The sequence below is a fragment of the Myotis nattereri genome (genome assembly GCF_964212035.1).
Source record: "Myotis nattereri genome assembly, chromosome: 2".
Taxonomy (NCBI): Eukaryota; Metazoa; Chordata; class Mammalia; order Chiroptera; family Vespertilionidae; genus Myotis; species Myotis nattereri.
In genome coordinates, this window is record NC_138076.1 from 148,632,484 (window position 1) to 148,880,307 (window position 247,824).

The 247,824-nt window shown below is 38.6% G+C and overlaps 2 protein-coding genes, 1 long non-coding RNA gene and 1 pseudogene across 7 annotated transcripts; 2 read left to right on the forward strand and 2 right to left on the reverse strand.

Annotated features, from left to right (window-relative positions):
- Positions 1 to 222: 222 nt before the first annotated feature.
- On the reverse strand, positions 223 to 56,429 carry KCNMB4 (potassium calcium-activated channel subfamily M regulatory beta subunit 4). Its single transcript, XM_081083297.1, has 3 exons — positions 55,584 to 56,429; positions 30,493 to 30,620; positions 223 to 744 (listed from the first exon to the last, which is right to left on the reverse strand). Exons 1-3 carry the CDS (start codon positions 55,917 to 55,919, stop codon positions 576 to 578), a joined length of 633 nt encoding a protein of 210 aa, XP_080939423.1. The 5' UTR covers positions 55,920 to 56,429; the 3' UTR covers positions 223 to 575.
- A 16,290-nt stretch (positions 56,430 to 72,719) lies between these two features.
- Positions 72,720 to 190,573, reverse strand: CNOT2 (CCR4-NOT transcription complex subunit 2). Of its 4 annotated transcripts, none has more exons than XM_081083298.1 (16): positions 190,464 to 190,573; positions 146,821 to 146,893; positions 121,720 to 121,842; positions 106,870 to 106,936; positions 95,998 to 96,145; positions 95,089 to 95,271; positions 92,821 to 92,900; positions 90,146 to 90,271; positions 88,243 to 88,367; positions 87,186 to 87,306; positions 86,933 to 87,089; positions 84,441 to 84,502; positions 84,302 to 84,351; positions 82,223 to 82,323; positions 80,679 to 80,823; positions 72,720 to 73,865 (listed from the first exon to the last, which is right to left on the reverse strand). In XM_081083298.1, exons 1-16 carry the CDS (start codon positions 190,466 to 190,468, stop codon positions 73,779 to 73,781), a joined length of 1,653 nt encoding a protein of 550 aa, XP_080939424.1. In that variant the 5' UTR covers positions 190,469 to 190,573; the 3' UTR covers positions 72,720 to 73,778. The 4 variants fall into 4 exon arrangements, with proteins under 4 accessions (XP_080939424.1, XP_080939425.1, XP_080939426.1 ...); XM_081083299.1 differs by having other exon boundaries at positions 146,821 to 146,963; positions 190,464 to 190,511; XM_081083300.1 differs by lacking the exon at positions 95,089 to 95,271.
- Positions 157,128 to 158,299, forward strand: LOC308512175 (prolyl 4-hydroxylase subunit alpha-1-like; annotated as a pseudogene). Its single transcript has one exon. The product of its transcript is annotated as a prolyl 4-hydroxylase subunit alpha-1-like (transcript).
- On the forward strand, positions 190,229 to 191,572 carry LOC308513345. Its single transcript, XR_013995529.1, has 3 exons — positions 190,229 to 190,597; positions 190,708 to 190,807; positions 191,018 to 191,572. It is a non-coding gene; the product is annotated as an uncharacterized lncRNA (long non-coding RNA).
- Positions 191,573 to 247,824: the final 56,252 nt, after the last annotated feature.

Below are 247,824 nucleotides of genomic sequence, written 5' to 3' on the forward strand. Positions count from 1 at the left end.
AGATTCATGGAAGTGATTGGAGACTGAGCAGTATTTCTTCTTGAAGCAAGAAGAAAATGGTACTCTTTAATAATGGAAACAGAATTATATGGTGAAGTCAAGATCTGTGCAGGAATCCTCATCTCCAAGTCAAAGTTTAGTCTAGCAGAATCAAGTGAAACCCAGAAGAACTTTTTTTTTGAATCCTGGTGTTTTAAGGATAAAAAAGAAAATAGAAAAGAACACAGATCACTCTAGTTTAATATTTTTAAATACCATAAATCATCATGATTTGTATACTACACTGTACAATTATACACTGAGACTTTCAAAAAAATTAACATTTTATCAGATTTTCTGAATTTTACTCCAGACAGCTAGAGCTTGACCCTTTAGTCATGGCTACAACACATAGAATATCATCTATGAGGTTCTAAGTCTTCCAGTTGTGCCTGTTGCTGCTGCCATTGAGGGGGGAGCCTCTCAGAGACCTCTCATAGCCCCTTCCATCTCCTGCACCGGGAACAGGCTCTGCAGGTAGATGTGTGCCAATGGGTGCAGCTTCTGTGCTTTGCTTTCCACACGTCTACTCCCCTCTAAGAGAACTTGCGCTTCTTCATGGCTTCTGCCTTGACGGCCAGGCTCTTGGCACAGATGGTCAGGACCACAATAAGGACGCCCACCACAAATGTCACCAGGGGCCAGAGGAAGCAATGCAGGAGGACAATCTCATCATGTGTGCGATGCAGGAGCACGTCGTCTGGTCTGCAAGACAGTGGAAAACGGGAAAGAAAGTGTGGTCAGCTGCCTTGGCATGGCATTGAAAACTCTTTACAACCTGGAGCCCAGCTTTCTGGCTCAAAGGGAATAAGCACTATTGAAAGCGAAGACTTGGGGGTTCCAAGATGGCTGTGGAACAGGTAGAAGCTACACTCACCTCCTCCCAGTGCTACATCGGGTTTACAGTTAAATTATAGTGCAATCAACCTGAATAACCAACTGACAGATAGCTGAATAGAAGTATCATAGCCAAGGATTTACAGAAGAAGACACATAGAGACTGGTAAGAAGGGGGGAGATGCAGAGAGGTCTGGCCCCTGCACCCACAAGGGGGCTGAGAAGCCAGAAGGATATCTCGGCTGCAAAAAGTCCCTCCTGAGAAATGTGGGGTCGCAACCCCAGGATGGGATTCCCAACCCAGAACACCAGGAGTCTTCATAGCTCCTGGCAGTGGAAATTAGCTGAGACTCTATCTACCTGAAAGAGGAAGCAGTCTGCTAGAAACCCAGGTGTTCTCTAAAGGGCCAATGCACAGGATTTTGCTCTTGGACATTCACATGGGGCTCCGGTAGAAAGAAGGTGACTCAGGTCATATGGGAGTCATAAAAAGAAGATTGGGGTGTGTCCCCGAGGAGAGATCTGGAGGGCTATCCACGGAGGTCCCTGTGCTGAGTACCAATTCCACACTGCCCGTAGGTGCCATCTTCCCAGGGTCAAGTACTCCTATTCTTACACCAGTTTGGGGGGTGCACTAATCCAGGCGACACCACCCTGCCAAGCTCAAGTCCAATAGAAAGGTCTGTTGGCTGCACATAACAGGGACCTTTGATGTGGTCTTTTTCTGGAGTAGCACTAGGTGGACATTCAGATAGTTGCTGAGGTGTGTGGCTTTAAAACGGGCCAGTCTTGCCCCCCTCCAGCAGGCTTGGCCAGCACCACCCCCAAGGAGAGACTGTTTTGATCTGTCCTCCCAAGAATCAGTTGCCCAACCCTGCTGAGCTCAGTTCCGTGGGGGAAGGGAGTGCAGCTCAGAGATGGGACCTTTGGAGCGTGTCTTCCTTGGAGGCTTTTGTCCTGGATTCTGACAGGCACGAGGTTGTGTGGTTACAGAGCAGGGAAGAAGTGACATGCTTGCCCTCCCCCTGCAGGCTCAGCTGGCACCACCCCAAATGTGAGACTCTTTTGATCTGTCCTCCTGAGTCCTGGTGGCTCTGCCCAACTGAGCTTGCTCCTGTGAAGGGCTGGCTGGCCACACCCAACCTGAACCTGCCATGTGCTCCTCCTGGGGGAGCTAGGGTTGGAGACTCTGGCAGAAACTGAGTGGCATGGCTTTGGAGTAGGGGCCATTTTCCCCGCTGAGTGAGCTGCCTCCCAAAAGGAGACCTACTAGACCCATCTTCCTGACCCAGGTTGCCCCACCCTACCAAGTTTGTGCCTTGTTTTAGGGTCTATAGGTCATGTCCAGCCTAGGCCCACTTTATCGTTTTTCTTCAGAAGGCTCTGAAGGAGGCAACCTCAGGGGGTGGCAGAGGAGCTGACAGGTGGAGGTGGACGTCAGGGAGCCTTGGAACTTTTATAGATCTGCCCCTGGCTCAGAGCTGAAGGAAGCCGACCCTTGTACACAGCTTTGCCCCTTCCACATACACCCAGGCATAGTAGACAGTGAATAACATAGTAGCTCCAGACAGGTAGCCCAAGGCCAGTAACACATTATGTCTGACATCAAGCTACACCGGAACCTTACCCAAGTGGACCCAGAACCAACACAACCAATGGCTTCACCACCCTTACTTCAGATTAGTGGCACATCCAAAGGGGGATTCCGGCAGGCATCAGATCCTGCTGGGAATAACTTCTCCTTGGGGAGCAGCCCCTAAAGAGAGACTCATACACAGTGATCGAGGTCTATCCTTATAGTCAGCCAGCATGAGGGTTAACTCCACCCATGAATGATCCAACAGTATTCGAGACTCAACTACAACAGGAGGCCACACATAACCCATACAAGAGACATTCCTGGAGAACCTAATTCAGGTGATCAGGAATATTGCACCACTGAGCCCCACAAGACACCTACATCATAAAGTCATCATAACAAGTTTGGGAGTCATAGCACAGCTACCTAATACACAGATAAACACAAAAGGAAGACAAAATGGGGAGACAAAGAAATATACCCTAAATGAAAGAACAAACGAAATCCCCAGAAAGAAGAATGAAATGAAATAGAAGCAACCAATTGCAGAGTTTAAAACAATGGTTATAAGGATGCTCAAGGACTTAGCGAAAGAATGGAGGACCTCAGTGAGAACTTAAACAAATAGATAGTAAGCATTAAAAGGATATAGAAGCCATAAAAGAGAACTACTCAGAAATGAATAATACAATATTTGAAATGAAGAATACACTAGAAGGAATCAACAGCAGGCTAGATGAAGCAGAGGATTGAATCAGTGATTTGGAGGACAAGATAACAGAAAACACCCAAGCAGAGCAACAAAAGGAAAAATAATTTTTTTAAATTAAAGGAAGTCTCAGGGACCTCTGTGACAACATCAAGGATAACAACATCCGCATCATTTGGGTACTAGAAGGACAATAGTCAAGAATCTGTTTGAAGAAATAATGGCTGAAAACTTCCCTAACCTGGTGAAGGAAAAAGACACACAAAGGGGAAGGTTGTGGGGGGAAGGGAAAATTGGGTAAAGGGCATCAAATATATGGTAATAGAAAGAAACATGACTTTGGGTGATGGGCACACAATGTTGTATTATACAAATATTAAATTATAAGATTACACATCTGAAATTTATATAATGTTATTAACCAATGTTATCTCAATAAATAGTAAGAAAAATTAGTAAAAAAAAAAATATTATCTTTGACTTTGTCTCACCAAACAAGATTTCTTCCATCCCACAGAGCCTGTTCTATTGGCTGACAGGTGAACTCTTTTGTTAATGGGCTAGAAAATTTCTTTCTTTCTTCTTTTTTTTTAATCCTCACCCAAGGATATTTTTCCATTGATTTTTAGAAAGAAGGAAAGACAGAGAGAAATATCGATGTGAGAGAAACACATCGATTGGTTGCCTCCTGCACACGCCCCAACCAGGGCCTGGGCTGGGGAGGAGTCTACAACCCAGGTACATGCCCTTGTCTGGAATTGAACTTGGGAACCTTGATTCCATAGACAGATGCTCCACCCACTGAGCCAAACCAGCTAGGGCTAGAAAATTTCTTAAACTAATCCAGTTCGTGTAAAAATCTTACAGCACTATGATTTATTGTATCAATCACTTAATGGTAACTATACCAATCAAGAGACAAGATAATCTACTTCAAAGTACTTTTTCCAAGAGATCCTAGAGAGAATAGAAAGCCTTCTAGACTTATTATCACAAGTTCTTCTCGCTTATCTGAGCAGAGAATTTTCCTTTTCATGTAGGCTGCTAGGAAGTTAAAATTCTGGTCCATCTCTAGCAAGATTCTATGGCTTTTTTTGTGCCAACCAGACCCCTAATGCATTGTCTTATTTTCTTCATATTTCTGATTTATTTTATCTTGCTAAATTCTATCAACCTTTAGATCACTCATTAAACCCTTCTTAGGATACACATATATTAATTATGCACACTTATTGTATACCAAGGATACAATAAACCTTGGGAACTTTTTTAGTTGTCAAGCTTTACCCATGTTTTTGTGAGAAATTATATATGATGTCATTATAAGGATTTACACTTACATATTTTGATAAAATCTATTTTTAAAGTCTACAAATGCTTCATCATTATCACAATCATAAAATAATTCTGCAAGCATAATATCAGTCCATATGGCAGGCCTCAGTTATAGCAACATAGCCAAATGGCATAATTGTTCCACCTATTTATGCATTCATTGGTTGATTGTTGTATATGCCCTAACTGGGGGGTTGAACTCACAACCTTGTCATATCGGGATGATGTTCTAACTCAGTGGTTGGCAAACTGCGGCTCGCGAGCCACATGTGGCTCTTTGGCCCCTTCAGTGTGGCTCTTCCACAAAATACCACATGCGGGCGCACACGTACAGTGCGACTGAAACTTCATGGCCCATGTGCAGAAGTTGGTATTTTGTGGAAGAGCCACACTCAAGGGGCCAAAGAGCCACATGTGGCTCGCGAGCCACAGTTTGCTGACCACTGTTCTAACCAAACGAGCTACCTGACCAGGGCTTCTCCAAGCCTTTTTAATAGGTGTTTTTTCTGCTCTAAATCTTATTTATTATTTATAACATGACCTTACTTTTAAAAGTAACCTGAAATAGGTAACAATAAAAACAAAAGACTTAAGTGTAATACAATCCTTAAATTGACAGTAAAAAGCAAGTACAATTAGGATGGGGAAAAAATAGAAATCCCAGGCTTAGAAAAGCTCCTGCCTTATGCTTAAGTGGAACTTTCTTCTGAATGTCCCAGTGCCAAGGAAAAATGACATAGTTGCCATTCTATTTAAAAAGAGAGAGTAGCATGTGAATTCCTCAAGAACACACTTTTTCTTAGGGCTACACTTAATAAGTTAGACCGTGTGCATTTTTCCATAAAATAATCTCTATAACACATTCAAAAAGCCCTTAATAGCAGTTTTACAAACCTGGCTAGTGAAATCATTCGAAGAGTTTCTACAGTATTGATTCCAAGCTCTCAGGTCTCTGAATCAGACTGAGGTTTTAAACAGCTTCCCAGGTGATGCGAATAATTACTCACATCCAGGAATAACTGACTGAAGGCTTTTTAAATACCAAAAATGGTTTTTGAAAATAACTGAAGAGCAATTGTTCCAGGCTGAAATAACTGAGGCACATTCTATGTTGAAAGGAGTCTTCTGTCAGCTTAATTCCTGTCATAGAAGTGACATAATGATATTTTATAATGAAAACCAAAGATTCCTAACATGCATTCATTCCTGGATAACTCTGCTTGGAACTGGGTTTCAGACGGCCTTTGAAAGTTTTCTATAAAAGTCTCAAATGTATAAAGGAATTTCAATCAAAATGCCACAGGTGAGAGCCCACTATGTCATAGGAGATTTCCAGGTAGAAATTGCTAATCATTGATATCTAATCTAGAAAACCTTGATGTGGGTATTGTGAAATGTTTTTATTTTTAGCAAGACTTATGCTATGGGCTTTCTAAAAGGTGACTGAATTAGCTCTGATCGGCTCAGTTGGTTGGAGGGTCACCTCATACACCAAAAGGTTGTAGGTTCTATTCCTGGTCAAGGCACATACCTAAGGGTGCATACGGGAGGCAACCGATTGATGTTCTCTTTCACATCAGTGTTTCTCTCTCTTTCCCTCCCTCTCTCTCTAAACATCAATAAAAACATATCCTCGGACGAGGATTAAAATGCACCTCAGGAAAGTATCTGACTTAATGATTTTTAAAAATCTTTTTTCTACCAAAAGATGTTGAAGATTGGCTGATAACAACATTAATGTGGTTTTGGCGTAACTGAGCTATCCTTATTGACAGTAGTTAGCCAATGTGTTTAGTTGCTGTTTGAAGCAATCCTAAGACCTTGCCAAGAGAAGAGGAAGGTTTGCTTGTCTTTGCAGGTGATCACAGGGGGGCAGGTGAATGGCTAGTCTGGAAGCTGGGTCAGGTTCTGTTATAAATTACAGTATAAACACAGGGAGGAGAACAGAGATCCTTTGCGGTATTTTGTATGGTGATTTGCTCTATCATGAGCCCAGTTTTGCCCACTCCAGTCCAGCAATGACACTCTGATAAGGGCTTTTAAAAACTCGGGAAATACTTTATCAAGATCATGGCTTTGCTCTACAGTTGCCTCCTATCTCTAGGTGAAAGGCTGATTATGGATCTATAAACGTTATAAACATTCTTACATTTTCTTAGCTAGTTTCTCCAATTAGGTGAACTTAGAGTGTAGTATTGTTTAACTGCATAAAAGTTCTTCCTCAAACTTGCCTATTCTTCGTGGAGGAAATGAGGCCCCAAGCCTGCCATTTCTGGAGAGAAAAATTTGCATTCAGCTTTGACAGGATAGATAGCAAACCTGCAAACCAGGAGGACGCTTATGACTTTTTGCCTTAAAAGGAAAAAAAAAAAGACAAATCAATGAATCTATTTTATGCTAGTTAGCTTGACATAAATTTTTTTTAATTATAAATATTTTGCTGATCTTCCACTGCGGGGCGGGGGGGGGGGGGGGTGGAGAAATGGAAAGAGAACCTAGATATTCTTTAAGATCAGACCTAAGGAACTGCAAAAACTTACATTACCTCCCTTTCCTCTTCCACCCACCTCTGCAAGCTGCTTGGGAAGAGTCGCCTGTGTCAGTGACTGTGAACGCTAGGGAGCATGACTTTCCGTCCACTGAGCTCATCAAAGACATGAAGGATTTCGTAAAGTAGAGAGCAATTTTGACTCAGCAATTTCTGTGACCTTTTCTTAAGAAAGTATTATTGTTCTTCAGAGTAATTTGGTCCATGGTGTCTCTGAATCACCAGGTAAGTAATTTATTGCAAATAGGGCTATAAGCGTTCTCTGGCCAAAATGCTTCAATTTAATATTTAAGCAGAAATACACTGGAAAAATACATTCTTCTATTGGAGACACAGATTATTCTCATCATAGTTCTCACTTTGTGTATCTATTTTGTCGCTGCATTTTTTAAAAATATATTTTATTGATTTTTTACAGAGAGTAAGGGAGAGGGATAGTTAGAAACATCGATGAGAGAGAAACATCGATCAACTGCCTCCTGTACATCCCCCACTGGGGATGTGCCCGCAACCAAGGTACATGCCCTTGACCGGAATCTAACCTGGGGCCCTTCAGTCTGCAGGCCGACGCTCTATCCACTGAGCCAAACCGGTCAGGGCTGTCGTTCCATTTTTACAGTGAAAATTCAATACTATTAAAAGCAGTGTGGGAAGGATGGATTATTTGATAAACTATGTTGAGGTAACAGTGATCATTTGGAGAAAAAAGCATTGGCTGCGCATTTCATTACACACACAGAAAGAAAGAAAGAAAGAAAGAAAGAAAGAAAGAAAGAAAGAAAGAAAGAAAGAAAGAGAAAGAAAGAAAACCCAGATGGCTCAAAATCTTAATTTAAAAAAAAAAAATCAGAACCATGAATGCTCTAAAACACCTAAATTTTTAAAAATAACCTTAAAATGAGAAAAGCAAACTTTTTCTAATGTTTTTTCTTGTATAAATATGTCCCAAATATTCTATTGGGCTTACTTTTACTAAAATATTACTCATTTTTTATCAAAAATAAAAATTTAACAAAACCTTGTATTTTGATTTGCTAAATTTGGCAACCCTAATTTCTTTTTTTTTTTTCTATTGTCTATGAGTTTGTTTGTTTGTTTTTCTTAATCCTTTCATCTTTTTCACCCAGCCTGGCAACTTCCCTCCCCTCTGACAGTTGTCAATCTGTTCTCTATGAGTTTGTTTCTATTTTGTTTGTTAGTTTATTTTGTTCATTAGATTTCACATATGAGTTTAATCAGATGGTATTTGTCCATCAGTAGATGAGTGGATAATAAAAAGCTGTGGTACATTTACACAATGGAATACTACTTGATTGTAAAAAAGAAGGAAATCTTTCCCTGTGCGACAGTATGAATAGACCTGGAGAGCATTATGCTACATAGAATAAGAAACTCTAATTTCTAAGTAAGACATGAAATGCAGAAACTAATAAGAAAAGATGATCTAATTATAGACGTGTACACCTTTTCATATAACCAAAAAAACTACACAAGACACATAAGCAAAAATAAAAACAAATAGCTAATATTTATATGAAAAGATGATCAATTCCATTCATTTATGAAAGAAAATCAAATTTAAAAAAAGGATAAAATTTTTTTACTATCAAATTGGTAAAAATTAAGAATGATAATACACAGCTCTGGAGTGTGTGGGGGGAAATAAAACTTTTATGTAAGTTAGGTGTAATTTTTTTGAATGGTTATTTGTTAGTTTCTATTAAAATTTTAATTTTTAATTTTTTTTGGTTAATTCTTATCTGAGGATATTTTTTCCACTGATTTTTAGAGAGGAGAATGGAGGAAGGGTGGAGGAGGGGAAAGAGAAAGAGAGAAACATCGATGTGAGAGAGGCACATTGATTGGTTCCCTGCCACATAGAGCCCGACCAGGGGATCAACCTGCAACCCAGGTATGTGCCCTTGACCATCGAACTTGAAAGAGACCCTCCAGTGCTTGGGGTGACTCTCAAACCACCGAGAAACACTGGCCGGGCTTTATTAAAAGTTTTAGATGTGAACATTTGACTCAGCAACTATACTTCCATGAATTTACTCATCATCTATATTCACAGTTTTTAAAGTAAAGGTAATGGCAGATTTTTTTTCTCTGCAAGGTTTTAAAAAATTATAATAGGCCCTAGTGGCGCCGGTTTGCCTCAGTGGATAGAGTGGCAGCCTGGGGTCTGAAGGGGGCCTGGGTTTGATTCCAGTCAAGGGCATATGCCCAGTAAAGGGCGTGCAGGAGGCAGCTGATCAATTCTCTCTCATCATTGATGCTTCTATCTCTCTCTCCCTCTCCCTTCTGCTCTGAAATCAATAAAAATCTATTTTAAAAAATTATAATAGGAGTATAATTTAGGACATTATCTTTCCTTCATAATTTAAAACTCTATTCTCTATAGCAGTCATTTTTCTACTTGAAAACTTTACCTCTACATATTGTTTTAATTTTTTGTCATCCTGCCAATTACTGTGGATGGATTACTGTTTGAGCTGCCATGAATATATTTATTTCAAAACATTCTTCACATAGTAAGTCGCCGAAATCTATTGTCCCGTAGACTTTGTTATGGTCAAACTGTATAAATCCATGTTATGGTCAAACTGTTTACATGAATGTTCTCTTTATCATATGAGTTTTCCAAGAAACCTTCACCAAACTAAACAAAGGAAAGAGAAGAGCCGCCTACAGAAAAGAGGAGGCTGGACTGTGAGTTCTTCGGAGCTGATGAAAAATACTGCAGGCAATGAAAAGGGTATTAAAGCTGCGTTTACATGAAGAATCAAAACAAAAATGGACATGCTCCCTCCTTAGGACAAATAACTGCCAGTGTTAACAAAGAGAACCTAGAACTACCCTTCTCTCATTTTTCCCGTCTTCTCCATGGAGGAAAATACTACTCAGATCAGAACAGATGGTCCAACCCAGGACAACTGAAACCGAGAACAGGCAAGAAGACACTAAGAGTGGACACTTCTAAGAGATTCCATCTCTGCTGGCCCTGGGCATCACTGCCACTTTTCCTTTTCACCATCACCTTCCCTACCATTTCTCTGATCTCCTACCTCCCCCATATATAAAGCACCTATGGTTGCATTTAGGGCCTACCCAGATAACCCACCCGACACCTTCCATCTCAGGATCCTTAATCACAACTGCAAAGTCCCTTTTAGCTACAGCCGGTACCATCAGGTAACAAGGTAACTAAACATAAATCCATGGGGATTATTAGGATGTGCACTATCATTTAGATAACCACACTACCATACACTGTTCTATATTATAATCCATTCCTACTAGCACAAGTTTTCTACCCCTTCCCCCAACTAGTCACTCAGAATTTAATCATCAACAGTTGCTCTAAAAATCCCCACGAAACAACAACAAAAACCTCATCAGAGAATAAACTCTTTGTATTATCCCAACCTGAGTTATAAAAAGTATTTACTATTTTCATTTTCCCCCATTTGTCCACTTATGACAAAGGCATTTACATATAAAACACACCTGCCCCCCAAATACTGTAAAGCACTTCTCTTCCCACTGTCTCCCTACATGTGCCTTGCCTAGTGAGAATCCCAATACCCGCTGCTCCTGGGCACATCATTAAGGGAACTTCACACATTTTAACACCATCCTCCATGATAATCCTCCCTAAGGAATTGCCTCCTTGTTTGCTATAGGATTTCCTTTGTGTCTTAGCAATACATCTTTGCTAGTTCCTTTTCAACTTTATTTTTCATCAAGTGTGTCCAAAAATTCTTGATTATTTTTCTCTATTAACTATCCTTCAAATCTTTTTTTAAAAAAATTCTAAATTCAAAAATTGAGGTAGAATTTTCATACAGGGAAATTCAGAGTGAGTAGTTGGAGCAGATCTTTGTGTCATTTTCATACTTTCATTTTACTAAAAAAGTTTTATAATTTCTATCCAACCTGCAATTTTCCATACATTTATTCTTCTCATAAAAATCAATACTGCATTATTAACTCAGATTTTAGTTAGAAATGAGGACATTCAAGGGTGGCCCATTGTTCCCAAGAGAAGTTTCTCAGAACCCATGTTCCATCAATGGAGAGTAATGCTTATACCTGGAGAAATTGCCTCAGAAAATGGAAATGTTGACTTATGATGTTAATGCTTGAAATACCCTTCCATTTTTCAATTCCTTATTCAGAGAATTTAATTCTTTTTTTTTTTTTAATATATTTTATTGATTTTTTACAGAGAGGAAGGGAGAGAGATAGAGAGTTAGAAACATCGATGAGAGAGAAACATCGATCAGCTGCCTCCTGCATATCTCCTACTGGGGATATGCCCGCAACCAAGGTACATGCCCTTGACCGGAATCGAACCTGGGACCTTTCAGTCCGCAGGCCGACGCTCCATCCACTGAGCCAAACCGGTTTCGGCGAGGATTTAATTCTTAAACATCAAAAAGTGCTTGCTACCCTGGCCGGTGTGGCTCAGTTGGTTGGGTATCCTCCCGTGTACCAAAAGGTTTCCTGTTTGATTTCCAGTCAGGGCACATGTCTAGGTTTTGGGTTAAGTCCTGGGTGGGGGGCATGCAGGAGGATTGATAGTCCACACTCAGATCTATGTTTCTCTCTCCCCCTCTCCCTCTCCCTCGCCCTCTCCCTCCCCCACTCCCTCTCCCTCCCTCTCTTTCTAGAAATCTTTTTTTAAGGTGCTTGTTGTGATCCAGCATGTCTGAGGATTTAGTGATACAAACGGGATTCCCAGAAAAGCCAGGGGCTGGAAGGGACTAAAAACAACAGTACTGATTAAACCAGGACATCCCAGTATCCTCACTGATTAAGACAAAAACAACAGGACCCCTTATCTACTTTGTGAAGCAAAATACCAAAGTGGAAAGAGTTCTCCATATAGAAAAGGCTGCACACACTGAAAGGATAATCACTGAATGAAATTATCATGTGCCTTTTCCTCAAAATCTGCAAATACTGGGTTGAAATTAAATAAGATGACAGCCAAAGGGTTAAACCTGTGCAAGTGTCTTCTAGGCCCATTCAATGCCATGATTCTGAGGTCCTAGTGTTCAAACCTGCTCCACTGTTTCAGGTGAAGGGAGTCATAGGTTGCACCCAGCATAGGAACTGCACACAGAGAGACTCTTTTGAAACGTCACTGAACAGCCACATTTTGTATCATTTCCCTAAGCTGAGTCATGCTCCCAGCCCTCCCTCCAGGCAAAGGGGATACAGAAGCTAGCAGGAGACAGAATCACAGATCACACACTTGCAACGTGGGTGTGAGAAACCGTTTCCAGGGAGAAATGACAAACATATTGATGCACCCAAAATATGCATGTGAGCAAGGATTCCACTGGGCGCTTGTAAGGCTGGCAAGGGCTTCGGAATTTGGTTCTCAAGGATATGAGGCGGGTAAGGGATCCCCCAAATGTCAATGCATCTTCTTGCCGTCTGAACAAGATGGGGCATATTGTGTGCAGATGAAAACTAGCATTTACAAGGAGGTCGAGAAACATTTTCCCCACGATTTTTGACATAACATCCAGATGGCAGAGGTTCCTTAACTAGTAAAACAGAAGTGGGGGGAGAGCAACCAGAGTTCGCTCACCAACCCATGGCTCAAACGCAAATGCCCCTACTAAGAACAGTGGTCTCAGCAGGTCTGCCCAACGCCACAAAGCCTGCATTTTCACCAGTGGTTCCCACACCAAAAAGAGCATCACACTGTGTGAAGCTCGAAGGGGGAGCTCAGTACATGTTAGTGGAATAAGAAGGGAATGAAATCCAGAGCCATAGAGTTTCAGTTAAATAAATGTTGGGGGTGGGAGGAGGAGGATCTCCAACTTCCTATGAATTCTCTCAAGTCTACATATATAGGGTGTCCTCAAAAAATGTGTAACACATTTTGAATAATTAGAAAGGAGTGTTTATTAAAATACATTTCATTTTCAAAATTGAAATTTTGATATTAAAGTGTGTATACATTTTGGAAGGCACCCTCTATTTGTTTGAAATCATAAATATTATATATGTATTTGTATAAACAGTCATGTGTATTTGCTTGTGCTTTTACAGACTATGCCAACTATCTATCTATCTATCTATCTATATAGAAGGCTAATATGCAAAGTGTCCCCATGGGAGTTCAACCAGGAGACCAGGAATTCTATCGCTCACTATGACATGCTGCTGACCACCAGGAGGCAGTACGGAGTGAAGGAAGGCCCCGGCCAGCAGCTGGAAGGCCCTAAGCGGCCCTGATCACCAGCCAGGCCTAGGGAACCTACCCATGCACGAATTTCATGCACTGGGCCTCTAGTTTTCAGATAATTTCCAAGAGAAAGTGATCATGTTTACTATTCTTTTTTGTCATTACAAAATGTATTTTCTTTTCTTCCTGCTTAGTTATTTCACAACCTATCTCTAACCTAGCTAACCAACTCACATGCATGTAACTACTGTCTCTTGTGGTTCCTGTCTCTCAGCTCACCTGCCCCACCCGCTTAGGTGCCTTCCCCTCTGTGAGATGCCTTCCAACACTACTACTCCTAGAGAGGTTGCTATCACAGACCCAGCGGGCCAGGAAATGCTGCCAGCACCATTATGCCCAGACCAAATGAGCCCAAGCAGGTGAATAGACATTCTATTTTTTCTAAACCTCTGAAAAAGCCCCTGTAACTCATTCCACAGTAATTCATTCCACAATTACTCTCAGGAAATCACCATTCATGTCTGATTAGGTTAAGGTCAATTCCCCATAATTAGATCCTCAAGGAAGAAAAATCAGCCAGTTGACAGTTTAGTATTTTCTATACCTCTCATGCCAGCATGGCTCCATTCTTTTGGCAACTGTGAAGAAAGGATATGAAGAATGTATCCTGAGTGGAGGCAAGGAGAATCACATATCTTTTTGATTATGAGAGCGTGAAGGAAACAGGGATACTTCCTATTATTATACTGTCATTCTAGAAGTTTCTCACTTGTTAAAAATCATGTCATTAAAATGTATTATGCACCAAACAGTTATTTTGTTAATTAAATACTTAGCTAAGTATATATATTTTGCTGCTGCCCATAGGAAGAAAGAAATAGGCTAGCATTTTTGTCCAGGTTAGGAATGAGTTACTCATCCTAAACCATAAATTATGTTGTAAACACTACATGAATAACAGTTTTACATTCTAGTTTTCTTAGAGTCCGTCAAGGAATTGTTTCTCTTGGTAAAAATGCACTGAAGAGATATTGAAATACTTCTGCACAATAAAATTAGCCAAATTAATTATGAAGCTCTTTTCCTAACTGATAAATTGCTTGTGAATATATGTTTGGAGAACAAAAGAATTCAAGAAAAATATGCATAACAATCAAAGTGATGAATTATGGTACAATAATGGAATTTTTAAAACTTGAGCCATTAAAAAGGCCCTATCAGTCAATCCTGAAGTTTCTCTTGGATGTGACAGCAACTTAACTTTTACTGTGGTAGCATGTGACATTCAAAATTCAAGAAAATACAAGTAAATAGTCATCAGATTGTTGTACTAAATATAAAAGAATTTGAAAAATTATTAAATATTATAGGCATGAGTACTATTGAGGAAATTTGTTTTATTTTCCTCTGACATAGACTAGTATTAATGTCCCACATAGGGAAGTCACGATTCAAATCCCGGTCAGGGCATTTGCCCAGTTTGCGGGCTTGATCCCCAATTGTGCAGGAGGCAAATGACCAATGATTCTCTCTCATCATTGATGTTTCTATCTCTCTCTCCCTCTCCCTTCCTCTCTGAAATCAATAAAAATATATTTTTTAAAAAATGAAAAGAAAATCCACTAAATAAGAGAACATATTTTCAGATACATCTGATAAGGGGTTAATATCCAAAATTTACAAAGAACTTATAAAATTCAACACACAAAAACACAAACAATCCAATTAAAAAAATGGGCAAAGGACCTGAATAGACACTTCTCCAAAGAGGACATACAGATGGCCAATAGATATATGAAAAGATGCTCAATGTCATTAATCATCAGGGAAATGCAAATTAAAACCATAATGAGATATTGGCTCATATCTGTCAAAATGGCTATCATAAATAAATCAACAAACAAGTATTGGAGAAAGGGGAAACCTTGTGCACTGTTGGCAGAAATGCAGATTGGTGCAGCCACCATGGAGAGCAGTATGGAGTTACCACAAAAAAATTAAAAATGGAACTGCCTTATGACCCAGCAATTCTACTTCTGGGAACACTAATCGAAAGAATATATACTCCCCTATATTCATTGCAGCATTATTTACAATAGCCAAGATTTGGAAGCAGCCCAAGTGTCCATTCAGTAGATGAGTGGATAAAAAGAGCTACATTTATACAATGGAATACTATTCTGCCATAAAAAAGAATAAAATTTTACCTTTTGCAATAGCAAGGAGGGACCTGGAGAGTATTATGCTAAGTGAAATAAGTCAGTCAGAGAAAGACAAGTACCATATGATTTCACTCATATGTGGAATCTAATGGACAAACAAGCAAAACAGAGACAGACTCAGAGAGAGTAGGCTGAAAATTCTGGGCGGAGGTGGGAGAAGAGGGAAGCAGGGGGTGTGGAGGGATTGAGCAACGAAGAAAAAAAAATAGAAAAAGAACTCACGGACATAGACAATAGTGTGGTGACTGTTGGGGTATGGGGCGGAGGAGAAAGGTGGAAAGGGTATAGGGGGGATAAATAGTGATGGGGAAAAAAGTGAAAGCCATGTCAGGCCTCATTAAGTGAGTTTTTAGTCTCTTGAACACTGATGGCAAAAATGTTCTGCCCTCCCCTGCATAGGCCAGCTAAAGACAGTAAGAAGAGTAACACAAATAGTGAGAGCAAGTCTATTCCCAACAGTGACAGCAATGTGGACTCAGGACACCTATGGTCTGAGGGTCAATGACTTGAATTCAGATCCTTACCCTCCTCCTCCCTGCATGTGACTTTAGACTGTTTCCTGTTCTGCCGATCTTAGATAACATGGTCTATCTTCACATTGAGACCAGAGCACTAACCAAGATGGAATTTTTTAATTGTGGCTTTAATTTGCATTTCCCTGATGATTAATGACAATTTTTTTATTGTGGTTTTATATATCCTATATAATAAAGAGCTAATATGCTAATTAGACCGAACAGAATGACTGTCTGGACTACCTTCCAGACAACCATTCAGATGACCTCCCGGATGAAGCCGGGGCTGCGAGGGCCGGCTGGGGCTGCGAGGGGCTGCAAGGGCCGGCCTGGGCTGTGAGGGCCAGCCGAGGCAGCCGGGGCTGCGAGGGCCAAGCCCCTTGCAAGAATTTTGTGCATTGGGCCTCTAGTCTGTACTTATAATAGGGTAATATGCAAATTGGTCAGGATGCTGTCACATAACAACCAATGAGCAGGAGGGCGGGGCAGCGAGCGACCTGTGGCAGAGAGCTACAGGAGGGCGGGGCAGTGAGCTATGTGTGGCGGAGAGCTACCAGCGGTGGTGGGTGGGGCGGCCAACTGAGGCAAGTGGCAGCGAGCTACTTGTGCATGGATTCGTGCACTAGGCCACTGGTATATATAGAAAAGGCTAATACGCTAAGTGTCCAACCATCCAACCAGTCGCAATGATGCGCACTGACCCCCAGGGGGCAGATGTTCAATGCAGGAGCTGCCAAGCTGCAGTGACTTCGCAGCAGCAGTTCTTGAGTGACACACCCGGAACCAGAGAGGAGGAAGCCTGAGTCCTCATGGGGCCATGGAATTCCACCTTTGGCTGTGGGTTATGTTGTTGCTGAAGTACTGCTGGCCGCAAATCTGGTTTATTGCACCTTGCATTTGCGTTCCACACCCTGTAAGACAGCAACTTTGCAGAGTGCCCTCTGGCACTCCCAGACCCCTCAGAGGATGTCAGAGAGCCGGTTTCAATCCAATCCCCGCAGGCCAGGCCGAGGGAACCCACCTGCCAGAGGGATCCTGCTCACTCCACAGACGCCGGGGAGGGACCACAGGAGGTTGACTCCAGGGCGTGTCCAGCACATCTTGCCCAGTCCCATCCCGTTGGCCACCTTCTAATTAATTTCCTTTCAATGTGCATGAATCCGTGCACTGGGTCACTAGTGTGTGTGTGTATGTATATATATATATATATATATATGTGTGTGTGTGTGTGTGTGTGTGTGTATATATATATATATATATATATGATACTGAATTTTCCATTTCAGCCATTTAAAATATACAATTTAGTGGTGTTAATTATATTCACAAGGTTGTGCAACCACCACCATTATTATTTCCAACATGTTGTAATCACCCCAAACAGAAACTGTAACCATTAAGCAGGACCTTCCATTTCCCTCCTTCCCCAGTCCCGGTTAACCTCTAATTGACTTTCTGGCTCTATGAATGTGCCTGTTTTAGCTATTTCCCAAGATAGATTATTGACAACTAAAAATGTCTGGAAATGGAATGGACTTCTTCATGGGGGAGGTGATGTCCGCTGTCACCAGAGTTGTAAGAGAATGGAAAAACCCACTTTTCAGTGGGGAAGGGATTTACTTTGTGTTGGAGTGAATGACTGGAAGATATCTCCCAGATTTGAGAGTCTGTGAGAATAGCAACTCCACAATCCACTCTCCAGGTGTTAGAGGCTAGGCCTGGCCCCATTTTATCCAAGATGAAACTGAGGCGAGAGCTGTTGAGTAAGTAGCCCAAGGTCATACACTGAGTCACAAAGAGAGCTATGGATAGCACAGAAGTCTCCTGATGCTCGGCCCTGCCCTGCATTCCATCATCTGGCAGCGCTGCACTCTGCGACCTACTTGTCCTCCAATTCTTATAGCTTTCCTTCCAAATCCCCTCGGGGCTCTGTCTGATGGCAGCATACACTATCTTAAATGAGAAGTGGCTAATAACAACAAATTATTAACTTGATTGCCACGAAGTTAAAAGCTGTTAGAAAACTAATTTGCAAGCAGAAAAACCCTTTGAGTGACATTAGAAAACAGATCCTCAAATTTAGATCAACAACATTTGCAGAATGTATGGACATTAGACTTCAAATAATACCAGGATGGATTCCATACCTGTTCCATAGCATACTGGAGAAGCCACCACAATTGCTGCTTTTTTTAAAAGTACAGAGTTTGAGACCAAAGAGAGCCTTCAATTCTGATGCAATGTCTCTAAATATGGAACCAGACACAAATGTACATGGAAAAAATTCAATTTGAATAATATTCTGGATACACTGTTTTGTTTTTTTTTAAGACTCAAGATATACTTATTATTAGACTCAATGTCTAAGAAGAAAGCCAGTGCATATGTTCCTTTAAAAAATAACTACAGAACCAGTCTCTTCTTTAATGAGAGATTATAAGAAATATTTTTCAGAGTAAATAGAAAACAAAAGTAAAATGCTCTATTAAATATTAAAATTTTACCAAATATCAAATCTACTATATAGCAATTCATTTAAAAGTCAATAAAATTTTCCTGTAGAATTTATTCAAAATATCAGTTCCTATCTTTCTATGCACATTTTCTCCATTTGTATCTGTTAGTAAAGACAAAGATTCTTTTTTTTTTAGTAATTTGTTCTATAAAAACTAAAAGGAGCCCTAACCAGTTTGACTCAGTGAATGGAGCGTCAGCCTGCGGACTGAAGAGTCCCAGGTTTGATTCCGGTCAAGGGCATGTACCTTGGTTGCGGGCACATCCCCAATAGGGGTGTGCAGAAGGCAGCTGATCGATGTTTCTCTCTCATCAATGTTTCTAATTCTCTATCCCTCTCCCTTCCTCTCTGTAAAAAATCAATAAAGTATTTAAAGAAAAACTAAAAGGAAAACTTAGAAGCCAATGAAACAATTAAATTCAACATATAAATCTATTAAAAGAAATCTGTTTCTAGGGCTTCATAAGTAAAAAATGAATGCAAAGACATTGCAAAAGTCACTTACAATGGACCGATTATTTTTTCGTTGAAACGGTTATAAATGTATTCAGAGGCATGTAAGTGTTGTCTCACACAAGAAGAAATGCCAACGTAGGCAGGCAAGGCAGGGGCAGCTGCCCAAGGATGGTGCTGGGAAGCTGGTTCCTCTGTCTTTCTGCTCTGCTCTTCTAAACTTGTGCATGTCCATCCTCACGCTTATCACCACAAAGTTGCTTGACGGCTTTGCATCTCTGGCATCAAGCCACATCCATCCACTTTTCTACCAGGACAAAGGTAGTGGAAACAGGAGGTGGTGGGACTTACATCAGGAAAGCAAATGCCTTCCCAGAAACCATGCTCCTGCCCACCCCCCAGTTCAGGATGCCTCCAGGATGGTCACCCACAACGGAAAGCCAGACGACCCAACCCCATCTTCTTCTTTACCTGAAGCCCCATCAGGCAGCATGTGAATCTCTAGGTGTGTGGATCCCACTTCCTTAAAGTCTCATGTCCATACCCTCCTTTCTTTCCCCCCTTCCCCCCCTCTCTTACCCTCCCTCCCTCCCTCCCTCCCTCCTCTAATTCTGCCTTTGCCCAGGCTCTTTTCAGCCCTGGTCTAGACTGGTGCAATAATTTCCCAATTGCTCACCCTTCTTCCAACTTTGGCTTAGATCCAGTCTATCCACCAGGCTGGATTTTCTGAAACACAAATGTGACTGTCACTCCTCACTATGCATATAATAAAGTCTAAGACCCTTAGGATGCACAAAAGCACATTATTATCTGGTTCAACCTCTTCAGGCTCGTCTACCACCTTTCCCCTATCTGCACTTTCCAAGCATCTGAAGCTTCTTACTTCCAGTTGTCCATAGTATCTCTAATCTTAATGCCTTTGAACATACTATTGTTTTCCCTGAGATCCCCTTCCCTCTTTGTGTTTATCAGGAAAATTCCTACTCATCCTTTAAAATTTAACTCAAATTTTTCTCCCTGTAAAGGCTATTCTTTTTCCACTTCTTATCTCCATTCAAGTAGGTCCAGTGTGTGTGTGTATCATTATGGCACTTAGTACATTGCATCCAAATTATGTATTTACACATCTGTCTTCCAAACTAGGCAGTGAGCTCCTTAAAGACAGAGACAAAGTTTTATTATCTTTGATTGATACTGTCTGGTACGTATCAGGTGATTAATAAATGCTTGTTGAATAAATGAAAGAGAAATCGACTGAAATGGTTATAATTTTATGTATGAAATCCAGGACACTGAACAAGGTAACTTGGTGATAGAAGAGTGATGAGCCATTTTGTGGCAAGGAGACCTTTTAATTCCTAAAATATGTTTATTTCAAAAAGAGGATGTAAGTAATTACATAAGTGAATTTTTGAAATAATTGAAGTTTAAAATTTTAAATTGAAGAAAAACTAATTAAAATGTTAGAATATCATTAGTAAAAATCTTTCTAAAAATGCATTACACATTTCCTTGCCTTTTAAGGAGTGTGTTGAACTATATTTAACCTTTTGACGACTCTGTGTCATCATTCCAAAACTCGATTATTGTTGAGGTAGGAGGACTGTCTGTTCCTCTACTAAATGGCCACAGACTGTAAACCACTTAGTTCTTTGCTAATTTTTCTTTCTCTTCCACATTAGGATTTCATCTAGTATCTTAAGCTGCTGTAATTTCACAAGCCTTCAGGATCAGAGAATCACAAAACCTTAACACTGGAGTGTTTAAAAGAATCTTGGAGATCATTTAATCTATCATTCTATCAAATTTTATAGGTTAAAAAAAACACAAAGCCCTAATTGAGTAGTACTTTTCTAATTGATTGCTTTTAATCTTCTATTTTAATAGCTTTCAAATTGTGTTCTGTACTCTATTCAATTTTAGTTCAGACCATTATGTTCAACTTTCTCTAAACCAAAAAGTGTGAAAAACATACTATAGGCCTTGGCTGGTTTTGCTTGGTGGTTAGAGATTGAACCTTGTACCAAAGGGTCACAGGTTCAATTCCTGGTAAAGGGCATGAACCTGGGTTGCAGATTCCCCAGACCCTGTAGAGTCACGTTTGGGAGGCAACCAATCAATGTGTCTCTCTCACATCAATGTTTCTCTCTCTCCCTCTCTTCTCTCCCTTCCACTCTCTCTAAAAATCAATAGAAAAAATATCCTCCAGTGAGGATTAAAAATAAATAAATAACAAAAAATTAATTAATTAAAATAAAATTTAAAAAACATACTACAGGACAAAGATAATTTGAATGGACTTCAAAATTAGGACATATCTGCTCAGTATCAGGAGTGCAATGTATTTATTTATCAACAGAACCTCTTCTTTTTAGTTATCTCTGTGTGTTCTGTTGCTTTACTCATTAATAAAGTCCCTATTATTTATTAATTCAATACCTCACTCAGCCTCCAATCAGTGAATAACCAGGCTATTTATTCACTGATTCATTATTTCTGCCCTAGTAGTTAGAAATGTAGAGGGCAAGGGAAGAAACACACATACATTTACTAAGTACTCACTACTGCACAGATATGATCCTTACCCCCAAAATACCCTTAAAATGGATAATATTACCTTCATTTTATAGATGAAACTAAGCTCAAGAAGTTGCACCATTTCCCCAAGGTCATACAATTAATGGGTACAGCAGAAATGTAAACCCGTCTACCTGATGCACATGGTTGCCCTAAGGAGTTCATAATCTAGAAAGGAGGAGGGTAAAGGCAGCCATCACAGTGTGGGAGCACAGAAGAGGAAGTGATTAATTATCCCTGAAAAGGTGAGAGAAGGTTACACAATGACATTTGAGGCAAATCTTATTAATGGTAATAAAATAATAATAAACAGTTTTATAGGAACTACTGTGGGTTAGGCTCACCCCATCTCACTGATAGCCTCGTAATAACCTTATTGCTTTTTCCTTCTACAAAGAGAACTGTGATGCAAATAGGTTCAAGTAGCATACCCAAGACCACGCACACTAGAAGGTGGCTGGCTCCAAGGTTCCTGCTACAGCCACCGCGGTAGGCTAATTCCTAGGAGTGAAAAAAGGCAAAAGTGTCCCCAGGTGAGGGAAGAGGAGAGGAAGGGAGCAAAGGCATCAATGTGCATGAGAAACAGAGAGGAATCTGAGGCAACTGGAACAGCCGGAGGAAAAGTTCAACATTTCAATCAGATGTCACCACCCATCTCCTTAAAACCTATCATTGACTGGTGCCTGCACAGAAGTGAAATCTGAAGCCACCTACTCTCTCTCCAGGGCAGCACTCACCACGGTCCTTCACTCACAGCTCCCTGCCAGGCTGGCCTTTCAGTTCCTAACACCAGCAAGCACATGGTATTGCCTCGTTCTGAAATATTCCTTGCCTCACTTTGAACCTAGCTAACTCTTTTTTTTTCTCTCTCTCTTTATTGATCAAGGTATTACATATGCGTCTTTTTTTTTTTTAAATGTTTGAGACCAAGCATCCCTGTCTTACTACGGAAATGTATCACCCCCATTGCCCCCCCCCCCCCCCCGCCCCACTCATGCCCTCAACCCTCTGGTGTCTGTGTCCATTGGTTATGCTTATATGTATGCATACAAGTCCTTTGGTTGATCTCTCCCTGACCCTCCCCTACCTTCCCTCTGAGGTTTGATGGTCTGACTGATGCTTCTCTGTCTCTAGATCTGTTTTTGTTCATCAGTTTATGACTGTTGAGCATCCTCTGGTCTCCACCTAATTATAATTTACTCAGGCAGGCCTCTGAGATTCCCCACCTTGTTACAACATCACATAGTAGTACCCTCAGCTCTTCCCGCAGAGTATTTACCCTACTTTGTAATTATCTATGCCATGGTATGAAGATAGACTACAAGCTCCAATGAGCAGGGACCTGTGTCCGGTTTTCTTTTCCCTGCTGTTTTCTTCTGTTTGTTTCCCTATGACTAGCACATAATGAAATTCAGAAGTTGAAGCTGGGATCGGAAGGACGTGCTCTTTATCCCATGGACAATAAGAAGGAAGGAAAATTTAATCAGGACTGTGTCAAGATCAAATAGAGCAGTGGTTCTCAACCTTCTGGCCCTTTAAATACAGTTCCTCATGTTGTGACACAACCATAAATTATTTTCGTTGCTACTTCATAACTGTAATGTTACTACTGTTATGAATCATAATGTAAATATCTGATATGCAGGATGGTCTTAGGCGACCCCTGTGAAGGGGTCGTTCGACTGCCAAAGAGGTCACGACCCACAGGTTGAGAACCATTGAAATAGAGGTTTAAATAAAGCAAAACAAAACCTAGTACAGTGCGGTGACAGACGAGAGAAAGACCCAGCGTGAAAGACCAGCTGAAGATCATGCCAACAACCTGGATGAGAAACAGTGAGGGGTCGAACCCAGGGGATAACTCAAGACTTCACAGGGGGTGTGGCTGGGTTTGTTCATTGGGTGAGTGTATGTGTGTGTGTAAGCCTGCTCTGTGCACTCTGTGAACTATCCACTCAGAAGAATAAAATAAAGCATTACACAGTATATCTGGATAGAAAAAGACTATATTCTCCACCAGAGGAAAAGCTAAAAAAAAAAACACAACAACACGAAAACAAAGACTGATCATTCCTCCTGGCCCTTAGATCCAAAAGCAATTGCGGAGTGAGTACCCATTTCCCAGGGCCATCCTCCCTTCAAGGGGAAGCCATTTAAGGCAAAGATGAAGAGGAGAACAGCATGAGAAGACAGACTACAGAGACGTTTTCTAGCACTGGAATGAAAATTTCAAAACACACTCAGTATGGGGGCATAATTCAGGTTTTGCTGAGAAAGAAGCCTGGGAAAGATAAGAGATTAACAAGTGGTGTAGGGAGGGTAAGTGTGACCTCACCTATGTAAAAATGTGCAAACTAGAAGTATACACATTGGAAGGAATTGTGAGCCCAAGACTAAAGGAGGCAAAGAGCTGGAGGTTTATACGAGACGGCCTTGAATGGGAGCAGCCCGTGCCAGGCTCCACGGAGCCCTCAGTGTCCGTTCTGAGCGTGGAGCAGGGTGACCACGTGGGGACTGGCCTCCCACACAGGCATGGCTGTTGGTGGCTGCTCTGGCCACTGCAGATCCCACTCCCGAGGATAGCTCTCCTAACTGAGGCTTACACAGTACAAAGCTAAGACTCCAAATAATCTGTCTTCAATTTTTAAAATAACACCCTTTACTTAAAAATGGAAATTTCCTGATAACTACTCTCCCTATTTCCTGCATGTGAGTGAAATCTAAAGGTTACTTTAAATGTAAAGTTCACCTTATCGAGAGCAGCTGGGAGTCTCTACAGTAAGCCTATCTTTATCTCATACTTAGCAGTAGTAAAAAGTGTACTAAGAGCTGCCATGTTCCCACCTCCAACCAGCACTCCTGTTTCCTCTCGCATATGGCATGGTAAAAGAGCCAAACTCCAATCTTCTGTTTTCCCCGAGTCACTTAAACTCATGTCTCGGGTGCTGCTGGGTTGTGACAGACACCCCCTCGTCTATCTACACCCCGACAGTTTGGGGAGGAGACAGTGAGATGAGGGAGAGGGAATGAGCATCCATTCTGAGGGAGGTATGACGGGCTTAACTTTCTATTCCTGAAGTTAACAGAATTGGTATAGAATGAGTGTTAGCTCTTTTCAGATGGTCCCCATTATTCCACAGGAACAGCCCTGCTTGGAGACTGAGGATATTCAGACTTCGTGCCCTCATAAGAGGCAACCCTGTTTGGGGGAGGCAGCATTTAGAGAACTCTGTGCCTGAGTGGAGTGTGGGGAGTTTATTAGGAGACCGAGACCGGTTAGTCAGGACAGCCCACGAGAAGGGGTGTTCTGTTTGCTTCCAAGAGCAAGCGCAAGCTCACCCACATTCTGAACGTGGCCCCTGGTTGGGCCTAGAAGCATAAGGATCACCCAATCCAGATAGTCCTGGGCTCCATATCCAGCTCTCCTCCTGCCTGCTGGTGCCTACGCTCGTTCCCTGGCTCTGGCCTCACAGAAAAGAGTATCCCTACTTTTTAACCGATTTATCTCATCCTATCTCCTTTTCTTCCACTTTTGTCTTAATAACTACCTGTAGTCAATGTGTCCTTCTCAGCAGTTTTAGTATTTAGCAGGCTCACTGCTCTGCATCCATTCCTCCTTCCCTCTCAATTACTCACCTCCTCCCCACACTCCTTCCAGTCATGGAAAGCTTCTTGAATGAGTCCCCTGCACTTACTAATGCCTTCACATCCTCATCTGCGGAGGCTATAGATGATTTCTAAGCCAGTATCCTAGGACTGTTTTCACAATGATTGCTAGGAGACTTCTACTTGCCCAAACCGATGACTTCTCAGGAGTCCTTCTGGATTACCCCCTTCTCCTTAAAACCTGAAAAGTTTGCCAAGATACTACGGTATTCTTTTTTTTACTTCCCTCTCACCATCTGACTGCTTTCTCCATCTGCTCCTACCTATACCTTAAATGTACATGATCCCCAGATTCTGTCATATTTCTCTTCTCTATGTACTCCCAGTGCGCACTCCTTCTCTGTGCTTCAACCAGGATGCTGGTGCACCACCAATTCCCAGATCTGTATAACACTGGTCCTGACCTCTTGCTCCTGGATGAAAGGTCTGTATTTCCAACTCCTTCAAGCATCTTCTGGGTATCTTATGAGTCCCTCAACTTTGGCATAGTCAGAGCTGGACCAGCTTTTTCTCAAACTCAGTCAAATTTGATACTTTCTTTTTCCTCATCACATTGTCATTCAGTTCTACTGACTGTAACTAAATGTCTTGCCTGACATATGCCCTGTTAGAGCCTTCCACTTCCATTGCTCGCACATAAGCTCCACTGCAGATGGTTGAGAGGAGGAGCTTTGGGATCAGACTAGCTGGATTCCACTTAATAGCTGTGTGCACTGGGCAAGTTATTTAACTCCTTTAGGACTCCGTTTCCTCATCTACTAAATAGGGCTAGTGCTTAGAACGACTATAAGAAATGTGGTGATCTAAACAAAATGTTATTCGCAATCATTGGCACATCATAGCCACTCAAAAATATTATTTTTTTGATGAGTACTCTCCTCACTTCCCCATCACTGAGTCAGAGTTACCTGCCTTTCACTATTTTTCCCTTCAACACACATTCAGCACTCACACCAGTTACTTTCTAAGTCAGAGATCTGGTCATGCCAGTCTTTGGTTTAAAGAAAACACAACTTTTTACAAATTTTCATTGCCTGTATGGCAAAAACCATCTCCTTAGAATGGTGTGTATGATTCTTTAGAAATCTAACCCCAAGCTACTTTTTCCAGCTTAAAAATTCACCACTCATTATATACTCAATGTACCATATATTGTCAAGCCTTGGTTTATTAGATATATTTATAAATATATTAACATATCTCAAATATTATGTGTATATATATGTCTAATGTAAACATATAGATATATTTCATATAATATATAAGATATATTAATGATTAATATATAGCTTGTATATCAGAATATACATGTATTAGAATCTCATAATAGATATATATGAGATATATAGTAATAACTATTATATAATACTAGAGGCCCGGTGCACAAAAATTTGTGCACTCGGGGGTAGGGGGTCCCTCAGCCCGGCCTGTGACCTCTCACAGTCTGGGACACCTCAGGGGTGACCACTTGCTGGCTTAGGCCTGCTCCCCGGGGGATTGGGCCTAAGATGGCAATCAGACATCCCTCTGGCAGCCCGGCAGCCCTCGGGGGATGTCCACTTGCCAGCGGGGAGCAGACCTAAGCTGCAGTCAGACATCCTTAGCGCTGCTGAGGAGGCAGGAGAGGCTCCCACCACCACTGCTGTACTGGCAGCCATCAGCCTGGCTTGTGGCTGAGCAGAGCTCCCCCTGTGAGAGCGCACTGACCACCAGAGGGCAGCTGCTGCATTGAGCATCTGCCCCCTGGTGGTCGGTGTGTGTCATAGTGACCAGTCATTTGCTGTTAGGGTCAGTTTGCATATTACCCTTTTACTATATAGGATAGAGGCCTGGTGCACGGGTTGGGGCCGGCTGGTTTGCCCTGAAGGGTGTCCCAGATCAGGGTGGGGGTCCTGCTTGGGTGCCTGGCCAGCCTGGGTGAGGGGCTGATTGCTGTTTGCAGGCTGGCCAAAGCCCCTTCAGGGTGGGGGTCCCCGATGGGGTGCCTGGCCAGCCTGGGTAAGGGGCTGATGACTGTTTGCAGGCTGACCAAAGCCCCTTCAGGGTAGGGGTCCCCACTGGGGTGCCTGGCCAGTCTGGGTGGGGGGCTGAGGGCCATTTTCAGACTGGCAGGCGACTGAAGCTCCCAGCCTTTTTTTTTTTTAATATTTTATTGATTTTTTACAGAGAGGAAGGGAGAGGGATAGAGAGTTAGAAACATCGATGAAAGAGAAGCATCGATCAGCTGCCTCCTGCACACTCTCTACTGGGGATGTGCCCGCAACCAAGGTACATGACCTTAACCGGAATCGAACCTGGGACCTTTCAGTCCACAGGCTGACGCTCTATCCACTGAGCCAAACCAGTGCTGGCCCAGCCTCTTTTTTTTATTCTGGGATTTATTTACCTTCTATAGCTGTCACTGGAGCTGAAAGCCAGCTCCAGCTCTGAGGCCGTGGCTGGCTGAAAGCAGGTATCTGGGTCTGTTTAGCTTCTATAATTGAAACTCTGTTGCCATCACTGGCGCTCTAAGCTCTGAGGCCCTGGCTGGCTGAAAGTGGGTACCTGGGGATTGTTTAGCTTCTATAATTGCAACATTGTTGCATCCGGAGCTCAGAGCTGGGCTGCGGCAGGCGGGGAACCTTGGCTTCCTCCATCACTGGAGCAAGCAAGCCTCATGTTCACTTCAGCTGCGTGGCTGCCGGCCGCCATCTTGGTTGGCAGTTAATTTGCATATCACCCTGATTAGCCAATGGGAAGCATAGCGGAGGTATGGTTAATTACCATGTTTGTCTAATATTAGGTAGGATAATACATTTCTCATATATCAGAATTTCTGGAGTTAATTTTTTAAAAATAGTAATGCCTACAATCACCCGCCAGAGGTTCTAACTTAATTGATCTGCAGTGCATTTTATTTTTAAAGGTCCTCTGGTATAGTTATAGAAAGCGAGGGTCACTGCTGTACACAGAACATGGAAGATACACCTTATAATAGCTGGTACTTTTGGTTGTTCCACAAATTCCATCCCCTGTCTTCTTCCTTCCCAAATCTATTCAGGTGTAAACCCTTCCTCCATGCACCTTAGGACACATTGCCTATCCCCTGTTCAGAGGTAGATTCTGGTTGTTCTTTTTTGTGATTAGTTTAGGTGTATAGGCAAAGGAACTCTTATAAACCAAAACACCTGACGGGATGCTGGCTTTGGGAAGCTGTGAAAATAAAAATATGTCAGGAGAGATAGGCTCTTTCTGATGTTGATCACTGCTGTGTCTGGCTGTAACATCTGGAACCACAGCAGCCATACTATGGTCATCAGGGAGCCACCTGAGGCAGAACTGAGATCTAGAAGAATGGGGTTCTTGATGGCACTGTAAGTCATTGCATCAAACAACCTTAATGTCAGCCCACTCATGCATTTCTTGATGTACGAAGTAATAAATTTCCCAATTGTTTTTGGCACTCTGAGCCACAGTTTTATATTTATCTGCAGCAGATGGCATCCTGACTGATATACAACTAAATGAAACCTGGTGATCAAGCAAAGCAGCCCAGAGAAGGTGATATCTGAGGAGTCTTCAGCAAGGCGTCAAGAAGCAGAAGAAGCAAATAAAGGGGCATGGATATAAAAGTATCAGATATTCCTGGAACTGCACATTGTTCAGAAAGTCTATTACAAAGAGTGTGAGTATGGAGGTAAGGCTGGAGAGGTGGTAGCCTAGGGTGAGAGGTCTGTGTGCCATTGTAGATTAAATATAGCCACACCACCTTTGCAGCTTTTAGTCTATTTCAACACCCCATGAACCTGGGCTATATCATGACTCCCTTTGACCAAGAGAACATATCAGAAGTAATGTTATGTGAGTTCTAAAACAAAGGCCTGGCTCTCTTGAAATGCTGTCCTGAGGCTGCCATGCCATAACCAAGGGAATCTAGCCTATTAGAGAATGAGAGGCCAGGTGGAGAACAGGTGCTTCATCTGAGCCAGCACCAGGTGAGAGAAGAGGACCTTATGGACCACACAGCTATTCTAGCCATCATCTGACTGCACATGAGCCCAGGAGAGACTAACAGATGAACCTCCCAGTCAACCCATAAAATCAGAAGAGATAATGAATCATTGTAGTAAGCTGTTAGATTTAGGGTAGTTTATTACACAGAAATAGGTACCTGATACATAGGCCATGCCAAGATAATTGGACTTGACTCAAAAACTATGAGGAGTAACCTGATTAGTCTCAGGTTTTAGAAAGATCACCTTGGCAGCTGCATGCAAAATGGTAAGCAGTGGGAGCAGGGTGGAGATGGGGGAGGTGGGAGAGGGGAGGTGGAGAAGGGTATAGGGGGATAAATAGTGATGGAAGGAAACTTGACTTGGGGTGGTAAAAATACAATACAGTGTACAGATGATATATTGTGGAATTGTGCACCTGAACCTTGTATAATTTTGTTAACCAGTGTCACCCCAATAAATTCAATAAAAATAAAAAAAGAAGAAGACTATTACATTAATGGAGCTGAGAAATAATATGAATAACTAAGTCAGTGGCACAGGGAAGGCACAGAACAGATGTCACAGAGGTACAATCAGCACGATGGTGAACATAAGTCATAAAGTATACAAAAGAAAAGTGAATTGAGAATCACTCAAAGGTTTCTGGACTAGGTAAATGAGTGGATGGTAGTGCCATTCTCCAAGACAGGGACCATCAGAGGAAAAGAAAGTTTGACATAACCGTAAAACACACAAGTGGAGATGTCCAGCAAGTGTTGTAAATACTCAATAATGTCTGGTGAATAGATTACCATGATGGATCTGTGTGGGTACTGAAGTGTTCTAATCCAAGGAAACATTATTATATGGTATAGCTTGAGATCTAAGTCAAACAAAGTTTTCATGGTAAGAACTCATTTTATTGGTACTTTATCAGAATAGAAAGTAAAAGGGAAAATGATATTTGAAGCAGTCCAAGAGGCTAATAAACCTACACCTTTGCTAGGATACAATGATCCTACCTAAGGCACGTTCTCAGTGTACCCAGATGGTGCACTCTAAGATACAAGCGCTCTCTCTCCTCTGTTTTTTTTGTTTTTGTTTTTTTTTTTGCTTGCAGATTCTTTGCATGCCTCCCATCCTGTAGAGTAAGAAGGGTCTTCCCTACCTACATGCTGGAAAGAATTGAGACAATCTCCATGTTGTATATTTTTCAAGTTAGCACAGTTTATGATTAATTAATGTAATACGTCATAGTGTAAAACTACAAAAGGCTATAAACAAGTTTAATAGGTACATGTAAATATTGGCTTACCTTTGAAATTGATTAAAATAGCAAGTAAATGGCTGGGAACCAATCTCATCTTTCCAGTACTGTTGCCAATTCATGACACTTTCCAAGTTCTTCTGATTTTCTCTCTTACAGGGAGGGATATAGGAGCACTAACAAAACAAAACAACAAAAAATAAACCTATTATCCTATGAAATATTGAAATATAGTCCATTTTTTATAGAGATGGCATGCAGATACTAAATCTATTTGTAACCTACCTTATTTTTAATACAACCAAATTTAAATTGCTAACCTAGAGTAAGTCCTTGCTTAATGTCAATGATAGGTTCTTGGAACTGTGACCAAACCAAATAACAAAACCAATTTCACCACAGATTAACTGATATAAACAAGAGTGAAGTTCCTTTTTTTTATCTCCCATTTCGTTCTATGGACATTAATATTTTCCTTTTCCTTCTTTAACTAACAAACCAAGCCTCTACTCTGCTCAGATACTGCTCTCAATGGTGGAAACTCCTGTTTTCTTTCTTTCTTTCTTTCTTTCTTTCTTTCTTTCTTTCTTTCTTTCTTTCTTTAAAATATACTTTATTGATTTTTTACAGAGAGGAAGAGAGAGGGATAGAGAGCTAGAAACATCGATAAAAAAGAACATCGATCAGCTGCCTCCTGCACACCCCGCACTGGGGATGTGCCTGCAACTAAGGTACATGTCCTTGACCGGAATCGAACCTGGGACCCTTCAGTCTGCAGGCCGACGCTCCATCCACTGAGCCAAACCAGTCAGGGCATGTTTTCTTATCTTACATTCTCTTGGACAACAGAATCAGCAGAAAAGTTACCCCCAAGTACACAATCTGCGCAATCTGCTAACCAATGCCTTTTCCCAGCCATGCCTCCCGCAGAGCACTCTCTGACCCTATGTTGCCCCAAGCAATGAAGATGCAGCAGAATGGGAAAATACTCCTAACTTTAGATGTTAAAATTAGCCCTGAGCATTCCCCTCCATCTTCTCCAATTCAGTCTGTTGTGATGATGATGAAGACAATGCCGGCTTACAGTTACTAAGTCTTTACAATATGCCAGACACTGTAATCCATGCTTAATAGGCTTTAACTCGCGTATTTCTTTCAACAACTCTATAATGATCCCCATTTTACAGATGAGGAAATTGAGATTTCTGTCAACTCGACAATTGGAAGTAGATCCTGGCAATTCTGTCACAGTCTACTCTCGGATGTTTTACCAAAGTATCTGATGTTAAGGAACAGAAAAAAAATCTACTTGCTTTATAGTATAACATGAGTCATATTATTTTACAGCATATAATGTATCAATACCTTCCCATTATTTTCTGGTAAAATACAAACATTTTAGCATGATATACAAAGCTCATCATGACCTGATCCCTGCCTGTCTTTGGCCTCACTTAAGCCTGGGATGCAGTCATGTGGAAGCACTTTTGTACCCAAATCTGCCATGTGCTGTCACAGCTACCTGACTAGCAATACTCTTCTTTCTCCTTTTAATGCCTTTTTCCTTAGTCCCTTCTTTCAAGATGCAGTTCTGGCATTACCTGTTAGGGGGATCCTTCTCTTTCTTACCCCACAGTTAAGCCCCCTCCTTCATGTGGCCATAGAGGTCGCACCCCACGCGATCACAGCTAGGATCACACAGCATCACCCGTGTCTGTTTTATGTCAGCCTCCCCATTCGCTGGCAAGTTGGGACAAGGGCTTTTTTTTCCCCCCTGTAATCTTCACATGTAGAACTATGCCTGATAACAGTGAAATTTCAAAAATGTTGGTAGCATTAATGAATCATAACATGCTTAAAACCCAGCAAATAGTATTATTTTAATGACTGAGTCACCGCATATTTATCTTCTGCCTATACAGTTCCACTTCTATTAATAACAGAAAGATAACGCGAAGAGTTTCTGTGAAATGATGAATTCTGAGTTCTTCAAAGCAGCAGTTGGGCTTAGAAGAAATGGAGACCATTGGATAGGGCTCCAGTCCTAATATTTGTTAGGTGTTTGGGCTTGAGTAAATAAGTCCTTTTTCTAGATTTCACTTTTTTCTAATCTGTCGTCTCCAAAACAATTTCTGCTCTACATTTCCATGATTCTCTTCTTGGATGTGCACCAAGAAAGTTCCGAGCAGAAGGCAGGACTACAAACACGATTGTAATATTTTTCCCAGAAGAGATCCTGCCCCTGGAAACCTGGCTGGGAAGCCTGAGTCACCATCCAGCCAGCAGAAAGGACGGTGTAGTAAGGCCTTTCCTGGGGGCCTGGGCTTTGCATTAAGGAAATGCTCATAAGGGGGATCTGATTTTTCTATTGCTTATTTCCAATAATGTGCCGGGCATTTCCTTTTCTTCTATTAAAACCTTTCTACATCATGGTAAATTAGCTTATAAAGGGAGAGTAGGTGTCAACTGACTGTGTTCTTTGTAGGGAGGAGAAATTTCTAGATTTGGAGGTAGAAGCTGTGAGGAGTGAAACCCTAAAAACACATCAGAGCCCTTTTTGCTGTGTATGCTCGGCACAAGGGGTATAGTATACTAAACATCTTAGAGAATAACAACTAACAGCCAAATGGAATTAAAGCCGATTTTTAAAATTTGCAAGTTAACTCAGTTTGAATTATTTACTATTTTTAGGGGGTGAGGGTGGAGGAGTTAAATGTCTCTCTCAAATGGCAATAACACTATGATGTGACCAGGAGAATCACACCTGCATGTTTCTGGAAAAAGTCAGACAAAAGCTTTCACTGAGTGAGTTTTAAGTATGTCCTGGTTTCACTTGGGATAAAAGAAATGTTTCTTGCCTTCAGGAAACATTGAGCTTGTGTGAATGGATTTAAAAAAATAATAAAAATTCGCCCTGACCGGTTTGGCTCAGTGGATAGAGCGTTGGCCTGCAGACTGAAGGGTCCTGGGTTCGATTCCGGTCAAGGGCATGTACCTTGGTTGCGGGCATATCCCCAGTAGAGGGTATGCAGGAGGCAGCTGATCAGTGTTTCTAACTCTCTATCCCTCTCCCTTCCTCTCTGTAAAAAATCAATAAAATATATTTTAAAAACTAATAATAAAAATTCATTCACACAAGCTCCAAGTTTCCTGAGATCAAAATCCAAGTATTCTTTTTCATGGACTGCATTCTTTCCAGAGTATCATAGATTAAATAATGATCTTATAATACCCTAGCAACTTTTAAAGCTCATAACACCTTGAAAGGAAACTATTTTAAAAGCTAAACTTTATGTTCTTAAAAATCATTATTGTTCATTCTCATATATCTTGATTCTCCAGTTAGTCTATCTTTAAAATTTCTGTGGAGCCAAACCCAGATTCTCCCTAGACTTCTTCTCAATTCTATTTAAGTGGATCAGTAGATTTTTAAAGTTTTAAAATGAGTTATAAGTGAAATTTCAAAGCAGTGTTCTAGAAAAAGAATTAGAAATTCAGTCACAGGGACTCCTTTCCTTTCTAGGTTGTTCAAGCCTGATGGTTTTCCTGACACAAGAATAGCTCCACCATGAATCTCTCTCCTTTGGGGGAGGGGCACATGGAATAATGTACGCCATTTCATCATCATCATCATCATAAACCATCATCATCATCATCATCATCATCATCATCATCATCATCATCAATTCATCACCATCATCATCATCATCGTGTCTAACATTCATTGACTGTATGTCAAGCATTTCATTAATCCAAATCTCATTTAATCCAAATGAGCAAATATTATGAGCACCCTCATTTACAGATGAGAAAACTGGGGCAGTGGCAAATGGAGAGGCTGGGAATCAGACTGCAGTGTTTGTTCTTAACCACTGCACAGCACTGCCTCCTGGGTCTTTTATCTTTAGGGCTTTCCAGTCTTCTCTTCAGAGCTCCCGATATGGAGGTCAGGGAGAAGAGCTGACTTTTGCATCCCTTTCTTGGAGAATCAGTGTAGTGATTCTTTGGGAATGAAATTGGTGTAGCCCTCCTGAGGACTAGTGGGCTAAAGCATTTCTTTGCAGGCCTGGTACATTCTCAGAGAAATGCATTGTAAGCCTTTGCTTATTCCCTCCAGTCTCAGTTTGGCTCCAGGGTCGGTTTTTGGTGCTATGGATGCAATTTCACTGAGGTGAATTTATAGACGCAGTGTCTTCGGTCATGTAGGACAAGGAGCATTCCCTTGGAGAAACTTCTTCATATAGTTCTGACCTTCTTTGTATTTCATTTGCAAAGGCAGCATTTCCTAACTTCCACAATCAATGTTGCCCAAATAACCTTCACTAGAGACTGAATCATTTGCGACCTAAACTTCCAGGAAATCACTTTCTTTAAAAAGTCAGGAGAAACCAAGGTCACCCCAATAAATTTAATTAGAAAAAAGTAAGTTTTTTTTAAAGCCAGGAGAAAAAGAGGCATGCAATAGATTTGTTTAATGCCTACCTTTTAGGGGAAAAAAAATTGACTTCTGCATTCATGAACAAAGTGACAGGATCGAGTGGGCTATTCTAAGTATATTAATTAATATAAAGGCTTCCAGTGAGTTCATGAAGGGAAGACACTGTCTTCACTTGATGTGGAACATTGGATTACAGACTTATTATTACTTATTTGCCATCATCTTATTTTAGGGTTTATCAAGATGCATAATCGCATGCTTTTCAGCCTACCACAATGGATTCATATTTTAATAGCACTCTTCTTGGGTGGGTTCTTTGTGTGATAAGTGTCTTGCGGACTGCATTTCAATCATGTGGGCAGAGTAGGCAGAACTCACTTTCTTCCTTTACTGAGTCATTTAAAAAAAAACCACTGCACAAAACACGTGATCCATTTAACTAAACAATGGGGACCGGGTTCTGTGTTGGGCATTATCTAAGATACAGCAATGGGGAGACTGGCTTTTTCCTCCAGTTTCTTTTCTGACTGCACTTGGGTAGGGAGCGTAGTATTGAAAGACATAATACAAGCATGGGTTCAGCTGATTAAATAATTTCCAAAATAAATTTGGTTAGAAAATGAATTCTTAAAACATTATCAACCGGAACATGGGTCTAATTATATTTTCATCCAAAATCCCCCGTTTTCTGAAATCCTGTAAGACATCTCTATGTCAGCTATGATTTGTAACTTTAGGGACTTTTTGACAATATAAACGTATGATCAGAAAAGCACCATGGAATAAAAAAGTGTAACTGATCCATTTAAAAACTCCACAAAGTTTCACATCCTCACGACTTCATTAATAAGTACACACACACACACACACACACACACTTTATGAATGTAGTGAACAAACAATACAAAATTATATGAGAGCTAAAAAAACCAAGTTCTAGGGCAGGTGGTTCCAGAATGTATCTGAAAGCTAAATGAAAATAATCCCGTGGAAGAATTTGAAGGTCAAATAAATAGAAAATGTGAAAAGCAAGCTAAGAACAGGAGAAGCTAAAAGGAGCTTTTCTGAGAGCCCTTCTGGGCTGGGCAGAAGCAGAGTGGTGCTTAGCCTAGAAGAGTGTTTGTCCACAGCCCAGGGGACTGCACGACAAAAAGACCACCTTCTGAGTCTCATTCAGTGGGGCTGGGGATCTGCATTTCAGTAGCTCTTCTCCTTAGAATGACAGATTTTCAGAAATGATCATTTAAGCAACAAACCGCTCTTGACTAGTGAGTACTGGACAGAAAACAGATTAGCTATTACTCACGCCTCATCCCTTCCCTCCCTCCCTGCCCAGGAGTGTGCAGTGTAGGAATAGTAACATATTCACAAAGGGCTTTGTAGTCACAAAAGAGGAAGTGAAGATGTGGCTTTGGAGTGTTGAGATTTGCTTTTCCTTTATTGATTAAGATATTACAAATGTGTCCTTATCCCCCCCCATTGTCCCCCACCCCCCCCACTCATGCCCTCATCCCCCGGTGTCTGTGTCCATTGCTTAGGCTTATAAGCATGCATACAAGTCCTTTGGTGGATCTCTCCCTCTTAGCCCACCCTCCCCTGCCTTCCCTCTGAGGTTTGAGCATCTGATCGATGCTTCTCTGTCTCTAGATCTATTTTTGTTCATCAGTTTATGTTGTTCACTATAATCCACAAATGAGTGAGGAGTGTTGAGATTTTTGAGAGAAGACTTCACAGATGACTTTGGATTTGTGTCTTCATGGAACTGGCTTTTTGGTGAATGACCAGGTTGGGAAGGTGACATTCCAACAAGAAATGCGATGTGCAAAGACTTTGTGTACAGATGTTCCAAAAAGACTGAGTCATCCAATGTGCTGGAGTATAGGGGGCATGGGAGACGGTGATGGAAAATGCCCTAATTATCTGAACTGCTACTCACAGAAGAGCTGTTCTTCTCCCCTTAAATGCTTCTCTGAAATGTGGCTCACTACCTCCTGTAGAGTAATCCACCCACCCACCAGTGCTCCTTTAGTTATAACGTATTATCATGTGTTAATACTACATCTGCATTTTTTTTTTTTTGGAAATTAGTAATATTCACTTAACTTCTGGACCTGAGCAGACTGCTAAAGTTGGTGAGCGATGCAAATAAAAATGACAATGAGGTATCACCTCACACCTGTCAGAATGGCTACTATCAACAAATGATAAATGCTGGTGAGGATATAGAGAAAGGGGAACCCTAGTACACTGCTGGTGGGAATGCAGACTGGTACAGCCATTATGAAAAACAGTATGGAGTTTCCTCAAAACATTAAACATGGAACTGTCATTTTACCCAGTGATCCCACTTCTAGGAATATATCCTAAGAATCCTATAACACCAATCAGAAAGAATATATGCACCCCTATGTTCATAGCAGCACAATTCACAATAGCTTAGATCTGGAAGCAGCCCAAGTGCCCATCAGTAGATGAGTGGGTAAAAAAGCTGTGGTACATTTACAGCATGGAATACTATGCAGCAGTCAAAAAGAAGGATCTCTTACCCTTTGAGACAGAATGGAGGCCCTGGAGAGTATTATGCTAAGCGAAATAAGCCAGTCAGAGGAAGACAAATATCACATGATCTCACTCATATGTGGAACCTAATGAACAAAATAAACTGTTGAACAAAATAAATCCAAAGGCATAGAAGCATGGAACAGACTGATGAATCTCAGAGGGAAAGTGGGGGAAGGTGGGTGGTTGGGAAGAGATCAACCAAAACTTGTATGAATATATGCATAACCCATGGACACAGACAATAGAGTGGTGAAGGCCTGGGGTGGGGGCCAGGGACGGGATCTAAGAGGTCAATGGGAGAAAAAAGGCGACATATGTAATACTTTCAACAATAAAGATTTTTTTTTTAAATCACTGAAGGTCAAAGTGTTCAACATTAGTCAGAAAATGGGCATTCAATATATCACACAGGCATGGGAGATAAAGTTGGTTGACACAGAGCTCAATGGATGGAATAGGTAGATGCCATCTCAAATCAAAGCAGTAAGTGCACCTACCACAGCACTGAGTGAGTGAACTCCTCTGATGATTGCGCCAGAAAAAAAAAAAAAAAAAAGCTCCAACCCAGCAGGGATTTCCTTCACACTGCATCCCCAGAACCTAGAGTAAAGCCTGCCAAATGCGGGTGCTTGCTAAACATCTGTTTAATTAATGATTCTACAGATATTTTAAAATAATGCAAGCTGTAGCACGTAGATATGTTCCTATCAGCCATGCAGATTAAGGAATGGAGAGTTGATATTATGATATCAGAAATGATGCTGTTGCTTCAACATTACAAATACAGTTTATGACGAAGTCCTTAACCTCTTTCCTCATCTGTGAAATTTTCCCTACTTGGTGCCTCAATGCAAATGCCAAGGTTTATTTGTTTCACAAGTACTTATCAATAGTACCTTCTTGGAACATTGTATATGTTATTTATAATCCTCAGTCTGTGAAGAAACTGAGGATCAAGAGGTTAAGTGATTGGCTTACAGGGTGTAGGCACCACAGCCTTTTCCATGCTCCCAGGCAGCTTCCAAATGCCTGCTCCGTGTGCAGCTCTGCCTTGGACACGTTAGAGAAACCTAGGATTGTCCCTCAAAGGGAACTGGAGAAAGGCTTTTCCATCCCCTCAGCACTGTGGTAACATAACTTGGTTGGGTGGGATGGGTAAACAAGTACAACACACGATGGTTTTCTCGAGTAGGTAGCTTCATCTTCAGTACACTGATCCTCTAAGCTGTATTATTTAATCTTTTCCCATGTGTTTCAGAGCATTTATTTTAAAGTGACATTTCTGGGTTTTCTCTCATCATAAAAGTAAGGCCATCTTTATTGGAGAAGAAAACTGGAAGCCTCTATAGAAAACAGTATGGAGGCTCCTCAAAAAATAGAGTTACCATATGACTCGGCAACCCCTCTTCTGGGTATCTTTGAAAACATTTATTCACAAAGATATGTGCACCCCCACGTTCACTGCAGCATTATTCACAGTGGCCAAGACATGGAAACAACTGGTGTCCCTCAGTAGAGAATCGGATAAAGAAGATGTGTTTCATATACACAGTGGAATACTACTCAGCCATAAAAAAGATGAAATGCAGTCATCTGTGACAACATGAATGGATCTTGAGAATATCATGCTAAGCAAAATAAGTCAGACCAAAAAAGTCAAGAACCATATGATTTCACTCATATGTGGGATATAAAACTGAAAGCAACAAATGAACAAACAAGGAAAGCAAACAAAACCTCATAGACACAGACAAACAGTATGGTGGTCACTAGAGGGAAGTGGGTAAGGGGTAGTAAAGGGTAAAGGGGTCAAATATATGCTAATGGAAGAAGATTTGACTTTGGGTGGTGGACAATACAATACAATATACAAGTGATATATCATAAATTGTACAATTGACACCTGTATCATATCATTGACCATTATCACTCCAATAAAGTTAATTTAAAAAATAACTGGTGTGTGTATGTATATACGTAATAAACACATAAGCACTTTTTTTCAAATATGGAATCATACTGTTTTGTAACCTACTTTTTTGTCATAATTCAAGAGAAACATCCTTTTTGTAAAAAATATACATGTCGCCCTAACTGGTTTGGCTCAGTGGATAGAGTGTCGGCCTGCGGACTCAAGGGTCCCAGGTTCGGTTCCGGTCAAGGGCATATACTTTGGTTGTGGGTACAACCCCAGTTAGGGGGTGTGCAGGAGGCAGCTGATCAGTGTTTCTCTCTCATCAATGTTTCTAACTCTCTATCCCTCTCCTTTTCTCTCTGTAAAGAATCAATAAAATATATATTTTTTAAAAATATACATGTCAGCAATATAATTTAACACAGTATTTATCATATAAGTGTATGTCTATGTCAATTCCTTCAAACAGTACCATTTTACTGACATTTAGGTTGTTTCAGATGTTTTGCAATTTTTTAAAAATATATATTTTTATTGATTTCAGAGAGGAAGATAGAGTGAGAGAGAGCTAGAAACATCAATGAATGAGAGAGAATCATTGATCGGCTGCCTCCTGCACGCCCCCCACTGGGGATTGAGCCCACAACCCAGGCACGTGCCCCTGACCGGAATCGAACGTGGGACCCTTCAGTCCGCAGGCCGATGCTTTATCCACTGAGCCAAACCGGCCAGGGCTGTTTTGCAATTTTTAATGGTACTGCAAGTAATACATTTATAGCTACATCTTTCAATAATTCCATCATTTTTTCCTATGATATACTGCCCAAAACAGTTTTACTTTGTCAAAGGGTATGCATATTGTACCAGGATGAATAATGTCTTCCCCCAAATGCATGTCTACTCAGAACCTCAGAATGTGACCTCATTTGAAAATAGGGTCTTCGTAGATATGATTAGTTAAGATGACATCATAGACTTGGGTGGACCCTAAAGCCAATGACTGCTGTCTTTATAAGAGATAGAAGAGGCAGATACAAGGACACAGTCGGAAGACGGCCACATGAAGGAGACAGAAATTGGAGTGATGCAGCTCCAAGGCCAGGAGTGCCAAGGCTTGCCCACAGCCACCATCAGCTAGAAAGAGGCAAGGATTTTTTTCTAGAGCCTTCAGGGGAAGAATGGCCACTCTGGCATGTTGATTTTAGACTTCTATCCTTCAGAACTGTAAAAGAACAAATCTCTGTTGCTTTAAGCCACCCAGTTTATGGTACTTGGTTACAGCAGCCCTAGGAAAAATAATATGTGTCTTTTTCAGGATTTTGGTATGTATTTCCAATTGCTTCCTGACAATATGCTCCCACCAGCAGTGCATGAGACTGTCCATGACCTCAGGTCCTTACCAATGTAATAACTGTCAACTGATAGGCAGGAAAAGTATCTCAATATTGTATTGATTAGTATTTCTTTGGGTATTAGTGAGATTATTCATATTTTTCATGTGCTTAGTTAGTTATAATTCTTTCACTGAACTGCCTGTTCATGCTTTTGCCTAGTCAGGGTTCTCCAGAGAAACAGAACCGACAGGATATAAATAGGTCTGTAGAAAGAGATTTATTATGAGGTACTGGCTCAGGCAATAAGGGAGGCTAAGAAGTCTCATGATCTGCTCTCTGCAAGATGGAAGCCCAGGAAAGCTGGGTGTGTAATTCTGTCTGAGCCTGGTGACCTGAGAACCAAGGAGCCAACGATGTAAATCCCAGTCCAACTCCAAAGGCCCAAGAACCAAGAGTGCCAATGTCATGCCCCGACTCAAATGGAGAACAAATCTGCCCTTCCTCTGTCTTCTGGCTCTATGCAGGTACTCGACAAGATTGGACAATGCCCACTCACATTGGCAAGGGGGGATCTTCTTTACTAAGTCTACCGATGCAAAGCTAATCTCTTCCAGAAACACCCAGAAATAATGTTTTACCAGTTGTCTGGGCACCCTTTAGCCCAGTCAAGTTGGCACATAGGATTAACCACCACACCTAGTGTTCTTCTGAAGAGATGGTTATTTATTGCTAAGATTTCTTCACATGTTAAGTTTTGAATCATTTCTCTACCCTGGTGCAAATATTATTCCAAATTTGTCATTTTCCTTTCAATTTTAATGTTTTTGAAAATATATGTGGTAGCATATATCCACATTTCATACCTTCTAGTCAAATAATACTCCTTCTATCGATATAGCCTTTATATATCCATTCATCAGTTGGTGGACATTTAACTTGTTTCTACTTTTTGGCTATTATGAATGATGCTGCTATGAATAGTTGTGTATAAGTTTTAATTTACACATGTGTTTTCATTTCTCTTGAGTATATACCTAAGAATGGAATTGTTGGGTCACAAAGTAACTCTACATTCAAATTTTTAAAGAACTGCCAATTGTTCTCCAAAGGGGTTGCATCTTTTACATGTTTACCAGCAATGTATGTGGGTTTCAGTTTCTCCACACTCTCACCAACACTTGTTACTGTCTTTTTTCTTCTTCTAGTCATTCTAGTAGGATATTACTGCAGTTTTAAACTGCATTTCCCTAATGACTAATAATTTTGAACATATTTTCATGTGCTTATTGGCCAATTATATGCCCTCTTTGGAAAAATATCAATTGCCATCTTTGTTTATTTCTGAATTGGGTCATTTGCATTTTTTGTTATTGTTGTTGAGTTGTAAAAGTTTGTTATATAATATCTGAAAATACTTTGTCGTTCTGTGGTTGTCTTTCCACTTTTTTTTTGAAATGTTTTTTTGAAAATTGATTTGAGAGAGAGAGGAAAGGAGAGGGAAAGAGAGGAACATCAATATACTCAAAACCGGAGCGTGTGCTCCGACTGGCGACATTTTGGTGCACAGGAAGACACTCAACCAGCTGAGCCACAGCAGCCAGGGCTTTCTCGCTTTCTCGATGGTGTCCTTTGAAGGACAAATGTTTTAAATTTTAAGTCCAATGATCTACTTTCCCTTTGGTTGCTTGTGTTTTTCATGCCATAGTTAAAAAACTGTGTCTAATTCTAAGGTATAAAGATTTACATATGTATTTACTCTAAGAGCTTTATAGTTTTAGCTCTTACATTTGGGTCTTTAATCCATATTGAGTTAATTTTTGTATATAATTTGAAGTAGAAGTCCAATGTCACTCTTCACATTTGGGTACACAGTTTTTCAAGCATCATAGGTTGAAAAACTGTGCTTGCCCAGCTCTGACACCCTTGTCAAAGATCAACAAGGTAATAGAATTCATGAGCTGCTCTCCTTTAATACCTTTAAAGAAATAAGGAAAAGTAGAAGAGAAAATGGAGCTAACAGTCCATTTACAAAAGGATTCCTTAATGCCTTGTCTGAAAATTATCACGTGGCTCCTTAGAACAGGCAGATTTTGGCCAAAACAACTCTGGAGGCCAGTCAGTATCTACCAGGAAGAGCGGAATATGATGAGATCTGTGAACAACAGGCTGTGTGTGGCTGTTCACCAGCCACCCCACCCGGGAGCCCTCTGGGCCGCACTCTGGCTGTAAGTCCCGGGCGCTATAAGGCATCTTCTGAAAGATCCATGGAAAGGACTCTAGTTTATTAAGTCTTGTCCGTAGGTTGTGCATGCCTATAAATATTGTACGTAGAGTGTCTCTGTTCATTGTTGTTTTGTGTCTTTGCTGTTTGGCTTAATTTGTTTAAAAAAGGGACATACTTCACTTTGCTGGGGGCCCCAGCTATGTGTAGCAGGCTGAACACGTGGCAGGGATTGCAGGAACTTCCCAGCGGCTGCCACCAATTCTTAATCTTGGGGACTCTTCTTGCTCTCCCTCTCAAGGCTTTAGCCACCAGAAACTCTTAGCTATTGGAAGTTCTTGTCTGTCTGTAATGTAACTTGATTATTGATTAATGTTCTTTGCTTATTGTCTTATCTTTAGGGGACTTAGTCTGCACTTCACCATTTTATGAATATAGGGAATTCCTGGTCTCCACTGTTTGGGCTTTGTGCCACTAAGAACCCATCTACTGTACTGGGTTAATGTAAAACGAGATTCTAAGGCTAATGTCCCAGTCCACCTTTGTGAGTCCTCATTCATTTACTGTAGGGTTGGGGTTTTTTTGTTTGTTTCGGTTTTTAAAATCTCTTCTCATAAACAAGTTTTCATATTATTAGTCTACTCAAAAAGAGAAAAATATGGGAAATAATTATTTAAACTCCCCAAGTATTTATCCTAAAGGGCTGGAGCTACAGAAGTACCCTCGAATAGCTGAAGAAACAGCAGCAGTGAGGTGGGGGGGAGGGGCACTCTCCTTGTTAAAAAAAAAAAAAAAAAAAATGGTACTTTTACACTAAAGCCATTAGAGGCCCAGGAGTTACTGCGGTCCTAAACCCCAGGGCCTGCTATCGCCTCACATACACACCCACCCTTTCTCCAGCCTCCTAAGAGTTGTCAAGGTCATGTTATCTCTGTTATGCTTCTTAAGAATATGAGTATATTTTCCATTGGCAATATAAGCCTATTTCTAAAAGTAAGGGAAAAAGAAGTTTTTCCTGTATTTGCCTAAGAAGCAAAGGCTACATATACTCTGAGTGGCCAGATTATTATGACCACCCCAACAGTACAATGAAGTGAATTAATTATGCAAATAATCATAATAATAAAACCTTGAGTATTTGCTTAGGGAGTTTTCAATATTCAGTTTTTTGGAAGTGTCAATGAAATATTGATGGGGTGGTCCTAATAATCTGGCTGGTCATAATAACCTGGCCACTCAGTGTGTGTGTGTGTGTGTGTGTGTGTGTGTGTGTAATTAAAACAATTGTTATATTAATCGGGAACTTTATTACTTTAAATAAATAAATTTCTTAATACTGTTTAATAATAATAATACGTAATCTTTTAGTTTAATGTATTTAACTACCTTCCCAGGGTTTGAATTTAAAGAAACTTTTCCTTGACCTAGAATTGGCCTTAGATCATTCCAATAGGCTCCAGAATGCCTCAAGTGTTTGTTTTCTCACTCATGAAGGAAAATTTCCTACTTAAGGTACATAGGAAGCTTTGTCAGATAATAACAACTGTATTATACTTTCACTTATAGCTCTAATTGTTATTCTGGAATATTTCGCAGAAAGGACAAGATTCCATGTCATTTACATTATTCTATGAAGTATCTGAATGTATAGAAATACTAGCAGAAAAAAATCAGAGAAACAATAATCCTATATAATAAAAGAGAAACATGCAAATTAACCATCCCTCTGCTACGATCAAGCCACGCCCACAAGCCAATCAGGAGCAAGTATGCAAATTAACCCAACTAAGATGTCAGTGGCCACGGAGCTGGAGCGAGCAGGAGGCTTGGGTTGCCCCGGCGATGGAGGAAGCCAAACTTCCTGCCTGCCCTCAGATCCACTCAAGGCTACAATTTCAATTATAGAAGATAAATAAATCCCAGATACCTGCTTCCAGCTTGCCATGGCCTCCACTCAAGGCAGGACCTGGAAGGCTACAAAGTATCAATTATAGAAGATAAATAAATCCCAGGGGGGGGGAAAAAGGAAAGGCTGGGAGCTTGGTTTGCCGGGGGGCATGGCCAGCTTGAAAACGGTCATTAGCCCCTCACCCAGTCTTGCCAGGCACCCCCGTAGGGACCCCCACCCTATAGGGAGTGTGGGCAGCCTGAAAACAGCCCTCAGCCCCTCACCCAGGTTGGACAAACCCCCATGGGGTGAGGGTCCCCACTGGGGGGCTTGACCAGCCTGCAAACAGCCATCAGCCCCTCACCCAGGCTGGCCAGGCACCCCAGCGGGACCCCCACCCTGATCCGGGATACCCTTCAGGGCAAACCAGCCGGCCCCAACCCGTGCACCAGGCCTCTATCCTATATAATAAAAGGGTAATATGCAAATTGACCCTAACAGCAGAACAACTGGGAATGACTGGTCACTATGACACACACTGACCACCAGGGGGCAGACACTCAATGCAGGAGCTGCCCCCTAGTGGTCAGTGCGCTCCCACAGGGGGAGTTCTGCTCAGCCACAAGCCAGGCTGATGGCTGCCAGCACAGCGGTGGTGGCGGGAGCCTCTCCCGTCTCTTCAGCAGCAGTAAGGATGTCTGACTGCAGCTTAGGCCTGCTCCCCGCTGGCAAGTGGACATCCCCCGAGGGCTCCTGGGCTGCCAGAAGGATGTCTGACTGCTATGATGCCAGCAGGTGGACATCCCCTGATGGGTCCCAGACTGCGAGAGGGCACAGGCCAGGCTGAGGGACGCACCCCGCCCCCCCCCCCGAGTGCACAAATTTTTGTGCACTGGGCCTCTAGTTTTATTATAGAGCTAAATAAATAGAAAATAATTATATAGTTTTTATAACTTTTGTTAAAAGTATTGCTAATTCTTAAACTATTTGTATATAAGGAAGCATTTTTAAAGCAATTTGGAAAATTATATATTTCCTCTCCCTACCTGTCCCTCCAAATTTAGCAATTCTTAATAAGCAGCAATACGTTTCTTTGCATGAATTCAATAAGACCTATTTTCCATAATAGCTATATTAGCCAAGATAAAATCTGACAATTGTTGAGTGCTCATTTATTTATAGCAGCCATGCCTTTGCTACCTTTTTCAGGACTTGGTCCATCCAGCATTCCACAGGAATCCCCCACAATCCACAGGGGCAGGCCATTGTTGAGTGTGCCCACTCAATATTAAAGAGCATGCTAGTAAAACAAAAAAGGGAGAATATGGGACTAAAGGACCCAGCTATGATGCTATCCAAAGCACTCTTTACCCTTAATTTTTTGAATTTGAATGATCGCTTTTTATCCCCCATAGGGCATCACTTTACTTCTTTAGCACCAGCTCAGACACCACAGGTCTTGTGGCGAGACATGGACACTAATAACTGGATGGGACCCAATGAATTATTAACATGGGGGAGAGGCTATGCGTGTGTTTCTACCCCACAAGGCCACTGTGGATTCCAGCTCATTGGATTAAACTCTATCATGGCATGGCATGGTGACTACCAGAACCCCTCCAGTCACTATAGTATAACTTTTACTAATAATCTTACTAACAATGGCCTGATTTATACCACTCAACCCTATCTTTGTTACGGGCCCCAATCTACTAGTAAACCATAGTTCATCTTTTCTAGTACAGGTTAGAGAAGGAGCTTATTTTGCATCCTGTATTACCACCCAGAATATTACTTCATTGAACATTAACACTATTATGGTACTTAGGAGACAAGCAGAAATCCTAATACCTGTAAATCTCACCAGGAAATGGCAAGGCTCATCAGCTATTGAAGTCTTAGAAAGAGCATTGAGCCAATTGTGGCCCAAAAGATTTTTGGGAATGCTCATTGCAGCCATCATCTCGGCTGTTGTTATCACCAGCATTGTTGCGATGGTCCTTTCTGAGTCTGTGCAGACTGCCACACTGTAGACAATATGGCCTATAAAGTAACTAGGGAATTCACTATACAACAGCACATAAATAAAAAAAAATATTAGCTAGACTACAGGCAATAGAGGCAGCCATTGAATATCTGGGGGGAAAACAGGATGCCATGGCATACAGGCAAGTGCTTACTTGCGATTAGGAGCATAAGCACATATGTGTCACCCCTTTAAAATGGAACAATAGTCACCAGCAGTGGATTGATGTTAAAAAGCATCTATGGGGAGTCTTTCATGATAACCTTACTGAAGAAGTAAACATGTTGCAAAGGCAAATTAGAGAGTCCTTACTTGCTATCAATGAACATGTAAAACGGACTACTGCTTGGAATACGGTCAAGAGGCATTTGGAGTGGATAGACCCCACCACATGGTTTCCTAGAATCAATTGGTATTTGATCGGACCCATTGCTGTTATTGTAATTCCCTCTGTTTTTCTTAGTCTACAAAATCAGAACTCCAGCAGTGAACATGCTTTGCAGACCCCGACATTCCAAAGCAGAAAGTTTGAAGCCTCCCTTTGTCTTCTGCAGCCAGCATAACAAAAAGGGGGAGATGTGGGGAAGCACAGGACTTGGTTGGAAAGTCTGTAGGGAGGATTCTCTGAAAGGTCAGGAGCCTTTTGGGGGACTTTGTCAAAGGCGGCAGCCCCTGCCTTGACTTTTCCAAAGAAGTCCAAGCCCCTAGGTGTTTTACTATAATCTCAAGGTTTAGTCTTTAGACACAACCTTGTAGAAGCATGTGCTATCTCAAGGATACTTACCCTGTTGATAATATCTAGAGGTTAATTTTATTTCAAGCTGTTGCTACAATAAAAGCCTAAGAAGGCAAGCGAATGGGGCTGTTTGGTTCCGATAGCCAAGCAGTCCCTTAGCCCTATCTTTCACACAAACATGTGTTAGAGTAATCATTCATCTGTCGCTCAGGGACTGCTGGTCAGTCCCAGCAGGAGATCAGTGAAAAGAGATAGTAACAAAGCAAATAATAATGGCCTTGACTAGGACGGTGACAGTGAAATTTTTAAAAAGTATTAATATCAGTGAATCATGGTCTCATTGATAGAAACAAAAGATTACAGAATAGAAGCAGGTTTTGGAGAGATAAAGATGAATTTGGTTGACATTTTTATCCTTGAAATAGAGAAAACATAAGGTAATTATGATTAAATCAAATATTTAGCTTTCACTAAGCACTATTATTGTCTGTTTTTCTGTTCTCAATAACTATTTTAAAATAATGTCCTGATATAAACAATTATATAAACATTAGAGGCCCAATGCATGAAATTTGTGTAAGAGTAGGCCTTCACAGCCCCGGCTGCCTCAGCCTCCGCAGTGCCAGTTTTTCCGAACAGCAGAACAACTGTCCAGGGAGGTCATCTGGACAGTTGTTCTGCTGTTCGGACATTCGGGCGATTTGCATATTATACTTTTATTATTATAGATATTCATTACAAAAACAAAGTTGGATTAAACTTCTAGGATTTAGGATTTAACTTTCTCAATATATGCTGCTATGATATAGTTACATTATAACTAGTCAAGTGTCCATTTGATCCACTGCATCAGTTAGACAGATGAACGGTTTAGAAGAATTAAATGAGTGGATAATCCTTCACATGTGCATCACTATGCAAAGACCTTCTAGTGGCCCAACCTACTATATTCTGCTGCTCAACAAAGCAATTACATAAATGAATTTATTTGAATTAGTTTATTTACAAATATGGTCACAAATTAAATAATTTAATAAACACATGGTTTAAATTAATAAGTGGTTATTATTTTTAGGTTTATTTCTTTATTAATTTTTTGAAATCTTTATTGTTGAAAGTATTACAGATGTCCTCTTTTTTCCACCATTGACCCCCTCCAACTCACCCCCATCCCCTACCCCAGGCCTTCAACACCCTATTGTCTGTGCCCATGGGTTATACATATATGCATACAAGGTCTGTGGTTGATTACCTCTTAAAAGAAAAGAAGAGGATATTACTACCACTCAAAAAGCACAAATTTTTACACACTGATTTGTGTGCTAGAGAATCCTAAGTCTCAGCATGAGAAATAATTAGAAACATGTAATATTAAAAACCATTCTGTTCAGTATTTTACTGACTGATTATAGTAAATGAAATATATAAATGTACTGTTTATTTAGAAACACAACTGAATATGAAATTCTGCTAAGGACTGAAACAAAATTTTAAACCCAAGGTAAATAAAACTTGACATCTTCTTTCTTAAATGAGTGCCAAAACCATTTTAATTATACAAAATGTATCGATGACTTTAAAAAGTTTTATAACACTGAGGCAAGCTTATGATAAAATAAATGCATTTTTTTCCCCAACATCACAAATCTCTTTTGCAAAAGTAAAAAGTGTCTGGTTAGTGTTTTAAACACATAATTTGAGGGGATGTTACAACTAATTGAGACCTTCATAAATGACATCCACAAATGGAGGTCAGAGAGGGATCATGGTAAGTAATCTCGGACAGGAAGATCTCAACAGCCTGCAAATTAGATTGTTTCTAAAGAGCCATATATAGATGGATTATTAATATGTTCTGACCAAGTCTTTAAATATCTAATCATATTACTTACTCTAAATCTTCCTTGGCCGCTCTATTCATTTCTTATTGCTGCTGTAACAAATTTAGCGACTTAAAACAATACAGATTTGTTATGTTACAATTCTGGAGGTCAGAATTCAGAGGTGGATCTCACTGAGCTAAAATCAACAGCAGCTGGACTGCATTCTTTTCTGGGGACTCCAGGGAAAATCCATATCCTTGCCTCTCCCCACCACCATCACCACCACCACTTCCTGAGAAAAGAAGGCTGCCTGCATTCCTGGCTCATGGCCCCCTTCTGTACTCAAAACTAGCAATGGCTGGGTGAGTCATTCTCAAATTGCATGTCTCTTTTCTTGAACATTTAAGGAACCTTTGTGATTATACTGGGCCCACCAGGATAATCTTAATTTAATGTCAACTGATTAGCAACCTTAACTCCATCTGCAACATTAATCCCCTTTGCCATCTTATCTAATAAAGAGGGAATGTGCAAATTGACCATCATGCCATAACGGTCAAGATGGCTGTGCCCACAGTGGAGGCGGGGATTCCGTAACACAAGATGGCTGCACCCGCAGCAGAGACTGAGTTCCTATAATGAGCCTTAATGAGCAATCAGCAGGGATCTGAGGCTGCGTGGTGCTGGGCCGAGACAGAGGACCTGAGGCTGTGCCCCCCACCTGTGGGGCTTGGCAGGGGACCTCAGGCCACATCCCCCACCTGGCAGGGCTTGACAGGGGACCTCAGGCCACATCCCCCACCTGGCAGGGCTTGACAGGGGACCTCAGGCCAGGCCCCCTGCCCTGGTGCCGGGCCAGGTGACCTGAGACTGCACCCTCCACCCAGTGGGGCTTGGTGGGGGTGGGGCTGGCCGGGTCTGGATCTAGCCCAATGGGGGTGGGGTCGGCCGGGTCTGGGTCTCACCCGATTTCAAGGAGCACGTGGTGGGCAGGGACTTGACTCTGGTTCCTGTGGCACGCCCTAGACTCTGACAGGAGGAAGATTTTCATATACATTTTAATAATTTTCTTTCATCTCTTGACACTTCTATTATAGAGAAAGGGCATACAGCAATATTAAAATATTTCCTCTAATTAATCCCCTTTTAATGTGCATGAATTTCATGCACTGGGTCACTAGTCTATATATATAAAAGCCTAAACCAGCGGTTCTCAACCTGTGGGTCACGACCCCTTTGGGGGTCAAACGACCCTTTCACAGGGGTCGCCTAAGTCCATCGGAAAACACATATATAATTACATATTGCTTTTTTGATTAATCACTATGCTTTAATTATGTTCAATTTGTAACAATGAAATTGGGGGTCACCACAACATGAGGAACTGTATTAAAGGGTCGCGGAATTAGGAAGGTTGAGAACCACTGGCCTAAGCGAACCTTTGACCATTTGATCAGTAGCTATGACACGCACTGACCACTAGGGGGTAGATGCTTAACCCACAGGCATGGAAACATGGAACAGACTAATGAATCTCAGAGGGACGGGGGGAGGGGGAGGGCAAGAAGAGATTAACCAAAGATTTTATATGCATACTAGAGGCCAAGTGCACAGAGTTGCACACCGGTGGGGTTTCTTGGCCTGGCCTGTGGGGATCGGGCTGAAACCAGCAGTCCAACATCCCCCAAGGGGTCCCAGATTGCCAGGCCAAGGGACCCCACCAGTGCACAAATCCATGCACTGGGATTCTAATGTAATATAAGATATTCATAGGTTCTGGGGATTAGGATGTAGACATCTTGGGCAGGGAGAGGGGGGGAATATTATTCTTTCTACCATGGTTTCCCCATGTCTGACCATCCTGGCTCTCAAGGTCTTCTTCACTACTGATCCCAATATACTCTCCTGCCTTACCCCCAAAACTCTGCTCTTTGTAGCCTCAGTTCCAGCCACACCAGTCTATCTGCTAATCCCCCAAAATACCCCATCCTGGAAGAGTTCCACAGCTGTACTCCTGGCATTTTCTCTTCCTGATGTTCTCCTTCATACCTTGCCACCTTTCCTCCCAAGATGAAAATTCCATTCATTCTCAAAATTGTGGCAGATGTTTTATTTTCCATAAAGCTTTACCCCTAACCTTTCTTCTCTAGATGTTTATATCATATCAGAGAGAGAAAAAAACTCAAAGCAAAAATGAAACATAGCTTCTAATCACCCACTTTCTCTTGTTCTACATATAGGAGGCCGGTTTTAAAAATTCATCATTTCTTTGCCACCCAATGTATATGTTGATGCAAAAGCAAACGTCTGGAATTGCCAAAGTTTATTTCATTTATATTTAACCAATTTAAAATTACACTACAGTTGATCCTTGAACAACATGGGGTTAGGGACACAAACATTCCACACAGTCGAAAATTCATATACAATATTTGACTCCCCCCAAACTTTACTAATAGTCTACAGTAGACCAGAAGTCTTAGCAGTAACATCAACAGTTGATTAACAGATACTGTTTATGTTACTGTATGTTATATGTATTATATACTGTATTCTTGCAAGAGAGTAAGCTAGAGAAAAGAAAATGTTATTAAGAAAAATCATAATGAAGAAAAATACATTTACTGTATTACTGAAAAAATCCATGTATAAGCAGACCCATGAATTTCAAACCCATGTAGTTCAAGGGTCAACTATAATTTTAAATGACTTTCTTGTCCTTCAGAATTTCCTTGAGTCCCTCCTTTTATACCAGCTCTCTCTATTCATTCAGTAGCACCGGTAATATCTTTTGACCTAAAAACACAATCATTAATCATGATGAATCCTTTTGGTTCTTATTTTACTTTTCTTGCAAAATAGAGGAGTACATTTTATAAGCCAGTGGCTTTGACGCTGTCTACACATTAAAATCACTTCCAGAACTGTTTAATAAACATTCATGCCCAGGCCCATCCAAGACCAAGTCTGAATCTCTGAGGGCTGGACCCAGTGAGAGTTTTTTTAAAGTTCCCCCAGTGATTCTAATGTGCAGTTATAGTTGAGAATCAAAATCCTTGGCACACACAAGTCACAAAGAAGTAATGCAGCGGTGGAATAGTAGCAAGCGGGAGCTGATCCCAAATTTGGATTTTAATAGAATTAACTCTCTCAGATCAGATATTGCCCTGTATATAATTAGTTGACTTTAATACTGTATTACATGACTGGATACAGTGATCACTTTAGATAATAAGAATATGATTCAAAACATAAACAAGTTGAACAAAACTTGAAGATATTTTTAATAAATTATTAGTCAAAAGTCAAATTTATTCATGCCATCTTCTTTAGTATTCTATGGCTTAAGAAGTTATATATTTGCAATATTTTTCTCTTTCCCTGCCTTTTACTGTAATTAAGACAACAAATTGAAAGGAAGGGGACAGTCCTTGTTCTCTTTTTTCTAAGAAGTGATTTCCTACATGATTTCTTGTGGTAGTGGATCATGAAGATGAGAGTGTGGGGTGAGTAGGATTCATGGCACTGTAGGGAACCCAGACATTGCAGACAAAGGGAGTGGGTGGGAACAAGGCCTTCAATAAAGTGGTAAGGTGAGGCAAAAACAGTGATGTAGGCAGCCAAAATGCAAGGGCAATGAGCAATGGGTCTTGCCTGACAACAAGGGCATTGTGGAAACATTCTGCGTACGACTCTGGCACAATATTTCAGTTACATTGAATTTTTCCATTACTAACTGCTTATGAGAATTTCCAAACTGAGCATTTAATTGCCCCAAAATAGAAAGATGAGAATAAAAGAACGTATGTTCTATAAATGCTACAAAGCAGTCATAATTTGGATAGATATACACTGATTTGGCTGAGGAAACTTCGACTAAATTAACTGGGATGTTGTTCATTATTTTCTGTAATAGAAATGGATGGTCCTCGAGTTCTGTCATTTCTTGAATAACTTTATACCATGTTATTTTGTTCAGATACTTCTTCAAAACAATGGTTGTTGCTAGGATCTGAACTAGCACTGGAAGAAAATAGATCTGTAACAAAAAAAGATAGGGGAAATTGTAGTATTACATAAAGCATTATGACTACTTCCAAATGATTTTAAAATCTATGCCCTAATGATCCCAATTTACTTTTTCTGCCAGATGCTTCAAAATTGCATGGAAATTGGGCAGCAGCCTTTTTGAAGTAAATTCTAACTTTTCAATGTCTTGATTAAATATTAGCCATTTGTTCATTTATGTGCATGTATTTTATTAGTGACTGAACCACTATCTTAAACCAATTAGCAATGTTTCATCAATTTTAACAACACCTCCTAAATGATACACTACGATATAATTTCTAAATCACTATTACCGCTTGGCAACTTTCTTTTATATTAATGGTTAAATCTTTTTTTAAAAGGTGAGGTTTCTAAAACCCTGATATTTCTTTTGAAATTCCTGAGCATTAAGCAGATTAACTTACATTTGTCTTTGAAACATTGCTTCTTCAAGACTTTGAACACTATGCTCTTATCTAAATTCTGTATGTCCATGTTTGTTTATATGTCCTCTTCATTTTTAAGGTTAATGAATATACATTTGTCAGCAGGGCCATCTTTTTTAAGAGGAATGATATTTTTTTAAAAAGGTACTCCTTTGTAAAAATGTCCCAAATTCAAGAATTTACTGTTTAGAAAATAAGACCAGGGGTTTTGCCCCAGAGAAATCATAAGCTTATGTTAAATACTTAAAAAACACTGATATATGCTTTTTCTTCTTTTGGATGGATAGAATTGTATCTTGTCACATTTAACAAAGTTTTCCTGTGTACACAAGATTTACTCCCTTTTGGACTAGTTTCCTCCTTGACCTTCAAGCATTGCCCTCGTAGAGGGAAAATGTCAGTAACTTTAAAAGAAGACACCCATCTTCACTTTGATAGTTAAGCAACAAGAATATTTAAAGAGACCAAGAGAAGAAGAAGAAGAAAGAAAATCCTTCTTGCAGAAGCAGGTGTACTACAAAGCTCAATTAGTTCACAGACTGAGGACACAGCTTTTTATAAGTTTTTCTCCACTGGGAACGGTTTGAGTTTTCCTCTCTCTGCTCTCCATCCCTCGAGTCCTAACTAGGTTTGCTCTTTTTTGCTTGTAAGAAGGAAAAAAGTGGCCAGGAAAGGAGTATTTGGTGTACTTACCGACGGTTTTCTATTTTCAGTAAATTTTACCATTCTCCAAATGGCTTCCAAATGTCCCTAGACACAGAATCACTAGGCTCCCTCTAGATCAGCGGTTCTCAACCTGTGGGTCGTGACCCCTTTGGGGGTCGCCTAAGACCATCAGAAAACACATATATAATTACATATTGTTTTTGTGATTAATCACTATGCTTTAATCATGTTCAATTTGTAACCATGAAAATACATCCTGCATATCAGATATTTACATTACGATTCATAACAGTAGCAAAATTAGTTATGAAGTAGCAACGAAGATATTTTTATGGTTGGGGGTCACCACAACATGAGGAACTGTATTAAAGGGTTGCGGCATTAGGAAGGTTGAGAACCACTGCTCTAGATCTTTTTGGGAATCTATTTCATGAAAACTTGGAGTCCTCTGTACCCAAAGGACCTATGCAGAATTTCACATTTGATTCTGTATCATTTATCAACCCTCAAAAGCTCACCTGTGGACCCCAAGTTAAAATGTTTGTCTAGAGTTAAAAGGCAAGGAGCCCTCTAACACCTTTCAAGGGGCTCAAATCCCTCCTCCGCCTTGCAAGGCGAGTTCTTTCAGTGGCCAGTGGGAGCTCGGACTTTGACCGGAGTAGGTGGATCCCTGCTACCCACTGACTGGCCCGGATCGGAGGAAAAGTTAAGTTTCCGCTCCTTACATTTCTCCAAAGCCCATCCTGTATGCGCCGGACCGGACCTGGGCCAAGGCCTCCAAATCTGAGACCAGGCAACACAAGTGCGTCAAGAAAGCCCCAGGGCACCGCGGGTCGCCGCACACAAACCCACCTAAAGCACCGGCCCGGGCTCCCCGACGTACTTGCCGCAGGTTTCAGCACAGCCTCGGAAGCCTGGTCTCCTCCCAGCCACCCGCGCGCACTCCGAGCCCAGCCCGCGCGGGGTCCGCCGGGGAGGCTCCCCAAACCCCAAGACCTCTGCGGGAGCGAGGCATCCTTCGCGGGGGTCCTTACCTTGGGGTTGGTCAGGAGCTGGTGCTCGTCGCTGTGCAGCAGCGCCCTGGAGTTGGACTCGGAGTTGTTCACGTAGACCTGGACGCAGGGGTACTGCGCGGTGCCCCTGCAGTCGGCGCCACAGGTGAAGGTGCACTCGAACACCTCGCCGATCTGCTGCACCGACAGCACCGTGCAGTTGGCCGCCGTGGCTTGCAGATCCTGCAGCGCGGGACTGAGCCAGCAGAAGCCGAAGATGAAGAGCGACACGACGCCGGAGATGATGAGAAACAAGCCGAGCCGGATGCTCTTGTCCTCGGCTTCCGTGTACTCGTAAGCCACCCGGAGCTTCGCCATCGCCCCCAACTCCCGGCGGCTGGCGCGCTCCCCCCCAACCCCCGCCCCCGGCGCCGAGCCCGACCGCCTCGGGCGGGAGGAGCCGCCGCCGCCGCCGCCGCCGCGCGACAGCAGGGGAGTGGGCGGCGAGAGGGAGCGCGCGAGAACAAAGGGGCCGAGGCCGGCGACGCCCCCGGAGGCGGCAGCGCCTCCACTTGCGGCCCCGCTGCCGCCGGTGCCCCGGAGGCTCGCGCTGCTGCCGCGGCTCAGAGCCTCCTGCACCCTCGGGCGCGGGGAGCGCACCGGCGGCTCCGGCCTCCAGCGCCCCCTGCCAGCCTCCGCCCGCGCGCTCTCCCGGCCTCCCCCGCCCCGCCTCCTCGCGCCCGGAGTCTCCCCGTCTTCATCGCTCGCCTGCCGCTGCTCCGCGACTCGCCGGGCGAGCGGCCCCGGGGGCAGGAGCGGTGGGGTCGGAGTGAGCAGAGGGGACACCCCCGAACCGGAGGCTTCTCCGCCCAGCCGCTCCCTCCGCGGACCCCGCCCTCCCGCCCCGCCCCGCTCGGGGCGTCTCCCGTGGGCACGGGGCGGCGAGCGCGGGGGATAGCGGCTGGTGACTGGGTCCTCGTTCAGTTCCCTTGGAGGGACGTCCGAGATGAGAGCTTAGGTAGGATCAATGTAGCCTAACTGGAGTGAAAGTTAAAAAAAAAAAAAAGAAAAGAAAGAAAGAAAAAAGGAGGAGAAGGAGGAGGCGTAGCGCCAGCAGAGCGGCGGGAATCTTGAACCGGTATGAGGACTGGTCAGCAGCAGGGAGAGTGAGCAGCGGGCGCTCCCGGGAAACCGGCGGCTGGAAGCGGGGCTGGGGCGCCCGGAAGGAATCCCGCCACAGTTCCCTCGCTCCTGGCGGGCACGCGGCGGGGCCGGGCCGTGACCCCGCCGCTGGCCTCCTCCCTCCCTTCTACCCCTTCGGCGAACGCGGTATAGGTCTGGCCGCAAGGCAGCGTATGGGAGTGAATGAGGCCGGGTCAGGCGGGGTTTGCCGTGCAGACAACGCGCCTGGGGGCGGGGGGGGGGGGGGCTGCGACTGGTAAGACCAAGGACCCTCGCTGTCTGGCTCCTGGATGACTTCGCCGCAACTTGTTTCTGCTGGTCGACCCCAACTCGACTTGCCCCGCGGCTGGGACTGGCTGAGTAGGGGGCGAAGGAAAGCGGTGGAGAAGCTTGCAGCCCTGGAAGGAGACACCACTTTCTCCGTTAGCACCGTCCCCTCGTCCGGGACTCCCGAGAACAGAATCCTTTCTGTTCAGTTTCCCTCCGAGGAGTCCTGCCACGCTGGGCCCGCCCGGGATTGTAGACGGGCTTCCCAGGGGCGCTGCGCAAGGCAGACCCGTTCTGGGACAGGTACTGTTCCCAGAGCTGCGCCCTGCTCACTCAATTCTGCCCGTTGCTCCGCCACCCCCACCTTCCCGAGCCTTCTTCCTTCAGCCACTATTCATGACTTCTCTTTTGAGTTAAGATTAATTTTTCAAACCACATTCTATCATAATATCAAACTCGAGAACGTCTTCGACTTTTTTAGGTCATCAATCAGAACGTTCACTTCTTTGCCAAATATGTAAACATACCCTGTTCTTGATTTACAAGTCCCAAATGAATATACTCTTGAATCAGTTATGTTCCTGATGAATATAAAAACACCCAATCATGGAATTCTTGACTTCTCTTCTTGGATTTCAATTGTTACTTGACTGGTACTGAGTACCTTTCAGCTGGGGCAAAGCTGGTTTAAATACAGGAAGAACCCAAGAGTTCTTCTGAATAAATTAAGACGCGGGTTTGGAAATTTTTCAAATCAGGACGACACTTTTTACTTTTATACCTTTCAAGTTTTGAGAGAGTAGATTTCTTTTTTATTTTTAAACCTAGGGATTATGTTACTCTTCTTCCTTCCTGTTGGCATAAAGACAATTTGTTAGTGATTAGTACAGTACCTGAAAGGAAAGGTGGGTTTAATCATTGAAATAGCTTAACCTGAGAGAGTTCTTCAGTCTGGATCTCTTTCCTACTGCAGGCTGTAATGATCTTCCTTTTCGGGAAGGCTAAAGCCAGTCTAGACATGAGGCTGGGGTGAGACCCAGTTACTCTAGCTGGGTATGCTGAGCAACTTAACCTTGAGGCAGAATTAACTCCTATTAGTGCTCAGAAAACACAGGGATGGGGTATCTAAAAATAATTTAATGAACATGATTCATTTTTTCAATGAATGAACCCTCTCCCTCAAATCTGAAGCAAGATGGTCTTCTCAGTCTAGAAAAGAAAAATCAGAAACTTCTGTCTTAATTTAACCTTAAATATTCAAGGGCTTTCAAATCCCCCCCCCCTTTTTATTTAGTTCTTCATTTAGTCACTTTCCTTCCTTTAATGATTCTTAAAGTATTTGAAAAAACTGTTGCCAGCTAGCCTTCTGTTCTTTAAACATTTACTTTTCTTCTTTTATTTCCTACTTTTAAAGTAGTTGGCTTCTCCTCTGAGCCCTTTCATTATCATGTCTTTCTTATGGAAAGGCAAACATATCAAAAGACTTCCCAAATAAAGTCAGTGTTTATTTTACCCTTAATACAACACTGTGTTGCTATTAGCTTCTTTTTCTTGAGGTGGGGCTGCCTTACCACATTTCCAAGGAAGATTGGATATGTCAGCCCCCTCAGTTTCTGAAAACCGATCACAATTGACTGAGTCAGAATAGTAGTAAGCACCTGCTCTTGTGGAGGGCAGAGGCAGCACACACACACACACACACACGTCCTTTCTTTGCATAATTTTCCACAAATTAAAATTAAGATTAAAAATGTTATACTCAGATGCAGACTGACTTATTTGATATACATCACAGTGTGCCTCAATGCTTTCAGGAAAATCATGGCCACACCTTGATGAAATCCTTTTTGAAAGAAAAAGACCTGTCTAAACAAACATTAAAGCCATTGTTATTTATAATTTGTTCTCACGTGCAGTATTCAAGAAGTCCTCTGAAGCCCTGGGTGGGTAGCTCCGTTGGTTGGAGTGTCATCCCAGTGCACCAGGGTTGCAGGTTCAGCTTAGAAGAGTCGACTGATGAATGCATAAATAAGTGGGACAACAAGTTGATGTCTCTCCCTCTCTCTCCCTTTCTCTCTCTCTCTAAAATCTCAGGCAAAAGTAAAAAATTTAATAAGCATAACCAATGGATGCAAGACACTGGGGGTGGGGGTGAGGGCATGTGCTGGAGAGTAGGGGAGGCAGCGAGGGGAGGTCAATGGGGAAAAAGGAGACATGTACTACTATTTGTAATACTTTAAACAATAAAATTAAAAAATTTAAAAACAACATAAAATGGCCCTAACCAGTTTGGCTCAGTGGATAGAGCGTTGGCCTGCGGACTCAAGGGTCCCAGGTTCGATTCTGGTGAAGGGCATGTACCTTGGTTGTGGGCATATCCAGCCGTGGGCAAACTATGGCCCACGGGCTGGATTCGGCCCGTTTGAAATGAATAAAACTAAAAAAAAAAAAAAAAAAAAAAAGACCGTACCATTTTATGTAATGATGTTTACTTTGAATTTATATTAGTTCACACAAACACTCCATCCATGCTTTTGTTCTGGCCCTCCGGTCCAGTTTAAGAACCCATTGTGGCCCTCCAGTCAAAAAGTTTGCCCACCCCTGGCATATACCCAGTAGGGGGTGTGCAGGAGGCAGCTGATCGATGTTTCTCTCTCATCGATGTTTCTAACTCTGTATCCCTCTCCCTTCCTCTCTGTAAAAAATCAATAAAATATATTTTTAAAAAAGAATAAAAAAAATAAAAACAATAAAATGTAGTCAAACGTGTCAAACTAATGAAGACAGTGCATGCAGAAATAAAGTGTGAGAAACTACAAAAAAAGTAAAAATTTTTTTAAAAACCTGTGACTGATGTTAAAGTTGCAATAGACAATTTCATATGTATATATACCCTTATTAAAGGATTCTAAAAAGAATTATCATAAGGAGGGCTTTGGTATCCTAGGAATAGAAGGGAATTTAGAACATGTTGGGAAAATGTTTATACACTGGCACATTATAAAGTTTTTCAATAACTGCTACTGTACACTTTAATAGCTAAAATACATAAGGGAGAAAATTAATGTTGTTTCACCACCTTTTCTCATTAGAATTGACATTCTGGATAGATTTTAGATGGTTACAACTAGACTACTTAGATAAGAATGAATAAATGAAGCCCTGGCTGGGTAGCTCAGTTGGTTAGATCAGGGGTCCTCAAACTTTTTAAACAGGGGGCCAGTTCACTGTCCCTCAGACCGTTGGAGGGCCGGACTATAGTTTAAAAAAAAACTATGAACAAATTCCTATGCACACTGCACATATCTTATTTTGAAGTAAAAGACCAAAACGGGAACAAATACAATATTTGTATTTGCATGTGGCCCGCGGGCCGTAGTTTGAGGACCCCTGGGTTAGAGTATCATCTCCATAGGCCAAGGTTCCGGTTTCCATCCCCAGTCAGGGCACACACAACAATCAACCAGTGAATACATAAGTAAATGGAGCAGCAAATTGATGGCTCTCTTTCGCTCCCATTCCCCTCCTCCTCTCAAATAAAACAAAACAAAAAACTGGTAAAATTAAAAAATAGACTAACGAAAGTATGAGTGATCCAACAAAGAAAACCTTATAGTCAAATTTTAATCCTTTGCATTCCACTTATATAATTGTAGATTTTGTTATTGTCACAGAAAATGACATTTGGCCTTAACTTAAAAATGTTTACATTGTACTAAATCATTTCCAGCTTACTGATATCAAGAAATTAACTTTCTTGCCCTGGCCAGTTGTGGCTAATTGGTTGGGCGTCATCTCCTGCACCAAAGAGTTTCTGGTTCAATTCCCGGCCAAGACCACAGGCCCAGGTTGCAGCCTAGCTTCCTGGTAGGGGGCGGGCAGGGAGCAGCCAATGGATGTTTGCTTCTCCTCCCCTCCTCTCTCTTTAAAAAATCAATAAAGATTTTTTAATGCTATGCTTCATTGTAAATGCTAAATATTTATTATTAGCCTCAGAATTTAAAATTTGAAATAAATTTTCTATGTGGCTACTATTTTTTCTAATTATTTTAAAATTACTCCTGTCCATAAACCTTACTTATTACATTGAGTATATAATTATTACTGAGAACACTCCCTATTTTTAGATATTTATAATCATAAGAGGAAGTGATCTTTTTTTAAAAAATATATTTTATTGATTTTTTACAGAGAGGAAGGGAGAGGAATAGAGAGTTAGGAACATTGATGAGAGAGAAACATTGATCAGCTGCCTCCTGCACACTCCCTACTGGGGATGTGCCCGCAACCAAGGTACATGCTCTTGACTGGAATCGAACCTGGGACCCTTCAGTCCACAGGCCGACGCTCTATCCACTGATCCAAACCGGTTAGGGCAAGAGGAAATGATCTTAAATATCACCTAGACTCAGTGGTCGGCAAACTGCGACTCGCGAGCCACATGCGGCTCTTTGGCCCCTTGAGCGTGGCTCTGCCACAAAATACCGACTTCTGCGCATGGACCATGAAGTTTCAGTCGCACTGTACGTGCGCGCCCGCCCGTGGTATTTGTGGAAGAGCCACGCTCAAGGGGCCAAAGAGCCGCATGTGGCTCGTGAACCGCTGTTGGCCGACCACTGACCTAGTTCAAAGTTAAGCAGGAAAGAAAGCTCTGAAAAGGCTTTGTATTTTGTTTGAAATAGTAAAGCATGATTAAAAATATTTTTAAAAGCTCAAATTTGTTTGCATAAAGCCTTGATGTTTGCGATTGAGAAAGGAAAGCGAAAAGCACAGATAACCACTTCTTATTAGTAAATTTATGGTCGTGGGAGTGCTGGCTAGTTTTCCTAAATTCTCACCACCTGTTGATTCCGTCTTTCCTGTTAATGGACGTGAACTTTTATGGAAGATACACACATACACAGATAGTAAAAGGGAAGTTAAAAAGCAATAAGCTAAGAGGTTTTGGTCTGAGCATTAACAATAAATAGTTTGATATAAGATAGTTTTAATATTCTCTGATTTGTATCCCAAGTTGACTTTTGTTCTTGCCATATTCTTAAAAAACTTAGATATTACTACGTAACAGTGCCTAGTCAAGTTAAAAGATACTTTAATAATTCTGCCCAGCTGGCTCAGTGGTTAAGCATCGATCTGTGAACCAGAGGTGCCACAGTTTGACTCCAGGTCGGGGCACATGCCTGGGTTGCAGGCTCAATCCCCAATGTGGGGCGTGCAGGAGGCAGCAGATCAATGATTCTCTCTCATCATGGATGTTTCTCTCTCTCTCCCTCTCTGAATATTTTTTTAAAAAGATATTTTAATTCTAAAATATGAAGAGCACCTCCTGGTACAATGGCTGAGAGGGTGGGTAGAATGATGCCTGTGCGGCTTGGTTGGGGTTAGGGTTAGGGCTTGTCTTTGGAGAAACTGACCTACATCTGTTGAGCACCTAATATAAACACACGCCTAGGGAAGGAGATACTAGGTAATTTTCCAAGGCTGCACACATACTGACAGTGCAGACTACGTGGCCATTCTTCTTCTATTATACTATACCATGTTGTGGGAAACTGATATAGGGTAAAGCCTCGGACTGACCTGCTGGCAAAGTCACAAACAATTCCCAGCTTAGAGGGCACAGTCCTCTTAGCATAATTAGGCTTGACCTTATAACCCTCCCTAGATCTTATCTGGGAAGCTAAGGGGCTGAGGAAGTGCAGGAAGTATAACCATGGTGTAAACAGGTGAAACGCACAAGAAAAGTGTAACTTTGGTAACCACTGCCTTGTTTACCTCTCACTATAAAAAGCTTGGTGAGGCCTGAGCACAGGGGAAGTCCTTCCTCTTGAGTTGGACTTGCCGCCTGGTCCCCCAATATTCCCAAATTATCTTTTTTTTTTAACATATTTTATTGATTTTTTTACAGAGAGGAAGGGAGAGGGATAGAGAGTTAGAAACATCGATGAGAGAGAAACATCGATCAGCTGCCTCCTGCACACCCCCTACTGGGGATGTGCCCGCAACCCAGGTACATGGCCTTGACCGGAATCGAACCTGGGACCTTTCAGTCCGCAGTCCGATGCTCTATCCACTGAGCCAACCGGTTTCAGCCCAAATTATCTTGTGTCTTTTCTTTTTCATTTGTTGTGTGGCTCCTCTTCCAGACCCGAACCCTGAACCATGCAGGACGTGGAGGGAAACACTTACGACACCATGTCTATCAAGTGTGTTTAGTAAAAAAGTAAGTGTAGGATTTAAAATGTGCTCTTATACTCAAGTATAGTTAGGCTTCATAAAAATTCCTCTTGTGAAACCCATGAAGGGGGACTGTAGGTAGAAGATGAAGGAGCTAATGATTTGATCTGGTCCTCCTGTTCAATTTTATGTACTCTGAATCACTTGTGTTGAAAATAGCTCTTTTAAAAAGGCATAGCAAATATAAGTAGTATGGTTTTACGCAGGAGAGGGAAATGAAGTGTAGTATTTAGGTTCCAGAGAGGCTTGTTAGAAATTCAAACTAGATTCAAAGTGGAAATAAATATAGGGGATAGCCAGATGTTAATAAAACAAGTCACTAAATAGGGTAGGAAAAATGTCTATCTTCCTAACACAGGAAGTCGCCTAGGACTTCTCTTCTTGCTTTTGGACACTTGTAGTGATGAAAAATTCATTCACAGTGAAAGCTACCCATTTGATTTTTGGATCTTTAAAAAATTTACGTAGTACTTTCTTGTAAATTAAAATCCACCTTGCCATAATATCCATGTAAAAGTTGTTATTCTGCCCTCTGGTGTTACGTAGAGTAAAAGATAATCTGCCTTGCCAATAACTCCAGATGTGGGAAGACAACTATCACTCTCCCTCCTAAGCCTTTTCTTCTTTTATGCTAAACATCCACTTATTCAGTATTCTCTTTTAATATTGTTTAGAAAACTAAAATACGAAGGAAAATGGACAATTCAAAGTTGAGAAGGATACCCAGTTTTAGCATTCTCTAAAACAAGTCTGTCCCGTTCAGTTCCATGCTATCTGGCATACAAACACATCTAGGATGATGGATTTTTTACTCTTTAACAGTAATTGCAAATGTAGAGCGAAGCTGGGAAAATGATTTAGGTTCATCATTAGACAGAATTTGGAGTCCAAATAGCAATGTGCAAGTCAACCAATTTAATATTCAAATCTTACATTCTTTAGAATGAAATGCAAAAATAATATAAAACTTCAGATTAAAATGGAGAAATCTGGAAATAACTTTTTTGAGCAAAGGAGTAACGTGACTTGCATTAAATAGAAAGACAGGTATATGCCTGGCTGATGTGGCTCAGTGGTTGAATGTCGACCTACGAACCAGGAAGTCACTGGTTCAATTCCTGGTCAGGGCACATTCCCTGGGTTGTTGGCTCCATCCTCAGTAGAAGCCATCAAGGAGGCAGCCTATCAATGATTCTCTCATTGATGTTTCTATCTCTCTCCCCCTCTCCCTTCCTCTCTGAAATCAATAAAAATCTATTTTAAAACACCAGGTCTAATTTTCATTCAGAAAAGGGACATAGTTTGTTTTATGTTAGAAGAATATTAACAATTTAGGTAGTAAATTACTTAAAACAGTCAAAATAAAAAATCAAACATGTCTCTTAAGAGGGGATATATTTAAGAGCTCAAATTTTAAGACAGATGATTTTTCATGCAACTGTTACATATGCTAATTAAAACATCTTAAAAATAAGTGTTCAGAATGTAACAGATTTAAAGGTAGCTTCCAAACATTCTGGCTGCCCCAAATCCTAGTTTTTATGTAGAAAATGAAACTATTTATGTCACTCCCACATGTAATCTTTTCTGAGCTGTATATATATTTTTATAAGTTTATATTGATTTTAGCGAGAGGAAGAAAGAGGGAGAAACATCGATCAGTTGCCTCCTGTATGTGCCCCAACCGGGGACTGAACCCATAACTTGGGCATGTGCTCTGACTGCAAATCGAACCAGAGACTGTTTAGTGTACAGGACGATGCTCAACCCATCGAGCCACACCAGCCATGGCTGAACTTTATATTTTTGAAGAATAATCAGTACTTTTTCATTATACATGATTATCAATAAGGCTGATCCTAAGAAGAATCAAGCAAATGCAGCCATTTGTTGACATCATACCACCCTTGAAATTTGATGCATTTCTTCCAAAATGTTTAAAGATCTCTCATGTGTTACTAAAATTATCTTCAGTATATATTAGAGTTTAGCCCGGGAGAAAAACATCATTTGTTAAAAGCTTTAAAAATTAAATTATGTGCTCTAGTCAGTTCGGCTCAGTGGATAGGGCCTTGGCCTGCGGACTGAAGGGGCCCGGGTTCGATTCTGATCAAGGGCACATGTCTGGGCTTCGGGCTCGATCCCCAGTAGGGGGTGTGCAGGAGGCAGCCAATCAATGATTCTTTCTCATCATTGATGTTTCTATCTCTTTCTCCCTCTCCCTTCCTCTCTGAAATCAATAAAAATATATATTTTTTTAAAATTAAATTATATGGTCAAAACATTACTTAGGTCCTGTTCTCACCTGGCAGCTGAGTGTTCTGGCAACAGCTGTGGCAGGAAAAACATATACTTTAGACTCCAGGTCCAACGCTGGCTCTCCACCAAACTAGCTTCAAAACCTTGAAATAATTATATAATCTCTCTGAGCTTCAGGATATTATTTTATGTAACAGGGATAACAACCTATTTCACAGAATTTTAATAAAGATTTACTAATGTCAACAACAAAAATGTTACTTAGGCTAAATACAAATTCATATTATCTGAACATTTACGTCTCAGGATATGCTTATGAAAATTAGAAACCAGCTCTGATTCACAGTGGAAAATTCTGTTTTCCTCAGCTACTATTCTTAATTATTATTGTTTAAAGGAACCACTTTTGGCATAAATAGGTTCAGTTTTATTTCCCCTTCTAACAAAAAAGGTCAAAAACATATTTGTGATGTGGTAGATGTGTAGCAGGCCTTGAAAATGAAAACTAATAAAATCTCATTAAGAATGAAAAGTTAGTTTTGCCCTTACAGTGGTTCTCAACCTTGGCTGCACATTAGAATCACCTGGGAATCTTTTTAAAATCCTGATTTCTGGGCCTCATTCTCCGAAAATTCTGTTTCTTTGTTACTAATGTTGTGGCCCCACCCCATAACAAAGATTGGACTATGCAAAAATTTGGGTTTTCAACAGGAAATTATGACAATGAAGACTATTACTGTGAATTTTATGAAGAAGTCACTTAAATGATTAAGGGAAAACTATGGCAAACATCTGAGAAGGGTTACCTTTTTAAACTGAACAATGAATTCTTATGATAATGAAATACATCATTAAAATCTTGTCAGGTGATAGTATTTATACAACAGGATGACTAGATTTAAAAAAACTTTCAGTTGATGTGCACAGAATTGATAGTACACATAGTTGCCGTTAGCAGTTTTTATGCACACAAACTTAAGTGAAAATCTAACATCTAGCATAATTATCCCCAGGGAATAGCTAAGGTTAAAAAAAAAAAAAGCATAGTGGTTTGGGTTGATTTCTGGGTTCTCTATTCTATTCCATTGATCTATATGTCTGTTCTTGTGCCAGTACCAAGCTGTTTTAAGTGCAGTGGCTTTGTAATACAGTTTGATATCTGGTACTGAGATCCCACCTACTTTCTTCTTCTTTCTCAGGATTGCTGCAGCTATTCGAGGTCTTTATTTATTCCAGATGAATTTTTGGAACATTCGTTCTAGATCTGTGAAATATGCTGTTTGTAATTTAATGGGAATTGCATTGAATCTGTAGATTGCTTTGGGTAGTATGGACATTTTGATGATGTTGATTCTACCGATCCATGAACACGGTATGTTCTTCCATCTGTTTATGTCTTCCTCTATCTCTTTTTTCAGTGTCCTGCAGTTTTTCGCATATAAGTCTTTTACCTCCTTAGTTAAGTTTATTCCTAGGTATCTTAATTTTTTTGATGCAATGGTAATTGGGATTGCTTTTTTAGTCTCCCTTTTTCTAAGTTCACTATTGATGTAAAGAAATGCCATAGATTTCTTGGTATTAATTTTGTATCCTGCTACATTGCCGAATTCATTTATTGTCTAATAATTTTTTGATGGAGTCTTCAGGGTTCTCTATGTACAATATCATGTCATCTGCAAATAAGGACAGTTTTACTTCTTCTTTTCCAATTTGGATGCCTTTTATTTCTTCTTCTTGTCTGATCGCAATGGCTAGTACTTCTAGTACTATATTGAACAGGAGTGGTGAGAGGGGGCATCCCTGTCTTGTTCCTGTTCTTAGGGGGAATGGTTTTAGTTTTTGCCTATTGATTATGATGTTGGCTGTAGCTATCTACAAAGTAGATGATACTAGAGCAGCGGTTGGCAAACTCATTAGTCAACAGAGCCAAATATCAACAGTACAACTGTGGTACATCGACACAATGGAATACTACGCTGCGGTAAAAAAGAAGGAACGCCTGACTTTTGCAATAGCATGGATGGAACTGGAGAGCATTATGCTAAGTGAAATAAGCAAGTCAGAGAAAGATAAATACCTCATGATTTCACTCATTTGTGGAATATAGAGATCAACATAGACTGATGAAGAGGGACAGATCCAAAGACAGAGAAACAGTGATCAGACTATTAATCCCCAGAGGGAAAGTAGAGGAGGGAGGAGGCAAAGGGAAGAGATCAACCAAATGACTTGTAAGCCAAACCAATGGACATGGACAACAGGGGGATGAGAGCATGAGTGTGGGGGTGGGGGGAGGATGGGGATTTAATGGGGGAGATGAGGACACATTTGTAATACCTTAACTAATAAAGAATTTTAAAAAAGCATCTTTTCTCTTTTGTGCTTGGGAATGGATTTAGGTTTTCTCATATTCTGCTCTAGTAAATACTGTTGGAATAATGTGATTTCTGTGCTATAACATTGGATACAGAAAAAAGTAAATGAATGCCCAATACACAGGGATGCATTATTCCAAGATTAACTTACTTAGATGTCTTACAGTTTTATTCTAGTTAGTACTTGTACAGTTTAAGTGTTAACTGGTAGTTCACTAACTTCAGAAACTAGTGTTATTTACTTATGTATTCCTGGCCTCTCTGGACATTTGAAAATCATATCTAAACATGAGGCCTAAAACTGGCATTTCTAATGTTCCCCAGGTGATTCTTATGCTCATTAAATTTGAGAATTACCAAACTAGAAGACAACTCTGACTCTAGTTATTTCCTGCATCTATCTGGATCCAAACTGAGCTTTTTATACATAAACTTTAATGGTCAGCTTCCTTTTTAAATAATAGGATTAATGCTTAATCTAATTTTTGTGGTCACTGTTGTAGCAGAATGCAGGAGCTTAGACAGCAATGCAATGTTTAAGTTCAGTCTATACAATTGCCTCAAAACTTATCAAAAACTGTCTCTTGCCTTGGCCGGTTTGGCTCAGTGAATAGAGTGCTGGCCTTTGGACTGAAAGGTCCTGGTTTCGATTCTGGTCAAGGGCACATACCCAGGTTTCAGGCTCAATCTCCAGTGTGAGGCATGCAGGATTCAGCCAATCAATGATTCTCTCTCATCATTGATGTTTCTCTCTCTCCCTCTCTGAAATCAATAAAAATATAAAAACAAAACAAAAAAAACCCTGTCTCTTCCCCCCTTTGAATGAAGAATAAATTAAACTGGTGAATATACACATATACATATACTTCAGTATCTGTTGTGCTTCACTAATGTTTCATGCTTTTATTCCTAAAGATTAAGGGGTGGGGGATGGCAAAGGTGAATCAAGTTACCTTTGCAACTTTTTTTGATTAAATTTCTTTCCAAAGGTATAGCAATAAATTTAAGTAAACCTTATCTATGACCCACAGAAGAGCACATTTTAACTAGGCCAATGCTTTAAGAATATACTTTTTAGACCTGATCCTAACATATTCCTCAGCTTCAGATCAAGAAAAGGGTATCAACTTCTTTCATAACTGAAAGGAGCCTGGGCTGGTGTGACTCAGAGGTTGAGCATCGTCCTATGAACCAGGTCACAGTTAGATTCCAGGTCAAGGCACATACCAGGGTTGCAGGCTCAATCCCCATTAGGGGGCATGCAGGAGGCAGCCAATCAGTGATTCTCTCATTATTAATGTTTCTCTCTCTTCTCGCTTCCTCTCTGAAATCAATAAAAATATATTTTTTTAAAAAAACTGAAAGGCAGCCTAGACGTTATCCATCTAACTTTTTATTCAAAATGGTAGCCCTCTTACCAGAGATTTCTGAGTCATCCACTTTCTGCATGAATATTTTTGCTGTTGGAACCCTCATTCCATAAAGCAATGAGTACTGTGGGAGAGCACCTTAACATAGAACCAAAATCTGTCTCACTCTTCCTCCACCTGCTGGTTTGAATCTTATCCTCCTAAATCCTCTCTATATTTGAGGACAGCTGTCCTATCTCCCTTAGTTATCTCCTCTCTCCGGTGTCCACCTTATCAGTTCTAAGATGCATATTCTTTCCATGTGTGGCATCTGTGAAATTGGTATGCCTTTTGTAACTGGTGGCTCGTCATAGTTTCAGCTACTTCTTCCTTGGTACAAAAAATAATGATGTACCTTACAATTGTTGGCACATAGGTTTGTTGAAATACAGTAATTATTCCACTTCAACACTTTTTCAATAAATGATAAAACATTCAAGATTATTCAATTTAACTCCTTACCTTACCTTATATACAGAACATTTTCCTTCCAGTCTCCCTGGTTATGTTCTATGATGTTGAATCCAATGCGTTATAAAGCAACTACTTTCAAAATTTTAATGACCTCAGTTACGTTTTAATATTGCACTGAAACCTTATTGGTTCTGCTCTTCATCCACACAAATGAATTCATCTTTCTGCGACAGCTCTTGAATTTGAAACTTGAAGACAGACATCATGTTTACAAAGTTTATTCTCTAATGCTAAACATTCCTACTTCCTGTTTGTTTTTGTATATTTTGAATGTAATTTAAAATGGGGATACTAAAACCTGCCTCATGATACCATGCTGAAGACAGGGTACAAGAAGCATTCAAAACACTTAGCATACCGATTTGCAACTAGAAGTCAAACCACATAGTGTTCTGCCTTCCCGTCATGGCAGCTCTTAAAATACAGCAGACTTCCTATCTTCTGAGCACTATACTTTTCCTAAGGCAGCTGAAGATTAGTATTTGGACAATAGACTCACAATTTACATTGGTCTACATATGAACCACTACTTAAAAATTTTTTTTTTAATTGATTTCAGAGAGGAAGGGAAAGAGATAGAAAGAAGCATCAATGATGAGAGAATCCTTGATAGGCTGCCTCCCACACACCCCCTACTGGGGATTGAGCTGAAACCCAGGCATGTGCTCGACTTGAATTGAACCCAGAACCCTTCGGTCCATAAGCCAACGCTCTATCCACTGAGCCAAACCGGCTAGGGCAGTGGTAGGCAAACTCATTAGTGAACAGAGCCAAATATCAATAGTACAACGATTGAAATTTCTTTTGAGAGCCAAATTTTTTAAGCTTAAACTATATAGGTAGGTACAGTTATTAACTTAATTAAGGTATTCCTAAGCTGGCCTTTGCTAAAAAACGTCCTCAATCTGATTGAGGTACATTCGCTGAGGTCGACCCCTTCCAACTCTCCCATCCACACTCGTCTTGTATACTTGTTTCGTCTATCTCCTTTCGTTCATCCTCTCTATATGCCCAAACCATCTCAACATACCTTTCTCAATCCTCGACACCACATTTAATCAAGATGTGTTTATCAAGCACCTATTGTGTTCCAAGTCCAGTGGCAAAAAGGAAAAGACCAGATAAATATTTGGCTTTATACATACTATTAGAATTCAAATAAACTTTCAGTTCTTATTAAAATTTGTTAAATTGAAGGAAAACTATGTGCTCAGTGAAAAATCCCTAAAAACTGAGTTTTTTCCATATAAAGTATCACCACTAGAACCCTAAAATATGTATTTTAAACTAAAAAACCGAAAGGGCTTTTCTTTGTAAATAGCTTGTGGTTCCATGAAGCCAATTATAGTAAAAGCAAAAAAATTATTTAACATAATGTACACATTTATATCTCTAGTTATATAGGGAAAAATTAATAAAATCTAAACCTGAGAGAAAATGTGAAATAACTAGTTTAGGTCAACTTCTGCACATGTAAAAACACAAATTATAAAACCAAGGAATATAGAAGTGTGTTGTATTAAAGACTTCATATAGAATTTTAAAACTTGGATCTTAAGTGAAGAGCATGGTAATTTCTGATATAAACAAGTTATAAAAAGTTGGTTCACAGCCGAAACCGGTTTGGCTCAGTGGATGGAGCGTCGACCTGCGGACTGAAGGGTCCCGGGTTCGATTCTGGTCAAGGGCATGTGCCTGGGTTGCGGGCATATCCCCAGTGGGAGATGTGCAGGAGGCAGCTGATGGATGTTTCTCTCTCATCGATGTTTCTAACTCTCTGTCTCTCTCCCTTCCTCTCTGTAAAAAATCAATAAAATATATTTAAAAAAAAAAAAAGTTGGTTTACATACAAGCGTTTTGCATTTTGATGATTCAGGGTGGAAGAACTCAGGAAATTGAAAAAGTGTGCACTTTACTTTGCATATGGCAATTAAGACAACAAACCACTTGATATGAGCTATTTTGCTCTTCTGAGTCATTCACACAATACCAATCATGATTATGGTGATGCTTTATGTTAATATGTTTGTATCATAAGAATAGATACCCTTCCATTTTTTCATTTTACCTTTCATGTTTTTGTAGGAAGTTACATTTAACAGTAAATTATTATGAAAAAATGTATTTTTTAAACAAGAAATTGATTTGTAGGATTTGACACTGGTTTATGTCAAATATGGTGTGTGTTCTGAGAAGATTGTTTTCACAACAATAAAATTATATAAGTGTCATCTTTCCTATGAAGAGATGCTTTGGTTTAAATCTGAAAGATTAAAAAAATCCTGTTATTTTTATATCAGCTTCATATCTCAAAATACATAGAGATAAATCTTGCCATTTTATAATCTTGACACAGAAATGTCATGTTTCATTTTCAAAAATGATTTGGTAAATGTCAAACTTTCACTCTTCATAGAAAAATAGGTTAAAAAGGAAAATTTACAGATCAATACTCACTGCCTCCCTTTTACTATCTTTAGTTCTGCTTTCATAGCTTCAGTCTTCAGGCATTTTTAAATACAGTATTTAAGTTTAGATGGAAAAGAACCCATCAACTTGTAACTGTGAAATATACAGGCCAGCACACTGGAGGTGAAGTCTGTCCTGCCACTGCTTTTGGCTTCCCTTAATTTGAGTATTACTTCTTAATGATAAATATCAAAGGTCTAGCAAGAAATTTCTTACAAGTTTCACGCAAAAGAAAAGCATTTTGATTGGGTCCCAAGAGTGATCAGGAAGTTTTATTTCTAATAGTTTTCTCTGTTTTGAACTTGGTTAATACTAAAAATGTCTACATTTTAACCTACAAGTGAAATGGTGATGGTTCCAGTAAACTACTTGTCAAAAACTGAAAGAAAACTACATTTTAAATTGTTTAGTTACACCCTTCGATATTTGTAAACCCTTAGTTTTATCTTCTATTTTTCATGCTGAAGAAATAATTTCACAATTTCAAATCAAAGTCAACACTGCAGTGAGGAGAGCTTTTCTACTTTATTACAAAGAGAAGAAGCCTTTATGTGGTCAGAAAATACAAGATTGATCTTTTTTTCTCTTCCTATGAAATGCTGCTGTTCAAACAGCCAGAGTGAATTGTCTCAGTTCACTTCTTTAAGTCCCATCACATTCACTTGGGTATGGATGTCCTTGGCTGCTGAAAATCTGGCCCTTTAGTGCACAGGGCGACAAAGTCCCCTGACCAGCAGTTCCAGAATGTCCCATTTTCATATATTGCATCCATGCACACCTCCTAAAAATGAGGTACAGCAGGGCAAACATTTTCCAAAATAGATGTCATATATATAATATATACACATTCGTACATACATACCTTTATTCATGTGATGTCCAAAAATTTAAAAAAAATGTACACATTTATTACAAAATCGTAACAAAGACTGGACAGTGTTTTGCTCATTCTGGAAAGATGAAGCTCAGTAATAACACAACCCTGGAAACCATCCAGAGATTGTGGCAATCTCTTTCTTCTAAACAGTCAGATATTCTTGCGTTAAGCTTGGCGAAACTGCCTTTCAAAAACAAAAGGGGAAGTAAAATGAAGGAAGCAGACCTTGCTCATCTTTCCAAATGAAATACGAGAAGGATCTTCACATAAAAATGCACAAACATTTGTTATTTTATTACCAATAGTGCTACAATGAACAATGCAAATTTTGTGGTCTAATTTTGTTGAGTCTTTTGTGGGTTTTCTTTTTTACATTTTAGAAACTAAACGGTAAACTTCTGTCAGTGTACTTGCTTGTCTTTATAGACCCAAGTCTGTCTGCTGGCAAAAAAAGAAAATAAATGAAAAAAATTCAGACCCTGCTCGAACTAGAGAAAAACAAATTACAAATTTAGTTGTTGGGCAGCACATAATTAGTAAGGCAGGACCTCAAATGGTGACCCTTTGCGTAAGCCAATTGCCAAATCCTCAAGGAATTAAAACCAGGGTGCCTGAGCCACATCAGTTCTGCAGTTATGTTGAGTATTGTGCTGAGACAGCCATACCCCAAGAAAAGGGAAGTCTTTTTTTAGAAGGCTTGCTGAGCAGGGTTGTAGTTGAAGGTGGATGGCAGGTGAGGCCGTTCTTCTAATTTGTCATATTCCAAATGGAACTCCTACAAAACCAAATTTAAGAATTTAGTTGATTTCCTCTCCCTTTGTCCTCCAAGTTTTGTGAAAACATATTTTACTATATTAACAAAATACCTACATCTATGAGAATGTTCACAGACACAGATATACCAACTAATTTTTCTCTTAGGTAAAATATAGCTTGAATAAAAATAATATGCTGTCATTTCTATCTGATAAGTAAAATAGAGACTTCCTGCATAAAAGTCAGACTTCTCATGAACATCTATTTTATGTCACAAATTCTATGCTTGTTTCCCCCTCAAAAACAAAAACTTGACAGGGTACTTACTATATCACTAATAAAAAACACAGAAAATTAGAGAATATAGGGTGTCCCCAAAAATGTATAACACACTTTGAACAGATTATAAAGTCAGTGTTTATTAACATACAGTTCATTTTCAAAATTTAAAAGAATCTACAGAAAGGAATAATTTTCTTTTTCAACGCCAGTTTTCAAAATGATGACCGTTCTGGTCCAGGCACTGCTGATAATATGAAGCAATGGAATCGCAAACATCGAGAATCATTTCGTTCGGTATTTTGTGCACCCTCGATTCGCCGACTGCTGTTGGTTTTGTACCATAAACTTTATCTTTTATGTATCCCCATAAAAAGAAGTATAATGCCACTTTAGGATAAATTTTCTTTGTTCAAAACTTAGTATGGCTTCACCCATTATTTCAAATCAGTTAAACCTGAAAAGGAGTGAAAATTAAGTGAGTTATCAGCTGTTAAAGTGTGTATACATTTTTGGGACATGCTATATTTAAAAGTAAAGCCTCATTCAATGAAATATAAAACCTAAAAATTTATTTTTCAAGAAAAAACTTTAGAAATAGTTTACCAATTTGTCTTATAAAAGAAGCATACAAAATTATTCTAACATTTAAATTTCAGGAAAAAAAATGAACTTAAAACTCACACATCTCCAGACTTCCCATTTCACAAAAGCAAACCCCTGAAAAGATGTAACTGCTACCCAAAACTAGACAGTGGCTGATGTAGGCACATTTGAAAGCAAACTGCATAGCCTATTTCAATTAAACTTTCAAAATACTACATTATCTTCATGAGTTTTAAAATTTAAAAATGTTGAAGCCATTGTTTTCATACTTAACCAAGATCAATGAGATGCAGAATATAATTTTTTATCCTATCCTATATAATAAAAGCCTAATATGCTAAATGTCCGGTTGACCATTCAACCAATCAAAGCGTAATATGCTAATGATATGCTAAGGCTGCTCAACCTCTCTCTATGACATGCATTGACCACCAGGAGGCAGACGCTCCAACTAGTAGGTTAGCTTGCTGGTGGGGTCCGGCCGATTGGGACTGAGGGAGAAAGGCTGGACATGTCCTGGTGCCCTCCACGGTCCCTCCCCGGCTGGCCAACCTCCCGCTCCAATCATGCACCAGGCCTCTAGTATTAATATAAAAATCATACCTTTGCAAATCCAAAGAGCAAGAGGTTCTAAAATCATTAATTCTACAACTAAATTCATTTAGCATAAACTATCTCAGTCGATCACATTTAAAAAATTATTTAATATGATATATTATGATTAAAGAAAGCCAGCAAGTAATGTTAGTACTATGGGTCACTATATTTTACCTTATCTGCTGTTTTGTTTTGTATTGATTTCAATAATAAGCATTTCCACTATTAAATTAAGGGGGAAATTTCACTCTTAAATTAAAATGAAAACCTATGTCATGATTAAATTTTGAGATACAAAACCAAGTACTTAAAATTTAAGGACATTACATTAACAATTACAGAAAGAGCAAGTACAACTTGCTGAAAGTCTAATGTGTGTCAAAATAGGGCTAGAGTTGATTTTATTCTAATCTTTATAACTGTAGATATCATCTTCATTTTGCACTTGAGGAACATGGGGCTCACAAGTAACTTGCCCAAGTCATACAAGTATCAGATTTAGGATTAGAATCCAGATCCATGTAATACCATGACTTTTCCAGCATAAAACATTATTTTTAATATTCTTAGCCGAAGATCCAAAATAGAATCATTTCATTACACCATATATCCATAAATAATGTTGAAAAACTTTAGTCCACTGACAAATATTTATAAAGAAGGCACCCAGTGTTGACTTTAATCTAAAAAGGTTCACTTTATAGGGTTTGTAGAGTAACAAAAGCACAGTGGTTATATGCTTATCAGTAAAAACTAGCAATATCAGAATTACCATCACAATTACCACAGCTCTCCCTAATACACTGTATAAGCACAACTCTCTTTTCACCTGGCTAGGCTTTAAAATAATTTATTGTCTGGCTTGAAGATGCATACCCAGTTAGTAAAGAAAGTATCTTTTTGATCTATCATTCTAAATTACGTGTAGTTATAGGGTAAAGAGTCTAGTTGTAACTATGACAAATCATACATCTCACGACCTAAGTTATAAAATTTAAAATTCTGTTCAATTTTCCTGTCTTTGTCATTGCACATTGGTGAATTCTACTGTTAAAATTTATAACTAGAGTGATTTCATCAATGCACATATATTTTCCCTATCTTTAAAAAAGAGATCAGTTTAAATCTAGGGAACATAAGTATTTTAATACTAGAGGCCCGGTGCACAAGATTTGTGGACTTGGGGGGGGCGGGGGGGAGAGGAGAGTCCTCCAGCCAGGCCTGCGCCCTCTTGCAGTCTGGGAGCCCTTGGGGGATGTCCAACTTCGGGCTTAGGCCTGCTCCCCGCTCCCCAGGGGGAGCCGGCTTAAGCTGGGAGTTGGATATCCTTAGCGCTGCCGAGAGGAGGGAGAGGCTCCTGCCACTGCCACTGTGCTTGCCAGCTGTCAGCCTGGCTTCTGGGCTTCTGGCTGAGCAGCACTCTCCCTGTGGGAGTGCACTGACCACCAGGGGGCAGCTCCTGCGTTGAGCGCCTGCCTCCTGGTGGTCTGTGTGCGTCATAGCAACCAGTCATTCTGCCCTTCAGTCGATTTGCATATTACCCTTTTATTATATAGGATGATAATTAAGAGACTCACAAAGACTTTTATATCAGATTTAGAAATTAAATAGGTCGCACTTTTGTGTTCCATTTTTAAAATCTTATTTTTGTTTTCTCTATACTTTCATTGTTAAAATATGCAAAGCTTACTATATACTGGTATCCCTAACTTTGATTGTTGATTACATCTCTTTTACATGTTTATGCTATATGCACACACATAACACATATGCACACCTCTACCTCTGTATAATCTGTAGGGGCAAGAAGGATGTCTTCTTCTGTATATGATTACCTACTGCCTAGAATAGTGCCAGGGCCCTAGCAGGAATGTAACTAATGGCTGATGAATTAATAAACACAGTTTTCTTCATTTCTTTTAGAAACAGAACACTTAACTTTTAAAGTATTCAAAGATTAGGTATTTGCTTTAATGGAAAAAAATTTTTAGATTATAATTTAATGATTTTAAAGGCTAGAAAGAGTTCTAGATACTTTTAAAAAATAACTTCTGTTGTCTTCATTTTTCTATTAATAAAATTAGGTTACATATTCTCAAAAGGTTACTATGAAGCAGAATTGGAATACATGCACTGGATTCAGATGTCAAGTAAAATTATTATTACTGATCAAATTTCACAGAAAAACATACACTGCAGGAATGTTTTCTAAAATCCTCAGAAATGTCAGCTTTTCTTCACTAGGATAAGTCCTCATTAAATTTTAGGAAGGAAGTAAACTATCTTAAGTACAGTTATATTAGAAATACTTTTTATTTTGAAAAAAGCACCTTCCTAATTACAGTATAAAAAGTACTAAAATGTAAAAGTGAAGTTAATGAAAATAAAAAAAAAACAACCCTTATTTATATCAGGCTATGATATGATAATCCTAAGCATTAAAAATCCTATTCAATGTTGGACTCAAATGGTAAAGTTAGGCCGAAAAAAATTCTTAAGTTTGTAAGTTTAGTATGAGAAAGCTACTGATAACAGGGCAGCCTCCAGCATCTAAAATTTCTCTGTGGATGAAATTATTTTTCAAATTTTACTCATTAAGAGTAAAATAACTACTATCCAAATTACCACTATTTTAAATTAGTGGGATAATGAGTAATTCCATATAAGACAGACCACCTAGTCTGCTGACAAATCAAGATTATCTAAAAGGGGAGATTAAGCAAAGGCAGCATCAAAATTTTTATGTACATAAATTATTGACATATAAGACATTTTTAAAATAAATAACGGGTCACATTCTAGAACTCAGAGTCAGAATTTTTAGGGATAAGAAGTACTTCTGGTTTAAATAATCTACTCCCTTACTTAACATTACAATTCTTAATTTCCCTAAAAATATTAAGTGGTTTACAAAAGAGAAAGGAAGAACCTCATATACAAGATATTCTGGATGGAGACCTGATTATGGTCGAATCAGGCCAATACTTTTCATGATACCATGGTAACATCAAGTTATTAGTTATAATACTAATTCTCAGCGTAGGTTTCTTACAATGAGTTGAAGCTATTTAATGCATGTTCTTTAACTGTAAATAGTAAGCCACACCTACTTTACAGATGCGGACTTTGAAATTAACTTGGGACCTGGCATTTTAATGGAGTTTGTGTAGTATAATGAAATCTGTTAATGAATATAACTATGAATGAAATTAATTTAATTCCTAATCCAGTTTCTAGAAAAATACTGATAACAACCTAAAAAAACGGAAGTCATTGCAAAAGTTTACTCTATGAATACAATACAACTTGGTTTAAGTTTATGAACCTGTATTTTAATACAACCAAAAGAAATTTGATAAAAAACAAAATTCCACTTGCTTTCATTACTATGAAAATAATTTTGTTAAAGAATATCAGTACAAGTGGCCAGCAAATTACTTCCCTAAGAGAGATTTCTTAGGGAAAAGTTTAGTGATTATTTCCCAAATTTTATTTTCCTACGGCCCTGCTAAAAATTTTAAAGGAAAAGGTTAAGAAAACCCAACAATACAAGAGAGATAAAATTGAGTAAAATTATTTTGTGCGCACGCATGTGTACACACACTCAACAAACAAAATATTCTTTAAAATGACATTTCTGTGACTAGGGATTTCCTTTTGTGAGATAATAAGGGGCCCTATTAATGTTTAATAGGGGCCCTATTAAATTGTTTCTGAATATTTAAGTTTATGGGGAGAACTTAGTTCTATAGAAAACAAGTATTTTCAATAACTTGATTTTCTTCACATATACTGAACTGAAATGTATCTAAAATTATATATCTATCTACTTCACACATCCACCCCTTTTTTGCATATCCTAAATTTGGAATAATTTACAAGCAAAAGCCTCAAATTGAATGGAAAAAACTTCAGTTATTTCCTAATAGGATTTTTCATCCTCCAAAGAGACCTTTTCTCTCCTATAGAATCAACTAACAGAGTTTCCCAAAGTATGGCTCCAGACACGGACCAGCATCATCATTGGCATCACTTGGGAACTTGTTAGAAATAAAAATTCTCAGGTTCCATCTACAAACTCACTAAGTCAGAAACAATGGCGGTATGGCCAAGCAATCTGTGTAAAGGTCTCCAGGTAATTTTGATGTAAGCTAAAATTTGAGGACCAATGACTTAACCTAAAAAATCAATTATCATTTTTCCATCTTTGGGAAAAAAGTAATGAGCTGTAATAACAATGATTGAAACAGCAGCAACAAACTACCACAACTACTCTCATATATAAAATACTCAATATTTGCCAAGCACTACATTTAGTGTAAATGTGTTTGTGTGTAATCTCATTTAAAGTTCATGAAAATCTAGAGGGAAGTATTTTGATTTAAAAGGAAAATTGCACAAGGTGAAAGCATAAATAGCAGAAACAGGAGTTAAATTTAAATCCATGACAACAAAGACTATGGCTTTCTATTACACTATCACTTCTTAAAGAACAGGTAATATACACAATGTCTTATGTACTATTTGTAATGAATATAATTATTTTAACATAACTGAAAAGTTAGAACATAGATCTACTTTTGAAATCAAGATATGTATAATAAGTAGAATGGTTAAAATAACTCAAATACAGTCTATAGTGGTATATGGACTTGCTCTGAGAAGTAATGACATTAATCATTGAGAAAACACCTAAAAATAGTAATTTTTAAAAAATTTAATCCCTTGTATTTTTCAAGTTTTATATGAAATCTTGTAATGTAAAACATTTTTTTGTGATAAATATCTGGTAAGCACTTTACATTGTTTTCTTAAAATGTTTTACCTTTTTATCAGTTTAGTAAAGATGACTCAAAAGAAAGAAAAAAAAAGCCCAAACTAACAACTAAAAAATCATCCAATGAACTGTCTTCTGTTTCAAAACTCTAAACTCTTTTCTATAATGTGTGCAACTGTTTTAAAAACCCTGTATCTGTTTATATATACCGGTTTATGGGAAATCTCAGACCTGCTTAATAAAAAGTAACAATAATATAATACATGACTGGCATTGCACAAGAGTATCTTTATTTTACAACTTAGTAGAAACAAAAATATTTAAAATGTCACCAAGGCTTTTGAAGTTACAAAATTTCTTACCAAGTTCAATCATTTTTCTAACTATGAGTGATATGAACTGTTTCTGCATACTCTCCTAGAGTTAAATAAATCAAGCTGAGGAGGTAGAGACAAAAGACCAAATATCTGGCACATTACTAAAATGAATGCATTGGTACATATAAACAGACAATAGAGGTCACTTCTTTTTTAAATCTGGATTTATACATTTACACATGAACAAAATATATACCTTAGCTACTTTCCTCCAGTTAAGACAGTCAAAGAAGTAATATGTTCCCCTCTCATATGTATTGGTTTTCATTGTTGGCTCCATGCCTGGTGCCCTGGTAATCCATACTCGTTCTTCTTTGTGGTATCTCCAATCACGGTTAAAACTTCAATTTTTAAGAGAAAAAGACAATTAATATTTTCCTATGGCTCATATTTTTAAAACTTTTCTCAGAAAATTATTACACATAAAATATATAAGTAGGAATGCTTCTTTGTCCTGACTTTGTTATTATGTACAACCCTAGTGAAATAAATGCAGAAAAATAATTTCTTAATTTTTCCAAAACCCACATCTTTACTTAACTGAAGAAACTTTTAATGAAAACAAAACAAGATCTTAAAAACTTTATGAGTGATGTGGTAAAATCTTAGGCAGACCAAATAAAGAATGATTGTGTTCCAGAAACTTCACTTTTTTGTTCTTCTTAATATTCAATAGAAATAGAAATATCTATTAAAACAAACAAAAATGCCAACTACTTGAATTATTTTGTATGGAACTAAATACAATGTCTATTTGAATTAACTATTTAAATTCACACAAAACCTCCACGTAAACAAATATCTTCCTATCCATACCATGGGGTAATTTTTAGATATATGATATGAGACAACACAGCCAGTGATGGATGGATGAATGAATTTATTTACTTATAACTTAAAAGGAACAGTTATCAATTCCTATCTTACAAAAAATGTGAAAAGAACATGAGAAAAAAACAAATTCTCAGCTGAGAAATAAAAAACAATTTATTATCAACACAGTAAGTTTTACAGTTAAGTATCTAATCAAAGCCATTTGTAGAAATATTATAAGAAATGTTATAAAATACTTAAATCTGTAAAAATGTCTCCTAATCATAACATCAGAATTTTTTAGTAACTCACTGTATAGTAATCATGATTAGAATGACTAATATGTTACCAACTGTACATGAGAAACAACACAAACTTTTTATTTGTACGACATCAGGTGAAAACAGAAATGCTCAGAAAAAAACATATCCGTAGACCAACTTCTTAACAGTAATTTAAGTTGGACTTTATCTTATCAATATTCAAAACACACAAGATATATGTACAGTGAGTTGTCCACATAATATTTAATAGATGTTTATTGAATGATGAAATTCACTGTCACTAACATATGTGGTTCCATAAGGACTCAGATGAACCACAGTTATGAACCATATCTTATAAAAATTAGATTCACCAAATCCATGATCCAAGTTAATTCTGTCTTCAGGCTTCTTACAAACTTAGGGTTAAGTTTAAAATTCTTTTTATGTACACAGTGATTATGAAGCCATAGTAATCTAAGATTTCAATATAAATTAAACTTTATTTTACTAAATGTAAAAATAAATTTCTTGATGGAGAAATATTTTCACTTTAAAAACAAAAGACAAAAACTACAGCCATCATAATTTTTTTAAAAAGCAGCTTTCAGAATAAACAAGATCCACTATAATACAAAAATGTTTAAAAATATTTTGAACATACAGCTCTACTGCAGCTAGAAGTTGTAATACGTCTCCTCCATTCATGTAATAGAGATAGAAGAGAAGGTCTTCTCCATATCGGCCAAGTTTTATTGCAGCCAGCTAGGAAAGAGAAATAAATTATTCTCAAATGTAAAACAAGTCTGAAAATCCTAACATATAACTGCTACTACTAAAGTAAAAACAGAAACAGAAACTCTTCTCTTCATAGCAGATAGCTGCTATTACATGATTATACAAGTAGCTATAATTCTAAAGGAGAGTTTCATCGTTTAGGGTAGTTTATTATTTAAGTGACTAAAGTTATTTAACAATTACTTCTGGTACATCTATTTTATGTACTAATAGGAAAAGAGCTAAATAAAAACTTCCAGTTGAGTTCAAATGCTGAATGTCTTACTTAAGGGATTTATTAGTTATCCAATGTGGGAGTAATAGTGAAACATTGTGCTCCGAGATTCAGAACTTATATTCAAGATCTAATTCCATTACTTACTAATATACCATTTCAAGTAATTTAATGTCTCTAAACTTCAATTATAAAATGTAGAAAATGAAATCTTACAAGGGTTACTAAGAATGAAAATTAACTAAGTGACTCTATGTGAACAAGCCTTGTATGTCTGATAGACTCACAGGAAATGTTATTGAATTTACATTTGACAATGACTCAAGCACAAATCAGTTGGTTAAGTATATTTAGCAAATCATGGATGTTAAGTACAAAAATAATGCCGAGATTGCTTATTTTGATTAAATGAATGTATGACTGCTTTACATGTTCCTCTAGAAAGCAGAAACAAATTAATTGTCTACCAAACTATAAAATGTGAGTTCTCACATTAATACAAATCTTAAATGCTCACCAAAACAAAAATACTTTTTTTTACTTAATCCTGTATCTAAATATTTACTTAACTGCTACACATTCTCTGAATGTAATTTTTCTCTCCATTCATATTATCCCCATTCAGGTAGCAGTCCCAAATGTGTCAAATCATCCTAAGTTAGTAAACTGGCATTGAGAAATGGTCTGGATCCTTTAGGTATTGGGAGCAAAAGAGTCCTACAGTGGAGGTGGCAGCAAGTCATACAATCCAAAAATAGAAAAAGATATCTATCTCCATCTCATACTTATCTTCCACCTAACTCAAGAATTAAGACATAGTGAGAAATATATCTCTTTACTTGCTTGTCCCCAACATCAATATCGATTTGGCTTACACAACTACATGGTATAGATGCAGAACATTGTCATTTACATTAGCCACTTATACACATAGGAATAACACAAATATGTAATTTTAATATATCCTTTCACAAGGCTAAAATCCAGACACTATCTCTAACAAAAATAAACTCGTAGTTCTTTTCCCTAAAATAAGTGTTTACCACTTTCTTTCTTTCTTTGACCAGGAAAAAAATAAAAAAAAAAAGATTAAAGCTGCAATCTGTTAACAGTTACTTTATAAATAGAATTTTAGGTAATTCAAAAATAGAAAAAAAAAATTACAGAAAAAAGCCAAAAGTCATAAGTAGTTTTTAAACATATAATATATAATTCTATTAAAAACACTGTATCTGTACTATAAGAAAATCTTTCTAACCGATAAAGATATAAAATCTAAAAAAAGATTTTATATATACACAGATTGGCAAAAGTAGGTTTACAGTTGCATTGTAATATTCTTATGAGTTAATAAAGCTACTGTAATAATCATAACCTGCATGTCTTCTTCTGTATGAACATCAGAAGGAATTTATTACATATTTCAAGTTAGTTTATTCCCATCAACAACGGTTATGGTTGTACACTGTTACTGATAACTATAAAGCAGTATTTTATCAGTCCTAAAAGTGTTTTGTTGAAAAATATTAAACAAAATGTAATCCAGAACCTCATCAACATTAAGAATACAAACAAAAGTAGAAATAAAATCGCTACATATAGCTGAATAAACATATGAAATTATACCTGAGACCATTGCTAATTATTTCCAAGTATTATGCTATCTGAACTGAAAAACAGTGCCTGAGTACTTATAAATTCATGCTGAGTAGAATAATAAACTACACTCACCTTATCCCTAATGTGAATGTTCGTTAAGTACTCAGATGGAACATGGAAGTCTAGATAATAAAATAAAAAAAGGCTTATTAACTGATTCTCAGTTATAAATATATTTTTTAAAGGTCTTAACACAAATACAATCTCCTACCTATGTCTTGAGGTCGACAAGGTGAAGATGCCCAGGGTGATGCAAATTTGGGGTAGAGATTTCTGAATAAAGGAGGGGAAAAAAAACACTCTGAAGTCCAGGGTAGAAAAAAAGATTTCTAATTTTAGTTCAGGATATCAGGAAAAACAATAACTTCAAAAACATTAACTTTTTATTTCTAATTTCCTTTCTTGGGTTTACTATGACTTATATACAGCAGGAAACTGAAACCAGGTTTTATATATTCAGGGGTTGGCAAAAGTAGATTTACAGTTGCATTGTGACATTCTTTTGAGTCAATAAAGCTATTGTAATAATCATAACCTGCATGCCTTTTTCCTTATGAACAACTGTATATATATATATATCTATGCCTATGCTTAGAATTCATTAATACCATGACCCAAGTAAAATTACTTTCTCATTTTTATGGTCAAAAAAAGGGGAAAGAAAATCAGTAATTATTAAAAGCAAAAGTTCAAATTCATCAAATATTTATTGAATGCTTATTATATGCCTGGAACCATTAACAGGTGCTTGAAATACATCAACAAACAAAGCAAAGATCACTGACAAAATGAAACTTACTTTTTGGTTCAGGATGATGGATTGGAGGGAGGCAGATAAAAACTATTTACATAATAAATTATATTCCCCATTAATGGAGGGGCAGAGAGAGGAGATTAGTTATATAATTAAATATAGGTATCAGGTTAGGTATCATTTAAAAGGTCAGATATGAACAAAGACTTGACGAATGTAAGGAATTAACCATTATTTATCTGCTAAAGACTATCCTAGTCTGAGGAAACTGCTAGAACCACTAAGGCAGACATGTAACTGACATGTCTGAGGTACAGCAAGAAGGCCAGTGAAGCTGGGACAGAGTGAACAAAGGGAGAAGCTATTGGAGAGAGACAGAAATCAGGCCTATAGATATTAGAAGGCCTGTAAATATTTTGGGTTTTTAATCGTAATGAAACTATAAATCCGTAATGGGTATATAACAGAAGATTAACTTATTCAAAAAGAATTGTCCTGGCTGCTGTGTAAAGAAGAGATTATGAGGGGCAAAGGAAGAAGGAGAAATAACCAGTGATTAGCTAATGGAGTAATCCAGGCAAGAGTGGATGGTGATTCAAAAGAGGATGGTAGCAGTTAAACTAGTGAGAAGCAATACAGCAGCCCTTTACTATGTATGTCCAATGTTGCTCACAGGTCAAAAAAGGATAAGTTCCTGAAAGTGACCAATGAATTTATTAATATACTGGTCATTTGATGACCTTGACAAGAATAGTTTTAGTGTAGCAGGAATAAAATATTAACAGAGAATAGAAGACGAATGGGATTTACAGAGATGGCTCTTTTGAAGAATTTTACTTCAAAGGAGAATATAAAAATGAGGGGCATTAGACCAAGAAGTCCTTTTAATATGAAAGTAATTACATATTTGTATGCCGACAGAAATAACCCAACGAAGTACAAAAAATTAGAAAAAAATGGATCAACTACAACAACAGTGTGCAAGAGAAGGGAAGTGCAGACGGTAGTAAATAGTTAGATTTGGTTGGAGGACTATGCTGACATTCTCTTCTGATTGTTTCCATCTTTCTTAAAAAAGTAGAAATAAAAAAAAAAACACAAGGCCATCACCTGAGAGTAAGGACAGGGGTTTGAATAGGCAAATATAAAATAGTTGCATAGGAGAGTAAAAGAATAAATGGACTAGGCATGCCAGTTATGATTATGGTTGACAGAATTAAGGTCCTACTTTTCCCGTTCCTGGATGTACATCTACAATGAAACCAGGCAGTGAAGTTGTAAGCTTCTCTCCCACCAGGCTCAGTAGCACAGGTCAAAAATAGAATAGGCGGAGATATAACCAGGGTTATAGTTTTTTGCCATGCAAGTATGACAAAGCAGGAGAGGGGCAGAGCAGTCAAGAGCATATGTAGAAGAGCAGTATGACTGACCACAGAGTTTAACTGGGTAAGAAGGAAGCGAGTTCACTGCAGGGAAAGAGAGAGAGAGAGATGTTTCAGAACAACAAGAAGGTAAAAGAATGGATTGAAGGTCCCAATAGAGTCAAATGATTACAGGAGCCAACACTACAGGGAGAGGGATAGAAGATAAGAAGTGGCATGGGAGCACAGACTTAAAATTACAGAGAAACTAAAGTTACTAGTAATGGCAAGCTCAAAAGGATGATAAAAGAGGCGAGCAGGTGAGGTATAGTAGAGGGGTAAGATTTCTGGATGAGAGAAATTCAAGGAGCCGAGATGTCAGGATTTAGAAAGATCATATATGTGTTTAAACGGCCAAATTATAAGAGGAGTAATATTGTGAAATGACTGAGATACAGGAGCTAATATGAAAGGGAATGACCCATGATTCAACAGATAACAGTAACAATTAGTGGCAGCAGGTGATATAATTTGATGATATGCAGGGAGATCTTACGTACAGATGTGGAAGGAAAGAAAAAAACTTACTCAGGAGAGTTCAGATTGAGGCCTAATGTTGTCAAGTCACTTCCTAATGCAAGATGTACCATTCCTGGGTCTGTCTCTGCTGCCCTGATAAATGTTAACAGGCCAATCATTCCAAATTGGTCCGTCACCATCCCTTGAGGAATGTTAGTAACCCGACCTGAATAAGAAGAACATAGTCATTTTTATCTTTGCTGAAAAAGTAAAAGAAAAAAAGAATTCTATAATACCACTGACATATTTTATGGAGTCCCACCATCAGGTAACACCTGGATCCCTTTTTTCTGCTGGTTATTATTTTGTGTTGTTGAACTTTTATCTCCAGGGAATTTGGGTCCATCTGTACTTGAAGTTGTCTTGCCAGATGTATTCAAATTCTAACATGAAAAAAAATTAAACGTAACATTAATTTTTGTTAAATATAAAAATTTCAAATTCACATTTCTATTCATTCTTTATTATATTTAATTTGGTAGTAAGTTACCTGTGTTCCAAGTTCTACATTAAATTTTTTTGTTTCTACAACTGTCCCATAGTATTCAAATAAATCCTGTATTATACACACTTGAACATTTAAAGGACAAGGAATATATGAAACATATTCTTATCTCAGATTTTCAGTCACAGACAAAATATGTTAACTATCATCTCAGGACTTCATGCTTCGGGATACACTTGAAATTACAACTCTTCAGTACTTTCATTTAGAAGAGAAACTAAATACTTAAATATCACCATAAAAACCTCCAAGATAAGTCAGAACATACGCACTTTTAAAATTCGTATTTATTTTAATTCTTACCCAATATTCTTCTTTATCAAAATTTTAATATACAAACTCCCATCACACAAAAAAAGCTATTTTCAGTGAAATGTGGAAGAAATAAACATATTCATTAAGTCAGAAAGAGGAAGCTGAGTTGGCTGAATCAACACAGGAATAAAAATGTGTATAAAGATTCTTCAAGGAGAAAACTTACTCAAGAAAAACACAGCTCCTTAGAAGGCTATAATATCAAACTTCATGGGATCCAGCTGACAGGGACTACAATAAAAGTCTAAATTAACTCTGAGAAGTTCAACAGAAATTTGCAAACCTATATGAAATAGGAAAAAAATAGGCTATCTTCTAAGTTATAAAGAGTTTCCACATTCTTCAGAAGTTAGATTATTACGAATATTCAAGATAAACAATTTTGTAATAGTATTTAGTAAGTCCTTAATATAGTCTATAGTCTATAAAACTGTTAATATAAGAGAAATCTGAAGGGAAAACACTACATCACTGACATACATAATTCTCAGTTACTTACAGATTTACTGTCATCATTACTTGACGTTGGATCTTTATAGCTGGAACCAGGTAATGCTGGAAAGTCTTCGTTGTGTATTGAGAAGTCCTGGGATTGCTCATTTGCTGGTTTTGTTACCATTCCAACTATGTAATGAAAATAATCCAGAGAATTGCAATTGATATTTATGATATTTTGCTAAAAATTATAAAAAGTTAACTTTCCTCATAATATGCCAAAAATATTTTTATTTTGCTCTGAAAGCATTCTTCAAAAAAATTAGTATTCAGAATAACAATATAGAACTACATTTTTATATACTGATTAATAACTCAATATACAAATAATGCAAGGGAAATAAGTGTTTAAGACATAATTTGATATTGATAATAATCATTAATTTTTTTGTTTAAAAGCTTGCTTTATTTAAATATTTGACTAGCTATTATAAATACCAGTTGTCAAATACAAGTGAACAAAATAAATTTTAAGAGAACATGTCAGTATTCTACTTGAAAGTGACTTACAGAGTGAGCAAATTGCAATCAATTATTAAACAACTCCGTATTATTTCAGATTTTCTTGGACTCCATGTAATAGATGTAAAACATGCAAGAACTGGGAAGTAATCCTCCCACTATACTTGGCATTAGTCAGGCCCTTATTGGAGACAATATCCAGTTTGGGGCGCCACAGTTCAAGAACGATATGGAGAAACTAGAGTTGGTCCAAGGAGAGCAACGGGAATGACTAAAGGGATGAAAAAGTGGACCTATGAGGAAAGGTTAAAAACATTAGAGTCTGAACTGAGAATCAAGTAGCTAGGTACTCAACTTCCAGATCATTTTTTGTTATTTTTGGAAGACTGATTTGGAAACTTCAGAATATGAACAATGTTTTTCCCATCTTCATATATTATTCATATTCATATTCTGAAAGGCATGGAAATCCTTCTAGGTTGAAAATGGGGAAAAAACAGTTGTAAGAGTGATGAACTGATCCCTCTAAGTTCATTGTTTTCTGCTACTGGTCTCTATTAGGTTCTGCCAAAAAGAAACAATATGTGCAAAGAATAAAAAGAATACGGCTACATTGCAGCTACATAATTTTCATGTCTAAATTGTTACTGCACATGTTTCTACAACTGTCCTATAATATACAAATAAATCCTGTATTATATACATTTGAACATTTAAAGGTCAAGGAATATAGGGAAAATATTTAGCACCCCTATTCTTTTCATTTAGCATCTATAAGACAAATTTCTTATTAGAGACAGTAAAATGGGATATTTTAATAGTGACGGAGAGTCTACATAAACTATACATGACCCATGAGCTGTGGTTCTCAACAGGAGGCAATTTTTTCTCCTACACATTTGTCAATTATGGAGACATCTGTGGTTGTCACAATGGGGGAAAGGTGAGAGGTAAGTGGTGATACTGGCATCCAGCAGGCAGAGGCCAGGGATGTTGCTAAATATCCTATAATGTACAAGACAGCCCCTCATTTACAAGGTATTATCTGACCCAAATGTCAATAGTGTGGAGGTTAAAAAACTCGCTTAGAAAAAAATATTTACTGTATGGTCAGTCATTATTAATCACTAATACTGTATTCTTTTTATAGATGTGTGACGAATTAATAAAAGGCAGATCACAAAATCATTAAGGTGTATCAATGCAGAACTGCCAGAAGAAAATAACTTCTGAATACCAATGAGGACTTCCTTTCGGTGTTTCTGTACAAACTAAGTTTTCCCATTTAACTTTGCTATGATGGCATTCTGGAAGGAAAACGCACTTTGGGTATATCAACTCCAATAAATAATACTACTCTGATAAGAAAACATACCAGTACCAGTATGTGTATACATATGTGCAATGGAAACTTTCCATTGGCCATCATTAAAAAGCTTATTTACCATAAGGAGCTCTTCCAGCCAAGGGGTTTATTAATGGAGTTGGGTTACCACTTCCTTCCCTTCTGTTTCGGTCTGCTAATGCTGGAAAATCTGAAAGGTCCAATCCTGTCACATTTTCACTTCCATCTAAATAAGAAGAAGGAACACCAGTTATTGATTCAACCAACACTTTAAAGATATTATTAGAGGCCAACCATAATATAATTTGAAATGACAGTGCCTTCTTCCTATATAATGCACAGCACTGTACTAGGTATATGCAGGTGCACAATAAATATACATGGATTGATTTCATGGACAAAAGAATTTCATGGACAATTCAGCAAAGCAAAATATAACTATCATAATAAAAATTTTAAACCTGAGACTTAAAGTAAAGAATAAAGAATAAGGTAGTACAGTGTATTTCCCCAGTGAAAGATGATACTCTAAAGTTATAGCTTTTTAGCTAGCAAGAGAGAGATTATTGTGATATAACTTCTCTTTTCATTATATCCAAAAGCAGAGCTTATATCTGAAATGCTTGGAGCTTCAATTATATACAAGTGTGAGAATAACAGTGCCTCCTGCAATGGCCAGAATCATATCTGAAGGGAGGCAGTGGAAACAGAAACCGTAAGGACTTCTTTCCTGTGGTCTATTGGTCTCATCACAGATATATATGCATGTGTGTAAGTGCATGTGCGTTTTGATTTGGGGAAATAAGCAGGGTAGCATAACTAGGGTTACAAGTAGGGTTCCCATGTCTGCTGAATGCTTAGGAAGCATGGGAATATGACATAAAGACCAAAAGTTTTTTACCTATTACACAGTAGGCGCTCAATAAATATATGTTAAATAAACTTTATTTTTGATCATTTTAAATTTTTATAAACTCAGCTTGCTTCCTTTTAAAAAATAAAATTTAACCCAACATTTATACTTTGCCTATTTTAATCATCCCCTTGTTTTCTTAACTTCTATTATTCTATAATTCTTATAATCTTGTATTTCTAATTTTTAAAGAATTTAATTTCTACCTTAGTTTTAGCCTGCAATATAGCTTTTTTTTCACCTAGCGTTTTATGACCATTCTCACTTTATTTTACCTTCTTTCCTGTTAATTTTATTTTTTCTCCAAGTTTCGTAATTAGAAAATCTCAGGAAAAAAACACTTTTATCTCAAGATAATTGCTAATAGAAAAAATACACTCTCTTAACATTCCAAGTTAGGTGGCAATTTAAAATTATGAAGGGTAAAAGATAAAATCATTCATACCCATTGATTTTTTTAAAAATTGAAGTTGATGAATTTTAAGTTTTAATAAGACACTATATGAATAAAATTTAAATTAATAATTTACACAGTTTCAATCTAAACAGTAATCTCTTGCCAATTATTTGATTACAAATTAACTATATATAAATTTTTAATACACATATTCAGGTCCTCTAGATGAAATTAAATTGCCATGTTATTCGAGAATAGTTTTTACTTAACATAGTTAAATTAACCCCCAAATTTATATTTTTAGGGATTTAGTAACAATTTTCCTATCATGAAATATTCTTAGTTAAAACAACTTTAAAAATAATTCTAAAATTTATAGACATATATAAAACCATAACTCAGAATATAAGATGGCATTGTCAGACAGTTACTTCATGGTACATTTAAAATGTTTCTGCCTTAAACTATGAGATGCAGCTTAATTTCAGAGATATTAAAAAAATCTACATTTTAGAAATAATGGGGTGTGGTACTTCGTATTATTTTAACATCTTGAACACAAATTGTTAACTTTTAAATGCCAACACTTGGAATTTTAAAGTCTCATTTGTTCAACTCATGCTGCTAAAGAGATAACTTTAAAAATCAAAGTCCATAGCCACAGATGACATTTCATTACTAAATCTTCTCTCAAGCTTCCACATATGCTCCATTTAACTGATCATTCTTTCACCTTCTACTTTTACATACATTTCTCTCTCAACAATCATATTTATTTTGGCTCCTATGACCATAACAACATCCTTTATTTCCTTTCTTAGGAGGCAAGGGTGGAAGAGGGTGAAACCTGTAGCAGAATAGCAACAAAGCCTCCTATTTGGTCTGAAGCAGATGCTAACAGAAATAAATCAACAGACTGCAAGAATTCTTTACTGTCAATATCAGAGTTGGTTTTCCATGTAATTAATTTTGAATTTTACACATAAAATTTCTAAGGGTTAAAATGCCAAAATCAGTATTAAAACTGTTAAGAAAAACTTATAAGTGGCTCCATATAATGTTAAAGATTTCTTCATTCTGGGTCTCACTGGCTAGAATGCCATACCACCCAACCTAGTTTAGACTATGGTGACGGGACTGAGGATAGGAAAAGTTCTTGAAGCAAAAAAGATTCAGAGGCATATATAAAGGCTTAGTTAATGTTTAGGGTCCTCTAGGTATTAAGGAAATAATAGTGAAGTTATGAAACTATGCTATTACCATGCCAAGTGAAAAAATATATTTAAATATCTCTGAACTGTTCACTGAATTAAGTCCTATTCTTGTCAAATTCTCACTAAATTAAATTCTATCAATTTAACACACAAAAAAATCCTGTAATATTTTAAGACCAGTATGTTCAATTGCTTTATATTTCAAAGATCTACGATATGTTTATAGGGTACTATCTCCAGAATAAGCTTACCTGTTCCATTAAAAATGTTACTTGATAAGGAGTTATTCATTCCAAATGCCTGATTCCTGTTCATTCCAAATCCAGACATACTGGGTACATAGAAAATAATTTTAGATATACAGTAAGAACACTAACTTTCAGATGAAGATAAACAAAAGTGTATACTTTTGGTCTCCTCATATAAAACAACAATATGTTCTAAAACAAATACTAATTTTGTTTTCCTGAGTTTAATTCTTTAATTTTATTTTAAAATCTCCCTAAGACCTTCCATGAACAACAGAGAACCAAACATCTTACACAGATGACTTAAAAAACAAAAAATTTATAAGTCTTGAAGAAAACAAAGATTAAGGGTACCATTTAGTCTTCTTGGAGAACCAACTTACTGGATATACTGGCAGAACTAACCTCAAAACTACGCAGTTTAGTGTAGCACCACTGTTCCTGAATACTTTTCTTCCACTACTGGGAAAGTATGCTACTGTTACTGTCCATAAAAGATTTTTCATACAGTCTTTCTTCCTCAACTAGAATATACACTCCTCATAAACCGAGTCCACGTCATATTCAACTGTGCATAATCTGCCCTTAAGTGTCAGGAGGAAATAGGCACTCAAACATTTAGTTCATCTGAAGTAAATGATGCTTTTCTTTAACTGAAGTCAGTGTTCTAAAACACATCATTCTTATTTAAATATAGTTTATCTTTCAGATACTTAAAAGAAAAAAAAAATCTTCCTGTAGCCCCATCAATTTTAAAAATTAATGAACAATTGATAATTGGTAAATAGTTATAAGTGCCTTCTTTTTTTTTTTTTTTTTTGCACAAGCCTAAACATGGAAAAACAAAGCAAAAAATAAGACTCAACTTAAAGCAAGGCCAGAAGTAATAAAGAATTTCAAAAGGAATTAATGCCAATTCTACAATGATAGTAAGAATTTTTAACATCAAAAAGTCTAATAAAAGACAGTGTATCCATGTTCTTAGTAGGGTTAAACTGTTTGAAGATAATAGGTGTCTTGTTTTTTTGCCTATGTCTAAAAAACTATGACCAAACAATATTTTCATAAAATATGCAGCTGTGCAACAACAATACTTCAGAGAAGAGTAAGAAAGCCTATAGAAATGTTGGTTTAATAATAGCATGTTAGAATTGCTGATATAGGTACCTTCAAACACTGAATAAGTGCTAAGAGATGAAAACGTTCTATAATAAATATAACTCATCAATAGTAATAAGCAGGGTTTTAGAGATACAAAGTATCATCGACAGTTTATAAACAAATTATTTTTTAAAGACAATTAAAATGTAAAAAAATATGGAAAGGCAAAAATTTAAATATACATTCAATGAACAATACTATAAGAATGGGGAAAGATGTGATAAAGCTCAAGAAGTATTACATGATTAGGAAGCTATCAAGGAGATGAGAATTTTGATAACTCTTTACAAATAATAACTTAAAATTAAAAAAGCAGTATGATTATAAAAGAAATGCTCTCAAGTCTAAGTAAAAGTAAGAATTGAAGCTTATGAGATGAAGATTAAAAAGAAAATGTCCTAATAACCTACTTTAACTCAGATTTTACAAGTACTAGATAAAAGAAAGTGAAATAACTGGGTATGATGAAAACAACTAGAGCAAGGTCCTCTTTTTCCCTGGAGTTCCCCATTTAAAAAATATTGGCAAACTTAAATGTTATCTTCCCAAGAAAGCCTTACATTGTAGATAAAGGCATGAAAAGGTGTAAGAGTTCATCTTTTTGTTTTAAATCCCAGGACATGACAATTTTCAAATACTATAGATATAGTCGGAGAAAGCCTTTGTTCAGAAAGTCTCCAAAGTAAGTACGAAATTGAATTTCAATTGAAAAGGTATTAACCAAAGCCTAAGTGAAGAAAGGCAGTAATAGTCAAATATGTCCTATTCACAAGTCTCTTAACGCACAGGTGACCGTCCTCATTTAATAGAGGAAAAACATACCAATAAAAATCTGCCTGCTGGCAACCTAAAAACAATCCTCTTCTAAGAGCAACAATAAAAAGCTATAATGTACTTTCTAAAATAAAACTGATTTTCAAAAGAATGTGTCTTGAATTTGGAGAGGTTAAAATTGTGATGTGTAACAGAAAGAGAATCTCTGGTCATAAATATATGATGAAACACTTATGAGACAGAAGCCACGACTCAAGAACAGAATGCTGAATATGAAAAGGCAAATTTGAAAATACCCAGAAAGACAATTATACACAGTATCAATAAACATCTTACCTGTTCACAGTAAAAGGCTGTCGAGAAGGCTGCTGCTTTGGCATACATATAATGCTTGGCGAGCTTCTGTTGGGGCTACCTAACCCTGAACTGCTCATGCTATTTGTCCTGCTAGGAATTCCAATGCCCTGACCAACCTGGGAGTGGTTCATCATATTCCTAGGATTCATAGGCAAAATACCCCTGAAAAAGAAGTCCATTATACTAAATAAACTCTCTATAATTACTCATTAAAATTCTCTGTAAATAATCAATTGACCTAATCCTAGAACTTCAAATATACTTTCAAATTGCATTGCTAATTTTTATTAATTTCTTTTGTCCAGCCATTCTACCCTTAAAAAAAAAAAAGCCAAAGTACATAAACCAACCAGGGCAAATTACAGTGGAACTGATATACGGTGATATCTAAGATGAGAGAACTATTACTGTGACTATAACATAAAATAATACAAATGTATTGCACATATATATATATTAGAATTTCATTCCAAATGTATGTCATCCTTCTTTCTTTATACTAATATGCATCATCTATGTAATCTGTTTTATTTTATTCTCACTAGAGGCAATGGATGTGTGGTGTGGGAGCAATAATCAGAATTATCTAAGGAGTGATTTTAAATTGCATATCCTCCTTTGAGGAAGAGAGCTAGCTTTTGGAAAAGCCCCCCTGGTGGTAATTAAACCTTAATACCCACCAGCTGACAACCAGTATGCTAGCTGCAGGATAAAAACATCTTAAACTAAACTTATCAATTTGCAATGAAATAAAATTAGCAGAGGGTATCAACTTTCTTTTCTTCAGTGAAAGGCACTGAATCATTTAGTTAACTTATGAAAAACTGAAAAGCTTGCTTACTCTACAAAGATACATTCTGAGAAATATGCTGGTCCACCAATAAATACCTGCTTGGAGATGGAGGCGTGTGAAGTGACATTGTTGGTACCCCTGTTGTTGGCGTGACGTGGCTCGGTAACTGAGTGCCTTGTGATAAGCTGCGATTTAACTGAGGGGTATTGTTGCTCATCCCCCTCATTGGAAGGCCTAGTGCACCTATTAAAAAAATTCAGAAGAAGGAAATTCATTGCCATCAGGAATGAAATTGTTATCCATCTTCTGGAGTTGGTAATTTAAAACATTTAAAAATTATCTAACATGTAATATAATATGCAAATTTTAAATGAATATATTCAATTCACTCCAAATGGACTCTGATTTTAACAAAAATAATGTCCTGGTCTGAAATTTAGTAGTATTATAAATGGATATTGCTTTCATATTTCTATTTTACAATAAGCTATGTCTGTCAATGACAAATTAGATGATTGATGTTCAATAAAAACAATTTATACAAATATGCTTTTTGAAAAATTTTCAATCGTGTGTTTTAAATAATTGAAGTACACAGACATTTAACCTCGCTTTGCTGAAGTAACTTTTTTTATATGATCCTTTTAAAATGCATTTCAGAAAGTCTTTTTACCACTATTTATACATACATACTTCTCAATATTATAGTCTTTACAAACCCAACATAAAATGTAAGCAACTGATTAAACTCAACCTGACATAGCTACAAGAAACAAAACTTTTAAATATATATATATAACTTTTTTTTAAATTTCAAAGTAGCCCAGCCAGCATGGCTCAGTGGTTGAGCGTCGACCTATGAACTAGGAGGTCATGGTTCAATTCCCAGGTAGGGCACATGCCTGGGTTGCAGCTCAATCCCCAGTGTGGGGTGTGCAGGAGGTGGCTGATCAATGATTCTCTCATCACTGATGTTTTTTTTCGCTCTCTCTCCCTCTCCCTTCCTCTCTGAAATCAATAAAAATATATTTTAAAAATAAATAAATTTCAAAGTACGATCACCTTCTATTTATCTAGTAGCACTCCTGGGGCCAGATGTAGGAATAAATGCGTTCCAATAGGTGTATTTTTGAAGACTACTGAGGGTTTAATATTCAGATGTAAAACATTAAAAAATAAATGTTTGGAATAAGCTTTTTAGAAAAGTGACATAATTCCTACCTTTTATTAGTATAAAATACAAATTATTATTTTCTTAATGACTCAGAATAATTATTATGGATACCTAATGTGCTAGATTTTTATTTTCCCCCCTTTTATCTCTCAAAGTAAGACTGTTCAGCTCTAACTTGTCATCATATCTGTCTATGAATGAATGGCCCATTGCCTCCATCTTCCTGACACACACTTTTTTATGCTTTCTGTTTCTGTCTACGTGGAATGGCACGTCAACCAAACTTATTCTAACTGGAGGTTAAATAAAAGTGATAAAAGGGAGTGAGTGCTAATGAATAAGTAGATGACAAGTGCTAGAGATTTAAAGTGACTCCCCCCACCCCCACCCCCTTTTGGTCTAATTTTGTGTCAAAAACTGCAACAACCTGCATATTTTGAAACTATGATCTCAAAAAAAACAGAAAATATATTCTGAATGTTTCTTTCAAATATCTTTATAAAATTTACCTTTAGGCATAACTATGTACCACCTTCTAATCTAGGGGGATACCAGTGGATTATTAAAATTTCCCTTAAATCTACCAGCCTCAGTACTCAGCCTAAAGTTTGCTTCTCAACTGAATGAAGCCAATGTATACAACTTAAATATAATGACTATAATCTATGTGTACTCTTTTCACTCATGTTCCATGAAGACCCAAGCTTGGTTCTGTATTTCTTTAAGTCACATGAAGAGAACTTAAAAAATGTGGCCTAGATTACATGTTGATTTAGTTACTATATGTCTGATCACTATAAGTTTTGTGATGAGTATACCACTACCTGCAGCACTTTCTCTGAATCTGGGACAAAATAAGGAAGAACAAAATATTAAAAATCAACCTATATAAGTATATAAGATAACTTCAGAAGAAATCAGTCTTTTCCTTCTTTCAAGCACATAGTTTTCTCCTAGGCCCACTAGATGCTTCCCGAAACGAACCACCCAGTGATAATTTTCACATAGCTCACTAAACATTTACTGTTCCAGCTGCTGGGGATATAGCAGTGAACAAAATAGAGACAAAAGGCTCCTATCCTCAGGGAGCTTACATCCTTCTCCCCAAATATGTTGTCCAAAAGTCAGCTATAGCTGCAAATTTCCCAAAGGAATGTTTTTCTCAGTGACTAATTATTTCCACTGCACAAACTGAATTAAGAGCACATCCCTTAAATACTTATGGCAAGATATGTCATTCTTTATTCAAGGTTTGGCTAAAGATAAAAATATAAGTTATAAGGAAAAAAATCAATTACAGCAACCAAATCCTTGAGTATTCATATTTTAAGTCTCCTGAAATCTGTATTAAGAAAAGGGGAGAAATTCATAATTCATCCAAGAGACCTTCTTAAAGTATTCTCCTTTCCATTCCCAAAGCAAGTAGCCTCCCCTACGAATTCACCTGTCCTACCCAAACCGACAAAGGACAAACAAGAAATATACAATTTTAGAGCCAGAAGGAACCTTAAAGATTAGTCCAAAGTTCACATTTTACAGATGAGGAAGCTGAGCTTCAGATAAGTTAACTGACTTCTCCAAGGTGAACCAAAGAGCCAAGACAAGAGTTTAGAGCCCTTTAGGAACCCAATATACCACTAAATTAGTACCCTTATGAGAGCCTAATAAATTTGTGTTTTTTCTCTTGCTTTCTTTTCCCATTTTTGAATGTTTCTGTTTCTTCAAACTTTTTCTAAACCTTCATCTCTTGTTCTCTTCCCTCCATTTTCTTTCTCCCTCTTTTCTCTATATCTGTCAAGTTTTCTTTCCTCTAGTTTTCCTTTTCACTCTCTTTACAGCTTCTTCACTATAAACATACACTTTCCACAAAAATCTAGTACCCTCAGGCTTTTTTTCTAATAATTAATAAGCCCTACAAAACCCATCCAGATTTGCTTACTTCAACCCATCATATACAAATTATTCTATGTTGTATTATGAAAATTTATAACTTAAGAAATATGAGATTATCTGAACATTAGCAAAAAACCTTAAGAGAAGGAAATAAGAATGGGTAAGGTTATGTAGTCAATTAGGAATTGGCAAACGAGTTAATTTATAGTGCTCAGAGTGGAGGAAGACTCTGAAATAAAGAAACTCAAAGACTAGCATTTACTTTTATTTTTTCTTCAACATGCTTAATTTAACAAAAAACAGCTAATAAATTCAAAAGGTCTGAGATGTACTTTGAATGAGGTAGGTATAAAATAATCAAAAGAACGGAAAGAAGGGCATGAATTTCACACTGGATCATCAAACCTTGAATACTTAAGAATTGAGTTATTTTTAAAACATCAAATTCCTTTAAGACATAAAGAATATCACTGAATAGGAATATACAAAGATTTACTTTTAGGAAACAAAATACACTAAGTCATTAAATCTGAGTTACTTAAGTCAAACTATTACAACTGAGTAGGGTCAGAGGAGGGAAAAATTCACTCTTTTTCTAGCATAATTAGAAAAAAATGATGGAAAATCACCTCCAAAATATTATACCACGAAGAATACGTGTAAGTTTGAAGAAAAAAGAGGGGGGTTGGGGGAAAGAACTAGCTCATAAACTTTTTTTGGCATAAAATAACTACAACAGATAAATATAAATATGTATGCCTGAGCTTATATATTGGAGGGCAGTAGAATTAAAATTTATCACACACCTAAGAACCATGTGTCAAACATTATGCTACTTCATCTGTTTTCCTCCTTATAACAATCCTACAGAGAAAGTATTTACTCCCCTTTTTTTTTTTACAGAACAGGGATAAAACATGAACAACAACAACGAAAAACTGTTAAAAAGCAGTAAGAAAAGCTCTAAAACTTTTCTAAACCAAATTTTTCTTTCATTTTGACAGATTGATAAATAAAGTAATACAATGTTAGGAGGAATATATGAACATATTCTAAATACAAAGCTACTACATATTTGGCAGGCTGCTAAACAATCAAAGAATGAATTGAATTCTTTATTAATCATTCTTCAGAAATCCAAAAGCCTATGATCTAAGAAATGTTTCCATGAATTATTTCCACTGCACAAACTGAATTAAGAGCACATCCCTTAAATACTTATGGCAAGATATGTCATTCTTTATTCAAGGTTTGGCTAAAGATAAAAATATAAGTTATAAGGAAAAAAATCAATTACAGCAACCAAATCCTTGAATATTCATATTTTAAGTCTCCTGAAATATGTATTAAGAAAAGGGGAGAAGTTCATAATTCATCCAAGAGACCTTCTTAAAGTATTCTCCTTTCCATTCCCAAAGCAAGTAGCCTCCCCTATGAACTCACCTGTCCTACCCACACCAACAAAGGACAAACATCTTCTTACCCCCAAACTGTCCTGCATTTAGCCAATTAATCTTCCCTCTAACATTATTTCATTACTCATTTTCTTTTATTAAAATCAAAAGATCTTGGAGACAGAAAAATCTCCAGAGATCATCATTCAACTAAGTTATAGATGAGATCATCCAACAGTTATATATGACGAACTAATATCAAGCATTAAGTGACTTGCCCAAGATCACAAATAATGAATAAAAATAATGACCCAATTTCTTAACTCCTATTTCATTCCACCATGCACTGGGCTCTAGTTAAAAAATAAAAACTGCTATAATTGAGGTGTTTACATGCAGTATATGTGTGGTATGCTTGGATGTGTGTGGGAAGGACCACCAACTCAGACTAACTTGGTGAAAGTAGAATAGATACGATGATCAGAAAATGTTTCTTAGAGGAGACAGTACATGAATTAATTAATGAAAGAGACCTAGCCAGGTATTTGGTGGTGGTGATGGGGAATCAGGGATAAAAATGTTGTAACAGTTCAGTCTGAGAGAACAGCAAGATGTATGAAATGAGGACACAAGTGATATGCCTGGAGGAGGAGGCTTGCTTCTGCATCTTAGAATGTATGAGACAAGAAGCATAGTTTGAGCTAACTGACTTCAGCATCCTCAAATATAAGAAGTTGCTGCTTTGTTAGCACTAGCTGAGAGTCCCAGACAACATTTGGCTGGATCTTTACAGCAGCCAGCACCCTACCTGTGGAACAGATGTGCGAAACTCCCATTTATACTTTGTACTCTTCCACAAGCTAAGTTTCCATTATGAATTAGTGGCAGATATTCACAAAGTAATACAGGTCTCAAACCTTAGAAACCATAGTTGATCCCAGTCTTTCACATCCCACCATCAAACAATCATATCAGCTCTACCACCAAAATATCTGACCACTTCTAAACACCTCCACCACTCATTCAAGTCATTCTATTTTTCTTGCCTGAACTACTATAGTAATAGCCTTACTTGTTCCGCCTCCACCCAGTTCATTTTCTACATAGCAAAATGATCTTTTAAAACTGAAACTGGCCCTGGCCAGGTGGCTCAGATGGTTGGAGGGTTGCCCCATACACCAGAAAGTTTTAGGTTAGATTCCCAATCAGGGCACATGCCTGGGTTTCAGGTTCGATCCTCAATTGGGGCACATTCACAAGTAAACCAATTTATGTTTCTCTCTCTCCCTCTCTAACCCCACCCCCCAAGTAAAAAATCAATAACATATCCTTGGGTAAGGATTAAACTTCAAAAAAAAAAAAAAAAGCTGAAGCTGTAAAATCTTTTTAAAAAAATATATTTTTATTGATTTCAAAGAGGAAGGGAGAGGGAGAGAAAGATAGAAACATCAATGATGAGAGAGAATCATTGATCGGCTGCCTCCTGCATGCCCCCTACTGGGGATGGAGCCTGCAATCCGGGCATGTACCCTTGACTGGAATTGAACTTAGGACTTTTAGTCCATAGACTGACACTATCCACTGAGCCAAACCAGCTAGGGCTGAAGCTATAAAATCTTAAACGTAAAGATAAAATAAGGTAGTCCAATGAAGTAATCATTTTCACCAAAAAAATAGTTGTTTTTTTTTTTTGGGGGGGGGGGGCGGGTACTGTATGCAATAGTTGCATTCTTGAGCTTGAAAAGTAGCAAAGATACTGAATTGTGAAAATTGTACTTCTTAGCTGAAACCAACGTAACAGTCTAATAGGTTTACCTTGCCTTAATAAAATAGAACACTCCCTAATATATCCCATTTTGTGGATGTTGTTTACACTACTCAAACAACTACTCAACTACATTTAGTCTCACAGATAGCCAATGTCAAAATGGCCTCAACTGTAAACCCTTTCCTGATCTTTCTCCAAGATATGTGATTACTCCTGACTTTGATATATCCATTAAATTCTGTACTTCTTCCACTTGGTAGTAAAATAACATGTACATATCCTACTGTATTATATGTAGGGACCGTATCTTGCTCATCATTCAACAAATATTTACTACGTGCCTGCCATGTAGAGTACTGAGGAAACAAAGGCAATGAAGACATGCAATAAATAAATGCATGTATGTACCACAGCAGTATGTACACTACATGGAGATATCATAAGAGAGAATGATCTCTTCTACTACACATTGTAGTACCTAGGATGATGACATATATATGGTAGGCGTTCAGTGAGTATCTTGTTAAACTCATTTCCTATCTCCTTTTTGAAACCGTCCTTTCCACTGCAACTTACTGTGCTTTTCTCTTCAAACTGTCTGTCCATGCCATACCTTTTAACCTATGTATTAGCACTGGAGGCTGTTATTTAATATTTTATATATAAATGTCAATATCCCCATCTGTAATGTGCTTCACGAGAGTAAGAACTCCCAGAGGATTCAGTTTTAATTCAAGTACCTGTTAAATGGTCCTCCAATTTCCTGAAGCTACCAAAATGTGTCCCTTGCCATACTAACTGTCAATAGCATCATCTGAACCGCCCTACTTGTGTTCTGGTTCTCTATAAAATAAGTAGCCTTCACATAGGTATTCTTAAAACAGGAGGCCCAAGAGATGTTGTTGAAAGCATGAGACTAAGCCACTGCTCTCAAGCTAGGAGTTCAGATTCCAGAAAGACAAGTTTATTTCCGTTCCCGGCAACAGGTCTGGATCCTCTGAAAATTCAGATACAAATGTGTATAATGGATTCATCCAGAGAGCTAGTTTATCCAGGTGCCTTTAAGATAACAGGCATACAGAAAGCACCCAGTAAATAGTAGTTTCTTAATAAGTAAGGAAAAGTCACTCCAGCTATACTGCCACTTAATTTCAATGCACTGAATATCTAGGAGAAATTAATTCCTGGTTCTCTGTTCATTCCAATGTAGTAGATAGCTTCAGAAAGACCAGGCATATTGAAACCTGTAAAGTATACCTAAAATCTTATCAAAGAAGTAGAGAACATCATGCAATCTTGAATACAAGATTCTGTTTACTGGCTTCCATAGTTATCATTTGGTGCATAGTATTCATGAACTCCTGGATGAAAAGTTACTTGGATACAATAATTTTCTGGGTACCCTTATGTACTATGCAACCACTTCCACCCAAACCTGACAAAATGTAAGTTTAAGCAGTTCTGTATCCATTCCAAGAAGAATTTCTTCCTTTGTTTAATCTCAGTGAGTCTCAGTTTTTGAGAGAGCACTCTTCCTTCTCCTCCTATCACCTCTCTCTAATCATTAAGAATACACAAAAAAGCCGAAACCGGTTTGGCTCAGTGGATAGAGCGTCGGCCTGCGGACTGAAGGGTCCCAGGTTCGATTCCGGTCAAGGGCATGTACCTGGGTTGCGGGCACATCCCCAGTGGGAGGTGTGCAGGAGGCAGCTGATCGATGTTTCTCTCTCATAGATGTTTCTAACTCTCTATCTCTCTCCCTTCTTCTCTGTAAAAAATCAATAAAATATATATTAAAAAAAAAAGAATACACAAAAAAGACAGAACTCCATTTTAATGGCACAACTTCCTACTGAATTTCGACAATCTGAATATAAAGTTAATGGTGGTACTCAATACAAACTGGGAGGCAAAAGAACTTTTAGTTATAGCAAGACCAATGCAAATTACAATTAATTGCCATAAGACAAGCATCAGTAATATACTCCCACCTACATTTTCCTTCTCCTTCATCGTCCTTTATTAAGGTCAGCCCTTCAAGTTTCATCATTCTGACTTGGTTATACTATTAAACCTAGCCCTGAAACCCCACAGGGTAGCAACTGTTTTCCTCTCTAACAGGGTATGTGTTCAGACTACTTACCAGCTAAATGATTTGACTTGGTCCTGCTAACTGACAGAGACTGGGATTCCAGGCTCTGTCTTCTTTTACGATTTGTAGCTTCTAAATTTATATGCTGGAAAGAAATAATTGTACCCTGACTTGAAATACTTTAGTACCAACTGATCTAAGGTTCGATTTTTCTGTAGACTAATTAATGCCCACAATGTCAGTTAAAGAGTGAGCCATGCATTAAAAATGCTGTTTCACCAATACTAAAGGAATATAGCCATTTAATATATTAACCTCCAGTGGGAAATACATGTCATATGTGACTTGTTTTTAAACTAATAAGTACCTTAAAATACATTTTCTAATAAAAATAACTTTGCTCATTTATTAATGTTTGTATATCCTTAACAATCAGCACGATTTACACAAATTAAAAAGTCAATAAATGTCCATCATAGCAATAAAATAACTATAATTAAAACCTAATCCATTTCACAGCTTAGCCCAATTACAATTTCACATTTGCAGGTTTAAAAAAATTAGATCAGAGTTTTAAAATCCATATAACTGATTATGTTGTAAAATAATTGCCATTCTTCATAAAATAACCTTAGTTTCTCAAATGTAATTTTTCTCTAATCCAAAACTGTGGACTTTAAAAAGAAAACAAAGTAAGTTTTTCACAGTTCTCTACAGATATAAAGGGCAGCTTTAAAATAACTAGGCATTTATTTCTATGCTAAGGGTTACCAGAAAGGTGAAAGCAGTATGTTTAATACTAAAACACAGGTTAAAAGAAAGAAATTACTAGCTAATAATATTCCCCAACAGCTATGATGAACACTGGAGGGTAAATAAGCAACACCTTTTCTATTATAAAAAGCTCTTTAAATATGTTCTCAATTTAGAGAAAACTGCTAACATCTATAAGTACCTATTAATATTATTTACTAATTATTTATTAACAAAATTTTGTTTCATAGCAAAAGAGAAAGGCCACAAAAGAAGAAGAAAAAAGGAGATGTAAACTATATTTCTAACACAAACACTTCCCCCTACTAACCTTCAAAAGAAGTTTCAAGGATCAAGTGGTATGATAACTATTCTGATACCTAAAAAAACTTTGCCTTTTATTATATTGGAAAAGAGTTTAAAATCAAATAACTGATTTTTATTTGAAGCTAGTTAAGATACTTAGCCATCAGACTGTCTTCTCTATTATTATTCTGTAATCTATGCTGCAAACTTCTATTCCTTTTAAGTCTCCTCCCTCTCATAAACAGATCAGCAGTCTCTGACATTAACAGAGATGATAAAATATTATTAATATATAACAGTTTGGAAAATTAATTTTTAAAAATAGGAAGATTTTATAATTTAAAATTATAAATATTTTTGTGATAACAGCTAACATTTATTGAGCGCTTACTATGCGCCAGGCACTGTGCTAAGCGCTATAAAAGTATTACAATCTATAATAATAAAAGCGTAACATGCAAATCAACCGAACCGAACAGCAGAATGACCATTGGACAACCTTCCAGATGACCATGCTATGACATGCACTGGCGCCAGGCCAGCCAAGGCAGGTGCGATGCGATTGGTCGGGGGCCCCATCATCACCCCAAAGAGGGAGGCCCAGGCCACCCGCTGGCAGGGCAATCAATTGGGGGGTGGGAAGGAGAGGCCTCCCTCTGCTGGGCGACTGATCACGGAGCCCCACAATCAATCGCCCCAAAGAGGGAGGCCCAGGTCTCTGGCCAGCGACCCTGTGGCGGGTGTGCCGGGCTGGCCAGCGATTGCCTCACAGAGGGAGCCCCAGGCCAGCTAAGCAATCACACCCCACACCTGTCGCCCGAAAACGAAGACGGGGGAGGGGGAGCAGTGCCACACAGATAACAAGCAGTGGCAGTGATGGGGATGGGGCCAGCTGCTGGCAGCCAGGGGAAGGAAAGCCCCAATAAGCCCTGATCACTGGCCAGGCCTAGGGACCCTACCGAGGGGTCCCGGATTGTGAGAGGGTGCAGGTTGGGCTGAGGGACACCCCCCCACCCATGCACAAATTTTGTGCACCGGGCCTCTTGTACTTAATAAGAAATAAAACCTTGCATATGGAAAATGCATTAAACTGTGAGTCAAAAACATTGATTCTATACCTAGACTGAGCTAAAGTGAAAGAAGAAATATTTGCTAAACAAAGAGAACATTTGACAAACTGCTAAGTAAATGGGCTCACATTATTAAAAAGGCCAAAAACCACAAACAACCTAGTCAACTGACCAAACAAAAAACCCTTTAACTTCCTCTAATTGAAAAAAGAATGGATGTCTAGTTTTAATTTGTTTAGCAAATTCTTCTTCAAAATTACTGCAAAAGAATATATAGATATAAAAGATGCAGAAATGAATTTTAACCTAACCTATATCCAAATAACAACAAATTTTGAATTAGAAAGGTCTGATATAATGAGATTTTATTATATAAGTAAAATAAGAAACACTAAAAATTAAGTATCTTTCCTTTTAAACCCTAGAACAAACCCACAAGGGCAGCACTGGCTGTTCTTTACTTGGCAGTTGTTGTTTTTTTCTTTAAAGTATTTCAGAATAAATACAAAATTCTTACTTTGTTGCCCGTATAAACTTGCCCCAAACTGAGACAGCTGACTTGATGTTGATGGTGATGCCAGCATCTAGAAACAAATTAATTATATTAGAACATAAAGAAAGTACACAGAACAATGCATTTACACGTAGCCAATCTGTACAATACATCATAATATGCGAGAGTCAAACCCACATTTCTCCTTCTTCAGAAAAACATAAAACAAACATTAAATAATAAATTCACAATTGGGTAAAATTAAACTGTGCAAATAAAATAAAATTTTTTATTATCACGAAAGTTTTTTCAAGTTATTCTAAATGAAACTATAACAAGATCATTATTTCACTTTAAAAGAAAACTAGGTTAACAAAAATTTGACAGTATTTCAAAAAGTCAGCCTCTAAATTCATAAGTGAATTCCTTAATTCTTAGATAATATATTAAGCTAAATTCTAAATTCAGTTTATTTAAATTAAAAATAAAATTACCTAAATAGAAAAGTTTTTTATTTTGTAAGCATAGTTCATGACTTGTATGCACAAATAAATGATGTGTATCAAATTGGTAAAAAATAAATAAAAACCTAACAAATATACTAGTACATGCAACCATATAATAAACGGAGATAACACAATACCAAAGGACAAGTCAAAATACTTCCAAAAAATACTCAAATATAGACATGGTATATAAATGTATATTGTCTATTAGTGAGTGATGTGAATTTCATGGCATTACTATAAAATGCCTTTCCATTCATTGCATCATCCTTTTCCCCCCCTAGAATATTAATTCTCAAGGAACATGTTATATTTAATTTTGTTTCCTCACAGAGTACTCTATAAATGGCAATGTTATGCATAGATACTTAAACTGAACAAATAAAAATGAGCACAGATAAGTGAATGCCTGTGTATTCCATCTTATATTAAGCAACCATAAAATATCTTAATTAAATAATACATGGGCCATATCATCAAATGGATTATAAGCCTTTGAAGGAAGAAAATGAATTATACAACTAGTTGTATTTTAAGGCACAGTGTGGCAAATGCTCTAAACGAAGTATAAAGTATTACCAGAGAAAAATAATTCTGAACACTGGTTAAGTAACAGAAATGCTTTGTAGAATGGTAACATCTCATGTGAATATAGATGAGTGGTCTTCCACAGTGAGGACGGGATAAACGTTAGTGACAAGATTATAATACAAAATAAGAAACATTAGTGGCTGGATAATAAATAAGGTAATTAAGGAAAGGAGATAGGGTCAACCCCAATGCACACTGAGGCACAGGAAGATGAGAAATAAAAGACTATGTTGGGGCCAAATGTAAAGAGTCTTCTTAAATGGCGTACAAAAAGTGGCTACCAACTACAGTAATAAAGAGAAAAACTAGTATTAACCAAGGAAGTAAAACAATCAAACTGTGTTTGGGAAGATAATTCAAACAGCAAAAATGGATGGAAATAGAAAATACTAAACTAGAACAGCAGAAGTGGGACTACAAAGAAGAGGCATTCTGGTTGTAGAAGCACAGTATTTGATGCTCTATTGAAATGGCTGAGGTATAGGGGAAAGGAGGTGGGTAAAGAATCACCAGTCAGGGAACTATCAGAGGTCACTCTGGTTTCCAGTGAAGAATTGGGCTGACACTGGCCCTAGCTGGTTTGTCTCAGTGAACAGAGCAGTGGCCCACTGACTGAAGGGTCCCAGGTTTGCTCCCCAGCCTTGGTTGGGGTGCGTGCAGGAGGCAACCAATATGTCTCTCTCACATAGATGTTTCTCTCTCTTTCTCTGTACCTCTCCCTCCCTTACACTCTCTGAAAAAATCAATGGAAAAAATATTCTCAGGTGAAGATTAACAAAAAAAGAACTGGGCTGACCCTGACCATATTAAGAAAACCAGGAGAAATAGTTACAAAATAAAGCTTTAAAAGAACACATTTCATACTATTTTTATATCAAAATTCTAAGGCATTTTAATTATTCTAAAATTAAATAGTTTGTATACAACTGTAGTTTCAAATTAATTATACACATCAGACTCTTCTGTAGAGCTGAGTGACATACTACTATAAAATAGCAGTAGTTTAGTACAGTAACAAATTTTCTTAAAAAAAGCATAGAACATTCTAAATATATCTTCTCAAATCCAGAGAGTATGCAATCTGAACAAACTGAAAAATTATGCATTTTATGTCTGATCAAGTCCTTTTGTTAGGTACAGTTGTCATGACTGTTAGCACATAACTAGAAATATTTTAAGTACATGAAAGGCTAAGAACAAAATCAAAGAAAATGTATAATATATTAGGAAGATTTAGTTGGTGATAGAAGGTAAAAGGTTTACATGAAATGCTTAAGAGTCATGATTTTCTGATATCATTATAAGCTATAAAAGAAAATAGAAGAGTGAGCTGCTTCCAAAGGCTTTAAATATAAGCTGTTGGCCAACGTGAATGCATGACTTAGAATAATCTGTCAGTGTAAACATTTTAAAATGAACCATTTAAAATTTTACTTTTCCTAGAAATTTATTTTTAGTGAGTACATAACTCCTAAGAACAAACACTTTAGTCTACATTCTCACAAAGATTAAACATCTACAAGAGAGTTATAGGTGTGCCAAGATATCAGCCTGCTCAGCATTAGGAAGCTAAGTGGGGAGGTACTGCATGAAGGTAGAGATGACATAACTTACTGGGCCAAGAACTTGAGACAAAGATTAGTAGAATGATCCATTTAGCAGAGTGACATATTAAATATTATCATTTTCTCTATGTGTGAGTACATGAAGAAGGTTAGAAAACTCTGCTTTACAGGAATATGAAAATAGTTTGTTACATTTTCTTTTTTTTAAAAGTATTTTTATTAATTTCATAGAGGCAAGGAGAGGGAGAGATATAGAAACATCAATGATGAGAGAGAATCATTAATCGGCTGCCTCCTGCTCACCCCCTACTAGGGATTGAGCCCGCAACCCAGGCATGTGTCCCTGACCGGAACCGAACCCAGACCCTTCAGTCCACAGGCCGACGCTCTATCCACTGAGCCAAATGAGCTAGGGCTAGTTTGTTACATTTTCAAAACGTCCACATAAAGTAAGCATTAATCAGCTATACAAATGTTAAACTGACTGCCTCAAAATGTGTCAAAAATGCAAATAATTTCTCATAAAATCAACCCCTAATGCTATGGTATTTTTAAACTCTGAAAGAATGATTCATGAAATATATCAGTGCTAAAAATAGATTTAAAACAATGAAAAAATATGAATGGCATAGAAATCTATATATATAAAAGCCTAATATGCAAAGTGTCCCCTAGGGAGTTTGACTGACTGGGAGTTCGACTACTCGCTATGACATGCACTGACCACCAGGGGCAGCGCGGAACAAAGGAAGGCCCCGCTGGCAGCCACTAGGGACCCTACCCATGCACAAATTTTATGCACTCCAGTACAGTGATGGCGAACCTTTAGAGCTCGGCGTGTCAGAATTTTGAAAAACCGTAACTTAACTCTGGTGCCGTGTCACATATAGAAATGTTTTGAAATTTGCAACCATAGTAAAACAAAGATTTATATTTTTGATATTTATTTTATATATTTAAATGCCATTTAAAGAAGAAAAATCAACCAAAACAATGAGTTCGCGTGTCACCTCTGACACGCGTGTCATAGGTTTGCCATCACTGCTCTAATATTATTGATAAAGTAAAAAACAAACAAACATGCATACCAAATGTACTCTGGCACAGCAATAACTACAATGAACAAAACCCAGAAAATTTATATATTTTAAATTGCTGAAAGTTAACATACAGATAAATTTCTTAGGAAGATATAAAACTTTAGAAGATCAAGAGACACATTACAGTAGGGAATGCAGCATAAGTAGAAAGAGCCCAGCTTTGGAGTCAGAAAACAAATCTGGATTTGAATCCTGGTTCTGCAACTTACCTATGGGAGAGCTGAGTTTCTGTTCCCTTCCTGTAGGATGGAAATAACACTACCTACCTCATAAAGATGAAGTGAAGATTAAAGGAGATAAGGCATATAATAAGTGCTCAATAAATGGTAGGAGCAGCTGCTAATAATTTAGTCTTCCTCCTAAGGCAGGACTGTCATTAACAGCAGCCAGGAGTTCCCGGCCTTTGGGGATTTTTTTTAATAGCATCCCAAATTTATATTAATTTCTGGCTAAGAAGCTATAGAAAGAAGTCTGTCATCACAAATTCCTGTTAAAATAAGGAGAATTTGTGTTCTTAGAGAAATGATAGAAAAAGACCAAATGTCACAGAATGAGTAGAATGCTGAAACCAACAAGTAGGTTACTGTGTTCCCAGTCTAAAACCATCAAATAATTATACTCTTCCCCATTTCTCAGTCTATAATATACTGCAGTCAAACAATAAGAAAAACCAAGAAGCAGCTAGAACTACTTATGCGATTCAAGTTATTTCCTTGACCAACAAAAAGCTCCTTTATCCTTTAACATAGAGAATGTCAAAGAAATCAACAGATTAGAAACTATTTTAAAAATTATTTCCAGTTACTAGATAAAACTGAAATTCATGACAAAAAATGAAGTCTGAAATTTTGGTTTAAAAAATGTATGTTTGAAAACTTAATAATAGGCCAATTTCGCTCCTGCCAGGAATCTGTAACAGCAAAGAAGTATTTTTTTTCTTTTTTTTTTTATTGATTTTTTACAGAGAGGAAGGGAGAGAGATAGAGAGCCAGAAACATCGATGAGAGAGAATCATTGATCAGCTGCCTCCCGCACATCTCCCACTGGGGATATGCCCGCAACCCAGGTACATGCCCTTGACCGGAATCGAACCTGGGACCTCTCAGTCCGCAGGCCGACGCTCTATCCACTGAGCCAAACCGGTTTCGGCAACAGCAAAGAAGTATTAACTATTCTATACCACATGTACTTTTCAATAGTGACTACCTCTCACAATTATTCTCTCTAATAAATGTACTTTCAATTACAAACCCACTTTTAAGAAACATTAAAATCAGTTTGGTCAAGAAATTATTGTCTACATTAAGGAATGACTTCAAAATACAACAAAAGTTTTGTTAAATAAAACTTTCCCAAACATAAAAGCAATTAAAAGATGAAGTTTTAAAATTTTTTTAAAAAAATTCATGGTACAAGAAATATACTTAAAGGTATGGCGATAATATAAAACTGAGATTATTATTCAAGGATAAAAACAATAAAGAAATATGACTTTCCCTCTATTATGTCTACAAATAGAAAAAGAAACAAAGGAAAAGAAAGTTCTAACTATAGATAGAATCTGAAGAGCATTTTAAAATTAAAAACAGTATGATTAAAAAAGATTAAACCACCTTAGTCAGAATGAAATCTAACAAACAAGCACACCAAAAAAAATTAAAATGTCCATTCTACCCAAAGCAATCTATAAATTCAACGCACTCCCCATTAAAATACCAACGGCATATTTCACAGACCTAGAACGAACTCTCCAAAAATTCATTTGGAATAAAAAAAGACACCAAATAGCAGCAGCGATCCTGAGAAAGAAGAACAAAGTAGGTGGAATCTCAATACCAGATATCAAGCTGTATTACAAAGCCACTGTTCTCAAAACTGCCTGGTACTGGCAAAGAACAGACAAATAGATCAATGGAATAGAACAGAGAACCCAGAAATCGACCTGAACCACTATGCTCAATTAATATTTGACAAAGGAGGCAAGAACATACAATGGAGTCAAGACAGTCTCTTCAATAAATGGTGTTGGGAAAATTGGACAGATCCATGCAAAAAATGAAACTAGAACACCAACTTACACCATACACAAAAATAAACTCAAGATGGATAAAGGACTTAAATGTATGACGGGAAACCATAAAAATACATGAAGAATCCAAAAGCAACAAAATCTCAGACATATGCCGAAGCAATTTCTTCACCGATACAGCTCCTAGCAGTGATGGCGAACCTTTTGAGCTCGGCATGTCAGCATTTTGAAAAACCGTAACTTAACTCTGGTGCCATGTCACATATAGAAATTTTTTGATATTTGCAACCATAGTAAAACAAAGATTTATATTTTTGATATTTATTTTATATATTTAAGTGCCATTTAAAGAAGAAAAATCAACCAAAAAAATAAGTTCGCGTGTCCCCCCTGACACGCATGTCATAGGTTTGCCATCACTGGACTCTAGGGCATTGGAAACTAAAGAGAAAATAAACAAATGGGACTACATCAAAATAAAATGCTTCTGCACAGCAAAAGAAACCATCAACAAAACAACAAGAAAGCCCACTGCGTGGGAGAATGTATTTGCCAATGTTATTACCTATAAGGGTTTAATCGCCAACATTTATAGGGAACTCATACAACTTAACGAAAGGAAGATAAACAATCCAATTAAAAAATGGGCAAAGGACCTAAATAGACACTTTTCAAAAGAGGACATTCAGAAAGCCAAGAGACATATGAAAACATGCTCAAAGTCACTAATCATCCGAGAAATGCAAATCAAAACAACAATGAGGTACCATCTCACACCTGTCAGAATGGCTATCATCAACAAATCCACAAACCACAAGTGCTGGAGAGGATGTGGAGAAAAAGGAACCCTCCTGCACTGCTGGTGGGAATGCAGACTGGTGCAGCCACTGTTGAGAACAGTATGGAGTTTCCTCAAAAAGTTAAAAATGGAACTCCCATTTGACCCAGTGATCGCACTTCTGGGAATATATCCCAAGAAAACAGAAACACCAATCAGAAAAGATATATGCATCCCTATGTTCATAGCAGCACAATATACCATAGCAAAGATCTGGAAACAGCCTAAGTGCACATCAACAGATGAATGAATTAGAAAACTGTGGTACATCTACACAATGGAATACTACGCTGCTGTAAAAATGAAGGAATTCTTACCATTTGCAACAGCATGGATGGACCTGGAGAGCATTATGTTAAGCGAAATAAGCCAGTCAATGAAAGAAAAATACCACATGATCTCACTCATTTATGGATAATAAAGACCATTATAAACTGATGAACAAAAATACACACAGAGGCAGAGCAGCATCAAACAGACTATCAAACTACAGCAGGAAGGCTTGGGGGTGGGGGGGGGTGGGTAAGAGATCAACCAAAGGACTTGTATGCATGCATATAAGCATAACCAATGGACACAAGACACTGGGAGTTAGGGGAGGCCGGGGGAAGGTCAAGGGGGAAAGTAAAAAAGAGACATATGTACTCTTTGTGCTATTTTAAGCAATAAAACAAAATTAAAATAAATAAATGAATAAATAAAAAGACTATCTTGCCTAATAGACAAACATGAAAATTGACCGTACCTTCGCTATGCCTTAAGCCACACCCACCAGCCAATTAGAGTGACTATATGCAAATCAACCCAACCAAGATGGTGGCCAGCAGCCATGGAGCTGGAGCGAGCAGTAGGCTTGGTTGCCCCAATGATGGCAGAAGCCAAGCTTCCCGGCTGGCTCTGAGCTCCACTCAAAGCAACAAAGTTTCAATTATAGAAGGTAAATAAACCCCAGATAACTGCTTTCACCAAGCCGTGGCCATGGAGCTGGAGCGAGCAGGAGTGGGTTGCCCCTGGCGATGGAGGAAGCCAAGCTTCCCGGCCGGCTGCGGCCTCCTCTCAAGTCAAGAAAGTTTCAATTATAAAAGGTAAATAAACCCCAGATACCTGTTTCCAGTCACCATGGCCACAGAGCTGGAGCAAATAAAAAAAACACACACACACAAAAAAGGAAAGGGTGGGAGCTTCGGTCGCTGGGGGGCTTGGTCAGTCTGAAAACGGCCCTCAGCCCCTCACCCAGGCTGGCCAGGCACCACAGTGGGACCTCCACCCTGATCCAGGACACCCTTCAGGGCAAACCAGTTGGCCCCAACCCATACACCAGGTCTCTATTATATATAATAAAAGGGTAATATGCAAACTGACCCTAACAGCAGAATGGCTGGTCACTATGACACACACTGACCACCAGGGGGCAGATGCTCAATGCAGGAGCTGCCCTCTGGTGGTCAGTGCGTTCCCACAGGGGTAGCTCTGCTCAGCCACAAGCCAGGCTGATGGCTGCCAGCACAGCGGTGGTGGCAGGAGCCTCTCCTGCTTCCTCAGCAGCACTAAGGATGTCTGACTGCAGCTTAGGTCTGCTCCCTGCTGGTAAGTGGACATCCCCTGAGGGCTGCCGGGCTGCCAGAGGGATGTCTGACTGCCAGCTTGGGCCTGATCTCCCAGGGAGCAGGCCTAAGCCAGCAGGTGAACATCCTCCAAGGGGTTCCAGACTTCAAGAGGGCATAGGCTGGGCTGAGGGACCCCCCCGAGTGCACAAATTTTTGTGCACCGGGCCTCTATTGAAAAGGTAATACATTAAAAACACCAAAAGAAGACAGGGACAAGACAAAAATAAGTCATAGGACCTGATATCTTATGAATCAGGTAACTAACAACAAATTATGCATTTACTAGATACTTCCAGTAATTTTGATTAAAACATTAAATTTTAAAAAAGAACATTTTAAAAAGTATAATATAGCCAGGCTGGTGTGGCTCAGTGGCAATTGAGCGTTGACCCAGGAACCAAGTGGTCACTGGTTCGATTCCTGGTGGTGGTGGTGCAGGGGCGGTTAGGGCACATGCCCAGGTTACAGGCTTGTTTCCCAGTAGGGGGTGTGCAGGAGGCAGCTGATCAATGATGTTTCGCTATCATTGATGTTTCTCTTTCTATCCCTCTCCCGCTCTCTTTAAAAAAAAAAATCAATAAAAACATATTTTAAAAAGTATTAACATATGCTGAAATATTTGGTAATAATTGTAAAAATAATTCCATTAATCATTGAACATTCAAATTCTTTACTAAAAAAGGTATGAAAATAATCATTCTTATACTGTCCAAATTTTAGGTTAGAAGCAAAGTACAAATTTACAAAAATGCATATGACTGATTCAAGGAAAGTTCACATTTTTAAAGGCTCTTAATATAAACTGATAAACTATTTTGTACAAAGACTATCCTGTGTTAATTATAATTACACTTCTAAGGAATTTACTTCAATGCTCCCTCATTGATACTGGCTATTCTTCCACTACAAGAGAAACAAACAAACTCCTTGCTAGTATGATAGGACTAATATAGTATTTTCTGAATATAAATTATTATTAGTAGTGTTTAACACTTTGTAACCATTTTGGTAGAAATATCAAAATTTAATATATCATATCATTTTAACTCCTTTTGATAAGTAGGTTTTTATCTTTAAAATACTCAGTTTGAAAATTATGGAACGGCAATGACTGTAGATTTTAGAACATTCCCTTCAAACGATTTGACATTTAATTCCAATTTCTTTAGAGTATAGTCTGATGTATTTATATTTAATTATACCAGGTTATCACTTTCATAGAAAAATGACACACTTATATGCATGCATATTTTCTATTAAAAGTTTTAAAGGTGAGTTTTCAGTATTTTAGGTAAATAATCATATTTCCTATAAATAATGTTAATTTTGTTATTTTTCAATATCAACTTTCTTTCCCTTTCTTTAACAAAGACTCACTGAGAGTCTACTATGTCCTATGCATTATTACAGCTTCTAGGAACACAGCAGTAAACTAGACAGGGGAAAGTCTTTGCCCTTGTTAAACTTAAATTCTAGTGGAGTAGAAAGGATAATAAACAGTTAATAAATATGTACTTTCAGGTAGAGATAGGTGCTATGATTGTTAAAATGCAGGAAAGAATTTAGAAGAATATAGTGGAAGTAGTACAGATAATATACAAAAGTCTGCTTAGGAAGAGTCATCAGAGAGGTCTCTCAGATATATTTTAGCAGATACATGGATGTAGGGTAGGAAGACAGAGAGAACCATGTGAAGATCTGAAAAATGAAAGTGCAAAGTGCTAAGGTCCTGAAATAGAAAGGATTCAATGACAATAGCCAGCATGAGTCCAGTACGTAATTAAATACTAGTCATGAGGAAGACCATATAATGGTGATAGAAGGTATCCTTATTTTATACCAGATTTTAATGAAATATTATTAATTGGCCTAAGAGAAACTGCATACTTGCCATAACTGCTGTAGGATAACACGAGTATGAAAGCTAGGTAAGGGTTCAAAATGGATGCTGTTTGTCAAAATAAGGAAGTAGCCTACTCTTTATTAGTTTGAAGAGTTTTTAAAAATATGAAGTAGGTGTCACATTTTATGCCCCTATTCAGCATATATTAAAACAAGGTTGAAGCGGTTCCTATAAATTTGTCTTCTAAAATGATTATACTTAAGAATCATCAAATAAGTGCAAAGACTCAGACTAGAAAAAATGTTAGCAATTAAAATATAAATATGTATATTTAAAATTCTTAAGTTGATTAGATTTTATTACCCCCAAAGAGTTGTCTATTTCATGTCTTATATGAATGCCTTTCATTTTCTGTAAGGTCCTCCCCATAAAGAAAATAATTATAATGAAAAAGAAATCAAATCCATATCTGCCTCTGATTTAATCTTTGAAAACATTTAAGTAACATATCTGTAATATTTACAAAACTACTTCTGTATTTCAAAACAGAAAATTCAGCATTCTATAGGAAGACACATACCATACAGGGACATCTTTAAATAAAAGGTCTTGGAAAATAAGAAGTAACAACCACTTAACAATTTAATTAGCAAATAATCTCATAAAGTACAGTTTCCTATATACTTCTATGATCATGTATATGACAAAAAAGTTACATTTTATATTCTATGAATAGTGTAAATCAGGAAATTGGTTGTTTTTTGTTGTTGTTGTTTTTTAAATAATTGGCTTAAAGATTCCCTCAACCACTAGCCAGTTACAAATTAAAATTATTTTCTCACTGTTCCCAGAGAGAAAAAATTACAAAGTTATCCATCATTTATTTAGTATTTAAAATTTTTTTATCTTCAAAAGTTTTACAAAAGACAATAATAATTATTTGTAGATGATACATAAAATCTAAAAAACCCAAGAGAATCAAACATAATATTATTCATATATATTATTCAGTGGCAAATTTATTTAGTATTTACTACCTGTCTTCTAAAAGTTTTGCATACAGTTATTCATTCAATCCTTATAACTACTCATGAGTCATATACTATTTCTAGTTTATAGAGGAGAAAACAGAGACACAGAGACTAACTTGCCCAAGTACTATTTACACATAGCTAATAAATCATGTGGTTGAGATATAAATTCATATAGGAGGATTTCCAGAGTCCACATTCCCAATCAACAAAAACTAATAAAAGACTTTGTAAGGTAGTAGGTTATAAATATATACATAATCAAACTATTCTATATACCAGTAAAAACCAATCAGAAAAATACAATAAAAATAACCACCATAAAAACCTACATATTAAAAGGTATAAAGAACAGGAAAAAAAAAAAAAGCATATGATAAATCTGCATATACTTGCAGAATGCAAGAACCAAGAATGTTTTCAAAAATATTTTTAAAAGTTATATAAATATCTACTTAATATCAGTTAGTTAATCTCTTGGCACGTAAAACCTATCTGGTCATTTATGGAAAAGTTTTCTGACTGGTGAGCTAATTATACATGGTGTAGGGACAACTGGATATTCAGAGTAAGGGGGAATCTGGCACCATAAAATGCACACCCATTTCTAATGAACGTAAGTTATATGTGAAGGATGAAGCACAAAAGTACTAGAAGTCTAAGTATGATCTCAAAAACAAAAACAATAAAAAAAAGACTGATGAATCAAATTCAGTAAAAAAGAAAAATATTTTGTATTTTAAAAACTATAAAGTAAACAAAGCAAAATACTGAGAAAATATTTGTAACAAATGACAATTTTTTTTTAAAATATATTTTTATTGATTTCAGAGAGGAAGAGAGAGGGAGAGATAGAAACATCCATGATGAGAGAGGATCATGGATCGGCTGCCTCCTGCACACCCCACACTGGGGACTGAGCCCACAACCCGGGCTCAGGAATCGAACCCTGACCTCCTGTTTCCTAGGTCGATGCTCAACCACTGTGCCAGTCCGGCCGGGAAAATGACAATTTTTTTACTCTTATATATAGAATACACCAACAAATAAACAAGACATCATCTCAATAGAGAAATAGAAATAGCACAAAAACAGGTAGTCCACAAAGAAAGAAATACAAATGGCCAATAACTATATGGAAAAGACACATCACTCTATGTGTGTGCATGTGTATAAGTTTAGCAAAGTTTTACTGTACATTAAAACAGGAGATTTCTTTTATCTATTGGCAAAGATGTAAAGGTAACAGTTGGTATTCTTGAGGGCATAGAGAGTGCTGATGAAAGCAAAAATTGCTACAAGCTTTCAAATAGAAAATATGTCAGTATGTCCCAGAGATTTAAATAACATTTTTAAAATAAAAATATATAAAGTATAAAATTACAATTTTATTAATAAATTATTCCCGACGGTCAATACTATGGATAATTTATTTTCTCCCATGAATATTTTCTAAAATTTTCTGTACTATTTTATAATTTAAAAAGTATCAGCAATAGCAAAAATTTATAAGTAGTTACATATATATTATTATTCCCATTTTACAGAGAGAAAACTGATGCTTGGAGAAATTTTTGCTAATAGACAAAGGCAAGACCCAAACACATACCTTTACTGCTTTAGAGCCCAAGTTCTTAATTCCTATGTCTTATTACCTTGTTAATTAATTAATTAAAGAGTTTTATGAATCAATGCATTCTGTGTTATTTCTGTGACAACTAGATTGGGATGCTAACCAATATATGTGAGTATGAGAGTGGATGCAAATAATTCTGACTAAAAAACTTGGCTCTCTAGAAGACAGACATCTCTAGCATTCATTCTGTTCACATATCTTATTTCCGAATCAGTTTGCAAGTTCCATATCTTCCTAATTGAAATAAATGCTTTTCATCAATAAGTAACATTCCACTGCCACTTTTCCATCAAACTTAACTTTTGCTACAATCACAGTAACACACACAAATTAGTTTTATAGTTTCTGCAAGTGATGCTACCAGAAAGACATCCCAAATTCTTTAACTCTAGATCAATACTTAAGTATAGCAACTTATGTAAAATATAATTCCATTATAATTTATAGCAAATAATTAGAGCACTAACATAACAAAATAAATTAGATGACATTATTCTGAGTTATAAAATTGCACACTAAGTATAAAGAAAACCACCATACACATAATTTGAAAAGAACCCTAACAATGCAACTGGTAGTTTGTTGCTAAAATGACACAATTTTCAAATACAAATAAAATGGAATAACACCAAAACCGGGGGGGGGGGGGGGGGGGGAATCTTTAGAGCCCACTGAAATCCTAACTTAACCTAGTTAAGCCAAACTGTGAAATTCCAAAAGACGCAGGAATAAATTTTAATGAAAAAAATGAAAGAATTTGTTACATATCTTAGAATTTTATTACTGTTTAAACACCACTAAGAATCTTATTAGCTTAACAACTAGAGTAGATTATTAGAGAGAGAGAGAGATGAGGAACAGCAAGTTCGTAAAGGAAAAAAGAAAAGTACAAAGTAGAAGAACGCAACTGGTTTTCCTAAGTATACAGCAGGTTCTCCTATTATGTCGTTTCATTATTATGTTGGTGGTGTTGGTGTCGGGGAATCAATTCCCAGTGGGGACCACTGACTGTATTGAATTTGCACATTCTCCCCATGTCTGTGTGGTTTCCTCTAGGTACTCTGGTTTTCTTCCATGTTCCAAAGATATTGTTAGGTTCACTGGAGTGTTAAAAGTGTCCCAGTCTAAGTGAGTGTGGATGTGCGTGTTTACGAGGGAACCCTACCATGCAGTGGTTTCCTGTCCAGGGTTGGGTCCTGCCTTACATCGAGCTGGAATAAACAGGTTGGAAAATAATTCTCTTAATTGTTTTCATTAATATTTCTTAAATATATATATAGCTCATGTTTATTTCAATGTTTAATATTAGATGTGTTTTGGGGATTTTAGAAGTATGATGTTTTTGTGACCAAATATACCATAGGAGCTTAACTCTTGTTTATGTCAATTAACCTATGGTAAAATTGGTTTTGTCATATATCATTTTGCTTAAAGTTGCAGTTTCCAAGAACCTATTGATGATGTTAAGTGAAGATTTACTATACAGTGTATAATTTAAAGTAGTTTACCAGAAGTTGAAAATAACGATTGAATTCATTTAAAATATTTTATCAATTGGCTAATTATGACTTGGCTATGTCCTAAATCCTTTCATTCCAAATGGGAATATTGAACTATTAGCCTTCCAAAGCATTTAATTCACACTTCTACATGATCTTCCATATTTTGAATATAGTTCTTCAAAAATTTTTTTTTATCATTGCATCCCTACAATTGAACAATGTAAAAAAGCTGTTTCTATCTGAGGCCTAGGGTTATAGCTAGATTACAAAGCAAAGGTAAAGTTTCATTGAGGCCTGTCATTATACGTTGAAATCTGTGCAAATCTTTCTATTCTATACATGTGTTTCAACACAAGTCACTTCACAAATTTAAAAAAAAAAATTGATCTTAATGCAATACCATGTTTACCCCATGTCTTTGAATACTTCCTACCACAGCATTACCATATTCCAACTTGAGAATCAGAACATTTGTCTCCCATTAGAATGTAACTTATTCCTGGGCCTAGAAATGTGTCTAAAAGATAGTCATTCAACCAAAGACGGTACACTGGAGTTCATATACTGCTTTTCAGGAACCAGAAAGAGACAGACCAAGTAAACACAATGTTAACTGATTAACTTACATCTTTTTCTGACCGATGTGGAAACATAGAAGACTGGCTGTAGTACATATTTTCGTCATGGTAGTCACTGTCGACCCCCTCTACAAACTTCTTTCTTGAAGCACCAAACATGCTGTTTGTCACCTAAACAAAAATATTGCTTTTATCAAGAATAATACTTTGGAAAATGTCAAACTTTACTTTATTCTTACGTGGAACCAGAAAATGAAGGGAGCATTGCTAAGATGAAGAAACAGATCAACTAAGGGCTTCTGGAACACATCAGACTAGTGGTTCCCAACGTGGGGCACATGCCCCACAGAGGGGGTAAATTTAACTTTTAAGGGGGGGCAATTCAAGAATGAGTTATTAACAGTGAATTTTTTGCATTTCTTATGGTTCTAGGGGCCTCATATACAGTATATAAATATATATTGATATATATATGCATTTCAGTTCTCTATTGTATGTTTTGAAACTTTATTTGCTATTTTTTCATATCACTTCATATTATTATTTTTAACAATTTCTTAGTGATTTCTTCCTCAGTACTTCAACTGCCCATTCATTCTGTTATTTTTCTCTTTCATGGATGCTATGTTCTTTGGAAGCTTTAGACCAAGTTAATGGCTTTTTAGGCTCCCTCCATGTGAATAGGAGCTCATTTTTCAAATAATAAGAATTATATGTCACGGGGGGGCATCAGGATTTTAGAGATGCTTAGGTGGGGCATGGCCACCTAAGGTTGGGAACCACTATGTTAGACATATATAAATCTTACTATAACAATATAGTACTTAATGTTTACATCCAGGCCATAAAAATAAGAGGAGATATGTAAAGCCTGTCTTATACAATAATTCCACTTAAAAGAAAAAAATGTCACTTATTCTTTGGGGGGGGGGGGAAAGCAACCCCAAGTATAATTTTCTCCTGCAAACATTTTTTTGAAATTAAGTTTGGGTTTAAGTATTCAACATCTTCACATGCATCTTCAGTAGTAGTGTCTTTGTAAATACTATAATTACGGATTAAATTATCTGTTTTCCAGAGTACAGGATATTCACTTACAATATAAGTTTATTAAGATATAGTAATTTCTGAGTCAGTATTTAATGGCACACAGGGAGTTTTATCTGAAGCCACCGTACCCACTCATATAATATTATAGGATAATTTTTTCATTCATCATCCTGGTGTAAATTTATATTCTCCATTACATAACGTGCTTACTCTTTTGCTTTTTAAGTCTTTACCACATCCAACACTAGCAATTTTGAACCCAAACCAAAATAAAAAATTACTAAATCTATGCTAATTTTTACTTATTTTCAAAAGCTATCAATTGACGTTAAGATCAATGTGTAAACTACAATGTCACGATAGAAGAGATACATAAAGAACTAAATACATGGTGACCACATCTTTCCATAAAAATTTGGGGGGAAAGCATCAAATTTGATACTTTTCTTGTACACTTATTATGAATACAGGTATTTTCTTCAACTATAAACAAGAAACGAACAATTTCTTTTAGTTCTCATTTCAAAATGAAACACTGTAGTTACCATTATTTATCAGTAGATATAGTGAACTAATATGGTACAGACTTTAAATGCAAGTTTAGCCCTAACCGGTTTGGCTCAGTGGATAGAGCGATGGCCTGCGGACTGAAGGGTCTCAGGTTCAATTCCGGTCAAGGGCATGTACCTTGGTTGCGGGTACATCCCTAGTAGGGGGTGTGCAGGAGGCAGCTGATCGATGTTTCTCTCTCATCGATGTTTCTAACTCTCTATCCCTCTTCCTTCCTCTAAAAAAAGCAAGGTAATGTGAAAGCATCCATGCTATTTGATAATTGCTTTTTTATCTTAAGTTCCCTATTAAAATTGTAGAAAACTCAAATATCTAACTATTCTTCCTGTTGAAGTCTGAGAAAACGCTATTTAATTAACTATCAACAATAGTAAAAAACAGCTTAACCACTGCTTTGCTATATGTTTTTGGGCTATTAATCTCTTCAGGTATGAAATACAGAAAGTTATTTTTAAAGGGTCTATTAATTTGTTAGGACATACTTAATCTTCTTTGGGCAGTGGACTCCCTTGGTTAATCTCATGAAAGCTCTTCCATAATTCTGAATGTAATTTCAGGGATTAGGATCCCATATGCCTATCTCTATCCCCTAAGTAGTCACTAACAAGAAGGAAAGCACTTTATAATCTACAAATTAAGGCACTTTACATATGAGATTTTAAATGCTTGTTTTGTAAAAGTTAAGGATACATTTGAGTTCTATTTCTAAGAAAGAACACATGAGAAAATGCATGGAACTTATAGAATTCAATAATATTATGTGAGAGTACCAGCATATCTCTCTTCATATTTAACACACATAAATTAACTCAAATAATACAAATTAAACTCTTCTTTTGACAATTTTTGTATAACATTTATCTTCAAAACCAATTACAGATTTCTAGAATTCCAAAACTGAAGTTAATTGTACAGAATAAAAAACTTCATGCTAATATTGTGCAAAGGTTTTACTGTTTTGAAAGCAAAACTAAACATATGAAGTGCCCCATACAAAGGAAAATGTTTCTTTTCCATCAATACCAGATTTTCCCAGATTCAGTGTATGTGTGTGTTCCTGTGTGCCAGAAAGAACACAAATATGTAGAAATTCATATTTGTTTTATGTGCTAAATCACACATCAGTGAAAATGCTAATTATTCCTACAAGACTTATGCAAAAAAAGAGAGGTAAAAGTGTAATAATACTCTGCTCTCCAAATTCAAGCCCAAGTCCAGGGATGTGTACTGAGATGAAACAAAGACTTTTCTAATCCATGACAAAACCAAAAAGAAAGGGGGAAAAAGACAACATAGTAAGATTTTCATAAAAGCTAGTTTAATTTATTTTTAAATGGCCTGTCCTTTATTCCATATAGAATAATGAAATGGAATAGGAAAGTTTTTAGAATAATAACCAGGAAGGGTGGAATTGGGAAGATAGTCAAGCAGAGAAGTAAGGGAGCCAACTAGGCAGACCCATAGGAAGAGCATTCAATAAAGAGGAAACAGCAAGATCCTCAGTGTTGTGACTAAAGCAGCATGAGCTTAGTGGAAAATGATAGGAAATAAAGTCAGATATACTGATGAGGGTCAGGTCATTTTGTGCTTGACAGGCCTGAGGGACACTGGATTTTATTCTATGTGAGGTGGGAAGTCAAGAGAGGGTTTGGGGCTCTCAACAGGTGGCTCAGCTGGTTGAAGCATCGTTTCACGCACCAAAAGATTTTGGTTTTGATTCCTGGTCAGGGCATATATGGGAGGCAACCAATTGATATCTCTCTCTCATCAATAAAATCATCCTCAGGTGAGGGTTAAAAAGAGCCAGAGAGATGGTGTGGGGGCAGTTTAAGGTTGACATAATTTGGCATATAAATGTTCTTAAATGCCTGAAAGCTACTCTGTAAGAATTGAATAAAAGAGGGGATAAGAATGGAAGCAGGGAAACAGGTTGTTAAGAGATGGTGGCTCAGAGGGCAGTGGCAATGGTAGAAGTGATTAGATAAAGGATATATTTTGAGGGAGAGCTGATACTAATAAACAGATGAATAGATAGTAATATGAAAAGATAACATTACCTCCTGGAAGAGAGTAAGTAGAAATCAAAGTATTCTAGATATCAATTTTTATCAATTTGAAAGAGATATCAACACTATCTTGAAATATACTAAAATTACTGGTTATGCCATTTATATTAAAATCAATTTGGTAATGGAAGTTTGAAAAATTAATTTAAAAATAAACATACTTCATTTTACATTACTACATATAAATCTGTTATATGTTATACTCTTTGGTATGTATAATCTGTCAGCTTTTTTCAAGCAAACATATCAAGGGCTTATATCTCTTTTGTTAACCATCTTTTCTCACAACTCTCATACTAGATGTTATAACAAATGAGAAATAAAAATTAAGAATTTTACCAAGAAAGAACAGGAATATGTATATCCCAAAAGCAATGTTTCTTAAGAACATCTTGAACACAGATCTAAAACATTTAATTGACATTTTTCTTTCCTTTGACTACACAGGAACTAACGAGAGAGAGAGAGAGAGAGAGAGAGAGAGAGAGAGAGAGAGAGAGAGAGAGAGAGAGAGAGAACACGTCATTACTTAACTTGGACTAGCTAGAAATTCTTAAGATATGACATTCTCAACATCTAAATACAGTATTTCAAAGCCAATGCAGTAAATCAAAATAATCTCAGAAAAAGAATTTGCAAAACCACAAACTTGATATATTTTTTTACCTTTTTAAAAAAATATTTTTTTTATTGATTTCAAAGAGGAAGAGAGAGAGAGAGAGAGAGAGAGAGAGAGAGAGAGAGAGATGTGTGCACACACACACACCTTATGATGGAGTGGTCCTTTTCCTGACAGCAAACAAATGTAGCTTGATTTCAAAATCTATCTTCAGTCTTAACTCAAGATTCTAGCAGCATATTTTAAAGTGCTGCTAACATTTCTACCTCAGAAGTACAATTTAATAAACTAAATCAGCAATATTTAAAACTTATTTCCTGATTACTTTCTCCTGCTTTGTTCTGCACATCCATCACGTTCTATTCTTTCTTTAGAGTGGCTTTCACATCTGTTTTTGACATTCTTCCTATTATCATCTTAGTTTAAATTCTAGACTAGATTTTTTTTAGCTTTCTGACTGGTCTTCCTTCATATTTCAACAAACATGCTGAGGATGCTAGAAATTGTGTTGATGAAGAGAAAAACTAATAGGTAACAGTCCCAAGTCTTAACTCACAGTCTAGCTAGGAGACAGACCTATAAATAAACAATTACAAATAAAAATCTATACAAGTGCTTTGGGAATACAAATAAGGGAATATCTAACTTTGAGGGAAACAGACAGAAAGATTTTATTATAAAAGAAGTAATGTTTGGGTGAGCAAAACCTTGATAAAAAAGGAAATACAAGTGCATGGAGTGGGAGCTAACTTTGGCATGAGACAGCATGCACAAGTGCTCAGAAGTGAGAGAAAGCCTAAGAAACAACAAAACTTTTCAATATAGCCAACATGGAAGAAGTCTGTAAGGACAGTGATAATTGGGTAAGGAAAAGTAGACCGAACTTTTGCCAGGTTAAAAGAGGGCAAGAGTATTAGCAGACAAACCAGGTACAAAAATCTAGATGATGAACTAAGCAAGACTTCCATTGACTAACTTTATTGCTGTGCCATATTAATAACTACTACATTGACTTTGTCACTTTCCTGTTCTCATGTCTTGTTAATTTCCCCCACCTACAGGATACAGACCAAGATTCCTGAGATCATGACCTTAAAACAACTCTGCAACAACAATAATCTGAAAATCCAACACAAACCTTATGCCTCAGTTTAATTTGGGTTATTCCTAGTTGTTCCTATTCATCTCTGAAAAATGCCATATGTAACCCTTGTGATCTGCAAAAAGTGAAACTCCACGCTGATCAGACTAACACTAAATATTGATTGAAATCATCCTATCTTTCCATCTTTGTCACTTCCTAGCATATCTCCAATATCCTCTGAACATTTTTTTAACCATTCTTATTCCCTTTAAATCTACTTTCCCATATCAGCCAAAGTGAATTTTTAAAATAACTGTCATGGCCCTACTGATTGGAATGTTTCAACAGCTTGCCAAATCAGTAATATTGCTTACAAAAGGCCCTAGGTCAGTGTTTCTCAACCTTCTTAATGCCGCGACCCTTTAAAACAGTTCCTCATGTTGTGGTGATCCCCAACCATAAAATTATTTTCGTTGCTACTTCGTAACTGTAATTTTGCTACTGTTATGAATCGTACTGTAATTATCTGATATGCAGGATGTATTTTCATTGTTACAAATTGACCGCAGGTAACGGAAACCACAGAAAATAAAACCATGAATATGCATTTACATATGTAGTCCTCATTTTTAGATGAGAACCAGCATAGTTGGGTATACTGCCCAAGGTTCCATATCTGACAAGTGACAGAGATGGGATGTGAATCCAGACAATGTTAGAGTCCTCCTCTTTAGCCACTATAATGCAGTTACTCCCACATGTGCAACTAATAATTAATGTTATGTATTCTCCCCAAACTCTAAGCTTCATGATAGGAGAAGCAGTAGGGGGCAAAAAAGGGGGGAAGGGACAGGGCTTATTTTGTAGTGAACAATGGTAAGTAGGAGGCCACAATTAAATATTTGTGCATGTTAAAAAGATCTCTACAGTAAAAGAATGAGAATGGACTGGATAGAATTATATGAAACAAAAGCCAGTCTCTACCAGACTGATTGTATCTATTTTAGAAAAAGATACATTAATTTTTTTTTTTAATTGTGCTGAAAGGACTATTACACCAATTAAAAAGTAATTACTGGCCTGGCTGGTGTGGCTCAGTGGTTAAACTGTCTCTCAGCTGCAGGCTCAATTCCCAGACCCAGGAGGGGAGGGTGTGGGAGGCAACCAATCCATGTGTCTCTCTCATATAGATGTCTCTCTTTCTCCCCCTGATCCTTCCCCTCTCCTCTCTCTCTCAAAAAATAAAAATTAAAAAAACCAAAAAATCAATGGGAAAAATATACTTGGGTGAGGATTTTTTTAAAAAAAGTAATTACTGTTTCCATATTCCACATGAACTAATATTTTTGAGTTTTTTCTAAATATAAAGAACATAATTTAATTCTTTAAGGAATTTGGATGATTATAACAAGATTCTAAAACTCTAAATTTCATTATAAATTACCTAAATAGATATTGTAGCATTAAATATGTAGGATACGTCTAAAAACTGGGTTACAAGAATAACAAATTCCTAATGGCAATATTTTCTTATGGATTCTGTAGCCAGGAGATTTACTGTTAATATGCTGACACATGTGAACCATAATAAAATCAACTATTTCACAACACTAATATATGAAGACTTTTCCACAGAGATTTTTTTCACTTCTAGTAACAGAGTTTGTACTCACCTTGTATTATCAAGGATAAAGTGCCAACATATGTGTTTGTGTGGGGGGGGTGGGAGGTGGGGTGGGGAGGAAGGCTGCACTGTTCCTTTTTTACTCTTTTCTAATGGAGGTTCTACTCTGATTGCTGAATAGACAATCTGACTTACTGTTTACTTTTCCTTCTCAATACCACATTTACTATCACATACACACACGTTCTCTGGTGTCTACAAAGTAGGCAGAAACCAATTAATAAAATCACAGCCAACAGCCATTAACATTTATCTGCCTTTATCAAGAGGTAGCCTATCAATATTTGAAACAAATCATGAGAAGCCATAATATCGGAAGATAATCAGGCATTTTTATTATTGCCCTTTAGAGGGAAAGGCTAACAGGTCTTTCACTGAGAGATTGCCCAAGTTCTATGGAACTAGTATATTCCTATTCAAAGGTTAAATAGTATCACCTAGAAATATTTATAGCCCAAGGAATTTTTATTTTTGTAGTATTTTTTGGTATTTGGATTCTAAGCTACCAATCATGTTCCACAACTATTATAAATAATCCAAATTTTATTTCATTATGGAAAAACACTAAAGTAAAATAAAAAAGAAATGGGCTTAAATAAAAAAGAAAAGAGCACATAGAGTGGACAGGAAAAAGAAATCTAGTTTCTCAAAGAACAAAGAACTTAATATTTGGAAATCTTTAGAAAAAGAACAAATGATCTTCCACTCCTTATGTAAGAACCATATTACTCTTGAAGTCCTACTAGTTCTAGAATACTGTGGCTTGATATTTACAATATGATAAATGTATAATGAATAGTTTATGAATCTGCTTAGAATGGATCTAAGAAAAGTGAAGGGTTAAATTTTAAAGGTAGAACAGATAAATTCATCAACTTGTATTGATAGCATGGAAATGAAAGTAAGTAATTTCATACTCTTAGCAAATGCAGAATGCCCCAATGTGCAAGAAAAGCCTTAATAAATACTGAAAATGAAGTTAACAGGTAGATGCACAGGAAACATATGACTCTGGTTGGAAATGTAATTCAGCAGAAAACTAGGGGCCTAAATGAACATATTCACAATCACTATTTTGGAGAGTAGGCAAATATCCTGATAGTTCCAGGATTTATAGAAATATTTTGTAAGCGGTCTCATTCAAAAGGACAGGGTACACCATATCTAACAAAAGATGGAGAGAGAACATAAAGAGAAAACATCATTCTTCCTAATCCAAAGACCGTTTACTGAAATCTGTAGTCTGAAGCTGCTTTACTCATATATCTTCCAAAACCATCCCTTTAAATGTACCCCCCAAATCTAAAAATTCTCTACACAGTGTTAAAAAAAAGTCTATAAATGCCTCTATTAATTTGACTTTGATGTAGGAAAGTATGTTGTATACATTTCAACTTGAAGAAACAGATTCTGTGGTTTTCCAAAAATTAAAAATTGCTTGTATCAATACGCCTTATTCACATTAAAACTTGAATCACTTATACTAGTATATAAGCTTTAAAAGGTAAGTGCATTAGCCTAAAACCAAAACTCTAATAACTCAGAAAATACTAATCCATAGAAAAAAGCACACAACCATATATTAACTAAAAAACCCACTATAATTGGTATGCCTATGAGCAGTAAGTTAGAGTTGAGAACTAAAATTAAATAAGCAGTACTTTGTCTTTAAATATTAGGAGAATGGCAGATGATTTTGTGGATGTATTTAAATTCCTAAAATTAGATCAGTAAGCTTTTTAAGAACCAGGGATAACTTTTGGTAAAAGCAAATTCAAACAAAATGACAGAGAAAAATTTAGACTTTTAAAGAAATCAATCTATATATAGGACTTTAATAAGATTTATTCACTTTTATGAAAATGTAAATACTTGTTTTATAAGAGTAAATTAATGATGCCAAAAAAATAGATTCTATTATCAATACTAAGACTAATAAAAACAGATTCTTATTTAAGTTCTTTAAAGATAGCATCTATTCACTAACACAATGAAGGTGCAAAATATATTAAAATAGTAAATGAAATACAGAGGAATATGAGAATGCTGAATTACGCTATATAAAGCAGTTGCAAATGAAAAGTATTCCTTCAGCAAGGGAACACAGGACCTTTAAAATACTTCTAAACATCTTGCCATATAAATTAATTTAATCAACATTCATTGAGCATCTACTATGTAATGTGCTAGATATTACATTTGTACTCATATACTTTATTCATTTGATGCTCAGATTAAAGGAACATCACAAATCAAAGAGAGCAGAGGTGTGTCCGAACCGGTTTGGCACAGTGGATAGAGCAATGGCCTGCAGACTGAAGGGTCCTGGGTTCGATTCTAGTCAAGGGCATGTACCTTGGCTGCAGACACCGTCATGGGGTGTGTGCGGAAGGCAACCAATCAATGTGTTTCTCTCACAGCCATGTCTGTCTGTCTTTCTCTCTGTCTCTCTCTCTCTCTCCTTCCCTTCCACTCTCTGTAAAAATCAATAGAAAAATATCCTCGAGTGAGGATTAACAAAAAAAGAGATAATGTAGAGGCAAAACATTTGCAATGAATTCTTGTACCATTACTATGGCCTCCAAGGCCTGAGTGAACTTACCCTTCATTACCTGTCCTCTTTTACCATTTCCCTCTTATTTTACTGTGTTCTACACTGAGCCCCTCCCCTGCTGTTTCTCAAATAAGGCATGCTACTGTCTCCAGGACTTTGTACTTATATTCTTTAGGATTGTTCTTCCTCCTAGATAATTATATCATCTTCCTTCAGACATTGAGGCATATTAGTGAGGATTTCCCTGTTTATTCTATTTAAAATTACACTATCCTTTTCCCCAAACCCTTAGGCACACTATCCCCTTTCCTACTTTAATTTTTTTCTGCATAATATATTAGCATATAACTTATAATGCATTTTATATGTTTGTTTAATGGCTTTCTATGCTTTAAAATTTCAGTTCCATGGAAGCATTTGAGATCTTGCTTATCAGCATGTCATCCATCGCTTTGGCTCAAATAAACTCTTAAAAAAATTCTCTCTCTCTCTCTCTCACACACACACAAATAAAATAAACAGAATAAAATGTCAACTCCATAAGAATAGATTTTTTTGTTTGTTTCTTTGTTTACTTCTGTCTCCATGGGATCTAGAATAACTGCCTGGCAAGGAGTAGGCTCATAACATGAATGTGTCCTCATCTTACTCCATGCATGCTATTACCTGAATGTTATTTGACACTAACTGACCAATACAGCATGCAAAAACTTTGAGTATATAAACTATTTTTTAAAGTATTAAAAAATTAATTTGAAATTTTACAGTTCTGAAACATATGTTAATAAAAATTGTTTTATGCCTTTTCCTACTGAAGTTGACAACCACTTCCAAAATACCTAATAGACTACCAGAAACCTTCATTCTAACTATGGGAAGTAGTAGACGAGGGTTGGGAGATTTAAACAATTTTTTTTTCAACTTCCCAATTTTTTTCAAGTTAGAATACATTTTGCTTAAAATAAAAAAAAAAGGTGTTTTGAGAGTATTTCAAGTATTTCAGAGTTATAATTTAATTCAATGGGACAATATGTCTCTTTTCTATCACAAAATCCCACTAGAAGAATTATACTACTTAGAGCCACTGGATTGCACTGTAGTCCATGGGAATATGTACTTGGAATTAGCTGAACAGTGCACAGCCTATATACTCAGTCTAAGACAGCGAGCGTGGTACAATTAAGCACTAATATGTATTTAGTGTTTGCCAAGAAAGTACTGCTCAAAGCACTTTACATATATATATATAACTTCAATGAGCCTACATAATAAAGACATAATATGCAAATTGACCCTCACACCCTCACAAGATGGTTGCCTATAACCAGGCCGACAGGGGGGTTAATGAGGGAAAACCAAACGACTTAACAGCAGGCTGCATGGGGCGACCAGGCCAGAAGGGAGGCTGTGAGGGGCGATCAGGCCAGTGGGGGGGGGGGGGGGCAGTTTGGGGTGACCAGGCCGGCACGGGGGGGGGGACAATTAGGGGCAACCAGGCCGGGGGGGGGGGCAGTTAGGGGCAACCAAGCCAGCGGGAGTGGGGGGTTGCAGCTGGGAGCGATTAGGTGGATGGAGGGCAGTGAGGGGCGACTAGGCCAGTGTGTGTGTGTGTGTGTGGGGGGGGGGTTGGAGGGAGCAGTTGGGGGCAACCTGGCCAGCAGCAAGGGGGCAGTTAGGGGTGATCAGGCCGTTAGGGGCAACCAGGCAGGCAGGCAGGTGAGCGATTAGGAGCCAGCGGTTCAGGATTGTGAGAGGGATGTCCAACTGCTGGTTTAGGCCCGATCCCAGCAGTCAGATATCCCCTGAGGGGTCCCAGTTTGGAGAGGGTGCAGGCTGGGCTGAGGGGACCACAACCTCCCAACCCCTGTGCATGAATTTCATGCACCGGGCCTCTAGTTTTACGCATGCGCACGCGTGTGTGTGTACATACATACATATATATCCTATCTAATAAAAGACAAAAACAGTAGTTAACCGTACCTCCGCTATGCTTCCCATTGGCTAATCAGTGAGATATGCAAATTAACTGCCAACAAAGATAGCGGCTGACAGCCACACAGCTGAAGCAAGCAGGAGGCTTGCTTGCTCCAGTGATGGAGGAAGCCAAGGTTCCCTGCCTGCTGTGGCCTGCTCTAAGCTCCGAAAGCAACAGCTCCAAAAGCAACAAAGTTTCAATTATAGAAGCCAAACAAACTCTAGATACCTGCCTTCAGCCAGCCTCGGCCTCATAGCTAGGAGCGCCAGTGACGGCAACAAAGTTTCAATTATAGAAGGTAAATAAATCCCAGAAGAAAAAAAAAAAGAAGAAAAAAAGCAGAGGCTGGGAGCTTCAGTCGCTGGTCAGACTGAAAACGCCCTCAGCCCCTCACCCAGAGTGGCCAGGCACCCCAGTGGGGACCTCCACCCTGAAGGGTGTGTGACCAGCTGCAAACAGCCATCATCCCCTCACCCAGGCTGGCCAGGCACCCCAGTGGGGACCCCCAACCTGATCCAGGACACCCTTCAGGTCAAACCAGCCAGCCCCCACCCATGCACCAGGCCTCTACCCTATATAGTAAAAGGGTAATATGCCTCCCAGCACCGGGATCAGCGGAGACGTGAGGCCTCCCGGCACCGGGATCAGCGTGACAGGGGGCAGCGCCCAAACCCCGATCGGCCCTGCTCTGTGCCTGATAGGGGGGAGCTCCCCAACCCCCTGCGGCTCTGTGTGTGACAGGGTGCGGCGCCCCAACCCCCCACCCCCCTATGGGCACTGCTCTGTTTGTGACAGGGTAGAGCCATAACCTCCCCATCGGCCCTGCGTTGAGTGTGACAGGGAGCGTGCCCCAACCCCCCAATCGGCCCTACCCTGAGCGTGACTGAGGGTGGCATCGCTACCTCCTAATCTGCCCTGCTCTGTGCATGACAGGGGGTGGCACCCCAACTCCCCAATCGGCCCTGCTCTGAACCCGACCAGGGGCTGCACCTAGGGATTGGGCCTGCCCTCTGCCACCCGGGAGCAGGCCTAAGCCAGCAGGTCGTTATCTCCCGAGGGGTCCCACACTGCGAGAGGGCACAGGCCGGGCTGAGGGACCTCCCCCTCCCCCTCCCGAGCGCACAAATTTTTGTGTACGGGGCCTCTAGTGTATATAATAAAAGGGTAATAGGCAAATCAACCAAATGGTGGAATGATCAATCACTATGATGCACAGTGACCACCAGGGGCAGATGCTCAATGCAAGAGCTGTCCCCTGGTGGTCAGTGCACTCCCACTGGAGAAGCGCTGCTAAGCCAGAAACTGGGTTCATGGATGGCGAGTGGAGCAGCGGTGGCGGGAACCTCTCCCACCTCTGCAGTAGCACTAAGGATGTCCAAGTGATGGCTTAGGTGGGAGCGGGCCTAAGCCATCAGTCGGACATCCCCCGAGGGCTCCCGCACTGCAAGAGGGCGCAGACTGGGCTGAGAGACACCTCCCCACGAGTGCATGAATTTCGTGCACCGGGCCTCTAGTCTATATACATAAAAGCCTAAGTGACCGTTCAATCATTAGATTGATGCACACTGACCACCAGGGGGCAGATGCTCAATGCACAGGCATGGAAACATGGAACAGACTGATGAATCTCAGAGAAAAGGGAGAGGGAAGAGGGCAGGAACAGATTAACCAAGGATCTTATACCCATACTAGAGATCTGGTGCACGGATTCGTACACTGGTGGGGCTCCTCAGCCTAGCCTGCACCCTCTTGCAATCCAGGACCCTGTGGGGGATGTCAGACTGCTGGTTTCGGGCCAATCCCCGCAGGCCAGGCTGAGGGACAGCACCAGTGCACAAATCCGTATACTGGGACTCTAGTTTTTGATAAAAACTCTCAGCAAAATGGGAATACAGGGATCATACCTCAACATAATAAAGGCCATATATGACAAACCTACAGCCAACATCATAGTCAATGGGCAAAAACTAAAACTATTTCCTCTAAGAACAGGAACATGACCAGCTGTCTGCTTTCATCACTCTTATTCAACATATCACTGGAAGTGCGAGCCTCAGCAATCAGACAAGAAGAAGAAATGGAGAGATCCTAGATGGTGGCAGATGGGACAGTAGGCTGCAAGATAGTGTGTGAGTGACAGAGTGAAAGGAAAGTGGGTGGACATGCCGGGAGTGTCTGAATTTGTGAATGAGGGACAGCTATATTCCACAGGACTGTTGGGGACTGGTGGACCAGGCTCCCATGGCCAGGCAGCCTCTAATACTGCTGAAATCTCTCCCAGAGTGGCTGCTCAGCCACAGAGACCGCACCACCTTGAAGGGGAGAGCGGCTGTGATTGGGAGCCCAGTCTTACCTTCAACCAAGAAGACCTTTGATGCCTCCCGGGACCATACAAACACAATTCCCAGGGACCAGCTGTTTGACCTGTGAACCCAGGAACACGGAGACTCCAGGCTCCCTGGCTATGGGCACCTAAAGAGTTTGTCCAAGGGGAGACATGGTGGCGGCTAAAACGTGAACGGGTCCTGCACCTTCTCACAGAATAGATAGAAGAAGCAGCTGAATCAAATAACATCCACCCGGAATTGGTGAATTAAACACAACTGGTGAGGCAATATGTGAATGGAAAGGTCAGAGATAGCCTGGAGAGAGGTGGTATCTGGGATCCGGGCTCGAGGGAGAAAAGCATGCAGTAGAGACTAGAGTTTCAGAGGGAGACTGCGCTCCACCAAATCCATGGCCCCTGGGGTCCGTGTAGCCCTCGAATGTGGAAGAGGGTCCACAGGGCTGCTGGCGAAGGGGACTCTAGATACAAGACCACAGCTGTGGGAGACTGTGCCCAGAAAGGAAGCCTGAAGTTCTATACTTGCCATGCAGTGTGGGGGGAAAAAAGACGTGAGTCGGTACGGTTCCTTTGTCTTTTTTACTTCCTTGCTTTTGCTGGCTAAGCTCAGTACATAAGATAGCTTAACAGGGGGGTTCTACCAAGCACTCAAAGAAGAACTAAAACCTAACCTCCTCAGCTTATCCCAAAAAATTCGAGAGGAAGGCACACTTCCAAGCTCTTTCTATGAAGCCAGCATTACTCTAATTCCAAAACCAGATAAAGACACCACATAAAAAAGAGAACTACAGGCCAATATCCTTGATGAACATAGATGCTAAAATCCTCAACAAAATTCTAGCAAATCAGATCAAGCATTACATTAGAAAGATCATACACCATGACCAAGTAGGATTTATCCCAGGGAGGCAAAGATGATACAACATCTGCAAATCAATAAATGTGATACATCACATAAACAAACTGAGAGACAAAAATCACATAATCATATCAATTGATGCAGAAAAAGCATCTGACAATATCCAACATCCTTTCTTAATAAAAACTCTCAGCAGAGTGGGAATAGAGCCTTAACATAATAAAAGCCATATATGACAAACCTACAGCCAACATCATACTCAATGGACAAAAAATAAACTCATTTCCCCTAAGGATGGATACAAGGCAGGGATGCCCACTTTCACCACTCCTGTTCGATATAGTAATGGAAGTGCTAGCCATAGCCATAAGACAAGAAGAAATAAAAAGCATCCAAATTGGAAAAGAAAAAGTAAAACTGTCATTATTCGCAAATGACATGATAATGTATATAGGAAACCCCAAAGACTCCATCAAAAAACAACTACATCTAATAAATGAATTCAGCAAGGTAGCAGGATACAAAATTAACACCCAGAAATCTATGGCTTTTTTATACACTGACTAGAGGCTCAATGCACGGAATTTGTGCAAGAGTAGGCCCTTGCAGCTGCCCTGGATGCTGCCTCGGCCCTCACAGCCCTGGCTATGTCCAGAAGGTCGTCTGGATGGTTGTTCTACTGTTCGTCCATTTGGTCGATTTGCATATTACGTTTTTATTATTATAGATAATAAATTCACAGAAAGAGAAACTAAAAAAAACAATCACATTTACCATTGTACCAAAAAAATTAAGATACCAAGGAATAAACTTAACTAAAGAGGTAAAAGACCTGTACTCAGAAAACTACAGGACATTGAAAAAAGAGATAGAGGAAGACATAAACAAATGGAAGAACATACCAAGTTCATGAACTGGGAGAATAAACATCATTAAAATGTCCATACTACCCAAAGCAATCTACAGATGCAATGCAATTCCTATCAAAATACCAATGGCATATTTCACAGACATAGAACAAACTCTCCAAAAATTCATCTGGAATAAAAAAAGACCCCGAATAGCCACAGCAACCCTGAGAAAGAAGAACAAAGTTGGAGGGATCACAATACCAGATATCAAGCTATATTACAAAGCCACTGTTCTCAAAACTGTGTGGTATTGGCACAAGAACAGATATAGACCAATGGAACAGAACAGAGAACCCAGAAATCGACCCAAGCCATTATGCTCAATTAATATTTGACAAAGGAGGCAAGAGCATACAATGAAGTCAAAACAGTCTCTTCAATAAATTATGCGGGGAAATTTGGTCAGATATATGCAAAAAAATGAAACTAGATCACCAACTTACACCATACACAAAAACAAACTCAAAATGGCTAAAGGACTTAAATGTAAGATGGGAAACCATAAAAATCCTACAAGACTCCAAAGATAGCAAAATAGGAGACATATGTCGTAGCAGTATCTTTACCGACATAGCTCCTAGAGCAATGGATACTAAGGAGAAAATAAACAAATGGGACTACATCAAAATAAAAAGCTTCTGCACAGCAAAAGAAACCATCAACAAAACAACAAGAAAGCCACCTGCATGGGAGAACATATTTGCCAATGCTATTTCAGATAAGGGTTTAATCTCTAAAATTTACAGAGAACTCATATAACTTAACAAAAGGAAGATAAACGATCCAATCAAAAAGTGGGCAAAGGACCTAACTGGACACTTTTCAAAAGAGGACAGACAGAAGGCCGAGAGACACATGAAAATATGCTCAAAGTCACTAATCATCTGAGAGATGCAAATCAAAACAACAATGAGGTATCATCGCACACCTGTCAGACTGGCTATCATCAACAAATCCACAAACCACAAGTGCTGGAGAGGATGTGGAGAAAAAGGAACCCTCCTGCACTGCTGGTGGGAATGCAGACTGGTGCAGCCACTGTTGAGAACAGTATGGAGTTTCCTCAAAAGGTTAAAAACGGAACTCCAATTTGACTCTGAAATCCCACTTCTAGGAATATATACCAAGAAACCAGAAACAATCAGAAAGAATATATGCACCTCTATGTTCATAGCAGCACAATTTACAATAGCTAAGATTTGGAAGCAACCTAAGTGCCCATCAGCAGATGAGTGGATTAGAAAACAGTGGTACATCTACACAATGGAATATTACGCCACTATAAAAAAGAAGGAACTTTTACCATTTGCAATAGCATGGATGGAACTGGAGAGCATGATGCTAAGTGAAATAAGACAGTAGGAGAAGGATAAATATCACATGATTTCACTCATATGTGGGATATAATGATCAACTTAATTTGATGAACAAAAATAGATCCAGAGACAAATGGCAGGAGAGGTGTGGGGGTTAGAGAGTAACCAAAGGACTTGTATGCATGCATATTAGCATAACCAATGGACACAGACACTGGGGCGGTGGGGGCTTGCACAGGGTAGGAATGGCTGGGGAGGGGGGAAGGGGTCAATTGGGGAAAAAGGAGACATATGTAAAACTTTAGACAAAAAATAAATAAATAATAAAAATTTTTTAAAAGAAAAGGCATTCAAATTGGAAAGGAGGGAGTAATACTCTCATTATTTGCAGATGACATATAGTACATAGAAGACCGTAAAGACTCCACCAAAAAACTACTAGATTTAATAAATGAATTCGGCAATGTAGCAGAATTCAAAATTAACACCCAGAAATTAATGGAATTTTTATACACCAATGAATTATCAGACCCAACCGGTTTGGCTCAGTGGATCGAGTGTTAGCCTGCGGACTCAAGGGTCCCAGGTTCGATTCCAGTCTTGGTTGTGGGCACATCCCCAGTAGGGAGAGTGCAGGAGGCAGCTGATCAATGTTTCTTTCTCATCAATGTTTCTAACTCTCTATCCCTCTCCCTTCCTCTCTGTAAAAACTCAATAAAATATATATTTTTTAAAAATAATGAATTATCAGAAAGAGAAACTAAACAAAGAATCCCATTTATCGTTGCAACAAAAAAATTAAGATACTTGGAAATGAACTTAACCAAGTAGAAAAAGATTTGTGCTCGGAAAACTACAGGAAGTTAAAAAAAGAGATAGAGGCCGAAACCGGTTTGGCTCAGTGGATAGAGCGTCGGCCTGCGGACTGAGAGGTCCCAGGTTCAATTCCGGTCAAGGGCATGTACCTGGGTTGCGGGCATATCCCCAGTAGGAGATGTGCAGGAGGCAGCTGATCGATGATTCTCTCTCATCGATGTTTCTAACTCTCTATCTCTCTCCCTTCCTCTCTGTAAAAAATCAATAAAATATATTAAAAAAAAAAAAGAGAGAGAGATAGAGGAAGATACAAACAAGTGAAAGAATATGTCCATGTTACTGGTTGGTAGACGTGAAATCATTAAAATGTCTGTACTACTCAAAGCAATCTACAGGTTCAATGAAATCCCTATTAAAATACCAACAGCTTATTTCACAGATCTGCAGCAAATACTCCAAAAAGTTATATGGAATCAAAAAAGACCCTGAATAGCTGCAGCAATCTTGAGAAAGAAAAACAAAGTTGGAGGGATCACAATACCAGATATCAAACTATACTACAAAGGCACTGTCATTAAAACAGCCTGGCACTGGCACAAGAACAGGCACATAGATCAATGGAATAGAACAGAGATCCCAGAAATTGACCCCAGCCATTACACTCAATTAACATTTGACAAAGGAGGCAAGAACATACAATGGAGTCAAGACAGTCTCTTCAATAAATGGTATTGGGAAATTGGACAGATACATGCAAAACAATAAAACTAGACCACCAAGTTACACCATACACAAAAATAAACTCAAAATGGATGAGACTGACTTAAATGCAAGACATAAAACTATAAAAATCCTAGTAGAAACCACAGGCAGAAAAATCTCAGACATCTCTTGTAGCAATATGCTTATAAACTAGTAGCCCTGTGCACGAATCTGAGCCAGTAGGTCGCTGCCACCCTCGGGTAGCTCTCCGCCCACTGCCCCATCCTCTGGTAGCTCCCCCCACCACCCCCCATAGCTTGTTGCCCTGCCCTCTCCTGTATCTCTCCGCCTCCAGCTTGCTTGCTGCCCTGCCCGCTCCTGTAGCTCTCTGCTGCCTGCTGCCCTGCCCTCCTGTAGCTCTCCCTTCGCCCTCTCATAGCTTGCTGCCCTGCCCCCTCCTATAGCTCTCCACAACCCGCTTGTACCTCACTGGCCCATCCTGCTGCTGATCTGTGAAATGGTTGTGAGGCGATTGGTCGTTACGCCTCAGGGCGTAATGGCTAATTAGCACATTCCTCTCTTATTATATAGGACTAGTAGCCTGGTGCACGAAATTTGTGCACATTAAAAGGGAATTAACTAGCGGAAATATTTTAATATTGCTATTTGCCCTTTCTCTATAATAGAGGTGTGAGAGATGAAAGGAAATTAGTAAAATGTATATGAAAATAATATATAAATTTGTTAATAAATAAACAGTATAAAAAGGATATAACAGAGGCATGATATAAAAACGACAAAAACATGATATAAAAACAACAGTATTGCCGGAACTGGTTTGGCTCAGTGGATAGAGCATCGGCTTGTGGACTGAAAGGTCCCAGGTTCGATTCCGGTCAAGGGCATGTACCTGGGTTGTGGGCACATCCCCAGTGGGAGATGTGCAGGAGGCAGCTGATCGATGTTTCTCTCTCATCGATGTTTCTAGCTCTCTATCTCTCTCCCTTCCTCTCTGTAAAAAATCAATAAAATATATTAAAAAAAAACACAAAAAAAACAAAAAAAAACAAAAAACAACAGTATTGCAAACAATGACTGATAAAGTGATTAAACTTATTCTACTATCTCCCTGTACACCACATTAAGAGTGAAAACACTTTCAGAGTGCTTGACTAATTTTTTGTGGTGAAGTATTTAGAACTTTAATGTCACATGCTCTTCGAACTCGAGAGAAAGCAACATATAACTGACCATGTGCGAAAACGGGTTTAGTTAGGAATATGTCTACTCTGTCTAGAGTTTGTCCTTGTGATTTATTAATAGTCATCACACATGCTGGCATCATGGGAAACTGTCATTGAATCAATTTAAATGGGAGGCCAGTGTCAGATGGGGACAAATCAATTCTTGGAATCAGAACAATCTCTCCCTCTGCTGATCCTGTTAATACTTCAGCTTCGATAATATTAGGTCATAATCTTCTAATAATAAATTTGGTACCATTACAAAGACCCCATTTACTATTAAGATTTCTCAATAGCATGATAATTGCACCCACTTTCAATTTTAATTTATGACACGGCATTCCTGGAGTAATACTATTAAGAAATTCAATGGGAAAATTTTCCTTTTCAGCATCATCTGTGGAATTAATGGAATCATCACTCAAACATGTGTGAAAATCTCCATTAACTATATCCAAATTTTCTTCATTTAATTTTTGAAAATGCTCATTTTTTGGACAAAGAATTGCATGTTTAGATATATTTTTAATATTATCTATAGATATAGTATTTCCAAAGGTAGCTTCAATAATAGATCCATTACAAATCATTTCACAGGGGATTTCAATAATATCCAATCCTAAATGAAAACTGCTATCAAGTTTGCCATCTCCAAGTTTTACTAACCATTCACTATAAGCAGAGTCCTCTGATCTCATATTTGTTGTAAGAGACAACTTTCTGAAACATCCCCAAACACTGCAGTACTTTAAACTTGTTTATACTATGGCCAATCATATACCACACGGTACAATACTGAGACATTGTCTAAAATCCCCTCCAAGAAGGAGAACTTTCCCAACAAATACAACATTCAAATTTCTCTTAGTAATCTGTCTATGGCGTTTATAGCATGACTGGATGCCATGGTGCTTTCATCAATAATGAGAAGATGGGCCTTTTTAATAGTTTTAGCAACTTCATTGTTTATATCGAGTCTAGAAATTGAAGTTTCATTTAGTGGAATGGGTAATTAATATTGGGAATGAAAGGTGCTTCCACCGAGAAGTAAATTTGTAGCAATTCCTGTATATGCTGTGGGTAAAACAGTACTACTACGACCTCTAATATAATGTATTAAAACTTTATAAAGATATGCCTTCAGGCTCCGAGGGCCAGTTCCTGCCTCAAACCTCGCCATCCCGGGAAACAGCTCAGGGAGGGTGCAGTCCTTGGCAAAGCAACCCAGGACTCAGTGGGTCCAGGCTCCGAGGGTGGGTTCCTGCCTCAAACCTTGCCCGCACTGGAAACAGCTCTGGGAAACAGCTCGGGGAGGGCACAGTCCTTGGCAAAGCGATCCAGGACTCAGTGGGTCCATGCTCCAAAGGCCGGTTCCTGCCTCAAACCTCTCCCTTACTGGAAACAGCTCCGGGAAACAGCTTGGGGAGGGCACAGCCGTTGCCAAGACAACCCCTGCAGGACTGACTTCCTCCCAGTTGGTCGAGCCTTGGTCGTGACGTTACACCCAGGGTTTTTATATAAATAGATTTCCTAGAGCAGTGGTCGGCAAACTCATTAGTCAACAGAGCCCAATATCAACAGTACAACGATTGAAATTTCTTTTGAGAGCCAAATTTTTTAAACTATATAGGTAGGTACATTGTTATTAACTTAATTTGAGTACTTCTATGCTGGCCTTTGCTAAAAATGTATGTTTGCTGAGGTCAACCCCTTCCAACTCTCCCATCCACACTCGTCTTGTATACTTGTTTCGTCTATCTCCTTTCGTTCATCCTCTCTATATGTCCAAACCATCTCAACATACCTTTCTCAATCCTCAACACTATATCTTCTTTCACTCCACAACGTTCCCAAAAATTAACTTAATAAACTTTCTTAAAGTTTTAAGTCAACTTCGCACTGTACGTGTGCACCCACACGTGGTATTTTGTGGAAGAGCCACACTCAAGGAGCCAAAGAGCCGCACATGTGGCTTGCGAGCCGTGGTTTGCCGACCACTGTCCTAGGGCAAAGGAAACTAAGGAAAAAGTAAACAAATGGGACTACATCAAAATAAAAAGCTTCTGCACAGCAAAGGACACCATCAACCAAATGAAAAGGGAGCCCATGGTATGGGAAAACATACCTGGCAATGATACATCTGATAATATATATAAGAAACTCATAGAACTTAATAAAAGGAAGATAAATAATCCAATTTATAAATGGGCAAAGGACCTAAATAGACACTTCTCCAAAGCAGACATACATATGGCCAAGAGACATATGAAAAAATGCTCTAAGTCACTGATCATCAGAGAAATGCAAATTAAAATGATAATGAGGTATCATCTCACACCTGTCAGAATGGCTACCATCAACAAATCAACAAATGATAAGTGCTGTTGAGGATGTGGAGAAAAGGGAACCCTAGTACATTGCTGATGAGAATACAGACTGGTGCAGCCATTATGGAAAACAGTATGGAGTATCCTCAAAAAATTAAATATGGAACTGCCATTTGACCCAGTGATCCCACTTCCAGGAATATATCCTAAGATACCCAAAATACCAATCAGAAAGAAGGTATGCATCCCTATAGTCATAGCAGCACAATTTACAATAGCTAAGATTTGGAAACAGCCCAACTGCCCATCAGTAGATGAGTGGATAAAAAAGCTATGATACATTTACACCATGGAATTCTATTCAGCAGTAAAAAAGAAGAATCTCTTACTCTTTGAGACAACATGGAGGGACTGGTAAGAGTATTATGTTAAGCAAAGTAAACCAGTCAGAGAAAGACAATTATCACATGATCTCACTCATATGTGAAGTCTAACAAAATAAATTGATGAACAAAACAGATCCAGAGACATAGAAGCATGGAACCGACTGTGGAATCTCAAAGGGAAGGTGGGGGAGTGGGAAGAGATTAACGAAAGTATTTGTATGCATATATGCATAACTCATGGACACATAATAGGGTGGGGAAGACCTGGGGGGTGGGGAGGTGGTAGTGGAGGCAGGCTAGAAGAGGTCAATGAGGTAAAAAAGGAGACATATATAATATTTTCAACAATAAAGATTTAATAAATAAACAAATAAGAAAATAAAAAATATTTTCATCCAGAAAAACCCTAACCAAGGATACATTTTTTTTTTTTTTTTAGGATACATTTTTTGAGTAATCTCAGAAACCTGGATTATTTGTAAGTAATGTGACTGAAGATATAAACTATTTTTAGAGTAGAATGAGCAGGAATTAGGAAATAACTTCATGTGTAAAATATAACCTCATCTTATTCCCTTCTTAAGTGAAAATTTTGGAATTCTATATTAATATGATTCATGAATTAACCATACTGTGAAATGATACAAAGTTCTTTTCAAGCTGGGTTATGAATAACGAAAAGCCACATAACCTAGAATCATAATATTCTTAAAATAACTTACCAGAACCTATCAAAGATTCAATAACCCAAGTAGTGTGACCAATTGAAACTATGAGTCAAGGTAGTTGGAAATGGTGGTGAGGCAGGAGCTACAGCAAGTATAAATAATTAGCAATGGCCATGTTAGTCAAGTCTATGAGAACAACTCAGAACAGAAAAGGTTACAAGAACCAATTTCTCATAGGATTTACTCTGGCTTATTAAAATCATAAAGATCTGGCAAGAAACTTCAGACATCAAGTTAGGGGAAATTCTAGAAAGGTAAAAAATGACAACTGTCTTGTGTGCTATTTAAAATCCTCACCCAAAGATAGGTTTTCTTTTTTAATTATTATTAATTTTAGAGAGAGGGGGAGGAAGAGGGAGGGAGAGGAAAAGAGAAAAAATGAGAGACAGAGAGACAGATATATTGGTTGCCTCCTGACCAGGGATCAAACCCGAAACCTAGGTATGTAACCTGACCAGGAATTGAACTGCAACATTTTTGGACAAAGTTTGAACCAACTGAGCCACCTAGTCAGGGTGACACTGTTTTTTTTTATTAGGGGTAGTGCCCAAATCAGTAAGTCTTATAATCACAGACTCTGCTAATTGTACATGAATATCCATTTACAGATTTTCTCCACTCCTCATTTTTCCAAGTTGAGGGAAGAAAAACTTGAGCTAAAATTAACGATTAGCAGATTAATCAATGCTGTTACTATCACACTAATTGCTGTCACATCCTAGAGCAGTGATGGCGAACCTTTTGAGCTCGGCATGTCAGTATTTTGAAAAACCCTAACTTAACTCTGGTGCCGTGTCACATATAGAAATTTTTTGATATTTGCAACCACAGTAAAACAAAGCCTTATATTTTTGATATTTGTTTTATATATTTAAATGCCATTTAACAAAGAAAAATCAACCAAAAAAATGAGTTCACGGTGTCATAAGTTCGCCATCACTGGCCTAGAGGAAATGAAACTTGGTGGATGGAAGGGAGAGAGGGAGGTTGGATATGTATCTGTGCAGAAAGCCTAAAGCTTTGAACTTTGAATTATTCTGTATTCTGAATCATTAAATAACTTGACAATGAATTATTATGAAATGAATAAAGTAGATTTTCCTTGAAAAATTAAATTAAAATGTTTTATTTTAATCACTATTGAATAGCACCAACTTTATAATTAACCTTCATTTAAAAGCTCAAAAAGAAAACAGTAGGTTGGGGGTTAGGAATGTGAAGGGATTGAGTTAAAAGAGGTACAAAAAGAGAAAGAACTCATGGGCATGAACAACAGGGGTAGGTGGAAAAGGGTATAGGTCACCTAAATGGTGATGGAGAAAAATAAAATAGAATAAAAAGAAAACAGTAATATTACACTTCAACCATCCTTTCAGCATCCTTACAGACTACAGAGGATGGATACTAACTTAATGAGAAACAAGACTCTAGCATTGTAAGGACAGAAGTGAATGACAAATTCAGTAAAATCGTAGTCTCTGAGCATCCTGGGATTTTCATTTCTATTTCTTCTATATTCTAACCAATTTTGTCCACATTTCTATAATTCTCCATTACCCTAAATATAGATAGCATAAGACTTCAGTTTAGTCTTCCAGTAATAATACGTATAAAAGCAAGCTCTGAATCCAGCCAAAGTTATAAATTATGTATCAGATAATATAAGTTTTTACATATATACACACACCTGAAAATTTGTGTTGACATTAAAAGAATATACATTTATTAGAAGCATATTTTGAAAAATGTCCCCAACTATTTAAACTGTCAAACCCATTATATATGTACTTTAAATTATAACCCAAATTTTTCAAATTGAGGTATATCCAATATGCTGGTTCTAGTTAAATACAACATATTAAACAGTTCAATGTAGCTATCTGACCAATAAGGAAAAAGGAAAATAAATCTTACCTGGTAGTTTCTTTTCTCAGATAATGTATGTCCATCAGTCCTCACCATAGAGTCGTGTCCTTTCCTCACAGTACTGGAGGCAATCAAACAGAACTGTCACTCAAGGGTCGTGTCACAGGAAGGACCGCCCACCAGTTCTCCCTCTAGAGTGGAATTATCCAAAAGCCATCAAAATTACTAACATGTAAATATATGAACAGTAACAAAAATATCCAATATTATACATAGAAAACAAAAAGTACTTTTTAAATATTCTACCTGATCTTCCTCTCAACTATCTGGGGAGAGCTAGGCGGGCAGTCATGCTTTGAGACAGAAATTATTAAATATGAAAAACTCTTCCTTCCCACTTCTCTCTACAATTAAACTGTCCGCCAGACCTCATATACAAGGTAGAAACTTATAAAAATGGAGTTGACAAAAATGTTCAGCCCTCAGCTGAGATTTTTTCTATTAAATGTTCTTCTGTTAGTCTCAGAAATATCAAATTAATTCAGATTTAGTCGATATTTCTGAGACTTAAAATCCCTCTCTTCCAAATACTTTATATAGTACTTATTCAGTTTATGATGTTTATTCCTATGCGATATAATGAAATATAAGTTCTTATGACTAGTAAATGAAACTCAAATCAATACTTATTAAAATTTACTTCAATAAAGAGTAGTAACATATGTTAACTTCCTGAAGCCTTTGTCCTTCAATCCTCCAATTTCATATACATTCTAATAGAATTTGCTTTACTACAATATGGAAGAAAAATAAGGGGGCTCATGTCTTAACCTCAATAAAGATAAATAAGTCCAAAATGACTAGGCACATCAGATACAAAAAATTCAGTGTAGCAGAAGTGATAGTCGCTAGAGATGTTAACTTAAAAAATGTAAACTGAAAATGAGATAAAAACCAAAAATGGTGTATACAAAAAAAAAAAATGGAAGCACAGATTTTATAAACAAATATCTCTCACCAAAGTTTTAATGAAATGTTTACCCTAGGAAAGTAGTAAGTGTATCTAATCCTATCTAATATAGAGGGAATATTCTAACTGACTGCCACGCCCTCAAAGATGGCGACGCCCACTGCCAATAAGGAGGGAATATGCTAATTGACTGCCACACCCTCAAAGATGGTGGCACCCACAGCCACAACATGGCCAGCAGGGGAGGGCAGTTGGGGGCGACCAGGCTAGCAGGGGAGGGCAGTTGGGGGCGACCGGGCCGGTAGGGGAGCAGTTAGGCGTCCATCAGGCTGGCAGGGGAGTGGTTAGGGGGTGATCGGGCTGGCAGGCAGAAGTGGTTAGGGCAATCAGGCAGGCAGGCAGGCAGGCAGGCGAGCGGTTGGGAGCCAGCAGTCCCGGATTGTGAGAGGGATGTCTAACTACCCACAGATATTGGGTCTAAAGCAGTGGTCGGCAAACTGCGGCTCGCGAGCCACATGCAGCTCTTTGGCCCCTTGAGTGTGGCTCTTCCTAAGCCTTAGGAGTACTCTAAGTTAATAACAATGTACCTACCTATATATTTTAAGTTTAAAAAATTTGGCTCTCAAAAGAAATTTCAATCGTTGTATTGTTGATATTTGGCTCTGTTGACTAATGAGTTTGCCGAACACTGATCTAAACTGGCAGTCAGGCATCCCCCGAGGGGTCCCAGATTGGACAGGGTGCAGGCTGGGTTGAGGGACACCCTCCTCCCCCAGTGCATGAATTTCCTCTAGTGATCTAATAATAGTTGCTAACCATTAAAATTACATTCAAATTTAGAGCAATTATTTAACATCATAAGAAATATACTTTGGGAGAGGATAAGAGAAACACCTACTTTAAATTCATAAAAAGTATGAATAAATTTTATTAAAATCAACACACACATACATACACATACATATGGACTACCTCCAAGGAAAACAAGTCATTAAGAATTAAAGTTTTAAAAAGAATCCACATAATGAAAACTTGTATTTTGCCTTGTTTTATTACAGAGTTAGTCAAGCTACTTAACTTTTATTATCTTACATTGTATGTTTGGTGAAATATTTTAAGATGCCTTACTCTAAGGCAAAAATGTAACAAACAGCCCATTACCAAATTTAAATGTACCACTGGAATTAAGTTTTTCTTTCTCAAATATAACAAAGGAAAAAAGTTTGTTTTTTTAAGCCATAAGTAAGTATAATTACTACTATAAATGTAACCCCTAACGTCTAGTAAGGAATTAGGTTATTCATAAAGAAAAATTATATCAAGTAAATTGGATGTCCAAGAATAGTTAAGTGACACACATTCAGCTCTAATTTAAATTTTCATGATTGTTACAAAATGAGAGCAACACTGTTTTACTAAGCATTCCCAAAACAACATTAACCCTGTTTTAATGTTAGTGTTTTATAGTATTAATAGATTTTAAAACAGTATTTGCCTTACTATTAATGTATTCATGGCAACTCTGAAGTCAATGTATAATAGTTGGATTTTCCATTGTTTCTTATAAAATAAAAATGTGTTTCTTCTTAAATAAGTTTAAAGTCCATGCATTTTCTTCAAATTATGCTAGTTTCATCAAAAGATAAGTTACAAATTTAAAATCGGGTAAGGCATTTTTCAACAGTATAACTTAACTATATAAAACAGATAATTATTACTATATATGCTAAATAACTTAATTAAAAATAAAAGTTAATATTTATTCTGTAAATTTACCAGGTAAATGAAAAATAACTTTGGAATACTATAAATTTTAATACAAATGGAAATACTGTTTTGTTTCCTTCTTAGGATAACTTAAAATATTTCCTGGCTTAAGGTTTCAAGCAATATCACTATAAGCTTTAACCAATACAGGAACAGATATTCCATACTGAAAAATAACTAAGAATTCATTATCTCCTTTTAGTAAACAAAGAGAAAAAGAAATAAACGCACTCTATTTTCTTCCAGGTAAACATGACAGCTAACGTTTGTTACCACTATCTTGCATTAAATAAAAATGTTCAGTAATAGATTGTCTTGATATTTGTCATATTTGGAATGAAATGATGTGCAATAGATTAAAGAAGATGTGAGTATGTATGTGAAGCACAGTATGTGAAAAGCAGCAAGCAGGAGAGAGAACATGCACTCCAACTGCCTAAATTTATTAAAGTTTATACACTGGTTTTCCCAAAAGTCCGACAAATACTCAAAAAGCCAGAAAAGACAAATATTTACAAAACCAAAATGAAATCGCCTATAAGGCAGGGATACCTTCCAAGATAAAAAAAAAACCAGGAACAAAACACAGAGACTGCATTTACCCTCCTACCTTAAAAAAGCAGAAAACTAGACAAAATATGTGAAACTAATTTTCAGACACTGGACATTATCTAAGGGCAGAGATCTTCAAGAGAAAAAAAATGAAGTAACCCTACTACCTGCAGAGTTATGATGCTGAATGAAACAGGGAAGGGAGAGATGGGACCCATTCAGAGCCCAATGGTCTCACTGAATTAAAGAGAGTTCAGAGTTAGGGGAGACACCAAGGCAGCTAGAACTTACAGAACTAGTGAAGAGAAGGAAGCTGCAGGGGCAAATAACTCCAAAGATCAAGAGAGAGATTCTCCTTAAGGTTTTGGCTGAGTAATGATCTGTGCATGCATGTGAAAAAAGGATTGAGTCTGGAGAAAAAAGCCTCTGAAAAGTGGAAGTCAGGCCCTGGCCAGTTGCTCAGTGGTTGGTATGTCGGCGCACGGACTGAAGGGTTTTGGGTTCAATTCCTGGTCAAGGGGGCATACCTTGTTTGCAGGTTTGATCTGCAGCCCTAATAAGGGTGGAAGGCAACAAATCAATGTGTCTCTCTCACATAAATGTTCTCTTTCTCTCTGCCTCCCCCATCCCTTCCATTCTCTCTAAAAATCAATCGAAGAAATGACTTCAGGTGAGGATTAGGAAAAAAAAAGTAGTCAGAACATTCCCTAGACCTTCTGTTTCCATTAATCAGAAGGTAGTTAATGCCTTATAAGATTATATGAGTATGTTTTATACAACAGGATGTTCTGAACCAGCACTAACAAAGCTTAAAACTGCTGGGCCAGCGTGGCTCAATGGTTGAGCACTGACCTATGAACCAGGAGGTCATGGTTTGATTCCCCATCAGGGCACATGCCCAGTTGCAGCCTCAATCCCCAGTGTGAGGTGTGAAGGAGGCAGCCAATCAATGATTCTCTGTCATCATTGATGTTTCTATCTCTCCCCATCCCTTCCTCTCTATAATCTATCCTCCTATCTAATAAAAGAGTAATATGCAAATTAACCACCACTCCAACACAAGATGGCCACCCCCATGTGGACACAAGATGGCTGGCAGGGGAGGGCAGTTGGGGGCGATAAGGCCAGCAGGGGATGGCAGTTGGGAGGGACCAGCCCTGAAAGGGAGGGCAGTTGTGGGCAATCAGGCCAGCAGGGAAGGGCAGTTGGGGGGAACCAGGCCTGCAGGGGAGAGCAGTTAGAGGTGATCAGGCCAGCAGGGGAGCAGTTAGGCATCGATCAGGCTGGCAGGGGAGCGGTTAGGGGCAATCAGGCAGGCAGGCGAGCGGTTGGGAGCCAGCAGTCCTGGATTGTCCCAGATTGGAGGGTGCAGGCTGGGCTGAGGGACACACACCCCTGTGCACAAATTTCGTGCATCGGGCCTCTAGTCCTAATAATAGAGAAACATGGTAATTAACCATAACTTTGCTACCCTTCCCATTGGCTAATCAGCGAGATATGCAAATTAACTGTCAACCAAGATGGCGGCCGACAGCCAGGCAGCTGAAGCGAACAGGAGGCTTGCTTGCTCCAGTGATAGAGGAAGCCCAGGTTCACCGCCTGCTGCTACCCGCCTCTGACCTTGCACTCTAAGCAACTATGTTGCAATTATAGAAGTTAAACAATCCCCAGAAACCTGCTTTCAGCCGTCAGAGCTGTAGCGAGCAGGACCGCAACAGTGTTACAATTATAGAACCCAAACAAACCCAGATACCTGCTTTCAGCAGCCAAGGTCTCAGAGCTGGAGCTGGCCTCAGAGCTAAAGCCGGCTCTCAGCTCCAGTGATAGCCATAGAAGGTAAATAAATCCCAGAATAAAAAAAAAAGAAAAAAAGGAGAGGTTGGGAGCTTCAGTCACCCGCCAGCCTGAAAACAGCCCTCAGCCCTTCACCCAGAGTGGCCAGGCACCCCAGTGGGGACCCCTGCCCTGAAGGGGGTGTGACCAGCTGCAAACAGCCATCATCCCCTCATCCAGGCTGGCCAGGCACCCAAGCGGGACCCCCACCCTGATCCAGGACACCCTTCAGGGCAAACCAGCCGGCCCCCACCCGTGCACCAGGCCTCTATCCTATATAGTAAAAGGGTAATATGAAAACTGACTCTAACAGCAGAAAGACTGGGAATGACTGGTCACTATGACACAACTGACCACCAGGCGGCAGACTCTCAATGCAGGAGCTGCCCTTTGGCGGTCAGGTCGCTCTCACATGGGAGGAGCTCTGCTCAGCCACAAGCCAGGCTGATGGCTGCCAGTACAGCAGTGGTGGTGGGAGCCTCTCCTGCCTCCTCAGCAGCGCTAAGGATGTCCGACGGCAGTTTAGGCCTGTTCCCCGCTGGCAAGTGGACATCCCCCGAGGGCTGCCGGGCTGCCAAAGGGAAGTCTGATTGCCATCTTAGGCCCAATCCCCCGGGGAGCGGGCCTAAGCCAGCAGGTGGTCATCCCCTGAGGGGTCCCAGACTGCAAGAGGGCACAGGCCAGGCTGAGGGATGTCCCCCTCACCCCCCGAGTGCACAAATTTTTGTGCACCGGGCCTCTAGTATATATATAAAAGACTAAGCGACAATCCAACTGGTAGGTATGATGCGCAATGACCACCAGGGGGCAGATGCTCCAACCATTAGAGGAGGGAGCCTGATTCCTTACGGAATCGGCTATGGGTTAGGTTCATGCTGGGGCACTGTCTGCCCCAAATCTGCTTCACCTGTACCCCGGACCCAGAGAAGAGGGAGCCTGAGTTGGGGGTGCATCACCTCTGGCAATCCAGGACCCCTCGGGGATGTCGGAGAGCCGGCTTCAGCCCAATCCCCGCAGGCCAGGCCGAGGGACCCTACTGGTGCACCAATCCGTGCACCAGGCCTCTAGTCCTATATAATAAAGGTCTAATATGCAAATGGTCATCACGCCATCAGGCCTTAGTGGCTCAGACACTCAACACTGGAGAGAGAGGAATGGGGACCAGCCAGGCACAAATGAGCTCATGAGAGAGGAATGAGGATCCCAACTGCCCTCCTTTTCAGGCCTGGTCCCTCCCAACTGCCCTCCCCTACCAGCCATCTTGTGTCCACATGGGGGTGGCCATCTTGTGTTGGAGTGATGGTCAATTTGCATATTACTCTTTTATTAGATAGGAGGATAGATTACAGAGAGGAAGGGATGGGGAGAGAGACAGAAACATCAATGATGACAGAGAATCATTGATTGGCTGCCTCCTTCACACCTCACACTGGGGATTGAGGCTGCAACTGGGCATGTGCCCTGATGGGGAATCAAACCATGACCTCCTGGTTCATAGGTCAATGCTCAACCATTGAGCAACGCTGGCCTGGCAGTTTTAAGCTTTGTTAGTGCTGGTTCAGAACATCCTATTGTATAAAACATACTCATATAAATCTTATAAGGCATTAATTACCTTCTGATTAATGGAAACAGAAGGTCTGGGGAATGTTCTGACTACAAATGAGCTAGCAAGAGAGGAATGGGGACCAGCCAGACTGCGGCCCAGGAGAGGGACAAGCCCCATGCCCCATGGTCCCGGGCGACAGCATCTGCACCTGCGGCCCAGGAAAGGAACGAGCCGCCCACCCCGCAGTCCTAGGTGCCAGCGCCTGTGGCTGCAGGCCTGGGAGAGGGACAAGCTGCCCACCTTGCGGTCCCAGGTGCCTGTGGCTGTGGCCCAGGCGAAACTGCCCGCCCACGGTACCCTACAGCTGCAGCCGGCCCGAGCAAAGCCGGCCCGGGTCCTTGGTGCCTGTGGCCAGCCAGGAGGAGGGAAGCCTGGGTCCTAGGTGCAGGGCAAGGCAGAGGTGGTTAGGGGCAATCAGGCCAGCAAGGTAGCAGTTAGGGGTGATCAGGCTGGTAGGGGAGCAGTTAGGGGCGACCAGGCAGGCAGGCAGAGGTGGTTAGGGGTGATCAGGCAGGCAGGCAGGCGAGTGGTTAGGAGCCAGCAATCCCGGATTGCGAGAGGCAGTTGGACATCCCCTGAGGAGTCCCGGATTTGAGAGGGTGCAGGCTGGGCTGAGGGACCCCCCCCCCCCGCAATGCATGAATTTCATGCACCAGGCCTCTAGTGTGTATATATATAAAAAGCTTAAAACCTAACCTCAGAAGGATCAAGCTAATTCTAAGTACACCTGTACCCCCAAATAAAGCCCAACAATCTCTCTCTATATATAAAAGGATAATATGCTAAGTGTCCGACTGGTTGCAATGATGTGCACTGACCACCAGGGGGTAGACACTCAATGCAGGAGCTGCCGTGATGTACACTGGCCATTTACAGAGAAATGGCACCGTGGACCTGGTGTCCACAAAGCAACACTTGGCTTCCCCCAAGTGGGACACATGCCATGCCACCACCTCAGAGCAACAGCCCACCAAATCACAGCCGACGCTGCGAGACCCCATGGCACAAAATGTGGCCCACAGCCCAGCCCAGCCCAGAAACGGTGACTGTGGGCTCCGAGTAATGATGTCACATAGCAATGCCCAGCTTCCTCTCCCTAGCAACAGGCCATTTAACAATAAGTGGCACCACGGACCTGGTGCCCACAAAGCAACACTCGGGCTTCACCCAAGTGGGACACTGGCCCCAACACCAGCCTGGAGCGACACCCCACCAAATTGCAGCCAATGCTGCCAAGACCTCATGGAGCAAAATGTGGCCTACAGCCCAGCCCAGCCACCATGGCTGTGGGCTCTGAGTAATGACGTCACATAGCAACACCCAGCTTCCTCTCCCTAGCGATTAGCCTCCTTGCAGTTCCTTCAGCCCAGAAACATGACTTGCTTTATAGCCAGGTGCAAACATTTCACACTTTAACCAAATGTCTGTGAAGCATTTTCCCGTGTCTCATCTCATTTGATCCTCACAGAAGTCCTGGAGTAGGCAGACAGGAGACTTGATGGGATCTATTTTCTTTTCATTAGCCAGAAAAACGGAGATTTAGAAAGCTTAAAAACTTGACCTGACTGAAAAGAAGTAAGAAATAGTGGACCTTGAAAATGACTTCAGGTTTTCTCACTGCACAGAAATATAGTCAAACACTGCTGCAGTTAAAGATTTTACCCTTTGTTCTCCCTGCATGATATACAATAATAATCTGCTTTGTTTTGATATTTACTCCTATGTTGCTGACAATTACCCGAAAGAGAAGTTGGGGTGCTTCACTGGGCTGGAAAAAGTTTAGCTAAATCAAAAAGCAGGTCTAATTAAGCAAGTTTATCTATATACATAAAGCTCTTGCTGGCGCCAATTGCACGCATGTGTTTTGATCTGTCATTGTCGATCATGAATTTGGTTGACACTTCTATTATAGAGAAAGGGTGAATAGCAATATTAAAATATTTCTTTTAATTAATTTCCTTTCAATGTGCACGAATCCGTGCACCAAGCCACCAGTATTTAAAATAATACCACACTCAAGCATAAAATAATGTTAGATTTATAGTCTCAATTATATTGTGCTGATTACTGGCTATAATAATGTACTATAGTTGATGACATTATTACTATATAAAGTAAGATGACATCACTATAGGAATAGGTGATAGGTACATGGGATTTCTCTGTACTATTTCTGTACCTTCTTATGAGTTTATAATTATTTTAAAATTAAAGATTTTTAAAAGGTCAAATTGATCTAGAGCAGGGGTTAGGAATGTCCGGCCCATGGGCCCTATAAGGCCTGCAAAATCACTTGGTCTGGCTCTGCCAAGGCATTAGGGGTGAGTTAATTAAATGTTTTACCAAATACAGCAGGCTAATTTTCAAGTTGATAATTTTGTATGGCCTGCAAATGATGTTATAAATATCCAAATGGCCCAACTATTAACCAAGAATTCTAAATCCAGCTAAAATATCTTTCAAAAATAAAGGCAAATATAGCCACTTTGGAAGAATTTGGCAATTTTTAATAAAATTAAACTTAAATACAATCCAGCAATTGTGCCCCTGGGTATTTACCAAAGTCAACTAAAAACTTAGGTTCATACCACAATCTATACCTGAATGTTTATACCAATGAAGGCATCCTTAAGAGGTGAATAAACAAAATAGAACATCTACACTAATAAAAGAGAAACATGCAAATTGGTGTCACTCTGCTATACCTACCAGCCAATCAGGCCAAGTATGCAAATTAACCCAACAAAGATGGTGGTGGCCATGGAGCTGGAGGCTTGAGTTGCCCCCGGCGATGGAGGAAGCCAAGTTTCCAGCCTGCCCCGGCCGCCACTCAAGAGAGAGAACAACACGCAGGCACGGCCAGGAGCCTGAGAGATCAAAACAGAGGGGCACCTGCTCCAAGCCTCCACGGCATGGCTGGGGGCAGGCCCCCAGTGGACACACACACACACACAGGGTACCTGCTCCGAGCCTCCGACGGGCTGAGGGCAGGCCCCCAACGGGGATGGATACACACATACATACACACACACACACACACACACCCGGGGTGCCTGCTCTGAGCCTCTGTGGCATGGCTAGGGGCAGCCACCAGTGGGGAGACACACACACACACACACACACACACACACACACACACACAGCGCCTGCTCCAAGCCTCTGCTGCCAGACTGTGGCTAAGCCATCAGTAGGACATCCACTGAGGGCTCCTGGACTGTGAGAGGGGGCAGGCTGGGCTGAGGGACCCCCACCCCCCAGTGCACGAATTTCATGCACCGGGCCTCTAGTTATACAATAAAATTCTATTCAACAATAAAAAACAACAAGCTATTAATTCATACAACATGGATAAATCTTAAATGCATTTTGCTAAGGGAAAGAAACTCGACCAAAAAGGTTATACCTTAAATGTTTCCATTCATATTATATTCTGGAAAGGCAAAACAGATTAGTAGTGCCAGGGAACTGAAGAGGGGTATAGGAAGCAATTGAAAAAGAGGATACACAGAGTTGCACCACCAGCAACCTGAGGGAATGGAGTAGGTAGCCCATCCATATGCAGGCCACTGGGGACTGAAGAATGCGCTCCCATCCCACTTCCCAGGTATGTGAACCTGTAAAATTATGACTTCCAAGATGATACAGTATATTTTAATTGTAGGGGTTCTATTTCCCCAGTCTTTGTCCCATCCAGGCTTTTTTTACTTCAATTGGCCCATAGAAAGATCTGGTGACTTCCCTGAGAGACTATATTAAGGAAGAAGACAAATTAGGAGAAATATAAAAATGGGCAGAGAAGTTAGATCGGCTAGCTAGCACGATAAAAGATCCAGAAGGATTTATCAGGCACCCAGTAAATGCATTCAAGTTAATGAAACATCTGAACACTGAGTGGAGTGAGTTGGAGAACCGAATCCTCAAGGATATGTCAGAAGGCTTTATTTCTAACCTAACCATTCAGAGACAGTACTTCCCTAATGATGAAGATCAGGTTGGGGCAGCCAAAGTTCTATTCTGTCTCCCAGACATCTACAATTTGAATACAGATACTATCTCAAAAGGTAATCTTCCAGGAGTAAAACACAAATCTTTTCTAATAGTTGAGGACTGTTTTGAGTTGGATAAAATGGCCTATACAGAAGATTATTACTATACAGAACTGTGAATTGAACAAGCACTCAGGAAGCTGGATGAAAGTGAGGTTTCTACCACTAATAAAGTCTCTGTTCTAGATTATTTGAGCTATGTGGTGTAACAGCAGGGAAACCTCAATAAGGCACTTTTGCTTACAAAGAAGCTTCTTGAACTAGATCCTGAACATCAGAGAGCTCATGGTAATTTAAAATATTTTAAGTATATAATGGCTAAATAAAAAGATGGTAATAAGTCTGCTTCAGATTACCAATCTGATCAGAAAACCATGCTGAAGAAGAAAGCGATTGCTATATTAACTGCCAGAGACAGAAGTAAGAAATGCTGTGCAGTGGGGAGGGTATCAAAATGACTCCACCAAGATAGAAAAAACTCTTTTGCCACTACCATGATGGAAACTGGAAACCTAAATTTATTCTGGATCCAGCCAAACAGTAGCATGAGTGGGACAAAAGTCGTATTATGCATTTCCCTGATATTATTTGATACAGAAATTGAGTGTCAAAGATCTAGCAAAACCAAGAATAAATAACTTTTTTTTCTATCCTCAATTTACTATACCTCTGTATCTTTTACTTTGTAAGATTACAGAAATTATAATTGATATGGCAATAACACCACATCACAATGGAGTTGTTAACTAACCTGTATTTATGCCAGTTTTTCCTCAACACAAGTAACAAATCTTGCAAATGTGTTTTTAAAATTTTATTTCTTTTTTTTTTAAATATATTTTATTGATTTTTTACGGAGAGGAAGGGACAGAGATAGTTAGAAACATCACTGAGAGAGAAACATCGATCAGCCGCCTCCTGCACATCTCCTACTGGGGATGTGCCCGCAACCCAGGTACATGCCCTTGACCGGAATCGAACCTGGGACCTTTCAGTCCGCAGGCCGACGCTCTATCCACTGAGCCAAACCGGTTTCGGCAAAATTTTATTTCTTTAGGTGACATTGGTTAATAACATTATATATGGAAATAGGTTTTAAACTTTTAATTATGAAAATTATAGATGAGATTTTTGTTTCACACTTAACAAATTTGTTTCAGCATCTTCCTGAAAAAGTTTCCTATGTACTTTGGAGCCCTTTAGTCTCAGAGGCTAAACAAAAACCAACTGTTTCATTCATCTATATTTTTATCTGAAAGAATACTTAAAGTATTTTTATTCCCTTTTAGGCACATTACTAGAAATATATAATTAGGCACAAGCATTATGCGAATTTGAAATAATATCATAGTTTTCTTTATTTCAACCTACATCATTTACCTTAATAAGAGAAACTGAATGTAAATGCAATCCTATAAACTGTTTAGTGTAGAATTCTTCTTTTGTGAGAAAGACTACCTTTAATGCTCTTGCCTTTTATTTTTTTACCATCAGCGTGTTTTTTAAACGTTGTTTAGTCTTCATTGTAAAGTACAATCTGCCATCGCTTTCATAAAGAGATGGTTAAACAAACACTAGGCATATTTTTGTCTTTTAATACACAGAAGTTGTCACATTTCTTTTTTTTTAAAATGTACTTCATTGATGTTTTTACAGAGAGGAAGGGAGAGAGAGAGTTAGAAATATCGATGAGAGAGAAACATCGATCAGCTGCCTCCTACACACCCCCCACTGGGGATGTGCCCGCAACCAAGGTACATGCCCTTGACTGGAATCGAACCTGGAACCCTTCAGTCCGCAGGTCGATGCTCTATCCACCGAGCCAAACCAATCAGGGCTCTAATTTCTTCTTTATAGGTCCAGAAAGTAAATACATTTTAGACTTTACAGGCCATACAGTCTACCAAAAACACTCAACTCTGATGTTGTAGTGCAAAAGCAGCCATTAAAAATACAGAAACGATGTGGCTATCTTCCAATAAAACTTTATTTCCAAAAGCAGGTAGCAGGCTGACTTTCGCCAATGGCATCATTTGCTGATCCTAGTTATATTATAAAGGTTGAATTATCAGAATATTCGTACTGCAAAATGTCCTTCAAGTTAGAATTCTTGTTGTTGTTACGTTTTACTTTTCCACACTGCTACTTTTTGTTTATTACCAAAAGTTACATTTTAAATGGAAAAGGTGGTCTAATAAATAAACATGGGTGCTTTACAGGTGAATCCTTATACATTTCCACTTATAATTACACTAGAGGCCTGGTGCATGAAATTTGTGCACCAGTGGGGTCCCTTGGCCTGGCCTATGGGATAGGGCCAAAACCAGTTCTCTGACATACCCCGGGGAGTCCCGGATTGCAAGAGGGCACAGGCCAAGCTGAGGGACCCCATCGGTGTAAGTTCAGGGCCAGGGAGGGATGTGGGAGGTTGACCAGTCAGGGAGGGACCGCAGGAGGGCTCCAGGGCATGTCCGGCCCATCTCGCTCAGTCCTGATTGGCCAGACCCCAGTAGCAAGCTAACCTACCAGTCGGAGTGTCTGCCCTGTGGTGGTCAGTACATGTCATAGTGACTGGTTGACCGGTTGACTGTCTGCCCCCTGGTTGTCAGTGTATGTTGTAGCAAGCAGATGAGCAGCCTTAGCATATCATTAGCATATTACGCTTTGATTGAACAGCCGACCAGCCACTTAGCATATTAGGCTTTTACTATATAGGACTAGAGGCCCAGTGCACGAAATTCGGGCACTCAAGGGGAATTCCCTCAGCCCGGCCTGCACCCTCTCACAGTCCTGAAGCCATCCTGCATTGAGCGTCTGCCCCCTGGTGGTCAGTGCATGTCACAGAGACCAGTCGTTCTGTCGTTCGGTCAATTTGCATATTAGCCTTTTATTATATAGGATAATATTCTATCATTCGCTTTTGAATTTCTATTGCAGTCCGTTATTTGTGATCAATAAACCCCAAAACAAAAACAAAAAGAGGATACACAGGGAAACTTTTAAAGAGTTGGAACTATCCCATATGATGTTAGAGTGATGAGTATGATGCTATGCATGTATTAAAAATTCACAGAACTTCACAACATAAAGAGGAAACTTAAATGTATGCAAATTATAAAAATCAACCAGAGGTTAGAAAATCAGAACTGCATAGCCACACTGAAGGAGGCATGAAACTGGTGCTGACCTAAGTAATTTTGGAAAAGGGTGTTTTGACTGTTAACTATTAAGGCCGAAACCGGTTTGGCTCAGTGGATAGAGCGTCGGCCTGTGGACTGAAGGGTCCCAGGTTCGATTCCGGTCAAGGGCATGTACCTGGGTTGCGGGCACATCCCCGGTGGGGGATGTGCAGGAGGCGGCTGGTCGATGTTTCTCTCTCATCGATGTTTCTGACTCTCTATCTCTCTCCCTTCCTCTCTGTAAAAAATCAATAAAATATATTTAAAAAAAAAAAAAACTATTAAGAAGAAGAAAAGAGCTCTACATAAACTGTATTCTAGTTGGCAAAGTAATTCCTCACAGGGCTATGGGTTAATAATTATGAAACTGCTATGCATACATGCTGAAGAGAATAAGTAAAATGGATGGTGCTTTGTGCCAACTAGGTTTCTTCCAGTCCAAGAGAGAAGCTACAGATAAGCTAGGAGGAAGACTAGAATGAATTAGTCATGCACCTCTTAATGAAGGGATAGATTCTGAGAAATGTATTGTTAGGGAATTATCTTTGTAGCAACACCACAGATTGCACTTACACAATCCTAGATGGCAAAACCTACTATATACCTAGCTTATGGTATAGCTTACTGCTCCTAGGCTACTGGCCTGTATGGCATGTCACTGTACAGAACAACATGAGATTAAATCAAGCCCAAGAGAAAAAGATAAAATCAAGAGATGACATAAACACTAGATATATGTTATGCAGCTGGCATAACACAACAAACATACTGTTTTACAGTATACTATTTGTTAAGTAGAAAGAGTACACTCTAAAATAACAATAAAAAGTATAGTCTAGTAAATACATAAGCCAGTAGCATAATAACTTATTATCAAATAGTATGTACTATATACAATTGTATGTGCTATACTTTTACACGACTAGCCACAGCAGGTTTGTTTACATTAACATCACCACAAACCCTGAGTAATGAGTTGTGCTAGGACATTAGGACAGCTACAATGTTGCTAAGTGATAGGAATTTTTCAGCTAGAGACCTGGTGCACGAAATCCATGCCCTCGGGACAGGGGCGGGGGTGTCCCTCAGCTGGCCTGCAACCTCTCACAGTCTGGGAGCCCTCGGGGGATGTCCGTCAGTCGGACATCCTTAGCGCTGCTGTGGAGGCGGGAGGCTCCCGCCACTGCCGCTGTGCTTGCCGGCCATGAGCCCGGCTTCTGACTGAGCGGTGCTCTCCTTGTGGGAGTGCACTGACCACCAGGGGGAAGCTCCTGAACTGAGTGTCTGCCCCTGGTGGTCAGTGTGTGTCATAGCGACCAGTTGTTCTGCTGTTTGGTCGATTTGCATATTAGCCTTTTATTATATAGGATGGGGCCACCATAGTCTACACAATCTGTAGCTGAATGAAACATTGTTATGCAGAGCATAATTGCATGTGTACTAGATTAGAGTGAGAGACATCTCTACTGGTAACAGCTTGCTCTCAATTACAAGGCACTTTAAATACAGATTGTAAATTGTTCATACTGTTACAGAATAGATAATTTCACTGATGTCACTTGAAAATAAATTAAAAGTTGATAAAATGTTAGATGATTAACAGGTATGTTGAAATTATATTTTAAAGATAAGTTTGATAAAAGGGTATTTAAAATATTTTTTTACATTGCAAACAAAGCTAATTTTGAAAAAACTCCAATTTTTTGAATATTTCCAAACAAGTTAAATTTGTCTTTAATCTTTTTAACAGACTAGCAGCAATTAAATTTCAAGAATGCCAAGTAATTTATGTAACACATGCATCAATAGTGTCTACTCATGAGCAATAATTTCTCTCAAAATGAACACTTTTAGAATAAATTTCTGAGTGCATCAGTATAAAGCAGTGGTTCTCAAACTGTGGGTCACGACCCCTTTGGCAGTCGAACGACCCTTTCATAGGGGTCGCCTAAGACAGTGGTCGGCAAACTGGTTCTTCCACAAAATACCACGTGCGGGCGCACATGTACTGTGCGATTGAAACTTTGTGGCCCATGCCACGGGGCCAAAGAGCCGCATGTGGCTTGTGAGCTGCAGTTTGCCGACCACAGGCCTAAGACCAACATGCATATCAAATATTTACATTACGATTCATAACAATAGCAACATTACAGTTATGAAGTAGCAACGAAAATAATTTTATGGTTGGGTCACAACATGAGGAACTGTATTTAAAGGGCCAGAAGGTTGAGAACCACTGGTATAAAGGGCAAAGAATAAACATTATATACTTCCTTTTCTGCGTTGAAAACCCATAAAATAGATTTAGTCATGCTATCAGCTTAAAATCCAAGAAGTGAATAAGGGGGAAACATAAACTATATCTTAGGGTAAGAATCAAAAACAAGCAGGCTTATTCATGCAGGATGTTTCCCCAAGTCAGAACCTAATAAAACTCCTCTACAAAATGACCCAACTTTGGAACATGCATTTTGGCCATGGTCAGATATGGGAGCACCTGGAGATTTTAATATGTCTAATAAAACTCTCCAAAGAATGGAAGTGTAATAGGAAGGGGTGCGATGTATGCACAGAGATGCATACTGTTCTAAAACTGGAGATGATGTCACTTGAAAATGAGGAACCCAAGTGAGATTTTGGAGTGCTTCGCTGGGAAACAGAACAGCTAATTTTCATATCCATTTGAATGCCACAGTGGCAGTGCTATACTTGCTTAAAATTAAAAGGTACATCAAGAATGAAAAACATCGTAAAAAAAAAAAAAAGAACCTAACAAAAATTAAGCATTTATTACCTGGCCTACTAAATAATACCTGAACTCCAATTTTTCTCCATTCAGAAAGGCTTGTAAAAATAAGAGATCAGCTGATCATGAGTAAAATCTCTAGAAAATACTTCATCGGAAAGGGGAAATAATTATTAACTTTATTCTCCAAATCCTATTAAATTTTGGGTGTCCTATCATCATACAGAAATACACAACTATTAGTTTTGTTAATTTCTTCTCTTTGGCCTCAGTTTCCTACTCTGTAAACTAAAGGGATTTAGATAAATTTTTAAAATGCAAGCTGTTTGCATTTTATGTTTTATGGAAAAATATTTTATTTTGATAATTTTATATTTTAAATATTCTGTGTCAAGGAAACAGTGAACAATTATAGCTGATTCCCCCTGGCCCCATGTTTTTTTTCTCCCACTTTATTACTCAGTACTACTTATAACACTGCCCAAATATTTTGGAGTTCGGGAATGGTATCTAAAATATTTATAATTTAGTAGTCATTACCACACTCAACTTTGAGCTACAATGGGAATTTGGACAGGTTAAGACAGTTGAACAGGTTTTTCTTTTCTTTATTTTGTTAAAGCCTCTCAAGAGGATATTTTTATTGACGAGAGAGACAATATAAAGAGAACAATATATTCCAGTTTGGATATTAATTAGAACTGACTACCATATGTGACCAATTTCAATGGCGCTCAATAAAAGCTAAGTAAATGTACTTAGCCATTATCTTTAAAATCATAGGGTTTATCAAATTCCAGAACTATGTCAAGCAACTTTTTAATAGGTAGATTATAATGGCAAAAATGTTATGAACTGATTTTCTGAACTAATTTTTGTTTTGATCACATGATAAAATATTTTCAAAATTCTGTGTTGATAAATAAGGTACATGCAAGAAAGAAGCATGGGCAGACATAATGAAAATAAACACATTTTATTTCTGCCCAGCTGGTGTGGCTCAGTGGTTGAGGGTCGACCCAGGAACCAGGAGGTCATGGTTCGATTCCTGATCAGGGCACATGCCCGGGTTGTGGGCTCAATCCCTACTAGGGGGCGTGCAGGAAGCAGCCTATCAACGATTCTCTCTTATCATTGACGTTTCTATCTCTCTCTCTGAAATCAATAAAAACATATTTTTAAAAAAGAATTTAATTTCCAAAATCAATGCCACCCCAATAAATTATCAATAAAATATTAAAAAACAAACAACAATTTCAGTTCCATACCAAACTTATCCTGGGAAAATTGCCACATTAAGTAAAAATAGTTTTTCTGAATGCTTTAATAATACAGGCTTTATGGATCTATAATTAACATGTAAAATAAAAAGTTGCCTATATTTACAAATAAAAATAAATCAACACTACTGTCTTTAAATCAATTTATTCTTTGGTTGTCATAATTTAATGTTTAACTTAATTCTGTGTTTCTTCTATTTTCTGTAGTGGTAGCATTACTTCTAGTATATTTGTGTAGCTCTCTCACAAATATTTCAAGGATTCTAGGCACCTTATACATAGAATTCACTGTAAGTAGAAAATTTGTCTAAAAGATCCAGCATCTCAATAGTCTTAAAAGTCCTAAATAAAATGAAAACCAATAGAATGCTACTGACCTTAAATGACAAAAGTTCAAAAATATCTGAACAAAGTTTATTATCTTCAATAAAACTGGGATCCAATATAAAGACAATGGGTATCCTTCTAGTCTTCCAGCTGCCTGAAACTTACACACGTTTATGCAAATTGCTTAACGTTTGTGTGATTCAATTTCTTCATATGAAAATAATATCTGCATAGTTTGGCTTATGGCTATAATCAAGTAAGTTTGTAAACTAGCTTTATAATATATATAAAATATCATTTAAATAAAGTTGCTTAAATCAGAACAGACTACCAGATGTGACCAATCTGAATGTAAATAGCCAAATCAGTACCAATTTTCTGTAAGTTTAAAGCTAAAGAAAGTATTAAAATTAATGAAATATTTTAGAGCCTTTCAATACAATTAGTTAAAAATCCACAAGTGTTACCAAAGACTGAAGTAGCTATTGCCAAAGCAGTACCTAGTACCTCTAAAATAAGACCAAGTCCTATTAGCCTCACATTCTACTGTGGAATGGACATACTGGTTCTATTAATGCAACAAAGGAAACTGCAAATTGTGATCTATTTAAGTAAAACTCAAAATATGTAACAGCTTCCTTCTCATTCTGCCTTATAAATGGTCATCAAATATTATTTTATATCAGCAACTGAACACACCACATGTGAACCAAAAATCTGAAAATTGGAACTCTAATACTAACAATTTTTTGTAGGTAATATTTTTTCTTGTAATAATTCCTTTGTTATTGGTTCTACTAATAAGATAATATTAAAATCTGATGATAAACTGCTTAGACTCACCAAATGCATGACTGATTATGCTTATCAAATTATCTCAGAAAAAATGAGTCACGTGATGGGGGAAAGATGTGGCTTCTTATAAAAAGTAATTAAAAAGTTGCTCTTAACATGAATTTAACAAGTCAATTATATATTAAAATACATTTTTATCTCAAAACTAATTATTTTTATAGTTTTCCTTAGAGACTATTAAAATAAAGTTTAAGTAAAAAGCAGAAGAGAATAATTATAGCTATAATTTGAAGCAGACAACATAACAGCCAGTGAGCACTAACTAAATGGACATTTTCCCAACCCCTCTAAGTTTAGTTTTTGTGAAAGACAAAAGGACAGCTGGTACCTGTGGCATGTGGACATGGGAATGGCCAGAGATGCTCTGCAGAGCACTGGCACCTGATTGTCCTGTCTAAGGCACTAACACCGAGATGAGACAACAGACATATCTATAGAGGACACAAATAGGCTAAAGAATTTACATCATTTTTTTTCAGAGGGTGCTTATCAAAATCACCTTATGAGTGTTTAAATATTGCTTCCCCTTCATTGCCCCTACTTTAATTAACTGGTCAAGGATGCAACCTGTTCACCAGATGCTTTTTAAAATGCTCTCAGTGATTCTAATGTATAACTTCCAAGGTTCAGCCTATACAGGAAAGTGAAATTCCAAAAATGTTTTCACCTCAGCATTAAATAGTGAGCAAAAAGAAACACTGCAAATTTATAAATTGATGTCTTATATATGCCAATGTGCCCTTTCCTTACCTTTTCTTTACTCTACCTGAGAAATAATGCTAGGCCTTAAACATTAATATTTAAAGTAGTTGTTTTTTTTTAAAGATTACTTTTTTTGTTGTTGTTGTTTTTTTAAAAATATATTTTATTGATTTCTTACAGAGAGGAAGGGAGAGGAAGGGAGAGGAGGGAGATTGATGTTTCTCTCTGATCAATGTTTCTAACTCCGATGAGAGAGAAACATCGATCAGCTGCCTCCTGCACACTCCCTACTGGGTATGTGCACGCAACCAAGGTACATGCCCTTGACCGGAATCGAACCTGGGACCCTTGAGTCCGCAGGCCGACACTCTATCCATCGAGCCAAACTGGTCAGGGCTAAAGTGGTTTTTAAGCACAAGATCTCTATTGTTGAAATACATACATTCTAAGTTCAGAAGTGGAAAATATTAAAAAGTAGGAGCAAATATTATAGTAAAACTTCTTCGTAAGAAATGTCTAACAAAAAGTTCCTCTAATGTTCAATACTTAGGTTTTACAATATGCCCAAGGTCAACATTTCTTCTTAGAAATGTAATATTAACTATCATTTGCCAACTATTGGGCACTGTGCACTAAACTCTACTTTCTTTTTTTCACTCTTCACAATAATTCTATAAGGTAGATATTACTATCCCTTTTAAAATATATATATTTTTACTAATTTCAGAGAGGAAGGGAGAGGGAGAGAGATAGAAACATCAATGATGAGAGAGAATCATTGATTGGCTGCCTTCTACCCTACTGGGGATCGAGCCTGCAAACCAGGCACGTGCCCTTACCAGAATCGAATCCAGGACCCTTCAGTCTGCAGGCCGATGCTCTATCCACTGAGCCAAAGCAGCTAAGGTTCTATCCCTTTTTTAAAGATGAGAAAACAAACTTTGAGAATAAGAAAATTATACAAGATTAAGAACTAATAAGTTAGAATTAACAGGGCCAAAATTTGAGCTCATGTCTATGTAACTTGAATTCCGTCTTAGCTATATATTTTGCTCTCTCACATATACTGGTATGCTAAATATCTCAGATATATCATACATATCATATCCTATCAACTATGGCTTTATGAAAAATGAAGTCATTTCAAGAAATTCCAGCTAAGTACTTCTGCTTAAGTGTCTCACTACTCTGCTATAATAAAAAAAAAAAAAAAAAAAGCAAAGGGGAGACACGTAACAGACATTAATCAGCTAGAAATTGAAAGTTCAGAAAGAACCTGATCAGGATGTAGAGTGACCACAATATTCTTTCAGGACAGCTTTAGACCCCAAGCAGAGAAAAAAACAGGCACTTGTCATAAGGCAAACATTGTTCTGATACATTGTTTTGTTTAGTTTTAAGGCAGGCAGATTACACTATCAATCAAGGTCTTTGTATCTATCGAAGTCATAGAAATAAAGTAGTGTATCTTATTTATACACAATTCTTTAAGAAGGGGGCTTCAAAATTCCTTCAGAAGTCCACTTTCTATATCTTTACTACCAGCACCTTCATTCAGTCCTTAATTATTTCTTCCCTAATTGGTCTCCCTTCTTCTATTCTTTCCTATAAGAACTATGGAACAGACAATTTGGTCTAGGTACCAAGGCATTTTGACATCTAGGAGTCAGAAAGATTAGATACAACAAGCAAAAGGAAATAGAGAAGGAGCCAGTGAGGGAGATGAAAACCAAAGACAATGTGTTAAACATCTTGAAAGTTTATGGGGGAAAAGTGGTTCAAGGAATATTGAAACTGTTTCAAATGATGTTATTAAAAATCAGAATTTTTGAATCTAACAATACAGAAGCCACTTGTTAATCTTGATAAGAGTACTTTTTTTTGGTGGAATGTAAAAATAAACGCACTTACTGGTTTGGGTTGACAAAAGAATAGGAATAGAAAAACTAGAGACACAATATAAAGATCTTTTTTTTTTTTTCAGGGAGTTTTGCCATAAAAGGAAGGAGGAAAATGGGAAATGGGTGAAGGAAAATGTGGAGGTGAAGGAAGCCTTTCAAGATTAGAAAACTTATAGCATAAAGGAGAAAGCGGATGACACTAGAGGGTGAAGAATTACTTTGAGCAGATGTGGATGAAATTTATAAGAGAGAATGGTCTTAGGCAAAAGGACATTTCAATGAAAATGGAGAGATAGTAAATGAGTACAGATTTAGGTAGGTAGATATATCTAGAACTTTCACAAGTATGGAAGTTCTCATCTGGTTTTTCCTATTTTCTTAGTAAAATAATAAGAAATGAGGTCATTAGCTGAAAGTAAGAGAGAGAAGGGCGGTAATAGTGCCAAGTAACACTAAGGTCCACTTGAGATCAATGTTCATTGCTATACTCTTTTTCAACCCATGTAGTTTAAGGAAAGCAGTGTTAAGCAGAGGTGGACTTAACCAAAGCTTGCAGTAAAATTAAGCATGAGATAGGCAGTGCTATTAAGGGTATAGGCAAAGTAGTGATTATGGGTAAGAAAAGTAGTAAGGGCATATCTTACCATTTGCTTGCCACAATGGCTTTCTTTTGTGATTCTCAAACACATTAAGTCAGTTTTCAACTTAGAGTCTTTACAGTTGCTGCTCCTTTTCAATGATGTTCTCCCAAATCTCAAATGCTAGGCAGTTTCTTGACATTAACTTTTCTGCTTAACTATCTGTCTTCAGAGAGGTCTTCCCTGAAAACTCACTATTTGAATTTTGTCCTCATTTGTTTGTCTGTCTCCCCAGCCTTAGAATGTAAGCCCTGAAAAAGAGGAACCATGTCTATTCTGCTTATCACTATTAATTTCAGTATCTAAAATAGTATCACATAATATATACTCTTTTGTTGAATAAATGAACCACATAAAATATACGAAATCCTTTATTAACTTTAATTCTATGAAAACATCATTTTCCTTAAAAGGACCGCACCAGAAGCATCTTATATGATTAGAAGAACAAGATCAATAATCAGGTTTATTTTATTTTACTTTAGAAGGTTAATTTTTATTAAAAGATGGCCTTTGCAAATAATTTCCCCCAAAATACATACTTTTAAAATATAATGTGCATTTACTCCCCTTGATGTTTTGATGCAGGACCATCCTTTTCTTTGAGTTTAAGATTACTAACTGTGTTTTTACATGATCTTTTTATATAAATCACATCAATGATCTATCTTTTAAGATTTCTAGTATTGATATGGTTTAAGTTGAACAAGATTTTAAAAGGGGTTTAATAACACAAACTTTCTGAATTTTTACAAATGTTTTATTTTTAAATAGTTGTCTCACTATAGCAGACACTCCTAGATGACATGACTCCCTAATAGTCTTCCCTTGTGACCACAGTTGTCCAGATGTTCAACCTTCCCACATGAATTAAGGGGAAATGCTGGTCAAAGCCAAAATGATAATGCATGCACGCATGCGCACATCCTTGTCAGTAATTGGTTTATGAAACGGCATTTGAACCAATTCTGGTTAATGAGACGTGAGGGGAAAACTGGTGGTAAGGATTTAGAAGAAAAGGGGGGAGGGAGAAATCCCTCTTTCCCCCTGCATAGCCATCTTGTAACCAGGATGACAGCTAGTTTATGAATAATCTGACACTAACAATGGCATAACAGAGAGATGGAAAGAATTTGGCCCTGGTACTAATCACTTAGCTGCTGCATTAACCAACACAAAAACTGCCATTCCTCCAGATATGTGAAAAAATAAATATTCTTTACTGTTTAGTCAGTTGAACTAAAAGTTTCCTAAACCTTTAGGCTTATCCAAAACTAACGCTTTAGTAATTTTTAAAGCACTTTCTGTAAAGCCATCCCAAAGCTTTTCATTAAAACAGTTCTTTCTACACTCATATTTCATTATTTTAGATCGTACTTAAACTAAAAATCACGTTAACACTGTGTGAAAACAATGGATTCTTAAGCATGTAACTAACCTGGTAGGGAAAAGGTAAAAGAAAGAGTAAACTAGTTATTCACTTGCTACAAGTACTCAGAATACTCCGGACTACAGGATTTGATAGCAATGGTTTGAAAGAACATGTCATCTAAATGGAGGTTTGTTAAAAACATTAGTCACAAACACACTTCTGTATATATAATAGATTCAAATATATACTTGTCTACAGTGGGCAGAGGGGCAGCTAATAAGTCCTATAAAAACTTAGGACATATGACTGTAAGAAAAAAATTAAAATGCGAGTAAACCTAGAGTCAAACAAGCATGAGTCTATTTAATTTAAACTCCAGTCAAGCGGTAAAGAGAATAGAAACTATACCCCAGTACGTATTGTTTTACTGCTAATGAATTGAGAATAGTGACAAAATTCCACAGTTCAAAATGTTCACACAATACAGACAAAATGTACTATTTGCTTTGTGTAACAGCCAAATTCCATTTTATTATGTGCATATTAAAGATACCTATAACACTTTGCTACTTATAAGGGAAAGTTGTATATACCTGTAAGAAATATTAACTAGACAAATTATCTCAAAGAGAAATTCACCAGATATTTTGAAATAATTATTCAGGATTAAAACAGCCTAAGATCCTTGATACTAATAATTATACTTTTAAAATGACTTCCAAAAATACTTAATGAGCTCTACTGTATACCAGGTAGTAAATAAAGGTGAATTAAAGAAAAATGCCCATAAGAAACACACAGCTGGCCCTAGCCAGTCTAGCTCAGTGGATGGAGTGTTGGCCCGTGTACTGAAAGGTCCTAGGTTCGATTCTGGTCAAGGGCACATACCTCGGTTGCAACCTTGATCCCCAACCCTGGTTGGGGTGTGTGCAGGAGGAAACCAATTGATGTGTCTCTCACTCATTGTCGTTTCTCTCTGTGTGTTTCTCCCCCTCTCTTCCACTCTATCTAAAATTCAAAGGGAAAATATCCTCAGGTGAGGATTAAAAAAAAAACTAACACAACAAAAAACAAAAAGAAACACATAGCTGAAAAATTTATTTCTGAAATAAAAACTCTATTTGTACATATCCTGGAGTCAGACATCATGTTTCCTAATTATTCTCCATAGTTATAAAACACTAAATAACACAAAGTTACAAATGGCAATAATATTCACATCTTTAATAGTAATTATTAATTCACTAAAAATGTATTTAATATATATTGAACATAATTTATGTTTACCTAAAACACATAAAGGTACTAAATTGAATGTGTTATTAGACTGATAAGAATAGTTCTTAACTTGGCTTCTACAAATCCTCAGTCTATTGATTGAATGCAGAGGGTGCATGAATTTGAACAGGAAAATAATCACATCTTTATTTTATTAATCTCTAATTGAAATTAAGTATTTCTTTAACTAAAATGTAAATAAGATGTAATAGTGGCATTACCTGCACTTGTGATTTTGTTACTAGTAGAAACCACAGATATTTTCATATCATTTTGGTTGCTAAATTTCAAATTTTAATTTAGGCTCATTACTAGTTCAAAAATTACTGCATCACTTGACTCTGTTGATATGCACATTATTGAATTTATTTATTTGATATTTAAAAAATTGTATTCTAATATAACTGGTATCTTGATAAGTATTTAATTTTGCATAATTAAAGTATTATTTTGAGAAGGGGTCTACATGCATCACCAGAAAACCTAAGGGGTTCATGACCCAAAACAGGGTAAGAACACCTGGATTAGACTATCAGCTCATGGGTTAGGTTGTTTGTAGAGGGTTAACAGAAAGCACAGTACTTTAAGAACTGGAAAAAGCCTCAGATCACATTGTGGTCTGGTGGAAGCAAGTGCCTTGTTCAAGGTCACTCACAGAGCTTAGTAGTGATAGAACCAGAGAAAACAGAATCCAAATTTTTTGGCTCATAATACAAAGCTAAATCAACTTAGATGTGATCTGGCTATAAGAAAGCAGAAGAGGACAGAGGCAACTCTGCAAATAGATGCCAAAAGGTTATTAGGGAAAGAAATAAATTACACAGAAAGAGCTAGTTTGAAAAAGAAAACGATGGGTTGAGGTGTTAAAGCATTTTGAAAATGAATTCTATAGCATGACATGCCAATTCAAATGCTGAAAAAGACGTCAGAAAACAAATAGGTGAGACTTTCTTTGCATACTGAATCCATAGAAACATTCCAAACATCTGAATATTACCAATGTTATTAAAATAAGCGGTCTCTCCCATTTTTCTTAAAACATGCACCTTCATCTGTTTTTTTCCCCACTTTATAGAGACATGGGTAAGGTGAAAATTTTACTTTCCTCCTGATCTAAGATAAGAAGTGCAATAGTAAGGTGTTGGTTTCAAATAACAGTTGGTATCAATGTCAAGGAAACAGAAAGCAGGGACTGTGAAAAACTGGAGAGTCTGTGAACAGCATAAAGAAGGTTGTTGCTACTACTCAAACCTACCAAGAAAAGAACTGTCAACTCAGAATTCTAGATGGAACAAAAGTATCCTTCAAAAATGAAAGTGGCCTTGGTTGGTGTGACTCTGTTGAGCATCGTCCCATGCACCAAAAAGTAGTTGATTCCATTATGATGAGGACACATGCCCAGGTTGTGGGTTTGACCCCTGGTCGACATGGTATTAGAGGCAACTTGATGTTTTTCTCTCTCTCTGCCCTCCTTCCTCTCCCTCTAAAATCAAGATATATAGGTAATAGATAGATAGACAGACAGAGAGATAGACAGAGAAAGGTGAAATCGCACTGGCCGGGTAGCTCAGTTGGTTGGTCTTAATATGCCAAGGTTGTGGGGTCAACACTTGGTGAGGACACATACAAGAATCAATCAATGAATGCATAAATAAGTAAAACAACAAAATGATGTCTGTTTGTCTCTCTCCCCCTTACCCCACCCTTTCTACTCTCTCTAAAATTAGTAAGAATTAAAAAAAAAATGTTTCATTCTTAAAAAAAAATGAAGGTGAAATAAATTTTCAGATGAAAGGAAACTAAAATAATTCATTATGAGCAGACTTGTTCTAAAGAAAATTACTCTGGACAAAGAAAAATAATGCCAGTAGGAAACTTAGAATTTCAAGAATAAAAAATATAAAAAATGGCAAATATGTGGATACATGCAATAGACCAGGAGTTGGCAAACTTTTTCTATAGAGGGCCAACCAGATAGTAAATATTTTTAGGCTTTGCAGGCCAAACAGTCTCTGTTGTTACTAACCAATTCTGCATTATAGCACAAGAGAAGCCACAGACAATATATAAACAGGTGAGACGTGACTGTATTTCAACAAAACTTTATTTACCAAAGAAGGTGGCAGGCCAAATTTGGCCTGCAGTCATAGTTTGCCAATCCCTGTGACAGACTATTCTTTTCTGTTTAAATTCTTTAAAATAAGTATAATTTAAAACAAAATTTACATCATAGTCTGAAGGGGTATTCAAACCATGTAGACAACCTGCCTTCTTATTACCAAATTAAAGTTTCCTTACTAAATTGGAGTTTTTCTGCAAGGAATTTAAATCATATATGAACTTTCAAATGTTATGTACATACTTTTTATAATCTAGTAATTGAATTATATCTTCTCAACTAAAGAACTAGTCCTAAGTAAAGAAAGCTGCCACTCTCAGTATCATAACTCAGAGCAGTTGATAAATCTGGTGACTTCTGGCATTGCAAAAGAAACACAGTGCAGTGATTTTCAAACTATGAACTCTAATAGTGGGCCATAAAATCAACCAGTGGGTCAAAACTAGCATGTTTAAAAATATGATATCTCCATATATACGAAAGGCTAAGCGTCAGTCCGACCTGTAGCTGTGACCACCAGGGGGCACTCAATGCAGGAGCTGCCATGACGCGCACTGGCCATTTAAAAATAAACGGCACCACAGACCTGGCACCAACAAACCAACACTCAGCTTCCCTCAAGTGGGACACAGGCCCGCCACCACCCGGGAGCAAGACCCCATGACACAAAATGTGGTCCATCGCCCAGCTCAGCCCGGAAACAGTGGCTGTGGGCGCCAGGTAATGCCGTCACATAGCAACGCCTGGCTTCCTCTCCCTAGTGACTAGCATCCTTGGAGTTTCTTCAGCCAAGTAACAGGACTTGCTTCATAGCCAGGTGCAAACATCTCACACTTTAACCAAATGTCTGTGAAGGGTTTTCCCGTGCCTCATCTCATTTGATCCTCACAGAAGTCCTGGAGCAGGTAGAGAGGAGACATGGTAGAATCCTATTTTCTTTTCATTAGCAAGAGGTGAAGAGCGATATTAAAATATTTCTTCTAATTAATTTCCTTTCAATGTGCACGAATCCATGCACTGGGACACTAGTATAACGTAAAATACCTGAATGAATACTGCAGTAAGATAACTGTTTTCTGAGTCTTCCGCCCTTGCCCCGCCCCCGAGTCATACACAAGTGAATGAACTCACCCTGGCGCCACACTACCGATCCTGGTTTAAGGAAAGAAAAAAAAAGTAAAATCTCTAGAAGTAGGCTTGAGCAAGAATGATAGTGTAATGAAAAACACACACACACACACACACATCACAAGCTATGAAGTCAAAGACCTAAAAAAAAATCTTCATTCTGCCACTCATTAGCTATATGACCTTGGAGAAGTTATTTGCACAAGTTATTCTATAGAACATTTATTAAAATGGGAAGAATTTGGCTAACTTTGTATAACAATTGTGAAGAGTATATATGAGATTACTTTACTTGGAGCAAAAGTCAAAGTCCTTGTGATGGCTTATAAAATCTTTCCTGACTTGCCTCTGGCCCCCTACCTCCTTTTCTATAGCCATCTCCCCTTCTTTCCCATTTCACTCCAGCCACATAGACTTCCTTGTGATTTTCCAATCATAAGATATCAAATCCTATGACACCCTCTCTCACGGACATTTGCTCTTGGTTGTCTTCCCTTCCTGGAACCCCTTTCTCCTAGATATGCACAGAATTGCTGCCTCACCACAGTCGTACACAATCACCTTCTAGAGGAGAAATTCCATGACCAGCCAATTTAAATCTGGATCTCATATACAGGGTGGGGCAAAAGTAGGCTTAAGTATGTGAAACACGGTTTATTCTTGTACTATTATTTATTAATTATTGTATTATTTTACATATGAATAACTATAAACCTACTTTTGCCACACCGTGTATATCAAGCATGTCAAATTCGTGGCCTGTGGGCCACAACGAATATTTTTGCAGCTCAGCCAATATAATGGTATGTAAGAAATGTTTTAATAAAAATTTCGTTTTTTACAATATCCTGTTATATATAATCATTAACGAACTATAACATTCACTAATGACTGATTACTATAATAATGTTGCATTCATTTCCCTTATGCGCAGGCGCACCATTTCTCTTCACTAATACTAGCAACAAATATTTTAGCAGCTAATTGCCACATCATTAGTCTTGGACTGACTTGTTTGGTGTGCGCAACAGGAAATATTTTGCTTTTGGAGAAAAAGAAAAATAGGTTTATTTGCGTTACGCTTATTAATTTGTGCGATTATTCAGTGTCTGGTAAGTTAATGTTCAAGAAAAAATATTAATTTTTATTAAAATGTTCGCACATTTGTAATTCCTTAACTAATAAAGAATTTAAAGATTTAAAAAAAATAAAATGTTCTATTATTTTATGTTCACGATTACTCATTTATTTCAGCCCTTTGTATTCAGCATGTCTCTATCAAAATAAATCTACGTTTCTATGAAAATTGAAACTGTTTTTTCTGCAGCTCACATAAATTTAAACCTTATTTGGCTCGTGTTAGTCTTTGAGTTTGACATGCTTGGTGTATATACTTCATACTCCCTTGGTCTCTTTTCTCTATACCCTTACCACTATCTGCCATACCATCTTTTATTTCTTACTCTGTACACTCTATATTTTCTTAGAACAGTACCTGGTACATAGAAGTTAAATAATTGTCGAATGAATAAATAACATATAGAAAGTACCTAATACAGTACTTTAACATTATTTTGTCTACCCCCCCATTAGCAAACAACTTATTCTTTTCAAATTCATCCATGAATATCAAATTGAAGGCCTCTTAAGCATATGCTTAGAAAATGGTAAAAAAATAAATCCAATTTAACATTTAACATAACATCTTAGCTACATTTTTTAGTGTTGATACAGTAAATTAAATTAGGCAAAAATCCTCTTAACCATTTACATTGTTATTTTATCCAGTCTGACCTGCTTTGTGCTCAATTTTGGTGTAGTACTTCTTTATGTTAATCTCACTTCATATTCGTGTGATATTAAACTCCCCCTCCCCCCCAAGGAAACAGAATGATTTGGGAGGGGACCAGAATCAGGATAACTGTCATTTTATTCTTATTCTTATTAAAATAAAAGCTATAAACAGAAAACACATAGAAAACAAAATAATAAAAAATATTCACTATTCAGAAAAACAAAAAATACAAAATTTTCAAGTTATAAGCTTACATTTTTAAAATTCAGCACTTTTTTCCCCACACAACTGTAATCAGTGCCATTGACAATAAAATGAAAAAGACAATTCACACATAACTGGTGAAAATGTAAACTGGCACAGCCTTGGTATAAGAAAAAAGCAAGTAAATATTAAAAGCTTTGGAAAATAACCTTTCATACATTCAACAAATACTTGCAGGTCCCTATATGAGGCTTCAAATACACATCAGTGAGCATGACTGATTTGATCTCTATATATGATCCAGTGATGGAATGAAGACTAAAACTGAATAATGCTAGAAATCAAAGGAACTTAACCTCTTTTTCTGTGCTAATTGACATATTAGGAATAAAGATAAACTTTTTCTGAAATAGTATTAAAACCAACAGTCAATTTTGTAAAAGCGAAAATACTTATATTTGCCATGGCTTAAGATTTTAGCAAGTACATTTGCCCAAGGCTGGCATATACAATTAAAAATAAAAGTCATTTAACTATACAGTTTAGGATGTAGACTATTCTGAAGAATGAATTCTCTAGTTACTTCTTGTTAATTTCAGCAAAAAGCCTTTATTATTAAACCTTTTCCAAATGTGTTAAAAAATTATTTTTCTTAGAAACAGTAAACATAATGAACATAAATCACATCTGACACATGAGCATACTGCCGTGCCTGACAATCATTAAAACCATCAAAAATTACAAAGGGGCATATCGTGACCAGGATATGCAGATCTCCTAGAAGTTTACAAGTTTTATATTGTAAGTGTAAGTTTTATTAAGTTTACTGGTATGAGTGAGTTGTTTTTATTATATTTTAAATTATTTGCCTTAGTTAATATGAAAAAAATGGAGGAACAACCTGAGGATTCAGGGTAGCACAATTCTAGTTTCTAGAGTTTTAGTATGTGAAAGTATAAACAGAAAAGAGCATTTTATGTGAAAGCAGCTTTTTAACAATATGAGATTAATCAGGAGACTTCACAAGCACATATCAGTAACTAGATTTTATAAGGGTTCCTTCAATGTACAACAATCATTTTCCAAATTCATCGCTCTGTGATTCACTTTCCTTACTTTGCTACTGCAGCTACTTAGTACTACTCTGCTTTCCAAATATGGTATGTACTTTAATGCTTCAAAAGGGTCAGTAGGCATGAGATCGTAAGAGATTTAAGGGAGGGGGGAAAAAAAAAACAGTGAAAGTTATTCACATTACATAAACAAAGTACAAAGAATATTTTCAAACTATTGCACTGACATTCTCAATACTCTAATTATAAATTACAAATTAATTTCATTTGTAAGGAAAAATAGGAATGTCAAGAAAAATGTCCGGCTAAGAATGCTAAAGAGAAAGCACACAAATACCGCTACAAAAATTTGGAAGAACCCAAGGAATATTTACAATCTTTCATCCTAATGACAGAATGAAAATGAGGCCAACTTCCTGCTATTCCTATCTATATATATTACACACAGAAAATATCAGGACTTCAGCAAGCAAAAATATCAATATCAATTGGTCTATTCTGATGATCATAGCAGAACCATTTTCTCCCTCTTCACATCCCCCTTCCCCCAAACCCAATAAGCCAGACATTTAATTTAATAAAGGGCAAACCACATAAATGCAGCAGTAGCACAAGGTAAAAAATGAATAAATGAATCACACAACTTAAGAAACTACTAGTTTCATTACAACCACTAATAATAAGGCATCATCACCATAACACTCTCACATAATTTACAGTTAACCAAGCACTTTTACTTTCATTACTTCAATTATCATCAGGAACACTATGAGGTATAAATGACTAAAAAGTTGAGGTCCTTAAATATTAACAGATGTGCCCAGGGACATAGCTAAAAATTCATGGAGTCTAAATAAAACCCATTTTCTGAATCCAAGTATGGTGTCTTTCCAAAATAATTAGTATTTATTCATTTAAAATGAGTATATACTCAAATGTAAATAAATGACCCAACTTTCTCAACTTTCAAAAATTAAGTGATAGGAGCTATGTTAAGAATTTCCTCTACACTTCCTCCAGAATTTTGGAATATTTCCTCTGCATAAAGGAAAAGAGATGGGAACCAAGAGTGCTAAGAGCCTATTGTCAGGTGTTTTATATGATTGTATTTAACTCTCTGAAGAGCCTAAAAGGAGATATTGTATTCATTTTAAGGATACGGAAAAGAGGCATAGAAAAAAACCCAAACTTGCTATCCATAATGCAACATAACTCAGGTTGTAACTGGTTGACACAAGTCTGACTGAATCCCAAGCCAATGCTCTACCCATTAGGTTGTTAAATGCCTCTTATGTGCCATGAGAGTAATGCTAAGATGTATTTTATGTTACTCAAAATACTACACATAGTACTTAACACAATGTCATCTAAACAAAATTCCTGGTAGGAAAAACATGCCTAGATACTTAAGAACAAACCTGCATCCTTCTTGTTTACATTTACAAACTTGGAACAAAAAGACCACAGTGCACTCTATGAAATAAATTGTGGCTAATTCTCATTTGCCTCAGAAGCTCATCTTTACGTAGCAAGTCCCACTAAAAAAAAAAAAAAAAAAAAAAAAAGAAAGAAAAACAAAAAAGAAGAAAACCTCACACAACCCACAAAAGCCTTTTATTCCTTAAGTCAACTCTATGAGGTAAGTATTGTTGTTTATCCACATTTTTGAATGAGAACACTTAAGTTTAGAAAAGATAAGTCACACAGCTAATTAAAAGCAGTACAACAGTAATTCCAGGTCCATAGCTGCTACCAAAGACTTTAACAACATCATGTAAAGTTCCAACACAATATAACTCTCTTTAATAGGAAATAGTTGTAAGTAGCTCCATTTTGTTAAGTCAAAAAGGAACCAAATAGACAATTAGGCAAGCTGGGCAACTCCAAGTCATCACGATAGAATCATTTACTTTTTCTAGTAAAAAAATGCTATATAATGCATGCTATTCAAAGTAGTAATTTGCTCAAACTGCATTCTTAAGGAATCAATTCCTTCCACTTAAAAACATGCATTTGGGTTCTTTTTTTGTATGTCAGAATTAACAAGTAATGCTAGCAACCTAAAATAAATGCATAACTAAGGGTTATTCAGTGGTTCTCAAGCTTCCTAATGCCGCGACCCTTTAAAACAGTTCCTCATGTTGTGGTGACCCCAACCATAAAATTATTTTCGTTGCTACTTCATAACTGTAATTTTGCTACTGTTATGAACCGTAATGTAAATATCTGATATGAAGGATGTATTTTCATTGTTACAAATTGAACATAATTCAAGCATAGTGATTAATCACAAAACCAATATGTACCTATATATGTGTTTTCCGATGGTCTTAGGCGACCCCTGTGAAAGGGTCGTTCGACCCCCAAAGGGTTGAGAACCGCTGGGTTATATAGTATTGGAAATAACACATGCACACCTTAGCACTGCAAAATAAGCACTTTTAGTAATATATAAGTATCAGCTCCTACAAACGATTATGTCATTAATTTAGAGTTTTTGGTATTATTCTAATTTATCCAAGTAATGTTAAATCTCAAGTCTACAAATAATGTCAAATAACAACATTCAAAATTTGCCTGCCCTGTAACTTATGTAATGAATTCCACCCATTAATGTTAAACTTTGAACTAACAGCACTGGTGTATATATGTAACAAGTTCTCTGGAAAACAGAAACGAAAGTTTCGAAATTATACAGTTAAATAAAAAAACAACAACAAACCTGCCAATATGAATACAAAATACTCACTAATGGAGAGAAAATAATTCTTCAAGAATTTCACAAATACACTATATTACATCATCAAGCTTGAATTTTAATTATAAGTCAACTCTGGAATCTAAAATCTGCCCCTGAAGCACAAATTTGATTATCACGTGAATTGTTAAAATAAAAATTTGGTTATTACTCATACTTTAAGAAAGTCTCTCACACTATGGCAAATCCATTCCTTCAACCAACTTCTCATGAGGTCTCAGAACTCCATCAAGAATTTAGCAAAAAGCACTGGCCAGTGTATTCAGTGGTTAGAGCGGCAGCCAGAGAACCAAATGGTCAAGGTTTGACTCCTATTTGATTCCTAGTCCAGGGCACGTACCTGGGTTCCAGGTTCAATCCTGGGCCTAATTGGGGAATGTGCAGGAGGCAACCAATCCATGTGTGTCTCTCACATCCCTCTGTCTCTGTCTCTGTCTCTCCCCCCACCCCTCCATCCACTCTCTCCAAAAATCAACAAGAAAAAATATCCTCAGGTGAGGATTATCAACAAAAAAACACAAAGAAAAAAAATTAGAGCAAATTACTTAACCATTCTCCAAATCCAGTATATTCTCTGAGGCTTTTTTTATATGCAATGCTGATTCTGTACATTCACCAACCTAGTGAACTCCAAATCATCCTTTCAAACCCAGTTCAAAGGCCACTTCCCTAAAATCAACACATTAACTCTCTCAAGCAAGACCGCTCTATTCTAGCATATATATCCACAGCATGCACCTTAAAAAGTAAACATGAAGAATTATTCAGCGCACCTATAATAGTTCATGGCAAACAGTAACATTTATTGGACTGTTCAAAGAAATCTGATTGAACATGAAAATCATTACTAATCAATTTCTAAGAAAAAAACTACTATCTAAAACTTGGCAAAACTAAAAAAAAACACCAACTCTTAAAAAAGGTTTTATAAGTCTGCAAAGTTTTAGTTTGTTCTTCTTTATAATTTTCCACTAAGACCCCAATTCCACCGGATCCGGAAAACATTTTTATAGACTCTAAATGAAAAATATTCCCTCCTCCCTATAGCTCTCATAAAATTTATTACGAATTATTGGATCCACCAAAATATTTTCAGCAGTTTTAAGACAAGAATTATGTCTTAATCATCTTTCTTTTTCCCCTTTACAATTCACTCCTATTTCGGTAGAAAGCATTAAGTAACTGTTTATAAAACAACTTATCATCAAACATGCAAAACTTGACCCTCTCTCGGAGCCTTCTATTTTTTCTGCCTGGAAAACAATCACCCAGATTTTTGTATGGTTTTCTCCTTTTTAGGTTTCTGCTCAAATGCAATCTCTAGAGAGGTCTTCCCTCATTACCCTACTTAAAATAGTCTCATCCTTCAGCCCCAATCAACTGCTATACTCTTATCTGCTTTACTTTCTTCATCATAATTATCACTATCTAAAATTGTTTAGTTGTTTGCATGTTTATGTTATATCTCCCCCTCTAAGATATATTCGCTCCATGAAAGCAGACTTGTCTTATTCACTATCATATATACCCAGCACAACTGAAATGCCCACAAGAGAATAAACAATTACTAAAGGATTTAGTTGGAAACAGCTAGAATTCTAACAACCAACCAGTAGAACCTAAAATTTAAATTTAAGCAATTTGTATCCAAATGCTACTAAAAACAAGTAAATTCTATAAATTTTGCATCTGCAGAAAGAACTCTTTTTTAAAAACACAGATTTTAGGTTGGAAGTGACCTTAGAGACCAAGTCCAGTGGTTTCAAGCTATGCTTTAAAATACCCTAAGAGGTCAAATTCCCTGAAGCACTGGACCATAATTGTTTTATATATATACACTAGAGGCCTGGTGCACGAAAATTTGTGCACTAGGGGAGTCCCTCAGCTCAGCCTACACGCTCTCACAGTCTGGGACCCCTCCAGGGATGTCCACCTGCCAGCTAGGCCCGTTCCCTGGGCTGGCGCAGTCAGACATCCCTCTGGCAGCCCGGGAGCCCTCAAGGGATGTCCGACTGATGGCTAAGCCATCAGTTGGACATCTTTAGCACTACCAAGGAGGCGGGAGAGGCTCCCACCACAGCCGCTGAGCTCACAGCCGTCAGCTCAGCTTATGGCTGAGCGGAGCTCCCCCTGTGGGAGCACACTGACCACCAGGGGGGAGCTCCTGCGTTGAGCGTCTGCCCCTGGTGGTCAGTGCGTGTCATAGCAACCAGTTGTTCTGGCCGTTCAGCTGTTAGGGTCAATTTGCATATGATCCTTTTATTATATAGGATACACACATCTATTTTAGAATGTGTGATTTACACGCATACAGAACAAAAAAGCATATTATACAGTCATGTGTGGCTTAACAAAAAGATACATTATGAGAAATGCCTCATTAGGCTATTATCTTTGTGAGATTATAGAGTGTAATTACACAAACCTGGATGGTATAGTCTAGTACAAACTTAGGCTATATGGCATATAGCCTACTGTTCCTAGCCTACAAACCCGTATAGCACATTAATGTACAAAACAATGCAACATTAAATCAAACACAAGAGAAAATAATGCAATGAAAAGATGCAATAAACATGAGACTACTGCTGGCATAACATGGCACACTATTTTACAGCAAACTTTTTCTATAAGTAGAAAGAGTAACTCTAAAATAATGATAAAAAGTATAATACAGTAAATATACAAACCACTAACACAGTTATTATTAAGTATTATGTATTGTACATACAGGGTTGGGACAATAATAGGTTTCATGTAGTTGAGTACATGGAAAAGTTTATTTTCTTGTATTATTTATTATTATATTATTTTCCATATGAACAACTGTAAACCTACTGTTGCTCACTGCTGTAGATGTATGTGCTATACTTTTATATGACTACCAGCATCACCATGTGATGTAATGTGCTGTGCTACGAATTCAGGATTTGTGTGGGAATTTTTCAGTTTCATTATAATCTTACGGGACCACTGCTGCATATGCAGTCCATCATTGACCAAAATGACATAATGTAGCCTATGACTGTACATCAAATTTAAACACTTTGAAAACTGCTATCTCTGCTGCCAGGTTAAGTAGTTTTGCTATAGACTTCAAATAAAGTTTGGCTTGACATGTCTATGAGTCTATCTATAATTTCTCACAAATGTGTATAGGTTAGAAAGGTTACAGCTCAATTTTTTCTAATCAAAAAACAGACATGCTCACACATAAAATATAAAAACTCCACTCCTGAAGCACTACTCTGTGCATTAAATCAAGGCAAACCTCAAGGCATATCTGCTCAGCACATAATCTTCCTGCAAAATAATTGGGCAATAAGTAAATTTAGAAAATGTGGCATGAGTGTGATTACCTATTGTCATTACAACAGAATTATTACTTAAAGTTTTGGTGTTTCTTAATAAATTTTATATCTTTAAATATATGAACAGCTGATGTATTTTGCCAGAAAGTCAAGCTTTAAACAAAAATTTCCTACTACTCCTCTTTCAAACTCCTATTATTATTTTAATTAAATTATTCTGAATCTGCAAGACGATGTTAAAACAAAAACAAACCTTCTACTTACACCGACATATAGAGTAACATTGAGTGAAAAAGGTATTAGATGCTGAGTCCAGTCTAAGGATAAAATAGCCTCCTTCATTCCCAATTATGAATTGTCATAGTAATCAAGGCAGCTTGACTGTCTGACCTTTATGTTAATGTTAAAATTTAACCTTATTTTGCCCTGGCCAGCCTGGCTCAGTGGTTAGCATGTCAGCCTGTGTAAAGGAGGGTCTGGGGTTCAATTACTGGTCAAGGGCACATACCTGAGTTACAGGTTCCATCCAGGCCCAGTCAACCAATTGACATGTCTCTCTCACATCTATATTTCTTTCTCTCACTTTCCTCTCTCTCCCCCCGCTTTCCCCCCTTTCTTCCACTCTCTTTAAAAAGCAGTGGAAAAAAATATCCTCAAGGTGAGGATGAACAACACAAAACAAAAATAATAATAATTTAACTTTATTTTTAAAATTAACATCAAAATGACAACCATATAAAACTGAGATGAAGGAAAGTATTTTGCAAGCTGTAAATCATTTTTAAAATATTAAATACTAAAATTAAGCCAAAAGGAATCAGGTACTTTGAATGGCATGGTAAACTTATGGAATATTATTTGACCAATCTATGAAAGACTTTTACAAACCAAAAATTAAATACAAAATTGTATGTAGAAGTATTATAATTTACAATGTAAAAAGTAATACAAATACACACTCCTGCCAGATGACAGAAAACCAAATGTTCCTCTCCCAAATACAGTGTATTACATAATCAGTCATTACATTTTGTCCAGATGCTGAAACAAAATGCAATTATGTTTCAACATCCAAATATACAAATTAAAAAACTGTGTATCAATTTTTTTGGGGGGTGGGGGAAAGCAGATCTACTCATTGCTACCTAAACTGCCAGGACACATAATTTTCTCTTGCTTATTTTATCATTCCTTGGCAAAGTAAAAATTTACTAAGTGTGCATTCTTATGCACTCTCACATCAGAAAAGATACTTCAATTCAGCAAAAGCAGAGAAAGGATTGATGTCCTGAGTAATGAATCGAGTTCTATTTTAAAAAATATACCCTCTTGCCCTGGCTGGGTGGCTCAGTGGTTGAACGTTATCACGTACACCAAAAGGTTGTGGGTTCAATTCCCAGTCAGGACACATACCTAGGTTGCAGGTTTGATCCCTAGTTTGGGCGCATGTGGGAGGCCACTGACCAATGTGTTTCTCTCTCTCTCTTCTCTGAAAAACTAAAAAATAATAATAAATACCCTCTCTGTATCTTTAGCAGTTTTTAGTAATTATAAAGTCTCTGAAAAATATATAAGCAAATAAAACAAAAAGCATGATTTCTAAAATCTAAGTTAAATGTTAGCATCTCCTCTAAATACAACTGGGAGTCATTACCCTGTTTTGATTTCTATATCTCAAAAAAAGGGAGGGAGGGATAAAACTGGTGTATAATCTCTTATTCAAACTCTTAAAGGCCAGGTTTATCTCGAACTGCAATTTCTCAGATTTTAGAAAGTTAAAATAGCATATATATTATATATGAACATGGTTAAGCAATGGTAAATATATGTCACCATGTAACTATAAATACAAAATATCTCCTTCAACCAATGACCTTAGTGACCTTAGCCATACAAAATACAGCAAGATATATAGATCTAAACACTCTGCCAGAAGCACTTTATTGCTAACATCCTTCCCTTAGTCCTGCACGCACTCTACACACATTTCTCTAAGAAGCTGGTTATCTCTTTTCCATAGATAATTTAGAAACAAAACTGTAAGGACTCAAAGAAGTGAAGGAATGCAGGATGGCCTTCTCCCATCCCCTTCCAACCAGTCTGATATGTAGATTGGGAAGCAGAGCACTCTGACAGCATTAAGTGTCAAAGGACAACCTGGCACTGTTCTGTTTATTGCATCTTTATCGATACCTACTAAGCACTGTGCACTAGAGAAAATAGTAGAAATGTAAAGACAAACAGGACAAGTACTACCTCTTAGGTGCTTACAGTCCAGTGAAGGTTATAGTGGATAATGGGGTTGGACAGTAAATTACAATACAGTATGACATGTTCAATAAAAACAGTATGGGGGCCAGCTAAATTTTCATTAAGAAAGCAACACCAATACTTTAAACAATAAAAAATAAATTCATATGAATGTATAAAAAAGAAAGTGACACCTGAATAGAGTTTTGAAGAATAAGAAGTCTGTAAAACAACAGAGAAGAGATAAGTAAAAATATCCCTCCCCCATACACACCTATATACACTCACCTGAAAGAAAAAAAAAGAGAGGAACACTTTCATAGTAAGTTGCAAACATGTCCAAAATATCTAGTATATAAACAGACTTGGATCCTGAATCTAAGCATATATAACACATTAAAGTGTATTCAGAAAAGGGAAATTTTCTTTTCCCTCCTAGATAATTCATTTTGCATTTCCATATTATGTAAGTTATGGGTCTTACAAAAAAAAATATTACAAACCATTTTATTAGTTCCAAATAAAGCATACCCCCAAGTGATATACCTGGAAATTTGCATCTGTATCAGAGAACAAGCTGTTAGAAATTATTTTTCTAGGTCATTCTTATAGATAAAGTAAATAAATGAACAGCCACATCCGTGTGACTTGTCATAAGAAAGGAGTCTTTAAAGTTTAAAAAAAGGAAGCCAAGTTAAAATAGAAAACCCACAAAAACCTAAAGTAACAAGATAATGTGTGTATGTGTGTATATACTATTTAAATTGAAGAAAAGGTTCAATGAACAAAACCAAGGTAAAAAATGATAACTCTAAAAACTCAAAATCCTAATGTTTGTTCTATTTCTTTTCAAAGACAGACTTTCTACGAGACGTCAATTTTAGTATATAGCTCTTTTTAAAATATCTGGTCAAAGTCACACTGAAATTCATTTAAGTATCACAGGTAGAAATCATCCTTCGTAAGGACATTCACCTGTATAATCAACCAGAATGACTCCTATCACAGTATTGGATCCCTTGACATCAATCTTGTATATAATTCTATTCAAACATTACAGTGTAACTCAAAGTAACTCTGTAAAACTGCCCTACCTGGTACCTTGGTTTCTTTTGCTTCTTTGTATTACAAAATCCACTAGAAGTCTATGTAACAAATAAAATCTTATTTAGTAGTATCTTCTGCTAAGATTGTATCACTATTTACGTAAGTTGTCTTCACATGCTTATTTAAGCAAGCACATGGAAAGTCTGACTTTATGTAATCCTAATAGAATGAACTTTCTATACTTAAAAATTTTAAGACAAAGAGCAAAAAATTTGTTAACTTCCTTAGTAGTCTGTTACACTCATTATTTCATATGCCTCCATGAAGCAAACCTACCTTTTCTTTATTTTTCTATAGTATCAAAATGTTATGAAGCCAATTTGTCACTAAACTCCCCAAAGACTGTGGGAGAAAAAAAAAATCTGTAAGTTTTTCCCCCCAAATACAAGTACTTTTAATATCAATATCTATCTACTGAAGAGATAAAAACCAAAACTGGGTTAGAAGTACTTCTAGAAAAACCTACTCATAAATCTAAAGTATTTATTTACTTTTTGAATAAACAGAATTTTCAGGTTATAGCTAACTGTAAAGTAGCTCCCAAAAATAATAAAGTAAATTAAATATCCAAAGTTCTAAAGTATAAACATAGGTAATTAGTTCTCTTTGGGAGAACTAGTTTTATCTTCAAGATCAAGTACTTTTCAAATGAAAGAGATATGTCACTCATATCTATAAATTTTGCCCTTGTTTTTCCACCATGTAAGTTTACTTTAAAACGAAAGTATTATAGAAACTGAAAATGTTTTAAAGGTTGTATTTGTTGCTTGGTTAAATATGCAGGCAATTCTCATTCCCCAAGAGTTATCATATTGGGTTACAGATAGCTCTACATAGTATACTTAGAATAAAAGGTTTCTGCCAACAACTGATACCTCCATTAATTCATTTTTATGGGTACAGCATTAATTAGGATGCAAAAAAACTGTGAAAGTTTCTCAGCTCCTTTCTAATACACAAAGTATTCACAGAAGTCATTGCAATTTAAGCCCTCAGGAAAAAAAATGATAGAAAATGAACTTTTAAAAATTAAATGAGGATCTTATGAAGTCAAGAAAGAAGTGCAGAAGTTTTGCCTTTTTTACAGTGAATTTTTCCTTCTGATTCAGTATTACAAAAGAACTACAAACTAGAGTTGTTCAACATAGAAAGCTTACTAAAGATCTTGGTCCATTTAGAAGTATTTCAATAAAAAGAGCTCAGAATGTAGACATCTAACCATTTTAAATAGACAATCAGTTCAGTCCACTGTGATTCTTAACCCTTCAAATATAGAAAAGTCATCCTCCATAATTGCAGAAGAAATGTATTCGTGGACATTTGGAAACAAATGTGGTCAAATAACAGGAAGTGTTCCCTAATAACTCAACATAAACATATGTAAATGCGTAAGTATTTTCAAATTTCTATGCCCCCCCCCACTTCCACTTACGTTGTTGTTTCAAAGGGCAAGCCAAAAGTTGCACTTATTCCAGAAGTCCTAATATCAAGCATGACAGAAAATGTGTTCAACTATGAGCTAAATTCAAGTACAGCCTCCCTCAGGAACAGATTTTAACTCAATACCGTCTACCACTTCACCAAGAATCTAAGGGTTCATATCAGTGCATATTTTCTTATACTTATTAGAAACTGTCCTGAAGATTAAGAAAGGAAGTTTTATGACCAGCAGTTTTATGAAAACGGAGAGGAAGAAGAAGAAGAAGAAAAAAAAAGTGCTGCATTCGGTCTTCTGGATGGTGCAGGCATCTCCTAGGACCCAAAGGAAGTTGATGTTTAGGCTCCTTCCGAGTGTGGTACCCGTATGTGAGGACTTTCCCGGAGGCACCACCGCGCTCCCGGGGCCTGGGATCAATGCCAATTCCAAAGCCCCGGCAATGCTCTCCCTAAAGGAAACTTCAGCTTGCGTTCAGGAACGATCGCCAGTCACCGAGCGTCACCGGGCTTCTCGCCTAGGCGGACAACACAGCCTCGAACGAGAACGAGGAAGGCCGCCTTTAACTCCACTCATTTCTTCCGTAAAACTTTTAAGTGAGACCGAAGCCAGCAAAAGGTGCGGAGGCCCCGACGGAAGTAGAAACCCGGGGCCGGCAACTTCCCAGACAGCAACGTCCCGGGTTCCTCCGCCAGCCCGGGACCCTCCGACTCCGTCTCTACCGCACGGCGGGGGCTTCGGCCTCCGGGCGCGGCGGCAGCGGAGGCATCACAGCTGCACTCCTCCTTCCATCACCCGAACCCTTCGGTATCCCAGAGCCTGCGGGCTCCCGAGACCCGTTAGTCCAATACCACCCATCTTTTACACACACACACACACACACACACACACACACACAAGTTGCAGGTGATGTGCGTGTACGGAGAGAATGTGAACAGCCCGGGACCGCGGCAGCTCAGGGGAAGGCGGCAGCGCCGTCTAGAGCGGGCCCGGGCTCCCCGGCCACCGCCGCCGCTGCCTCCTCTTCTTCCCCAGGAAGCAGCGCGGCGCAGGCTCCTCGCGCTGGCGGGAGCCCGTGAGACCCGAGTCGGAGGGAAAAGCCCAGCGCCCACCGAGGGGACCGGGCCTACGATCCAGAGCTGCTGCTGCTGCTGCAACGACCCAAGTACCGCGCCGCGACGCTTTACGTCCCATCCACCACCCTCCCCATACACACCCCCTCCCTCTCTCCCTCCCTCCACCGCCGCCACCCCCCCTCCCCGCCCGCTCTGCTCTCCCTCTCTCGATTGGAGCCGAGACAAAAGCAACGGGAAGCGGCGGGCCGGGACGCTGCCCGAGGACCCCAGGCGCGACCGGACCGGCCCCGAGGCATTCCCCCGCCTTGCGGGGGCCCCGAATCCGCCGCCCCAGCCGCGCGCCCCGCTGCCAGACTTCCGAAAATTTGCCAAAAACTCACCGCATGAATTTTCTTGTCCCGCGGATCCAAGATGGCGACGTATCCACCGCGGAGGCTGCTGGGAGCAAGACCTTTACCCTCTGACCCCCACCGTGAACCCCGTCGTTCCGGCTTCCCTTAGGCGGTGGCGGAAGGTGGGAGAGGCGATTGCCGGCCGGACGAGGTTGGGGGCGGGTTGACCGCTTCCCGCGCGTTGGACCGTGGCCGGGAGAGGCGCCTCACTCCGTCATCTCTCTGCCCGCAGCCTCCACCACGTCTCCCTCCGACGCCCCGGGAGGCTCGTAGCTGCTGCGCGGCCGTTATAGCGAGCGGAGCCTGAGGCCGCTACAGTTCCCTTGGGACGGGTTGGTTCCCCGGGGCACGGGCCCTGGGTGCGCGGTGGGCCGCGGGGTCCGGGGCCGGGGAGTGGTGAGGTGGCGTGGGCCCGCCCTCCCGGGGCCGGGGAGCGTGTTTGTGTTTGTGTACGTGTGGACACCCCGCCCCGCGTCCTCCCGGAACGCCCCCTGGCCCGGCACCTGGCGCCCGCGGATCACGGCCCCGCTTTCCTCCCGCAGCCCCGCAGCCCCGCGGCCCGGGCGCGCCCTTCAGGGACCGCAGCGCGTCACCTCGCCTCCGGAGAAGTGAGTGCCCCTCTGCCCAGCCGCCGCGATTTTCTACTCACCACCCTTCCTTCCTTTTTTTTTTTTTTTAACTTGGTGGGAGGGAACATATTGGGGAGTAGGTTTTTAGAGCACTTTGGGGGGCACTCGCGCAGGCTGTTAGATTTATAGCATTTTCTCTCGCCGCGAACGACTGGCTGCGCTGTCAGCGGGGCTGTGAAATTATGGTGGCTTTGGTGGAAACTTCAGGAGAATGAAAAGTCTCTGCTTTCCAGAAAAAGAATTGCCACTCAGAGTGAAATTAAATTTGTTTTCTTTGAAGTAATCAGTCTGTTCCCTTTTATATTGATAAACTCTTCCCTTTTTGTTACTAGTGGATATTTGGGGCTTAAAAAGACCCTCTACGCGAGTGTTTTGGGGTTGTGAAAATTGTTATTTCTATTTGAGTGATGGAATTTATTAATGTAAATTACGTGCAGTTGATTCGGAGTAAATAAAATTTCGAATGTCCATGTTTGTTTGTTTTTGTAAAATCAACTTTTTCTTCCAAAAAACTCACAGTAATCCAATTTAAAATACACCACCGAAGGGCAGAGGGTTATCTGTCGCTCCTAAATAACAAAAAATATATAAGCATAAAACAAAAGGTGTCTTTGTCCTGTTTACGGAATGCAGTGTATTTTGAACTATTACTAGATACTGTGTAAATTAAACTCCACATGGTGATGTGGCCAGTGGAAAATGTTTCACATGGTTATTCATCTCACTAAACATTCTGCTCCACGGTGTTTTTTATGTTAGGAAAGGTCGAGAAGAACACTTCTTTATATTCTTCCCTACCTTTTCCCCAACAGTTCTGCCTGCCTTTTGAACTTTTCCTTCTGCTTTGTAAGATAGCATGTTAAAAAACTGAATACGCCTCTGAATGTCATACAAACACTATATAAGTACATGTATGTACATTTATCATATTACTGAGCATTTTAATCTATTAATAAATTAAAAGCATAACTTGATATTTGGAATCATAAGTTAAAATAATAAAAATGAGATATGGTTTTATATATATATATATATATGTGTGTGTGTGTGTGTGAGTGTGTGTATCCTATATAATAAAACCCTAATATGCAAATTGACTGAATTGCAGAACTACCGGTCGCAATGATGCGCACTGACCACCAGGGGGCAGATACTCAACACAGGAGCTGCCCGGGTGGTCAGTGTGCTCCCACAGAGGGAGCGCTGCTCAGCCAGAAGCCAGGCTCATGGTGGTTAACGCAGTGGCCGTGGCCGGTGCCTCTCTGGGGATGCTAAAGACCCCTCGGGAATGTCTGACTGCCAGCTGTGGGGAGTGGACCTAAGCCGGCAGGCGGACATCCCCTGTGGGGTCCCAGACTGAGAGAGAGTGCAGGCTGGGCTGAGGGACTCCCCCCCCCCCCCATGAATGTCATGCACTGGGCCTCTAGTACAGATATATTTATATAGTTGCACCAAGTATTACCCCTTTATCCAATAGTTTGCTTATATATAGGACTTTGTTAAGACCAAAAGATGGGCCTTATTGTTAACCCCATATTTACTCAAAACACGTTTTAAATAGCATAAAAGTTGGTAAAATTGGAGAAATCACTTCCAGAAAGGAACAGGTCTAATTTGACGGTTTTGTTAGCTTGGATATTTTACTGAAAGAAATAAAACATTTTCATGGTAAATGTGTAGGATAGGAGCACTAGGAAAAAATACACTGACACTCTTTCTTGAGAAAACTTGATTTAGGATAAATTTAAGTCTTGTTGAACAAGTTTTAAATTATCCTATTACTAGTGTCCAATCTGTTAATAAATTTGTAAAACTTGTTGAATGTCTACTATAGAGGTTGGTCCTAGGTATTAAATGAGCTAACATTTGTTAAGAGCTATGTTCATAGTTTTCTCTAATAAGCACTGTAAATAGAATATTTTTTAAAAGTGTCCTATTGCATCAAAAGTCCATTTTTATTACTAATATTGATCAAATTTACCCATTTTGTAGATAGGTAGTGTTTTTAACTATTCACTTTGATGGCTTTTACTGAAAAACAGTCCACACCTTGTATGTGTTTTGTGTGTTGAAATGTGTGTAGGTAAATTTCTTGCGTACCTTATGGAAAAATTACTGGTTTAAAGTGAGGGAAAAAGTCCTCACTAGGGGCAGAAAATGAGTTTGTAAATAACTAGTTATAGAAAAGGGAGTCCTCACATTATTGAAAGATGTAGACTACTGAAAATCTTATCATGGTAAAGGGAAAAAAGGCTAGGTATCTCAAATTTAACAAGTACTTCATTGTCCTCTGTAGCTCGGTTGGTTGTCATCCCATGCACAGAGGGTTGCGAGCTTGATTCCCTGTCCAGGTTTCAGGCTCAATCCCCAGGAGGGAGGCAGCCGATTGATATATCTCAATGTTTCTCTCTCTTGGATGTTTCTCTCTATCCTTCTCCTTTCCTCTCTCTCTCTAAAAATGAATAAAAGCATTTGGATTCAAACTGCCCTTCCATAAACAATACTACCAACAGTTCACTCACTTGCTCAGGCATAAAACTAGGAATATTCTTTGATTCCTCACCTCAGCTGATCATCCAGTACCATCAGCTCTTCCTTGTGTGTATTCAAAATTCAGCCACTTCTCATCACCTCTCATGCCACCATCCTGTCCAAGACACTACATCTCTTAAAGAGCAATATCCACATTACCTGCTTCCACTTTTCTCTGTGCGCCTTCAAACCATCTCTACATACCTGCTAGAGTGATCATTTTAAAAAGCTCATGAGGCTATGGTACTTCCTTATTTTAACCTCTAATGGCTACCCTTAGAATACAATTCATTTTCCTTACCATGGCCTTTAAAACTGTATAATCTGGCTTCTGCTTACCTCTCCAACTTCATCTTACTCACCCTTCCTTTCTGTCTCTGTCACGTATCAGGCTTTTTCCAGTCTATAGCAGAGACTGTTGGTTGTCGCCTAAAATTTTTCTGATTTTTTTCATAGTAATAGACATGGGCACGTGGCTATCCAGAATAAAGACTCTATTTCTAGCCTCCCTACAGCCATGTGGTAGTTCTGGCCAATAAGCAGGTATGTCATGTTCAAAGACAGCTCTTACACACCTTCAGTCCTTTGCTGCTTTTCCTTTTATATCCTGCCCCCTGGACTACAGGTGTGAAGCATTTAACTCTGGCTGCCAGTTTGGGCCAGGTGCAGGTTCCCACATCATAAGGATGGCAAAACCTTAAGCTGGCGGAAACCTGAGGCCTTGAGACCCTTGTGGAGTACCATACCAACCCTATACTCCTTATATTAATTTTGACATAAAGAAAAAAGTGAACTGTCAGTAAAGCTACAATTTAGGGTCTCTTGTACTCAGTTCAACTTAACTGATACTCCATAGGACCTTTGTACTTACTGTTTATTTCTGCCTGAGATATGCTTTCTCTATGTCTTTATGGCTAACTCATTCTCATCCTTCAGGTCTTAACTCAGATATTATCTCTAACACTCTTCCTTGGCCACCATATCTAAAGTAGCTCCTTTTTTCACTTATTTTCTCGAACATGATCCCCTATTTTAATAGCATTTGTAATTTGTTGTTATCTCTTTATTGTTTCCCTTCGCCCTACTAAAAATGTAAGTTTTATGAGAGCAGGGATTACATTTGTTTTATTCACTGCTTTATCCCCCACACATGGTAAGACATTAGATAAGTACTGTTGAATGTATGAGACTGGGAATAAATGAGCTGTTGAATGAATGAAATAGATACTTATCCAATGTTAGACTGTTCTTTTAAAGTTAATATGTTGAAAGGTTTTCTTCAACACATATGAAATTCAAGCTAGGAAACAACTAGGAAAAATAGTGCTAAACTAATAGAATATGCCAAGCTTCCAGCCCTTGATAATGGAAATATGTACCTTTTCCTGGGGAACCTATGAGGTTATTGCAGGGGGCCAGGAAAAAGCATAATTGGTGAGAGAGTAGCAAATCAGGAAGAGCACTACAAAATATCTTCTGCAGAAACACCCACAAAATAGCATTCTGGTTTGTTATATAACTTACTGGACCTCAGATTCTTCAGCTAAAACATATGAATCTTAAGCTTTGAATAGTAATCTAAAAGTTTAATAGTAAGTTAGACTTATGAGTGATGTAACATGTTACACATTAATTTGGTCTTCAGGTGTTGTTTTAATAAGTGATTAAATCTTGATGATACTGGTAAGGATTCAGAGAAACGGTTTCTTATACTACTGAGAGTATAAATTGGCAAATTCTAGAGTATAGCTTAATATGTATCAAAAGCCGTGAGCATATGCATTTGACAGGTCAATTACTCTAAAGGAAATGTAGCATAAGGATATGTGTAACAATTTTATTGCAAAAGTGTTCATTACTGCATTGTTTACTAGAATATTGGTTAAATAAGCTACATCCATACAGCAGAACAGTATTCAGTTTCTAAAAACAATGGAGGAAATTTTATCAATAGATATATTAAGTGTGAAGAAAGCTTTAAAATATAATTCCAATTTTGTAAAAATTTATAAGTTCACAAAGGACTAACTGGATATGTACAAGATTTTAAAAAGTGACTTTTACAGTTATTTTTATTTCATTTCATAGTTTTAAAATTTTTTCATAGAAAAATTTTTTTACAATGCTAATTAAAAGGCTGGCTGTCTTTAGCCCAGCCAGTGTGGCTCAGTGGTTGACTGTTGACCCATGAACAAAGAGGTCACCGATTCGATTTCTGGTCAGGGCACATGCCTGGGTTGCAGGCTCCATCCCCGGTGTAGGGGGTGCATGAGGCTGCTGATCGATGTTTCTCTCATACATGTTTCTATTTCTATCCCTCTTCCTTCCTCTCTTTCTCTAAAATCAATAAAAACATTTTTTTAAAGGCTATCTTTATATTTAAATAAATAAGTGCATAATTTGGGGAAATAGTACCACTACTAAATTGCCAAGCCTGATATCTTTTACCTTTTCTTCCCTACACAACTATTACCAGATCTTGCATATTTTACCTTCTAAATATGTCTAGGATCCAGCCTTACCTCTCCCATTTTTTAGCCATTCTCTTAATCATTCATTCATAATCTCTTATCTGAACTTTTTAAAAGAGATTATTTAACTGGTCTTTATTAAGTTTTACCTCTCTCCTGTCTTCCAAACGACCACCAATTTCTATGGTGCACATCTTTGGAGATTTCCCAAAGGTGGAAGTGAGACTGTAACTCTGAGACTATCATAAAAGGCATTGGGACTTCCTTATGCATACTCTCTTGAATCACTGAGAGATGCCAGCTATCATGTCATAGGACATTCAGGCAGCCTATCGAGAAGCCTGTGTGCCAAGGAAATGAAATCTAACAACCAATAAGGAACTAAAACTTGCCAACAACCACCTGAGTGTTTAAAAACAAATCCTTTGACCCCCTTGAGATGACTCCAGCCCAGCCAACAGCTTAACCTCATAAGAGACCCTGAACCAAAACCACCTAGCTATCCACTTCCTGAATCTGAGATATTTGTTGTTTTAAGCTGCTGTGTTTGGGTTAATTTGTTATGCAGCCATAGATAACTCATACATCTTCCTTCAGGATTCATCTTTTGTGAAATTTTTCTGAACCCATTTTTTTTTTCCACTTAGGCTACTTAAAAAATGGGTTTTGCCCTGCTATACAAGGAGCTTCTTAAGGGCAAGAACTATCTCATTTCCCCCTAAATGTTTATACATCAACAGGTGTTTTTAGCACTTACATGCTCAGCATTATACTAAAGAGTTAGCAGTAACATGATTTGATTTAAAAATGTAATTACTAAGTAACACTTAAGACTTACTATGTATCAGGCACTATTTTAGTCATTTTACCTATATTAACTCATGAAATTCTTATTTCTACTTTATGTGCTCTGTGGTACAGACTAAATTCTCTGCTAGATTAGAAAAGGGAAGTGAGAGAGAACTGGTGTTGTTAGGGATAACTTCACCAACTGGCTGTTTAGGTTCAATGTTAAATGACAGTTTGAATAGATGTGCATGAGAGGAAGGGGACGTTTTCAGTGGAGGGCATAACACGAACAAAGGCAGCTGGGAATATCATAACAAAGTACCACTGACTGGGTGGCTTCAACAAATTTATTTCCTCACAGTTTGGAAGCTACTAGTCCAAAACAGGGTTGGTTTCTTCCAAGGGCCTCTGTCCTTGGCTTGTAGTTGGCTTTTTATGTTCACATGGTGTTCTCTCTATATTCAAGTCTGTCTCCGAATTTCCCCTTTTTATAAGAACACTAGTCATATTGAGTTAGAGCCTACCCATATGACCTATTTAATCTTAACTACCCTTTTAAAGGTCCTGTCTCTAAATAAAGTACAGTGGGGGCTTGACTTATGAGTTTAATTCGTTCCAAGACTGAGCTCGTTAAGGAGCTCGTTAACTCAAATTACTCTATCAACTCAATGCAAAAAATCGGCTGAGAGACAGCTGGTATCTCAAAAAATGCGTTAGTCAGGACACTCGTAAGTCAAGGCCCCACTGTACTGGAGGTTAGAACATAAATTTTGGAGCAGTACAAGTCAGCCAACTTGGAAGCAGAAATGAGCAAGGGCCAGTGACTAAAACCCCAGCCTAAGGTAAGTAGAGGGGGCTAGTGGAATTTATCTTAGAATCAGGTGGCACAATTTTAGAGTATTTTAAATGCCAGGCAGAAGAGTTGAAATGGATGGCTTTTGCTAAGTCACTGCTAATCACTTCACTCCAAGGTTTAGTCAGCACCAAAAAGGAAAAAGAAAATAAGTTAAATAGAATCATTTATTGTATATTTCTTCATATCCACTTAAAATTTTTTTTCTAATCCTCACCCAAGGATATGTTTTTATTGATTTTTAGAGAGAGGGGAAGAAAGGGAGAAAAAGAGAGAAATATTGATGTGAGAGAGAAACATCATTCGGTTGCCTTCCGTATGCACCCACATGGGTTTGAACCTGAAACCTAGGTATGTGCCCTAACCAGGAATTGAACCCAAGACCTTTCCGGGAATGGGACAACAAACACTTCAGCCAACTGAGCCGCACCGGCCAGGGCTTCAGATCCACTTTTATGACTTGACATTGTCATTCTGAACTTTCCAAGGTAATTACTTTTAATTATCTATGAGTCATCTCAAAATTAATGTCCTTTTACCCATTCAAATCAATTTCATACAATAAAAAAGTTCTTTTTTCCCCACATCATGCAAAAAAATCAACAAAATGTTTCCATGATTAAGCTGTTTTTTAATAAAAACACCAATTATTTTATCCCATGTATGAATTATAAGGTATTTTTCACTTCAAAAGTTACTCCCCCAAAGGTTACCAGGTTTAATGAATATATAATAATTAATTAATTTAAAACATATAATTAGCCAATACATTCTTGCTTGGCAATGAATGAATAACTGAACTCTGTTTAAAAGGAAAACATGGATTAAATACTGAATTGACAGAAGGAATGAAAATAATTCATGTACATAGAGTAGGTTGATGAAAGAATTACCTGCTTCTTAAAAATAGTAATGGCCTTAGTGATAGCTATTCCAATGTTGAATGTTAATACATTTTTTAATTAAGCAGTTTATACTTAATGTGAAATTACATTCAGTATAAAAGAAAGTGATTATGAAGATAGTGAGACAATAAAGATTATGAAGTGTGTAGATCTCACCAAAACCTTAAGCATAGAAGAAACAATCTAAAAATCCCCTACTTCAAACTGATTCTATTAAATTCACTAATTCTTGCAATCAGGCACTGTTTTTATGTTTAACCTAAAATATTTACATTGTTTTTCTTATTTAGCATTTAAGACTGCTCACATTACAGATTGTTCATGGATGAAATATGAATCTAAGCAGATTTTCTGTAAAATATGGTATAAGCTTATTCAGTTTTCCATCTGATTGCTAATAAACCTTACAGTACAGTTTGTAAAGCCCCTTAAGGACTGAGTGTGTAGAGCAGGCTGCAAGTTTCAAGAAATAAGCTGAAAATGAGCGTATAAACCTACTTTTTTTTCTTTTTAAATATATTTTTATTGATTTCAGAGAGGAAGGGAGAGGGAGAGAAATAGAAACATCAATGATGAGAAAGAATCATTTATCATTAAGCTACCTTCTGTACACCCCTATCTCCCCCCCCCCCCCGAACCACCACCAATGGGGATCAACACCGCGAAACCCAGGCATGTGCCCTGATTGGGAATTGAACTGTGACCTCCTGGTTTATAGGTTGATGCTCAACCACTGAGCCACACCAGCTGAGCAGGCCCATTACTTTTTTAGAAACATTGTTGGCAAGAAGATAGTTACTAAATAATCACAATAATTCTCAATAACTTTACGTTATAAATACGATGTCCACCTCTAGATGTGGAGCCTATATTCATAATCAATTAAGGTGTTTTAAAAACACTGCCTATAATAGAGGTAAAGACTCATTTCATCAATAAAAAATGAGTATAGTTAGTTCCTATTAGCTCTAGATCTTAAAAGTTGCTATATCTGCTATACCTCTGACTGGTGAAGGTGGTCCCCACACCTTTTTCCCTTTTAATGAAGCAGCCTACAATTAGGAATAACTCTTCATAAGCAGAACCCACAAGAGTGGGCATAGAATAGTTGAATGATAAAACCCAGAGAAACAGCCAGTTGATTACTTGCAAACCCAGCAGCTGCAACTGAAGAGAGTTGATAGTCTAGCACAAAAACAAATCATAAAACATCAGATTTTTGAAAAATAGGGAAAATCTTTTCTGGTAGCCTCATCCCAAAAGCTAGTTTTTCCTGATAATAGGGAATCTTATCAAAACAAACAAACAAAAAAACCCTCTTACTATCATAGCAGAGGAGGAGAAAGCTTCTATTTTGAATGAACCAACCGCAAACATATTTATTATACTTTGTAAAGCTGAAGAACTTGCATGAGTGTGTGGTTTCTTATTGAAACAAAATTTTCAAAAAGGAGAAAGGGAAGAGGATCCAAACTGTGTTGCTTGGACTGTTTCTATGAGATATTGGTAAGTATTCTGTGATAAAAGGATTCTATTATAAATAAAGCATAGGAAATGCTGAGTTAAACCAGGTAAATGTTTCATTATAGACTAGAGGCCTGGTGCACGGATTCATACACTGGTGGTGTCCATTGGCATGGCCTGCGGGGATCTGGCCGAAACCAGCAGTCCAAAGCCACCTGCCGCTCCTGCTCTTCCTGGCCCCGCTGCGTCTGCCTTGGGCTGGCACCCAGTCAGTCCTGATTGGGAGAGGTTCGTGCTGCCCACAGTGGCACTTGCCAGCCGTGAGCCCTGTGTCTGGCGCCCATCGGTCAGCTGAGTGGCGCTACCACTATAGGAGCGCACTGACCACCAGGGGGCAGGTCCTGCGTTGGGTGTCTGCCCCCTGGTGGTCAGTGCACGTCATAGCGACTGGTCATTCGGTCGACTGGTTGCTTAAGCTTTTATATATATAGACTAGGGGCCCGGTGCACGAAATTCGTGCACTGGGTGTGTGTGTGGTGGGGGAGAGTGTCCCTCAGCCCAGCCTGCCCCCTCTCACATACTGGGAGCCCTCAGGCGTTGACCCCCATCACCCTCCGATCGCCTGATCGGCCCCTTGCCCAGGCCTGACGCCTCCGTCAGAGGTGTCAGGCTTGGACAGGGGACCCCCATCACCCCCGGACACTGGCTCTGGCCCCCGCCCAGGCCTGAGGCCTCTGGCCCAGGAATCATGCCTGGGCAGGGGACCCCCATCTCCCTCTGATCGCTTGCTCCACCCCCCGCCCAAGCCTGACGCCTCTGACCCAGGCTTCAGGCCTGGGCAAGGGGGCCATCATATCCCCCCAATCCCTGGCTCAGCCCCCCGCCCAGGCCTGATGCCTCAGCCAGAGGAATTGACCCTCATCACCCTCCGATCACCAATCACCGGATCGGCCCCTTGACCAGGCCTGAGGCCTCCGGCAGAGGTGTCAGGCCTGGGCAGGGGACCCCCAGCTCCCCGCGGTTGCAGGCTCCGCCCCTGCCCAGGCCTGACGCCTCTGGCCTAGGCGTCCAGCCCGGGCAGCGGGGACCTGCAGTGGCAGCGGGGGGCGCCGCGATCGTGGGCTTCGCTTTAGGCCCAGGCAAGGGACCCCTAGCTCCTGGGACTGCCAGCTTCGACCATGCCCAGCTCCCATCGCTGGCTCCACCCCTACTTCCTGCTATCACTGGCCAGGGCGGCAAAGGCGCCTGATTCTCCCATCATGGCTGGGGGGCAGGGCAAAGGCGGCCCCAGGGCCGCCTTTGCCCTGCCCCCCAGCTCTTAGCTCCCCCCTGGGTTTCTGATCACTGTCAGTGGCAGGGGGCTTCTTCCTGCTTTCCCTTTTGCCTCCCTGCATTGTGCCTACATATGCAAATTAGCCACCATCTTGTTGGCAGTTAACTGCCAATCTTAGTTGGCAGTTAACTGCCAATCTTAGTTGGCAGTTAATTTGCATATAGCCCTGATTAGCCAATGAAAAAGGTATTGCCATACGCCAATTACCATTTTTCTCTTTTATTAGTGTAGATGGGATTTTTAATATGCCAACATTTGTGTCCCTAAGTGTCATAGTTCATTGTTATTGAAGATTTCGGCTAATACCTTACAAAAACATCAACTGCCTACTACATTTAAGAAAAGACTACTTAAAAAACTGAATTTGGGCTTCCTATAAACAGAAATTAAGGATTTTCTTTCATCAACTTTGTTAGGAGGAATTGACTTGGGCTGTGAATTGGATATCACCAATGTTTTGAATAGGACCAAATAAGAAATATTTATCTTATTTATGTAAGAGTAAGGTTTACCAAAACCTTATGCAAGGACTGGCTGGCATTTAATATCATAACCCTAGTTTTTTTAGCTGAATATATTTTATAGTTAGATTTATAACATATTGAATGGGAGTTATCCCATAGACCTGTCATTGTGATTATGCCCCAAAGCTGAACATGAAATGCACCAAATGCTCTACATTATAAATTAAAATAACTTTAAATAACTGCAGGTATTGAGTAGTGTCACAACTAGCCTACAACCACCACCACTACCACTTCTATCTACCCTTACTTAAAAAAAGGAGGGCTGGTGGAGAAAATAGTGTGTGTGGAAAAGCTGTTCCCAACGTGTAGTTGGGGCGGAGGCTGGAGTTTTCATTGAAGAGAATCACTTCTAAAGACTGGATTTATTTTAAAAAGGGAGATAAATTTTTTCTCTCTCTTGGCTGTTCGCTTGGTCACAGGACTTACTGATCTTTTGGAGCTGAGTATGGGAAATAAAATTTCAACCATGATAGGCTGAGAGAGGCCAGGATAGCAGGGAAGTAGCTACCATTCCCATCATTTAACGTGGCAAAAAATGGAGTTTCTCATGGGTGGTGTGAATACCAGGGAAGGTAGGTGGGCTTGAGCCATCTTTGTCGGTATGAGGGCACCATCAAGAAGGAACCGCTGTAACAAGCGGTATGAAAGCTCTAGTAAGCTGGAGCCAGATAACCACCAAAATAGCAAACAAGGTCATGGTAAAGCCCCGCAGGCTTCTGCAAAGAGGCCTCACTGGAGATTCAGCTTTTGGATACTGGCACATAGAGGTTACCAATATCCAGTCATGAAGACTGCATCCTCACCCAGTCAAGGAAGGAAACATTTGCCCTTTCTCTTTTTTTAAAATTTGTTGAGGTGATTTTGGTTAATAAAATTGTATACAGTTCTCAGAGACATCATCTGTATATTATTTTGTATGTTTGCTGCCCCAGGTCAAATCTCCTCCCATCACTATTTATTCCCCCCTTTACCCTCTTCTACCTCCCCGCACCCGCTTTGTCCTTTTCTCTTTTAAGTAAGGAAGAATTTATCTTTTTCTCTCTCCTTTCTCTCTGCCACAATCCAAGTGTCCTAACCCTAGAAGAGGGAGGAGAAGCAGGTGTCTAAGATTTCCTGCTACTGCCTCCAAATCACTAGAGCTTTACCTGTACTGGTGGTGGATGGATAGGAGGAAAAGGGGAGAAGAGTTTTGAATTGAGTTCAGGATTGAAGCTTTCAAGTTAACATGACTGACTCTTTAACCTTAGATTGTTATTATTCTAATCAAGTACCTAAAAAATCAAATATCCTATATAATAAAAGGCTAATATGCAAATAGACCAAACAGCGGAACAACTGGTCAGTATGACATGCGCTGACCACTGGGGGCACTCGTGGAACATGGCAGGCGTTGGCAGCAGGTGGCAGAGCACGGAATATGGCGGGCATTGGCTGCGGCAGGATGGTGGAGCAGGTGAGCAGGGGTGCTAGACCAAGGTGGGACACTAGTCACTGTAATCAGGGCAAGCCACTGGTGGTTACTGAAAATTCTTTACTTCCGCACGCCACAGCCCCCTCCTGCCCGGCCTCCGGTGCTCATACCTGCTGCCGGCACCTGACCTGATAGCTTGGCGCCGTCTGGGTGCGAGCAGCGGCTGCCGGCTCCAATCGCCCCTCAGGACTTCTCCACCTCCCCCTGCTCCTGAGTGGTGATTGGGGCTAGCAGCTGCCTCTTGCACCTACAGCTGGAGCTGCTGTTCGCACCCACTGCTGGCACCCAGCACTGGTCCTGATCGCTTGTCACTGTCAGCAGGTGCGAGTGGCGACTGCCCACCCGGATCGCCCCTGAGGACTTCTCCAGCTCCCCCTGCTCCTGAGGGGCAATCAGGAAAGCAGCCACTGCTTGCACCCACTGACAGCACTGTACGGGTGCAAGCAAGGCCGGCGCCATCAGTAGGTGGGAGTGGCAGAGGCCATAGCAGGGCTGCTGGCAGACAGGGAACCAAGGGCCATGGTGGGAGGGGCTGGGCGGGGCACAGAGGATGGGCCAAGATCTGCCCATGTGCCCACTGCAGCCTCGCAGCCCACAGTTCCTTTTCAGGTGCACAAATTCGTGCACTGGGCCCCTAGTATGTAAGATATTAAAAGAGCCACCACTCTGAAAAAAAGGAAGTTCTACCTGTTATTGTTGGGAAGAGTTACTCGAAAAAATGAGGACATTGCTTTATGCGCTCAACAGTTTGAAACATTTTAGTAAAGACAGAAATACTTAAAAACATTTATGCTTGTTATAGTGTTCATTTCTAAGTGTGATTTCTATAATTCATTATCAGTTTCTTTTGTGAACTTAAGTTCTGAAATTTAAAACATCCTTGCAAAGTGAGTATTCTAGAGGTGTATTCATAACTGACAGTTTTGGTGAAGATTCAGAGGACACCCACCGCCCCCCCTCCAAAAAAAAAAAAATCAAAACAAAAAATAAAGTAGGCAACACCACACCGTTTATGGAATGATATTCTTAAAAGTTTTGCTCCTTTTTGCTTTTGCCACACATTGCAAAGACAGGCAATTATGTCATTCAATCCTAATATCGTCACATAGTCCAGATTTTAAACGGATAAGTAGGATTAAAAAGCAAAGGAGTCTGAACTACCTCTTTTTACATTGTCCTTGATAACGTTTTTAAATCAAACGGAATTTCACATAATTTTAGATCAGTGTCTTCCTTTATTTTGGTAAATTTTTTTTTTCAAATGGGAACTTTTATTATTTCAAGAAAAAGTATTGTAAATATAATAAAGTTACAAGCAGTAAACACCAATTATTCAAGAAAAACTACCTTAAATATAAAAATATCACATGCAATAAACATTATTTCAAGAAAAAAGGATTTCAAGTATGCTAATATTACCAAAACTGTACTAACATAGTATGATATCACAAAAGTTGTAGGAAATATTAAAAATCGGCAAATAACAGGATTACTTCTATTCTAAAATATTAATTTTTCCCTCTGGCTTTATTTTTGTTCATCAGTTTATGTTTTTGGTTATATTCCACAAATGAATGAGATCATTGATATTTATCTTTCCCAGACTGGCCTACTTCACTTAAAATGATGCTCTCCACATCCATCCATGCAGTTGCAAATGGTAAGAGTTCCTTCTTTTTTATAGCAGCGTAGTACTCCATTGTGTAGATGTACCACTGTTTTTTAATCCACTCATCTGCTGATAGGCACTTAGGCTATTTCCAAATCTTAGCTATTGTAAATTGTGCTGCTGTGATCATAGAGGTGCATATGTCCTTTCTGATTGGTGTTTCTGTGTTCTTTGGATATATTCCTAGAAATGGGATTATTGGGTTAAATGGAAGTCCATTTTTAATTTTTTGAGGAAACTCCATACTGTTTCCCACAACTGCTGCACCAGTCTGCATTCCCACCAGCAGTGTAAGAAGGCTCCTTTTCTTCCACATCCTCACCAGCACTTATTGCTTGTTAATTTGTTGAGGATAGCCATTCTGACAGGTGTGAGATGGTATCTCATTATTTTGATTTGCATCTCTCGGATGATTAGTGACTTTGAGCATGTTTTTATATGTCTCTTGGCCTTCCTTATGTCTTCTTTCGAAAATTATCTATTTAGATCCTTTGCCCATTTTTTATTGGATTGTTTACCTTCCTTTTGCTAAGTTGTATGAGTTCCCTACAAATTTTGGAGATTAAGTCCTTATCAGAGATGACATTGGCAAATATGTTCTCCTGTGCAATGGGCTTTCTTGTTGTTTTGTTAATGGTTTCTTTTGCTGTGCAGAAGCTTTTTATTTTGATGTAATCCCATTTGTTTATTTTCTCTAGTTTCCATTGCCCTAGGAACTGTATTGGTAAAGATATTGCTTCAATGTATGTCTGCTATTTTGCTGCCTATGGAGTCTTGTAAAATTTTTATGGTTTCCCATCTTACATTTAAGTCCTTTATCTATTTTGAGTTTATTTTTGTGTAGGTGTCAGTTGGTGGTCTAGTTTCACTTTTTTGCATGTATCTGTTCAATTTTCCCAACACAATTTATTGAAGAGACTATATTGACGCCATTGTATGCTGTTGCCTCCTTTGTCAAATGTTAATTGAGCATAATGGCTTGGGTTGATCTCTGGGTTCTCTGTTTGGTTCCATTGTTCTATATGTCTGTTCTTGTGCCAATACCACACAGTTTAGAGAACAGTGGCTTTGTAATATAGCTTGATATCTGGTATTGTGATCCCTCCAACTTTGTTCTTCTTTCTCAGGATTGCTGCAGTTATTCAGGGTCGTTTTTTATTCCAGATGAATTTTTGGAGAGTTTGTTATAGGTCTGGGAAATAGTCTGTTGATATCTTAATTGGGATTGCATTGAATCTATAGATTGCTTTGGGTAGTATAGACATTTTAATGATGTTTATTCTACCAGTCCATGAACACGGTATATTCTTCCATATGTTTATGTCTTCCTCTATCTCTTTTTTCAACGTCCTATTGTTTTCCGAGTACAGGTCTTTTACCTCCTTAGTTAAGTTTATTCCTAGGTATCATAATTTTTTTGGTGCAGTGGTAAAGGGGATTGTTTGTTTAGTTTCTCTTTCTGTGAGTTCATTATTGTTGTGCAAAAAGCCATAGATTTCTGGGTGTTAATTTTGTATCCTGCTACATTGCCAAAGTTATTTAGTTTTTTGATTGAGTCTTTGGGGTTTTCTATGTACAATATCACGTCAGCTGCAAATAATGACAATTTTACTTCTTCTTTTCCAATTTGGATGCCTTTTAGTTCTTCTTCTTGTCTGATCGCTATGGCTAGCATTTCCAGTACTATGTCGAACAGGAATGGTGAAAGTGGGCATTCCTGTCTTGTTCCTGTTCTTAGGGGAAATGGTTTTAGTTTTTGCCCACTGAGTATGATGTAGGCTGTAGGTTTGTCTTATAGGGCCTTTATCATGTTGAGATATGCTCCCTCTATTCCAACTTTGCTGAGAGTTTTTATCAAAAATAGGTGTTGGATTTTGTTGAATGCTTTTTCTGCGTCTATTGATATGATCATTTGACTTTTGTCTTTCAAGTTGTTTATGTGATGTATCACATTTATTGATTTGCGATTATTTTTTTAAATATTTTATTGATTTTTTACAGAGAGGAAGGGAGAGGGATAGTTAGAAACATTGATGAGAGAGAAACATCGATCAGCTGCCTCTTGCACACCTCCTACTGGGGATGTGCCCGCAGCCAAGGTACATGCCCTTGACCGGAATCGAACCCGGGACCCTTCATTTTGCAGGCCGACGCTCTATCCACTGAGCCAAACTGGTTAGGGCTGATTTGCGATTATTGTACCAGCCTTGCATCCCTGGAATAAATTCCCCCTTGATCATGGTGTATGATCTTTTTAATATATTGCTGGATGCAAATGCAATTTGCTGATATTTTGTTGAGGATTTTAGCATCTATGTCCATCAGGGATATTGGTCTGTAATTCTCTTTCTTTGTAGTGTCTTTATCTGGTTTTGGAATTAGGATAATGCTGGCCTCATAAAGAGTATGGAAATGTTCTTTCCTCTTGGATTTTCTGAAATAGTTTGAGGCATATAGGTGTTCTTCTTTGAATGTTTAGAAAAACTCCCCTGTGGAGACGTCAGGATCTGGGCTTTTGTTTGGGGGGAGTTTTTTGATTACTGCTTCTATTTCATCGGTGGTTATTGGCCTATTCAGGTTTTTTGATTCTTCCTGATTCAGTATTGGGAGATTCTATTTTTCTAGGAATTTGTCTATTTCCTCCACATTGCCCAGCTTGTTGGCATATAGTTGTTCATAGTATTTTACAATCCTTTGTATTTCTGTGGTGTCCATGGGTACTTCTCCATTTTAATTTCTTATTTTATTTATTTGGGTCCTCTCTCGTTGTTTCTTGATACGTCTGGCTAATGATTTATCAATTTTTTTTTATCCTGTGAAAGAACCAGCTCTTGGTTTCATTGATTTTTTGTATTTTTTTTTTAGTCTGTATGTTATTTCTGCTCTAATCTTTATTATTTCCTTCCTTCTACTTACACTTGGCTTTTCTTATTGTTCTCGTTCTGTTTCTTTAAGTTGTAGGGTTAAATAGTTTATTGATGATTTTTCTTATTTTTTGAGGTATGCCTGTAGTACTATGAACTTCCTTCTCAGTACTGCTTTTGCTGTGTCACAGAGATTTTGGGTTGTTATGTGTTCATTTTCATTTGTTTCCAGGAAGTTTTTAATTTCTTTCTTGATCTCGTTGGTAACCCACTCATTGTTTAATAACATGTTATTTAGCCTCCATGTGTTTGAATGTTTTGGGGTGTTTTTACTGTAGTTGATTTCTAATTTCATGCCACTGTGATCTGAGAAGATGCTTGATATGACTTCAATTTTCTTGAGCTTGTAGAGACTTGTTTTGTGTCCTAGCATGTGGTCTAGCTTTGTGAATGATCCATGTACACTTGAGAACAATGTATATTTTGCTGCGTTGGGGTGAAATGTTCTATAAATGTCTATTAAATCCATCTGATTCAGTGTGTTCTTTAGAGTCTCTTTTTCCATGTTAAGTTTTTGTCTGGAAGATCTGTCCAGAGAAGTTAGAGGGGTGTTAAAGTACCCTCCTATGACTGTATTGTTGTCGATCTCTCCACTAAAGTCCTCTAGAAGTTTTTGTATATATTTAGGTGCACCTATATTGGGTGCATATATGTTTACTAGGGCTATATCCTCTTGTTGGATCAATCCCTTTAATATTATGTAGTGACCTTTGTCTCTTGTGATGGCCTTCATTTTAAAGTCTATTTTGTTGGATATGAGTACTGCTACTCCAGCTTTATTTTTCTTTTCCATTTGCATGGAAATTTTTTTTCCATCCCTTCACTTTCATTCTGTGTGTGTCTTTTGTTTTGAGGTGGGTCTCTTGTAGACAACATATAGTTGGGTCATGTTTTTGTATCCATTCAGCTACCCTATGCCTTTTGATTGCAGGATTTAATCCATTTACATTTAGGGTTATTGTTGAGAGATACTTATTTATAGCTATTTTAATTCTGTATGGCTAGGTTTCTCTCTGTTTCTTCTTCTCAGCAGTCCCTTACAGCAATCCCTTTAGCATTTCTTGTAATGCTGGCTTGATGGTGATGAACTCCTTTAGCGTTTTTTTTTTGTTTGGGAAGCTCTTTATTTGACCGTCTATTTTGAATGATAGCCTTGCTAGATACAGTAATCTGGTCTCAGATCCTTGCTTTCCATTACCTTGAGTACTTCATACTATTCCCTTCTGGACTGTAGAGTTTCTGATGAGAAATCAGGTGTGTCAGCCTTATGGGAACTCCTTTGTAGGTAACAGTTTTTTGTTTTGTTTTTTCTTGCTGCCTTTAAGATTCTCTCTTTGCCTTTAACTTTTGGCATTTTAATTATGATGTGTCTGGGTGTGGGCCTGTTTGGGTTGTTCTTGTTTGAGGTTCTCTGTGCCCCTGAACTTGTGTGACTTTTTCCTTTACCAGGTTAGGGAAGTTTTCTGCCATTATTTCTTCAAACAGCTTCTCTATACCTTTCTCCCTTTCTGCCTTTTCTGACACACCTGCTGTTCTAATATTGTCACATTTCACGTTGTCCCACAGCTCCCTTAAGCTGTCCTCCTGTTTTTTAATTGTTTTGGTTTTTTTTTTGGTTCTCTAATTGAGTGATATTTTCTTTCTTTTTTTTATTGATTTTTTAAATAAATCAATAAAGAGAGGAAGGGAGAGGGATAGAGAGTCAGAAACATCGATGAGAGGGAAACATCGATCAGCTGCCTCCTGCACACCCCCCACTGGGGATATGCCCGCAACCAAGGTACATGCCCTTGACTGGAATCGAACCCGGCACCCTTTGGTCCGCAGGCCAGCGCTCTATCCACTGAGCCAAACCAGTCAGGGCTTGAGTGATATTTTCAACTCTGTCTTCTAATTCACTGATTCGATCCTCAGCTTCCCCTAATCTGCTGTGTATTCCTTCCAATGTGTTCTTTATTCATGTTACGTCATTCTTTATCTCAGACTGTTCTTTTTTCATAGTTACTATATCTTTTTTTTTAAAATATATTTTATTGATTTTTTTTACAGAGAGGAAGGGAGAGGGATAGAGAGTTAGAAACATCAATGAGAGAGAAACATTGATCAGTTGCCTCCTGCACACTCCCTACTGGGGATGTACCAGCAACCAGGGTACATGCCCTTGACCGGAATAGAACCTGGGGCCCGTGAGTCCGCAGGCTGATACTCTATCCACTGAGCAAAACCGGTTAGGGCTATATCTTTTTTCATACTGTTGAGCATTTTTACCATTATTGCTCTGAACTCTGTTTCAGATAAATTTCTCATCTCTGCTTCATTTATCTCTTCTTCTGGAGAATTCTCTAGTTCTTTAATTTGGGGTTTTTTTCTTTGTCTCCTCATTTTGGTTGTCTGTTTGGGTGTGTGATTATGTTTTAGGTAGATCCGCTACACCTCTCAATCTCTAGTGCAGGACAGTGTTGAAGGCTGTTTCTAACAAATTGGATCAAAGATTCAAAGCCTTCAGAGATGGCCTCTGTCTACAGCAGTGATGGCAAACCTTTTGAGCTCAGCGTGTCAAAATTTTGAAAAACCCTAACTTAACTCTGGTGCTGTGTCACATATAGAAATATTCATAATTTTTTTTTATATTTGCAACCATAGTAAAAAAAAAAGATTTATATTTTTGACGTTTATTTTATATATTTAAATGCCATTAACAAAGAAAAATCAACCACAAAATATGTATAAAATGAGCAAAAACAGAAAAACAATGTACATTTAGGAAAAAATAATAAAAACAATGATAATCAAATGGTACGAAAACTAGAAATTAGTGACTTTTCTGGTGCTGAAGTTTGTCTGCTAATTCTTCGATTGCAGGCTCATACTTGGTGCACTTCAAGGCCCAGCAAGCGCCACTAACTTCATCTGTCAGCCGGTTTCTTTTGTTCGTTTTAATATTATTTAATGCTGAGAACAAAGTCTCACAAAAATATGTTGATGAAAAAATTGTTAGCAAAGCCATCGCTAGATTTTTTATGTTGCTAACAGTGTCAGGTACTCTGTTCCAAGCACTCAAAATTTCTTGTTCGTAGTTGCACTCTTTTTCATTATTCAAAAGATTTCGTTCCAGATTTTCAAGTTTCGACCTTAAGCCGACAAACACATGAGTCCAAATGCTACCTTGAAAATCTGCAAATTGCCTCTATAAATTGTCAATTTGCAGACATTGGAAATCCTTTAATTCCAAAGTACTGTAAACAACTACATTCGGATACTTAATTATTTTAATTGTCTGTTCTAGGCTTCTAAATTGGTCGAATCTTTCACTAAACTGTTCAAATAACGAATTTACTATATTCTGGTACATAAGTATGGACTCCATTACACTCGTTGTAGTGGCCTTCTCGAAATACTTTTTTATCTGAGGAAAATACTTATAAATATTAGTTTCAATATCTCGCTTGAAAATTTTAAGTTTACTTTCAAAAGATTTGATGTATCCAAACATAACGTCAATACTTTTGCCAAAACCTTGTAATTTTAAATTCAGTTCATTCATATGAACAGAGAGATCTGTAAAAAACATCAAATTGCTGACCCACTTATGATCATTGATCTGAGGAAAGTTTGCCAGATCCTTATTCTCAATAAATACCGTAATTTCTTCAAAGCACTCCACAGATCGCTCAAGTACTTTACCTCGACTCAGCCATCTCACATTATTGAACATCAGTAGTCCACTGTAGGTTGAATCAACTTCCTGTAAAAGTGCAGAAAATTCTCTCTTGTGAAGGGGTCGAGAAGCTATAAAATTCACAATTTTTGTTACAACTGACATTAAATCATTCAATTCTGAGAATCCCGATTTGGCATACAACACCTCCTGATGCCTAGAAATGTATTCCTTCCTTTCATTGATACTTTTTTTCACGAGCTGACAATGATTAGTTTCAAAATGTCTCTTTACATTCCACGTTCTGCTTACTACCTTTTCATTACACAGTATGCACAATGATCTGTTGTTTCTGTCAACAATCCCGTACATCTCGGTCCATATGTCTTGAAAGGGTCGGCTACTGCTGCTTCCACTTCCTTTATCATTCAATCTTGCTTTTTTATTTTTTTGATTCTCCACCACAAGGCTGCAAAAATAAATAAATATAAATCACGGCGTTTTTTATAAAAGGTTGATAGGTTTCTTACCTATTAACTTTTTGCAGTTGTTGCACTGACTCCTGGTGCAAAACAATTCAAAGATAGTATGTATAACCAGCAAAAAATATATGGTGCTGTAATCAATGTCTTGTCGAGCACTGTTGCACTGTATATCTTTTTCTTCTAACCCTCCCACTCCTGTCTCCTAACGAACATGGCGATCAAGTGCGTCCATTTGCTGAATGCACCTGAACGCATGGGAAGCTTACTCGAGGCACATGTTGACAATAACGAGGCCGTTTCCAGAATTGGGCATTTTGTCACTCGAGTAAAAATAAAATGTCATGCGTAAAGATTAATCTCTTTATAGTGCAATTCTTAACCTTTTTATATTAATGTCAATATTGGAACAATGTATCTTGGATGTTTTCACTATGTATCTTTGCTACGAAACACCGATGTACATGTTTACATCGGTTTTAGAATTGCATTATTGATCATGAGTAACGTGAGTATATATTACTCCAGTGATGCCCGACTCTGGCCGTTGCGAGAGACAGATATTTGAATTATGCAATTTTTTGTCTCTGTCGATGCGTGTCACCCAAAATGAGTTTGCGTGTCACCTCTGACACGCATGTCATAGGTTCGCCATCACTGGTCTACAGACTACTAGGATTCCAAATTGAATTGTCCCCAAGCAGTCCTCTTCAGGTGTAGGGAGAGTTTTTTCAACAGGGTGGGGTGTTTGCTTCTGCCTGAGGCTAATTATTACTTTTAATCTCCTCAGGGCAAGGTGTTTTCCAGTAGGGTGTGTCAACTGTATTCCCCCCAGGGAAGGCAAATATCTATGTGGGAAAGACTCATCCCCTGTGTGAGGGAATGACTCACCTCAGGAAACTTGAGGTTTCTGCCTTCTGAACTTTATCCCCACAAGCCCCCATTCCTGGGTTCTGCTCTCACAGCTCCAGTCCACTTCACCCTCCCTCTGCCAGGGCACAAGATAGGTGGTTCCACAGTGAATTTTTGTGTGTTAGCCCTTCAAGAGGGTGCCTGAACTTTAATCTGCCACTCCTTGGCAGACAGCACCCCGCTGCTTTTCACAGCTAGATATTATGTGGGTATCCTCCTCAGATTTGGTGCTCTCTGCTGGGGAGCTCGAATTGGGGATTAGATCCCAGAGTTCTCAGTACCACCCCCCCTTCTCAAATCCCCCCCCCCCCCCCCGCCCCCCACACACAGTTGAGATAACTCTCCAGGACTTCAGTTGCTGTCTGTGGGCGCCCGGCTAGCCCTTTCATGCCTCCGCCCCTCCTACCAGTCTCTATGCAGTCTCCACCTTCAGTCCTTGGGTATCAGGGTTCTCTGCTGAGTTTTCCATTGATTATTCAGGAAGCCTTTCCATATTTCACTTGTAATTCCAGCCTGTTCCTGGGAGCATGTCCATGCAGCATTCATCTACTCTGCCACCATTTTTAATCTCTTTACTTTTAATTCAATAAAATTAATATAGTTTCACCCAGAAAAGAGTAAAGAATAAATTTAAAACTGTTACTTAATGTGATTTAAGATCCAGTCTTCCAGATCAATATAGCATTTCATTGACAGTTGATGGAATAATAACCAGCATATATTTATTCAAACCTTTTAACCATTTTATTAGATATATGAAGCATAAAGAACTACTTTTGCTTGTTTGCTTATTAGTGAGGGAATAATACAGTACAAGAGATTGCTTAGCAACTTTAGATCTGGCGACAAACAATTGGAGAAATATATGGAGAGCCTGAGTACATGCAAATTCCTAGTGCATTCATGCTGGCAAATGTGTACTACGTGCCAGGCACTGATCCAAACACAGGGAAATAGAGCAGTAAGAAAGGCTGGTATGGTTCCTGTTTTCCTGGAGGAGATACAATAAATAACTATTCAACATAATGTTAAGCAATGATAAGAATTATTAAGGAAATGAAGCAAAATAAGAGCTAGAGAGTGATAAGGGTATGGAGTGCTCTTTCAGATAACGTGGTCAGTGAAGACTTCTCTAAGGAGATAGCATTTGAGCAAGAGAGCTCTAGGAAATGAGATTGCATCAAGTCCATTTTATAGATATGTGATCTAGGTGTCAGGCTATGAATTTAATAACCCCAAAGGACAACTTTAAAAAATATGATCAACATCCCCATCCAAAACACACAATTAATTTGTCTTTACAAAAAGTATATTGCTGTATACAGTTAAATCTTCATAGAAACTGATTTTTTGTTGCTTTTGGTCTCATTCATTTAATTTCATTTTAATTCAACAGATCTTCCTTGAGTAATTAGTATGTTCCAGGCTTTATTAGGCTCTTGCCAGATGCCAGTGAATAAAACAAAGGAGGCAAGAGCATACAATGGAGTCAAGACAGTCTGTTCAATAAATGGTGTTGGAAAAATTGGACAGATAACATGCAAAAAAATGAAACTAGACCACCAACGTACACCATTCACAAAAACAAACTCAAAATGGATAAAGGGCCGTAACGGGTTTGGCTCAGTGGATAGAGTGTCGGCCTGTGGACTGAAGGGTCCCGGGTTTGATTCCGGTCAAGGGCATGTACCTTGGTTGCAGGCACATCCCCAGTCAGAGGTGTGCAGGAGGCAGCTGATCGATGTTTCTCTCTCATCGATGTTTCTAGCTCTCTGTCCTTCTCCCTTCCTCTCTGTAAAAAATCAATAAAAAAATATTTTTAAAAAAATGGATAAAGGACTTAAATGTAAGATGGGAAACCATAAAAATCTTTGATGAGTCCATAGGCAGCAAAATAGCAGACATATGTTGCAGCAATATCTTTACCAATACAGTTCCTAGGGCAATGGAAACCAACGAGAAAATAAACAAATGGGACTACATCAAAATAAAAAGCTTCTGCACAGAAAAAGAAACCATCTGCAAAACTACAAGAAAGCCCATTGCACGGGAGAATGTATTTGCCAATGTTACATCTGATAAAGGCCTAATCTCCAAAATTTATAGGGAACTCATACACCTTAACAAAAGGAAGATAAATAATTCAATCAAAAAATGGGCAAAGGACCTCAATATACACCTTTTGAAAAAGGACATACAGAAGGCCAAGAGACATATGAAAACATGCTCAAAATCACTAATCATCCGAGAGATGCAAATCAAACCACAATGAGGTACCATCTCACACCTGTCAGAATGGCTATCATTAACAAATCAACAAACAACAAGTGCTGGCTAGGATGTGGAGAAAAAGGAACCCTCGTGCACTGCTGGTGGGAATGCAGATTGGTGCAGCCACTATGGAAAACAGTATGGAGTTTCCTCAAAAAATAAAAATGGGCCGAAGCCGAAACCGGTTTGGCTCAGTGGATAGAGCGTCGGCCTGTGGACTGAAGGGTCCCAGGTTTGATTCCGGTCAAGGGCATGTGCCTGGGTTGCGGGCATGTCCTCAGTGGGAGATGTGCAGGAGGCAGCTGATCGATGTTTCTCTCTCATCGATGTTTCTAACTCTCTATCCCTCTCCCTTCCATTCTGTAAAAAGTCAATAAAATATATTAAAAAAAAAAAAATGGGCCGAAACCGGTTTGGCTCAGTGGATAGAGTGTCAGCCTGTGGACTGAGAGGTCCCGGGTTCGATTCCGGTCAAGGGCATGTACCTGGGTTGCGGGCACAGGATGTGCAAGAGGCAGCTGATCGATGTTTCTAACTCTCTCTATCTCTCTCCCTTCCTCTCTGTGAAAAATCAATAAAATATATTAAAAAAAAATAAAAATAAAAATGGAACTCCCATTTGACCCAGTAATCTCACTAAGAGGATTATATCCCAAGAATCCAGAAACACCTATCAGAAAGGACATAAGCACCCCTATGTTCATAGCAGCACAATTTACAATAGCTAGGATTTGGAAGCAACCTAAGTGCCCATCAGCAGATGAGTGGATTAGAAAACTGTGGTACATTTACACAATGGAATACTACACTGCTGTAAAAGCATTCTTACATTTGCAATAGTATGGATGGACCTGGAGAGCATTATGCTAAGCGAAATCAGCCAGTCAAAGAAAGATAAATATCACATGGTCTCACTCATTTGTGGAATATAATGAACAATATTAACTGATGAACAGAAATAGATCAGGAGACATAGAAGCATCGAACAGACCGTCTAACATCAGAGGCGGGGCAGGGGCGGGTTGGGATGGAAGATCAACCAAAGGACTTGTATGCATGCATATAAGCATAACCTATGAATACAGACAGTAGGGGCAGTGAGGGCATGTGCTAGGGGGGTGGGAATGACTGGGGAGAGGTCAATGGGGAGAAATGGAGACATATGTAGTACTTTAAACAATAAAGAATTAAAAAATAAAACAGTAGAATGCTACAGGATATGCTTTTAATAGCAGTAATACTATTAAATGCCTAAATTACACCTGAAAAGTAAAATGACCCCTAATAAAAATTTCATCTGTATTATTGAAAAAAAGAAAAGATCCCTGACTGTCAATTACATTAGAGCAGACAATAAATAATAACACAATAAATAAATTACATGCTGTATTAGGTGATTTGTACTATAGGAGGAAAAGTAGACCAAAGAAAATATTAGAAGAATTTGTTTCACTAGTAAATTGGATAGTCAGGGTGTGTCTCAGTGACAATAGACCAGAGCAGATACCTAAGGAGAGGAGAGAGTTAGCCAGCTCTGAAGGAATAACTCTCATTGACATAGACATAAAAGACACACATACATACATGCTTTTGCCTTCAAGGATGTTATCTTTTTTTTCAAGATTCATTTTTTTAGCTTATAAAAAGTAAACTGAATATACAATCACTATTTAAACTATTTAAAGGTATGAATATGTTATCTTTTAAGTACTTAAAGGATAGTGGGGGAGGGGGGAAACTTTACCCTCGTTTTTTTCTGGCTGGTTGGGCCGAGCCAGCTCAGCCAAGGGTTCCACAAGCCTGAGGGGGAGGGCGGCAAAGGATGTAGAAAAGACAGAGAGAATGAGCTGGGTCAGGTGGATCTTCCTGTGCCTGGCTGAGGCCACAGAGAGAGATCCAGAGGCAAGCTGAGCCTTTATTTTATAGCTAGAGGTAAACAAGGTAGTGGTCACTGTAGTTACAATGTTCTTGTGAGTTTCACTTGTTTTGGCAGCACTTGCTGCACCTCCCACAGTCCATTAGCTACCCAGGAAGGATCTAGGGCAGGGGTGGGCAAACTTTTTTACTCGAGGGCCACAATGGGTTCTTAAACTGGACGGGAGGGCTGGAACAAAAGCATGGATGGAGTGTTTGTGTGAACTAATATAAATTCAAAGTAAACATCATTACATAAAAGGGTACAGTCTTTTTTTTTTTTAGTTTTATTCATTTCAAACGGGCCGGATCCGGCCCGCCAGCCGTAGTTTGCCCACAGCTGATCTAGGGAGTGTCATAAGGTCAAGCCTAATTATGCTAAGAGGACTGTGCCCTCTAAACTGGGACTTGTTTGTGGCTTTGCCAACAGGTCAATCCCAGGCTTAATCCTATAGCCGCACCCTACAACTGGTCTAATAAATAGACATGAGACATTAGTAATAGAAAATAAGTAAATGTAATACATATATTTATATGGGATCCCTTCATACATAGAAAATCAGAGACTACAGGCAGGTGAGACTCAGTGATAGAAAGCGGACATGAGCCCTGTCTGGGTAGCTCAGTTGGTTGGAACCTTGTTCCCATATGCCAAGGTTGTGGGTTTGATCCCAGGTCAAGGCACATACAAGAATCAATCAATGAATGCATAAATAGGTGGAACAACAATCTCTCTCTCTCTCTCTCTCTCTCTCTCTCTCTCTCTCTCTCTCTCTCTCTCTCGTCTCCCTCCCTTTCTCCCTTCCTCTCTCTCCAATCAATAGATTTTTAAACATTAACAAAAAGCAACCTGGGTATATAAGACATTCTGGGCTACAGATGAGTAAGGTGCAGGATAAGAAAAGCAGATGCTTAGTAAATAGAAGTTTGCCCTGCCTCTAAACCAAGTTATTCTATTTAGTTAAGGGAGGGGGGCATATCTTGGGGTAACCTGTTCTGAACCCCCATAATAGCCACTACTGTAGATTGATAGGTAATTAATTTTTAAATCATTATGAAGCATTACTATTTTAAAAGAGACTGAAAAAAATAACAATTAGAAATACTTTAAAAATATATTGGATGTGTAGGTCACAAGTAAATGTACTATATTTGTTCCTTGTTCAAAGGTAATGGGGTTCTCAAAGTAATGTTTTAAAAAATAAGATAGCCCTAACTGGTTTATCTCAGTGGATAGAGCATCAGCCTGCAGACTCAAGGGCCCCAGGTTCGATTCTGGTCAAGGGCATGTACCTTGGTTGCGGGCACATCCCCAGTAGGGAGTGTGCAGGAGGCAGCTGATCAATGTTTCTCTCTCATTGGTGTTTCTAACTCTCTATCCCTTTCCCCTCCTCTCTGTAAAAAATCAATAAAACACATTTTTTAAAAAATAAGATAAATTGGACAGTATGGTAGATTACTCACTTCATGCTACAAATTGAGTGTAGGACTAACAAGCATAATGATTTGTTGGTATTAGTAGTTAGAAAAATTGACTTTTATGAGTTCATTCAATGCAATTTGAATAATTTAGATTCTTTCTGTCTTATTTTAGCTTCATTTTACCTGTTTTTCAGGTATTGCTACCTTTATTATAAGTTTGTTTAAGTCAGCCCTCATGAATTTACATACAATATCTGTTATTCTGGAGATTTGTAATCTTTGTTTCTAAAACATGTTAGATTTGATTAAATACTAGGGAGAAAGAAAACAGAAGGACTAGAGAAGGAATTGCAATACTAAATAGGATGGAAGGACGTTTCCTCTGAAAAGGTGACTAAATGGAAACCTGGAAGAAGAAAGAGAATGAGCTATTGAATATCTGGGGGAAGAGCATTCCAGGCAAGAGGGTACTGCAAATGAGTAGCCTTCATGTGTTCAAGGTCCAGCAAAAAGACCAGTAAGACTAGAAAGGAGTGAGCAAGTGGGAGTGCAGTAGGAGAGGAGGCAAGAGAGGTAATGAGGTGAGAATGGGGTCCTTTGGAGACAAGAACAAGTTTCAATCACAGAGGTCACTATAAGCTATTTTGGTAATATTGACTTTTTTTCTAAGTGAGATAACAAGCTATGAAGGAGAGGGATGACATGATCTCTTTTGTAAAGATCTGTCTGAAGTAGGGCAAGAAGCAGGAAGGGCAGTTAGGATGCTATAATAATAGTCCTAATAAAAGGAGATGACGATTTGGACCAGAAAAGTAGCAAAGGAGGTAATGAGAAATGGTCAGATTCAGAATATAGAATAAAAAGCTCCCAAATTACTTTATTATTGATTAAAATATGTTTATAACAGTTTGTTTATAACATTTTCATTATAAAATATTATGGTCATTTCCCATTTAAGTATTCTCCAGCTCATAAAAATAAAGAAAAAATAAAAATTAAAAATAAATGTCCCCAGCACATAATATTAGTGACTACATAGTATATTTTAGTTGTAACATAATTTAGCCATTGTTTATATAGAACAATTTATTTAACCAGTCCTCTTGTTGACCATCTAAGTTTTCCAGGATATTTTCTGTTATAAATACCATTAAAATGCACATCCTCATTGTTATGTCTTTGCAAATATTATTACTAATTATTTAGAAATCTCTGCCTGTTGATTTTAGGAATGACTCTGCTGAATTTGAACTAGAAAGGCAGAAACTAGAAAAGCAGAACTATTACCATAAACCAACAACTTAGATTTTTTTCCTTTTAGCTATAACCATAGAAAAAGGATTCTCTACATCAGATGCACATTGATAGAGTTTAAAGGGCACCACAAATATTTGATTATGAAATATTTATAAATTCCTGCTCAAGATTAAATAAACATTCCTGTATTTCAGAATTTGTTTTTATTTCTGATAGACGTAATTATTACTAGGAACAGATGACCAATTACAAGGACTGTCACTATTTTAACATTCTACTTGAACTGTGGCCATGCTGGATTTCTGGCACCTGAGCTTTCACATCCATCTGTTATTAGGGCATTGTGCCCACTTATTAGGTTTATGCCAGTTTCAAAATATCATTTGTAAATCAAGATAGGCAATGTGTATTTGAGATATAAATCATTTATTATTTTATCTTTTTTTTAGAAAGTTTTTATTGATTTTTTAGAGGGAGAGGAAAAAAGAAATAGAATCATTGATATGAGAGCAAAACATCAGCTGCCTCCTGCACACCCCCTACTGGGGATCGAGCCCACCACCCAGGCATGTGCTCTACCAGAAATCAAACCTGCAACTCTGTGGTGCATCCGGCAACACTCAACCAATGGAGCACGCCAGCCAGGACTATTTTACATCTGGATTGTTTTTAGGAAGACTTTTAGGCACTTACAGATTTGACATAACTTCCAATTAGATATAGGTAGAAAGCAAAAATATAAACAAAATTTTAACTTTACTAAGTAATAAATAGAATACCAGGTTTCTTCAGCATGAGAAAATTGAAATTAGGGGAGCTGCTATAACAAATCCTTGAAAAAAGTTTATATATACTATTTGAGGGAAAGAAGTTAACATTTATTTGGTACCTGCTATGTGCAAGGTGCTTTTGCATAATTAATTATGAAAATCTTACAATAGACCTGTGATTTTAGTATTATTATCTCTATTTTGCAAAAAAACACAAAAAAACAAAACACTAAAAGAAATGACTTAACCCTGACCGGTGTGGCTTACTTGGTTGGGCATCATCCTATGCACTGAGAGATTGCTGGCTCTATTCCCAGACAGGGCACATGCCTAGATTTCTGGTTCGATTCCCGCTCTGGGCACATATGGGACTCAACCGATCAATATTTCTCTCTCACATTGATGTTTCTCTCTCTCTCCCTGCCTCACTCTCTAAAAAAAAGGAAGAAGAAGAAGTTAAAATTTAAAAAATAATCAACAACCAAATAATTGCTTTACCCTTAAAACTCAACTCAACATTCCAAGGTAAGTGTGAGTTTATAAATTAGCTCTCATTATCAAGAGGCAATAATAAATAGCAATGAATTATTTTTACTCTAAGAGACTACCTACTCAGACAAAATATCTAAGAGGGAAAAAAAAAGCTGTTCACTTATCGTTAGGTCAGTGATTTTCAAACTTTTAAAAAGAGAAACGCATACGGACACTCAGAGGAGGCGCAGTGCTGAAGTCAAATTCTGAGGTGCGGAGTGCGCGGAGCGGGCTGGCGGCAGAGGGCGAGGTTGGCGTTTTCAATCGGGAGGGAGTTGCAGACTCTGAGCTCCAGATACAGACGAGTCTTTAGGGACCCAGACTCAAACGGGAGAAGCGGGACTGTCTGGCTTCGGTCAGAGCGAGTGCAGCTTTCTCTCCAAGGTTTGCAGCGGGTGCTGGGACTCAGAGAGGCAGAGCCCCTGGGGACAGGACTGAGAGCCGCCATCACTGCTCTCTCCGGCCCACCCTGTTGATCCTGTGCGACCTGCCCTGCCCAAGCCCTGCACGGAGTCATTTGCCGGATACCCTCAGGCAAAGGCTAGATTAGCACCTCCCTAGAGGACAGAAGTTCTCTCACTGCAGACACAGCTGATTCTCACAGACAATTGGCCTGGAGGTCAAACCCTCCCTGGTATTAGCTACAACAGTCAAGGTTTAACTATAAGACTGCGTACAAAGACCACTAGGGGGTGCACCAAGGAAGCATAACAAAATGCGGAGACAAAGAAACAGGACAAAATTGTCGATGGAAGATATAGAGTTCAGAACCACACTTTTAAGGTCTCTCAAGAACTGTTTAGAAGCCGCCGATAAACTTAATGAGATCTACAAGAAAACTAATGAGACCCTCGATGTTATATTGGGGAACCAACTAGAAATTAAGCATACACGGACTGAAATTACGAATATTATACAGACTCCCGACAGCAGACCAGAGGAGCGCAAGAATCAAGTCAATGATTTGAAATGCGAGGAAGCAAAAAACACCCAACCGGAAAAGCAAAATGAAAAAAGAATCCAAAAATGCGAGGATAGTGTAAGGAGCCTCTGGGACAGCTTCAAGCGTACCAACATCAGAATTATAGGGGTGCCAGAAGATGAGAGAGAGCAAGATATTGAAAACCTATTTGAAGAAATAATGACAGAAAACTTCCCCCACCTGGTGAAAGAAATGGACTTACAGGTCCAAGAAGCGCGGAGAACCCCAAACAAAAGGAATCCAAAGAGGACCACACCAAGACACATCATAATTAAAATGCCAAGAACAAAAGATAAAGAGAGAATCTTAAAAACAGCAAGAGAAAGAAACTCAGTTACCTACAAGGGAATACGCATACGACTGTCAGCTGATTTCTCAACAGAAACTTTGCAGGCCAGAAGGGAGTGGCAAGGAATATTCAAAGTGATGAATACCAAGAACCTACAACCAAGATTACTTTATCCAGCAAAGCTATCATTCAGAATTGAAGGTCAGATAAAGAGCTTCACAGATAAGGAAAAGCTAAAGGAGTTCATCACCACCAAACCAGGATTATATGAAATGCTGAAAGGTATCCTTTAAGAAGAGGAAGAGGAAGAAAAAGGTAAAGATACTAATTATGAACAACAAATATGCATCTATCAACAAGTGAATCTAAGAATCAAGTGAATAAATAATCTGATGAACAGAATGAACTGGTGATTATAATAGAATCAGGGACATAGAAAGGGAATGGACTGACTATTCTTGGGGGGGAAAGGGGTGTGGGAGATGCGGGAAGAGACTGGACAAAAATAGTGCACCTATGGATGAGGACAGTGGGTGGGGTGTGAGGGCGGAGGGTGGGACGGGAACTGGGAGGAGGGGAGTTATGGGGGGGAAAAAAGAGGAACAAATGTAATAATCTGAACAATAAAGATTTAATTAAAAAAAAAAGAAGCTATTTCTTTTTCCCAAACAAAACTACATAAAACAGATAAGAATGGTTGAAGCAAGGGTGCAAAAATGGGAGCTGGAGATTGTAGTTCTGTTTGCTCCCTACCCAGTTTTCTCCTCTAATGCTCCTTATAACCTCTGAAGTAATACTTATAAATCGCAGGACTTGGAATCTCTTTTAAAACCCGTGTTGTGGCTAGAACACTTGGTTGATCAGCTCACTTTTGTAATATTCAACTGATTTATTTTGATTATCTACCGATCACAAAAGTGTGGCTTGAAAGTAGTGGAGAACTTTCTGGGGCAATGGCTAAGAATTTTTTATTTTATCTGTATTGTCTTTCCTTCTCTCTCCCAGGCAGAATCAATTAATTCAATCTATCAAGTATTTTTTTAACCTCATCTGAATGCTAGGCACTATCCTGGTTCTTACCTTCAGGAAGTTTAGATTCTAGTTTGGAAAAGTAGATAATAAAGAAGTGAAAAAACTCAATTTGTGCTATAAGGAAAATATATTTTTTAAATAAACAATGCTTATGGAATGCTGGACTACTTTATTTATGTTTCGTTGCTTAAAGTTACTTGTATTGGGTTGAATGTGTCCCTCAAAAGTTCATGTCTACCCTGGACCTCAGAATGTGACCTTATTGGAAATAATGAAAAAAGTTTAAAATATACTATTTTTAAGATGTAATTAGTTAAGATTAAGTCAGTGGATTTGGGTAGGCCCAAATAATGGAGACACAGACACACGGGGAGAAAGCCATATGAAGGAAGCAGAGATTGAAGGAGGTGATTTACAAGCCAAAGAACACCAAGGATTGCCAGCAACCACCAGAATATAGGAAAGGCAAAGGTTTCTTCTGTAGAGCCTTGGGAGAGAGCAAGGCCTGTTGGTGCCTTGATTTTGGATTTCTAGTCTCCAGAACTGTGAGGGAGTAAATGTATCTTGTTTTAAGGCACCCAATTCGTGCTAATTTGTTATGGTAGCCCTAGGAAATTAATACACTGCTTTATATAGAATAGGTAGGAAGGCTTCTCTTAGTATATGACTTTTAAACAGAGACATGAATGATCAGAATGACCCAACCAAGTTAAAAAACACTGGTGTTATTTCATCTCAGTGATACATACGCTACAGATATTTAAATTACTAGTTCTAAAAATAAAATAGTAGTTCTAAAACAAATTCATTACTTTTCCACTCACTACAGATGTCTTTTCTTTGCAAAAACTATATAAAGTAGATATTAATTTCCAGATAGCAAATAAAGAACTTGGACAGTGTCACACACCTAGTAAGTGGCAGCATCTAGATTCAAATTTAGATAATCTGGCTTCAAGAGCCTAAATTTACTATGACACTATTTCTCAAGCTTCAGGCATCATGATTTCATTCTGTCCACAGACTTCCAAGGTTGCCCTTTGGTGATATTTCACATAATGTAGTCTTATTGAACATAGTTGCTCTATTTTGTCTCATACTTTTTATCTTCCCCTTAATAGTAGTAATAATTTATGATGATATTCATGATTGCTTAATTTATTGAGCACCGTGTATGCCAGCTTTCTTAATCCAAACAACAACCCCATGAGGTAGATGCTATTATTTTATGAACTAAGGAATAACTTACATATAGTAAGGTGATATGCCAAGATCTATAGGCTTAAATCTATAGGCCTGTTAATTCTGATGTTATACACTTGTGTAACAATGACCAGAATATTCTCAGCTCAGAAGGCTCTCTTATGCTCTCTCCAGTAGCTAATTCTCCAATGGTAAACACCATTTTAATATCTTTTACATGGACAAGCTTTGCCTATCCTGGAACTTCCTAAATGTGAAATTATACAGTATATACTCTTTGGTGTCTTGTTCCTTTCCAAAGTCCTCACCTTTAATGACCATGTTATACTTTCTCCAACAAAATTGCCAGGTCCTCTGCCTTTTTCCCCTAAGCTTTTGCTAAGTAATTAATGTTGATGATGTAATAAACAACTCTTTGCTAAAATATTGGTGAGTGAAAATGGTTTAATATTTTTTTCCAGATAACTTATTAGTATTATAATTGACCTTAAACCTAGAAGAATGACTACTATGGGAATTCTAAGCAGTCTAAGAGATTTTTGGAAGGGGAATAGAGAGATTGTGTTTTTCCTTAAATCTGAACACATAATTTTTTAATTAGTGCATTAATTGTTACTTTTAAAAGTTCTTTCTAGCCCTAACTGGTTTGGCTCAGTGGATAGAGCGTCGGCCTGCGGACTGAATGGTCCCAGGTTCAATTCCGGCCAAGGGCATGTACCTTGGTTGCAGGCACATCCCCGGTAGGGGGTGTGCAGGAGGCAGCTGGTCGATGTTTCTCTCTCATCGATGTTTCTAACTCTCTATCCCTCTTCCTTCCTCTCTGTAAAAAAATCAATAAAATATATATTTAAAAAAAATAAAAAATAAAAGTTCTTTCTAAAATGTCAATGCTGTCACTATAACTGCTTCTGAAATACTATAGAAGAAATCTTGGATGCATAAAAAGGGAGTTTCATATGACACAGAAAATTGAGCACTGAAGTTGTCAAAGATTTTGGGTTCTAGCCTATGCTCTTCAACTTACTAGTTGGTTACCTCACGTAAATCACCTGATCCTTCTGAGCCAACTTCAATGTGAGGGTAAAAACATTTTCTATGACTGACAGGATTGGTGTGAAGATCAAACATGAAATAAGCTCATGAATCTTAAGTGCTTCATAAAGTCCATATGTGATAGATACTTGGCTTTTATGTATGTAAAACTTACCTATTATACTTCTTAAAAGAGCTAATATGATAATAGATATAAGTAAAATGGAATATTCTGACCATCTGATGTAATAGGAAGTCTTAGTGAAATTATTTTTGAAGAACTTGTAATTTAATAACCTAGATTGCCAATCACTTGATTCAAGTTTGATCTCTAAGTGAGTTGATTTGGAAAAACATAATAGCAATTTACTTTCCCATTTCCTTTTATCTTGTTTTTACATTTCAGCTCTCCTCAGTTATAAATTTTGTTGGAATGCAATACAATTTTTTGCTTTTAACTATTTCCTTAGAATTTTTGAGTCACATGAACTTGTCTAGGATCCTCCTGTAACAAGAATTCTATAAATGCCATGTAAGATTATGAAGAATTTGTCAGAAAGAAAAATGTGCAAGACTTTTTCTCACTAATAACCACTTACTAATTAATTTATAACCAGTGAAAAATAGTTTTTTGGGGGGAAGTGGAGGATAGGAGAGGATGAGTATGTACCGCTTTACTTTGGAGCACCACCGGCTGGTAAATGGAGTCTAATGGTGTTTGGTACACAAATTAAGAATTATATTGGGAGATTAGAGCAATCCAATTTTATATAAAGCACATACTAGTTATTAGAATTGTTGTAAGAAATGCTGATTTGATTTACTAACTAAATGATTGATTCAATTATTAATCTTTTCATTATACAGATCCTTTTTTTAGTCTGTTCCCAGAGCCAAATTCCCTTTAGACCGCACCATCACATCCCCAAGTGTCTGTAACATTATTTTCCTCTCTTGGAGTCCCACTTCTATTATCTCTGATTCTGTAGTGACACCTGGAAGGGCATTCTGTTTGCTTTAGCTCTTCTTCAATAATTCTTTTCCCTGTAAAGAGGGACAACTATTTTAGCTGAACTATTGATCTATAAATATTTTTAATATTGTGCAGTCTGCCACAAGATGAGAGTAACAATAGCATCAACAACAACCCACCTGATTACATGGTTACTGTGGGCAGTCATTTAATTCTCACAACTTTATGAAGTATTATGCTATTTTACAGAGGGTAAGTAATCTATCTACCTGAGGCAGGAAAGGCTAGCTGTCTACCCAGAATTCATGTTCCTTTCACAGAATGGAGTTTTCATTGGGAATTCACCATCTATCATAAACTACATATTCATTCATAATTGTCATATCTTCCAAATATATTGATCCTTTATCATCATGAAGTATCCCTTTTTGTCCCTGGTAATACTCCTCTTCTTGAAGTTTATTTTGTCTGATTTAATATAGCAACTCCTGCTTTTTTAAAAATTCTTTATTGTTTAAAGTATTACATATAATATTACATATGTCTCCTTTTTCCCCCACTGACCTCTCCCCCGTGACCTCCACCCCCCGCCCCCGCACATGCCCTCACCCCTCTAGTGTCTGTGTTCATGGGTTATGCTTATATGCATGCATACGAGTCCTTTGGTTGATCTCTTACCTGATGGTCTGTTCGATGCTTTTATATCTCTGGATCTATTTTGTTCATCCATTTATGTTGTTCATTATATTCCACAAATGAGTGAGATCATGTGATATTTATCTTTCTCCGACTGGCTTATTTCACTTAGCATAATGCTGTCCATGTCCATGCTGTTGCAAATGGTAAGAGTTCTTTATTTTTTACAGCAGCGTAGTATTCCATTGTGTAAATGTATCACAGCTTTTTTAATCCACTCATCTGCTGATGGGCACTTAGGCTGTTTCCAAATCCTAGCTATTGTAAATTGTGCTGCTGTGAACATAGGGGTGCATATGTCCTTTCTGATTGGTGTTTCTGTTTTGTTTGGATATATTCCTAGAAGTAGGATTAATGGGTCAAATAGGAGTTCCATTTTTAATTTTTTGAGGAAACTCCATACTGTTTTCCACAGTGGCTGCATCAGTTTGCATTCCTGCCCGCAGTGCACGAGGGTTTTTTTTCTCTCCACATCCTCGCCAGCACTTGTTGTTGGTTGATTTGTTGAGGATAGCCATTTTGACAGGTGTGAGATGTTATCTCATTATTTTGATTTGCATCTCTCGGATGAATAGTGACTTTGAGCATGTTTTCATATGTCTCTTGGCCTTCTATATGTACTCTTTCGAAAAGTGTCTACTTAAAGTCCTTTGCCCATTTTTTTTATTGGATTGTTTATCTTCCTTTTGTTAAGTTGTATGAGTTTCCTATAAATCTTGGATATTAGGCCCTTATCAGATGTAACATTGGCAAATATGTTATCCCATGCAGTGGGCTTTCTTGTTGTTTTGTTGATGGTTCCTTTTGCTGTGCAGAAACCTTTTATTTTGATGTAGTCAATTTATTTATTTTCTCCTTAGTCTCCATTGCCCTAGGAGCTGTATCAGTAAAGATATTGCTACAACATATGTCTGATATTTTGCTGCCTATGGATTCTTCTAAAATTTTTATGGTTTCCCATCTTAGATTTAAGTTCTTTATCCATTTTGAGTTTATTTTTGTGTACAGTGCAAGTTGGTGGTCTAGTTTCATTTTTTTGCATGTATCTGTCCAATTTTCCCAACACCATTTATTGAACAGACTGTCTTGACTCCATTGTATGCTCTTGCCTCCTTTTTCAAATATTAATTGAGTATAATGGCTTGGGTTGATCTCTGGGTTCTCTGTTGTGTTCCATTGTCCTATATGTCTGTTCTTGTGCCAGTAGGGGGCAGTTTTGAGAACAGTGGCTTTGTAATATAGCTTTTTATCTGGTATTGTGATACCTCCAACTTTTCTCTTCTTTATCAAGATTGCTGCCACTATTCAGGGTCTTTTCTTATTCCATATGAATTTTGGAAAGTTTATTCTAGGTTTGTGAAATATGCCATTGGTATTTTAATGGGGATTGCATTAAATCTATAGATTGCTCTGTGTAGTATAGACATTTTAATGATGTTTATTCTACCAGTCCATGAACACGGTATATTCTCCCATCTGTTTATGTCTTCCTCTAGCTCTTTCTTCAGTGTCCTGTAGTTTTCCGAGTACAGGTCTTTTACCTCCTTAGTTAAGTGTATTCCTTTTAATTCTTTTGGTGAAATGGTAAATGGGATTTTTTGTTTCTCTTTCTGTGAGTTCATTATCTATCCTATCTAATAAAAGAGAAACATGGTAATTAGCCGTACATTCGCTACCCTTCCCATTGGCTAATCAGGGCGATATGCAAATTAACTGCCAGCCAAGATGGCAGCCGGCAGCCAGGCTACTGACACGAAGAGGAAGCTTGCTTGCTTCAGTGATGGAGGACTCCAACGTTCCCCGCCTGCCGCTGCTGGGCTCTGAGCTGCTAAGAAACATTGTTACAAATATAAAAGCTAAAAAAAACCCCCAGAAACCTGTTTTCAGTCAGCTGGGATCTCAGAGCTGGAGTCACAACAAAGTTTCAAATACAGAAAGTAAACAAAGCCAGAAACCTGCTTTCAGCAGCGAGGTCTCACAGCTAAAGCTGGCTCTCAGCTCCAGTGACAGCCATAAATCCAAGAATAAAAAAAAAAAAAGGAAAAAAGGAGCGGTTGGGAGCTTCAGTCACCCGCCAGCCTGAAAACAGCCTTCAGCCCCTCACCCAGACTGGCCAGGCACCCCAGTGGGGACCCCCACCCTGAAAGGTGTGTGACCAGCTGCAAACAGCCATCATCCCCTCATCCAGGCTGGCCAGGCACCCAAGCGGGACCCCCACCCTGATCCATGACACCCTTCAGGGCAAACCAGCCGGCCCCCACCCGTGCACCAGGCCTCTATATCCTATATAGTAAAAGGGTAATATGCCTCCCAGCACCGGGATCAGTGGAGCCACGAGGCCTCCTGGCCCCTAGAGCAGCATGACAGGGGGCAGCGCCCAAACCCCCTGATCGCCCTGCAGCTCTGTGTGTGACAGGGGGTGGGGCCACAACCTCCCTATCCACCCTGCTCTGTTCGTGACAGATGGAAGGCGCCCCAACCCCCTGATGGCCCTGCTCTGTGCCTGATAGGGGGGAGCTCCCCAACCCCCCGATCGGCCCTGCTCTGTGTGTGACAGGGTGGAACCGCAACCTCCCCATCAGCCCTGCCCTGAGTGTGACGGGGGAGTGCCCCAACCCCCTGATCGGCCCTGCTCTGTGGGTGACGGGGCGGCGCCCCAACCTCCCCATTGAACATGCCTTGAGTGTAACAGGGGGCGGCGCCCCAACCCCCAATTGGCCCTACCCTGAGTGTGACTGAGGGTGGCATCACAACCTCCTGATCAGCCCTGCTCTGTGCGTGACAGGGGGGAGCTCCCCAACCCCCTGATTGACTCTGCTCTGTACATGATAAGGTACGGAGTCCCAACCCCCCTGATGGGCCTTGCTCTGTGAGTGACAGGGGGCAGCGCCCCAACCCCGATTGGCCCTGCTCTGTGCATGACGGGGTGGTGCCGCAACCTCCCCATCGACCCTGCCTTGAGTGTGACAGGGGGCGGTGCCCCAACCCCCCAATCAGCCCTACTCTGAGCGTGACTGAGGGTGGCATCGCAACCTCCCGATCCGCCCTGCTCTGTGCATGACAGGGGGCGGTGCCCCAACTCCCCAAGCAGCCCTGCTCTGAGCCCAACCCGGGGCTGCACCTAGGGATTGGGCCTGCCCTCTGCCACCCGGGAGCAGGCCTAAGCCAGCAGGTCATTATCTCCCAAGGGGTCCCAGACTGCAAGAGGGCACAGGCTGGGCTGAGGGACCCCGCCCCCCCTCCCCCCCCCGAGTGCACAAATTTTTGTGCACCGGGCCTCTAGTTAATATATAACATTCTTATAATTTTTAGAGAAAGACTAAGAAGTACACCTAGATATCAATACTAGCTCAATTATTTGTTTGGATTTCTGCCTTTTGCTTATTTACACTTTTCTGTATATTCTGAATTCTTACAACAAATATATGTCTTTTTATAATGAGAAGAAAAGTATGATGAGAAAGAATTCAAAATTAGGGAGGTCATGTTATAGAAACACTGGTCAGGATGTTTGAAACTAGTTAATCATAGTATTAAGAATAAATCGTTTCAGCCAGGCTAGTGTTGCTCAGTGGTTGAACTTTAACCCAGGATCCAGGAGGTCACCTGGTCAATTCCTTGTCAGGGCATATGCCCTGGCTGTGGGCCCAATCCCCAATAGGGGGCATGCAGGAGGCATGTTTCTCAATTTCTCTTCCTTCCTCTCTAAAAATCAATAAAAACATATTTTTTAAAAAGAGTACATAATTTCATAAACATATTTATCAACTTGAATTCAGGATAACGTCTGTCTTTAGTTGACAAGTTTGGAGGATGAATGTAATAAACAAATTGTGACAAAGGTATATGAATTTATACATTATTCAATATATTAAACCTATTCTCTTGGTAGGCTTTCCTTTTCCAATGTTATTTAAAGATTGTTACAGTTCCCTAACAAGTATCTCAAGTATCTCCCTGACTGGCTGAATCATCCCTTAAAATTCCTGTAAAGCAACATCTTTTTAGAAAAATTATTTTGTCTTTCTATGAAACCTATCTGATTTTATCTAGGAAGGTAGCATCCATTGACATATTACCATGGGTTACTGTATCAGACTCGGGACATTCTGATGAGTATTTTGGCAGTTTTGGGTAAGACCTACAGCTATAAAGCTGATAAGAGCATGCCAATTCTAAGCAGATTCCTGTGGGATATTCTGGAAAGTTCAGTGGCAGGGTGAGGATGTTGGGTACTTTACAGAATTGCAGGTGGGTAAAAAGAAGACGAAACAAGAAAAAGAAGAGAGACTACCAAATGGGGATGCAGGAATCATCTAAAATTTATTCAAACAGTGGGCTGTGTTCAGCAGTTGTTCAGCCTGTATCATCTTTTAAGTGGCATTTGTCTGTGACCATCTACTCCCACGGTGATTTGCCGCTTGCTCTATCATTGAGATAGACATAAAAATCCTATGTAAATTTTATAGTCCTTAACGTTTATTATTTTGCCCTTCACACCTTCAAATTCCAGAGTTGCCTAAGTAACTGAAGAAATTAATAGCCAATAAAGGGTCGTGCCAAGTGAACTGTACTCAGGGGGCGGGGGGAAAATAGGTATGTATGCTAGTTAATCAGAGCCTTCTGGAGGCTGTACCTCTTTTTCCTTGACTATCACACATGCTAACAACACTTTAAGATGGAATTTAAAGCCAGATCAGAGAAGATGGAGATCTGTGGAAGTTCTTGTTAGATGAACCTTTCAAAGGATCGTAAATCAAGTTGCATTAGCAGCCTCGGTTCAGTCTTCCCATAGGACCCAGTCCAAAGAAAGGAAATCTTAAACACATACACACACACACACACACAAAGTCAGAGATTCAGAATACATAGGGATTTAATAAACCCAAATCTAACTCCATTGTACAGATGAAAAATGTAAGTCTTGAAACTTGCCTGTAACTAGCTTATAGCAGAGCTAGGATTAGAACCCAGGTCTCTTAGCTGCTAATTAAATGAGTGTCCCACAATATCAAGTTGCCCCAAGTTCAGGTGTTAGATACACACCTTCAAAGCCCATAGAAACACCAAACAAAGCCAAGCAAAAACCAATAGCAAGATCCTGCAAGTCTGACATCAAACACTGGGAGATAATGTGTAAACATTAGGTAGACTAGAATCTCAAGCCATACTGCCTTTTACAGAAAGTGGGTTATATCAATGGTTCTAAATCATTTTTCCCTCCTAAAATTGCTTTAAAAAAAAGGAATATAGATTGCTATTTATTTGTTCTATGATACTTTTTAAAAAATATGAAATGATGTATCTCATTTGAAGTCTGTCTTCAACTGATTTGGGCAATACTGTTTAGCCATGGACAAAGTAAAAATGAGCCTGTTGTGTGAAGATGCCTGGCTGAGTGCCATAGGAATCAGAATACGGTCATATTTATCCTTTTGGACATTTTATTCTTTATCTAGACTCCAAGAAGGCAAAGGCCATTATGATAACGAAGTCCATTGGTGACCTAAATTGGAAGGCATTGTCAATGCAAATGAGAACAGAGAAATAATATAAATACCAGTTTAGACACATATGCCAGGGAAGATATAGTGGGACTTTAAAAGAAATATAACAGCTTGGCCTGGAAATGGGTTCTGGAAATTCTAGGGATAAAAAAGTCATATAAAATGATAATGGCTAAAAAAGAAAAGGGAATTGTAACAGTTTGCAAAATGAGACAGTATTACAATATGGAAAAGTGGGGGAGGGGGAATAGCCCCAAACAAAAAGTTGCAACTATGAACTTATATACATTTATACAAATCTTCCATCCCAGAAAGATTTCTGTTATTATATTGGGATATAAACATGTTTGGTGTGGAGTTAGAGATGGTATCAAAATAACCACATAAAGAGATGAGTTGCATATAAAAAGGGACTGTGGCCCTGGCCAGGTAGCTCAGTTGGTTAGAGCATCATACTGATACACCAAGGTTGCTGTTCGATCCCTGGTCAGGGCACATACAAGAATCAACCAATGAATGCATAATAAGTGAATAAGTGGAACGTCAAAACAATGTCTCTCTCTCTCTCTCTCTCTCTCTCTCTCTCTCTCTCTCTCTCTCTCTCTTTCTCTCTCTCCCTCCCTCCCTTCCTTACTCTCTCTCCCTTCTTTTCTCTTTCTAAAAATTCTCTCTATAGAAAAGGCTAATTTGTAAAGTGTCCCCTTGGGAGTTTGGGAGACCGGGAGTTTGATCGCTCACTATGATGTGTGCTGACCACCAGTGGGCAGTGTGGAATGAAGGAAGGCCCCGACTGGAAGCTGGAAGGCCCCCAATAGGCCCCAATCGGCGCTGATCACCGGCCAGCCCTAGGGACCCTACCCGTGCATGAGTTTTGTGCACAGGACCTCTAGTCAATAAATAAAAGGGACTGTGAGTACACTGTGAAGGTGTTGGTAGTACCTTCAGGATCCCATTTAAAGACAAAAGGGGAAGAATGGAAAAAGAGAAGGAAATTGCTGTTTCTGCCCTTTGTTATCTATGCTTATTATGCTTTTCTCTCTGCTGCTTCATTAAGAAAAAACTAAATTTTTTTTCTTTTTTAATATATTTCTACTGATTTTAGAGAGGACGGGAGAGGGAAAGATAGAAATATTAATGATGAGAAAGAATCTTTGATCGACTGCCTCCTGCATGTCCCCAATTTGGGATTAAGCCCGCAACCCGGCATGTGCCCTTGACTGGAATTGAACCTGGGACCCTTCAGTCCATAGGCCAATGCTTTATCCACTGAGCCAAACCAGTCAGGAAAACAATTTTGTTTCTTAATAAATCATTGCCTATTTCTAGGTCTAAAAAAGAATAGTCAGGCTTCAGCTACAACCTATGGCCAGGTGGTCAATCTGAGGCTCCCTCTATAATCCTATGAGCATTTTTTATGTCTCAGGAGACCAGAGCCAGTGATTTTTTATTATTTTTATTATTTTTCCACACTTTTGGAATTTGTAAAGTTAGAATTTTCTCAAACTGTCTTTATAAGAACACACAGCAGTCTGTTCCACACTGTGTAATGCCATGATGAAATTTAAAATTTAGCATATGTGATTGCTATGCAGTGAGATTCAGAAATCATATGCCATTGGATCAGAAATGGATCCTCCCTCTACAACTGTATAGAGTGACTGAGGTGCCCTTTTCAGCAGATACCTCTATTTCATGGCAGAAGGCATCCATTAAAGATCGCAAGAGATATTTAAATGAAAGGCTGACTCACCCAGAAACATCAAACACATAATTTCTCACTAACCCACAGGTAAGTATGGGTTTGATTTTCTGAAAAAGTATAATAGTAATGCTAGTTGGTGTATAATAAGTAAAAGGAAATGAAATTATAAGATAAAAATATTCTTTAGCATAATTTTTAGGAAACATCCATCCAGCCTCCAATTTTATGAGCATTATTTGCCTTACAATGAAATAGTCAATATTTACTAGTGAGAATTCTTAGGAGCTTTGAAGCAAATAGCTTTAGATGATATCCCAGAAAATTAAGAATGACCTGGATAACAGATTTTTCCTCTCTCTGTCCTGAAAGTCAGTCTATTGAAGTTCAGCTGTAACATAGCCATCTGGAATGCTTGCTTTTCCCCAACCAGCACATGTGCTGCTTGTGATCATTTTCTTAGACCTGCATGCTATTTTGACAAGAGGGCACTGTGTCAGCATTAATTTACCTCACTATATCCTTTCATGAGCCAGTCCAGAGACTTCTAAACTACATCCTCTTTCCTTTGCCTATGCAGTTCTCTGTATCTGAAAGATTTAGCTTAAAAAGAAATTGAACCAAAGGCCACAACTCTAAAGATTTGTAGAACAACATTGTATGTGCTGTCAGAGTAGTAAAAGAAGCACCAATGTCTGTGACCAGATAAAAGTCATCATTGAAAGAACTGATTTATATTTACAGGCCTTAAATAAATGGTTGAGGGAAACCTGTTTCTGATTCAACTAACATGTGTGGAATCTTTTTTACAGGTACCTGCTACATAGGACAGACACTATTTATTTCATTTCAGTCTTGCTAAATGCCAAGTATTGTGGTTATGTTGGGGATACAAAGATGAATATAATGTAATCACTGCCTTCAAGAGGCACGTAGTCTAGTAGGGGAGCGAGATTCATAAATCGATGCGGTAAATGTAACGAAAGAGGCAAGCTTGGAGGGCTATTGAGACACAAGGTTTTCTGCAGGAAGCCACTTTTGAAATAAATTGAAGAGGGATAGAAGGAAGAAGCAGTAGCTTGAGCTAGGGCCAAGGACTGAGAAACAACACTTCAGTGATACTAGAGAACAGAATAGGATATGGGGAATGGGGAGAAATGATGGCTGAGGAGTGGGACAGGGTCCAGATAATGCAAGGCCTCTTGCCACATGTTAAGGAACTTTCCTAGCAGATACTTGATGGAATATTTTGTTCCTAGTAGAGAATTTTGTGGGGGGAGGAGTTTGGAAAACATTAGATCAAAAATTCCTTTAATGTAGAGTCTCTTGGAAACAAATATGGTAATATGCAATGTGAGTCTCCAAAACAAGAACATACTGCATAATTTCTGACCATGGAACACTTAATGAAATATCATCTTTTGGGATTAGAGTTCTGAGATGCGCACTTTGGAAAGTAATGCACAGATCTCTCAGAAACCATGGAGGATTTTAAATAGATGGATGATATGGACAGATTTGCATTTTAGAACACACTGGCAACATTTCAGAACTCTATAGCAGTGTAGGAGATAATTATAGGGGGACAAATTTGATGGCAGAGAGACCAGACAGGAGATCATTGTTCCAGAATCCAGGGTATCAAAAATGTGGTTCTGCACTTAGGTAGTAGAAGTAAGATAAGGATTAAACTAATGTTTAGGAAGTTAGGTGGATAAAACTTGATCATGGATTGAATGTAGGGAAGGTGAGGGATAGGAAAGATTCAGTTTCTAACATGGATGTTCAGGTGGATGGGGTGCCAACAATTAAGTAATTATAAGAGGAGAAGTAAATATATCATGAGTTTAGTTTTAGACAAGTTGAGGTTTAGGAAATCTATGACAAATCTAGTGGAGATTTTAGGAGATAATTGCGTATGAGAATGAAGCTTTTCTGTTAAATACTCAGATTTGGTAGTCAACAGCATATAGGCTGTTGTGTGGTTAAAATTATGACAATATTAAAAAATCACCCAGGAAGAACAAGTAGAACTAGAACATGAACTTAGGATACAAGCCAGCGGAATTCCAACAAAAGTATATATATACATAACAACTTCAAAACCTTGAGTCAACTCAAACCTTAAATATAGGTTGATATTTAAAAATACCAGCAGCACAATATTAGATCTCATTTCAATGATGATTTTGGATCTATGTTAAATTTATATCTTTTCTTACTTAGACTTTATATTAGTCCATATCAAATATTAATAAGCATTCTTCATTTTCTTTCTTTGTAATTACCAGAATTTTAAATTTTTAAACTTTTCAGTGCTTTTCTTCTTTTAGTTACTCTTTGAAAACAGAGAGCAGTAGCAAATAGAGATGTGAACTCAGGCTGTCATATTTAAACCTATGAATTTGAGGATTGCTAGTAGTGGTTCCAAAGTTTCTACATAGGAAGAGCTTGAGAAGGCAATCTGGTTGAAAGAAGGTGCAAAGGCAAGGTTATGTAGAAAATGTTTTGCTAAGGTTGAATGTTTCTTTGGGGGTTGGGGTTTGATGAAAGTTATTCATGGGGTGGAGGAAGCTAAATTTTCCCTAAGGCCTTCACTTGGCCCCATGACTACTCTTTCACATAATTAAATATGTAGTAATTAATATTTCCAACTGATATTAAAATTAAACCTCTAAGTAGTTAACAATGTGTCAATCTAAAAAATATCTCGTGCATATGTCACCACAATAAATTCAATAAAAATGTAAAATAGCCCAGCCCTGTGGCTCAGTGGTTGAACATGAACATCAGCCCATTAACCAGAAGGTCATGGTTCAATTCCCAGTCAGGACACATACCTGGGTTGTGGGCTTGATCCCCTGTAGGGGATGTGCAGGAGGCAGCTGATCAGTGATTCTCATCATTGATATTTCCATCTCTCTCCCCCTCTTCCTGCCTCTCTGAAATAAAAAATTAATTTAAAAAAGTAAAATAAACATATGAATAAATAAAATGTAAATTAAAAGATAAAATTAAATAAATAGATTTAACCATTTGTACATAATTCATGTATGTGTGCCTAGGGGCAGTAATTTTGAGATTCAAAAAAACCCTTCAGTATTATGGGTAGGTGGACAAAATACCATGTTTTTAGGGGAAATAGCTACTTTCTGGCTAATTATCCACATTGGCCCATAAGAAGATGAAAGAGTATACCAATACAGTTTTTTATTTAATTGGGTTTTTAAAATATATTTTTATTGATTTCAGAGAGGAAAGGAGAGGGAGAGAGAGAAACATCAATGATGAGAGAGAATCATTGATTAGCTGCCTCCTGCATACCCTCTACTGGGCATGTATCCAGACTGAGAATCAAACCGTGACCTCCTGGTTCATAGGTCAATGCTTAACCACTGAGCAACGGAGGCCAGGCCAGTTTTTATTTTATTATTTTGTCTGTTTGTATGTAATATTTTTAGCAAATATTTGAAACTTCATTTGGAAAATATTGTTTTACAAAAAAATAAAACAATGTATGAATAAATATTAAAACATAAACAAAAACATTTAAAAATGTTTAAATTGCAACTAAATTGTACCAGGTCACCTCTTCATTGTGTGTTTATTAACCTAATTATATTGTTGATTAAACTACCTTTCAGCATCCTATTCTTTGGTATACTGAGATTGCTTTTTTAAAAGCAATATGGTAGAACTTAAAATATAACCACTTATGGCAAAACAGCTTTGCTTAGTATCTACCACTGTTGACTCTCAATCTTTATATTTTATATACTAAAATTTTATATAACCATCAAAATTCTTTTTGAAAAAAAATCAGAGTATAAATAAAAATGAGTAAATAAGGATATGTAGCACTATACTTTTTATGAATAATAAAAGAAATTATGTATCTAATTCACTTATGTTGTGTATGACCTACTTTGGTGTTTGTGTTGCAAGTTTAATGTTATATGAATGTAAAGGAATATTAAGGAACATAGGACAAACTTTTAAAAATAAAATTATGAGATATTCTCTGTGTATATCAATTAATAGTAATTTAATAGATTGTACCTCATTGATTTGAAGAATTCAAGCAATTAGTTTCTTTGGCACAGAGCTTTCTTTCCAAGAGTAATTTAAGTATTAAAGAAATCTTGTCATGTAGTTAGATTTGGAAAAAGCAGAAGCAATGTCACTGATGTACATGCCACTCCAAACACAGCTTTGCAAAAGGCAGGTTTGCCTGGAATCCTTGCAATGGATACAGTTAAGCTGAAGCCTAATGAAATCGAGGTGGTTTTCAATGCCCAGTTTCATGATCAAAATCGTGTTTATTGTGATGTTCTGTGATTGGTCTCTTCTTCAGCATAAGAGATTATATTTAGTTAAATACAATCACTTTTCCCAAAGACTGGTTTCTTCCAAGGAATGCCAAAGACAGGGCATTTCATATCAATAGAGTCTTTGTAAATCTAGAGCAGAAATAGTAAGTTGCATTTCAGAGAACCTCAAAGCTGGTGCTTTAAAAAATTATTAAACTCCAGGACCCCTTAGGGGATGTCGGAGAGCCAGTTTTGGCCCGATCCCTGCAGGCCAGGCAAGGGACCCCACCGGTGCACAAATCTGTGCACGAGTCCGTGCACCAGGCCTCCAGTAGTTAATAAACTAGGGAAAGAGGAGCAGAGAAAGAAAGACTCCCTCACTCCCAATGTGTGTGTCCAACCTGCAGCAAGCCCTGTTGGAAGAGGTGGGAAGCTTTTAACATTCCAACAATTTTGGCATTTTTATTATTACGTTATTGGAAAGTTATAATAACTGTACTCAAACTGTATTGATGACCTAGTGTGACTATAGAACTTTACCTAAGGGTGGCCAGAAAATAATATTGAGCCTGTCTGAGTTCTAATCCAAGGCTAGGAGAAAAGACTACTCACATTTAACAGTTTAAAAAGAGTAGTGGGAAACACAAATAAATTGTTTTAAATACCAGTTATGTAGTTATAGGTGAATTTTCATAATCATTAAATAATCATTTAAAGAGTGAAAAATTTAGTGTAATTAGATATCACATGACACATACTTAGAATGTCCCATCACTTACCAGCTGTACGATCATAAGTCACTTAATCTCTCTGTGCCTCATATTTTTTCATGTGCAAATGAGATAATATCTGCCTTGTTGGGTAGTTGTGAAAATTAGATAAAATATAGATTAAGTTCCTAGCACATTGACTGTCAAATAGTAGCTGTTCAGCAAATGATAGTTATTGTCATCATCATCTTCTGCCCTAAGTTGTTTTATGAATTAAATTTTTTATAAGTCTATTTTTTACTTCCCTTTTGTTAGAAGATATTCATCTGTGGGTTTTAAGAAGTGATAATATTTTATGATGCAATAATATCCTTACAAGTACTTAACATAATGACTGGAACATAGTAAGTGTTCAATAATTGGTAGTAGTTATTATAGTCACTTGAATGCAAGCCATTTTAGCTCCTCTCTTCCTACCAAGTACTAGTTATATACTATTATTGGTACTTTATTTAACCTCTTTGAATCTCAGTTTCTTCATGTGTAAAATGGGGCTGTTAATTACTATACCTAATGCACATGTTTGGTTTTTTTTTGGTTGTTTTGTTTTTGTTGTTTTTATTAATCCTACCCAAGGATATTTTTTCATTAATTTTTAGAGAGATTGAATGGGACGGGGAGAGACAGAGAGAGAGAAACATTGATGTGAGAGAGACACATTGATTGGTTGCCTCCCACATGCCTCCCAGCCAGGCCTGGGGATCCAGCCTACAACTGAGGTACGTGCCCTTGACCAGAATGGAACCCGGGACCCTTCAGTCTGCTGGCCAGTGTTCTATCTACTGAGCCAAACCAGCTAGGGCTGGTTTGTTACAAGGAATTAGATCATTTTTGTGGAAGCACTTTTAAAACACTATACATAATGATGATGATGTGGACAAAAGGGAACTTGGGTGCAGTATTCATGGGATTATAAATTAGTGCAGCCTCAATGGAAAGCAGTATGGAAGTTCCTCAAAAAATTAAAAATAAAACTACCATATGACCTGGGAATTCCACTTCTGGATATTTATCCAAAGAAAATGAAAACACTAATTTAAAAATATATATGCACCTCCATGTTTATTGCAGCATTATTTACAGTAGCCAAGATATGGAAGCAACCTAGATGTCTATTGAGAGATGAATGGGTAAAGAAGATATGGTTTATATACATACACAAAGGAATATTACTCAGCAATAAAAAAGAATGAAATCTTGCTATTTGTGACAATGTAGATGGACCTAGAGGGTATTATGCTAAGTGAAATAAGTCAGATAAAGACAAATACCCTACCATATGATTTTACTTGTAGGTGGAATCTAAAATAACAAAAAAAAATGAACAAATAAAACAAAACAGAAACAGACTCAGACACAGAGAACAAACTGATGATGGTTGTCAGAGGGGAGGCTGATGGAAGGTGGGAGATGGATGAAAAAGTGAAGGGAAAAAGATACAAACTTCCAGTTATGAAATAACTAAGTCATGGGATGTAATGTACAACACAGGGAATATTATCAATAATATTGTAATAATTTTGTACCGTGACAGATGATTACTAGACTTTTTGTGGTGATCACATCCCAAGGAACATAAATGTCAAATCACTGTGTTATACACCTGAAACATAATATTGTATGTCAACTATAGCTTTTAAAAAACTATAAATATGAGTTAGCATTATTATTTATTGTGTAGGTTACTTTTTATATTATTTGTAATCTCTTTCAAATGATTTTGAATGACACTCAATGCATAGCAGCACAATTCACCATAGCTAAGATCTGGAAGCAGCCTAAGTGCCCATCAGTAGATGAATGGATCAGAAAACTGTGGTACATCTACACGATGGAATACTATGCTGCTCTAAAAAGGAAGGAACTCTTACCATTTGCAACGTCATGGATGGAACTGGAGAGCATTATGCTAAGTGAAATAAGCCAGTCAATGAAGGAAAAATACCACATGATCTCACTCATTCATGGATAATAGAGACCATTATAAACTTTTGAACAATAATAGATATAGAGGCAGAACTGCCTCAAACAGATTGTCAAACTGCAGCGGGAAGGCCAGGGAGGGTTGGGGGGCAGGAGGTAGGGGGGTAAGAGATCAACTAATGGACTTGTATGCATGCATATAAGCATAACCAGTGGACATAAGACATTGGGGGATAGGGGAGGCTAGGGGACTGTCTAGGGCGGGGGGATAAAATGGACACATATGTAATACCCTTTGTAATACTTTAAGCAATAAATTAAAAATAATAAAAAATAATAAAAAAAGAAAAAAAAGAAAACAGAGCTGCAAACTCCATTCACATATAAACTGCTTTCTAAAAGTAGGTGTGTATTTTCTAGCCTTTATACATAGATGTTGTGATTGCAGGGGCTTAACAAGATCCTACTAGCCCACCAATCTTTCTTCTTTTTGGTAGTGAGCTACTCTCCTACTTCACCTGAAATTCTCTTAGTGTTTTTAGTAAGGTAGACAAGAAGGGTCAAACTTCTGAAAACATTCATGTTTTACCTGACAGAGGGGACTCTTACAACATCTCAGAATAAATTAATTGATTAGATTAGCTCAGAGTTAGCTAAGAACATCCATTCTAAAACCGAGAGATCATAAGATGGCTATATTTCAGTGGAGGAGCAAAACATGATGGCAAACATCTAAGAATAAATAGCTCAACAAGCTTTCATTCTATTTATGTCCAACAGAAAGTGGCTGCTTCCCTAAGATGCCTCCCACCAGATGGTGACTTCTCAGTTCATTTTTAACTACCTGCCAAATCATGGCACATGGCTGTAACCTCCGTTCATTTTGAAATTCACCTTTGTTTTAACACTAGATTACTATAGATTCTGATTTCCATCTGGGCAAACACTTTCCTTACAAGGGAGGAGTTCAAAGTCATAGGCAAACATATGTGCACATGAATATAAGTACTTTCGTGAAAAGCTGTGTAGCTTTCTCTTCATAATCCATCTGTAATTATGGGCAGCTGATTTTTGTTTGTTTCAGAATAGGTTCTTTCTCTATCTTTACAATGCCAATTATCTGTATTTATTCAAGAAATGAAAGCTAACTTAAAAGTATTCTAAAAAAAAAATATAATTATGAAGGCATATTGGAAGTTCCCTCTCTGTAGTGCATTCTAAAGTCACTCTAAAATCCTTTGTATCATCTCTATCAATCCTTATTCTCCAAATCTCCTTTTGTTAGTGTTCATGATTGTGAATTGACAACACAATTATACTAAGCCTCTAAGATAATCAGGGTAAGACCTTTGAGTAATAAGTGGAGCTTAGCTACCACTCTAATCAATTATTTGTTTTGCCTGAATTTATGACCACACACTGCCTCCTTAAAGTTAGTCAGGAGTAGACATAATACAAGTAGGTGCTGCTTGTAGAAAGAGGTTTGGGGCCAATAGAAAAATCAGGATCTGCTTTTATCACTATTGGGAAAATAATTCACAATAACAGAAGGATAGGCTATTTTGTCATCTTGGATGCAATCTAGCAAAGGATGTTTTCAAGAAATGACAATGATGTGCTGCTCTGCCATTAAGTATAAATTAATCTCAACTGTTTTCATCTTTATTTCCCAGGGTGAACTTTTGATTTTACTGAGTGTATAAATACATAATGGGGAAAAGTGACATGTTTATATTAAAATAATATTAATTAAAAAGAAATAATGAAAAGATGTATGATATAGTTCCCTAAATAAAATAAACACTCATATGAAGAACTTTTTGTTGCTGTATATTTTTTAAACTTCCATATTTTACTAGAGGCCCGATGCACGAAATTTGTGCAAGAGTAGGCCATCCTTCCCCCAGCTTTCAGCACCGGCTTCCCTCTGGCACCTGGGACCCAGGCTTCCCTCCGGCTGCCGGCAGGCACCTGGGACCCGGGCTTCCCTCTGGCTGCCGGCAGGCACCTGGGACCCAGGCTTCCCTCACAACCCTGGCTTCGTCCGGAAGGATGGCTGGTCTAATTAGCATATTATGCTTTTATTATTTTAGATAACACAGGGCATTATAGCTATTACCCCAAAAATGTGAAGTTGGAAAGAACATTTGAGAATAACTAGTGTAGCATCCTAATCTACACTAATAAAAGAGAAAAATGGTAATTGGTGTATGGCGATACCGTTTTCATTGGCTAATCAGGGCTATATGCAAATTAACTGCCAACTAAGATTGGCAGTTAACTGCCAACAAGATGGCGGCTAATTTGCATATGTAGGCACAATGCAGGGAGGCGAAAGGGAAAGCAGGAAGAAGCCCCCTGCCACTGACAGTGATCGGAAACCCAGGGGGGAGCTAAGAGCTGGGGGGCAGGGCAAAGGCGGCCCTGGGGCCGCCTTTGCCCTGCCCCCCAGCCATGATGGGAGAATCAGGCGCCTTTGCCGCCCTGGCCAGTGATAGCAGGAAGTAGGGGTGGAGCCAGCGATGGGAGCTGGGCACGGTTGAAGCTGGCAGTCCCGGGAGCTAGGGGTCCCTTGCCTGGGCCTAAAGCGGAGCCCATGATCGCGGCGCCCCCTGCTGCCACTGCAGGTCCCCGCTGCCTGGGCCGGACGCCTAGGCCAGAGGCGTTAGGCCTGGGCAGGGGCGGAGCCTGCAACCGCGGGGAGCTGGGCGTCCCCTGCCCAGGCCTGACACCTCTGCCAGAGGCCTCAGGCCTGGTCAAGGGGCCGATCCGGTGATTGGTGATCGGAGGGTGATGAGGGTCAATTCCTCTGGCTGAGGCATCAGGCCTGGGTAGGGGGCGGAGCCGGGGATTGGGGGGATATGATGGTCCCCTTGCCCAGGCCTGAAGCCTGGGTCAGAGGCGTCAGGCTTGGGCGGGGGGTGGAGCAAGCGATCAGAGGGAGATGGGGGTCCCCTGCCCAGGCATGATTCCTGGGCCAGAGGCCTCAGGCCTGGGCGGGGGCCAGAGCCAGTGATTGGGGGGAGATGGGGGTCCCCTGTCCAAGCCTGACACCTCTGGCGGAGGCATCAGTCCTGGGCAAGGGGCCGATCAGGCGATCGGAGGGTGATGGGGGTCAATGCCTGAGGGCTCCCAGTATGTGAGAGGGGGCAGGCTGGGCTGAGGGACACTCTCTGCCCCCCCCCCCACACCCAGTGCACGAATTTTGTGCACCAGGCCCCTAGTCCTATATAATAAAAGGATAATATGCAAATTGACCGAACAGCAGAACCACCGGCTGCTATGATGCACACTGACCACCAGAGGGCAGCCGCTCAATGCAGGAGCTGCCCCCTGGTGGTCAGTGCGCTCCCACAGGGGGAGCGCCGCTCATCCAGAAGCTGGGCGAGCGCAGTGATGGTGGCAGGTGCCTCTCCCACCTCTGAGGCAGCGTTAAGGAGCAGTGAGCCAAACAGGCGGGTATTAAGGAGCGAGGGCTCTTGGACTGCGAGAGGGATGGAACAGGCCTAACCCGGCAGGCAGACATCCCCCGAGGGGTTCCGGATTGCGAGAGGGTGCAGGCTGGGCTGAGGGACCCCCCGAGTGCACAAATTTTCGTGCACTGGACCTCTAGTTTTACATATGAGGAAACTAAAGCCCATACACATTAGGCATCTTCCCCAAGGACACAGGCTGGCTCATGGTTGAGGATCATACCAGACACAATCCCACACCTTTTGACTTTTAATATTGCATTTTTCCCACTCCCATGCACATTATACAGATAATTACTTTTATATTAAAATTAAAGTAATTTATGCACATAATTAAAAAGAAAATTATATTTACAAAGTGTGCCTCCATCTTAGACACATTAAAATCATTTGAAGAGCTGTTAAAACTACCAACAACAGATTATACCCCAGATAAATTTTATTACAACATCTGGGGATGGGATCTAGGCATCACTAGTTTTCAAAGCTCTCTGGTGATTCTAATGAGCAGCCAAGTTTGAATACTACTGTACATATGAAATTAATTATAATGGAAAACAGATGGCCTTTGCCTAACTAATTCTACTTTCGAAGTTAGAACCCAGGACCAGCAGCCTATTGACTCAGATCTCTGAGGAGGATGCCCAGTAAGCTGTGATTCTTAGGTTAAAATTTGAGAAACCTTACCATATAGACTACCATTTTTAGACTATTTTTCTTAATCCCCTGTGTTTACCTCCATGCTTGAATACTGTTTGTAATCTTATTTTTGATTGCCATTAAAATTAATGTTTATTTACTAGAGGCCTGGTGCACAAAAGTTTGTGCACTGAGGGGGCGGGGGGGGCGGGACCTTCAGCCCGGCCTGCACCTTCTATCAGTCCAGGACTTCTCAGGGAATGTCTGCCTGCTGGCTTAGGCCTGTTCCATCCCTCTTGCAGTCCAGAAACCCTCTCTCCTTACCACCCGCCTGCTCGGCTTGCTGCTCCTTAGCGCTGCCTTGCAGTCAGGAGAGGCTCCTGCCACCAGCACTGCACTCACCTGGCTTCTGGCTGAGTGGCTCTCCCCTGTGAGAGCACATTGACCACTAGGGGGCAGCTCCTGTATTGAGCGTCTGCCCCCTGGTGGTCAGTGCATGTCATAGCGACTGGTTGTTCCACTGTTTGGTCTATTTGCATATTATCTACACTAATAAAAGAGAAAGATGCAAATTGACCATACCTCCACGATGCCCACCAGCCAATCAGGAGTGAGTATGCAAATTAACCCAACAAAGATGGCAGGTGAATTTGCATACGCAGGCGCCGAGCAGCTGGGGGCGGGGCGGGACGCTTGCATCGACACCATGGCAACAATGCAGGCATTCAGCACCGCCCCAGCCACTCCAGGCCTCTCTGCAGCTTAGGAAGGTGGAAAGGTGGCTCTAGGCTGGAACAAAGGCAGAAAGGCGGCTCTGGGCTGGCTGGAGCGAAGGCAGTGCCGGCAGCCAGGGGAAGGAAGGCCCATTCTTGCATGAATCTTCGTGCATCGGGCCTCTAGTATAGGATAATTTCCTGTTAAATTTTGTAGAAAATGGTGAAGAGTTTCCTTAAAAAGCTACTTAAAGTCATAAACTTACCAATGTTAAGCAAGACTAAAAACATTGTATCGAGTTCATTCTGAATTCACTTCCTTCCTTGAATAGCACAGACATGTTTAAAAACCTAATAATGTCTGTTAAAATATGGCTTCCAAACTGAGTAAATGCTGAATTCATTAAAATTACATGTAGCCAAAAACAGAGGAGGAACTCTGTTTCCTTCTTTTCTTGGCTCTCTTAGAGCAGGAGGCTTGTGCTGGCAGACCCATCCAAGTGTGGTCTTGGGCTCTGGCTCTGGGCACTAGTGTCTGGGTGTGGAGGGGTGGGGAAAGAGGAGAGAGGGGCATAGGGGGAGGGAAGAGAAGAGGGAAGATGGATCTTGGAGATGTTCACATATTTTCTTTTATTTTAAACAGCTCTTGGACCAGTCTTCTTTCCAAGCTTCAGGTCATCAGGCGTCATAGTCACGGGGGACTCTGGAGGAATGAATGCTTCTATCTCAATGGACTCATTAGAGGAGTTGCTGAACTCCAAGCTGAGGACAGGTTGGTCCTGGTCCCAAGGGAAGTGGAGACCCACTGGCCAGACTTCTGGCCCCAGCACAAAGTCACCTCCTATTTCCATTCTGAAAACTGGTCAGGCTGGAGGGGGCACACTTCCTGCAGGGCCTGCTCCTCATCCAGCTCCTTCACAATGATGATGGTGGGAGGTGGCACAATCTGGGCCTCCTGGGCCTCTGGGAGGGCATCCTAGGGCTGCTGAGATGGCACATTCTGGCTGCTGCCTTGCAGTGAGTTCAGGAGTGACAGGTTTTCCATGGCCAACTCCACAGCCAGGATCAGAATCTCAGAAAAGGGTTCCTGGGTGAAGCACTTGGTCAATGCTGGCCCCCTGGCTCCTGAAGTTATGCCTTCATTTTCAGCACTGTCTCCCTCCACAGGAAGGAGATTGTTTGCAACCTTTGGTGAGGAGGAGTCTTCCTGAACCACTGTAATGCTCACAGACTTGACAAGGGGCAGAGCTGGAGGCAAGACTACAGAAGATAGCATCCCGCCAGGTGGAGAGAAACTGGGTTGTCATTCATTTCCTCTGGAGAA

What these genes read in the sequence shown, in the direction of transcription:
- KCNMB4 (XM_081083297.1), bottom strand. Translation starts at nt 55,919, where the DNA reads ATGGCGAAGCTCCGGGTGGCTTACGAGTACACGGAAGCCGAGGACAAG. An exon ending in AGCTCCTGACCAACCCCAAG is followed by an intron (nt 30,621 to 55,583) that starts GTAAGGACCCCC and finishes TTGTTTTGTTAG; the next exon opens with TGCTCCTATATCCCTCCCTG. An exon ending in TATTTTAATCAATTTCAAAG is followed by an intron (nt 745 to 30,492) that starts GTAAGCCAATAT and finishes ACTGTCTTGCAG; the next exon opens with ACCAGACGACGTGCTCCTGC.
- CNOT2 (XM_081083298.1), bottom strand. An exon ending in AAGTTTATACGGGCAACAAA is followed by an intron (nt 96,146 to 106,869) that starts GTAAGAATTTTG and finishes TTTTTTTAATAG; the next exon opens with GTGCACTAGGCCTTCCAATG. An exon ending in ACTGGAGGAAAGTAGCTAAG is followed by an intron (nt 73,866 to 80,678) that starts GTATATATTTTG and finishes TTGGTTTTGTAG; the next exon opens with GAGTTCCATTTGGAATATGA.